This window comes from Prionailurus viverrinus, chromosome X (genome assembly GCF_022837055.1).
Source record: "Prionailurus viverrinus isolate Anna chromosome X, UM_Priviv_1.0, whole genome shotgun sequence".
NCBI lineage: Eukaryota > Metazoa > Chordata > Mammalia > Carnivora > Felidae > Prionailurus > Prionailurus viverrinus.
This window is the reverse complement of record NC_062579.1, coordinates 104,504,864-104,793,221: the sequence shown is the minus strand read 5'-3', so window position 1 is coordinate 104,793,221 and position 288,358 is coordinate 104,504,864. Positions and strand designations below refer to the sequence as shown.

The following is a 288,358-nucleotide window of genomic DNA, read 5'->3' as shown; positions in this document are numbered from 1 at the left end:
TGCCTACCACACTTTCACACTAAGACACTCTACCCATCCCCTTGCAGTTTCTTTACACTCCCAGAGTTTACTCATATATCCCTTCTGGACCCTAGGTTTCACGAATCGTGAGAAATGAATGGCCTGAAATGGCGTATAGAAACAAAGGCCCAAGGATGAATCCTCCACCCTGGACACCTGACCCAGGAGGCTCCCGGACATCCAGCTCATCAGCTCATGTCCGTGAGAATCTAAACGTCCCCTGCCTCGTGGAAGGTTCATTGACAGCACCCACATGCTGCTCCTCTTCCCGCCATGTGCAGAGTATGGTCAGCAGAAGAGTGGAGAATGCTTAGATGGAAACGCTTGGATACAATTCCAACCACATTCTCATCCACAAAATGAAGATTCCTAATGATTTTTAGGAGGCCATTGATCTCCATGGTAGACATACTCTTAGTTCTTTGCATTGGAGGCCAGAGAACCAGACATGACCCATTTCTCCCCTAGGAACTAATATCTGCCCAGTCGTGAGATGCTGCCATTGACCCTGAACCCAGAATGCCTACCACACATTCACACTAAGACACTCTACCCACCGCCTTGCAAGTTTCTTTACACTCCCCGAGTTTACTCGCATATCCCTTCTGGACCCTAGGTTTCACTAATCGCGAGAAATGAATGGCCCGAAATGGCGTATAGAAACAAAGGCCCAAGGATAAATCCACCACCCTGGACACCTGACCCAGGAGGCTCCCGGACATCCAGCTCATCAGCTCATGTCCGTGAGAATCTAAACGTCCCCTGCCTCATGGAAGGTTCATTGACAGCACCCACATGCCGCTCCTCTTCCCGCCATGTGCAGAGTATGGTCAGCAGAAGAGTGCAGAATGCTTAGATGGAAACGCTTGGATGCAATTCCACCCACATTGCCATCCACAAAATGAGGATTCCTAACGATTCCTAGCAGGCCATTGATCTCCATGGTAGACATACTCTTAGTTTCTTTGCATTGGAGGCCAGAGAACCAGACATGACTCATTTCTTCCCTGGGAACTAATATCTGCCCAGTCGCCAGATGCTGCCATTGCCCCTGAACCCACAATGCCTACCACATTTTCACACTAGGACACTCTACCCACCCCCTTGCAAGTCTCTTTACACTCCCAGAGTTTACTCATATATCCCTTCTGGACCCTAATTTCACTAATTGGGAGAAATGAATGGCCCGAAATGGCGTATAGAAACAAAGGCCGAAAGATGAATTCTCCACCCTGGACACCTGACCCAGGAGGCTCCCGGACATCCAGCTCATCAGCTCATGTCCGTGAGAATATAAACGGCCCCTGCCTCATGGAAGGTTCATTGACAGCACCCACACGCCGCTCCTCTTCCCGCCATGTGCAGAGTATGGTCAGCAGAAGAGTGCAGAAAGCTTAGATGGAAACGCTTGGATACGATTCCAACCACATTCCCATCCACAAAATGAGGATTCCTAACCATTCCTAGGAGGCCATTGCTCTGTATGGTAGACAAACTCTTTTAGCTTCTTTGTATTGGAAGCCTGAGAACCAGACATGACCCATTTCTTCCCTGGGACCTAATATCTGTCATGCCCCAGAGCCTGCCATTGCCCCTGAACCTACAATGCCTACAACACGTTCACATTAAGACCCTAGAACCCCCGCTTTCAAGTTTCAGTAAATACTCATAACCCTTCTAGACCCCAGGTTTCATTAATCAAGAGAAATCAAGAGCATGAAACGTCACAAGGAAACAAAATAGGAAGGATTAATCCTCTAACCTGGACACCTGACCCAGGAGGTTCCCGGACATCCAGAAACATCTGCACATGTCCATGATAATCGAAACGTCCCCTGCCGCATGGAAGGTTGATTGACAGCACCCACGCAGGTGCAGGTACCAAGGGTGCAGGTCCCAAGGGGTGCAGGTACCAATGGGGCCTGGTCTCTCATGGGAGCATGGCATCAGGGCAAAGAAAATACAAAACAAGAGCTAAACTATCCCCATTGAACAGGGGGACACGACCTCCCACTTCCCTTCTCTGGGAACATGGACTTTGGAAAACGTGTCATTGTGCGCTCTCTGCCTCTTCGCAAACCTTTTGAAAAGCTAAACAAGCCTCTTGCCAGTTTTAAAACCCAGCCTCCTGACACATGGAGGGGGAAGCAAACACCACAAGCAGTGCCCAAGAGCCAACACACATCCGGGACAATGGAAGAAAATGTCCCTGGAGGATAAAAGAGGCCTAAGCAACAGCAGTTCCTTCTCAGAAGGGCCTCAGGTGATTGTCACCTGCAACAAGACAGCATGGGGAAGGACGACCCACCCTACCCCGTGGCCTTCCTTCACAGGCCCATGGGACCACAGAGTAAGGATGAAACAGCAGAGCCGGGCCTGCTGGCAAACCCACACTCCAAGGGGAACGTGGAAAACAACACCCTGTTCTCCTAATGGACGTGTCAACTCACCAAGACAGGCATAGTTTCTCATGTCACATCCACCAATGTCCACTGTCTTCTCGCGCCAAGTTATGCTGACCCCAGGGTAGTGCGTGAGAAGGGACAAAGGCAAGGGACACACCCCTGAACACACAATGCCTACCACAATCACTCCAAGTCCCTCGGCCCACCCAAGGTCAAGATTCCTTCTCTTCCCAGGGTGTCCTCAGAGCCTTTGTGGGCCCCAGATTTCACTACTCAAGTGAAATCAAGAGCCTGAAAATGGAGGGTGATAACCACGAAGGCTCATTAGCAAATGTCCTTGATATTCTAAAGGTCCCCTGCCTCATGGAAGGTTCATTGACAGCACCCACACGCCGCTCACCTTCCCCCCATGTGCAGAGTATGGTCAGCAGAAGAGTGCAGAAAGCTTAGATGGAAACGCTTGGATACGATTCCAACCACATTGCCATCCACAACATGAGGATTCCTAATGATTCCTAGGAGGCCATTGACCTCCATGGTAGACATACTCTTAGTTTCTTTGCATTGGAGGCCAGAGACCCAGACATGACCCATTTCTTCCCAGGGAACTAATATCTGCCCAGTCGCCAGATGCTGCCATCGCCCCTGAACCCACAATGCCTACCACACTTTCACACTAACACACACTACCCACCCCCTCGCAAGTCTCTTTACACTCCCAGAGTTTACACATATATCCCTTCTGGACCCTAGGTTTCACTAATGGGGGGAAATGAATGGCCCGAAATGGCGTATAGAAACAAAGACCCAAGGATGAATCCTCCACTCTGGACACCTGACCCAGGAGACTCCCGGACATCCAGCTCATCAGCTCATGTCCGTGAGAATCTAAACGTCCCCTGCCTCATGGAAGGTTCATTTTCAGCACCCACACGCCGCTCCTCTTCCCGCCATGTGCAGAGTATGGTCAGCAGAAGAGTGCAGAAAGCTTAGATGGAAACGCGTGGATACAATTCCAACCACATTCCCATCCACAAAATGAGGATTCCGAAAGATTCCTAGGATGCCATTGCTCTGTACGGTAGACAAACTTTTTTAGCTTCTTTGTATTGAGCCTGAGAACCAGACATGACCCATTTCTTCCCGGGGAACTAATATCTGCCCAGTCGCCAGATGCTGCCATAGCCCCTGAACCCACAATGCCTACCACACTTTCACACTAACACACACTACCCACCCCCTTGCAAGTCTCTTTACACTCCCCGAGTTTACACATATATCCCTTCTGGACCCTAGGTTTCACTAATGGGGAGAAATGCATGGCCCGAAATGGTGTATAGAAACAAAGACCCAAGGATGAATCCTCCACTCTGGACACCTGACCCAGGAGGCTCCCGGACATCCAGCTCATCAGCTCATGTCCGTGAGAATCTAAACGTCCCCTGCCTCATGGAAGTTTCATTGACAGCACCCACATGCCGCTCCTCTTCCCGCCATGTGCAGAGTATGGTCAGCAGAAGAGTGCAGAAAGCTTAGATGGAAACGCTTAGATACAATTCCAACCACATTGCCATCCACAAAATGAGGATTCCTAATGATTCCTAGGAGGCCATTGACCTCCATGGTAGACATACCCTTAGTTTCTTTGCATTGGAGGCCAGAGACCAGACATGACCCATTTCTTCCCGGGGAACTAATATCTGCCCAGTCGCCAGATGCTGCCATCGCCCCTGAACCCACAATGCCTACCACACTTTCACACTAACACACACTACCCACCCCCTTGCAAGTCTCTTTACACTCCCAGAGTTTACACATATATCCCTTCTGGACCCTAGGTTTCACTAATGGGGGGAAATGAATGGCCCAAAATGGCGTATAGAAACAAAGACCCAAGGATGAATCCTCCACTCTGGACACCTGACCCAGGAGGCTCCCGGACATCCAGCTCATCAGCTCATGTCCGTGAGAATCTAAACGTCCCCTGCCTCATGGAAGGTTCATTGACAGCACCCACACGCCGCTCCTCTTCCCGCCATGTGCAGAGTATGGTCAGCAGAAGAGTGCAGAAAGCTTAGATGGAAACGCTTGGATACAATTCCAACCACATTGCCATCCACAAAATGAGGATCCCTAATGATTCCTAGGATGCCATTGCTCTGTACGGTAGACAAACTTTTTTAGCTTCTTTGTATTGGAAGCCTGAGAACCAGACATGACCCATTTCTTCCCAGGGAACTAATATCTGCCCAGTCGCCAGATGCTGCCATCGCCCCTGAACCCACAATGCCTACCACAGTTTCACACTAACACACACTACCCACCCCCTTGCAAGTCTCTTTACACTCCCAGAGTTTACACATATATCCCTTCTGGACCCTAGGTTTCACTAATGGGGGGAAATGAATGGCCCAAAATGGCGTATAGAAACAAAGACCCAAGGATGAATCCTCCACTCTGGACACCTGACCCAGGAGGCTCCCGGACATCCAGCTCATCAGCTCATGTCCGTGAGAATCTAAACGTCCCCTGCCTCATGGAAGGTTCATTGACAGCACCCACATGCCGCTCCTCTTCCCGCCAAGTGCAGAGTATGGTCAGCAGAAGAGTGCAGAAAGCTTAGATGGAAACGCGTGGATACGATTCCAACCACATTCCCATCCACAAAATGAGGATTCCTAATGATTCCTAGGATGCCATTGCTCTGTACGGTAGACAAACTTTTTTAGCTTCTTTGTATTGGAAGCCTGAGAACCAGACATGACCCATTTCTTCCCAGGGAACTAATATCTGCCCAGTCGCCAGATGCTGCCATCGCCCCTGAACCCACAATGCCTACCACAGTTTCACACTAACACACACTACCCACCCCCTTGCAAGTCTCTTTACACTCCCAGAGTTTACACATATATCCCTTCTGGACCCTAGGTTTCACTAATGGGGGGAAATGAATGGCCCAAAATGGCGTATAGAAACAAAGACCCAAGGATGAATCCTCCACTCTGGACACCTGACCCAGGAGGCTCCCGGACATCCAGCTCATCAGCTCATGTCCGTGAGAATCTAAACGTCCCCTGCCTCATGGAAGGTTCATTGACAGCACCCACACGCCGCTCCTCTTCCCGCCATGTGCAGAGAATGGTCAGCAGAAGAGTGCAGAAAGCTTAGATGGAAACGCGTGGATACAATTCCAACCACATTCCCATCCACAAAATGAGGATTCCTAATGATTCCTAGGATGCCATTGCTCTGTACGGTAGACAAACTTTTTTAGCTTCTTTGTATTGGAAGCCTGAGAACCAGACATGACCCATTTCTTCCCAGGGAACTAATATCTGCCCAGTCGCCAGATGCTGCCATCGCCCCTGAACCCACAATGCCTACCACAGTTTCACACTAACACACACTACCCACCCCCTTGCAAGTCTCTTTACACTCCCAGAGTTTACACATATATCCCTTCTGGACCCTAGGTTTCACTAATGGGGAGAAATGAATGGCCCGAAATGGTGTATAGAAACAAAGACCCAAGGATGAATCCTCCACCCTGGACACCTGACCCAGGAGGCTCCCGGACATCCAGCTCATCAGCTCATGTCCGTGAGAATCTAAACGTCCCCTGCCTCATGGAAGGTTCATTGACAGCACCCACACGCCACTCCTCTTCCCGCCAAGTGCAGAGTATGGTCAGCAGAAGAGTGCAGAAAGCTTAGATGGAAACGCGTGGATACGATTCCAACCACATTCCCATCCACAAAATGAGGATTCCTAATGATTCCTAGGATGCCATTGCTCTGTACGGTAGACAAACTTTTTTAGCTTCTTTGTATTGGAAGCCTGAGAACCAGACATGACCCATTTCTTCCCAGGGAACTAATATCTGCCCAGTCGCCAGATGCTGCCATCGCCCCTGAACCCACAATGCCTACCACACTTTCACACTAACACACACTACCCACCCCCTTGCAAGTCTCTTTACACTCCCAGAGTTTACACATATATCCCTTCTGGACCCTAGGTTTCACTAATGGGGGGAAATGAATGGCCCAAAATGGCGTATAGAAACAAAGACCCAAGGATGAATCCTCCACTCTGGACACCTGACCCAGGAGGCTCCCGGACATCCAGCTCATCAGCTCATGTCCGTGAGAATCTAAACGTCCCCTGCCTCATGGAAGGTTCATTGACAGCACCCACACGCCACTCCTCTTCCCGCCAAGTGCAGAGTATGGTCAGCAGAAGAGTGCAGAAAGCTTAGATGGAAACGCGTGGATACGATTCCAACCACATTCCCATCCACAAAATGAGGATTCCTAATGATTCCTAGGATGCCATTGCTCTGTACGGTAGACAAACTTTTTTAGCTTCTTTGTATTGGAAGCCTGAGAACCAGACATGACCCATTTCTTCCCAGGGAACTAATATCTGCCCAGTCGCCAGATGCTGCCATCGCCCCTGAACCCACAATGCCTACCACACTTTCACACTAACACACACTACCCACCCCCTTGCAAGTCTCTTTACACTCCCAGAGTTTACACATATATCCCTTCTGGACCCTAGGTTTCACTAATGGGGGGAAATGAATGGCCCAAAATGGCGTATAGAAACAAAGACCCAAGGATGAATCCTCCACTCTGGACACCTGACCCAGGAGGCTCCCGGACATCCAGCTCATCAGCTCATGTCCGTGAGAATCTAAACGTCCCCTGCCTCATGGAAGGTTCATTGACAGCACCCACACGCCGCTCCTCTTCCCGCCATGTGCAGAGTATGGTCAGCAGAAGAGTGCAGAAAGCTTAGATGGAAACGCTTGGATACAATTCCAACCACATTGCCATCCACAAAATGAGGATCCCTAATGATTCCTAGGATGCCATTGCTCTGTACGGTAGACAAACTTTTTTAGCTTCTTTGTATTGGAAGCCTGAGAACCAGACATGACCCATTTCTTCCCAGGGAACTAATATCTGCCCAGTCGCCAGATGCTGCCATCGCCCCTGAACCCACAATGCCTACCACAGTTTCACACTAACACACACTACCCACCCCCTTGCAAGTCTCTTTACACTCCCAGAGTTTACACATATATCCCTTCTGGACCCTAGGTTTCACTAATGGGGGGAAATGAATGGCCCAAAATGGCGTATAGAAACAAAGACCCAAGGATGAATCCTCCACTCTGGACACCTGACCCAGGAGGCTCCCGGACATCCAGCTCATCAGCTCATGTCCGTGAGAATCTAAACGTCCCCTGCCTCATGGAAGGTTCATTGACAGCACCCACACGCCACTCTTCTTCCTGCCAAGTGCAGAGTATGGTCAGCAGAAGAGTGCAGAAAGCTTAGATGGAAACGCTTGGATACGATTCCAACCACATTCCCATCCACAAAATGAGGATTCCTAACCATTCCTAGGAGGTCATTGCTCTGTTTGTACAGTTTGTATGATAGACAAACTCTTTTAGCTTCTTTGTATTGGAAGCCTGAGAACCAGACATGACCCATTTCTTCCCTGGGATCTAGTATCTGTCATGCCCCAGAGCCTGCCATTGCCCCTGAACCTACAATGCCTACCACACGTTCACATTAAGACCCTCGAACCCCCAATGTCAAGTTTCAGTAAGTACTCATATCCCTTCTAGACCCCAGGTTTCATTAATCAAGAGAAATCAAGAGCATGAAACGTCACAAGGAAACAAAATAGGAAGGATTAATCCTCTCACCTGGGCACCTGACCCAGGAGGTTCCCGGACATCCAGAAACATCTCCACATGTCCATGAGAATCGAAACGTCCCCTGCCTCATGGAAGGTTCATTGACTGCACCCACGCAGGTGCAGGTCCCAAGGGTGCAGGTCCCAAGGGGTGCAGGTACCAATGGGGCCTGGTCTCTCATGGGAGCATGGCATCAGGGCAAAGAAAATACAAAACAAGAGCTAAACTATCCCCATTGAACAGGGGGACATGACCTCCCCCTTCCCTTCTCTGGGAACATGGACTTTGGAAAACGTGTCATTGTGCGCTCTCTGCCTCTTCGCAAACCTTTTGAAAAGCTAAACAAGCCTCTTGCCAGTTTTAAAACCCAGCCTCCTGACACACGGAGCGGGAAGCAAACACCACAAGCAATGCCCCAGAGCCAACACACATCCGGGACAATGGAAGAAAATGTCCCTGGAGGATAAAAGAGGGATAAGCAACAGCAGCTCCTTCTCAGAAGGGCCTCAGGTGATTGTCACCTGCAACAAGACAGCAGGGGGAAGGAGGACCCACCCTATCCCGTGGCCTTCCTTCACAGGCCCATGGGACCACAGAGTAAGGATGAAACAGCAGAGCCGTGCCTGCTGGCAAACCCACACTCCACGGGGAACGTGGAAAACAACACCCTGTTCTCCTAATGAACAAGTCAACTCAACAAGACAGGCATAGTTTCTCATGTCACATCCACCAATGTCCATTGTCTTCTCGCGCCAAGTTATGCTGACCCCAGGGTAGTGCGTGAGAAGGGACAAAGGCAAGGGACACACCCCTGAACCCACAATGCCTACCACAACTTTCACAACAAGTCCCTCGGCCCGCCCAAGGTCAAGATTCCTTCTCTTCCCAGGGTATCCTCAGAGCCTTTGTGGGCCCCAGATTTCACTACTCAAGTGAAATCAAGAGCCTGAAAATGGAGGTTGATAACCACGAAGGCTCATTAGCAAATGTCCTTGATATTCTAAAGGTCCCCTGCCTCATGGAAGGTTCATCGACAGCACCCACACGCCGCTCATCTTCCCCCCATGTGCAGAGTATGGTCAGCAAAAGAGTGCAGAAAGCTTAGATGGAAACGCTTGGATACAATTCCACCCACATTCCCATCCACAACATGAGGATTCCTAACGATTCCTAGGAGGCCATTGACCTCCATGGTAGACATACTCTTTTAGCTTCTTTGCATTGGAGCCCAGAGAACCAGACATGACTCATTTCTTCCCTGGGAACTAATATCTGCCCAGTCGCCAGATACTGCCATTGACCAGGAACCCACAATGCCTACCACACTTTCACACTAGGACACTATACCCACCCCCTTGCAAGTTTCTTTACACTCCCAGAGTTTACGTAAATATCCCTTCTGGACCCTAGGTTTCACCAATCGCAAGAAATGAAGGGCCTGAAATGGCATATAGAAACAAAGGCCCAAGGATGAATCCTTCACCCTGGACACCTGACCCAGGAGACTCCCGGACATCCAGCTCATCAGCTCATGTCCGTGAGAATCTAAACGTCCCCTGCCTCATGGAAGGTTCATTGACAGCACCCACACGCCGCTCCTCTTCCCGCCATGTGCAGAGTATGGTCAGCAGAAGAGTGCAGAAAGCTTAGATGGAAACGCTTGGATACAATTCCAACCACATTGCCATCCACAAAATGAGGATTCCTAATGATTCCTAGGATGCCATTGACCTCCATGGTAGACATACCCTTAGTTTCTTTGCATTGGAGGCCAGAGAACCAGACATGACCCATTTCTTCCCGGGGAACTAATATCTGCCCAGTCGCCAGATGCTGCCATCGCCCCTGAACCCACAATGCCTACCACACTTTCACACTAACACACACTACCCACCCCCTTGCAAGTCTCTTTACACTCCCAGAGTTTACACATATATCCCTTCTGGACCCTAGGTTTCACTAATGGGGGGAAATGAATGGCCCAAAATGGCGTATAGAAACAAAGACCCAAGGATGAATCCTCCACTCTGGACACCTGACCCAGGAGGCTCCCGGACATCCAGCTCATCAGCTCATGTCCGTGAGAATCTAAACGTCCCCTGCCTCATGGAAGGTTCATTGACAGCACCCACACGCCGCTCCTCTTCCCGCCATGTGCAGAGTATGGTCAGCAGAAGAGTGCAGAAAGCTTAGATGGAAACGCTTGGATACAATTCCAACCACATTGCCATCCACAAAATGAGGATCCCTAATGATTCCTAGGATGCCATTGCTCTGTACGGTAGACAAACTTTTTTAGCTTCTTTGTATTGGAAGCCTGAGAACCAGACATGACCCATTTCTTCCCAGGGAACTAATATCTGCCCAGTCGCCAGATGCTGCCATCGCCCCTGAACCCACAATGCCTACCACAGTTTCACACTAACACACACTACCCACCCCCTTGCAAGTCTCTTTACACTCCCAGAGTTTACACATATATCCCTTCTGGACCCTAGGTTTCACTAATGGGGGGAAATGAATGGCCCAAAATGGCGTATAGAAACAAAGACCCAAGGATGAATCCTCCACTCTGGACACCTGACCCAGGAGGCTCCCGGACATCCAGCTCATCAGCTCATGTCCGTGAGAATCTAAACGTCCCCTGCCTCATGGAAGGTTCATTGACAGCACCCACACGCCGCTCCTCTTCCCGCCATGTGCAGAGAATGGTCAGCAGAAGAGTGCAGAAAGCTTAGATGGAAACGCGTGGATACAATTCCAACCACATTCCCATCCACAAAATGAGGATTCCTAATGATTCCTAGGATGCCATTGCTCTGTACGGTAGACAAACTTTTTTAGCTTCTTTGTATTGGAAGCCTGAGAACCAGACATGACCCATTTCTTCCCAGGGAACTAATATCTGCCCAGTCGCCAGATGCTGCCATCGCCCCTGAACCCACAATGCCTACCACAGTTTCACACTAACACACACTACCCACCCCCTTGCAAGTCTCTTTACACTCCCAGAGTTTACACATATATCCCTTCTGGACCCTAGGTTTCACTAATGGGGAGAAATGAATGGCCCGAAATGGTGTATAGAAACAAAGACCCAAGGATGAATCCTCCACCCTGGACACCTGACCCAGGAGGCTCCCGGACATCCAGCTCATCAGCTCATGTCCGTGAGAATCTAAACGTCCCCTGCCTCATGGAAGGTTCATTGACAGCACCCACACGCCACTCCTCTTCCCGCCAAGTGCAGAGTATGGTCAGCAGAAGAGTGCAGAAAGCTTAGATGGAAACGCGTGGATACGATTCCAACCACATTCCCATCCACAAAATGAGGATTCCTAATGATTCCTAGGATGCCATTGCTCTGTACGGTAGACAAACTTTTTTAGCTTCTTTGTATTGGAAGCCTGAGAACCAGACATGACCCATTTCTTCCCAGGGAACTAATATCTGCCCAGTCGCCAGATGCTGCCATCGCCCCTGAACCCACAATGCCTACCACACTTTCACACTAACACACACTACCCACCCCCTTGCAAGTCTCTTTACACTCCCAGAGTTTACACATATATCCCTTCTGGACCCTAGGTTTCACTAATGGGGGGAAATGAATGGCCCAAAATGGCGTATAGAAACAAAGACCCAAGGATGAATCCTCCACTCTGGACACCTGACCCAGGAGGCTCCCGGACATCCAGCTCATCAGCTCATGTCCGTGAGAATCTAAACGTCCCCTGCCTCATGGAAGGTTCATTGACAGCACCCACACGCCACTCCTCTTCCCGCCAAGTGCAGAGTATGGTCAGCAGAAGAGTGCAGAAAGCTTAGATGGAAACGCGTGGATACGATTCCAACCACATTCCCATCCACAAAATGAGGATTCCTAATGATTCCTAGGATGCCATTGCTCTGTACGGTAGACAAACTTTTTTAGCTTCTTTGTATTGGAAGCCTGAGAACCAGACATGACCCATTTCTTCCCAGGGAACTAATATCTGCCCAGTCGCCAGATGCTGCCATCGCCCCTGAACCCACAATGCCTACCACACTTTCACACTAACACACACTACCCACCCCCTTGCAAGTCTCTTTACACTCCCAGAGTTTACACATATATCCCTTCTGGACCCTAGGTTTCACTAATGGGGGGAAATGAATGGCCCAAAATGGCGTATAGAAACAAAGACCCAAGGATGAATCCTCCACTCTGGACACCTGACCCAGGAGGCTCCCGGACATCCAGCTCATCAGCTCATGTCCGTGAGAATCTAAACGTCCCCTGCCTCATGGAAGGTTCATTGACAGCACCCACACGCCGCTCCTCTTCCCGCCATGTGCAGAGTATGGTCAGCAGAAGAGTGCAGAAAGCTTAGATGGAAACGCTTGGATACAATTCCAACCACATTGCCATCCACAAAATGAGGATCCCTAATGATTCCTAGGATGCCATTGCTCTGTACGGTAGACAAACTTTTTTAGCTTCTTTGTATTGGAAGCCTGAGAACCAGACATGACCCATTTCTTCCCAGGGAACTAATATCTGCCCAGTCGCCAGATGCTGCCATCGCCCCTGAACCCACAATGCCTACCACAGTTTCACACTAACACACACTACCCACCCCCTTGCAAGTCTCTTTACACTCCCAGAGTTTACACATATATCCCTTCTGGACCCTAGGTTTCACTAATGGGGGGAAATGAATGGCCCAAAATGGCGTATAGAAACAAAGACCCAAGGATGAATCCTCCACTCTGGACACCTGACCCAGGAGGCTCCCGGACATCCAGCTCATCAGCTCATGTCCGTGAGAATCTAAACGTCCCCTGCCTCATGGAAGGTTCATTGACAGCACCCACACGCCACTCTTCTTCCTGCCAAGTGCAGAGTATGGTCAGCAGAAGAGTGCAGAAAGCTTAGATGGAAACGCTTGGATACGATTCCAACCACATTCCCATCCACAAAATGAGGATTCCTAACCATTCCTAGGAGGTCATTGCTCTGTTTGTACAGTTTGTATGATAGACAAACTCTTTTAGCTTCTTTGTATTGGAAGCCTGAGAACCAGACATGACCCATTTCTTCCCTGGGATCTAGTATCTGTCATGCCCCAGAGCCTGCCATTGCCCCTGAACCTACAATGCCTACCACACGTTCACATTAAGACCCTCGAACCCCCAATGTCAAGTTTCAGTAAGTACTCATATCCCTTCTAGACCCCAGGTTTCATTAATCAAGAGAAATCAAGAGCATGAAACGTCACAAGGAAACAAAATAGGAAGGATTAATCCTCTCACCTGGGCACCTGACCCAGGAGGTTCCCGGACATCCAGAAACATCTCCACATGTCCATGAGAATCGAAACGTCCCCTGCCTCATGGAAGGTTCATTGACTGCACCCACGCAGGTGCAGGTCCCAAGGGTGCAGGTCCCAAGGGGTGCAGGTACCAATGGGGCCTGGTCTCTCATGGGAGCATGGCATCAGGGCAAAGAAAATACAAAACAAGAGCTAAACTATCCCCATTGAACAGGGGGACATGACCTCCCCCTTCCCTTCTCTGGGAACATGGACTTTGGAAAACGTGTCATTGTGCGCTCTCTGCCTCTTCGCAAACCTTTTGAAAAGCTAAACAAGCCTCTTGCCAGTTTTAAAACCCAGCCTCCTGACACACGGAGCGGGAAGCAAACACCACAAGCAATGCCCCAGAGCCAACACACATCCGGGACAATGGAAGAAAATGTCCCTGGAGGATAAAAGAGGGATAAGCAACAGCAGCTCCTTCTCAGAAGGGCCTCAGGTGATTGTCACCTGCAACAAGACAGCAGGGGGAAGGAGGACCCACCCTATCCCGTGGCCTTCCTTCACAGGCCCATGGGACCACAGAGTAAGGATGAAACAGCAGAGCCGTGCCTGCTGGCAAACCCACACTCCACGGGGAACGTGGAAAACAACACCCTGTTCTCCTAATGAACAAGTCAACTCAACAAGACAGGCATAGTTTCTCATGTCACATCCACCAATGTCCATTGTCTTCTCGCGCCAAGTTATGCTGACCCCAGGGTAGTGCGTGAGAAGGGACAAAGGCAAGGGACACACCCCTGAACCCACAATGCCTACCACAACTTTCACAACAAGTCCCTCGGCCCGCCCAAGGTCAAGATTCCTTCTCTTCCCAGGGTATCCTCAGAGCCTTTGTGGGCCCCAGATTTCACTACTCAAGTGAAATCAAGAGCCTGAAAATGGAGGTTGATAACCACGAAGGCTCATTAGCAAATGTCCTTGATATTCTAAAGGTCCCCTGCCTCATGGAAGGTTCATCGACAGCACCCACACGCCGCTCATCTTCCCCCCATGTGCAGAGTATGGTCAGCAAAAGAGTGCAGAAAGCTTAGATGGAAACGCTTGGATACAATTCCACCCACATTCCCATCCACAACATGAGGATTCCTAACGATTCCTAGGAGGCCATTGACCTCCATGGTAGACATACTCTTTTAGCTTCTTTGCATTGGAGCCCAGAGAACCAGACATGACTCATTTCTTCCCTGGGAACTAATATCTGCCCAGTCGCCAGATACTGCCATTGACCAGGAACCCACAATGCCTACCACACTTTCACACTAGGACACTATACCCACCCCCTTGCAAGTTTCTTTACACTCCCAGAGTTTACGTAAATATCCCTTCTGGACCCTAGGTTTCACCAATCGCAAGAAATGAAGGGCCTGAAATGGCATATAGAAACAAAGGCCCAAGGATGAATCCTTCACCCTGGACACCTGACCCAGGAGACTCCCGGACATCCAGCTCATCAGCTCATGTCCGTGAGAATCTAAACGTCCCCTGCCTCATGGAAGGTTCATTGACAGCACCCACACGCCGCTCCTCTTCCCGCCATGTGCAGAGTATGGTCAGCAGAAGAGTGCAGAAAGCTTAGATGGAAACGCTTGGATACAATTCCAACCACATTGCCATCCACAAAATGAGGATTCCTAATGATTCCTAGGATGCCATTGACCTCCATGGTAGACATACCCTTAGTTTCTTTGCATTGGAGGCCAGAGAACCAGACATGACCCATTTCTTCCCGGGGAACTAATATCTGCCCAGTCGCCAGATGCTGCCATCGCCCCTGAACCCACAATGCCTACCACACTTTCACACTAACACACACTACCCACCCCCTTGCAAGTCTCTTTACACTCCCAGAGTTTACACATATATCCCTTCTGGACCCTAGGTTTCACTAATGGGGGGAAATGAATGGCCCAAAATGGCATATAGAAACAAAGACCCAAGGATGAATCCTCCACTCTGGACACCTGACCCAGGAGGCTCCCGGACATCCAGCTCATCAGCTCATGTCCGTGAGAATCTAAACGTCCCCTGCCTCATGGAAGGTTCATTGACAGCACCCACACGCCGCTCCTCTTCCCGCCATGTGCAGAGTATGGTCAGCAGAAGAGTGCAGAAAGCTTAGATGGAAACGCTTGGATACGATTCCAACCACATTCCCATCCACAAAATGAGTATTCCTAATGATTCCTAGGATGCCATTGCTCTGTACGGTAGACAAACTTTTTTAGCTTCTTTGTATTGGAAGCCTGAGAACCAGACATGACCCATTTCTTCCCAGGGAACTAATATCTGCCCAGTCGCCAGATGCTGCCATCGCCCCTGAACCCACAATGCCTACCACAGTTTCACACTAACACACACTACCCACCCCCTTGCAAGTCTCTTTACACTCCCAGAGTTTACACATATATCCCTTCTGGACCCTAGGTTTCACTAATGGGGAGAAATGAATGGCCCGAAATGGTCTATAGAAACAAAGACCCAAGGATGAATCCTCCACCCTGGACACCTGACCCAGGAGGCTCCCGGACATCCAGCTCATCAGCTCATGTCCGTGAGAATCTAAACGTCCCCTGCCTCATGGAAGGTTCATTGACAGCACCCACACGCCACTCCTCTTCCTGCCAAGTGCAGAGTATGGTCAGCAGAAGAGTGCAGAAAGCTTAGATGGAAACGCTTGGATACGATTCCAAACACATTCCCATCCACAAAATGAGGATTCCTAACGATTCCTAGGAGGTCATTGCTCTGTTTGTACTGTTTGTATGATAGACAAACTCTTTTAGCTTCTTTGTATTGGAAGCCTGAGAACCAGACATGACCCATTCCTTCCCTGGGATCTAGTATCTGTCATGCCCCAGAGCCTGCCATTGCCCCTGAACCTACAATGCCTACCACACGTTTACATTAAGACCCTCGAACCCCCAATGTCAAGTTTCAGTAAGTACTCATATCCCTTCTAGACCCCAGGTTTCATTAATCAAGAGAAATCAAGAGCATGAAACGTCACAAGGAAACAAAATAGGAAGGATTAATCCTCTCACCTGGGCACCTGACCCAGGAGGTTCCCGGACATCCAGAAACATCTCCACATGTCCATGAGAATCAAAACGTCCCCTGCCTCATGGAAGGTTCATTGACTGCACCCACGCAGGTGCAGGTCCCAAGGGTGCAGGTCCCAAGGGGTGCAGGTACCAATGGGGCCTGGTCTCTCATGGGAGCATGGCATCAGGGCAAACAAAATACAAAACAAGAGCTAAACTATCCCCATTGAACAGGGGGACATGACCTCCCCCTTCCCTTCTCTGGGAACATGGACTTTGGAAAACGTGTCATTGTGCGCTCTCTGCCTCTTCGCAAACCTTTTGAAAAGCTAAACAAACCTCTTGCCAGTTTTAAAACCCAGCCTCCTGACACATGGAGGGGGAAGCAAACACCACAAGCAGTGCCCCAGAGCCAACACACATCCGGGACAATGGAAGAAAATGTCCCTGGAGGATAAAAAGGGATAAGCAACAGCAGCTCCTTCTCAGAAGGGCCTCAGGTGATTGTCACCTGCAACAAGACAGCAGGGGGAAGGAGGACCCACCCTACCCCGTGGCCTTCCTTCACAGGCCCATGGGACCACAGAGTAAGGATGAAACAGCAGAGCCGTGCCTGCTGGCAAACCCACACTCCACGGGGAACGTGGAAAACAACTCCCTGTTCTCCTAATGAACAAGTCAACTCAACAAGACAGGAATAGTTTCTCATGTCACATCCACCAATGTCCACTGTCTTCTCGCCCCCAGTTATGCTGACCCCAGGGTAGTGCGTGAGAAGGGACAAAGGCAAGGGACACACCCCTGAACACACAATGCCTACCACAACTTTCACTCCAAGTCCCTCGGCCTGCCCAAGGTCAAGATTCCTTCTCTTCCCAGGGTGTCCTCAGAGCCTTTGTGGGCCCCAGATTTCACTAATCAAGTGAAATCAAGAGCCTGAAAATGGAGGGTGATAACCACAAAGGCTCATTAGCAAATGTCCTTGATATTCTAAAGGTCCCCTGCCTCATGGAAGCTTCATTGACAGCACCCACACGCCGCTCCTCTTCCCGCCATGTGCAGAGAATGGTCAGCAGAAGAGTGCAGAAAGCTTAGATGGAAACGCTTGGATACAATTCCACCCACATTCCCATACACAAAATGAGGATTCCTAATGATTCCTAGGAGGCCATTGACCTCCATGGTAGACAAACTCTTAGTTTCTTTACATTGGAGGCCAGAGAAACAGACATGACCCATTTCTTCCCTGGGAACTAATATCTGCCGAGTCGCCAGATGCCGCAATTGCCCCTGAACCCACAATGCCTACCACACTTTCACATTAGGACACTATACCCACCCCCTTGCAAGTCTCTTTACATTCCCAGAGTTTACTCATATATCCCTTCTGGACCCTAATTTCACTAATTGGGAGAAATGAATGGCCCAAAATGGCGTATAGAAACAAAGGCCCAAAGATGAATCCTCCACCCTGGACACCTAACCCAGGAGACTCCCGGACATCCAGCTCATCAGCTCATGTCCGTGAGAATCTAAACGTCCCCTGCCTCATGGAAGGTTCATTGACAGCACCCACACGCCGCTCCTCTTCCCGCCATGTGCAGAGTATGGTCAGCAGAAGAGTGCAGAAAGCTTAGATGGAAACGCTTGGATACAATTCCAACCACATTGCCATCCACAAAATGAGGATTCCTAACGATTCCTAGCAGGCCATTGATCTCCATGGTAGACATACTCTTAGTTTCTTTGCATTGGAGGCCAGATCACCAGACATGACCCATTTCTTCCCTGGGAACTAATATCTGCCCAGTCGCCAGATGCTGCAATTGCCCCTGAACCCACAATGCCTACCACACTTTCACATTAGGACAATCTACCCACCCCCTTGCAAGTCTCTTTACATTCCCAGAGTTTACTCATATATCCCTTCTGGACCCTAATTTCACTAATTGGGAGAAATGAGTGGCCCAAAATGGCGTATAGAAACAAAGGCCGAAAGATGAATCCTCCACCCTGGACACCTGACCCAGGAGACTCCCGGACATCCAGCTCATCAGTTCATGTCTGTGAGAATCTAAACGTCCCCTGCCTCATGGAAGGTTCATTGACAGCACCCACACGCCGCTCCTCTTCCCGCCATGTGCAGAGTAGTGTCAGCAGAAGAATGCGGAAAGCTTAGATGGAAACGCTTGGATACGATTCCAACCACATTCCCATCCACAAAATGAGGATTCCTAACCATTCCTACGAGGCCATTGCTCTGTATGGTAGACAAACTCTTTTATCTTCTTTGTATTGGAAGCCTGAGAACCAGACATGACCCATTTCTTCCCTGGGACCTAATATCTGTCATGCCCAGAGCCTGCCATTGCCCCTGAACCTACAATGCCTACAACACGTTCACATTAAGACACTCGACCACCCGCTGTCAAGTTTCAGTAAATACTCATATCCCTTCTAGACCCCAGGTTTCATTAATCAAGAGAAATCAAGACCTGAAACGTCACAAGGAAACAAAATAGGAAGGATTAATCCTCTAAACTGGACACCTGACCCAAGAGGTTCCCGGGAATCCAGAAACATCTGCACATATCCATACGAATCGAAACGTCCCCTGCCTCATGGAAGGTTCATTGACAGCACCCACGCAGGTGCAGGTACCAAGGGTGCAGGTCCCAAGGGGTGCAGGTACCAAGGGGCCTGGTCTCTCATGGGAGCATGGCATCAGGGCAAAGAAAATACAGAACAAGAGCTGAACTATCCCCATTGAAAAGGGGGACACGACCTCCCCCTTCCCTTCTCTGGGAACATGGACTTTGGAAAACGTGTCATTGTGCGCTCTCTGCCTCTTCGCAAACCTTTTGAAAAGCTAAACAAGCCTCTTGCCAGTTTTAAAACCCAGCCTCCTGACACATGGAGGGGGAAGCAAACACCACAAGCAGTGCCCAAGAGCCAACACACATCCGGGACAATGGAAGAAAATGTCCCTGGAGGATAAAAGAGGCCTAAGCAACAGCAGCTCCTTCTCAGAAGGGCCTCAGGTGATTGTCACCTGCAACAAGACAGCAGGGGGAAGGACGACCCACCCTTCCCCGTGGCCTTCCATCATAGGCCCATGGGACCACAGAGTAAGGATGAAACAGCAGAGCCGTGCCTGCTGGCAAACCCACACTCCACGGGGAACGTGGAAAACAACACCCTGTTCTCCTAATGGACGTGTCAACTCACCAAGACAGGCATAGTTTCTCATGTCACATCCACCAATGTCCACTGTCTTCTCGCCCCCAGTTGTGCTGACCCCAGGGTAGGGCGTGAGAAGGGACAAAGGCAAGGGACACACCGCTGAACACACAATGCCTACCACAATTTCACTCCAAGTCCCTCGGCCCACCCAAGGTCAAGCAAGATTCCTTCTCTTCCCAGAGTGTTCTCAGAGCCTTTGTGGGCCCCAGATTTCACTAATCAAGTGAAATCAAGAGCCTGAAAATGGAGGGTGATAACCACAAAGGCTCATTAGCAAATGTCCTTGATATTCTAAATGTTCCTTGCCTCATGGAAGGTTCACTGACAGCACCCACATGCCGCTCATCTTCCCTCCTTGTGCAGAGAATCGTCAGCAGAAGAGTGCAGAAAGCTTAGATGGAAACGCTTGGATACAATTCCACCCACATTCCCATACACAAAATGAGGATTCCTAATGATTCCTAGGAGGCCATTGACCTCCAAGGTAGACATACTCTTAGTTTCTTTGCATTGGAGGCCAGATCACCAGACATGACCCATTTCTTCCCTGGGAACTAATATCTGCCCAGTCGCCAGATGCTGCCATTGCCCCTGAACCCACAGTGCCTACCACACTTTCACACTAGGACACTCTACCCACCCCCTTGCAAGTCTCTTTACACTCCCAGAGTTTACTCATATATCCCTTCTGGACCCTAATTTCACTAATTGGGAGAAATGAATGGCCCGAAATGGCGTATAGAAACAAAGGCCGAAAGATGAATCCTCCACCCTGGACACCTGACCCAGGAGACTCCCGGACATCCAGCTCATCAGCTCATGTCCGTGAGAATCTAAACGTCCCCTGCCTCATGGAAGGTTCATTGACAGCACCCACACGCCGCTCCTCTTCCCGCCATGGGCAGAGTATGGTCAGCAGAAGAGTGCAGAAAGCTCAGATGGAAACGCTTGATACAATTCCACCCACATTCCCATCCACAAAATGAGGATTCCTAACGATTCCTAGCAGGCCATTGATCTCCATGGTAGACATACTCTTTTAATTTCTTTGCATTGGAGGCCAGAGAACCAGACATGACCCATTTCTTCCCTGGGAACTATTACCTACCCAGTCGCCAGATGCTGCCATTGCCCCTGAACCCACAATGCCTACCACACTTTCACACTAGGACACTCTACCCACCCCCTTGCAAGTCTCTTTACACTCCCAGAGTTTACTCATATATCCCTTCTGGACCCTAATTTCACTAATTGGGAGAAATGAATGGCCCGAAATGGCGTATAGAAACAAAGGCCGAAAGATGAACTCTCCACCCTGGACACCTGATCCAGGAGACTCCCGGACATCCAGCTCATCAGCTCATGTCCGTGAGAATCTAAACGTCCCCTGCCTCATGGAAGGTTCATTGACAGCACCCACACGCCTCTCCTCTTCCCACCATGTGCAGAGTATGGTCAGCAGAAGAGTGCAGAAAGCTTAGATGGAAACGCTTGGATACGATTCCAACCACATTCCCATCCATAAAATGAGGATTACTAACGATTCCTAGGAGGCCATTGCTCTGTACGGTAGACAAACCCTTTTAGCTTCTTTGTATTGGAAGCCTGAGAACCAGACATGACCCATTTCTTCCCAGGGAACTAATATCTGCCCAGTCGCCAGATGCTGCCATTGCCCCTGAACCCACAATGCCTACCACAGTTTCACACTAAGACATACTACTCACCCCCTTGCAAGTCTCTTTACACTCCCAGAGTTTACTCATAAATCCCTTCTGGACCCTAATTTCACTAATTGGGAGAAGTGAATGGCCCGAAATGACGTATAGAAACAAAGGCCCAAAGATGAATCCTCCACCCTGGACACCTGACCCAGGAGACTCCCGGACATCCAGCTCATCAGCTCATGTCCGTGAGAATCTAAACGTCCCCTGCTTCATGGAAGGTTCGTTGACAGCACCCACCCGCCGCTCCTCTTCCCGCCATGTGCAGAGTATGGTCAGCAGAAGAGTGCAGAAAGCTTAGATGGAAACGCTTGGATACAATTCCAACCACAATCCCATCCACAACATGAGGATTCCTAATGATTCCTAGGATGCCATTGCTCTGTACGGTAGACAAACTTTTTTAGCTTCTTTGTATTGGAAGCCTGAGAACCAGACATGACCCATTTCTTCCCTGGAACTAATATCTGCCCAGTCGCCAGATGCTGCCATCGCCCCTGAACCCACAATGCCTACCACACTTTCACACTAACACACACTACCCACCCCCTTGCAAGTCTCTTTACACTCCCAGAGTTTACACATATATCCCTTCTGGACCCTAGGTTTCACTAATGGGGGGAAATGAATGGCCCGAAATGGCGTATAGAAACAAAGACCCAAGGATGAATCCTCCACTCTGGACACCTGACCCAGGAGGCTCCCGGACATCCAGCTCATCAGCTCATGTCCGTGAGAATCTAAACGTCCCCTGCCTCATGGAAGGTTCATTGACAGCACCCACACGCCGCTCCTCTTCCCGCCATGTGCAGAGTATGGTCAGCAGAAGAGTGCAGAAAGCTTACATGGAAACGCTTGGATACAATTCCAACCACATTGCCATCCACAAAATGAGGATCCCTAATGATTCCTAGGATGCCATTGCTCTGTACGGTAGACAAACTTTTTTAGCTTCTTTGTATTGGAAGCCTGAGAACCAGACATGACCCATTTCTTCCCAGGGAACTAATATCTGCCCAGTCGCCAGATGCTGCCATCGCCCCTGAACCCACAATGCCTACCACACTTTCACACTAACACACACTACCCACCCCCTTGCAAGTCTCTTTACACTCCCAGAGTTTACACATATATCCCTTCTGGACCCTAGGTTTCACTAATGGGGGGAAATGAATGGCCCAAAATGGCGTATAGAAACAAAGACCCAAGGATGAATCCTCCACTCTGGACACCTGACCCAGGAGGCTCCCGGACATCCAGCTCATCAGCTCATGTCCGTGAGAATCTAAACGTCCCCTGCCTCATGGAAGGTTCATTGACAGCACCCACACGCCGCTCCTCTTCCCGCCATGTGCAGAGTATGGTCAGCAGAAGAGTGCAGAAAGCTTAGATGGAAACGCTTGGATACGATTCCAACCACATTCCCATCCACAACATGAGGATTCCTAATGATTCCTAGGATGCCATTGCTCTGTACGGTAGACAAACTTTTTTAGCTTCTTTGTATTGGAAGCCTGAGAACCAGACATGACCCATTTCTTCCCTGGAACTAATATCTGCCCAGTCGCCAGATGCTGCCATCGCCCCTGAACCCACAATGCGTACCACACATTCACACTAGGACACTCTACCCACCCCCTTGCAAGTTTCCTTACACTCCGAGAATTTACTCGTATATCCCTTCTGGACCCTAGGTTTCACTAATCGCGAGAAATGAATGGCCTGAAATGGCGTATAGAAAAAAAGGCCCAAGGATGAATCCTCCACCCTGGACACCTGACCCAGGAGACTCCCGGACATCCAGCTCATCAGCTCATGTCCGTGAGAATCTCAACGTCCCCTGCTTCATGCAATGTTCATTGACAGCACCCACACGCCACTCGTCTTCTTGCCACGGGCAAGGTATGATCACCAGAAGAGTGCACGAAGTTTTGATGGAAACACGTGGATACAATTCCCACCACATTCCAGTACACAACATGAGGATTCCCAGTGATTCCTAGGAGGCCATTGCTCTGCATGGTAGACGTACTCTTTCAGCTTCTTTGTAAAGGGCGTCTGACAACCTGACAACCCCACATTGGGTAGCACTACGGAGAACAGTAGCATGGCCTCTCAAAAAATTAAGAATTGAGCTCCTATATGATGTATCAATCCCGTATGTGGGCGTTTATGTAAACGACAGGAAGCCACTATGTCAAAGACCCATACTCATCCCATATCCTCACTACAGTATTAGTCTCACCATGTAAGACACGAGAGACTTGTGAGCATCCATCAACAGTATAAATGGATAAAGGAAATGTGGTACATGTATCCAATGAAATAATCCTCATCCGTGGAAACGTGCGCCTATGACAGGGAACCAGTGTAACAACGAACCCACTCCATTTCAAAGGCCTTACCTCGTGCTCCTTCGGCAGCACAAGTGCAAAGGCCTTACCTTCAGGTGTTCGATATCCATTCCCTTTCTGTCACCGACATACATAAGAGGAATGAAAATCCACTTCAGGCTAACAGGGTTTGACATGAAATACTTCACACCAAGAATTCATAACTCATTAACATCCCCGCTGGGAAGTACACATTCATTGAGTACAGGCCTCATAACGCAACTGATGTGGCAGGCTCCAGAGTGGACTCCTGGGCAAGAGCCACCAAGCCGGACCCCACCTTAAATTGGGAGGGTCACCTTGTCTTTCCCTCAGGGTCCTGAGTTTGAGATGCCTCCAATTAAACAGTCCCCCTTTTGGAAGCGTCAACCTTGGGACTTATTTTGTTAAGTGCCAGTACTCAGAAGACTTACCCATAAAACATTCATCTACGTCTTCCCCATCCCTCCCCCCAATGAAATGACCCAACATGACTTTGATGGGCAGTGGGCGGGCACGAGTGTGTGTGGAAGAAGGAGGAGGCATCACGGTTATTAAGTTGTACAACTGCTTTTGACAAGCAAACAAGCCATTCTTGTTCACTTTTGTACCTACCGCCTGGCGAAGGAACATGTGTTGGGGCACAGGGTTTTCTAAGTACCTCAGGTCTCGGGTTTTCACTGGGTAGGAAGTCGTAATGACCCCCATCTCCCACGGCTTGAAAGTAACTGAACCAAGTACAGGGATAAATGAAAAGTCTCTGAAATGTCAACATGCTGCGGAAAGGCTACATACGTTAGTGTCTAACCACAAAGAAATGTGGATCCTTTGGACTTTGGGGAGTGCACATCAGGCTCTGCGATGCCACCTCCTGGATAAAACTGGTGCGAACAAAGCAACAGAGGAACCGGAGGTGTGTCTGACTCTAGAGGTCACGAGGGTCTTTGAATGCACCTTAGAGCCATTCGTCTTTATGCTTAACACTCTCACACCCAACCGTCAAAGTCTTCGCCGGATTTTCACCAAATTAACCCCTGCCCAGAAAAGAAGTAACTTTATACAGAGAAGGAAAGAGAGGAGACCTTTGGGCACTGCCAGTTGCCAAGCACCCTCCAGCCCCAACGTGTCGCTGAGTGACATCAGCTTCCATGTCAGACGTCCAAGGCAGCCAGGAAAGAATGCAGCTCAGAGAACGGCAGGGTCTGGGATGCTGGGCTACCTCCTGGCATCACAGCAGAGTTAAAGAGGTCCATTTCCAAAGAGCTGCCCAAGGCCCTCTGAGAATAGTTGCTGGCCCTGTGAAAGGAAACAAAATGTAGCTGAAATTACAGCCAAAGGCTCAAGAAATGAAGTGCAAGCGGGGTCTGCACAGGTGGCAAGAGGATCTAAACCAAGCCATGATCCTTTGCTCCCATAAACACATTCTGGAAACGGTGTCCTAATTTCTTCAGTACCTCCTGTGTGCTGAGCACTTCATAAAGACGATCACGCTTGATTTTCACACCACGCCTGAGAGCAAGAGCAAGGTGTCATTTCCATTTTGCAGATGTGGAAGCTGAGGCTCCGAGATGACAGGAAGAAAGGGCCGAGGGTCTTTCAGACTCACATACTGGAAACTTATTGTGAACGAAACACGATGGGTGACACGGTCTCGGCAACATCTGCAAAGCCAAAAAATAGCTAGAATGTACGGAAGGGGAACCTGCAAAGAAGTATTGACCCACATGTTGCTTGAACTGTTAGCCTGTGCTTCTAGGACGGCTGCCACATAAATGCCCGCCCACCCACCCCAGCGGGGGTGGGCCGGGAGACTGTCACCCTCTGGCACCCACTTGGTGTACAGGTCTCATCTTTCTCGCCTCTCCTAGGTACTCCTGGCTTTCAATTAATTCAGATCCACGACTTAAAAAACTTACACTCAGACCTGAAGAAATGCACCTGAGCAGTGCTCCCACAATCTCGGAGTTCCTGAAGTTTGTGTCTGACCATCCCATCCAGTCCATCCTGCTTCTGCCTGGTAGTAGAAAGCGATTACCAAAAGGATAAAAAGGCTCAAGATCAGGGTCTTGTGGACATCTGACATTCTAATAAAGCCAACGCGTGTGTAACAGTGGCACGCAACGGTAAGCAGAGGAACACGAGGAAGGTCCGGGAGAAAGATGCCACTGACTCCTTGAGGAAATTGACTCAAGACATGGAGTCTCTACCACGGAGTTAACAAGTAGTGTCTAGGGAGTGACCCCGACCTTGTGGGAAGCGCCCACGTTAGAGACTCAGGGATGGGATTTCCACACCACCTGGAAGAAAGGGACAGCTGACAGGAGGCAAGTGCTATTCACCCAACACCTCTGGCCTCACACAGCCTAAGGTTGCTCTTACCCGTATGGCTGGTCTTGACTGTCGGTTCAGGGTCCTCTCCTCTCATTACGGGCCCACCGGCTGACCGGAACTGGACGTTCCCATCACAGATCCTGAGGGAGGTGATGATTGTACAAATCTACAAAGAGACTTACCTGTGGAAGGTCAGCTTGGGACCGCTGCAGGAAAATTAGGTCACTTGGAAACTCACAACACGAGTGGATGGGGCAAACTTCCTCTTTCCCTCATCCAGAGCAATTTCTGAAAGTGGTCGGTGGGGCCAGAGGACCCAATCATGCAGCCTGTGTGAAGTAGGCCAAAAGAGTGAAAGAGAATGTTAAGACAGGAACTGCATGAATCAACCCACAAGGTGAGACTGCGGCTTTAGAGGCTGGCTGACTGTCCCCTCAGCACGAACCATGGTGCATCCCGCCTTCATCAACCAGCACAGGGGAATTCTTAAACATTATGTTAAGAGGTATCACCACTCAGTGGCGAGAAGGGGTGTCTCAGAACTCCCATGTCGCTCTTCACTAATGAAACCGTCCACTCATACACAATTGCGGGTAACAAACCTTTGGAATGGGTGGTGGAGTTCTCACTTTGTTACCAATGGCTGACACCGACATACCACGCAAGACGATGGGTAACAAATCATTCAAATGGGTTTCGTGTTCTACTTAATAGACCGCGAAATGCACATTACAATGGCTGGGCTGTTATACTAGACTTCGTGATCGGTAACACAGTAAGTTCCAAAACCGCTAAAAAGAAAAATGAGCTACGTTAATCACAACAAATTCCCGAAGCATTTCACACATTGCATAATGTCCCTACCACCTGACGTTGAACGTAGGTCTCCGAGGAGGAAACAACGGGACCAAATTGGACATTTGGTTACATACACATTGGAGAATCTGCTCTCGGTGTGCAAGAATGCCCCTAGGATACTACAGGCAATGGGCAAGTAATGAAAGCACCTTCATTTCACACTCACACTTAGATTTTGTTCAAGATCTAGGACTCTGTCTCAAAAGTCAGGCTTGGGGAGGCTAGTTGAGGGTCCCCGTTCCTGAAGTCTGCTTTCCTGTCAGCACCGAAGACAGTCAAACCCAAATACCAGCAGTGGATCTTTCACAGGTCTAAATGTAATCAAAGTACATTTTACGGACCTCCAACGTGTCACCGATATGAGTCATTAAATCGTTTCTACGTGAGCTAAGATGCCAAATTCAAGTCAATATCAAGAACCAGTCAGCAAAAAGGCTAATAAGGCAAACCCAGCTATCACCATTATCAAAAGGAAGTCCCAGGGGCGCCTGGGTGGCGCAGTCGGTTATGCGTCCGACCTCAGCCAGGTCCCGATCTCGCGGTCCGTGAGTTCGAGCCCCACGTCGGGCTCTGGGCTGATGGCTCAGAGCCTGGAGCCTGTTTCCGATTCTGTGTCTCCCTCTCTCTCTGCCCCTCCCCCGTTCATGCTCTGTCTCTCTCTGTCCCAAAAATAAATAAAAAACGTTGAAAAAAAAAATTAAAAAAAAAAAAAAAAAAAAAAAAGGAAGTCCCTGTTGTACTTAACACCAAGTGTCAGATTACGCTCAGGGATGAGGGCGCTCAGGGTTTTGAGCAAAACCACAGCTTCCCTCTCATTTAATTCTCCCCTTGTATACACATTAGGTCTGACACAGGAAGGGAGGTGTATGAGGAGAAGCAGGCAGCCACTGACTATTTCCTAAGCCAATATGCTAGCCCTTGGGGCATTAAGGCACGGTCAGCTCTTGTGGCTCAAGAGGCAGGGACAGCACCCTCTGCGATTGGGGTGCAGTAGGGTGCAGGGAGAGCGGCATGTCCAGTCGAGCCCAGGACCCCTAACAAGGAGGACTGGAGGTGTCAGGGAACAGACTGTTTGTAAATAGGATACCACAAAGTAATTCTTTCTATGGGAGAACACCGAGGAAGGAGCACCTGGGTCAGCACTGAAAGACATAACAAGAAAAAAAAAGAAAAGAAAAGAAATACCACTATGTCACGTGCACAATCGGGGTTCTAATATAATATTCAAAAGTATGCACTGCGACCAGCAAGGGCCATCCAGTTCTAGAACACAGAGAGCAACACTTCTGGGGGTGAATTTGCTTGTAAACAAATTGAAAATGCCCCGTGACGTTCAAAGCAAATGCACTAAAGACTAAGTACAGAATTGACCTGAATCAAGTTGATAAGTGTCATGTGATTATCATGAGAAATGAAACCCAGAACGAAGCCAACGGAATTCCGGGATGGCCGGTGACAGGCACTTCCCGGAATTCGCGGTCAGGAAACAGCACCGTCAGCCTGATGGTCAATGCCTGCTATTTTTTACATTGGAAAGAAAATTTTCAGTAGACCCATGAAACAAAACACACAGAGCCGGTTTTTCAGAAACATTTTAATAGCAAATAAGACGAAAGGTTGGGCTCCCGGGCCACCGGGAGCCAGTCACTGTCATAAAGCAAGAAGCACACACATAATTAAAACAATCTTTTCCTCATTTGTAAATTAACGACAACGCCAAAACTGGTTAACACAAAGCTTACGCAAAGGGCCTGGAACAACATTTAATGGAACAAAGTCCTAGGAGACCCAATTCTCTCGTACACCCAAATCCCCAACTGTATGCGAGGCAAGCATTCACCAGATTGTTTTGAACTGTGATTTGAGATCACCTCAAAACGTTTATTATTATTCATTTTGAAGACTTTATCTTTAAGCACTCTCCACACCAGTGTGGGGCCTGCAATCACAACCCCCACATCAAGAGTCACAGGTTCTATCACTGAGCCAGGCAGTTTCCCCAGAAAACCTTTGTTTTTAAGAGAATTTATCCATAGCGAACAAGACCAGGAGTTAGCAAAATAAATTATGTCAAACACGCCATTATACTGGAAACATAAGGCACCCCATTAGACGTTGAATGCCTCCTCTGTAAATTGAAATTTACACCAAGCACTTTAAAGGAAATCTATGAGGAGCGCCAACATCAAAACGCAATTGGCTGCCTTAAGGCGAACATGGAAAATTAAATGCCAAAACAGTGTTCAGTCTTGGCTAACAAGAGCGGCTAGGAGACATTCGGCGTGTGAAACTTTCACGTGTCCAGCCGGACAAATTGTTCCGCGGTGCACGCTGAAAATACTTTCACATTTGGAGAACGCGTATGAAACACAGTCAAAATAAAAAACCAAACTCAAACGGATGCAATGTTGCAAGATCACAGGGAAAACACACCCCACTGCCATTACGTTATCACATGAAACAAGAAATAAGATCCCGAGCAGATCATTCCCATCAGGGACTTAAAGCACCAAGGCCCTGCCAAGCCGACCCAATAGGCTACCTTCTCATTCGAAGACGGCAATTAATAGAACACCTTTTTTTTATGGAAAACACGTGAAAAGCTTCCGGACCGCTACTGGTTGGATACAATGATAGGAAAAACACGAATACGTTACAGAAAAATGCAGCTTTCAGTGATGACTGAAGACAATTCCCGGTGGTCAGTGAACAAGCCCTGAGCCCACCACGCCATCTGTTTCCCCACTTTCACGTTGGAATTATCAGGCGGTTCCCCCGCCTTTTCAAGGCAGCATATGCAGAAGACCGTTCCAAATTTTGAACAACTGATAGGAAGCACACAGTCACGTTAAATGAAAGACAAAACTGCCCTCAAACACAGCCATCGGCTGTCGTAATCACACACATGCCCCCCTCGCCTTACTTTCACTTTCCTTTTGTTTCACATCAAGATAAGAGACAGCCGGTCACCAAGACACCTCACGCAAATGGCCAAGACCCAGATGTAAACAATAGTCGGTGACAAGTCCCGTCCCCAAACACTGTACCATGGAAACCAAAATCGGCTCCCAGGCAGCCAACAGCCATCGTCCTGTCTGAGACCCACTCAGGCTCAGCCAGCCGCACCCTTTTTTCTGCATTTTTAAGCTGCAGACACCACAAAACCTGAAGACCACGAATCGGGAGGGGGGTGGGGGGTACGAGACCCACACTCAGACAAATGAAATGATCTGAAAGACTCATCATGTTGTCACATAAAGCACAACAATGTCCCCAAAGGCAGCTAAGGGCCCTTCCCTTGTCATCAATCCGGAAGCCCATGAGACACATCTGTCAGCGTGGCTTAGGACACACCATCCGCCCCCCCCCCCCCCCCGCCCGATTCTCTTAAACTCACACTTCAAACAGCCAATTATGAGAGAAAGTCAATTAAACTTACACTTGTGAGATCGGAGCATTGTCAACCGCCATATATCCACAGTACCCGCCATATATCCACAGTACCCGCCATATATCCACAGTACCCGCCGTATTTCGTCATCACTGAGGGGAACGGTCTACGGAAGCCTCGTTGCACAAGCCAAACCGTCATCGGCCTGCTCACGTGGTAGGGCTTCATTGCCGGGCGCTTGCCATCCTTCAATGGCCCCGCCTTCAGACATCAGCTTGGAGGGCCTGCAGTGATTGACAGGCAGACTGTCCATTCTCTTAGGTCTACGAGTGGAAACCGCCATACTTCCAGGTCCAAATAAATCACTCAAATATTTGTTCATATTTTGGTCTTTGTACATCCGTGTCTGTCCCTCAAGGCCGACCCCCCCCCTCCCCCCCCCGCCTCGTTAGACCTTCGCACATACCTTTTCCTTTGTTCCCAGTCATCTCGCACTTCGGAAATCTGGCTCACCTAGTTTATCCTGAGCTAGCTAAATGCGTCCTCCTCCAGGAAGCCTTCCATGCTTACTCCTCCCATCTTCACAGAGTGCACATCACCCCTGGCAAAGACCCTCTCGTGCCGGCACTATCCTTCCCCCACTTGTCAGGCGGGTCGGGGGTGTTGCGAGGCTTTATTGTGTAAACATTGTCACGCAATGGTTTGTGAGGTTGCCCTAACTACTGCGATGGTTAATTTTCGGTGTCAACTGGACCGTCCGTGGATGCCCCAGTTAAACATTATTTCTGGTTGTGTCTGGGAGGCTGCTTCTGCATGAGGTTTGCATTCGAATCGGTCACTCAGGAAAGCAGTTTGCCTTGCCCACTGTGAGTGAGCATTATCCCAGGCACCGAGGGCCAGAATATACCAAAAGGCACAGGAAGGAAGAATGGTCCCCTTTCCTTCTGCCTCACTACTTGAGGCGGGACATTTCATCTCATCTCCTCCTGCTCCTATTTCTTTTCTAAGTAGGCTCCACACCCACTGTGCGGCTTGACCTCATGGCCCTGAGATCAAGAGTCATGCCCTAGTGACCGAGCCAGCCAGGTGCCCCACTTTTCCTGCTCTTAGACTGGGATTCATATCATTGACTCCCCTGGTTTGAAGGTTCTCAGGCCTTCATTCTCAGACTGAGTTACCCCACTGTCTTTCCTGGCGTTCCAGCTTGTAGATAGGAGATCGCGGGACTTCTCGGCCTCCATACATGTATGAACCAGTGTCTTCCTAACATATTCCCATCGGTTCTGTTGTCTGCAGAATGCTGACTAATAAACTGGGAAGATCGCGGCTAGCTGCAGCTGTCACAGATGGCTTCATAGGCCTCAAATAGAACTCTGGAGCAACAGCAAAACCAAATAAAGGAAAATGACTTCCAAACTACGGGGGATGAAAGGAAGACACCAGAAGCAGACAGCCTGATAGTTGGGCAGCGTTAAGGACACAGCCGTTGGCCCAGATGGGTGTCTTATCCACGGAGTCTGGCTGCTGCTCATTTACAAACTCGGTGAGAGCTTGTGGTTGAGCTGGGTTGGGGGTAACAGGTTAACAAAGATCTAGAGGGCAACAGAGTGGTTGCAGGCTTTGTCCAGCAACCAGTGAAGGGACGGTTTGGGGCAGTTAATCCACAGGAGGGGAGGCAGGAAGATAGCCTGGAGCTGTCGATGTAGATGCCGTCCCAGGATCTGCCAACCCCTTCAACACTCGTCTCTAAGGCTTGTCCCTCTGACTGGTTCTGTGGATGGACACATGCTGGATCCTTTCAATGCCTGGCGTGTGAGAACCTGTAACACACGCGTCCTGTTTCTCAAATCGCCTACGTCTCCCTCGTCCTTGGGTCACCAATCGTTCCTGTCCCATTCACACTCAATCCCAGGCCAATGCCCTGGGCTGCTTCTACCGGTGCGGGAAGCACTAGCGATCACTACTTATCTGCTGTGCATTACGGCCAGTGGTTGCGTTTGTGGGCTGCACCTTTGCTGCTGGGATTCATACGCCAGCTCTTCCTCCTATCAGCTGGGTAACTTCAGATGATTTTTGTGCTTCGATTTTCTCCTCGGGTACATACGTGAATGTGCCAGTAAGAACCAGCTCACTCGGCTGATGGAATATTCGTTGAGTTCACGCAAAGCCCTTTCCTGCTGCCTGGAGCCTTCCCGTCCCCATGTAGCCCACATAAATCTGTAGTTTCTAAACACCGTTCGGAGCACATAATCCGCATCTTACAACACACTACCTAGGTCTCCGATTGTTGGTTCCACAGCTTTACTGCTTTCGTCTGCGGTCATTTCTCCATGCTAATTAATAAATCAACCGGTCCTGATTTTTTCACTTTCCTATGTCTCATACCACGTGCTCATTTTAGCAGCACAGATCCTACATCCGTCTCCTATCTCCTTTCTAGTTTCCCACACATAATCATAAAATATAGCTCAGTACACAGCACGGCGTATATGGGGATTCCAGTTTCCCACACATAATCATAAAATATAGCTCAGTACACAGCACGGCGTATATGGGGATTCAGTATGTACCTGTGTAGGTCCTGAAACAGAACGTTTCCCCGGGAGATCTCCAGAAATACTCCCTCTTGAGGAGTTCCTAAACCCTCTGGTCCAATGACGGGTTGTGCCCGAAGGCACAACGGGAGAGGTGCTCCCATAGAGGAGTTGGCAAAAGGGCTCGGGAAGATGTGGTTGCCTATCTCAGGCCAGTCTCTCAGGAACGTGCCCCAGGCTGAAATGTGTACCCCTGAGACTTGCTGTGGCTCGTGAGAGAGGAGGTAGGTTAACGGACTAGGGACCTTTCCAAGGACATGAGGAAGTCATTTACTTTCCTTGGTAGGATCCGTGGGTGCCGAGTGCTGGGAGAAGTCACCAGATCGAAGGCTGAGACTGTGCTGCACCTGTCCCGCCGTGGTCCAGAAAGGCAAGTCGGCCTCCCAGTCCTGAGCGCCCACACATGCACACACGCTCGCATGTAATTGTGACACTGTGATAGACGGAGATCTCAGGACCTCACAGACGGGCACAACTCGCTGACATACCACAAAGAACGCCTGAGACTGTCTTCCACTAAAAGAAATACAACTCGCCAACAACCTCGAGGCCCACACCTGGCCCCTTTTAATCACAGTATTCTTCCCCCCACTCCAAGGTCACCATCTCCTGACTTCCCTCATAAGCTCTTCCTTTGCTGTTTAGTTTCACTGACTAAGCTTGATTCCATAACTATTCAGCTTTTCATTACTTTTCACTCATGTAAAATTTGTCTTCGGCCTGAGGAACATCGGTTAGTATTTTCTGCAAGTCCTATCCTCTGGTGACAAATTCTCTCAGGTTTTCCCCTTTGGTGCTTATAAGAAGACCTTTATTTCATCTTCATTCTTGAAATATGTTGTGGCAGGGGGAGGAGTCTCCCACTGGGAAGTATATTCTTTCAGCGCATAGAAGACGATATTTCATTTTCTATTCTTTTGCTTTTTTCTATTTTTTACTTGAGAAGGCAGCTCTCAGGCTAATTTGCTTTCATCCTCTGAAAGCTTACAACTACTCTCTTTGCCTTTGGTGCTCAATAGCTTTCCTAAAGTGTGCTCACGTGTAGATTTCTTGCATTTTTCTCCACGAGGAGTCTGTTCTCAGCTCCTATGTGCTCATATACTGCTTTGCTTCGTTCTCTTTCCTATTTGCCTGGAACCCCAAGGAAATAGCATCTCTTTCTTTCATACGATCCTCCTGGTGTCTTACGGAATCTGTATTTTTCATATGTTTATCTTTCAGTGTTTCATTCTGGATATTTTCTTACGACACATCTTTTGGTCCACTGTTTACCTCTTGAGCTTGTATCACCTATGCTTCGACATATCCACTGAAGGAGGGAGTCCCCGTCACCGACTCCTGGGTCAGTGTCTGCCAGCCTGAAAGGCCAAAGCCCAGAGGGTGGCTGAGGCTTGCTCCCGTGTGGAGCCTGGGAGAGAGCAAAGGACTCTCATCCTGGACGTGTGGGGTTAGCTCTCCAGGCTCCGGGCAAGAGGATGACGGTGTAGCCGTGAGGCAGGCAGGCGGAGGTCCGCTGAGGGGAATCTGGGTGCAGCAGGCTCTCGTGAAGGAAACAGCCTCACAGTACAAGCATGTGGATATGGCAGACCAGGTTGAAAGTCCCCACACCCAGACCACTGTCACTATTTCACCTGGCACAGCTCCCTGAAACAGTCTCCTTCAAGGGCATTATGTATTCCGTCCGCCTGGGAGGTAGGTGTGGGAAAGCTCTATCATCAGGGATTTCCTGGGAGAACAAAATCAGAGAGGATTGCTTCACAGCAAGGTCACCTGAGGTCGCTGGCATCTTGTATTGTAGGTGGGGTAAGAGATAGGAAAAACCAACGAGTAAATAATAATGTATTTGTGAACATATTGTTGAAACAAGTCACCCGCATCGCCCTTCTGTTTCAAAATTTCCACACTGATTTGGGTTGTTTATTGTTCCATATGAATGTCCAGATCAGCTCATCTGATCAAAAATATCCTCTTTGTGTTTCTGGTAAGATTATTTGGGGGGAGGGGGTAGCGAATGCTGCACGTAATTGGATTAAACGCACTATTTGCACATCGCCTGACTCCATCACTGGTCACGTGTGGGAAGTATAATTTAACTTAGGGAAATTTAATGTCTTTAGGATGTTGAGTCATTGTATCCCAGATCTGGAATATCAGTCCATTAGTGAGACTGTGATTTTGGATCCCTTTAGCGTTAAGACACTTCCTCATGCGTTTTCTTTACAATGAAAAAACACATTCCTTGTACTCTTAACGTTGAATTGTTATTCCGAACAGGGCGTTTAACATCATTGTACATTTCATCCGATTATATCCTGTATCTATGAAAGCTGGTGATACATGTATATTAATCTGGAATGGCAAATTTCCCCACATCCTTTCCAATTTGTTAAAATCAAGCACTAAACCTAACATGAGGCTTGAACTCAAAACTCCGCGATCAAGAGCTGCGTACTCTGGGCTGCCTGGGTGGTTCAGTCAGTTAAGCATCAGACTCTTGATTTCAGTTAGCTCATGTTATGATATCCCAGTTCGTGAGATCCAGCCCCCTGGACTCGGTGCTAATAGTGTGGCTCCTGATTGGGATTTTCTCTCCCTCTCTCTCTGCCCCTACCCTGCTCGCTTACTCTCACAATAAATAAATAAACTTAAAAAAAAAAAAAAAAGAGTTGCACACTACACTGCCTGAGCCAGCCAGGAGCTGGCTGTTAAATTTGTTAAATTTGTTAAAATCCTACGTATTCTTTTCCTTTTTTCTTGATGTACGAACATGTATAAAGTCACGGTTGGAAAGCATCCAACCACTCTTTTGCTTCTCTTTCAGTTTCCATATGGATCCTTGTCTTTTTGCCTCTTAATATAGCATATTAGCTTCTTAACTTCCAACTCTTCTTACATGCCTCAGTCCTGGTGCGTCGTTCTTAAATATGCTCTCTGGATTATGTTAGCTAAATCAACATCTGCAGCCTGGGTGCCAGTAACCTCTGGCCGACAAGATGCATAAGCAGCAAAAAGTGGCCGCCGCAGCTCATGCAAGGGGCATCCAGAGGCAATGGGTCGGCGAAGGAACTCGATAGGGCGGGTGGCCTGCAGGCACGGTGCGCACCAGAAGCGCTCCTGAAATAGGAAGCACCTGGCCCGCCCTTCCCCACGTGCAGCCGACTCCCCGCTCACCAAAGAAGACCTGCTGTCCTGGGCTCCTCCCCTGGCTCCGCCCCTCTCCCACAGCCCTCGGCCCCACCGCCCGCGAGGACAACCTCGGCCCCGCCCCTCCATTCTGACCCCGCCTCCCCGAGCGGCCTTTAGGCCCGACCCACCCGGTGCGTTCGCGCCCTAGGGCACCCACCGTCACGCTCCGTCACGCCTGCGCCCTGGCGACCTCCCGGCCTCGTGGGCGGAGCCGGCGCCAGTCCCGCCCTGGCCCCGCCCCCGGGCCCGGGCCCGCCTCCGCGCACACGCACTTCCCGCCACGCCTCCCCGCCCCGCACAGCCCCGCCCCGCCCCGCCCCGCACAGCCCAGCCCAGCCCAGCCCGACCAGCGCGAGCGCGAGCGCGAGCGCGGCGCGATGGACGGCCGAGTGCAGCTGATCAAGGCCCTCCTGGCCCTGCCCCTGCGGCCCCAGACGCGGCGGTGGAGGAACCCGATTCCCTTCCCCGAGACCTTTGACGGCGACACCGACCGCCTCCCGGAGTTCATCGTGCAGACGGGCGCCTACATGTTAGTGGACGAGACCCTGTTCTCCAGCGATGCCCTGAAGGTGACGTTCCTCATCACCCGCCTCACGGGGCCGGCCCTGCAGTGGGTGATCCCCTACATCAGGAAGGAGAGCCCCCTCCTCAATGATTACCGGGGCTTCCTGGCCGAGATGAAGCGGGTGTTTGGCTGGGTGGAGGACGAGGACTTCTAGGCCGGGAGCCCCTCGGGCCTGGGGGCGGGTGCTCGGGGGAGGGTGCGCTGCGCCCGTCGCCGCCGCGCAGATGGCCGCGGGCGGCGCCTCGCCGCGCCTCGCCGTCCCTCCCCCTCGCCGCGATCGCGCGGCCGCGCTCTCCCCCGCGCTGCTGTCCCCTCCCGCGTAGTGCTTGCCTTTGTTCCAGGAATAGCGCTCCAGGTCCCCGCTGCCGCCGCCGGGCCCCGCTCGGGAGCGCGCCGCCGCCCCCTGCGGCCAGCCGGGCCCCTCCCGCGCAGCACACTTGGCCTCGGGCCCGCGCTCCAGCTGCGGGCTGGGCTCCCGTTACACGCCGGACAGACCACCCCCAGCCCGGCCGCTGCGGGCCGCCTCCGCCAGACTGACCGCCAGGCCTGCGGCGCCGCGCGCGGAGACCCGCGCTGAGGCCGGGCCGCCGTCGCCACCCAGCGCACACCGCCGACACACTGCGGCCCGCAGCCATCTGGACTCGGCCGACAAGCGTCTGGGCTGGCCACGGCCCCTGGCCCCTGGCCCCTGGCCAGCGATTCCAGCAGCTCGCCACCCACCGCGCCCCGGCTGGAGGGCCGGGCCAGCCTCTCACCTGCAGCGGGACCCACTCCCTCCCACCTCCCGGAGACCTCTTCTGCTCCTGCCAGATGGCCGCCGGGTCCCAGGGGTGCCTGGCAGCCAAATCCAGTCACTCGTTTCCTCCTGTGGACCTGTTGTTAGTTTTGCCCACAATCCAGTTCTCTTCTCAATTCGCAGCTGTCTCTCTGACGTGTGCCTTTTGTTCAACACAGTAATTAAGCCCTGCACTCTGCCCAGCTCTTCTACACTACCTGGACAAACGTCTTTTCCTTCTTTTCAATAAATGTCAGACGCTGTGCAAAAGAAATTGAGTCTCCGTGAGTGTGGCACCTCTCCCTCCCTGGTCCAGTGCGTGGGGTCCGTGGCCCGTTGAGCAGGCATGTGTGTCCCCTGTCATTCTGTGGCCCACGTCGAATCCTGCATGATGCAAGCGAGCCGACGGTCCTGTGCCGGTCCCGGGGACGGGCACCCCACTGGTGGCCGTTGGGGCCCAGAGGCTGCCTCGTCCAATCCAGTCGGCTGCGTGCCCCTTAGGAAATGGACCTCGATCTGAGTCTGGCCAAGGCGATAGCAGGAAAAGTCGACTAGGAGGCTTCTGGAAAAGAATTCCTCATTTCCAGAATGCTGCTTGAAAGCACAACACCTTTTGGTGGCAAATCATGAATCCCACACATTTGTTGCTGAACACCTGTCAAACTGTATTTAATTCATTATTCAGGGAATCAGCAGAATGACAGGTTCTTTAGAAAAAGCACTTACATTTACAAAGCCTTGACTGGGTGAGTGGTAGAGAAGGGAATGCACACGTGGCATCGTTCGTTCGTTCGTTGAATACAAACCTGGTTGAGGAGCCTCAGGACAATAAAATTCTAAGTTTCTCTGAAGGGCAGAATAGGAACAAAGACATTACTTCTTACTGTTTCTCTGTATGCTAACCTCTGAAGTCTGTGCGGACAATAGCCTCTGCTACCTCGTCTATGGCTGGGAAGGTTAAATATCCTGATAGGTTCAGATAAGAGATGGGCTTATAGGGCAGCACTCTTGTATATTGAGTTCATAGAATCCAACCTCTGACTCATTTCTGATTTAGTGATTTTCTCTGAACACGTGAAGGGAGTGGGAAAGGCTGAGCTTAGTTTGTGCATGATTAGATCTGTCATGTTGTAGAAAACAAAATGGACTTGTGAGAAGCATACAAAGAGGACTAATGCTTACAGGCCAGTAGTCAGCCTCTGCCTTCTGCCTGCATTTGAGACTCTTGGCTTTGGTGCCTAGGTTAGATTGGTGTTAATGACTGTTTGCGTTTCCTCGTCTTTGTGCAGTTCTATAGTAGTCTCTTGTTACAACCATCTATTTGCACAATCTTTATAGTTACTACTTTCTGAACAAGTCAACCCCTGAGACATTGCACCTGCCAGTCCATTTCCCTCCATTGGTGTCCTGTCTCTGTTCACTGCTAGTGAAAGTCTTGACAGGGGCATCACTACCACATCACAGGTTATCCGCACTTACCCACCACCAGTGATGGAGTCCTCACATCTGAGCAGCTGGCAGGTAATCGCACTCCGAAATCCTATCTCGTAATCTGCTCTTCGGACCCGTTCTAGCCCCAAATACACTTTAAGTTCCCTCAGAAACAGATCTCGTAACACCTGTAAGGGAGGAAGAGAAGCAGGATTCAGCAGAGGGAGGTTTTAAAGAAACATGGCAGTTGCAACTGAGGCCTCAGTTGATTGTACAGTGACCTCTAAAGCTGGAATAGCCATTCAGAAAAGTTATGGATTGAGGAGCTGAGGCCAGGCCTTGGTACCTCCGTGCTGAGTAGTCATTAGATATGGTCTTACCTGAAGGCAATAGGTACCCCTGGGCCAGGCAACTCCCTTAACCCATAGCAATTACTGGGGAGTGATCCAGCTGTGGCTCTCAGAAGCCTAGGCTCCCAGCAGCTGGGGGAAGGACTACCTCAGGCCTAAATGTGGGATCTGGGCGGCACTTAAGCCAGGAACTTCACTCATCAATAGGGGAATGGAGTCAGCATGGATGGAACATAGTTCAGCATTTTAGCTTTTTAATGTTTATTTTGAGAGAGAAAGAGAGCCAGGGAGGGGCAGAGAGAGAGGGGGAGAAAGAGAACCCCAATCAGGCTCCACCCTGTCAGCGCAGAGCCCTATGCGGGGCTCAGTCCCACGCACCATGAGATCGTGACCTGAGCTGATATCAAGAGTCGGACACTTAACTGACTGAGCCACCCGGGTGCCCCTAGTTTTTTTTTTTTTTTTTTTAACCTCTCCACCGAACATGGGGCTCAAACTCCCCCAAATCAAGAGTCGCATGCTCTACCTACTGAACCAGCCAGGTACCCCCATAATTCAGCATTTTAAAGGAATAAGAAAGGTCTATGGCAGCCAATTTGGGGAGATGTTGTAAGGTTTCACATAAGAAACAATATGTAGAAAAATGCATCATGTTTTGGTTGTTAAATAGATATTAACTCAAAAAAAGCTTACATATGAATGCACACACACATACACGATTGGGTAGGTATGAAGAAAACTATAGAAATATGCACACTAAGTTAGCATTAGTCACAAGAGGTGGGAAAGGGTTGGTGCCAGAGATGGGGTAGGGCCTTCAGGGAAGAGGACCCACACAAAAAAGGAAAGCATAAAAGGGGGGGGGGGGAAAGGCTGCACTAAAATGAGAGGGGGTATCGTATGTCCCTGAAAAGTGGAAAATCTATAGAAACTTGTGAGAATGATATAGGCTTAATCAGGGTTCTAACAAGAAACCCATGGCGCACACAAATGGGGTAATAGAGGAGAATTAAATGAAGGGATTATGAAAAAAGTGTGTGTACGGTCAGAGGAAGTTGTGATAGATTGGATAATTGTTCTGCAAATATTCACTCCCACCCCCACCCACTCTCGGCGTGGAGTGTACCTGTCTCTCTGAATCTAGGCTTTGTCATACACTTGTTTTTATCAATGCAGTGTGAGCAGACATGATGTGAATAGAGAACGTCAATAAGCTTGTGAGGTTTTGTTGGTCCTTCATTCCCGTGATTGCCGCGAGAAGAGCTCTTCCCAAGTACTCACTGATCCTTTGGTCTGGACTACAGGGATACATTTGCTTCTGGATACATTTGCTTCACACTGAAGCAAATCTAAATGCAATTGGCATCGTAGAGCCCAGCCCACCCTGACCGCATCCTGTCGCAGAAGAGCCCCAGACAGCCGATAGCACGTGAGCAAGGAGAACAGGTAACTGTTTTAAGTTTTGAGGAATTTCTTATACACCATTATTGCAGGGCAATGAGAAAGGTCTTTGTGGTGGGGCGCCTGGGTGGCTCAGTTGGTTAAGCGTCCAACTCTTGATCTAGGCTCAGGTCATGGGCTCATGGTCTTTGGGCTAGAGTCTCAGTCTCTGTCAGTGTAGAGCCTGCCTGGGATTATCTCTCCCTCTCTCTCTGCCCCTCCCCTGCTCACGCTTGCTCTCTGTTTCTCTCTCTCTCTCTCAAAATAAATAAAATAAAACTTCAAACAAATAAAACAAGAAAGCCCCTGGAGGGCATTTGTTGTCTTTGGTAGAGGAACTCAGCCACAGTCACCACTCGGTCTGGTAGAGATGGAGGTCTCTCATTGGCCAAACTCAATCAGAACTCAACAATCTCAACAATTCAGCAACTCGACAAACTCAACCAGAAGCCAGAGGGCAAGTGAGTCATTCATGCTGTCCAAAAGGGTCAGCGTCCTGGGCACAGAGTACGGTCGAGGAGAGTAATTACACAAGGACAAATGGAAGATATCCAAAAGATACATGAACAATCAATGCCAAGTGAGGGACATTTGAAGAGATGCACAATCACACTAGCAATCAGAGTTGGGAGTGTGTATGTGTGGGTGTTTTTAACTTAATTAACAGGCACTTATTTCTCTTAGCTCTGGAGGTTGGAAGTCCCAGATCCCAGTGTGGGCAGATTCTGTTTCTCCTGACGTCTCTCTCCCTGGCTTCTATAGGCCACCTTCTTGCTGTGTCCTCACCTGGCCTTTTCTGTGCACATCACTGCTTTATTATGAAAGGATAGAACTCAGGAACAGCCAGTGCGAAGAGACGCGGAGGGCAAGGTGTGTGGGAAGGGGCACAGAGCTTCCAGGCCCTCTCAGAGCACACCATTCTCCCCAAATTGCCATATGCTCACGTATCAGGAAGCTCCCACACAGATTTTAAGCAGAACAAAAACAGCCTCCCATTTCAAAACTACTAGATTGGTAAAAGTAAACATACTGACAATATCAAATGTTGAAGGATGTGGGAAAATGAGAGTTCTCATAAAATGCTGGTTGACAGTGGAGAACAAAATTTGAGATGAATGTGGCAATACCTCGTAAAGTTTATGACATGCACGCCCTACCAACAAGCAGTTCCAATAAGGACGTTGACTGCAGCATTAAAAAAAAAAAATGTGTATATGAGGGGCACCCGAGTGGCTCAGTCGGTTGAGGGTCCAACTCTTGATTTCGGCTCAGGTTATGATCTCACAGTTCATGGGATTGAGCCCCGCATTGGTCTCCTCACTGAGCGTGGAGCCTGCTTTGGATTCTCTCTCTCCCTCTCTCTCGACCCCTCCCCCTTCTCAAAATAAATAAAAATTTTAAAAATAAATAAAATTTTTTTTTTTAATCAATAAGAGGGGCGCCTGGGTGGCTCAGTTAGTTAAGCATCAGACTTTGGCTCGGGTCACGATCTCGTGATTCACGGGTGTAGAGATTTCTTAAAAAAATAAAATCTTAAAAAATACCATTTATGATAGTATTATACATTATCAAATACCGAGGAATAAATCTATAAAATATTTTCAATACCTTGACACTGAAACGTATGAAATATTACTGAACTAATTTAAATAACAAAATAAATGGAAAGATATAAGATGGTAATGAATTGAAAGACTCAAAATTGTTACAATATATATTCTTCCCAAATTTATTTCTAGATTAAATGCAATTCTAATAAAAATCAAGCAGGTCTTAGAAGACAATACAAGAAGATATCTCCAGGGGGCCTGGGTGGCTCAGTTGGTTAAGTGTCTAACTCTTGATTTAAGCTCAGGTCATGTTCTCATGGTTGTGAGATCGAGCCCCCACATCAGGTTTCACAATGAGTGTGGAGCCTGCTTAAGACTGTCTCTCTCTCTCTCTCCCTCTCTCAAAAAGACAGTCATAGAATTTCCCCCACTTCCTGACAACATCCAATCCAGAACAAAGCCTCACTTTTTAAAACCGTCACCCAAATTACCTAACACGAGCCAACTTCGGTAAGTTTCTTCTAACATCTTCTTACTGAGATGCCCCGTGGCTCTGCACGGTTTGTGTTTTCCCTTGCTCCAAGGAGTAACAGACCCAACTCGCTCAATTATAGGTGTGTTCCTGATGGCCTTTGGCTGGAGTAGTAACACCAAAATCATATAAAGAGCTGCTGCTGGTCAATAAGAAGATAGATAAACCAGTTTAAAAATAAGCGAGGGGCACCTGTGTGGCTCAGTCGGTTAAGCGTCTGACTCTTGATTTCAGCTCAGGCCATGATCTCACCATTTGTGAAATGGAGCCCCGAGATGGGCTTGTGCTGACAGTGGAACCCTGCTTAGGATTCCCTCTCTCCCTCTCTCAAAGGCTCAAAATAAATAAATAAACTTAGAATAGGTGACGCTTTTGAATGGATATTTCATAAAAGAAGGTACCAAGTGGCCAATAAATGTAGAAAGAGGTACTCAAGGGGCACCTGGCTGGCTCAGTCAGTAGGGCATGAGTCTCTTTTTTTAATGTTTTAAATTTTCTTAAGAATGTTTGCTTATTTATTTATTTTTTAATTTTTTTTCAACGTTTTTTATTTATTTTGGGGACAGAGAGAGAGCATGAACGGGGGAGGGGCAGAGAGAGAGGGAGACACAGAATCGGAAACAGGCTCCAGGCTCCGAGCCATCAGCCCAGAGCCTGACGCGGGGCTCGAACTCACGGACCGCAAGATCGTGACCTGGCTGAAGTCGGACACTTAACCGACTGCGCCACCCAGGCGCCCCTGCTTATTTATTTTGAGAGAGAGAAAGAGCATGAGAGAGGGAGGGGCAGAGAGGGGGAGAGAGAGAATCCCAAACAGGCTCGTGACTTGAGCCGAGATCAAGAGTCGGAGGCTTAACCTCCTGAGCCACCCAGGCGCCCCTACCTGTGCTATTCTAAAAGGAGTGGACAGAACTATGGACTTCATCTTAAAGTGATGATGAATAAGTTCATGTGCATGAGGCACTTCTGGCATTTCTTTGTACATATTAAGAGCTCAATACACGTAAGTCTTCGTTACTTTCAAGTATTAGATATTAGCGTGTTCTAGTGTAGGCAGAGAGAACGGGGCTGGCCTTGATGTTACGGCTACTCACACAGCAAATTCTTTGCTCCTTGTCTTTACGGACTTGATTGCACAAATTGTGTGGATGTCAATTCATTAAATAATGGGTTTAAACGTCCCATAGTGGTCTGAGGTTCCAGGGTTGCCCGAGAGTGTCCTCCTCAACGTGCTCGGTGGTCTAATGACCTGCTACAACTGACACACACAGAATATCCGATAAACTTATTTGAGCGATGGGGCGCCTGGGTGGCTCAGTCAGTTAGGCGTCCGACTTCGGTTCAGGTCGTGATCTCACGGTCCGTGAGTTCCAGCCCCACATCCGGCTCTGTGCTGACAGCTCAGAGCCTGGAGACTGTTTCAGATTCTGTGTCTCCCTCTCTCTCTGCCCCTCCCCCAGTCATGCTCTGTCTCTCTCTGTCTCAAAAATAAATAGACATTTAAAAAAAAAACTTATTTGAGCGATTATTCAGGGGTTGAGACGAGATGATAATGACAGTAAACACCTGAGAAGGGTGGTGCTAGTCATGGTGTTACCCACAGAACTCTGGCTTCCAAGACAGGCTGCGTGATTCCATGAAGATAGAATAAAACTGAAAGTCAACGTGAAGGTTCCTATCCTTAAACCTTAACCTCACTTTGTCTTTACAACCCGTTCAGAATCACATTAGACGAACTCCCCCACTCAAGGTTTCTTGGCGAACGTGAACGGCGCCTGGGTGTCTCAGTCGGCTAAGTGTCCGACTTCCGCCCAGATCAGGATCTCGCAGTTCATGGGTTCCAGCCCCACATGGGGCTCGCCGCTCTCAGTGCAGAGCCTGCTTTGGATCCTCTGTCCCCCGTCTTTTCTCTGCCCATCCCTTGCTCACACTCTCTCACTCTCAAAAAAAAAAAAAAAAAGATTTCTTGGTGAAAGGAAATGTGGCTTCCAAATTTGTGGGTGGTTACATCTGAAGTTTTGTCTGATGTCTGACCCTTTGATCTCCTCTCAATATCTCACGGGCAGGCGTTCTTTCTCTTTCATTCACCATTGTGCCTAGCAACTCTGCTAACTCATTACTTGAATATACTTGTATGTTTTCTTCGGAGCAAATGGGAAAACCTCAGTGTTTGTAGATGTTGAAAAGGTCTAAATTTAACTTCACCATTGTCTTCATCCCTAAGATGTCATTTAACATCAAATACCTGAAAGTGAGTTGATAGACTTTCATAGTACAAGTTAAATATTGTTCCTCATAGAGACCTAAAAATGATAAAAATTCCTAGCTGAATTATTCCCATACCCTCTGGTGTCAACAGTTTCCACCAGCCCCATCACTTGAGAGGATGAGAGTGGGGTTGGAAAACAGAAGAATGTTTCCAACTGTCTTGGTTATAGTAAGGTAGAGGAGAGGAGAAGAGAGGGAGAAAGTAACTATTCTCTAAGAGCCTCATCTTATTGGTGACAGAGGCGAAGCAGGATGAAAGAGAGCGTTTTGCTGTGGGAAAGAGTATTTGATTGTTGAGATACTGCATCTTCTTGAAAATTAAAAATTTAATATAGTGACCGAGGCAAAGAGACATTTCTTCACATTACTGGTAAGAATATGATTTGAAAACAATCTTTCTGGAGTGAGATTTTGACAGGTCAAAATAGGTACAGTGTTATATGGAGTTTGGTCTATGTGTTAATTTTAGAAATCTATCCTAATGATCTTACAAAGAACGTGTTTGCTTCGAGGGTAACTAAATATGCCCTCTTCTGCTCAGATAGCAGAATAGGTACTATCGCGGTCAAGGCCCAAATGACAGGCTTACTGTTTCCTTAGGTCCAACAGGGCGCTGACATTATAAATGTTCCCCTGTTGGCCATCTGGCAGTGTGCTCTCAGCTGCCACGAGACACAAGGAGACACCAACAGCCCGAAGAGAAAAGAGGTTCCTGAATCAGCCGGGCACTTTCACCGGGGCCCCTGCAATCCCCGGATAGAGGGGGCAGGAGATCGGAATTGGGGCTGGTGCCTTGGGGCTGGAGAAGAGGGGACCCACTGAAGCGAAAGCGGGGCACAACGGATTTGGGGGCTGTCTATGAGGCACCAGTAAGAGCGTGGGCATGAAGAGCACTCCCCCCGAGTGCTCTAATATAGGCCACAAAACTGGGGGCCGGTGGTGGAACCAGCAAGAGAACCGACGGGAGCAAAGGGGAAGGTAAGGAGCTTTGGGCCCAGGCCAGGACCTTGCAGTCCGGACTTTGTGATGAGCTGCAGTGGTGGCAAGATAGAAGGGTCTCGATGCCCTAACTGGGTCTTGACTGTTCGGTACACTAATTTTTTTTTTTTTTTTTTTTGCTTCCTGTTCCGTCGTGACCATTTCCCCGGGCTATTAAATGGTTTGAGATCATGACAGGCTTTCACTCTATTTCACTGTGTTTTGATTGATCTCTGTCCTTCCCACACCTAGTCCCATTAGATGTGTGACTTTTCATTTAAGAATTTTTCCTGCTCAAAAGGGCTTGATGGAGTACCCAAGGAGTAACAGTAGCTTCATGATGGAAGACAAAGCAGTGTCTCAACTCCTGAAGAAGCCGGGTATCCGTCTCCTGGGAAGGCTCCTGGAAGAAGATTCAGACTGCTGGTATTCTATAAGCCTGCACCTTCGGCTCCAGGCTTCTGGTGGACAGATACATCATGGGCACTCACAAAGGGTCCATTTAGAATTCCCTTCCTACCCCCTCTCTGTCCTCTGGGATTAAGGGAAGAGAGAGCCATTTCATGAGTGTGTTCTACCAAGATTCCCCTGAGACCTGAGACTCAGGGCACTGAAGCACTCCAAGTCCACTTGGTCAGACTTTAAATTTTTGTGGATTTCACTGTCACAAAATGTGTGTATTGTTATCTTAATTCCAGCTTTCAGGTCCTTATTGGCTCCAACCAGCAAAAATAAGTCAATAAATCGTTAATTGCATTTCTCTCTTGTTCCTCTTATATTCATCTTCTTTTTTGTCAGTCTTTATATCAGTCCCCCCTTCTAAGATAAGGCTTCTCGATGGGTGTGGAGTCCAGTCCAGCGCAAGAGGGAAGTGAGGGGCAACGAACTGAGAATGTACCTGCAAGGTGGAGGGGTGGGGGATTGCAAAGAAATGAAAAAGAACCTCCTTTCTTCCTGACAAATACCATCCCTTTGTCCTTTTCTGGACTCTTGCTAAAGTGTGCATGATTGATTCTGGCAAACTAAACCCTCTCCAAGACAGTTTCAGCATGAAAGATGACCGGGAAGGGTACGGCTCGAGGAGATGAGGGCATGATCCCTAACACAGCCATGCTGGCAGGAGGAAGAAAACTGTAGGGCATTTTTATTGGGAGAGGAAGGGGAGTTAAGGACATTGTTTGAAGGACACCCAGAAGTCCCTGCCCATGACACCTACCTCTCTAGAGCCAGGTAGACAAATATCATGGGGGACATGCTAGGCTGACTCTAGAAACTGTTTCCAAACCACGTGAGCAGGGTCTACGTTTAAAAGCAGGGCGCCTGGGTGATTCGATCTGTTAAAGCATCCAACTCTTGATTTGGGCTCAGGTCATGATCTCCTGGTTCTTCAGATGGAGCCCCGCGTGGGGCTCCAGGCTGACAACTCGGAGCCTGCTAGGGATTCTCTCTCTCCTTCTCTCTGTCGTCATCGTCGTCGTCGTCCTCCTCCTCCTTCTCTCTCTCTCTCAAAAATAAATAAATAAACAAACTGTAAACCAAACACTGAATATGCTTAACACAATCATCCTTGAAACCCATGCATGAGAGCTGACAGCTAGCACCTCCACTTGGGATCTCATAATTAGCCAGCTTTCAACTGTTTTAAGAACCCTGTGAACCATGACAACTTTATTATATTAAGTAACTCAAAATAATTCCTCTGATATCAAGACTGTGATATATTACAAGCCAAATTGAAAGTAAATGATGCCTTCCACTACTTCTTGGAATACAGACATCATCATATACATAATTCAGATGTTCCCCTAGCTCCGTGTACAGTCTATGAAAAACTTCACAGGAATGACAAAAGTTTCCCTGTTCAAAACAACGGATGCACAGAAAGCGATAAAGGAAAACAATACTGTTTTAGGAACCTGATGGATTCTTTTTCATGTTCTTGAAAAATCACCCATTTAGAAATAAGGCAGATTGAACTGAGTGCTCCAATATAAGCCCACCATTTTTATTTGACTTTATCAGGATATTTAACCTTCCCAGCCATAGACGAGGTAGCAGAGGCTATTGTCCGCACAGACTTCAGAGGTTAGCATACAGAGAAACAGTAAGAAGTAATGTCTTTGTTCCTATTCTGCCCTTCAGAGAAACTTAGAATTTTATTGTCCTGAGGCTCCTCAACCAGGTTTGTATTCAACGAACGAACGAACGATGCCACGTGTGCATTCCCTTCTCTACCACTCACCCAGTCAAGGCTTTGTAAATGTAAGTGCTTTTTCTAAAGAACCTGTCATTCTGCTGATTCCCTGAATAATGAATTAAATACAGTTTGACAGGTGTTCAGCAACAAATGTGTGGGATTCATGATTTGCCACCAAAAGGTGTTGTGCTTTCAAGCAGCATTCTGGAAATGAGGAATTCTTTTCCAGAAGCCTCCTAGTCGACTTTTCCTGCTATCGCCTTGGCCAGACTCAGATCGAGGTCCATTTCCTAAGGGGCACGCAGCCGACTGGATTGGACGAGGCAGCCTCTGGGCCCCAACGGCCACCAGTGGGGTGCCCGTCCCCGGGACCGGCACAGGACCGTCGGCTCGCTTGCATCATGCAGGATTCGACGTGGGCCACAGAATGACAGGGGACACACATGCCTGCTCAACGGGCCACGGACCCCACGCACTGGACCAGGGAGGGAGAGGTGCCACACTCACGGAGACTCAATTTCTTTTGCACAGCGTCTGACATTTATTGAAAAGAAGGAAAAGACGTTTGTCCAGGTAGTGTAGAAGAGCTGGGCAGAGTGCAGGGCTTAATTACTGTGTTGAACAAAAGGCACACGTCAGAGAGACAGCTGCGAATTGAGAAGAGAACTGGATTGTGGGCAAAACTAACAACAGGTCCACAGGAGGAAACGAGTGACTGGATTTGGCTGCCAGGCACCCCTGGGACCCGGCGGCCATCTGGCAGGAGCAGAAGAGGTCTCCGGGAGGTGGGAGGGAGTGGGTCCCGCTGCAGGTGAGAGGCTGGCCCGGCCCTCCAGCCGGGGCGCGGTGGGTGGCGAGCTGCTGGAATCGCTGGCCAGGGGCCAGGGGCCAGGGGCCGTGGCCAGCCCAGACGCTTGTCGGCCGAGTCCAGATGGCTGCGGGCCGCAGTGTGTCGGCGGTGTGCGCTGGGTGGCGACGGCGGCCCGGCCTCAGCGCGGGTCTCCGCGCGCGGCGCCGCAGGCCTGGCGGTCAGTCTGGCGGAGGCGGCCCGCAGCGGCCGGGCTGGGGGTGGTCTGTCCGGCGTGTAACGGGAGCCCAGCCCGCAGCTGGAGCGCGGGCCCGAGGCCAAGTGTGCTGCGCGGGAGGGGCCCGGCTGGCCGCAGGGGGCGGCGGCGCGCTCCCGAGCGGGGCCCGGCGGCGGCAGCGGGGACCTGGAGCGCTATTCCTGGAACAAAGGCAAGCACTACGCGGGAGGGGACAGCAGCGCGGGGGAGAGCGCGGCCGCGCGATCGCGGCGAGGGGGAGGGACGGCGAGGCGCGGCGAGGCGCCGCCCGCGGCCATCTGCGCGGCGGCGACGGGCGCAGCGCACCCTCCCCCGAGCACCCGCCCCCAGGCCCGAGGGGCTCCCGGCCTAGAAGTCCTCGTCCTCCACCCAGCCAAACACCCGCTTCATCTCGGCCAGGAAGCCCCGGTAATCATTGAGGAGGGGGCTCTCCTTCCTGATGTAGGGGATCACCCACTGCAGGGCCGGCCCCGTGAGGCGGGTGATGAGGAACGTCACCTTCAGGGCATCGCTGGAGAACAGGGTCTCGTCCACTAACATGTAGGCGCCCGTCTGCACGATGAACTCCGGGAGGCGGTCGGTGTCGCCGTCAAAGGTCTCGGGGAAGGGAATCGGGTTCCTCCACCGCCGCGTCTGGGGCCGCAGGGGCAGGGCCAGGAGGGCCTTGATCAGCTGCACTCGGCCGTCCATCGCGCCGCGCTCGCGCTCGCGCTCGCGCTGGTCGGGCTGGGCTGGGCTGGGCTGTGCGGGGCGGGGCGGGGCGGGGCTGTGCGGGGCGGGGAGGCGTGGCGGGAAGTGCGTGTGCGCGGAGGCGGGCCCGGGCCCGGGGGCGGGGCCAGGGCGGGACTGGCGCCGGCTCCGCCCACGAGGCCGGGAGGTCGCCAGGGCGCAGGCGTGACGGAGCGTGACGGTGGGTGCCCTAGGGCGCGAACGCACCGGGTGGGTCGGGCCTAAAGGCCGCTCGGGGAGGCGGGGTCAGAATGGAGGGGCGGGGCCGAGGTTGTCCTCGCGGGCGGTGGGGCCGAGGGCTGTGGGAGAGGGGCGGAGCCAGGGGAGGAGCCCAGGACAGCAGGTCTTCTTTGGTGAGCGGGGAGTCGGCTGCACGTGGGGAAGGGCGGGCCAGGTGCTTCCTATTTCAGGAGCGCTTCTGGTGCGCACCGTGCCTGCAGGCCACCCGCCCTATCGAGTTCCTTCGCCGACCCATTGCCTCTGGATGCCCCTTGCATGAGCTGCGGCGGCCACTTTTTGCTGCTTATGCATCTTGTCGGCCAGAGGTTACTGGCACCCAGGCTGCAGATGTTGATTTAGCTAACATAATCCAGAGAGCATATTTAAGAACGACGCACCAGGACTGAGGCATGTAAGAAGAGTTGGAAGTTAAGAAGCTAATATGCTATATTAAGAGGCAAAAAGACAAGGATCCATATGGAAACTGAAAGAGAAGCAAAAGAGTGGTTGGATGCTTTCCAACCGTGACTTTATACATGTTCGTACATCAAGAAAAAAGGAAAAGAATACGTAGGATTTTAACAAATTTAACAAATTTAACAGCCAGCTCCTGGCTGGCTCAGGCAGTGTAGTGTGCAACTCTTTTTTTTTTTTTTTTAAGTTTATTTATTTATTGTGAGAGTAAGCGAGCAGGGTAGGGGCAGAGAGAGAGGGAGAGAAAATCCCAATCAGGAGCCACACTATTAGCACCGAGTCCAGGGGGCTGGATCTCACGAACTGGGATATCATAACATGAGCTAACTGAAATCAAGAGTCTGATGCTTAACTGACTGAACCACCCAGGCAGCCCAGAGTACGCAGCTCTTGATCGCGGAGTTTTGAGTTCAAGCCTCATGTTAGGTTTAGTGCTTGATTTTAACAAATTGGAAAGGATGTGGGGAAATTTGCCATTCCAGATTAATATACATGTATCACCAGCTTTCATAGATACAGGATATAATCGGATGAAATGTACAATGATGTTAAACGCCCTGTTCGGAATAACAATTCAACGTTAAGAGTACAAGGAATGTGTTTTTTCATTGTAAAGAAAACGCATGAGGAAGTGTCTTAACGCTAAAGGGATCCAAAATCACAGTCTCACTAATGGACTGATATTCCAGATCTGGGATACAATGACTCAACATCCTAAAGACATTAAATTTCCCTAAGTTAAATTATACTTCCCACACGTGACCAGTGATGGAGTCAGGCGATGTGCAAATAGTGCGTTTAATCCAATTACGTGCAGCATTCGCTACCCCCTCCCCCCAAATAATCTTACCAGAAACACAAAGAGGATATTTTTGATCAGATGAGCTGATCTGGACATTCATATGGAACAATAAACAACCCAAATCAGTGTGGAAATTTTGAAACAGAAGGGCGATGCGGGTGACTTGTTTCAACAATATGTTCACAAATACATTATTATTTACTCGTTGGTTTTTCCTATCTCTTACCCCACCTACAATACAAGATGCCAGCGACCTCAGGTGACCTTGCTGTGAAGCAATCCTCTCTGATTTTGTTCTCCCAGGAAATCCCTGATGATAGAGCTTTCCCACACCTACCTCCCAGGCGGACGGAATACATAATGCCCTTGAAGGAGACTGTTTCAGGGAGCTGTGCCAGGTGAAATAGTGACAGTGGTCTGGGTGTGGGGACTTTCAACCTGGTCTGCCATATCCACATGCTTGTACTGTGAGGCTGTTTCCTTCACGAGAGCCTGCTGCACCCAGATTCCCCTCAGCGGACCTCCGCCTGCCTGCCTCACGGCTACACCGTCATCCTCTTGCCCGGAGCCTGGAGAGCTAACCCCACACGTCCAGGATGAGAGTCCTTTGCTCTCTCCCAGGCTCCACACGGGAGCAAGCCTCAGCCACCCTCTGGGCTTTGGCCTTTCAGGCTGGCAGACACTGACCCAGGAGTCGGTGACGGGGACTCCCTCCTTCAGTGGATATGTCGAAGCATAGGTGATACAAGCTCAAGAGGTAAACAGTGGACCAAAAGATGTGTCGTAAGAAAATATCCAGAATGAAACACTGAAAGATAAACATATGAAAAATACAGATTCCGTAAGACACCAGGAGGATCGTATGAAAGAAAGAGATGCTATTTCCTTGGGGTTCCAGGCAAATAGGAAAGAGAACGAAGCAAAGCAGTATATGAGCACATAGGAGCTGAGAACAGACTCCTCGTGGAGAAAAATGCAAGAAATCTACACGTGAGCACACTTTAGGAAAGCTATTGAGCACCAAAGGCAAAGAGAGTAGTTGTAAGCTTTCAGAGGATGAAAGCAAATTAGCCTGAGAGCTGCCTTCTCAAGTAAAAAATAGAAAAAAGCAAAAGAATAGAAAATGAAATATCGTCTTCTATGCGCTGAAAGAATATACTTCCCAGTGGGAGACTCCTCCCCCTGCCACAACATATTTCAAGAATGAAGATGAAATAAAGGTCTTCTTATAAGCACCAAAGGGGAAAACCTGAGAGAATTTGTCACCAGAGGATAGGACTTGCAGAAAATACTAACCGATGTTCCTCAGGCCGAAGACAAATTTTACATGAGTGAAAAGTAATGAAAAGCTGAATAGTTATGGAATCAAGCTTAGTCAGTGAAACTAAACAGCAAAGGAAGAGCTTATGAGGGAAGTCAGGAGATGGTGACCTTGGAGTGGGGGGAAGAATACTGTGATTAAAAGGGGCCAGGTGTGGGCCTCGAGGTTGTTGGCGAGTTGTATTTCTTTTAGTGGAAGACAGTCTCAGGCGTTCTTTGTGGTATGTCAGCGAGTTGTGCCCGTCTGTGAGGTCCTGAGATCTCCGTCTATCACAGTGTCACAATTACATGCGAGCGTGTGTGCATGTGTGGGCGCTCAGGACTGGGAGGCCGACTTGCCTTTCTGGACCACGGCGGGACAGGTGCAGCACAGTCTCAGCCTTCGATCTGGTGACTTCTCCCAGCACTCGGCACCCACGGATCCTACCAAGGAAAGTAAATGACTTCCTCATGTCCTTGGAAAGGTCCCTAGTCCGTTAACCTACCTCCTCTCTCACGAGCCACAGCAAGTCTCAGGGGTACACATTTCAGCCTGGGGCACGTTCCTGAGAGACTGGCCTGAGATAGGCAACCACATCTTCCCGAGCCCTTTTGCCAACTCCTCTATGGGAGCACCTCTCCCGTTGTGCCTTCGGGCACAACCCGTCATTGGACCAGAGGGTTTAGGAACTCCTCAAGAGGGAGTATTTCTGGAGATCTCCCGGGGAAACGTTCTGTTTCAGGACCTACACAGGTACATACTGAATCCCCATATACGCCGTGCTGTGTACTGAGCTATATTTTATGATTATGTGTGGGAAACTGGAATCCCCATATACGCCGTGCTGTGTACTGAGCTATATTTTATGATTATGTGTGGGAAACTAGAAAGGAGATAGGAGACGGATGTAGGATCTGTGCTGCTAAAATGAGCACGTGGTATGAGACATAGGAAAGTGAAAAAATCAGGACCGGTTGATTTATTAATTAGCATGGAGAAATGACCGCAGACGAAAGCAGTAAAGCTGTGGAACCAACAATCGGAGACCTAGGTAGTGTGTTGTAAGATGCGGATTATGTGCTCCGAACGGTGTTTAGAAACTACAGATTTATGTGGGCTACATGGGGACGGGAAGGCTCCAGGCAGCAGGAAAGGGCTTTGCGTGAACTCAACGAATATTCCATCAGCCGAGTGAGCTGGTTCTTACTGGCACATTCACGTATGTACCCGAGGAGAAAATCGAAGCACAAAAATCATCTGAAGTTACCCAGCTGATAGGAGGAAGAGCTGGCGTATGAATCCCAGCAGCAAAGGTGCAGCCCACAAACGCAACCACTGGCCGTAATGCACAGCAGATAAGTAGTGATCGCTAGTGCTTCCCGCACCGGTAGAAGCAGCCCAGGGCATTGGCCTGGGATTGAGTGTGAATGGGACAGGAACGATTGGTGACCCAAGGACGAGGGAGACGTAGGCGATTTGAGAAACAGGACGCGTGTGTTACAGGTTCTCACACGCCAGGCATTGAAAGGATCCAGCATGTGTCCATCCACAGAACCAGTCAGAGGGACAAGCCTTAGAGACGAGTGTTGAAGGGGTTGGCAGATCCTGGGACGGCATCTACATCGACAGCTCCAGGCTATCTTCCTGCCTCCCCTCCTGTGGATTAACTGCCCCAAACCGTCCCTTCACTGGTTGCTGGACAAAGCCTGCAACCACTCTGTTGCCCTCTAGATCTTTGTTAACCTGTTACCCCCAACCCAGCTCAACCACAAGCTCTCACCGAGTTTGTAAATGAGCAGCAGCCAGACTCCGTGGATAAGACACCCATCTGGGCCAACGGCTGTGTCCTTAACGCTGCCCAACTATCAGGCTGTCTGCTTCTGGTGTCTTCCTTTCATCCCCCGTAGTTTGGAAGTCATTTTCCTTTATTTGGTTTTGCTGTTGCTCCAGAGTTCTATTTGAGGCCTATGAAGCCATCTGTGACAGCTGCAGCTAGCCGCGATCTTCCCAGTTTATTAGTCAGCATTCTGCAGACAACAGAACCGATGGGAATATGTTAGGAAGACACTGGTTCATACATGTATGGAGGCCGAGAAGTCCCGCGATCTCCTATCTACAAGCTGGAACGCCAGGAAAGACAGTGGGGTAACTCAGTCTGAGAATGAAGGCCTGAGAACCTTCAAACCAGGGGAGTCAATGATATGAATCCCAGTCTAAGAGCAGGAAAAGTGGGGCACCTGGCTGGCTCGGTCACTAGGGCATGACTCTTGATCTCAGGGCCATGAGGTCAAGCCGCACAGTGGGTGTGGAGCCTACTTAGAAAAGAAATAGGAGCAGGAGGAGATGAGATGAAATGTCCCGCCTCAAGTAGTGAGGCAGAAGGAAAGGGGACCATTCTTCCTTCCTGTGCCTTTTGGTATATTCTGGCCCTCGGTGCCTGGGATAATGCTCACTCACAGTGGGCAAGGCAAACTGCTTTCCTGAGTGACCGATTCGAATGCAAACCTCATGCAGAAGCAGCCTCCCAGACACAACCAGAAATAATGTTTAACTGGGGCATCCACGGACGGTCCAGTTGACACCGAAAATTAACCATCGCAGTAGTTAGGGCAACCTCACAAACCATTGCGTGACAATGTTTACACAATAAAGCCTCGCAACACCCCCGACCCGCCTGACAAGTGGGGGAAGGATAGTGCCGGCACGAGAGGGTCTTTGCCAGGGGTGATGTGCACTCTGTGAAGATGGGAGGAGTAAGCATGGAAGGCTTCCTGGAGGAGGACGCATTTAGCTAGCTCAGGATAAACTAGGTGAGCCAGATTTCCGAAGTGCGAGATGACTGGGAACAAAGGAAAAGGTATGTGCGAAGGTCTAACGAGGCGGGGGGGGGAGGGGGGGGGTCGGCCTTGAGGGACAGACACGGATGTACAAAGACCAAAATATGAACAAATATTTGAGTGATTTATTTGGACCTGGAAGTATGGCGGTTTCCACTCGTAGACCTAAGAGAATGGACAGTCTGCCTGTCAATCACTGCAGGCCCTCCAAGCTGATGTCTGAAGGCGGGGCCATTGAAGGATGGCAAGCGCCCGGCAATGAAGCCCTACCACGTGAGCAGGCCGATGACGGTTTGGCTTGTGCAACGAGGCTTCCGTAGACCGTTCCCCTCAGTGATGACGAAATACGGCGGGTACTGTGGATATATGGCGGGTACTGTGGATATATGGCGGGTACTGTGGATATATGGCGGTTGACAATGCTCCGATCTCACAAGTGTAAGTTTAATTGACTTTCTCTCATAATTGGCTGTTTGAAGTGTGAGTTTAAGAGAATCGGGCGGGGGGGGGGGGGGGGCGGATGGTGTGTCCTAAGCCACGCTGACAGATGTGTCTCATGGGCTTCCGGATTGATGACAAGGGAAGGGCCCTTAGCTGCCTTTGGGGACATTGTTGTGCTTTATGTGACAACATGATGAGTCTTTCAGATCATTTCATTTGTCTGAGTGTGGGTCTCGTACCCCCCACCCCCCTCCCGATTCGTGGTCTTCAGGTTTTGTGGTGTCTGCAGCTTAAAAATGCAGAAAAAAGGGTGCGGCTGGCTGAGCCTGAGTGGGTCTCAGACAGGACGATGGCTGTTGGCTGCCTGGGAGCCGATTTTGGTTTCCATGGTACAGTGTTTGGGGACGGGACTTGTCACCGACTATTGTTTACATCTGGGTCTTGGCCATTTGCGTGAGGTGTCTTGGTGACCGGCTGTCTCTTATCTTGATGTGAAACAAAAGGAAAGTGAAAGTAAGGCGAGGGGGGCATGTGTGTGATTACGACAGCCGATGGCTGTGTTTGAGGGCAGTTTTGTCTTTCATTTAACGTGACTGTGTGCTTCCTATCAGTTGTTCAAAATTTGGAACGGTCTTCTGCATATGCTGCCTTGAAAAGGCGGGGGAACCGCCTGATAATTCCAACGTGAAAGTGGGGAAACAGATGGCGTGGTGGGCTCAGGGCTTGTTCACTGACCACCGGGAATTGTCTTCAGTCATCACTGAAAGCTGCATTTTTCTGTAACGTATTCGTGTTTTTCCTATCATTGTATCCAACCAGTAGCGGTCCGGAAGCTTTTCACGTGTTTTCCATAAAAAAAAGGTGTTCTATTAATTGCCGTCTTCGAATGAGAAGGTAGCCTATTGGGTCGGCTTGGCAGGGCCTTGGTGCTTTAAGTCCCTGATGGGAATGATCTGCTCGGGATCTTATTTCTTGTTTCATGTGATAACGTAATGGCAGTGGGGTGTGTTTTCCCTGTGATCTTGCAACATTGCATCCGTTTGAGTTTGGTTTTTTATTTTGACTGTGTTTCATACGCGTTCTCCAAATGTGAAAGTATTTTCAGCGTGCACCGCGGAACAATTTGTCCGGCTGGACACGTGAAAGTTTCACACGCCGAATGTCTCCTAGCCGCTCTTGTTAGCCAAGACTGAACACTGTTTTGGCATTTAATTTTCCATGTTCGCCTTAAGGCAGCCAATTGCGTTTTGATGTTGGCGCTCCTCATAGATTTCCTTTAAAGTGCTTGGTGTAAATTTCAATTTACAGAGGAGGCATTCAACGTCTAATGGGGTGCCTTATGTTTCCAGTATAATGGCGTGTTTGACATAATTTATTTTGCTAACTCCTGGTCTTGTTCGCTATGGATAAATTCTCTTAAAAACAAAGGTTTTCTGGGGAAACTGCCTGGCTCAGTGATAGAACCTGTGACTCTTGATGTGGGGGTTGTGATTGCAGGCCCCACACTGGTGTGGAGAGTGCTTAAAGATAAAGTCTTCAAAATGAATAATAATAAACGTTTTGAGGTGATCTCAAATCACAGTTCAAAACAATCTGGTGAATGCTTGCCTCGCATACAGTTGGGGATTTGGGTGTACGAGAGAATTGGGTCTCCTAGGACTTTGTTCCATTAAATGTTGTTCCAGGCCCTTTGCGTAAGCTTTGTGTTAACCAGTTTTGGCGTTGTCGTTAATTTACAAATGAGGAAAAGATTGTTTTAATTATGTGTGTGCTTCTTGCTTTATGACAGTGACTGGCTCCCGGTGGCCCGGGAGCCCAACCTTTCGTCTTATTTGCTATTAAAATGTTTCTGAAAAACCGGCTCTGTGTGTTTTGTTTCATGGGTCTACTGAAAATTTTCTTTCCAATGTAAAAAATAGCAGGCATTGACCATCAGGCTGACGGTGCTGTTTCCTGACCGCGAATTCCGGGAAGTGCCTGTCACCGGCCATCCCGGAATTCCGTTGGCTTCGTTCTGGGTTTCATTTCTCATGATAATCACATGACACTTATCAACTTGATTCAGGTCAATTCTGTACTTAGTCTTTAGTGCATTTGCTTTGAACGTCACGGGGCATTTTCAATTTGTTTACAAGCAAATTCACCCCCAGAAGTGTTGCTCTCTGTGTTCTAGAACTGGATGGCCCTTGCTGGTCGCAGTGCATACTTTTGAATATTATATTAGAACCCCGATTGTGCACGTGACATAGTGGTATTTCTTTTCTTTTCTTTTTTTTTCTTGTTATGTCTTTCAGTGCTGACCCAGGTGCTCCTTCCTCGGTGTTCTCCCATAGAAAGAATTACTTTGTGGTATCCTATTTACAAACAGTCTGTTCCCTGACACCTCCAGTCCTCCTTGTTAGGGGTCCTGGGCTCGACTGGACATGCCGCTCTCCCTGCACCCTACTGCACCCCAATCGCAGAGGGTGCTGTCCCTGCCTCTTGAGCCACAAGAGCTGACCGTGCCTTAATGCCCCAAGGGCTAGCATATTGGCTTAGGAAATAGTCAGTGGCTGCCTGCTTCTCCTCATACACCTCCCTTCCTGTGTCAGACCTAATGTGTATACAAGGGGAGAATTAAATGAGAGGGAAGCTGTGGTTTTGCTCAAAACCCTGAGCGCCCTCATCCCTGAGCGTAATCTGACACTTGGTGTTAAGTACAACAGGGACTTCCTTTTTTTTTTTTTTTTTTTTTTTTAATTTTTTTTTTCAACGTTTTTTATTTATTTTTGGGACAGAGAGAGACAGAGCATGAACGGGGGAGGGGCAGAGAGAGAGGGAGACACAGAATCGGAAACAGGCTCCAGGCTCTGAGCCATCAGCCCAGAGCCCGACGTGGGGCTCGAACTCACGGACCGCGAGATCGGGACCTGGCTGAGGTCGGACGCATAACCGACTGCGCCACCCAGGCGCCCCTGGGACTTCCTTTTGATAATGGTGATAGCTGGGTTTGCCTTATTAGCCTTTTTGCTGACTGGTTCTTGATATTGACTTGAATTTGGCATCTTAGCTCACGTAGAAACGATTTAATGACTCATATCGGTGACACGTTGGAGGTCCGTAAAATGTACTTTGATTACATTTAGACCTGTGAAAGATCCACTGCTGGTATTTGGGTTTGACTGTCTTCGGTGCTGACAGGAAAGCAGACTTCAGGAACGGGGACCCTCAACTAGCCTCCCCAAGCCTGACTTTTGAGACAGAGTCCTAGATCTTGAACAAAATCTAAGTGTGAGTGTGAAATGAAGGTGCTTTCATTACTTGCCCATTGCCTGTAGTATCCTAGGGGCATTCTTGCACACCGAGAGCAGATTCTCCAATGTGTATGTAACCAAATGTCCAATTTGGTCCCGTTGTTTCCTCCTCGGAGACCTACGTTCAACGTCAGGTGGTAGGGACATTATGCAATGTGTGAAATGCTTCGGGAATTTGTTGTGATTAACGTAGCTCATTTTTCTTTTTAGCGGTTTTGGAACTTACTGTGTTACCGATCACGAAGTCTAGTATAACAGCCCAGCCATTGTAATGTGCATTTCGCGGTCTATTAAGTAGAACACGAAACCCATTTGAATGATTTGTTACCCATCGTCTTGCGTGGTATGTCGGTGTCAGCCATTGGTAACAAAGTGAGAACTCCACCACCCATTCCAAAGGTTTGTTACCCGCAATTGTGTATGAGTGGACGGTTTCATTAGTGAAGAGCGACATGGGAGTTCTGAGACACCCCTTCTCGCCACTGAGTGGTGATACCTCTTAACATAATGTTTAAGAATTCCCCTGTGCTGGTTGATGAAGGCGGGATGCACCATGGTTCGTGCTGAGGGGACAGTCAGCCAGCCTCTAAAGCCGCAGTCTCACCTTGTGGGTTGATTCATGCAGTTCCTGTCTTAACATTCTCTTTCACTCTTTTGGCCTACTTCACACAGGCTGCATGATTGGGTCCTCTGGCCCCACCGACCACTTTCAGAAATTGCTCTGGATGAGGGAAAGAGGAAGTTTGCCCCATCCACTCGTGTTGTGAGTTTCCAAGTGACCTAATTTTCCTGCAGCGGTCCCAAGCTGACCTTCCACAGGTAAGTCTCTTTGTAGATTTGTACAATCATCACCTCCCTCAGGATCTGTGATGGGAACGTCCAGTTCCGGTCAGCCGGTGGGCCCGTAATGAGAGGAGAGGACCCTGAACCGACAGTCAAGACCAGCCATACGGGTAAGAGCAACCTTAGGCTGTGTGAGGCCAGAGGTGTTGGGTGAATAGCACTTGCCTCCTGTCAGCTGTCCCTTTCTTCCAGGTGGTGTGGAAATCCCATCCCTGAGTCTCTAACGTGGGCGCTTCCCACAAGGTCGGGGTCACTCCCTAGACACTACTTGTTAACTCCGTGGTAGAGACTCCATGTCTTGAGTCAATTTCCTCAAGGAGTCAGTGGCATCTTTCTCCCGGACCTTCCTCGTGTTCCTCTGCTTACCGTTGCGTGCCACTGTTACACACGCGTTGGCTTTATTAGAATGTCAGATGTCCACAAGACCCTGATCTTGAGCCTTTTTATCCTTTTGGTAATCGCTTTCTACTACCAGGCAGAAGCAGGATGGACTGGATGGGATGGTCAGACACAAACTTCAGGAACTCCGAGATTGTGGGAGCACTGCTCAGGTGCATTTCTTCAGGTCTGAGTGTAAGTTTTTTAAGTCGTGGATCTGAATTAATTGAAAGCCAGGAGTACCTAGGAGAGGCGAGAAAGATGAGACCTGTACACCAAGTGGGTGCCAGAGGGTGACAGTCTCCCGGCCCACCCCCGCTGGGGTGGGTGGGCGGGCATTTATGTGGCAGCCGTCCTAGAAGCACAGGCTAACAGTTCAAGCAACATGTGGGTCAATACTTCTTTGCAGGTTCCCCTTCCGTACATTCTAGCTATTTTTTGGCTTTGCAGATGTTGCCGAGACCGTGTCACCCATCGTGTTTCGTTCACAATAAGTTTCCAGTATGTGAGTCTGAAAGACCCTCGGCCCTTTCTTCCTGTCATCTCGGAGCCTCAGCTTCCACATCTGCAAAATGGAAATGACACCTTGCTCTTGCTCTCAGGCGTGGTGTGAAAATCAAGCGTGATCGTCTTTATGAAGTGCTCAGCACACAGGAGGTACTGAAGAAATTAGGACACCGTTTCCAGAATGTGTTTATGGGAGCAAAGGATCATGGCTTGGTTTAGATCCTCTTGCCACCTGTGCAGACCCCGCTTGCACTTCATTTCTTGAGCCTTTGGCTGTAATTTCAGCTACATTTTGTTTCCTTTCACAGGGCCAGCAACTATTCTCAGAGGGCCTTGGGCAGCTCTTTGGAAATGGACCTCTTTAACTCTGCTGTGATGCCAGGAGGTAGCCCAGCATCCCAGACCCTGCCGTTCTCTGAGCTGCATTCTTTCCTGGCTGCCTTGGACGTCTGACATGGAAGCTGATGTCACTCAGCGACACGTTGGGGCTGGAGGGTGCTTGGCAACTGGCAGTGCCCAAAGGTCTCCTCTCTTTCCTTCTCTGTATAAAGTTACTTCTTTTCTGGGCAGGGGTTAATTTGGTGAAAATCCGGCGAAGACTTTGACGGTTGGGTGTGAGAGTGTTAAGCATAAAGACGAATGGCTCTAAGGTGCATTCAAAGACCCTCGTGACCTCTAGAGTCAGACACACCTCCGGTTCCTCTGTTGCTTTGTTCGCACCAGTTTTATCCAGGAGGTGGCATCGCAGAGCCTGATGTGCACTCCCCAAAGTCCAAAGGATCCACATTTCTTTGTGGTTAGACACTAACGTATGTAGCCTTTCCGCAGCATGTTGACATTTCAGAGACTTTTCATTTATCCCTGTACTTGGTTCAGTTACTTTCAAGCCGTGGGAGATGGGGGTCATTACGACTTCCTACCCAGTGAAAACCCGAGACCTGAGGTACTTAGAAAACCCTGTGCCCCAACACATGTTCCTTCGCCAGGCGGTAGGTACAAAAGTGAACAAGAATGGCTTGTTTGCTTGTCAAAAGCAGTTGTACAACTTAATAACCGTGATGCCTCCTCCTTCTTCCACACACACTCGTGCCCGCCCACTGCCCATCAAAGTCATGTTGGGTCATTTCATTGGGGGGAGGGATGGGGAAGACGTAGATGAATGTTTTATGGGTAAGTCTTCTGAGTACTGGCACTTAACAAAATAAGTCCCAAGGTTGACGCTTCCAAAAGGGGGACTGTTTAATTGGAGGCATCTCAAACTCAGGACCCTGAGGGAAAGACAAGGTGACCCTCCCAATTTAAGGTGGGGTCCGGCTTGGTGGCTCTTGCCCAGGAGTCCACTCTGGAGCCTGCCACATCAGTTGCGTTATGAGGCCTGTACTCAATGAATGTGTACTTCCCAGCGGGGATGTTAATGAGTTATGAATTCTTGGTGTGAAGTATTTCATGTCAAACCCTGTTAGCCTGAAGTGGATTTTCATTCCTCTTATGTATGTCGGTGACAGAAAGGGAATGGATATCGAACACCTGAAGGTAAGGCCTTTGCACTTGTGCTGCCGAAGGAGCACGAGGTAAGGCCTTTGAAATGGAGTGGGTTCGTTGTTACACTGGTTCCCTGTCATAGGCGCACGTTTCCACGGATGAGGATTATTTCATTGGATACATGTACCACATTTCCTTTATCCATTTATACTGTTGATGGATGCTCACAAGTCTCTCGTGTCTTACATGGTGAGACTAATACTGTAGTGAGGATATGGGATGAGTATGGGTCTTTGACATAGTGGCTTCCTGTCGTTTACATAAACGCCCACATACGGGATTGATACATCATATAGGAGCTCAATTCTTAATTTTTTGAGAGGCCATGCTACTGTTCTCCGTAGTGCTACCCAATGTGGGGTTGTCAGGTTGTCAGACGCCCTTTACAAAGAAGCTGAAAGAGTACGTCTACCATGCAGAGCAATGGCCTCCTAGGAATCACTGGGAATCCTCATGTTGTGTACTGGAATGTGGTGGGAATTGTATCCACGTGTTTCCATCAAAACTTCGTGCACTCTTCTGGTGATCATACCTTGCCCGTGGCAAGAAGACGAGTGGCGTGTGGGTGCTGTCAATGAACATTGCATGAAGCAGGGGACGTTGAGATTCTCACGGACATGAGCTGATGAGCTGGATGTCCGGGAGTCTCCTGGGTCAGGTGTCCAGGGTGGAGGATTCATCCTTGGGCCTTTTTTTCTATACGCCATTTCAGGCCATTCATTTCTCGCGATTAGTGAAACCTAGGGTCCAGAAGGGATATACGAGTAAATTCTCGGAGTGTAAGGAAACTTGCAAGGGGGTGGGTAGAGTGTCCTAGTGTGAATGTGTGGTACGCATTGTGGGTTCAGGGGCGATGGCAGCATCTGGCGACTGGGCAGATATTAGTTCCAGGGAAGAAATGGGTCATGTCTGGTTCTCAGGCTTCCAATACAAAGAAGCTAAAAAAGTTTGTCTACCGTACAGAGCAATGGCATCCTAGGAATCATTAGGGATCCTCATGTTGTGGATGGGAATGTGGTTGGAATCGTATCCAAGCGTTTCCATCTAAGCTTTCTGCACTCTTCTGCTGACCATACTCTGCACATGGCGGGAAGAGGAGCGGCGTGTGGGTGCTGTCAATGAACCTTCCATGAGGCAGGGGACGTTTAGATTCTCACGGACATGAGCTGATGAGCTGGATGTCCGGGAGCCTCCTGGGTCAGGTGTCCAGAGTGGAGGATTCATCCTTGGGTCTTTGTTTCTATACGCCATTTTGGGCCATTCATTTCCCCCCATTAGTGAAACCTAGGGTCCAGAAGGGATATATGTGTAAACTCTGGGAGTGTAAAGAGACTTGCAAGGGGGTGGGTAGTGTGTGTTAGTGTGAAAGTGTGGTAGGCATTGTGGGTTCAGGGGCGATGGCAGCATCTGGCGACTGGGCAGATATTAGTTCCCTGGGAAGAAATGGGTCATGTCTGGTTCTCAGGCTTCCAATACAAAGAAGCTAAAAAAGTTTGTCTACCGTACAGAGCAATGGCATCCTAGGAATCATTAGGGATCCTCATTTTGTGGATGGCAATGTGGTTGGAATTGTATCCAAGCGTTTCCATGTAAGCTTTCTGCACTCTTCTGCTGACCATACTCTGCACATGGCGGGAAGAGGAGCGGCGTGTGGGTGCTGTCAATGAACCTTCCATGAGGCAGGGGACGTTTAGATTCTCACGGACATGAGCTGATGAGCTGGATGTCCGGGAGCCTCCTGGGTCAGGTGTCCAGAGTGGAGGATTCATCCTTGGGTCTTTGTTTCTATACGCCATTTTGGGCCATTCATTTCCCCCCATTAGTGAAACCTAGGGTCCAGAAGGGATATATGTGTAAACTCTGGGAGTGTAAAGAGACTTGCAAGGGGGTGGGTAGTGTGTGTTAGTGTGAAAGTGTGGTAGGCATTGTGGGTTCAGGGGCGATGGCAGCATCTGGCGACTGGGCAGATATTAGTTCCAGGGAAGAAATGGGTCATGTCTGGTTCTCAGGCTTCCAATACAAAGAAGCTAAAAAAGTTTGTCTACCGTACAGAGCAATGGCATCCTAGGAATCATTAGGAATCCTCATGTTGTGGATGGGATTGTGGTTGGAATTGTATCCAAGCGTTTCCATCTAAGCTTTCTGCACTCTTCTGCTGACCATACTCTGCACATGGCGGGAAGAGGAGCGGCGGGTGGGTGCTGTCAACGAACCTTCCATGAAGCAGGGGACGTTTAGATTCTCACGGACATGAGCTGATGAGCTGGATGTCCAGGAGTCTCCTGGGTCAGGTGTCCAGGGTGGAGGATTCATCTTTGGGCCTTTGTTTCTATACGCCATTTCGGGCCATTCACTTCTCCCAATTAGTGAAATTAGGGTCCAGAAGGGATTTATGAGTAAACTCTGGGAGTGTAAAGAGACTTGCAAGGGGGTGAGTAGTATGTCTTAGTGTGAAACTGTGGTAGGCATTGTGGGTTCAGGGGCAATGGCAGCATCTGGCGACTGGGCAGATATTAGTTCCCTGGGAAGAAATGGGTCATGTCTGGTTCTCAGGCTTCCAATACAAAGAAGCTAAAAGGGTTTGTCTACCGTACAGAGCAATGGCCTCCTAGGAATCGTTAGTAATCCTCATTTTATGGATGGGAATGTGGTTGGAATCGTATCCAAGCGTTTCCATCTAAGCTTTCTGCACTCTTCTGCTGACCATACTCTGCACATGGTGGGAAGAGGAGAGGCGTGTGGGTGCTGTCAATGAACCTTCCATGAGGCAGGGGACGTTTAGATTCTCACGGACATGAGCTGATGAGCTGGATGTCCGGGAGTCTCCTGGATCAGGTGTCCAGGGTGGAGAGTTCATCTTTCGGCCTTTGTTTCTATACGCCATTTCGGGCCATTCATTTCTCACAATTAGTGAAATTAGGGTCCAGAAGGGATATATGAGTAAACTCTGGGAGTGTAAAGAGACTTGCAAGGGGGTGGGTAGAGTGTCCTAGTGTGAAAGTGTGGTAGGCATTGTGGGTTCAGGGGCAATGGCAGCATCTGGTGACTGGGTAGGTAATAGTTCCCAGGGAAGAAATGGGTCATGTCTGGTTCTCTGGCCTCCAATGCAAAGAAATTAAAAGAGTATGTCTACCTTGGAGATCAATGGCCTGCTAGGAATCGTTAGGAATCCTCATTTTGTGGATGGGAATGTGGGTGGAATTGTATCAAGCGTTTCCATCTGAGCTTTCTGCACTCTTCTGCTGACCATACTCTGCCCATGGCGGGAAGAGGAGCGGCGTGTGGGTGCTGTCAATGAACCTTCCATGAGGCAGGGGACGTTTAGATTCTCACGGACATGAGCTGATGAGCTGGATGTCCGGGAGTCTCCTGGGTCAGGTGTCCAGGGTGGAGGATTCATCTTTGGGCCTTTGTTTCTATACGCCATTTCGGGCCATTCATTTCTCCCAATTAGTGAAATTAGGGTCCAGAAGGGATATATGAGTAAACTCTGGGAGTGTAAAGAGACTTGCAAGGGGGTGGGTAGAGTGTCCTAGTGTGAAAGTGTGGTAGGCACTGTGGGTTCAGGGGCAATGGCAGCATCTGGCGACTGGGCAGATATTAGTTCCCAGGGAAGAAATGGGTCATGTCTGGTGATCTGGCCTCCAATGCAAAGAAACTAAGAGTATGTCTACCTTGGAGGTCAATGGCCTCCTAGGAATCATTAGGAATCCTCATTTTGTGTATGGGAATGTGGGTGGAATTGTATCCAAGCGTTTCCATCTAAGCTTTCTGCACTCTTCTGCTGACGATTCTCTGCACAAGGAGGGAAGATGAGCGGCATGTGGGTGCTGTCAGTGAACCTTCCATGAGGCAAGGAACATTTAGAATATCAAGGACATTTGCTAATGAGCCTTTGTGGTTATCACCCTCCATTTTCAGGCTCTTGATTTCACTTGATTAGTGAAATCTGGGGCCCACAAAGGCTCTGAGAACACTCTGGGAAGAGAAGGAATCTTGCTTGACCTTGGGTGGGCCGAGGGACTTGGAGTGAAATTGTGGTAGGCATTGTGTGTTCAGCGGTGTGTCCCTTGCCTTTGTCCCTTCTCACGCCCTACCCTGGGGTCAGCACAACTGGGGGCGAGAAGACAGTGGACATTGGTGGATGTGACATGAGAAACTATGCCTGTCTTGGTGAGTTGACACGTCCATTAGGAGAACAGGGTGTTGTTTTCCACGTTCCCCGTGGAGTGTGGGTTTGCCAGCAGGCACGGCTCTGCTGTTTCATCCTTACTCTGTGGTCCCATGGGCCTATGATGGAAGGCCACGGGGAAGGGTGGGTCGTCCTTCCCCCTGCTGTCTTGTTGCAGGTGACAATCACCTGAGGCCCTTCTGAGAAGGAGCTGCTGTTGCTTAGGCCTCTTTTATCCTCCAGGGACATTTTCTTCCATTGTCCCGGATGTGTGTTGGCTCTTGGGCACTGCTTGTGGTGTTTGCTTCCCCCTCCATGTGTCAGGAGGCTGGGTTTTAAAACTGGCAAGAGGCTTGTTTAGCTTTTCAAAAGGTTTGCGAAGAGGCAGAGAGCGCACAATGACACGTTTTCCAAAGTCCATGTTCCCAGAGAAGGGAAGGGGGAGGTCGTGTCCCCCTTTTCAATGGGGATAGTTCAGCTCTTGTTCTGTATTTTCTTTGCCCTGATGCCATGCTCCCATGAGAGACCAGGCCCCTTGGTACCTGCACCCCTTGGGACCTGCACCCTTGGTACCTGCACCTGCGTGGGTGCTGTCAATGAACCTTCCATGAGGCAGGGGACGTTTCGATTCGTATGGATATGTGCAGATGTTTCTGGATTCCCGGGAACCTCTTGGGTCAGGTGTCCAGTTTAGAGGATTAATCCTTCCTATTTTGTTTCCTTGTGACGTTTCAGGTCTTGATTTCTCTTGATTAATGAAACCTGGGGTCTAGAAGGGATATGAGTATTTACTGAAACTTGACAGCGGGTGGTCGAGTGTCTTAATGTGAACGTGTTGTAGGCATTGTAGGTTCAGGGGCAATGGCAGGCTCTGGGCATGACAGATATTAGGTCCCAGGGAAGAAATGGGTCATGTCTGGTTCTCAGGCTTCCAATACAAAGAAGATAAAAGAGTTTGTCTACCATACAGAGCAATGGCCTCGTAGGAATGGTTAGGAATCCTCATTTTGTGGATGGGAATGTGGTTGGAATCGTATCCAAGCGTTTCCATCTAAGCTTTCCGCAGTGTTCTGCTGACACTACTCTGCACATGGCGGGAAGAGGAGCGGTGTGTGGGTGCTGTCAATGAACCTTCCATGAGGCAGGGGACGTTTAGATTCTCACAGACATGAACTGATGAGCTGGATGTCCGGGAGTCTCCTGGGTCAGGTGTCCAGGGTGGAGGATTCATCTTTCGGCCTTTGTTTCTATACGCCATTTTGGGCCACTCATTTCTCCCAATTAGTGAAATTAGGGTCCAGAAGGGATATATGAGTAAACTCTGGGAATGTAAAGAGACTTGCAAGGGGGTGGGTAGATTGTCCTAATGTGAAAGTGTGGTAGGCATTGTGGGTTCAGGGGCAATTGCAGCATCTGGCGACTGGGCAGATATTAGTTCCCAGGGAAGAAATGGGTCATGTCTGGTGATCTGGCCTCCAATGCAAAGAAACTAAGAGTATGTCTACCATGGAGATCAATGGCCTGCTAGGAATCGTTAGGAATCCTCATTTTGTGGATGGCAATGTGGTTGGAATTGTATCCAAGCGTTTCCATCTAAGCTTTCTGCACTCTTCTGCTGACCATACTCTGCACATGGCGGGAAGAGGAGCGGCGTGTGGGTGCTGTCAATGAACCTTCCATGAGGCAGGGGACGTTTAGATTCTCACGGACATGAGCTGATGAGCTGGATGTCCGGGAGTCTCCTGGGTTAGGTGTCCAGGGTGGAGGATTCATCTTTGGGCCTTTGTTTCTATACGCCATTTTGGGCCATTCATTTCTCCCAATTAGTGAAATTAGGGTCCAGAAGGGATATATGAGTAAACTCTGGGAATGTAAAGAGACTTGCAAGGGGGTGGGTATAGTGTCCTAATGTGAAAGTGTGGTAGGCATTGTGGGTTCAGGGGCAATTGCGGCATCTGGCGACTCGGCAGATATTAGTTCCCAGGGAAGAAATGGGTCATGTCTGTTTCTCTGGCCTCCAATGTAAAGAAACTAAGAGTTTGTCTACCATGGAGGTCAATGGCCTCCTAGGAATCATTAGGAATCCTCATTTTGTGTATGGGAATGTGGGTGGAATTGTATCCAAGCGTTTCCATCTAAGCTTTCTGCACTCTTCTGCTGACCATTCTCTGCACATGGCGGGAAGAGGAGCGGCGTGTGGGTGCTGTCAATGAAGCTTCCATGAGGCAGGGGACCTTTAGAATATCAAGGACATTTGCTAATGAGCCTTTGTGGTTATCACCCTCCATTTTCAGGCTCTTGATTTCACTTGATTAGTGAAATCTGGGGCCCACAAAGGCTCTGAGGACACCCTGGGAAGAGAAGGAATCTTGACCTTGGGCAGGCCGAGGGACTTGGAGTGAAAGTTGTGGTAGGCATTGTGTGTTCAGGGGTGTGTCCCTTGCCTTTGTCCCTTCTCACGCACTACCCTGGGGTCAGCATAACTGGGGGCGAGAAGACAGTGGACATTGGTGGATGTGACATGAGAAACTATTCCTGTCTTGTTGAGTTGACTTGTTCATTAGGAGAACAGGGAGTTGTTTTCCACGTTCCCCGTGGAGTGTGGGTTTGCCAGCAGGCACGGCTCTGCTGTTTCATCCTTACTCTGTGGTCCCATGGGCCTGTGAAGGAAGGCCACGGGGTAGGGTGGGTCCTCCTTCCCCCTGCTGTCTTGTTGCAGGTGACAATCACCTGAGGCCCTTCTGAGAAGGAGCTGCTGTTGCTTATCCCTTTTTATCCTCCAGGGACATTTTCTTCCATTGTCCCGGATGTGTGTTGGCTCTGGGGCACTGCTTGTGGTGTTTGCTTCCCCCTCCATGTGTCAGGAGGCTGGGTTTTAAAACTGGCAAGAGGTTTGTTTAGCTTTTCAAAAGGTTTGCGAAGAGGCAGAGAGCGCACAATGACACGTTTTCCAAAGTCCATGTTCCCAGAGAAGGGAAGGGGGAGGTCATGTCCCCCTGTTCAATGGGGATAGTTTAGCTCTTGTTTTGTATTTTGTTTGCCCTGATGCCATGCTCCCATGAGAGACCAGGCCCCATTGGTACCTGCACCCCTTGGGACCTGCACCCTTGGGACCTGCACCTGCGTGGGTGCAGTCAATGAACCTTCCATGAGGCAGGGGACGTTTTGATTCTCATGGACATGTGGAGATGTTTCTGGATGTCCGGGAACCTCCTGGGTCAGGTGCCCAGGTGAGAGGAGTAATCCTTCCTATTTTGTTTCCTTGTGACGTTTCATGCTCTTGATTTCTCTTGATTAATGAAACCTGGGGTCTAGAAGGGATATGAGTACTTACTGAAACTTGACATTGGGGGTTCGAGGGTCTTAATGTAAACGTGTGGTAGGCATTGTAGGTTCAGGGGCAATGGCAGGCTCTGGGGCATGACAGATACTAGATCCCAGGGAAGGAATGGGTCATGTCTGGTTCTCAGGCTTCCAATACAAAGAAGCTAAAAGAGTTTGTCTATCATACAAACTGTACAAACAGAGCAATGACCTCCTAGGAATCGTTAGGAATCCTCATTTTGTGGATGGGAATGTGTTTGGAATTGTATCCAAGCGTTTCCATCTAAGCTTTCTGCACTCTTCTGCTGACCATACTCTGCACTTGGCAGGAAGAGGAGTGGCGTGTGGGTGCTGTCAATGAACCTTCCATGAGGCAGGGGACGTTTAGATTCTCACGGACATGAGCTGATGAGCTGGATGTCCGGGAGCCTCCTGGGTCAGGTGTCCAGGGTGGAGGATTCATCCTTGGGTCTTTGTTTCTATACACCATTTCGGGCCATTCATTTCTCCCCATTAGTGAAACCTAGGGTCCAGAAGGGATATATGTGTAAACTCTGGGAGTGTAAAGAGACTTGCAAGGGGGTGGGTAGTGTGTGTTAGTGTGAAACTGTGGTAGGCTTTGTGGGTTCAGGGGCGATGGCAGCATCTGGCGACTGGGCAGATATTAGTTCCCTGGGAAGAAATGGGTCATGTCTGGTTCTCAGGCTTCCAATACAAAGAAGCTAAAAAAGTTTGTCTACCGTACAGAGCAATGGCATCCTAGGAATCATTAGGAATCCTCATTTTGTGGATGGGAATGTGGTTGGAATCGTATCCAAGCGTTTCCATCTAAGCTTTCTGCACTCTTCTGCTGACCATACTCTGCACATGGCGGGAAGAGGAGCGGCGTGTGGGTGCTGTCAATGAACCTTCCATGAGGCAGGGGACGTTTAGATTCTCACGGACATGAGCTGATGAGCTGGATGTCCGGGAGCCTCCTGGGTCAGGTGTCCAGAGTGGAGGATTCATCCTTGGGTCTTTGTTTCTATATGCCATTTTGGGCCATTCATTTCCCCCCATTAGTGAAACCTAGGGTCCAGAAGGGATATATGTGTAAACTCTGGGAGTGTAAAGAGACTTGCAAGGGGGTGGGTAGTGTGTGTTAGTGTGAAAGTGTGGTAGGCATTGTGGGTTCAGGGGCGATGGCAGCATCTGGCGACTGGGCAGATATTAGTTCCCCGGGAAGAAATGGGTCATGTCTGGTTCTCTGGCCTCCAATGCAAAGAAACTAAGGGTATGTCTACCATGGAGGTCAATGGCATCCTAGGAATCATTAGGAATCCTCATTTTGTGGATGGCAATGTGGTTGGAATTGTATCCAAGCGTTTCCATCTAAGCTTTCTGCACTCTTCTGCTGACCATACTCTGCACATGGCGGGAAGAGGAGCGGCGTGTGGGTGCTGTCAATGAACCTTCCATGAGGCAGGGGACGTTTAGATTCTCACGGACATGAGCTGATGAGCTGGATGTCCGGGAGTCTCCTGGGTCAGGTGTCCAGGGTGAAGGATTCATCCTTGGGCCTTTGTTTCTATATGCCATTTCAGGCCCTTCATTTCTTGCGATTGGTGAAACCTAGGGTCCAGAAGGGATATTTACGTAAACTCTGGGAGTGTAAAGAAACTTGCAAGGGGGTGGGTATAGTGTCCTAGTGTGAAAGTGTGGTAGGCATTGTGGGTTCCTGGTCAATGGCAGTATCTGGCGACTGGGCAGATATTAGTTCCCAGGGAAGAAATGAGTCATGTCTGGTTCTCTGGCCTCCAATGCAAAGAAGCTAAAAGAGTATGTCTACCATGGAGGTCAATGGCCTCCTAGGAATCGTTAGGAATCCTCATGTTGTGGATGGGAATGTGGGTGGAATTGTATCCAAGCGTTTCCATCTAAGCTTTCTGCACTCTTTTGCTGACCATACTCTGCACATGGGGGGAAGATGAGCGGCGTGTGGGTGCTGTCAATGAACCTTCCATGAGGCAGGGGACCTTTAGAATATCAAGGACATTTGCTAATGAGCCTTCGTGGTTATCAACCTCCATTTTCAGGCTCTTGATTTCACTTGAGTAGTGAAATCTGGGGCCCACAAAGGCTCTGAGGATACCCTGGGAAGAGAAGGAATCTTGACCTTGGGCGGGCCGAGGGACTTGTTGTGAAAGTTGTGGTAGGCATTGTGGGTTCAGGGGTGTGTCCCTTGCCTTTGTCCCTTCTCACGCACTACCCTGGGGTCAGCATAACTTGGCGCGAGAAGACAATGGACATTGGTGGATGTGACATGAGAAACTATGCCTGTCTTGTTGAGTTGACTTGTTCATTAGGAGAACAGGGTGTTGTTTTCCACGTTCCCCGTGGAGTGTGGGTTTGCCAGCAGGCACGGCTCTGCTGTTTCATCCTTACTCTGTGGTCCCATGGGCCTGTGAAGGAAGGCCACGGGATAGGGTGGGTCCTCCTTCCCCCTGCTGTCTTGTTGCAGGTGACAATCACCTGAGGCCCTTCTGAGAAGGAGCTGCTGTTGCTTATCCCTCTTTTATCCTCCAGGGACATTTTCTTCCATTGTCCCGGATGTGTGTTGGCTCTGGGGCATTGCTTGTGGTGTTTGCTTCCCGCTCCATGTGTCAGGAGGCTGGGTTTTAAAACTGGCAAGAGGCTTGTTTAGCTTTTCAAAAGGTTTGCGAAGAGGCAGAGAGCGCACAATGACACGTTTTCCAAAGTCCATGTTCCCAGAGAAGGGAAGGGGGAGGTCATGTCCCCCTGTTCAATGGGGATAGTTTAGCTCTTGTTTTGTATTTTCTTTGCCCTGATGCCATGCTCCCATGAGAGACCAGGCCCCATTGGTACCTGCACCCCTTGGGACCTGCACCCTTGGGACCTGCACCTGCGTGGGTGCAGTCAATGAACCTTCCATGAGGCAGGGGACGTTTCGATTCTCATGGACATGTGGAGATGTTTCTGGATGTCCGGGAACCTCCTGGGTCAGGTGCCCAGGTGAGAGGATTAATCCTTCCTATTTTGTTTCCTTGTGACGTTTCATGCTCTTGATTTCTCTTGATTAATGAAACCTGGGGTCTAGAAGGGATATGAGTACTTACTGAAACTTGACATTGGGGGTTCGAGGGTCTTAATGTGAACGTGTGGTAGGCATTGTAGGTTCAGGGGCAATGGCAGGCTCTGGGGCATGACAGATACTAGATCCCAGGGAAGAAATGGGTCATGTCTGGTTCTCAGGCTTCCAATACAAAGAAGCTAAAAGAGTTTGTCTATCATACAAACTGTACAAACAGAGCAATGACCTCCTAGGAATGGTTAGGAATCCTCATTTTGTGGATGGGAATGTGGTTGGAATCGTATCCAAGCGTTTCCATCTAAGCTTTCTGCACTCTTCTGCTGACCATACTCTGCACTTGGCAGGAAGAGGAGTGGCGTGTGGGTGCTGTCAATGAACCTTCCATGAGGCAGGGGACGTTTAGATTCTCACGGACATGAGCTGATGAGCTGGATGTCCGGGAGCCTCCTGGGTCAGGTGTCCAGAGTGGAGGATTCATCCTTGGGTCTTTGTTTCTATACGCCATTTTGGGCCATTCATTTCCCCCCATTAGTGAAACCTAGGGTCCAGAAGGGATATATGTGTAAACTCTGGGAGTGTAAAGAGACTTGCAAGGGGGTGGGTAGTGTGTGTTAGTGTGAAACTGTGGTAGGCATTGTGGGTTCAGGGGCGATGGCAGCATCTGGCGACTGGGCAGATATTAGTTCCCTGGGAAGAAATGGGTCATGTCTGGTTCTCAGGCTTCCAATACAAAGAAGCTAAAAAAGTTTGTCTACCGTACAGAGCAATGGCATCCTAGGAATCATTAGGGATCCTCATTTTGTGGATGGCAATGTGGTTGGAATTGTATCCAAGCGTTTCCATCTAAGCTTTCTGCACTCTTCTGCTGACCATACTCTGCACATGGCGGGAAGAGGAGCGGCGTGTGGGTGCTGTCAATGAACCTTCCATGAGGCAGGGGACGTTTAGATTCTCACGGACATGAGCTGATGAGCTGGATGTCCGGGAGCCTCCTGGGTCAGGTGTCCAGAGTGGAGGATTCATCCTTGGGTCTTTGTTTCTATACGCCATTTTGGGCCATTCATTTCCCCCCATTAGTGAAACCTAGGGTCCAGAAGGGATATATGTGTAAACTCTGGGAGTGTAAAGAGACTTGCAAGGGGGTGGGTAGTGTGTGTTAGTGTGAAAGTGTGGTAGGCATTGTGGGTTCAGGGGCGATGGCAGCATCTGGCGACTGGGCAGATATTAGTTCCCTGGGAAGAAATGGGTCATGTCTGGTTCTCAGGCTTCCAATACAAAGAAGCTAAAAAAGTTTGTCTACCGTACAGAGCAATGGCATCCTAGGAATCATTAGGAATCCTCATTTTGTGGATGGGAATGTGGTTGGAATCGTATCCACGCGTTTCCATCTAAGCTTTCTGCACTCTTCTGCTGACCATACTCTGCACTTGGCGGGAAGAGGAGTGGCGTGTGGGTGCTGTCAATGAACCTTCCATGAGGCAGGGGACGTTTAGATTCTCACGGACATGAGCTGATGAGCTGGATGTCCGGGAGCCTCCTGGGTCAGGTGTCCAGGGTGGAGGATTCATCCTTGGGTCTTTGTTTCTATACACCATTTCGGGCCATTCATTTCTCCCCATTAGTGAAACCTAGGGTCCAGAAGGGATATATGTGTAAACTCTGGGAGTGTAAAGAGACTTGCAAGGGGGTGGGTAGTGTGTGTTAGTGTGAAAGTGTGGTAGGCATTGTGGGTTCAGGGGCGATGGCAGCATCTGGCGACTGGGCAGATATTAGTTCCCTGGGAAGAAATGGGTCATGTCTGGTTCTCAGGCTTCCAATACAAAGAAGCTAAAAAAGTTTGTCTACCGTACAGAGCAATGGCATCCTAGGAATCATTAGGAATCCTCATTTTGTGGATGGGAATGTGGTTGGAATTGTATCCACGCGTTTCCATCTAAGCTTTCTGCACTCTTCTGCTGACCATTCTCTGCACATGGCGGGAAGAGGAGCGGCGTGTGGGTGCTGTCAATGAACCTTCCATGAGGCAGGGGACGTTTAGATTCTCACGGACATGAGCTGATGAGCTGGATGTCCGGGAGCCTCCTGGGTCAGGTGTCCAGAGTGGAGGATTCATCCTTGGGTCTTTGTTTCTATATGCCATTTTGGGCCATTCATTTCCCCCCATTAGTGAAACCTAGGGTCCAGAAGGGATATATGTGTAAACTCTGGGAGTGTAAAGAGACTTGCAAGGGGGTGGGTAGTGTGTGTTAGTGTGAAAGTGTGGTAGGCATTGTGGGTTCAGGGGCGATGGCAGCATCTGGCGACTGGGCAGATATTAGTTCCCTGGGAAGAAATGGGTCATGTCTGGTTCTCAGGCTTCCAATACAAAGAAGCTAAAAAAGTTTGTCTACCGTACAGAGCAATGGCATCCTAGGAATCATTAGGGATCCTCATTTTGTGGATGGCAATGTGGTTGGAATTGTATCCAAGCGTTTCCATCTAAGCTTTCTGCACTCTTCTGCTGACCATACTCTGCACATGGCGGGAAGAGGAGCGGCGTGTGGGTGCTGTCAATGAACCTTCCATGAGGCAGGGGACGTTTAGATTCTCACGGACATGAGCTGATGAGCTGGATATCCGGGAGCCTCCTGGGTCAGGTGTCCAGAGTGGAGGATTCATCCTTGGGTCTTTGTTTCTATACGCCATTTTGGGCCATTCATTTCCCCCCATTAGTGAAACCTAGGGTCCAGAAGGGATATATGTGTAAACTCTGGGAGTGTAAAGAGACTTGCAAGGGGGTGGGTAGTGTGTGTTAGTGTGAAAGTGTGGTAGGCATTGTGGGTTCAGGGGCGATGGCAGCATCTGGCGACTGGGCAGATATTAGTTCCCTGGGAAGAAATGGGTCATGTCTGGTTCTCAGGCTTCCAATACAAAGAAGCTAAAAAAGTTTGTCTACCGTACAGAGCAATGGCATCCTAGGAATCATTAGGAATCCTCATTTTGTGGATGGGAATGTGGTTGGAATCGTATCCACGCGTTTCCATCTAAGCTTTCTGCACTCTTCTGCTGACCATACTCTGCACTTGGCGGGAAGAGGAGTGGCGTGTGGGTGCTGTCAATGAACCTTCCATGAGGCAGGGGACGTTTAGATTCTCACGGACATGAGCTGATGAGCTGGATGTCCGGGAGCCTCCTGGGTCAGGTGTCCAGGGTGGAGGATTCATCCTTGGGTCTTTGTTTCTATACACCATTTCGGGCCATTCATTTCTCCCCATTAGTGAAACCTAGGGTCCAGAAGGGATATATGTGTAAACTCTGGGAGTGTAAAGAGACTTGCAAGGGGGTGGGTAGTGTGTGTTAGTGTGAAAGTGTGGTAGGCATTGTGGGTTCAGGGGCGATGGCAGCATCTGGCGACTGGGCAGATATTAGTTCCCTGGGAAGAAATGGGTCATGTCTGGTTCTCAGGCTTCCAATACAAAGAAGCTAAAAAAGTTTGTCTACCGTACAGAGCAATGGCATCCTAGGAATCATTAGGAATCCTCATTTTGTGGATGGGAATGTGGTTGGAATTGTATCCACGCGTTTCCATCTAAGCTTTCTGCACTCTTCTGCTGACCATTCTCTGCACATGGCGGGAAGAGGAGCGGCGTGTGGGTGCTGTCAATGAACCTTCCATGAGGCAGGGGACGTTTAGATTCTCACGGACATGAGCTGATGAGCTGGATGTCCGGGAGCCTCCTGGGTCAGGTGTCCAGAGTGGAGGATTCATCCTTGGGTCTTTGTTTCTATACGCCATTTTGGGCCATTCATTTCCCCCCATTAGTGAAACCTAGGGTCCAGAAGGGATATATGTGTAAACTCTGGGAGTGTAAAGAGACTTGCAAGGGGGTGGGTAGTGTGTGTTAGTGTGAAAGTGTGGTAGGCATTGTGGGTTCAGGGGCGATGGCAGCATCTGGCGACTGGGCAGATATTAGTTCCAGGGAAGAAATGGGTCATGTCTGGTTCTCAGGCTTCCAATACAAAGAAGCTAAAATAGTTTGTCTACCGTACAGAGCAATGGCATCCTAGGAATCATTAGGAATCCTCATTTTGTGGATGGGAATGTGGTTGGAATTGTATCCACGCGTTTCCATCTAAGCTTTCTGCACTCTTCTGCTGACCATACTCTGCACATGGCGGGAAGAGGAGCGGCGTGTGGGTGCTGTCAATGAACCTTCCATGAGGCAGGGGACGTTTAGATTCTCACGGACATGAGCTGATGAGCTGGATGTCCGGGAGCCTCCTGGGTCAGGTGTCCAGAGTGGAGGATTCATCCTTGGGTCTTTGTTTCTATACGCCATTTTGGGCCATTCATTTCCCCCCATTAGTGAAACCTAGGGTCCAGAAGGGATATATGTGTAAACTCTGGGAGTGTAAAGAGACTTGCAAGGGGGTGGGTAGTGTGTGTTAGTGTGAAAGTGTGGTAGGCATTGTGGGTTCAGGGGCGATGGCAGCATCTGGCGACTGGGCAGATATTAGTTCCCTGGGAAGAAATGGGTCATGTCTGGTTCTCAGGCTTCCAATACAAAGAAGCTAAAAAAGTTTGTCTACCGTACAGAGCAATGGCATCCTAGGAATCATTAGGGATCCTCATTTTGTGGATGGCAATGTGGTTGGAATTGTATCCAAGCGTTTCCATCTAAGCTTTCTGCACTCTTCTGCTGACCATACTCTGCACATGGCGGGAAGAGGAGCGGCGTGTGGGTGCTGTCAATGAACCTTCCATGAGGCAGGGGACGTTTAGATTCTCACGGACATGAGCTGATGAGCTGGATGTCCGGGAGCCTCCTGGGTCAGGTGTCCAGAGTGGAGGATTCATCCTTGGGTCTTTGTTTCTATACGCCATTTTGGGCCATTCATTTCCCCCCATTAGTGAAACCTAGGGTCCAGAAGGGATATATGTGTAAACTCTGGGAGTGTAAAGAGACTTGCAAGGGGGTGGGTAGTGTGTGTTAGTGTGAAAGTGTGGTAGGCATTGTGGGTTCAGGGGCGATGGCAGCATCTGGCGACTGGGCAGATATTAGTTCCCTGGGAAGAAATGGGTCATGTCTGGTTCTCAGGCTTCCAATACAAAGAAGCTAAAAAAGTTTGTCTACCGTACAGAGCAATGGCATCCTAGGAATCATTAGGAATCCTCATTTTGTGGATGGGAATGTGGTTGGAATCGTATCCACGCGTTTCCATCTAAGCTTTCTGCACTCTTCTGCTGACCATACTCTGCACTTGGCGGGAAGAGGAGTGGCGTGTGGGTGCTGTCAATGAACCTTCCATGAGGCAGGGGACGTTTAGATTCTCACGGACATGAGCTGATGAGCTGGATGTCCGGGAGCCTCCTGGGTCAGGTGTCCAGGGTGGAGGATTCATCCTTGGGTCTTTGTTTCTATACACCATTTCGGGCCATTCATTTCCCCCCATTAGTGAAACCTAGGGTCCAGAAGGGATATATGTGTAAACTCTGGGAGTGTAAAGAGACTTGCAAGGGGGTGGGTAGTGTGTGTTAGTGTGAAAGTGTGGTAGGCATTGTGGGTTCAGGGGCGATGGCAGCATCTGGCGACTGGGCAGATATTAGTTCCCTGGGAAGAAATGGGTCATGTCTGGTTCTCAGGCTTCCAATACAAAGAAGCTAAAAAAGTTTGTCTACCGTACAGAGCAATGGCATCCTAGGAATCATTAGGAATCCTCATTTTGTGGATGGGAATGTGGTTGGAATTGTATCCACGCGTTTCCATCTAAGCTTTCTGCACTCTTCTGCTGACCATTCTCTGCACATGGCGGGAAGAGGAGCGGCGTGTGGGTGCTGTCAATGAACCTTCCATGAGGCAGGGGACGTTTAGATTCTCACGGACATGAGCTGATGAGCTGGATGTCCGGGAGCCTCCTGGGTCAGGTGTCCAGAGTGGAGGATTCATCCTTGGGTCTTTGTTTCTATACGCCATTTTGGGCCATTCATTTCTCCCCATTAGTGAAACCTAGGGTCCAGAAGGGATATATGTGTAAACTCTGGGAGTGTAAAGAGACTTGCAAGGGGGTGGGTAGTGTGTGTTAGTGTGAAAGTGTGGTAGGCATTGTGGGTTCAGGGGCGATGGCAGCATCTGGCGACTGGGCAGATATTAGTTCCAGGGAAGAAATGGGTCATGTCTGGTTCTCAGGCTTCCAATACAAAGAAGCTAAAATAGTTTGTCTACCGTACAGAGCAATGGCATCCTAGGAATCATTAGGAATCCTCATTTTGTGGATGGGAATGTGGTTGGAATTGTATCCACGCGTTTCCATCTAAGCTTTCTGCACTCTTCTGCTGACCATACTCTGCACATGGCGGGAAGAGGAGCGGCGTGTGGGTGCTGTCAATGAACCTTCCATGAGGCAGGGGACGTTTAGATTCTCACGGACATGAGCTGATGAGCTGGATGTCCGGGAGCCTCCTGGGTCAGGTGTCCAGAGTGGAGGATTCATCCTTGGGTCTTTGTTTCTATACGCCATTTTGGGCCATTCATTTCCCCCCATTAGTGAAACCTAGGGTCCAGAAGGGATATATGTGTAAACTCTGGGAGTGTAAAGAGACTTGCAAGGGGGTGGGTAGTGTGTGTTAGTGTGAAAGTGTGGTAGGCATTGTGGGTTCAGGGGCGATGGCAGCATCTGGCGACTGGGCAGATATTAGTTCCCCGGGAAGAAATGGGTCATGTCTGGTTCTCTGGCCTCCAATGCAAAGAAACTAAGGGTATGTCTACCATGGAGGTCAATGGCCTCCTAGGAATCATTAGGAATCCTCATTTTGTGGATGGCAATGTGGTTGGAATTGTATCCAAGCGTTTCCATCTATGCTTTCTGCACTCTTCTGCTGACCATACTCTGCACATGGCGGGAAGAGGAGCGGCGTGTGGGTGCTGTCAATGAACCTTCCATGAGGCAGGGGACGTTTAGATTCTCACGGACATGAGCTGATGAGCTGGATGTCCGGGAGCCTCCTGGGTCAGGTGTCCAGAGTGGAGGATTCATCCTTGGGTCTTTGTTTCTATACGCCATTTTGGGCCATTCATTTCCCCCCATTAGTGAAACCTAGGGTCCAGAAGGGATATATGTGTAAACTCTGGGAGTGTAAAGAGACTTGCAAGGGGGTGGGTAGTGTGTGTTAGTGTGAAAGTGTGGTAGGCATTGTGGGTTCAGGGGCGATGGCAGCATCTGGCGACTGGGCAGATATTAGTTCCCTGGGAAGAAATGGGTCATGTCTGGTTCTCAGGCTTCCAATACAAAGAAGCTAAAAAAGTTTGTCTACCGTACAGAGCAATGGCATCCTAGGAATCATTAGGAATCCTCATTTTGTGGATGGGAATGTGGTTGGAATCGTATCCACGCGTTTCCATCTAAGCTTTCTGCACTCTTCTGCTGACCATACTCTGCACTTGGCGGGAAGAGGAGTGGCGTGTGGGTGCTGTCAATGAACCTTCCATGAGGCAGGGGACGTTTAGATTCTCACGGACATGAGCTGATGAGCTGGATGTCCGGGAGCCTCCTGGGTCAGGTGTCCAGGGTGGAGGATTCATCCTTGGGTCTTTGTTTCTATACACCATTTCGGGCCATTCATTTCTCCCCATTAGTGAAACCTAGGGTCCAGAAGGGATATATGTGTAAACTCTGGGAGTGTAAAGAGACTTGCAAGGGGGTGGGTAGTGTGTGTTAGTGTGAAACTGTGGTAGGCATTGTGGGTTCAGGGGCGATGGCAGCATCTGGCGACTGGGCAGATATTAGTTCCCTGGGAAGAAATGGGTCATGTCTGGTTCTCAGGCTTCCAATACAAAGAAGCTAAAAAAGTTTGTCTACCGTACAGAGCAATGGCATCCTAGGAATCATTAGGAATCCTCATTTTGTGGATGGGAATGTGGTTGGAATTGTATCCACGCGTTTCCATCTAAGCTTTCTGCACTCTTCTGCTGACCATTCTCTGCACATGGCGGGAAGAGGAGCGGCGTGTGGGTGCTGTCAATGAACCTTCCATGAGGCAGGGGACGTTTAGATTCTCACGGACATGAGCTGATGAGCTGGATGTCCGGGAGCCTCCTGGGTCAGGTGTCCAGAGTGGAGGATTCATCCTTGGGTCTTTGTTTCTATACGCCATTTTGGGCCATTCATTTCCCCCCATTAGTGAAACCTAGGGTCCAGAAGGGATATATGTGTAAACTCTGGGAGTGTAAAGAGACTTGCAAGGGGGTGGGTAGTGTGTGTTAGTGTGAAAGTGTGGTAGGCATTGTGGGTTCAGGGGCGATGGCAGCATCTGGCGACTGGGCAGATATTAGTTTCCCGGGAAGAAATGGGTCATGTCTGGTTCTCAGGCTTCCAATACAAAGAAGCTAAAAAAGTTTGTCTACCGTACAGAGCAATGGCATCCTAGGAATCGTTAGGAATCCTCATTTTGTGGATGGGAATGTGGTTGGAATTGTATCCAAGCGTTTCCATCTAAGCATTCTGCACTCTTCTGCTGACCATACTCTGCACATGGCGGGAAGAGGAGCGGTGTGTGGGTGCTGTCAATGAACCTTCCATGAGGCAGGGAACCTTTAGAATATGAAGGACATTTGCTAATGAGCCTTTGTGGTTATCACCCTCCATTTTCAGGCTCTTGATTTCACTTGATTAGTGAAATCTGGGGCCCACAAAGGCTCTGAGAACACTCTGGGAAGAGAAGGAATCTTGATCTTGGGTGGGCCGAGGGACTTGGAGTGAAATTGTGGTAGGCATTGTGTGTTCAGGGGTGTGTCCCTTGCCTTTGTCCCTTCTCACGCACTACCCTGGGGTCAGCATAACTGGGGGCGAGAAGACCGTGGGCATTGGTGGATGTGACATGAATAACTATGCCTGTCTTGTTGAGTTGACTCATTCATTAGAACAGGGTGTTGTTTTCCACGTTCCCCGTGGAGTGTGGGTTTGCCAGCAGGCAAGGCTCTGCTGTTTCATCCTTACTCTGTGGTCCCATGGGCCTGTGAAGGAAGGCCACGGGATAGGGTGGGTCCTCCTTCCCCCTGCTGTCTTGTTGCAGGTGACAATCACCTGAGGCCCTTCTGAGAAGGAGCTGCTGTTGCTTATCCCTCTTTTATCCTCCAGGGACATTTTCTTCCATTGTCCCGGATGTGTGTTGGCTCTGGGGCATTGCTTGTGGTGTTTGCTTCCCCCTCCATGTGTCAGGAGGCTGGGTTTTAAAACTGGCAAGAGGCTTGTTTAGCTTTTTTTTTTTAATTTTTTTTTCAACATTTATTTATTTTTGGGACAGAGAGAGACAGAGCATGAACGGGGGAGGGTCATAGAGAGAGGGAGACACAGAATCGTAAACAAGCTCCAGGCTCTGAGCCATCAGCCCAGATTCTGACGCGGGGCTCGAACTCAGGGACCGCAAGGTCATGACCTGGCTGAAGTCGGAGGCTTAACTGACTGCGCCACCCAGGCGCCCCTTGTTTAGCTTTTCAAAAGTTTTCCGAAGAGGCAGAGAGAGCACAATGACAAGTTTTCCAAAGTCCATGTTCCCAGAGAAGGGAAGGGGGCGGTCGTGTCCCCTTTTTCAATGGGGATAGTTTAGCTCTTGTTTTGTATTTTCTTTGCCCGTATGCCATGCTCCCATGAGAGACTAGGCCCCCTTGGTACCTGCACTCCAACCGGGACTGGTGAGCCCCGCGTACTGGCCAACGTTAGGCCTGTGTATAGAGCTTCCTCTAGAGCAATCTGTGCCCAGAGTACCTTCACCTGAATGTTAAGCTGCATGAGTAGTGGCTTGTGCTCTGGCCCGCTTCTGTTCCTGCCCATGCCTGTGCCCTCAGGGGGCTTGTTTGTGATCCAGAGAGTCAACTGCATTGAACAAGGAAAGTAGAAACCTTGTTAAGAGAGGATTTGAGTCACTCTGCTGGTGTCAGTGGTCCGCTGGAAGTTGAGCTGTACTTTCCCTCTCGTGGCCTCTCTTTCTCAAGTGCCCTGGAGGAGCTGAGGATCTGTCTGTCTTGTGCCACACAGGACCTGACAGAATACTTGGTAGGAGGGGAGGACTCGGAGCCTGTGTGATGGATACTTAGTGCGCAGGCCTCTCGAAATGGCGGGAGGAACGTGTAAATCGTGTGCATTCCTGGACAGTTTACGTGGTGGCATCTAGCCCGTCTGCATGAGCTTACCCCAGCATCCATTGTGCCCAATCCATATATGGATTGGACCCCTCCCAAGCAGACCACCTGCCGGGTGAGATTGAGGTTGGCCCTCTGAGCTTGCCTGGTCTCTTCCCATTCATATGCAGACCCACTTGTAAGGCTTCTTTCCAGCTTCGGAAAAGAACATCAGTGGGCTGAGGTCAGTGACTCTGGAGGAGACTCACTGACTGCCTCAGTCTCCCCCATCAGTCAGACACAGCGGCCTCACAGAATGCCGAAAGGCCTGGTGTAGATGTACCTCCGGGTAGATGACGGGTTGTGCCGTTGGGGTGCCGACCCGTAGGCTGTGGGATATGGGTAAAGCCGCAAGGAGACACCAGGAGTTCTCCTCCAGAGCTTAGAGTAAATGCATACGGAAACAGTTGCCCTCTTAGGGTAGGTCTTCTGCCTTTGGTTGTCTTCTTATTACAAAGAAAAATACTGACTAGTGAGGGTGAAATGTAACATTGGAGGGGGCAGTTATGCTTATGACATAATTGATGGTGATGGTTGATACATGGATGTATACTGATCCCTCAGCTCATTAGGTTGGATACATTAACTATGTACAGCTTATCGTATGTCACTCGTACGTCTCCATACCTCAGTAAAGTGGTTGAAGAAACAATAAAAAAAAGAGCCTCCCATGAGTACAGATGAGTGTTCTCCTCAAATGGTTTTAGATTTTCAAACTGAAGGGGAAGGAAGTGTCCATACAGGGAAAAGGGAGATTACTGCTCCTTTCTTATTGTTTTGCCTTGCTTGTTCCCTTTATATGTCGCCTTTGTATTGGCGATGTACAAGGGTGACCTTTATTGTCCATAGGATTTTAAATTTCATTGACTTGCAGCAGTGCTACAGAAGCCATGAACTTCCCCTGGAGGACTTGGACTCAAGGAGTGGCCCTGTGACATCAGCAACTTGTCATATGACAAGACATGGACACTGGGTTAATGTGATTTTGGTATTGGCGTGCGTTTGGTATGTTGTCATTGTTTACAATTTGTGTTTTTGTGCTTGTGCAAGTAATCTTGCAACCTATTTTGCATATGAGAACATGTCAAACCATGGATGTACAGTGTATTTTTCTCCTACGGGGTGGAGGGCCGTAGTTTCAGGCTGATTGGTCTTTCCAGTCGGCATGTTTTCTCCGAGCGTGTCCCACACCCTTCTGTCTACTGTATGACCCAGTTCCCCTGCCACAGCTACTTGCTTTGATGCTTTTCACCTATCATAGTTGAGCCAATCATACTTTTGTTGTATTTAGAGTTTGGGACTAGACCCCAAGAATGTGTGATATCGTGGGGGCCTCTCTGGCTCAGTCAGTAGAGCATGTGACTGTGGATCTTGGGGTTGTTAAGTTCGAGCCCCCATTGGGTGTGGGGATTACTTAAAAAAAAAATTATTACAGGGGCACCCGGGTCACTCAGTCGGTTGAGTGTCCAAGTCTTGATCTGAGGTCAATTCTTGATCTCAGGGTCTTGATCTCAGGGTTGTGAGTTCATGCCCCAGTTTGGCCTCCACTCTGGGCATGAAGCTTAAATTAAATAAATAAATAGACAAATATCGTTATAAAAAAAGAATGAGTGATAACATTTAAAAAAATTTTTTTAATGTTTATTTATTTATTTTTGAGACAGAGAGAGATAGAGCATGAACGGGGGAGGGTCAGAGAGAGAGAGGGAGACACAGAATCAGAAGCAGGCTCCAGGCTCTGAGCTGTCAGCGCAGAGCCTGACGCGGGGCTCGAACTCACGGACTGTGAGATCATGACCGGAGCCGAAGTCGGACGCTTAACCGACTGAGCCACTCAGGCACCCCACAAATGAGTGATATCTTGAAAAGGCTAGTTAATATCCTTTCACTGCAAGCAATATCATTGAGAAGGCATACTGTTGAGTTTCCCTGAGCTATGCTCACTTCCGTCTTTAAAATGTATTTCTTGCTTAAGTATCTTGCATTTTGTAAAATACTTGTGTTCTTCCAATAAAATTTATGTGCTTCAGAAAATCTCTCTTGTAGAATTCTTGTATTAGTCACATGAACGCCAGCATGGTCACAGAGTCTGTAGCTCTGCCGTGTGCATCATCGCCTGAACCAGGGCAGAGCTCTGAAGTGTGGAATTTGATGCATTAACAACAGGGACTTGGTGCCAGGGGAACGGGGTCTCTAGGCCACAGTGGAAGTTCCCTGTCTTTGTTAAGGTCTCCCCTTTGTTCATGCAAGTAGTCCCCTCAAGCGATTAGGTAATCTACTACCTCCCTAGGAAAAGTGACCCTTTCGGGGGCACTTCACGAAGGCCATAAGCACGTATGTGGGGATTGTGGCAGTTGTGGGGGAATTTGCTGATACTCCCAAGGGTAAGTCAGAAGGAGCAGGACCAGCATGGTTGTACAGAAGGTCGGTCCAGAAATCAGTAGGACCAAAACTAGAAGCAGCAAGCACACAGTGAATGCCTGGCGAAGCCAGCAGTAGAATCTTGGTCCCTTGCATCTGGGGCATCTTTCATGATGGGTCTTACTTATAAAGGCTTTGTCAACGCAGAGTTAAATTAGTTAAGTGGGTAGTAACGTTTTTTGGCAGCTTGTTCTTTAAACACATGCACACTTTCCAGTTCTCGTATAAAATTTCCACTAGCTAACATTGCGTGTCTCCCACACAGCTTACCACGGCTGAAACATCTCTGTGGGGCGCCTGGCTGGCTCAGTCTGTAGCCCCACGTTGGGTGTCAAGATTACTCGAAAATAAAATAGTTTTTAAAAACCTCAACACATCATCGTGGTCGTTAAAATCTCCCAAGGGAAAGGGGATCGAGACCTGGGCAGTCTGTTCTGCCTGTAAATACACTGGGTGGTTGGGCACACGTGTCTCCCTAGGGTTTCATAAAGACTTTGTTTGGGTGCTGGTGTCAGCAGCTCTGTTCCTGCCATCCAGTCTAGAGGGGCCCAAGCTGCAATGTCTCACTGTCCTGCCTGAGAGGTTCAGCAGTACGCGGAATTCAAATCACTTCTCCTTTTGTCCAACTACAGCTGAACTTTATACCCCTTGTAAGATCCTCTCTTGTGTTACATAATGAGCCTCACATTAGGTTGGGACCCAATCCCCATTGGTCCTATTTCAGGTGGAGGGTATGATTTTATCTGAGGCATTTATTCACTCTTACCTTACCACACACCATGACATCCCGTTAGTACAGCACTACATTGCTAGGCACCAGCAAAAGCGCATTCCGCGGACTCGAGACCAGGGCAGGAGCGGGGGGAGGGGTTATGGGCGGTACCCGACGTCTGCGCAGGCTCTGCCCACAAGACAGCTAGCGCGCCGCGCAGGCGCAACACGAGGGAGGTGCGGCAGGACCAGAGATACCGGGGCGGGGGCGCCTAAGGCTCGCGAGAGGAGGCGGGTTCGGAAACGAGGGGCCGCCGAGGGTCCCCCCCGCCTTGGACGGCCAGCGAGGGGCGGGGCTGGGGGAGGAGCCCCGGGCCCTGGGTCTTCCGGGATGTGGCTCAGCCTGTTACACGTGGAGAGGGGGAGGTCCCAAACCTCTGGAGCTGGGGTGTCCCTGCTGTTGTCTCAGCCTTTCTAATTTCTTAGCTGACTCTAGGCCTCTGGACGCCCCTTGCGTGAGGTTCTGTGACCACCTTTGCCTGCTTATTCATGTGTCTCTCAGCCAGCGGTTCTTGGCACCAGGCTGCAGATGTTGCCTGCAGCATTAACCCCCGTGTTAGCCAACATACACCCCAAATATTAGCCAACAGAATCCAGAGCGGCACATTCAAAGAGTGATGCACCGTGATGAGGGGACGAATGGAGGATTAGATGTTAAGAAATCGCTGAATTTGCTATATGGTGAGATCAGGAGAAACTAATCATGTCACCTCCACCGATGTTGAAAAGATAAAAAGAGGGATTGTATGATTTTACGAGCGGCATTTGCTTTTAGTACATTAGCAACACCACAACATTGAATCAGCACTCTGATGATGTCATTACCTTCTCTAACATCATAATCACATGTATGCACATAACTTAATTAGGGCCGTGACACTCCAGTGTCCTTCAGAAATCATGTGCTTTTATGAGATAATGCTACAGGTCATGCCCCTTCCCCGCTGCCAAAACAGCTTGGCCCAAACATGATGTGGCTCCTGATGTTCCAACTTAAACTATGCAATCGAATTATGGGTTTGGAGTTGGAATTTTAAGTAGAACTCTTACTAAGTTTTGATATTGCTTGTATATTGGAACATTTAAGGGAAACTTAGTTTCACTGATTTCATAGGCTTACTTTTTAAAATAAGTTGAATTATTTAGTATTTGTGATAGTTTTATTCAACGCTCTGTTTTTTTCCCTCCCATGCTTGCTCTTTCTGTTTTCCCTCCTTGGTAAATGGTAACTCCTTCCTTTCTATTGCTCAAGACAAATACTTCGGTATCTTACTTGACTCTGTTTCTTTCATGCCCATCAGCAAATCCTCAGCTGTGCCTTCAACATGCAACCAGAATCTGACCACTTTCTTACATGTGCACTGTTACTACCCTTGTTCAGACTCCCTTTACCACTCTCCTGGATTCTTCTAATAGCCTCCTTACTGGTCTCTCTGCTTCTTTCTGTGCTCTGAACAGTCAGTTCTTGCACTCATGTTTTGCTGAATACCTGTACATATTTCTGTATGGTAAAGAACTTAGAGTTACACTTGCTGGGTCACAAGGGATCCTTGTGTTTAGCTTTGGTAGATACTGCCAGTCAGGTTCCCCATTTGTTGGGTCAATTAATACTCCTATTTTCAGTTTAGCTTCACAGTAAGGAGAACAGGAATTGGTGAGGAAGAAAACCCGACCACGATCCCACCTCATCAATGCATCAAGTGTATTCATTTTTCCTCAGTCCTTTCTATTTGGGACATGATTTCTTTGTGCCATTGGGATGACACATTGGCATCTAGAAGATGTGTATGCAGCCATTGGTGGTAGATCATGAGGAGTTCCAGACCATAAAACAGAGCAGATCAGGTCCTGTGAGCCAAGATGGGTAGGGCTGCCTCTTCTGGAATGTTAGGGTCAAGGCCTAGTTTCAGGGAGGGCAGAGCCCAGGCTGACCACCATGTGTACTCCTTCTTTCCTCTCCGCCCTGCCTACTCATGCACACATTTATACAATGGATTTCTGGTGATAGTAAACCTGCAGGACAGCTTTGATAGCAATAATCCAGAAAACAGCAACGGGCAGCCTGAAACATGTGTATTGGAGAGAGCCCGGCCCCAGCTCTGCACCTCGCTCGCCCTGAGGAGGGTTTGTGGACTGCTTCTATGAAGGTGGGGATCAGGGACTTCTCTCTGCCCTCCTGGAAAACTCTGAGTCACTGCCCAGCTGCCAGCAATATGGGGCCCTGGAGAACACAGGGCCAAGAGCCATTGGCCCTTTGTGTCAGATCCAGATAGCAAGTCAGTATTTTCCAGGGTAGCTTTAGACGGGGGGTGGGGGTGGGTGTCATGGGTGAACATGCCTGGCCTGGCCTTGTGCTCAGTAGCTCCAGTGGCACCGTGGCTCAGGACTGTATATATTTCACAGCTCCCAGGAGATTTAGGCTCCCAGGCTTCTTAACATTGAGGTCTTGGGGCTCCAGGAGAACAAGAATGGAAGCTTCAAAGTCTCCTTGATGAAGCTCCGAAATCCCACAGTGCCCCTTCCACTGCCTTCTATAGGTCGAGGAAGTCACAGGCCACCCCAGATTCAAGAAGGTGGAGAAATAGATTCCACTTCCCAATGGAAGGAGTGGTGAAGTCCCAGTGCTGTGCACTCCCAAGGATGGGAGGGACTGCTGTGGCCTTTGTGATCAATCTACCACAGTCTGTGTATGGAAATATGAGCCAATACCTAACGCAGAGTCTCAAAAGCAGAGTGTGGACTCACGAAAGGACATGAGCTAATACATAAGAACAATGTCTGTGTGTGGGATATGAGCTTACTCAAGGTGTGTGGATCCCTTCTGTGGGTGAAAATGGAATAAAAAACTGGATGTAAAGGAACCATCTGTGAATTTGCAAGGAGTTGGAATTTCAGCTCGGTCTTTTCTCTTTGGACCCAAAAAGGAAGAAAAAATAAAGGGAATCTCCTGTCTATCCTCCAGGAGAACGGAAGGGAAAACGAATATTTAGCCCACAACTTGAATGTTGTGCAAAGTTCAGATGCAGGAATGGGGTTTTATTTTTTTTTTTAATTTTTACTATTTAAAAAAATTTTCTCGATGTTTATTTTTGAGAGAGAGAGACAGAGTGCTAGCAGGGGACAGGCAGAAAGAGAGGGAGAGACAGAGTCCAAAGCAGGCTTCAGGCTCTTAGCTGTCAGCACAGAGCCCGACACGGGGCTCGAACCCACAAACCATGAAATCATGACCTGAGCCGAAGTCAGATGCATAACTGACTGAGCCACCCTGGTGCCCCACAAATAGGGTTTTAGACCACTGTCTGGGATCAGTAAAACTTGTTGCTTTGTGATGATAAATAAGGCATGGCTTGGCTGCATCTAGGTTAGAAGTGAAAATGGGATATGGACCTAGCACTCCGAGTGGGCTTAGAATATTGGTTCCTGTTGGTCATCACAGTAATACGTTGTTCTTTGGCAATATCCTTCATCAGAGGCAATGAGAACACTGAAAATACACTCCTGTGGGGTCAGTTTATGCTATTTTCCCATGGGAAGTTCCTTAATATCAGGAACAATGATTCATCAAAACATAATAGTTCACTGAGAATCCTAAACTGGAGACTCAGAGTAGCCTTGGATATCTCCTACTACTATAGCCTGACTTGTGTCCCCACCCCCAATTTCATATGTTGAAGCCCTAACCCCAACATGATTGTGTTTGGAGATAAGGCTTTTAGGAGGGAATTGAGGTTACATGAGGTCATGAGGGTGCTGTCCTAATCAGATGGGATTGGTGTTCTTATAAGAAGAGGAAGAGAGGGGCACCTGGTTGGCTCAGTCGGTTAAGCGTACAACTTCAGCTCAGGTCATGATCCCGCAGTTCGTGGGTTCAAGCCCCGCATCGGGCTCTGTGCTGACAGCTCAGAGCCTGGAGCCTGCTTCAGATTCTTGTCTCCCTCCCTCTATGTCCCTCCTCCACTTGCACTCTATCTCTCTCAAAAAATAAACACTTAAAACAATTTTTTAAAGAAGAGGAAGATCTCTCTCTCTCTCTCTCTCTCTCTTTCTCTCAGCTCACACACATGGAGGAAAAGCCATAGAGAACATAGCTAGAAAACAGTCATCTACCAGCTAGGAAGAGGGCTATCAACAGGAACTGATTTGGCCAGCACCTTGATCTTGGACTTCTAGCCTCCACAACCGTGAGAAGTAGATTTCTGTTGTTTAAGCCACCCAATCTATGGTATTTTGTTTTGGCAGCCCGAGGTCACCAAGACACGTAATCTAGGGTTTTCCTGTGATCTGAGAAACACTGGTGTGTCTGAACTACTAGTAGGTGTTGGTTCTGTGGTCAAACACCTTTGAGAATGCTACATACCACTAACACCTATTGGAAATCCACAGTGTACATTCGAAAAGTAAAGGTTTCCAGAGCCCAAGACCGAGGAAATATGGTTGGCATTGTTGGAGAAGCACCTATTACCATGTACATCACAGATTTCTAACATAGGAGTACTTTGGAAGCACCTGTGGAATGTTTTTTGTTTTTGTTTTACACATGTGTCCAGGCCCTGACTCTGCCCCATGCTTAGTGAACCAGAATATTTAGGGGTAAAGCATGGACATATATATATATTTTCAAAGATCATAGGTAATTCTGATGAGCAACCTAATTACAAACCACTAAAGGAATAGATGCCTTGTGGGGGTGAGTTTGGGAACCAATGATCTAGGACCACACCCTTATTTTATAGGCAAGGAAATTTAGGTTTGAATAGGGAAAATGACTTGCCTAAGTGTGAACACAGCAAATGCTCGAACCCTTTTTCCTCTGCTATAAACGACCTCAAGATGGCAGTCTGTTTCTTGGTTTAGTCAGTGCTTGAAGGTAGAAAAGTTGAACAGTTACTGGATGAACTTGAGTGTGGTAGTACACAGTCTAGTCAAACGAGTGTCCTTCATGATATGTTGCCTTGGACCAGGGAGTTCCTGGGCTGTTTCTGTGTATTCCTCACGGGCCAAGTTTCCAGCCTGGGAAGTGGAGATCTGAGGGAAAATGATGTGTAACCAGGGAGGGGAGAGGTGAGAGGGCAGCCATCCTTTTCCCATGGAGCCTCTTGTGGCCATGAAGCCAACTACCCTCCCCACAGCACCGTCTCCTCAGACCTGACTGACGGGCACAGAGATATGTCAAGCCAAGACAGCCGGGTTTTCCCAGACCACCCACCAGTTGATACACTCTTCGAGAAGGACTACTTTGAAAACTATATCTGATGAAGAACTATTTAGAGAGATGCTTTCTGAAATCCTGTCATTTCAAGAAACCTTTTCTCTCATCCCTACTGTTTGTCATTAGAATCCGAAGATATTTGGAGAGTTTCAGACTCTCCCAGGCCAATACCAGGATTCTCATCTAGCTGCTAACTTCCAAAGTGACGTTGGGCAAGTCACTTCCCCTTCCTCAGCCTCAGTTTCATCATCCTGTTTATTTTCATTAAACGCCTTCAATAAATCAGTGACAATCTGAATGCTGGTTTCAACTTCAGCAACTCAAATAAGTCGTGTTGGGCAAGATCCAGCATCTCACACACACTCATCTTACACACTTAGTAAGAGCTTCTCTTTTTTTAGTATCATCAGGGAATTATTCCAGAAGTATAGCAGGCTCCAGACACAGAGCTCCAGCTCTAGCTCTTTGCCATTCCTTTGGATCTGTCACCCTCCAGGACTGGGTTCCATTGTCGGCTCTTAGCAAGATGGCTACAGCAGTTCCCAGGGGCCATATTCAGATCTAACGATGTCTGCGGGCGGGGGGGGGGGGGGGGGGGGGGGGGGGGGGCGGCGTGGAAACCATGCCTCCTTGCATTTACTTCTTAGGAGAGAGGAAAGCTTTCTTGGTAGCACCGTAGTGCACTTTTCCCATTTCACTGGTCCTGATTGGATCAGTGGGGCTTTTTTCCATCTTCTGACAAAGGAAATGGTAGAATCATTATTAGCTTGCATTAATCATTGTGTGTGTTGGGGGGACGATGGATATTGAAGTCAACTACTTGTAACCGGGACAAGGTTTGGACAGGGTTGTTCCAAACCCCCCGAGGATTAAATGGCCATTTAATTCACGATGTCAGTCAGTAATGGCTGTCTGTTCTGTGTTTGTGTGTGGAGAGGGAGGAGCCACCTTATGGAGAATATAATTACTCACGATCCAAAGATTCTGTCATCTTTCTAGATTGACTCAAGGCATGTCATCCAGGGGTCGGAAGTGAGATACAGTGTCAGTCAAGGAACAGAGTTAAATGCAGAATGAGTGGTGGACATTCATGAATTTTGTTTGCTGTGATGGGCTTAAGCAGCAGGCTGTGATTCCATTTTCTGGGCTGTCTAATGCCAATCTGGACCAGATGCTAGCCTGTGATATATGGCATTGAGGGGCTAGGACTCACTGGCATCATGTAGGGGAAGAAATTCAAAACTTCTGAACATGAGAGTACAGTATTGGGTCCCATGAGCATCTACCCATTCACTCCCTGGCTTTGCCCGCCAAAGAAATGTAAGTGTCTGTCCTGTAACCTTGGCCTCAAGAAACTAGTGAATAAGTGAAGCATCAGAAGCTTTCAAAAGCACTTCTCCTAGCTGTCCTCTCTAGACTGAGGATGCCAGCGAAAAGTAGGTGCCATTAAAATGGGCTCTCTGGTTTGTAGTGTGTTAGAGCCAGGAATAGAGTCTAGGAGGTGGCAGTTAACATCAGCAGCAAAGTGGGTATTGTTACCCTAACAGACATCCGGGAGTCTTCTGCCATGCTGTTATACACTGAATTGTGTCCCTCTGGCCCCCTCAGTGTGAATGTTGAAGCCCTAATTCCCAATGTGACTCTATTCAGAGATAGGGACTCCAAGGAGGTAATTAAGGTTAAATTGAGGTTATAAGGGTGGGGCCCTAATCCTATAGGACTGGTGTCCTTATAAGAAGAGGCAGAGACACCAGAGATCCCTGTCTACACACACATAAAAAAAAAAAAAAAAAAAACACCATGTAAGGACACAATAAGAAGGCAGCTGTCTATAAGATCGCGTTGGGAAGGATTTTTCTCTCCCTCAAGGGTCTTTCTAGATGGATTAAGAATCAAATTAACAAGAGACAGATTGACAGGAGAAAATCAAATTGAATAGAAATATGAATGGGGAATCCACACAGACATGGAAATTCCAAAGACAGGCAGGCAAAATGAGGTATACATGTGATCCTGAACTAAGGAGAAGGGGCAGGGGTCTGGGACTTCAGAGAGAAGCAATGCACTTCACAGGGCGATAAGAACAGCAGATGTTGGTAATTAGATATTTGCCTGCCATACAGATGGGTCACTCAGATAATATTCATCTCTGGTAATAACCCTCATTGTGGGAAAGACCCCCAATTTCGATTCTTCTGTGTAGTTAAAGGAGGGACAAGAATTTCTCTTGAGCCCCCAGGGTCTTGACTGCCTTCAGCTTAGAATAATCTTCATACCAGGGTGGCCCATCTTAGGATGGCCTGCCTTCAGTTTCTGTAACAGAAAGAGAGGCCTCACCAGAAACGAACTTGCTGGCACTTTGATCTTGGACTTTCTGTCCAAGAGGGGCATGAGAAAATAAATGTTTGCTGTTTAAGCTACCCAGGCTGTGATATTTTGTTATGGCAGCCTGAAGAGACTACTACCCACGCAGAGATCTCTGACTATGGGTAATTAAGCTTGGAGTTCCCAGGAATGAAATCTATGGACATTCCGCCAAGGCCTTAGTTGATTTGTATAACCAGAAAGTTTCTTAAGTCTGGCCAGCAGAAGTGTCTAGTATTTGAGTCGCCATACCAGCCTAACAGCTAGAGGAATAGCTCACATACAATTCCCATGCATGAATCATAATTACACAGATCCAGAATCCTTAGAATGGGGAGACAGTCAGGTGCAAGAAATTTGTTATCACACTTGTGAACGTTTCCCTTGGCCTTGCCCTGAAAGTGCCTGTACCCACTGACCTTGGCAACTTGCAACTGGGAGCAGGACAGTCCCAAACCTTTCAGAGGCTAATGTAACTTCCTTTAAGTCAATGCTAGTGTCACGGGACCCAGAGAACCCCTGCAGTGGTACCTACCACAGAGTAGAGGGGGTGCTGATGGAGGTTAGGGGAAAATGGAGTTCTTCCCTGGGTCTGCCACTCAGCAGGCCGAGTGCCTCCTCTGGGATGATTCTACCAGTTCCTGGCTATACTTAGCATCAGGCAGCATTTACACATTTCTGAGTCCATACTTTCCGTTATTGTTGTTGTTGATGTTCGATCTCAGGGCATGCCCCTCACCCCTTACTGTGGCTGAGAACCCTCTCAGAGGGGGTACATTTTGGTGTTTGTTTGTTTGTTTGTTTGTTTAAGCTCTATGCCCAACGTGGAGCTTGAACTCACAACCCTGAGAGCAAGAGTCACATACTTTACCAACTGAACCAGCCGCCAGCCAGGTGCCCCGGGTGTCCTTTGGAACCCACCAGACCAAGTCCCCCAGTCCTCTCTCCAGATGGAGTGAGTGTTCCTTCTCTGGCTGGTAGCTGTCAGGGTTACCCTGAGGTTCTGTTGGTTCTTCTAACCTCCATGCTACAGCACATGGTGCCACGGAAAATACTAAAGTTATCTTCTGCACCCCCTGAGGGTTGCAGAGGCATGGAGGGGAGGATTGTCCCACTCTTTTCTTCCTATTCACCCCGCTGGTACAGGTGGCTCCAGCAAGTCTCCTGACTTCAGAAATCTCCAGCCAGAGACCAGTGCCCGCCTCCTATATACTGCCACATTGGTTACCTGGTCCCTGGAGAAGGGGGTATAGGGGAAGAAGGGGCAAATGGAATCAATTAGAGCTCCACCTCCTTACGAACAGAGCAAGTAAAATTGATAGCTAATCCTTATGGGAATTGCAGAGATTTTTGCCACCATCCCAGACTTAAACAGATGTTAGCCCTACCACCCAGAGGCTAATGTGGGCCGACAGCTAACACAGGCTCTCCAAGCTGGTGTAGGCTACCATGCCAGTAAGTCTGCACCTTGGCCTTTATCATCTAGCTGATCCAATGGTGCCCAAAATGTTTGGGGGTAAGTCAGTATGTTGCATGGAGCCTGTGACACGCCCTGATGGGAGAATCACAGCAGAGGCTGCAAGGATATAATAAACAGTATGAACCAGCCGCCAATATATAGTGCTGTTTCTCCCACTACCAAGATTTGCAAGCCGGGGAATGAGGGGGTGGAAATAAAGGTCATTACACCTGACCCATCTGCAACATTTTACTTCTAGCTCCTACAACTCTGCTAGTTTAGAGGTTTTAGTTCCCTAGAAGAAACACACCCAATATGCTATGAAACCATGGTTCCACCAAATTTGAAGCCACTGTTAGCTCCCGAAGCCACTCAAAACAGGTGATCATGGTGTTCATGCTATAGAATGAGGACGAGGAGGAATATGGATGAGACTCAGGGAATCCCTACATGCATTGCAACCCTACCAAGGACCATCAAGGGCTCAGACTCCTCAGGAATGAAGGACTGAGCTTCCCCCATAAGACAGACAAAAATAACGTGAGATTGATAGAGAAATCATAAATGACAGGACCTCGTGGCCATCGCAGAACTGAGGACTTCACTCTCTACCTGTATTTCCCTAATGATTACCCTCTACCTGTATTTCACTGATGATTATTTGCTTTTTCAACTCTCTCACCTCTTATTTAGTCTTGCAAATAGGATAGAGTGGTGGTGATGAATTCACCATTTGGCCATAGAATTGCAGAATATCAATATCCAGTTGGGATAATGAGAGAGCTAGAGAAGAGTCATCACCGGGAGAAACTGAACTATAAACGGAGGCCCCATGACCTCACCTACAACTAAAAATGTTTGTATGGGTGGTTCTTGGTTGTACATGGAGTAATTAAGTTTATGCCAGGAGGGAGTATTTTTGGAATCCCTTGAAAGGAAGAAGGGTGTTTGTACATGCTAAGAATCCAAGGAGTAGAAGGTTATTACTGTCTACATTATTTTTCTACTTAACATCCCCACCTTTTGGGAACTGCCAGAAATCACTGGGATTCAGTACCCCACACCACAGGAGTATTTGGGGTAGAAATACAGGTGATGGAAAGACATTAGCATCCAGTAAAGCCCTGGAATATTGGATATCCTTGCTCGTCCTGGAGCCTCCACCTTATGAGACTTTGGTTACCTTACCCAGGATCATTTAGATTCTTTGGTTCAACAAAATTTGGCTTTATAAACCTGACCTCCAGGTTCTCAAGCACTTTTCAGGGAGGATTTGAAGTGAAGCTCTTAGATTTGCAGTAAAAACACCCAAAGGGGGACTTCTGGTAAGTCGTAACTTGAAAGACAATGCTTACAACTCTCCAACTATTTCCACCCTATACTGGAGACAAGGGTTCTAGAGACAGTGTCTTTGAGTTGCTGGAGAAGACTGTCAATGCTAGTAGTCATTCAAATGACCAAAACCAGTGTGAGTCTGAAGGCAGTCATGGAACTGTATCCAAGGAAGGGGGTTCAAGGGTCACAAAAGAAAGCCCAAGCTGAAGAAGTCCAGGGTCTGGAGTCTGACATCTGTGTCTGTAAAGTCAGATGCTCGGTCTTATCAGGAGAGGACGTGGAAGGGGGAAATGATAGAGTCAAAGTAGAAAATCGTGGGCATTAAGAGAGGCACTCCCTCCCATCTGGTGCTTTCAGAGAATTGCATAGAAAGTTTGGGTTAAAGGATATTTTCTGTTGCTCTAGGGTAGTGTTAGCAGAGCTCAAGAGAACTGCATCTAACTCTACAACAAGCCTATGCTAAACGATGCCAGAGATCTTCAGCTCTTGAAGGTCTGAGGAGCATGGAAAGAGGTTAATAAATCGGAGGATGCTGTCCTTACACTCGTGGTTTTTTTTTTTAATCTGTGGGATGAGAGAAATTATCCCTGCAGTGAATTAGGAGACATAATTTGAAAAGTGAAACCAAAAGCCCCTGCTCTTTACAAGTTAAAATTTTAAACTGTGACTGTTTAGAAATGTGCATATTTGATCTTTGATAATGGGCAAAAAGATGTGTTTTCTGAGAAGTGGTATATAACTAGTTACACTTTCTACATTGAAACCAATTTGCTTTCATTTGAATATCTGCTGTAAAGAATGCTTTTTTAATGTTTATTTTATTTTTGAGAGAGGGAGAGACAGAGCGTGAGTGGGGGAGGGGCAGAGAGAGGGAGACACAGAATCCGAAGCAGGCTCCAGGCTCTGAGCTGTCAGCACAAAGCTCGAAGCCGGGCTCGAACTCACAGACTGCGAGATCATGACCTGGGCCGAGGTCAGACACTTAAATGACTGAGCCACCCAGGCGCCCCCCAAGTATTCTTATTTCTATATAAGCGGAGTGTGCAAATATACACACATCTATACATTTGTGTGTGTGTGTGTGTGTGTGTGTGCGTGCGTGCACTTCCCCCCTCTGGTTCAATCATAAGCCATTTGTGACATGACTTCCCATCTATTAAATTCATTCCACTTCTATAAAATAGAATTCTTTATTTTTTTTAAGTTTATTTATTTTGTGAGAGAGATTGCGAGCATGAGCAGAGGAGGGGCAGAGAGAGAGGGAGAGGGAGAGAATCCCAAGCAGGTTTCACGCTGTCAGTGCAGAGCCTGATGTGGGACTCGAACTTAGGAACTTGAGATCATGACTTGAGCTGAAATCAAGAGTCAGATGCTTAACCGACTGAGCCACCCAGGCACCCCTAGAATCCCTTATTTTTGATGGCTACACAGTACTCCATTATATAGTTGTGCTATTTTTATTCAACCAAGCTTACAGTTGGGAAGTTCCTCTGCCCTTCGAGGTCCTTCTTGCCAGACGAAGAATCAAATCGATAGAAGACAGGTTAACGGAAAATCAAATTTAACAGCAGACATATGGGGAATCCACACACACCTGAGATTACAAAAACAGTGAGGCAACATGAGGCTTATAGGAGCTAAGAAGAGGGGTAGGGCCTAAAAATAAAAGGGGAGAAAGACCATTAGCTGGAAGCGGGGAGGAGATGTTTGGAAAACAAAGGTCGCCCTGTTATGCAGAGAAGTTTCTTAAGTAAAAAGGAATCTCTGTTCCCAGCTCTCTTCCCGGTACAGACAGGCAGTTGAGGGGGAGGTGAAGAGTTTTTCCTGCATGTGCTGGGTTTGGATTGCTTTTGACTCAAAATAATGTTCATGCCAAAGTGGCCCATCTTGGGGCGGCCTGCCCTGTGCCCCTACACTAATGGTGGACATTTCGTTAATTTCCACTGTCTCGCTATTATGACCAACACTAAAATGTAGGCATCTTGTCTAAACATCTTGAGGCACTCGTCCAAATGTCCATCAACATTCTGTATGACCTCACTCAAATGGGGAATCTAAAACAGCCAAACCCACAGAAACAGAATGGGATGGTGTTTACTGGGGGTGGGGATGGGGGTGGGGTGGGGGAAGTGAGGACCTCCGTGTTGGTCCAAAAACACAAACTCCCAGTTAGAAGATGAACGAACTTTAGGGAGCTAAGACAGAGCTGTGATTACAGTTAACAATATTCTGTCATATACTTGAAGGTTGAGAAGAGACTAATCTGGAATGTTTTCACCACAAAAACAGTAATTATGTGATGTGATAGAGGTGTCAGCTATAGGAGGGTATCAAATCAACGCACTACACAGCTTACATTTACACAATGTTAGATGTTCACTTATATCTCAACAAAACCGGAAAACAGTTTTGAAAAATTATAAGTTTTATAAAATAAATCTCTCTCTCTTTCGTTTTTTGTTTTTTTTTTTTTTTTGTTTTTTTTTTTTTTTACCTTAACCGCGACACTGCAGAAATTTGCCTGTGCAGTGTCAGAGAGTGAGGAAGCTCTGGGCTACCTGAAGATTACTGGCCATTTTTAGTTTTAAAGTTTTGCCTTGGGGGTCTACCAGCTCCCCCTCCCCCAAATTTCCTTCTAATTGCAGTAAATGCAGTTTTTAATAAGTTTTAGTTTTTTTTAAATGCAGGTTCTGATTTAGGGGACTGAAGATCTGCAATTTTTTTTTTTTTTTTACTTTAGAGAGAGAGTGAGCAGGGGAGAGGGGCAGAGGGAGAGAGAGAATCTTAAGCAGGTTTCACCCTCAGCATGGGCTGGACACAGGGCTCGATCCCTTGACCCTGGGATCATGACCTGAGCTGAAATCGGAGAGTTGGATGCTCAACCGACTGAACCACCCAGACGCCCCAATACGTTTTGATTTTGAATCAAAGCAATCCATACAGTTTTCAAAAAATCAAATAATAAAAAAGGCATATAATGAAAAGTAGTAAATCCCCGCCCATCCTGTTCAGCGCAGTTCCCCCCAGCCAGCAGCAAAAACGTTTACACGTCTGTTTAGTGGTTACCTTTTTTCTTCCTTGAGAATATGCTTTTGTTACTATTTTTTGACTTGATAACAGGAGGAATTTTTTGACTTCCTGCCCTCCCAGAACCTCCTACCCGCTCAAAATGGCTGAATCACTATTTTTAAATCTCCTGTTAGCTACTTTGTTGACTTTAATAATACAATCCCCAAACCTGCCTTATTCTTTCAACTAGAGCCAGAATCTGGACTTCCTGCTTTCTGAGAATAACACCACTGTTCCATTTCCTCCTCTCTACCTGCCTGCGTATTGCCTGGACCCCCACACTGTCCGAGTGGCTCACATTGCCGTCTGGTTCTCCAACCATAACTGTCTTCCCTTCTTAGCCGACAGATTCAGTCTAAAAACGGAAAACCGTAACGTATATTTCCACTGAAATGATTATTCCGATATGGTTCACTGAAGAGCTGAGTTGAACCGGGTGACTGGTCTCCTCTGTGACCGCAGAGTCATGGTGCACGTGCCAATCAGTGTCCGAGCGGATTCCCTTTCTTCCACTCCTGGCAACTGTTCAAAACCAGGCCCCGTCCGAGGTTGCTTTATATTTGAAGCATGCCTTCCTTGTACAGTTTGAAAGGTTCGTTCTCGTCTGCAGTTTCCGTTCGCCACTGGCTTCTCTTTGGGGATGAAGAAATGTATGCCTTCCAGATCATATGCATTTCCTGCAGCGTCTAACTCAACCCATCTATTGCTCAGAATTCATTCCCTTCCGTTGAAAGTCTGTTCACCCCTTTTTTTCGTTTGGAAGATTTGCCTCCTAGTTGAACCACTATGGTACGGTTAGTTTACCTTTAAGTTCTTAGCAACCTTTCCTCTTGTTTTCCCCCTTCGGGCATCCTGTGCCCATTGTCATTTCCTACCGTTTGGGCTGTTTTGTGTTTTTATGGATGCAAGAGCCTCTCAAGTATTTGTGAGGATTTTCCGAGTTTAACGTTCTTTCCTTGTTCCTTGAATTATCTATTTCCTAGACAATCACCTTTTCATTCTATCTTAGGCTTTCCTGGTTGTACTGTGGGCTTGGGGCAAACGATGATTTCTAGCCGCCCATTTACATTAAAAGATAAGGCAGTGGAAAGGCAGACCGGCAAGTCTGCGGGCGGGAGAGTCGAACTGGCCGCTTTGCTCTAGGGCTGGCGAGCCGGTGGGTGGAAGCCAGCCATCCCGCCGGGCCCCCCACCCCGAATGCCACAAAGTTAGTTGCTCTAAATATGTACCTGCAGGCGGACGTTGAGAATCACCGAGGCCACCACGTAGAAGTAGGGGAAGTTCATGCGCAGCCGCCAGGCCAGGTCGAAGAAGGTGATCAGGGTGCGCGTGAGCCCCTTGCAGAAGGCGCCGTACGAGCCGCGGGCCGCCGCCGAGGGCGACAGCCGCACCCCGGGGCCCGACAGGGCCGCCGCCGCCGCCATCGGTCTGGTGTAGCCTCCCATTTGGTGCCGGGAGCCCAGGGCTTTGAGCCGGCTGCACGGACCCACCGATCGACTCACGGAGGGACGCACGGGGCCGCTCTCCACGCGGGAGGCCGACCCCGTGACCGCAGATGTCAGCCGCGCTGCCCGGCGGACGCCCTCCTTCCCCGCCGCGTTCGGGCCGCGGCGATCCGCGATCGTCAGTCCTCCTCGAGGACCACCAAGCTGAGCTGCCTCGAGGCGGGCGGAGCGCCGGAGATCGCGAGCCCCTGGACGCGGAGGGGAGGGGGACGGGGAAGGGGGGACTCAAGCTGGGGGAGGCGGGGGAGGGAGGGGGAGGGGCGCGCGGCTTTCCCGGGAGACCCGGCTTCCACCTCCCGGTGGGTCCTTTTTTTTTTTTTTTTAAGTGTTTTAAATTTCAACGGAAGCAAAACAAAACTTGCTCAAAACGTTAGACAATTTCCTTCATAAACGTGATCTTGAATAGCTTAGAAGCGTGAACCCGTTTTCTGTTGCCTCACATCCCTTTAGGAATTTTTTCAATCCTCACCTGGGAGCGAGTACGAACACACAAAACCTACCCATTTTCTCCACTGTAAAATGTGTACATTCTGTTTTAATGATTCAAGTGACTTTGGAAAATTTTGTTTTAGATCTTTACTATTCTCATGGGAAAAGTTATACAAACAAGTTGCTAGAGGTTTTCAACAGCACAATTAGAACAATGGAAATCAGAGTCCCTGCTAAGTTGCACATTCCTCACCCTGCCCCCTCCATGAACTCCGGTTGGGTTTTCTGTATATACTTTCAAACCTGATATGTTCATATAGTGCTCTTACCATGTCAATAATATATAAGTACCTCACTCTCTTGGACGACTGATCACTACCCCAATATATATGCTGACTAATAATGTTCAATTTATTTAACCAGTCCCCTATAGAATGAACATTCTGAATGTTTCCAGTTTTTCTTATGCGGTATGCATCATTGTATGCATGAATTTTCAAGTGGCAGAAGAGAATGAGGAATATAAGCCTATCTTTATTTATAAAAAAAATCATATAAACATATATATATATATAGAGAGAGAGAGAGAGAGAGAGAGTGCTCAAGGTCAAAAAGTTTTACTTTTTAATATATGTGCTTGATCAAAGAAGTTTAGAGACCCGGGCTCTACGAAACATTGAATTGGAATTTTTTCTGCCAATATGAAAGGCAATAATTATGTCTCATTGCTCCTCTAATTTACATTCATTTAATTATCAGTGAAGCTGAGCAAATTTTCTAAACTTCTTAATCTTTCAGTATTATTTTACTCATTGCTTGTAAAACATTAAAACATTGTAAATATGTATTATGAGAAAAGTACAATTCTTCAGATCACAACCCCCAGAAAGACTATTAACAGATTGGTATATGTTTTATCAATTATTTACATATATTAATAGCAAGGCATATATACATATATCACGCACAAATCACAAAACAAGAAATGGAATCATAAACATACTGCCCTGACAATTGTTTTTAAACGTAACGATGTATCTTACATATCTTTCCATGTTGATACCTTATGGCAACTGTGTATTATTCCTTATGGATGGCCAGTAATTAACTGATCAATATTTAGATGGTTTCAAACTTTTCACTAGCATAAACAATGTTGAGATTAATATTTTTGCGTGCACATTTTTGTATGCTTCTCTGATATTTCCCTGGATTACATTCCTAGAGGTGGAATTCTTGGATCAAAACGTTTTCATCTGGGGTGCCTGGCTGACTCGGTAGACCATGCCACTCTTGGTCTCGGGGCTGTGAGTGTGAGACCCATGTTGGGTATAGAGATTACTTAAAAATAAAATCTTTACAAAAAGGTTTTCAATAAGAGACTCTTAAATATGGAGAACAAACAGAGGGTTACTGGAGGGATTGTGGGAGGGGGGATGGGCTAAATCGATAAGGGGCACTAAGGAATCTACTCCTGAAATCATTGTTGCACTATGTGCTAACTAACTTGGATGTAAATTTAAAAAAAATAAAATAATGAATAAAATAATAAATAAATAAATAAAGGTTTTCATCTGTTTATGGATTTTGATACATGTTGTTAGAACTGCCTTCCACACAGCTTGTAGTAATCTACCTATGAAAACTTTCAACTTTCCTAATAATGGGCATTCACTTTCTTTCAAATCATTGATATCCTGATAGGTAAAAAGATATCTCACTGTTTTCATTTGCATATTGTGATTCCTAGCAAGGTTAAACATTATATGTGCATGTATCCTTGCATGTTTGCATAAAAGGAATTACCGTGTCAAAGTTTTGCAGGCTTAATTTTATTCAGTATTTCCCACTCCCCAGTAAAAAGGTTGTACCAATGAACACTCAGGCTAATGGATCCCGGAGACCCCAGGGGCAGGGGTGACAGTGAAGAAGGGGATAGTTAGGCAGGCTTCTCCTCCCTTTCCCTTGTCTCCCTGCCCCACAGGCTGCCCAGGTCGTGACCCCTTTGTTTATTTTTATATTGAATTTTTTCCTAAGGCAGGCAGGACAGCACAAGCAGACTGATCATGATAAAATCTCAGCCGCAGCCCTATGAAAAACCAGAGTAGACAAAATAGCCTCAGGTGATGCATTAAGCAAAATGCCCCCTCCCTCACACCACACACTAAATATGAAATAGTAGCAATGGGCCAAAATTATCGTCTTTAGGAAATTATACAAGTCTCCTGGTTCTTCTTATCACCCACTCTTAACGTATATGGAAAGAACACATTAACTGCTCTATTGGTCTAGAGGTAATAGATTTAAATGTAATCAGAGGCTTTTGTAGCAGAAGGCACTGAATTGAACGCAGGTGTTTACCCCTCCAAATCAAATAGAAACCATTAGAAAGAAGTGCAAAGTAAGCTGGTTCATAAAATTAATGAAAGGGGTGAGGACACAGGACCAAGAGTTTGAGAAATTCCCCAGATGAATTCGGATTGGCTCAATCTGAAGACTCAGTCCTCGTGGAGGGCACCACAGCCCAGCGAATCTCAGGCAAAGCCTGGGTGGGGCAGGAGCAGAAGTCGGTTTCATGGAAGAAGCACCTTCACATTGCCAGGTATGGAGGGTTGAAGTGGGAGGATGGCATTAAGGGAGCTGTTTATGCTGAATAAGGGCATTTCCACCACCTCCCCTCCACTGCCCCCCCACCTAGTGGAGGAGTTTATCTCCTGGATGAAAATGGACAGTGTTTCTCTAAAGAAAATGAGTGGGGCCACTTGGGTGGCTCCGTCAGTTAAGCAAGCGACTCTTCATTTCAGCTCAGGTCATGATCTCATGGTTCATGGGATTGAGCTCCGTGTAGGCACGGAGCCTGCTTGGGATTCTCTCTCTCCCTCTCTGTCCGTCTCCTGCTTGCTCTCTCTCTTTCTCTCTCTCTCTCCCAAAATAAATAAATAAACACACAAAAAAAGAAATTGAGTGACGTGTTTAAAAGGGCAAGGGCTCTGGAATGGGGTGGGGTGGGGTTGGGGGGGGTGGAATTGGTGACTGTGGCAGAAAGTAAAAATAGAGACAAATATTTCCCCTCCCTGAATCCGCTAACTTTGCATTGACCTTGCAGATCCTCTCATCAAGAGGCGGCCTGTGTCTTTTTTTCTTGAATCCGCTATATGACTTGTTTTGGTCCATAGGACCTTGGCAAAGACAGTGCAAGCAAAAGCGAGGAAGGTGTTTACCCGCTGGGGTATGTACTCTTGCTAGTCTTGGAACCCCGGCACCACGTGATCAAAGCAGATGAGCCTTATGCCCCAATCATCCCTGTAGCCCCAACTGATGGCCAACCAACCCCTAGGGGTCGTGTCACCAAGACCACCAGCAGCAACTGACCACAGACACGTGACAGTCCAGCCAACACGAGCAGAGTAGCCCAGCCCAAGCTGTCAATCACCAACAACTTGTTAAGTAAATGAATGGTTGTTTTAAGCCTCTAAACTTTGAGGCGTTGTTTTCATAGCAAAAGCTAACTGATAGCCATGCTCGGGAAGAGAGCTGCAGGGCAGAGCGTCAATCAAAATGGTTTGGTCAACAGTGATCTTTGGTGGTGGTTACTAGATCATGGGAGCCCTAGGACTGAAACAGAAGCATGGCCCATTTAATGAAAAGAATTCTGGCAAACAGAAAGTTGGGTCACCAACCCCGCAGGTCATATCCCCAGAGTCCCTAGGATGAAGTGGAGGCCAGGTACCACAAGGAAGGCTGCTATGGTAACATCATAATTATGTACTGTAAATCTTCCTAACTATCCCCCAAAGGACCTGCAGTGATTTCCCAAGGTAACTGTTCAGTGGAGAAATAAAAATCCATACTGTCCAGGGATTATTGGACTATGGCTCTGAGCTAGCACTAATCCAGGGGACTCAGAGCAACACTATTGCCCACAGAGCAAGGGCTAAAGGAGGGCAAGTGATAAATGGAGTTTTGGCCTAAATCCAACTCATAGTGGGCCTAGGGGGGCATACAAATTCACTCTGTAGTAATTTCCCAAGTTCCTGGGTTTTCTTTTTTTTTTTAATGTTTATTTGTTTTGGAGAGAAAGAGAGCATGAGTGGGGGAGGGGCGAAGAGAGGGGGACAGAGCATCCAAAGGTTGCTCCCCCCTGACAGCAGCAAGCCCAACTCAGGGCTCAAACTCACGCACCGCGAGATCATGAGCCCAGCCGAAGTTGGACGCTTAACTGGCCGAGCCACGCAGGCACCCCTCAAGTTCCCGGGTTTTCAGTTGTAACAGAGGTAACCAGCAACTGGCGAAACACCCCAACTGGCCTCCTGACCTGTGGGGTGAGAATTTTTCTGTTAGGAAGGGCCAGATGGAAGGCTGGAACTTACTCTCCTTTACAATCCTAGCAGTGATAGCAAACATACATTATTTTGTGTCAGTCGGTCTTCCAAACCCTTTACGTATACTAACATATCATTCCTCAGAACAACGTTACCAAAACAACAACAACAACAACAACAACAACATTACAAAGTAGACACTATTATACACATTTTACAGAAAATGAAATCAAGGCATTGAAAGTTTAAGCAACTGGCCCAAGGTTGTTTGTAATTGGTGGAACCAGAATTTAAACCAGAATCCATGCTCTTAACTACTATGCTGTCCTCTCCAAAGAGCAGACCAAAACCAATACTATATGCATGGAGGACTCCCAGAAATTAGGGCTACCATCGAGACTAAAAATTCCACGGTAGTGATCCCCATCACATCCCTGATGGATGTACTTGTTTGGCTAGTGGAGGATACAGGAGGATCCTGAAAAGAAGTGGTATATATGACTTGGCCTTCAGCTGGTTCTAGGGGCACACGTAAGGTTCATGAGCAATGGTTCACACTCCTCGTATGTCTTTGTCTGCCACACGGCCTTCCTTTTCTCGACCCACACTCATGGTTTCATGGGGACTCCAGCGGACTGAATTGTGTCCCTGCCACATTCGTACGTTGAAGTCCTAACCTCCAGTATCACAGAATGTGACTATATTTAGAGATAAGGCCTTTAAACAGGTAATTAAGGTGAAACGAGGTCATCAAGGTAAGTGATGATCCAACATGACTGGTGTTCTTATAAGAAGAGGAGATTAGGGGGCGCCTGGGTGGCGCAGTCGGTTAAGCGTCCGACTTCAGCCAGGTCACGATCTCGCGGTCCGTGAGTTCGAGCCCCGCGTCGGGCTCTGGGCTGATGGCTCAGAGCCTGGAGCCTGTTTTCGATTCTGTGTCTCCCTCTCTCTCTGCCCCTCCCCCGTTCATGCTCTGTCTCTCTCTGTCCCAAAAATAAATAAACGTTGAAAAAAAAAATTTAAAAATAATAATAATAATAATAATAAAAAAAGGAGATTAGGACATAGGTCCAGAGGGAAGACTGTGTGAAGATACATGAAGAAACCAGCCAAGGAAAGAGGGCTCCAGAAGAAATCAACTCTGCCGATATCTTGATCTCTGACTTCTAAGCTTCCAGAACTATGAGAAGATAAATGTCTGCTTTTTAAGCCACCCGGCATGTGGTACTTTGTTATGGCCACCCTAGCCTGCTGATACAGGGACTTCTCTATAACCAGTTGTATTAGTCAGGGTTCCCTAAAAATTTAACCAATAAAAAGTCATATATGGTGGGCCCTCTAATGGCCACAGGGTATAAACACATTTGTGTTCCATATAAATGCCCACCAGGGGTCATGAACTGTTCTCGAGGACTCACAATTATCATGTGAACAATATGGCTCGCTCAGGGGCCCATGTACAAAGTGGCCATGGTTGCAGAGACAGAGGCTTTCCATGGGCTCAGTTATATGGACTTCCCCTCACCAAGTCTGATCTAGCTATCAGAACAATTGAGGTGTCCAATTCCAACCTGCCAAGAGCAGAGGCCAACGCTGACCACCCCCCACCTCCTCCAAATGTACCATTTTCTTTTGGCGGGAGGAGGCTCCAATCAGCCATCTGCTGGGAGGGTGCTTACAATGGGCCCCTTCCATCATGGAGGGTGCTGCAGTGTGGATTTATCTTCCATGCCTACAACACCTCAACAGATACCACGTTTGTGGGCCTACGCACAATCATGATATCCCACACAACACTGCTTCTGATGACAGAACTCATTTCACAGCAAAATAAGGCAAGAAAGAGCCCAAGAGAATTCACACTGGTCGTACCTTATCCCGGCCATGTCTTATTTTTCATCATCTGGAATGGTGGCTTGCCTGTTCAACATCCATTTGCAGGTAGTTTCTATCTGTTCCCTTGATTTTAGCCTCTGCTGATTTAGGGGTCTGATCATTAGTCTACCAGTAGAAACTACAAGACTCCATTGAACGGAATGAATGTTGAGACTGCAGCCGAGCTATTTAAGCTACACATGTCAGGGGCGCCTGGGTGGCTCAGTCGGTTAAGCGTCCGACTTCAGCTCAGGTCACGATCTCTCGATCTCACGGTCCGTGAGTTCGAGCCCCGCGTCGGGCTCTGGGCTGATGGCTCAGAGCCTGGAGCCTGCTTCCGATTCTGTGTCTCCCTCTCTTTCTGCTCCTCCCCCGTTCATGCTCTGTCTCTCTGTCTCAAAAATAAATAAACGTTAAAAAAAAAATTAAAAAAAAAAAAAGCTTTAAGCTACGCATGTCACTGGACCAACGGGAAAAATAGGACTTTGATTGGTGTGATTGATCCTGATCATCAAGGGATGTTTGGTTGCTTTTATGCAATGCAGGCAGGGAGGATTAAGCCTGAAGGTGCGCCCCCCCCAATACTGCAATGTTCAGTGGTAAAAGTTGATGAAAGATTACAGCAACACCATATAGGCAGGACTACAAAGGGCTCATATCTCTCAGAAATGAAGCTTTACCTCAGTCCACCAGGCAAAGAGAACTTGGTAGCTGAGTATGTTAGTGTAGCTTGGTATGTTAATGTATTCTCTTTGCCCTGCCCCTTATATAGGGTGTGTTGATGGTAGTTGAAATTTACAGTTTAGCCCACAAATGACAGAATATCAGTACACGATTGTGACAAACTTAAAGAAGGATGAACGTTGTTCAGCTTTCATTTTTACATTTTTACATTTTCTTTTTTTGAATAAGCTCTATGGCCAATGTGGGGCTTGAACTCTGGACCCCAAGATCAAGAGTCACATGCTCTACTTACTGACCCAGCCAGGCGCCCCTCAACAGTCTTGAATTTAGAACTGGATGTGATCAGGTGTGAGACTTTTGAGAAGTTGAGTGGGATTTGTTTTGTACAAAGCATAGTTGTACAATGCAAAGTGGGAGCACGCGATTGTAGGAGAGGAAAAGTTTTCCCTTCTTCCCTTCTAGATTCCTGGGCTGGTCTAATAATTAAATTGACATAAGACCGATTAACAAGAGAAAAACAAATTTCATTTCATACATACGGGAGCTCATAAAAACACAAGACTCAAGAAATGACCAACGCAGGCAGCTTTTATACCTTTTAAACAAAGAAACAATGCATTTGTGAAGAACCTGATGAGACAAAGAAGTTTGGGATTAGGGTAGTGAATTGGTGAAGTAACAGAGTTTGTTTATAAAGCCTTCTTGGCTCTGAATTCCCTACTTCTGGTGATAAGGATGCTTTCTACTCTCCTGGTACAGGGATGGTACCTTTCACATGGGAAATTAATTTCCTGTTTTCAGGGGGGCAGAGGGGGGTCAGAGTGTCCTCGCACTGGCTCTTTCTTAAGCGACTTTATTATTTCTTCCCTCCCACCTCCCCTGCCTATGTCCTCTTTTTTTTTCACTAGGTTTTCACGCCCAACATGGAGTCCATACCCCTCTCTTAAGTAACTTTAATTCAAAATAATCAATATGCCAAAGTGGCATATTTTAGGGCAGACTGCTCTGAACCCCACCTTTTTTAAAAAAAAAGTAATCTCTACACCCAACATGGGACTTGAACTCACAACCCCAAGGTCAAGGGTCACATGCTCTACCAACTGAGTCAGCCAGGCACCTCTGAACCCCAACGTTGTTGCTGTTTGTTTTATTTAGAATTTTAAGTGTGGAAAAAGACTGTATAGGCACTCCTCATTATTTGAAACTAATCTATTACTGGAAATACGTTGGATGTCACATTTTTGGATGGCAGAATTCTATCTTTTGTTCATTTATTTTTTTAAAAATTTTTTAATGTTTTTATTTATCTTTGAGACAGAGAGAGACAGAGTGTGAGGAGGGGAGGGGCAGAGAGAGAGGGAGACACAGAATCCGAAGCAGGCTGCAGGCTCCGAGCTGGCAGCACAGAGCCCGACGCGGGGCTCGAACTCACGGACCGTGAGATCATGACCCGAGCTGAAGTCGGACGATTAACCGACTGAGCCACCCAGGCGCCCCTCTTTTGTTCATTTAAATGGGAAAAATAATAATGCTTCTCATCTCATCCAAAACAATTTTCCCAAATATCACTAAAACACCAAAGGTTTCTGCATAATATAAAACATTTATAACCCAACCGTCTAATTATTTAATATTTCATGGCGATTTCATACAGTGTGCAATGTGAATTATATTCTCCTTCCACACTGCAGGAAACACATTCTGTAACATAAATAGGACGAAGTCTTATGTTTGCATTTTATCTATTTTATTTTGTAAACTACCATACCATAATGTAACAGCGTGGTATTGAAGAAGAGATAAACACACATATCAACGGAACAAAATAGAGTCCAGAAATCGACTTACACATATATGGCTAGCTGATACTTTACAAAGATGAAGAAGCAATTCAAAGCTTTTTTGCCTTTCAGCAAACATGCTGAAATAATTGAACATCGATAGTCAAAAAAAAAAAAAAAACAAAAGAAAGAAAGAAAGAAAGAAAAAGAAAAATTGTGCCTTGACCTGAAAAATAACACCTTATTCAAAAATTCATCCAAACTGGATTACAAATCTAAATGTAAAACATAAAGCTGCAAACATTCTCAGAAGAAAGCACAGGAAAAGCTGTGTGTGCCCTGGGATTGAGCACAGAGTTTTTATACATGACATAAACGTATGATCCACAAAAGAAACAATTGGTAGATTAGACTTTATCAAAATGAAAAACCTGTGCTCTTTGGAAGTCGCTGGTAAGGAAATGAAAACACAGGGTGATGTCAAGAAGTCTACCAGCTCTGAGAGTTTACCATAGGTATAGGCTAAAAAGTGAACTTGTTACTGCTTCGCCGATATTGGCAAAAGACACAAGATTCCCGAGTCTGAGAAAACGACCTTATTACTCCCAGCAAAGCAACTTCCAGGGGATCTGCCGAGTGCCCGTGCTGGTTTCCCACGCTCCCGAAGTCCCACGGAGGTGATGCAGCAGACTTATCATGGGTGTTGGCGCACGCAGTGGACTCCAGTATAGGACAGCAAGTGGAAACAAGCCTTGTCTGTGTGGGGGGAGACATCACCTCATCCCTCAAGGCTGTTTGCCGTGACGCAAAAACAATCTCGAGAAAAGCCAGGTAAAGAGCAGTCAGGGCCTTCCAGTCTTGGCATGCCCGGCCAAAAAATGTGCGAAGGCACCGACGGCCCGGCCCGTGGCGGATTGCCTCCCCCAACACTGCACCCTTTAGCCCATCACATTCTTAGCCAAATTTGAATTTTTACATGAGCATGCCACCGATTCATCAGAACACCAGCGTGTGGGGTCAAATCTGCTTAATTTGTCTTATAAACGATTTTCATCCCTGCCTCCCAGAGTCCTGGTCTCACCCAACTCTGACAAAGTCCCCGGGGACTAAGTCTTCTTCGAAACTGTAAGGATGTAGTCCAAGGCCAGACTGTTAGCCATCACACATAACCCAGGGCCACCCAAGTGTCACAAGCATAGGAATTGTACTGCATCCCGTGTTGACACGTGTGACTTTTCGGGAGCTGCCATTCATGGCGTCAGGAATAAAAGAGTCTCCGGCCAGCATATGCACATGAGTTTTTCTGTTTTCATAGCACGTGGAAGGGGACTTCAGACTCAGCAGCAGGTCGGAGGGCCAGTGCAGCTGCTGTTTGACTCCAGTGGCAATGCCGGACCCAGGGAACAAAAGCAGTATTAATTGTCCCCTATCCTTCAGAGGTCTAACGGAATTCTCTCCCAAGCTCCTAGCGTTGGCGCTTTTCCTCCACCGCCACACAGTCGCTATGTCCCGTACAAGCACCTGTAACTTCGTCTTACCTTCGCTCAGCCCCTGCTGTTTTCATCCTAAGCGTTGCCAAGAGATCCCTTGCTGGGGACCTGCCTTCAGTGACCAAATTGCCCCACCAAGGTGTGAGGACCCAGAGGAAGCAGAGGCAGGTAGCGTTCCAGAGCTCCACGATAGCAGATACTAATGCAGTGCGGAACGTGCATCAAACCGTTTTGACTATTGGCCCGTTCCGGGGTGACGCCTGAGCAAAAACGACGCACCGTTTGTCAGGCTGCAAGTGGATCGGAGAGCGGAAAGCACGCCACCGATAAGACTGACGGAAGCCGCAACAGTGTCCTGGGAGTCAGCTGATCAGACCGGAACGGCAACGTGTGACCTGAAAACGTATCAAAAGTGGTGAGACCATTGGTAGCACCGAGAGGTACACACAGTCCGAGGTCTGATGTAGTCAACCTGTCAGGAGCGAGCAGGGTCGATGCCGAGGGCAACGTGGTCTCCTTCGTTGCAAGAGTCACAAATGTGGCCTGTCGCAGTGGCTTCCGCATCAGAAACATAGGGTCCTGTACTTTGTGCCCAGTCCCTGATGGTAGATGTGCCGCCATGTCTGATGGCAATCTGGGTAGTGCAGGCTTGATCAGCAGCTTGATTTTAGTTGGTCTCATTGGAGAACGGCCCTTTACTGTGGGCATCTCTGTGAGTGACCCAGACAGTCCCATAAGCATCCGTAGTCGGTTTCCACACTCTGTGACTCCAAAGAGAGGTGTCTTTTTTTTTTTTTTAAGTAGTCTCTACACCCAAAGTGGGGCTCGTACTCACAACCCAGAGATCCGGAGTCACATGGTTTTCCAACCGAACCAGCCAGGTGCCCCAAGAAAGGTGTCTTTTTAAAAAATAAAGTTTATGTATTTATTTTGAGGCGGGGGGAGAGAGAGAGAGAGAGAGATAGTGAGCTCAAGTGAGGGAGAGGCAGAGAGAGAGGGAGAGAGAATCCCAGGCAGGCTCTGCACTGTCAGCACAGAGCCCGACGTGGGGCTCAAACGCACCAACCACGAGATCATGACCTGAGCTGAAGTTGGACAGTTAAGTGACTGAGCCACCCAGGTGCCCCGAAAGGTGTCTTTAATCTGCCAGTCTAACTCTTCCAACTGGCAGATTAAATGGCTAGGCCATCAACAACAGCCCCAGGGTCGGTAAAAATATAACAGGTTTCATCAAGGGAAGGATTGGCTGAACTTGTGAGAGCAGCCGAGTCCTGCCCATGGAGCGGGAGTGTGGAGCCAGGGAGTTGATCACGCTAAATACTGACAGCCACCCCCTCACACACACTGTAATAAATCACAGGGGAATTTGTCGACTTGTGTCAGTGCCCCGAGCGGGAGATTCTCTTCTGATGCTTTATGAGCATTTGCAGTACAAGCCTGGAACACATCACTGTCCTTATACGTTTTCACAACAGTGGATTGAATCGGTACAGAGGGCCCCATCCACAGGGTCACTTGAAGTGCTTTTCTTCACTGAGTAGCCCCAAGAGGTACCTGCACATCTCTCTCCTCCCCCTGTGTCTCCTCACACACGGACACCTCAAGCCCTTGGCCCCGTCTGTGACCAGCGCCCTTTGCTGGGGACTCGGATGCTTGTTGCCAACAGTCATACAGGCTGAAGTCCTCCCCCCTGCAAGTTCCCCTCTGTACCCCTTTATAAAGCAGCCGAAATCCTGGTGGAGGAGGAAGCAGTCATCCGGGGGCGTGGAGGGAGACAGAGGTCTGCAACAGTAAGCCAAGCTTCCGATTCTGAATGGCTGCCCACTTGGGCTCAACAAATGAACATCTGATGTTTTTCATTACCTACCTACCTACCTGTCCATCCTTGGTTCTGACACTGTATTTCGACTTCGGTGACCCCTTTGAATCAGCCACCATAGTCATAGTCACTTCTACGCAGGGCTCCATGGCTTGCTGTCCTACTGTCATGGTAACAACCCTTCCTCTGCCCACCCAGAAGACAGGGATCAAGAACTAAGGTACTCAAGTTCCACAAAAAGAGATCACGCTTGTAGTTACCAGGGGCAGGGGTGGTGGCAGGGAGGTGCCCTTGGGGAAGGTGCTCAAAAGGTGCAAACTTCCAGGTATAAGACAAGTAAGTACTAGGGATGTAATATACAACATGATGACTACAGCTAACACAGCTGTGCGATAGGGAAGTTGTTAAGAGAGTGAATCCTAATTTTACCGACTGGTCCATCATGGCTACTAACTCTGGAAATGGAACAGGTGAGCCCTTGCGCTGTGGGGCCAACTGCTCTGGCCCAGAGAATCCTGAGGGTGCTGGACAAATCGAGACCACAGCTCCTGGTGGAGTTTGCCAAATTGTTGCCAAACTCTGATAAGTTCGTCACGAGAGAAGCCAACTAACTCAAGAGACAAAGGTTTGGAAAAGAGAAAGAGAGAAATGTATTTCAGGTGCCAGCATCGGCGGGTGGGAGGGAGGTATGGGGGTGGGGGTGGGGGTGCGGTCCGTCTGTATTCAGCCCATGATCGCGGGCAGGGCAGGGAAGGGGATGCGTTGGGTGTGGTCTTCTAGGCATTCATTCCACTGCTGTCGGGGCTTTTCTGGTCTGGCGGTTGGAATGTTCCAGTCGTTGTCAATGCCCCAAGAAAATGCAATAAGAAATAAGCGCAATGGGTTCTAGTTGAAGCATGAGTTAAGCGGTCTTGTCTCTTTTTGATTGTAACTGTTGGGGTCTACAGATGAGCAGGAGGGCTCGCTAACACTAAGAGTTCTGTCGTCACAAAGAAAACATTTTTTTCTCCATTTCTTTCTATTGTATCTATATGAGATAATGGATGTTAACTAAACCTATTGTGGTAATCATTTCACAATATATGTAGGCCAAGCCTTTATGCTGTCCACCTGAAACTCATACAGTGATCCCACTAAAACCACAGGAGCAGAGGGAGAACTATGGTACCCAGTGGAGTTTTCCACAGTTGGAGTGTGCATTGATGTGGGAAACAAAGGCAAGACAAAAAATTCAATTTCCGGGGCGCCTGGGTGGCGCAGTCGGTTAAGCGTCCGACTTCAGCCAGGTCACGATCTCGCGGTCCGTGAGTTCGAGCCCCGCGTCGGGCTCTGGGCTGATGGCTCGGAGCCTGGAGCCTGTTTCCGATTCTGTGTCTCCCTCTCTCTCTGCCCCAACCCCGTTCATGCTCTGTCTCTCTCTGTCCCAAAAATAAATAAACGTTGAAAAAAAAAATTAACAAAAAAAATTCAATCTCCTTACTACTTACAGCCCACTGACAAGTCCTTGAAACAGGCAGACTGACCTCCCTCTAGGAGCTCAGCTGCCTCGATGTTGACACTTCGCTAAGGGCAAAAGGCAATCTTAGCTTAACATTATCCTGACCTCCAGGATCCTGTTAAGTCTTCTTTTTTTTTAATTTAAAAAAAAAATGTTTATTTATCTTTGAGAGAGAGAGAGAGAGAGAGAGAGAGATCGAGCAGGGGAGGAGCAGAGAGAGGGAGATACAGAATCCGAAGCAGGCTCCAGGCTCTGAGCTGTCAGCACAGAGTCCGATGCGGGGCTTGAACCCACGAACTGTGAGATCATGACCTGAGCCGAAGTCGGACACTTAACCGACTGAGCCACCCAGGTCAGCCACCCATAATATATAAAAACCCTTTGGAAACTTCCTTTATCTCTACACGCCCCCCCCCCCCCGATATATGTGAACAATTATCCTCCAAGCATACGGCCCACTGACATATATCTGAAGGGTCCCATGACTAACAGTTTACTAGACACTAGTAAATGACCCCTCAAGGTCCTGGAAACCTTGCTTCCAAATTCCTTTAAGACTTAGGCTATCCCTAACTCCCTCCCAACTTGCAAGTATATAATCAGCCATGCCTCACAACCCCAGGACAGCTCTTTCTGCCCACAAGTCCTGTGCCTGTACTTTAATAAAACTGATGGGGTTTTGGAGTGGTGGGGGTCAGGAGCTGACAGCCAAAAAGAATTTTGGAGACGTCTCTGGTGCAAAAAGGTGATCTTATTAAAGCTTGGGGATAGGACCCTGGGGCAGAAAGAGCTGTACTGGGGTTGTGAGGAGGGACTGATTATATACTATGGAATTGGGAGAGAGGAAGGTAAAAGAGAGGCCTCCAGAAGGCTTTGATATGCTAAAGAGGACTCCTAAGATGCCAGAGGCCTTGCTATTGTCCAGAAGCTAAGGTTGTTTTCTGGGTGGTAAGGTATTAACATTAAGACAGTAGGCAGTTCTGGAGAAATGTTATACTCTGCCTATCTCAAGGATGTGTCAATGGGCTGGAGGCTATAAGGAAATTTAATTTGACTGCCACTTCCTTCTTGCCTTTGTTCCCCACATCACTATGGAGGGGAGGGTGATATTGGAGCTCCAGAAAACGGAGTCTGTAGGTTTCTGGAGATGAAGCTATTGACAAGATTGCCTTTTTCTTGTAATGTACTAAGACATTTGTAAACGGATGGAGACTTGTCCTGCAGGACTGTGACCTCTATCAGTTAACTATTGGTTTTTCCCTTTCCTTAGTTCTTGGGCAGCCAGGAGTGCCCGAGGAAAGTCACATATATCCCACCTGGGCAGGGGGAGGCGGGTTGCGGGGTATCAGCTTGCCTTATGCTCCCTCATCAAAACCGCCTGTTTGCACCGAAGATGTCTCAAGAATTCTTTCCTGACCTCTGAACCCCAACCTTTCCACATCATGCGCTGTCGTTATAATTATAAATGTTCAGGCTTGAAGCCTCCCACCTGTGAGTCCGTGTGAGGATGAAGAGAGAGCCCGGGGCTTCTGCTCAGGGGCTTGGGGTGATCATTTCCTTCTGGCCATCCCTCATCACAAGCAGTGGCTTACCCTGGGTGTGTGTGTGTGTGTGTGTGTGTGTGTGTGTGTGTGTGTTTGTGTTGGGGGTGTACCCATTCTGGGCCTGATGCACTTGTGTCTGCTTTTGCGGTGAGACAGGAGGCAGGCCACCTCAGCATTTCACTGTTGCAGCCCAGAGAGAATGGCCGAGGAGCGGAGTGTGCGCTTTCCAAGATGTAGGACATCCTTATGATGGCAGCAAGCTTCTTGTCAGCTTCCCTTTACCCCCACTCCCCACCACACCCCAGTTCACGATAGAAGAAACAGGGTAGCTGAAGAGCCTAAGGGAAGGCAACGTGTAACCTCATCAGCAGTGACGGGGCAAATTTCGCCACCCCCAAATACGCTTCTTTGGCATATTTATTATTCTCCCCAAACCCAGTCATAAGTTACCATTTTGTGATGAGGTTTTTGGGGTGATGGGGTTGGTTCGGAGCCGACGGCCAAAAAAAGAAATCTTGAGACGTCTTTGGTGCGAAAAAGGTGATTTTATGAAAGCACAGGGACAGGACCCGTGGGCCGGAAGAGCTGCCCTGGGACCATGAGGAGAGACTGGTTCTATAGTTGGGAGTTGGGGGACCTAAAACCTAGGGGAAGTTTCCAGAGATTTTCATATGCTAAAGAAGACTCCCAGGCTACTGGAGGCCTAGCTATTGTCAAGCTAAGATTGTTTTTCCCTCTAGTTAGGCATTAACATTAAGACAGTAGGGGGTTCCCGGAGAAAGGTCACACTCTGTATTTGCCTCAAGGATGTGTCAAAGGGCTGCAAGTTATAAGGAAATTTAATTTTACCTGCCATTCCCTTCTTGCCTTTGTTCCCCACATCACTATGGAGGGGAGGGTGATGTTGGGGCTCCAGGAAACTGAGTCCAGAGATTTCTGGAGATTAGGCTATTGATAAGATTGCCCTTTTCTTGTAGTTTACTGAGATATTTGTAAACTGATGGAGATTTCTGTCCTGCAGGACTGTGATCTCTATCAGTTAATCATTCGTTTTCTTTCCTTTCCTTTGTCCTTGGGCAGCCAGGCGTGCCTGAGGAATATCACACAGATCCCAAGGCGGGGGTGGCATTTGTGGGGTATCAGCTTGCCTTATCCCCCTCATCATTTTGTATCGGACATTTCCATTTATAGGAGAAATCTCCATTTGTAAGAGTGTCTCCTCCTCTGTTCCAGCAAGAGGGGGATGGCTCGAAACCTAGAGAAACTTTTACCAGTGGAAAGGGTAACGATTTAAATCTGCATAACAAACTTAACAAACTTACCCTGGTCCACCGTACTTTTCCCCATTGTTAGCCTCCCCAAACTGACTCCCCACCCCCAACATCTTCCTCTTTTTTAGTTTATTTACTTTTTTTTTTTTTTTTTTTTAGTAATCTCTATACCCAATGTGGGGCTTGAACTCACGACCCTGAGATCAAGAGTCACATGCTCTCGTAACTGAGCCAGCAGGCACTCCCCCCCATTTTGTCTTCAGCTGAAGGCGGTAGTTAAGGTGATGCCTTCAGCCATTTTGTAGAGTTACCCTGGTTTCCTGGGTCTCTTCCCACATACACCAGAGATACACATTGTTAGTAACAAAAAACCAAGTCCATTTAAAAGATTCAATTGGCTTTATTAAACGATTCATGAATTGGGCCCCATCCCACCTAGCAAATAGAGGGCGCTTCAAGGAGTCCCACAAAGTGGAAGGTTTTAACAGGGGGGTGGAGCAAGAAGTCACTAGGGAAAAAACAAAACCAAAAAACCCCAAAAGATTGTTCCAGACAAGGTGGCTTTACTTTCGGGGGCGGGGGGGGGGGGGGTGGCGGAGAAGCAAGGGGGTCTTATCATGCAGATTACCTCACCTTTCTTTGGAGAATCAGGACGCTGACTCCTTGGTGCTGACCGAAAACTTCCTGACTGTTTAAGACCACATTTCTGGGGGGAGGCTGAAACTGCAGTTAGATTAGGTATTCACCCCCAGTTCGGGAACTCGGTCTACGTGACACCAACTTGGGCCTGGGGTTTTCTTGTTAAAGAACATGTTATTAAACTTTCGCTTTTCTTCCTGCTAATCTGTCTCAACCAAGAAAGAATCCACTGAGAATATAAGCAAATGGGCATTTAGTTGGGCAACTAAAATGGCAATTTGGGAGACACAGACTCCGGTAGAGACACTAGATTCGTGTTCGCAGGAAGATTAAGAGGGGGCCGAGTTCCAACGGCGAAGTGACAAGCCTAGTTCTCCTGTAGGTCCTCAAAGCAAAACAGGGATTGAAACTAGGTTAACTGGGACTGGTTGGGTTAATACGTAAATGTGGGACTGAAATTTGTTCCCAGGTTGGCTTTCACAGTGGAGAATGTGGAGGGAGTTAAGTCCAGGCCGAGGGCTGCACCCGGCTTGAGAAGTTTATCGTTTACAGTTTCACCCACTGAGGACACGCATAAATTCTGCCTCCTTCGTGGCCTCCCTACCCTATTTTAAGAGAGATTCTCTTCGGTAGGCTGGCTTGCTCGGTTTGGAAATCGACTTTTACATCTGTTTTACATCAATCGAATTAATAGACCAGCCAAAGAACCTAGAAGGTGGAAAGGAATTTTTGTTTTCTTCCCAACAGTAGCTAAGGAGCATGTCCCTTACATTCTATTTATTACACACTACCCGGTGTATTTCCTCTGCAACCCGTATCTGCGGGCTTATTGGTGTCTTATTCCCTGGGTTTCCAGTGTCCGGAGCGTGAGACCGAATCAACGCTCAGCAAATATTTGTTCTACATCTGATTGTTGAAGAGGTACAATTTAAACCAACTATGATGTAATATGTTGCCTGTCAAATTGGCAGAGATTTCGAAAGATAGTGCTACAAAGAAAACCACAGGGCCATAATGGAGCCACTAAACTAAGGCCCCAAGTCAGTAAACCCAGGATTAATACCCAACCCGACTGCAGCTTCAACCATCCTAGGAATGTAACCTTTTGCCAGTCAACACGGGAATTTCCTGGTCAGCACTAGGAAATTTACTGATAGACGCTTTCCGTTTCCTTTAGGAGGATGACCTTGCCTAAAACAATGGATTCTTTGCTATAATAATTTCCTTTTTTCCCCTGCTCCCTCTTTACTTTTAAAAACCTTTCCCGTTCCGTAGCCCTCGGGATCTCCTTTCTGTTTGCTAGATGGAATGCTGTCCGATTCATAAGTAGTTTAATAAAGCCAATTAGATCTTTAAATTTTACTGGGGTGAATTTTGTTGTTTTAACAATAGGAACAGCGTTGCAAATGACAGGGCAAAGAGTATCTGTCACCCTCTTTGTGGAAAGTAACTTGGCAATGTGTGTCCCGAACCTAAAAGGATGGCGTTGCCTTTGAGCCGGCAGTCCCTCTTAGAGTCATCGATAACTTACAATGAAGGGCTTATCAATGATGTTGAAGGGGAGCAGACTTTGCTGTCCCCAATTATTTTGCCTCTTTGGCATATTTATTTTGGGCTGATTATTTTTGAGAGGCTCTGAAAACAAAGAAGTTACCCCTTCATAAAAGACATTTACATTTACTTATTTCTAAATGTTTATTTATTTATTTTGAGAGAGAGAGAGAGAGAGAGAGCACAAGCAGGGGGAGGGGGAGAGAGAGAGAGGAGAAAGAGAATCCCAAGTAGCCCCTGCAATGTCAGCGCAGAGCCCGACAAGGGGCTCGATCCCACGCACTGTGAGATCATGACCTGAGCCAAAAGCAAGAGTCAGATCCATAACTGACTGAGCCACCCAGGAGCTGCAAGAGACATTTACATTTATAAGAGAAATCTCCATTTTGGAAATTTGTTTTTTATTTTTTATTAAAAAAAATTTTTTTTTTTTAAATTTTTTTTTCAACGTTTTTTTATTTATTTTTGGGACAGAGAGAGACAGAGCATGAACGGGGGAGGGGCAGAGAGAGAGGGAGACACAGACTCGGAAACAGGCTCCAGGCTCCGAGCCATCAGCCCAGAGCCTGACGCGGGGCTCGAACTCACGGACCGTGAGATCGTGACCTGGCTGAAGTCGGACGCTTAACCGACTGCGCCACACAGGCGCCCCCCCCAAAAATTTTTTTTTTACATTTATTTGTTTTTGAGACAGAGACAGAGCATGAACAGGGGAGGGTCAGAGAAAGAGGGAGACACAGAATCTGAAACAGGCTCCAGGTTCTGAGCTGTCAGCACAGAGCCCGACGCGGGGCTCGAACCCACAGACTGTGAGATCATGACCTGAGCCAGAGTCGGACGCTTAACCGACTGAGCCACCCAGGCGCCTCAAATTTTTTTTTATTTTAGAGGGAGCACGTGTGTGTGTGGGAGAGGGGCAGAGGGAGAGAGAGAGAGAAAGAGAGGGAACTCCAAGTAGGCTCCATGCTCAACGTGGAGTCCAACATGGGGCTCGATCCCACGACCCTGGTATCAAGGCCTGAGCTCACATCAAGAGTCACTCAACCAACTGAGCCACCCAGGCACTCTAGAAATCTCCATTTGAATGGGTTTCTCCTTCGCTGTACCAGGAAGGGTATGACTCTGAATCTCCAGAAACTTACCAAAGGAAAAGACAGCAACTTAAATCTGCATAATAACCTTATCCTTGTTTACTGTGCTTTTTCTCATAGCCTCCCATAACTGGCACCTCCTACCTTCAACATCATTATCTTTAGCTGGAAATAGTATTTAAAGTGGTAGCTTAGGCCATTTGGGGGAATTAGTCCATTTTCCTGGATATACATATTATTTAAATTGTTTTTCTTCTGTTAATCTTTTATTTTTTTAAGGTTATTTATTTGTTTTGAGAGAGAGAGAGCACTAGCAAGGGAGGAGCAGAGAGAGAGAAGGAGAGAGAGAATCCCAAGCAGCCTCCACACTGTCACTGCAAAGGCCAACCTGGGGCTTGAACTCACAGACCGCGAGATCAGGGCTTAATCTGAAATCAAGAGTTGGATGCTTAACCACCTGAGCCGCCCAGGCACTCCTCTATCTTTTATTATCAGGGAGAGTTCTGAACTTATAATCTAGAAAGTTAGAGGGAAAATTTTTCCTCCCCTTCTGTATGTACAAAAATTTAACCACAATGATGTCAGATAGGGTTTTTTTTTTGATAATTAAATAGAAAATAATGCCATAGAAGGATATATAACACCTAGGAAAGATTTTTACAAGATTTTGTTACAGAGTAGAAACAAGATAGTATGTAGAGAAATAGTACATTTAAAAAGTTTTATTTTAGGGGCGCCTGGGTGGCTCAGTCGGTTAAGCGTCCGACTTCAGCTCAGGTCACGATCTCGCGGTCCGTGGGTTCGAGCCCCGCGTCCGGCTCTGGGCTGATGGCTCAGAGCCTGGAGCCTGCTTCCGATTCTGTCTCCCTCTCTCTCTGCCCCTCCCCCATTCATGCTCTGTCTCTCTCTGTCTCAAAAATAAAAAAAATAAAAGGTTAAAAAAAATAAAAATAATAAAAAAAATTAAAAAAAAGTTTTATTTACATTTAGGTAAAGGGGAAAAAGAATGTAAACAAAATGTTGTAATGTTCTGAGTGGTTTTCAGAGGTATGGGCTATCAGGTGATTTTTATTTTCTACTCTTGGTTTATCTATATTTTCCAAATGTTGCATACTTTGTCATAAGAAAGAGACAGTTAGTGGGGTGCCTAGGTGGCTCAGTCGGTTGGGCAACCGACTTCGGCTCAGGTCATGATCTCACTGTTCATGGGTTCGAGTCCCGCATGGGGCTCTGTGCTGACAGCTCAGAGCCTGAAGCCTGCTTCGGAGTCTGCGTCTCCCCTTCTCTCTGCCCCTCCCCTGCTCATGCTCCGTGTCTCTCTGTCTCTCAATAATAAAAGTTAAAAAAATTAAAAACGTGGATATTTCTCAAGACATTAAAAAAAAGAGAGAGGGAGACAGTTAGAATTTACTAAACTAAGGCAGTTTTGCCCCCTGGTGGCTCATTCAGTAATCGTCTGTCTTTAGTCCGAGGGAGGAATGTCGTCATCCACCCAAATTAGAGAGTAGACAAAACTGCAGGCTTTAATCCCAAGGCAGAACTTTCAAGATTCACAAGTCCTTTGGTAGGACAAGTGGTTGGGCCCTAAAGGAGTGGTTCCGTGGAGGTCTAATTGTTACCTTTGACTATATGGCAACATGCTCTCAGCTGCCACGAGACAGAAGGAGACACCAACAGCAGGAAGAGAAAAGAGGTGCCTGAATCAGCCGGGCACTTGCGCCGGGGCCCCTGCAATCCCCGGATAGAGGGGGCAGGAGATCGGAATTGGGGCTGGTGCCTTGGGGCTGGAGAAGAGGGGACCCACTGAAGCGAAAGCGGGGCAGAACGGATTTGGGGGCTGTCTATGAGGCACCAGTAAGAGCGTGGGCATGAAGAGCACTCCCCCCGAGTGCTCTAATATAGGCTACAAAACTGGGGGCCGGTGGTGGAACCAGTAAGAAAACCGACGGGAGCAAATGGGAAGGTAAGGAGCTCAGTTAAGGACCAGAGGCCACTGAATCCGGTCACGCAACCAAAGCCTTCTCACAGACATGTCCTACATCATCATGATATCAAGGGCCACCTTCCTCTCCTCCAGGTTCTTAGGGGTCCATGGTTCCTCTTCAGGGGCCCAGGGAGACCCTCACATTTTCCATAAATAGTGATTTCCCAGCTGACCTCTCCTTATCCATCGAGTGTAACAGGAAACGGTCAGCACTGGGTCCGGGTCTGGGCCTGGGGATGCCCCTATCTTAGGACTGTCAGGTTTTCCCAGGGGGAGAAACATAAGGGGGAGAGGAGAGAACTCACTGACATAGGAACGCTCTCCCAGGGTTCAAGGTTTCATGTCCTGGCAATGACCTGTGGATCCAGTCCTGCTTGAAGCTGGAGAACAGGGGAATGGGGCGGACAAACAATGGCTGCAATCGATGAAGTGAACATGCCAGAACAGATTACATATTGGGGAAGGAATCAGAAAGTTCAAGGTGTCACAGATGTGGCAATTTTATAGTGAAGTTACAATGTGAGCCCAGATAATCTGCTACCTGGCTATGTTCCCTGGAAGGCCCAGGAGACAGTCGTTCACCAGGAAGGCACCAGTAAGCAGGGGCACCAGTTTCCCTGTGAAGAAGGTCAATGGTGGTTGTCGTCTGTAGACCAGGACTGACAGTAGGAGATGCTGTGGTGGAGCTGGGCCCCCTTACGTCAATGAAGGTTCTGGCAGGAGCCAATGACGATACTGAAGTGGCCTAGGCAAGATCGAAGTCATTGATACTGAACTGGCCTAGGCAAGATCGAAGTCATTGATACTGAACTGGCCTAGGCAAGATCGAAGTCATTGATACTGAACTGGCCTAGGCAAGATCGAAGTCATTATCAAAATAGGCCCTGTCGTGGGCTGAATTGCGTCTTCCCCAAGTTCATGTGTGGAAGTCTTAACCCCTAGTACCTCAAACGACTGTGTTTGGATACAGTTTGAATAGTGTTTTTGAAAAGATAAGGCAAAATGAGATCATAGAGGTGGGTCCTAATCCAATATCTGGTGCCCTTACAAGAGGAGATCAGGACACAGACACCCACAGAGGGAAGACATGTGAAGACACGGAGAAAGCAGCCATCTATAAGCCACGGAGAGAGGCCTCAGATGAAACCAAACCTCGGGACGCCTTGATGTCAGATTTGTAGCCTCCAGAGCTGTGAGGAAATACATTCCTGTTGTTCAGTCACCCAGTCTGTCGTACTTTAATATGGCAGCCTGAGTAGACTAATACAGGCCACAAAACTGGAGAAGCAACCAGAATGCCTTGACCTGCAGTAATCTGTAGTGATGGTGAATAGACATGGTATTCTTGGGGACAAGCGAGAGTGTGGCCAACTAGGGTGATAGTTGACTTGTACACGCCCTAGAAATTTCAATGTGGGGAGCAAAAGGCCGGTGTCAGCCATTGCAACAGAAAATCATGATCCTTCGTCCAGTTTCGAGATCTAAGTCAGTTCACAGACCCAGAGTCCAGCAATTGAAGGGAAGGATGAGTACCTTTGGGGAAGCACTCTGCAGTGCTATGGAAATCATATGTAATGAATACTCCCCCGATGCTTCTCCAAAGGTTCTAGTGTCCATTTACCTTCAGTTACACTGGGAAGGAGGTTCAAGCAAGCTGGTTACTCACCAAGGCCAGCACTCATATGACGAGGAGAACAAAGAAGCTGTAGGTGGAAACAGGACAGTAGTATGTTGCCATGGACTGAATATTTGTGTCCTCCCACAATTCATATTTTGAAGCCTTCACTTTCTTTTTTTTTAATTTTATTTATTTTATTTTATTTTATTTTTTCAATCTATGAAATTTATTTTCAAATGGGTTTCCATGAAGCCTTCACTTTCAAGGTGATAGTGCATGGACCAAGAAATGGCTATGTGAGGCTATAACCAGGAAGAGAGCCCTCACCAATCACCACCAGAATCTGGTCATGCTGTCTCCGTGATTTGGGACTTCCAGGCTCCAGGGCCATGAGAAATACATGTTTGTTGTTGTTGAAGCCACCCAGTCTATGGTATTTGTTATGGCAGCCTGAACCGACTAAGACTTATCTCAGAGTCAGACAAATCATCATCAGTGAGTATCCAGAAGGCAGACATCAAGGTGAGACAGTGCGTCAAAAGCAGTTAATACCCAGCAGCACAGAACTGTGCGTAATTCTTGGCAATTCTGTTACCCGATCGTTTAAGCTCGACTTGTGATAACTTTAAAAAAATATTTGCATGATTTCCTGAGTCTAAAGCTGTCTTATTACATTCTTTTCTATCATTGGTCTCTTGGTTGCTATCAATACCAGGGTCCTGGACTATACAAACTTGAGTGTTGACTCATTTGCAATCCTTTTGTTTCTACAGTTTGTTGTTTTTTTGTTTTTGTTTTTGTTTTTTTTTGTTTTTTGGAATGATGCCACATTCTATGATATCTCAACTGCCTAGAAAGTATCATCATTTAATAAAACCATCTTGTTCATTTAAAATGCAAGTAGTGGGGCGCCTGGGTGGCTCAGTCGGTTGAGCAGCCGACTTCGGCTCAGGTCATGATCTCGCGGTCCGTGAGTTCGAGCCCCGCGTCGGGCTCTGTGCTGACAGCTCAGAGCCTGGAGCCTGTTTCAGATTCTGTGTCTCCCTCTCTCTCTGACCCTCCCCCATTCATGCTCTGTCTCTCTCTGTCTCGAAAATAAATAAACGTTAAAAAAAAATTTTTAAATGCAAGTAGTGGTGTGCCTGGGTGGTTCAGTCAGTTAAGCATCTGACTCTTGACTTAGGTTCAGGTCATGATCTCATGGTCGTGAGGTGAAGCCCCGTGTCCAGCTCTCTCTCTCTCTCTCTCTCTCTCTTTCCCTCTGCCCCTCTCCTCTCCTGCTTGCTCTCATCCCCCCGCCCCGTCTCAATCAATCAATCAAATAAAATGCAAGTAGCTGGAGACAATAGACCCACAGCATCAAGATGTGGCTTGGCCAATATCTTCACCAAAGAAACAAAGATTATACACAGTGGCTGCAGCATTTTTGCTAATTCATATCAGCTTAACAAAGTTTTATGGCATTTCCTGGCACCCACCTCTTAACACAGAAAATCCTCAGGCCTAGTGAATCCTGATGAGACGATCTTAGCATGGCTTTGGGAGCACCCGTGCAACTGGATTGGCTTAAAGGATGGTGTTGCTCGCAGCTTAAAATCTTCGTAAATGAATGCTGAGTGTTTGTTGTTATTCTTACACGAATGCTCTGAAGAAAGGAATTTTCATATTGACATTAATGGGATTCCTGCAACACTTTAATAAGTTGTGCAGCAGGCACTTAGCAAGGAGCTTAAGGTGGAGTTTTTTTTCCCTTCTTCTAGGGCTACAGTAACCATATATGTTTTTTAAGATTTTATTTTTAAGTAACGTCTACACCCAACATGGGGCTCGAACTTACAATCTTGCGAACAAGAGTCGCAGGCTCTGCCCACTGAGCTGGCCAGGTGCCCCTATTGTAACCATATTTTTAAGATTATTGTTTTCTATCACGGAAGAGAGTTTTGTGCTGTACATAAACTGAGTACCACATGTGTGTTTTTTTTTTTTTAACCTGTCGACTCATACTGAGTTATGCCCTCATACGGAAGGGAAAACCTTTATGTTAGATCTGAGGGCCAAGGCCCAGTTTACTGCAGTGGGGCCACCCAGACAGTGACGATCTGAGAAGTAAAGCTGGAGTCTTCCCATAAAGAGTGGCAACAGGCACGAGGGACGGATACAGCTGTAGGGTCCCAAGCAAGGAGGTGGCTTTCGGTTAGGGTGTGTGGTCAGAGTGAGTTGAGGGGTTCCAGCTGGAAGTGACAAGAAGTTTATCTTTTTTTAATGTTTATTTTATTTATTTATTTATTTTTTAAAAAAAATTTTTTTTTCAATGTTTATTTATTTTGGGGACAGAGAGAGACAGAGCATGAACGGGGGAGGGGCAGAGAGGGAGACACAGAATCGGAAACAGGCTCCAGGCTCTGAGCCATCAGCCCAGAGCCCGACGCGGGGCTCGAACTCCCGGACCGCGAGATCGTGACCTGGCTGAAGTCGGACGCTTAACCGACTGCGCCACCCAGGCGCCCCTTAATGTTTATTTTTGAGAGAGAGAAAGAGAGAGAGAGAGAGCAGGGGAGGGGCAGAGAGAGAGGGAGACACAGAATCGGAAGCAGGCTCCAGGCTCTGAGCGGTCAGCACAGAGCCCGATGTGGGGCTCGAACTCACAAATCATAAGATAGTGATGTGAGCCAAAGTGCGACGTTTGACCTACTGAACCACCCAGGCTGACTACTGGCCTGTAAGCATTAGTCCTCTTTGTATGCTTCTCACAAGTCCATTTTGTTTTCTACAACATGACAGATCTACTCATGCACAAACTAAGCTCAGCCTTTCCCCACGTCCTTGACACACACATGTCATGGATGGCACATAGGTCTCAGGGTTGAGTGGACCTGCCTTCAAGTCATGGTCCTGTCATTTATTTATCTGCTCTGTGACTTTGGACACACTACGTGCCCTCTCTGTTCTTCGATTCCTTCATCCATAAACTAGGAATAACAAGAATACTTACCTTATAAGGTGTTTTTAGGATTAATAGAGGCACTGAAAGTGTAACAAATTGGGATGCCTGGGTGGCTCAGTTGGCTAAGCGTACCACTTCAGTTCAGGTTATGATCCCACGGTTCGTGGGTTCGAGCCCTGCATCAGGCTCTGTGCTGACAGCTCAGAGCCTGGAGCCTGCTTCAGATTCTCTCTCTCTCTCTCTCTCTCTTCCTTTACCCTACTCATGCTCTATCTCTCTCTACCTCTCTCTCTCAAGAATAAATAAACATTAAAAAAATAAAAAAAAATTTTTTTTAACGTTTTATTTATTTTTGAGACAGAGAGAGACAGAGCATGAACGGGGGAGGGGCAGAAAGAGACGGAGACACAGAATCGGAAGCAGGCTCCAGGCTCTGAGCCATCAGCCCAGAGCCCGACGCGGGGCTCGAACTCACGGACCGCGAGATCGTGACCTGAGCTGAAGTCGGACGCTTAAACCGACTGAGCCACCCAGGCGCCCCTAAAAAAAATTTTTTTTAAAAAGAAAGTGTAACAGTTTATTGAGGTGTCTCAACTCACTGGGGTTCATATGTAAAATGGTTTCATTTTATTTATTTCCTATTTCCCAGTAAATATCCCTCAACTGCGCTGTGCCCCTGATGGAGGCATAATACCACATTCTGTTGAGGTGTGAAACTCATTGCCCTCACACTATGGTAGTTTTTGGCCAGACCATGGGTCAATCCGATCTATCCTTTTGGGACAATTCCTGGCCTTGCAGACATAAGCCATACACGCAAGAATCAGGACATCCAGGGGCCTATTCTTGGCCCTGCCTGCCAATCCCCCAGGCCTCCACTGCTCCAGAAGCTTCTTCCTCTCTGCCCCGGCAGCAGCAAGCACAGTGCCAGCGCGTTCTCTTCACGGGTTTCAGGGAAACCCCGTCTTAGACGCTGGGTCACTTCCAAGCCTTACTTTTATGAGCAGGTCTCTTAGAGTGTCTCCTCTCTCTGCTTGGGGAAGGAAAACATTGTGAAGCCCCAAATTAGACCTCTTATATCAGCTGGGCACTGGGGCAGAGAGCTGGTTTCTCCCCAGCGAGATCGGGGGGCTGGTGGCTGGTCCTAACAGCTGCTGGTCCTCTGAACTCAGAATATGGGGTAATGAGTGTCTTTTGCCTCAAGTTTTGGGCCCTGAGCTGTGGTCCCTGAAATATAGGCATCAGACCAGTAGTCTCCAGGGGCTCCAGATGGGGCTAGGGCATTGACTGGGAAGGGGTGTGCAGAAACTTCTGGAGGTGACGGAACATTCCACATCTTATTCTGGTGGCGATTCTGTGATACAATTCACGGGACCGTGCACCTAAAAAGGGTGAATTTTACTGAATCTAAATTATACCCTAATCAAAGGGAAATAAAAAGCCAGGGGACAGGGAAAATCGTCTCTTCGGGGAACAGTATCCTATCGCAAGGGCAAGCACTTGCGCCTGGCACATAGCAGTCAAGAAATGGTGGCTCCTGTCCCCGGTGTGGGCCAGCTGTACTCCTCAAAGTACGCATCTAGTCACCCTGTCGCTGCCTCTCCTGGGCTGTCCTGTGATTGTGAGAGTGGCACCTCTAATGCCCACGCTGGTGAGGTTCCTATTTCGGCGCGTCTCTGGCAGAGGGAGGGCCGCTTCAGCGTTCCTGCAGGGGGTTCCTGAAGGCTGGGAGCCGGGCGGAGGTGCAGAAGCCCTCCAAAGAGGAAACAACCCTGCCTACGACCTCCCGGGAGACTGGCCGGGTCGGTACTTTGGGCCCTGCCCTCCGCGCTGCCTTTCCCGACCCTCCTGCAGAGACGCAGGACCTCACCCTGAGCCGGACCCACTTATTCTCATATGGAGCATGCCTCCCTGTTTTCAACGGAAAGTTTAAAATATTTTATTTCCGTATTTCAAGCTCTTGAGGCTTGACACTTTGGAAAAGGAGGCCTTGCCCAAGGCTTTCGAAGAGCAGTTATAGAGGAAATGCGTGATCGCCTGGGGCGGGCAAGGGGTCCGTAAAAGTCAGATGTCAACTGGGATCACCCTGTCACGTGAGATTCTCATATAATTGGCTTAACCCCCTGTCCCACATCCACAGGGACCCTACCATGTGTCTGGGCACTCTGAGGAGAACCTGCTTTTCTCCTAATTATACGCCTCTGGCTCCAAGTTCTTGCTTGGGCTGAGTTAGCTCAGGGAACAGATGTTCTCACCATCTCACCCACACTAACCCTGTTCCCCGCCCTGGAGACTGGGGACTGTAGAAATTAAGAGCTCTGCCCTGGCTGCACATTTGCGTCACCTGTGGAGCTTTTAAAACTCCCAATGCCAAGGCTGTAACCTGAGCCGGTTCCATCAGAATCTCTGGCAGTGGAACCCAGGCATCAGTATTTTTTAAAGCTCTCCAGATGCCAGTGTTGTGCAGCCAAAGTTGAGAAACAGTGGTTTCGAAGTTCAGACAGACTTGGGTTCATTTTTTTTTTTTTTTTAAGTAGGCTCCGTGCCCAACATGGGGCTTGAACTCATGACCCTGAGATCAGAAGCCACATGCTCTACCGACTGAGCCAGCCAGGCGCCCCGACCTGGGTTCATTTCTTACAACTACAAGTGAATCTATAATTAAGTCAAAGTGAAAAGTTCTTTGGAAAGCCAATTTCACAGAGAAATAAGTGTGGGATGATTGATTCGCTTTCTATTCATGCCCTCAAAAGGATACACACATAGATATGTGTTTATGCTTAAAAATTTCCAGAAGGCCATACAAGGTATGATTAGTAGCAGTAGTTTTGTGGCCCTGTGGTAAGGAGACCTCCTTTTCAATATACATCCTCTTATACTCTCAATTAGTTTAACAATGTGTATATTTCCTTTTTGATTTTATCCATTTTTTTAAAGTTTTTTTTAAAGTAATCTCTGTACCCCAAGTGGGGCTCAAACTCACAACCCCAAGATCAAGAGTCACACGTCCCCCCCAACTGAGCTGGCCAGGTGCCCCTCCTTTTTAATTTTAAAGAAAAATTAGGGACGCCTGGGTGGCTCAGTCAGTTGAGCGTCTGACTTCAGCTCAGGTCATGATCTCCTGGTTCGTGGGTTCAAGTCCCACGTCAGGCCCTGTGCTGACAGCTCAGAGCCTGGAGCCTGCTTCAGATTCTGTGTCTCCCTCTCTCTCTGCTCCTCTCTTGCTCATGCTCTGTCTCTCAAAAATAAATAAATGTTAAAATAAAAAAAGAAAAATTCGTTGCAGAGAAGACATTGTTGTAGTCACTGGAGTCAGATGTACTGCATCATCAGAGTACCGGCATCTGATTCCTCTTGCTTTGCTGCACCCTGAGGAGTAACTTTCATCTTTGCATTGTTGGATGAGACTCTGATGGCCTGCTGACGCTACTATGGGCTGAGACCCACCTCTGATGGATAATTTTAATGTAACCGATGCCCTTTATGGTTAAAAGTAGTAACCCTCTTCTGTTTAAGTGGATAAAAATATTGGGTGGTTCTATAAAGGATGTTATTAAAATATATACATATATATATATGAAATTTATTGTCAAATTGGTTTCCATACAACACCCAGGGCTCATCCTAACACGTGCCCTCCTCAGTGCCCATCACCCACTTTCCCCTCCCTCCAACCCCCCATCAACCCTCAGTTTATTCTCAGTTTTTAAGAGTCTCTTATGGTTTGCCTCCTTCCCTCTGTAACTTTTTTTCCCCCTTCCCTTCCCCCATGGTCTTCTGTTAAGTTTCTCAGGATCCACATAAGAGTGAAAACATATGGTATCTGTCTTTCTCTGACTGACTTATTTCACTCAGCATAACACTCTCCAGTTCCATCCACGTTGCTACAGGGATGTCCACTCTCACCGCTGTTGTTTAACACAGTGTTGGAAGTTCTAGCATCAGCAATCAGACAACAAAAGGAAATCAAAGGCATCAAAATTGGCAAAGATGAAGTCAAGCTTTCACTTTTTGCAGATGACATGATACTATACATGGAAAACCCGACAGACTCAAAAAATATATGTATATATTTTTAAATTTTTTTAATGTTTATTTATTTTTGACAGAGAGAGAGAGACAGAGCATGAGCAGGGGAGGGGCAGAGAGAGAGGGAGACACAGAATCCGAAGTAGGCTCCAGGCTCTGAGCTGTCAGCACAGAGCCCGACTCGGGGCTTGAACCCACAGACCGCGAGATCATGACCTGAGCCGAAGTCGGACGCTTAACCGACTGAGCCACCCAGGCGCCCCTCAAAATATATTTTTAATCAAAGAAAAAATAAAGTTACAGAACCATGTTACGTTTAAAAATATCTGCATATGTGTATGAATTGTGAGCACTGCACATGAATCAGCACTTGTATATACATAAAACGTTTCTGAAAAAAACTATCAGCGGCCACGGTTAAGGAATAGTGTGGTAAGCAAAATAACGTCCCCTCAAAGATGTCCATGCCCTCATTCCCACAACCTGTGAATATGCTTTGGTACATGGCAAGGGGCAGTTAAGGTTCTAGGTGGAATTAAGGTTGCTAATCAGATGACCTTGAGATGGGAGATTATCCTGAATTTTTCAGGCATGCTCAATGTAATCACAGGAGTCCTTATGAGTCAAAGAGGGAGACAGGAGAATGGGAGTGAGGGTGAGAGAGACTTGAAGATGGAAGAAGAGGCCACGAAGCAAAGGATGCAAATGGCCTCTAGAAACAGGAAAGGCAGGCGAACAGATTCTCCCTAGAGCCTGCAGAAGGAATTCATTACCTTGGTTTTGGTCCATTGAGAGCCATTTTGGATTTCCAACCTACAAAACTATAAGATAATGAATTGTTGTTTGAAGCCACCAAGTTTGTGGTAATCTGTTACAGCAGTGATAGGAAACTAACATAAATGGACATCAAGGCAAGAGGATACACTGGGATATTTTTACTTTTCGATTTATATCCTTCTTTAAGAGAAAACGAAACACATTCATCAAATTTAAGAGCTAAGTGGTGACCTGAGACAAATGGTTTTCATCAAAGCTCTGGGGCCCAGAAGGAGACAGGGGCTCTGAGTGGATGGGGCTGTAGACCCACTCAACCGTGTCAGAGCTGAAGCATTTTCACTGGTATCTGTTATTTATATTGGGCTTTGGTGGCTGTATTAGGCCAAGTTCTCTAGGTAGAGGGGGAGAGAGAGAGAATTGGACAAACCTACAGTTTTCCTTTTCTCCTTCTGTGTCTTTCCTTACTATCACACAGAATATTCACAACACCTCTGACACCAGATATGGTGGGGTTTTCCCCTACCTAGCAACTCTCTGTGACACCAGCTGGGTGTCCTACAATTCAACTCAATTCTGACACTATCTACCTGGATGGGGCATTATATCCCACAGGTTAAGGGCTTAGTCTCACAGGACTGCTCGTATCCCACTTCAGATACTGTGCTTTTAACAACTAGGCTATAAATTGCGGGTTCCAAAGACTCCCTTCCTTGGGTTTGATTAATGTGCTAGAATGGCTCATAGAGTTCAAGAAAACATTTATATTCACCAGTTTATTAAGGGATATGATAAAAGGACACAGAGGAACAGCCGGATGAAGAGATACATTGGGCCAGGCCTGGGAGAGTCCTGAGCACAGGTACTTCTGTCCCTGTGGAGTTGGGATGTGTCACCCTTCTGGTATGTGGATGTGCTCACTGACCTGGGATTTTATGGAGGCTTCCTCATGTAGCCATGATCAATAATTAACTCCATTTCCATCCCCTTTCTCCTCTCTGAAGGATGTGGGGGTGGGGGGTAGAGTTGGGCAGGACTGAAAATTCCAAGCTTCTAATCTTGGCTTGGTCTTTCTGGTGACCAGTCCTAATCCAGGACCCCAACCAGAGTCATCTCATTAGAACAAAAGATACTACTAATGCTCAGGAGCTTCAGGAGCCCTGTGTCAGGAATGGGGACAAAGACCAAATATATATTTCTTATTATAAATCACAATATCAGAGACATCTGGGTGGCTCAGTTGGTTGAGTGTCTGACTCTTGATTTTGGCTCAGGTCATGATCCCAGGGTCATAGGATGGAGCCCTGCATTAGACTCCGTGTTGAGTGTGGAGCCTGCTTAGGATTCTCCCTCTCTCTCTCTCTCACCCCCTCCTTTCCCCCTCCCCCCACTTGCACAATACTCTCTCTCTAAAATAAAAAAAATCACAATATCAGCGAGAGAGAGATTTATCATAAGGAATTGGCTCACGTGAATATGGAGGCTCATCAGTCCCAAGATCTGTGAGTTGACAATGTGGAGTCCCACAGGAGCTGATGGTTTAGTTCCAGTACATGTACAAAGGTCTGAGAACCAGGAGAACCAATGATATACTTCTCATCCAAAGGCCAGCAGGCGTGAAGCGTAGAAAGAACAGCTACTTCAATTTGAGTCTGAAGGCAGGGAAAAAGCCAATGTCCCAGTTCAAAAACCATTAGGTAGGAAGAATTCTCTCTTACTTGGGAAGGGTCAGCCTTTTTGGTCTATTCAGGCTGTCAGCTGATCGGGTGAGGTTCACCCCCACCAGAGAAGACAATCCGATTTTATCAGTCTACCGATTTAATATATGTGCTGCTGAAGCAAGCACCCAGTCTACCAAATTAAATGTTAATCTCATCCAAAAGTATCCTCACAGCCACATCCAGAGTAGTGTTTGACCAAATATCTGGGCACCCTGGGGTCCAGTCAAGTCAATACATAAGATTACCCATCACAGTGACTAAAAAAGATTTGAACATCATTGATCTACTAAAAATCCACCATTTTGCCGATGAGAAATTTGAAGCCAGAGAAAAGAAGGCCCTCGATCTTCTGAATCTTCCTTACTGCATTTACTTTTGCTGATTCAATTTAGGTGCCCAGCTTCATTCCCTTGTGGAGGTTCCAGGGTAGAATCTGTTTCCTTGCTTTCTCCAGCTTCTAGAGCCCATCACATTCCTTGGCTTGTGACCCTCTTCTTCTGTCGTCAAAGGTAGCAAGATGGGTTGAATTTTCCTCATACCAAATCACCCCAACACAGACTTCCCTGACTCCTTCTTTCACTTATCTTGTGATTACTTTGGGCCAACCTGGATAATCCAGGATAATCTTCCCATCTCAAAGTCAGCTAATTAGCCACCGTAATTCTGTCTACATCTTAATTCCTCCTTGCCAAGTAATATAACATATCCCCAGATGCTGGGGATTGGGAACTGGACATCTTTGGGGGTACATTATTCGACCTACCACAATACTACTGCCAGAAGTCTCTGAAAGAACCCCTCTCTTCACACTGCTGACCTGCGTCCAGAGGGACACTAGCTCCCTGGATCAACACTGAACCCTCCCAGGGCAGCTGGGTGGCTCAGTCGGTTGAGCGTCCAACTTTGGATCAGGTCATGATCTCAGAGTTCGTGAGTTCCAGCCCCCCACATCGGGGCCCGCTTCGGATCCTCTGTCCCCCTCTCTCTCTGTCCCTCCCCCACATGTGCTCTCTCTCAAAAAGAAAATAAACATTAAAAAAAAAGACAACCTTCCCAACTCTCTAGCTCCAGGTCCCTGCTTAGCCAGCATTACCTTCTCAGAATCTCTTCTTGTAGTGATTGCCTGCCTGGAGAGTGGTTGTTTCTTTTGGGGCCAAGACTATAGAACCCAAACCAAGCAGCCAACCTAAGGGCAGCTGACCTGCATTAAATGGCACATCTAATCAAAAACTTGGCGCTGAGGCTTTCCATAATTTGGTGCCCGTCCAGTTGTCATTTGATCACGAATTAAGTGCTTCATGAGCACCTACTCAATGCCAGAAGCCGTTCTAGAGGCACGATAGTGAATGCAACAGAAAGCTCACAGGACTAGCTCATAGGTCCTGAAATTAACAGATATGGAAAACTGAGTGCATTGAGGGATGGAAGTCAGAGTGGAATGGCTGAAACAGAAGTGTAAGAAGTAGCATTGGTAACCAGCACCCACCCCAGTGACTGCTTTCTTTACAAAGCAAAAAATATACCTTGGGGGGGGGGGGGCTCAAGAATGAGTACTGGTACCAGGGAGAGAGGCAGAACAGAGCCTTCTGACCTCCACAGCAGCCCCAGAATTAAAGAAGAAAAGAAAGCAGCACTCAGGGATAAAATGAACTAAGAATAAAGTCCACCTCTCGTCAGCAGTGCGGTGTTGGGAGAATGACCCACGCTGGCTGCTCCGCCCATTACCCAAAGGAAAACCTGCTTGCTGGGGACCCATTTACTTATACAGAGCCTGCAGTCAGGCAGTCCTTTCAAGGAAGATGATCTTGGGGTAAATAGTTCTATTCAAAGGCAAAGCTGTATCTCCTATTCATCAAAGTCCCCCAGTCATAAATACATAAATATAAATATAAATAGCCAACGAAGGAACACCAAATATTTGAAAGAAATGGCAACATAAAAGAAGTCCAAGACGGGGCATCTGGGTGGCTTAGTCAGCTGAGCGTCCAACTCTTGCTCTGGGCTCAGGTCATAATCCCAGGGTCATGGGATCGAGCCCCACGTCGGGCTCCACACTGAGGGTGGAGCCTGCTTAAGATCCTCTCTCTCTCTCTCTCTCTCTCTCTCTGTGTCTCTCTCTCCTTCTGCCCCATCCCCTGCTTGCACTCTCTCTCTAAAATAAAAAATAAAAAATAAAAAAAGAAGTCCAAAATGAACAAAGAAATATCCTGAAGGGAGCAGATCAAAGGATCTAAAGGATCAAAAATCATCTTTAAAAAGATCCTTTAGGGGCGCCTGGGTGGCGCAGTCGGTTAAGCGTCCGACTTCAGCCAGGTCACGATCTCGCGGTCCGTGAGTTTGAGCCCCGCGTCGGGCTCTGGGCTGATGGCTCAGAGCCTGGAGCCTGTTTCCGATTCTGTGTCTCCCTCTCTCTCTGCCCCTCGCCTGTTCATGTTCTGTCTCTGTCCCAAAAAAAAAAAAAAAAAAAAAAAAAAATCCTTTATTGGGGCGCCCGGGTGGCTCAGTTGGTTCCGTGTCTGACTTCGGCTCAGGTCATGATCTCGCAGTTTGTAAGTTCGAGCCCGACGTCAGGCTCTGTGCTGACAGCTCAGGGCCCGGAGCCTGCTTCGGATTCTGTGTCTCCTTCTCCCTGCCCCTACCCCGCTCATGCTCTGTTTCTCTTTCCCTCTCAAAACATAAACATTACAAAATTGTTTAAAAGATACTTTATTTAGCACCCCCAGGAAGATTAGAAAACACATCACGTGGATAAAACCAAAAAGAGCAATCGGAAAACAAGAAAGCTCTTAGATAAAGATACGATCAGAAGGTACTACAAATATGTGTGAGACAGCACAAGAGCTAAATTGGATTCTCAGGGAGACATAAAAAGTATGAAATAGATTTTACCTGTAACATCGAGCTCATAGAAGGGAAAACTATTTTCCAAGCTGTTGCCACAATTGTTCGGAAAATCCCTGCTTCCGTACTCAGTGTTGATGGACTCTTGCCATTAACTTTTAGGCCTACAACTTGTTTCCATATTTGAGGGCACAACACATCATTGTGAAAACCAGCATCCCTTAAATCCTGAAGACCTTTTTGACAGTTTCACTCCTCATATCACAGGCAATATTTAGAATTAGTAACTGGTAAAACAAAAATGAGCCATGTACGAGGAGTAGAATTATCCACGTATTTAAGAGAATCCAGGAATATTTCAATTTATACCAGTAGGTCTGGACAAAATCTTACTATCTCAGTTTTAGGAAAAGAAAGCTGAGGACCATAGAGAGTAGTGCTGAGACTGGCTTTCAAATTTCTAGCCCACTGCGGAATGGAAAACAGTTTAAAGTTAGCTTAAAACCGTCTCAGAGTTTCTAAATTATATGCTCTTCAAAGCTTTGGGGATTGATTCAGTGGAACAGACTTTTAGTAATACAAAAGAAAAAAATAATAGCTACCTTACAAAATAACTTTTTAAAAAATGGTTTTATTTTTTTTAGGTAATCTCTACACCCAACATGGAGCTTGAGCCCACAATCCTGAGATCAAGAGTCGCGTGCTCCACGACCAAGCCAGCCAGGTGCCCCCAACATAAATTTTAAAAAGGACCCACACGGGGATGCCTGGGTAGCTCATTCAGTTAAGCATTTGACTCTTGATTTCGGATCAGGTCATGATCTCATGTTTCATGAGTTCAAGTCCCGCATCGGGTTCTCTGATGTTAGCACAGAGCCAACTTGGGATCCTCTGTCTTCCTCTCTCTCTGAACCTCTCCCGCTTGCTCTCTCTCTCTCTCTCTCTCTCAAAAATAAACAAACATTTAGGTGGTGCCTGGGTGACTCAGTTGGTTAAGCGTCTGACTTTGGCTGAGGTCGTGATCTCACGGTTCATGAGTACAAGGCCCGCGTTGGGCTCCATGATGACTGTGCAGAGCCTACTTGAGGTTCTCTCTCTCTCCCTCTCTCTCTGCACCTCCCCCTCAAAATAAAGAAAGAAAGAAAAAGAAATAAACCCTTTTTAAAAATGTAAAAAACTTTTCAAAGGACCCATACGGATAGTTTTAGAGAAACAGAAACAATTCAGCTCAACTGCTATGGGGCTGACAGGGATGCCAATAGCTCTTGACCAGGAGTTATATATATATATATATTTTTTTTTTTAAATTTTTAACGTTTATTTTTGAGACAGAGAGAGACAGAGCATGAACGGGGGAGGGACAGAGAGAGAGGGAGACACAGAATCGGAAGCAGGCTCCAGGCTCTGAGCCATCAGCCCAGAGCCCGATGCGGGGCTCGAACTCACGGACCGCGAGATCGTGACCTGAGCTGAAGTCGGACGCTTAACCGACTGAGCCACCCAGGCGCCCCTATTTATATATTTTTTAACGTAAGTTTTTACTCTAATTTTGAGAGAGAGTGAGCAAATGTGACCAGGTGAGAAGGGCAGAGGGAGAGAGAGAGAGAATCTTACACAGAACGTGACCTGAGCCAAACTTAGGAGCTGGATGCTCAACCGACCGAGCCACCCAGGCGCCCCTTGACCAAGATTTAAACGTCTGTTCTCACATAAATGTGCACATTCCATATGACATTCTAGGGCTTGTGGTCACGAGTTCCCACAGAACTATGATGTCCTGTGAGAAATCACTTGTCAGTGCCTTTCACATTTTACGAGTGATGTCTGTATAAGCTCATCATGTGGGCTCTACCTCTGGGTCTGATGTTAAAGACTATGAAGACTGGGCAAGTGACCTCTCTGAGCTGTTAGACAGTCAAGAAGTTGTAGCTGTTAGTATTATTACGATTGTTATAAATTCCTGCTTCAACTGAGGATAATTAAGTACCTACCTCAGAGGATTGTTCTGGTAATTACGTGACATGAGGCACTTAGCACTCTGGTGTGTACTAATCGCTCAGTAAATGGTAGGAGTTATTAGTAGCAGTGGCAGTGTTCTATCTAATGCCAAGGTTAAGTTACAAAGTCAGCATGTCAATTCCAAGTCACATGAAGACTATTCTTGAAGAGTCCTACAAATTCCCCAAAAAGCACACTTTTGTGTGTGTCCTGTCCAGATGTTTTGCTTCTATCTCCGGCTCATCCTGTGGCATCCTCTTACGGAATAGGATGGCAAGTGGAATTGTTCTTTGCATTTCTTTTCTTTTCCTGCATTGGCTGGAGACGGAGGGGCGGCATGAACCCACAGTTAAATTTGCATAAATTAAATGCAGCAGATGGGACACCACTGGTTTGTTGGTATTAGGAAGCTGGCTCCCTTCGGTGTCACCTACGTGAGAGCCCTACACTTTGTTACTTTCTTGTGCTCTGAGATGAAACAGACTAAACGTTTTAAAAGGCTGGCCATGAGACTCCTTTCTATAGAAATCACAGAATTTTAGCATCGGAAAGGACCTTGAAGGTGTTGCCCAATGCACCACATGGCAGAATATCAGAGCTCCAGATGTGAGTGTGCTACTTATAAGCCAGATAAGCCATTTAACCCCTCTTTCACTATGCTCACAGGCGAAATGTTAGCCTATGCTGTCTGCTTTCCAAGGTTGTGGAAAAGACTCTCTGAGATAGCAGTTATCAGTAAAGACACCAGCAATAACTAACACTTACCGAAGGCTAAGTTATCTCATTTAATTCTTACAATACTCTTGGGGCGCCCGGGTGGCTCAGTTGGCTAAGCGTTCGGCTCGGGTCATGATCTCATGTTTCATGGGCTCGAGCCCCATGTCGGGTTCTACGCTGACCCAGGAGCCCTGTTTGGGATTCTCTCTCTCCCTTTCCCTCTGTCTCTCTCTCTCTCTCTCTCAATAAATAAATAAACATTAAAAAAAAAAGAAAAGGAGGGTGGAACACTTTCAAGGTACATCTAAAACTGCAAGGGTCTAAATACAAAAGCTTGAAGTAAGGTCTGTTACCTGTACACCATAAAGTAAATTATTTCGAGAACAAATCCTAATGAAGTCACTTGTCAAGCTCTCTGCAGCAGGTCTATTAGGCTCACGTGTTGAAGCACACATGCCATTTCACCCATTGCCAAATAGCCCCTTTCTTTTATGTTTAATTGACAAGCATGAATGCTTCAAAATGTTCTGCATATTTCCTCCTTAGAGCATAATAAAAGGACCCAGGAACATTCCCAGTAAAGCCTGCTTAGTGCCGGATTATACTTTAATAATACATCCTTGGTTCCTTTGGTGTGCCTTACTGAAATATTTACTGTGCATTTTTCTGTAAGACCGACAGAATGTCTTTATTTTCCCATGTTTTAATCATAAATGTAACAGTAAAATTTTTCAGAGAGACAGACGAGAGGGAAAAAAGGAAGAAAGGAGAAAGGAAGGAAGGAAGGACAGAGGAAGGTGGGGTGGGGGGGAGAGAGAGAGAGAGGGAGAGAGAGAGAAAGAGAGAGACCAAGACCCTCTGCTCTAACACATTCCCAATATTTTTCATTCACAGATGCTCCCTTCAGTCCCTGTTCAGCTGCTTACAGATTTTTCCACAGTTCGTTCGTTCATCCCACAGGTATTTATTGGGCCATATCACGTACCAGGCACTCACTGTTCTAGGAACTGAATATGCAACAGTGAGCACCACAAAGTCCCAGCCCTGACTGTAAGCCCTGGGTCCAAATGCTTTCCCTCCCCCACACCTTTCTTGGGGGGTTGCTTAATGTGACACCATAAGCATTTTTCCACGTGTCTGCTTTCTGGTTCTTCCTTAGGGAGCTTTGATTTGGTTCCATTTCTTTCTCTCTCTCTTTTTCTTAATTTTAGAGAGAGAAAGGGACAGAGCACACGAGTGGGGGAGAGAGGCAGAGGAAGAGAGAGAGAGAATCTTCAGCGGGCTCCATGCTCAATGTGGAGCCCGACGTGGGACTTGATCCCACGACCCCAGGATCATCACCCGGGCGGAAATCAAGAGTGGGACGCTCAACTGACGGAGCCACTCAGGCGTCCCTGCGTCATTTTTATTTGGATAAATAAGTGAGAAAATAGTACAGTCTACTACCAGTGGCAGAAAACGCAAATTACTAAGATTTGGTAACTAGACTCGTGAGTTGAGGAATGCCAAAGACCCACAGCTGCATTGCATACAAGTACCAGTGGTTGAAGAGGCCAGGGTCACCTTGCACCCTTGAGATATCTCCAAGGTAATGACAGCAACAAAAACAAAATTCCAATAGCAGGGATCCCTGGACACTCATGCAACTCTTTACAGTCTTTAACACCCTGTACGGCAGCTTCTCAAATATGAGCAGTGTGTGGATGCTTTCTATTGGGAAAAAAAAAAATGCTTCGGACCCTTGGTGTTGATTTTTTATTATAATATCACTTAAATATACGCTAACATAAAATGAGACATACTCCTTATGCTTACAATAGTTAAACAACTTTAAAACCAGAAGGATTTTGCATATTAAATGCAAACGAAACCATAAAATCAATAAAATTCAAAATCACTAACATTAACTTGATGGATGATGGTGTTTTGCTGAAACTACATCACTTTCCCCAAGTGTATACTGGTATGTGCATTATTAAAACACTGCCTCTGAATTAACTATGATATTATCTGCCTTTGTTTGGAGCAAATACATCATTTACACTTTAGATCTGTTATTTTCTCTTAGATCCAAAATAATTAAGACGGTACTCTTTGTATTACTATGACTGTAGATAGAAATGCAAATTATGAGGCTGAAATTGCATGACAGTACAGTTGACCCTTGAACAACGCAGGGGTTAGGGGCACTGATTCCTGCACAGTCAAAAATCCACATGTAACTTTTGACTCCCCCAAATTTAACTGCTAATAGCCTACTATTGACAGGAAGCCTTACTGAGCTAGAATAAACAATCTCAAAATCTGTATGGAACCACAAAAGACCCCAAACAGCAATCCTGAAAAAGAAAAACAAAACTGGAGGCATCACGATTCCAGAATTCAAGATATATTACAAAGCCGTAGTCATCAAGACGGTATAGTACTGGCACAAAAGCAGACACTCAGATCAATGGAACAGAAGAGAAAACCCCAAAATGAACCCACAACTATATGGTCCACTAATCTTTGACAAAGCAGGAAAGAATATCCAATGGAAAAAAGACAGTCTTTTCAACAAATAGTGTTGGGAAAACTGGATGGTGACATACAGAAGAATGAAACTGGACCACTTTCTTACACCATTCACGAAAATAAATTCAAAATGAATCAAAGATCTGAATGTGAGACAGGAAACCATTACAGTCCTGGAGGAGACCACAGGCAGCAACCTCTTTGACCTCAGCAGGAGCAACTTCTTGCTAGATATGTCACTGGAGGCAAGGGAAACAAAAGCGAACGTGAACTATTGGGACCTCATCAAGATAAAAAGCTTCTGCACGGCAAAGGAAACAATCAACAAAACTAAAAGGCAACCTATGGAATGGGAGAAGATACTTGCAAATGACACATCTGATAAAGGGTTAGGATCCAAAATCTTTAAAGAACTTATCAAACTCAACACCCAAAAACCAAATAAGCGAGTTAAGAAATGGACAACATATATGCTAACTAATTTGGATGTAAATTAAAAAAAATAAAATTAATAAAAAAAAAAAAAAAGAATTGGGCAACAGACATGAATAGACATTTCTCCAAAGAAGACATACAGATGGCTAATAGACACAAGAAAAGATGCTCATCAGGGAAATACAAATCAAAATCACAAGGAGACACCACCTCACACCTGTCAGAATGGTTAAAATTAACAACACAAGGAGCAACAGGTATTAGCCAGGATGCAGAGAAAGGGGAACCCTCTTGCACTGCTGGTGGGAATGCAAACTGGTGCAGCCACTCTGGAGAACAGTATGGAGGTTCCTCAAAAAACTGAAAATAGAACTACCCTACGACCCAGCAATTGCGCTATTAGGTATTTACCCAAAGGATACAAAAATGCTGATTTGAAGGGATATATGCACCCCGATGTTTATAACCACATTATCAAACTATGGAGAGAGCCCAAATGTCTATTGACAGATGAATGGATAAGGAAGTTGTGGTATATATATTATATATTATTGTGTATATATTATCTACACAATGGAATATTACTCAGCCATCAAAAAGAATGAACTCTTGCCATTTGCAAGCACATAGATGGAGCTGGAAGGTATTATGCTAAGCAAGATAAGTCAAACAAAGATGAATACTATATGATTTCAGTCATATGTGGAATTTAGGACACAAAACAGATGCATATAAGGGAGGGGGGAAGGAGAGAGGGAAACAAACCTCAAGAGACTCTTAACGATAGAGAACAAACAGAGTTGATGGAGGCAGGTGGGTGGGGGATGGGCTAGATGAGTGATGGGTACTAAGGAGGGCACTTGTGATGAGCACCGGGTGTTGTATGTAAGCGATGAATCACTGAATTCTACTCCTGAAACCAACATTGCACTGTATGTTGGCTAAGTAAAGTTTAAATGAAAACAACAACAAAAAGAAAATGTTATTAAGAAAGTCATAAGAGAAAATCCATTTCCAGTACTGCACAGTATATTTATAAAAAAAAAGGGGGGGGGCGCCTGGGTGGCTCAGTCGGTTGAGCGTCCGACTTCAGCTCAGGTCACGATCTCGCGGTCCGTGAGTTCGAGCCCCGCGTCGGGCTCTGGGCTGATGGCTCAGAGCCTGGAGCCTGCTTCCGATTCTGTGTCTCCCTCTCTCTCTGTCCCTCCCCCGTTCATGCTCTGTCTCTCTCTGTCTCAAAAATAAATAAAACGTTAAAAAAAAAAATCTGCGTATAAGTGGACCCGCGTTGTTCAAACCTGTGTTGTTCAAGGGTCAACTGTACTTGTTTATGAGGTGGCCACCCACTTAGTACAATTCTGGGAGACAAGTTGAGGACCACAGGTTTAGAAACACTAGTGATCAAGAGCATAAGCTTTGGAGTCCACCAGATCTGAGTTTGTACCCTGGCACTGGCGTTGCCACTTTCTAGCTGCTCCTTTTGACTCAGACAAGTTATTTCACCTCTCTGTTCCTCAGGGTTCCTCCTCCATAAAATGGAGATGATAATAATAGTCCTTTAATTTTGCCAGCAGAAACAGACACCATGACCCACTTTCTAGACATGCATGATGTTGAAGCCTGAGACTGTAGAGACACTTCTGAGCAGCTCTAACTTATTTCGGAGCTCCTCTGTAACTTGAGCACTACACGGAGTTGGGCAAGTTGAAAAACAAAATGTTTCTCTGGCCTCCCACTCTCCCCTCCCGATATCTGCATTCACTGTCCCAGGTTCACGCTTAGAGAGGGAACGGAAAATATGATTGAGCCTAAAAAGGGAAACAACTAGCAATGCCAGTAAACGGACAATCGAGACTCAGCTGAGGCCATGCCACAAGACAGCTGTTTTTATCTGAAGCCCACCGATAAGGGCTTGCTTTTTTGCTTCCTGGTCTGGCATGAATCCCTTGATTCCTGAGGCCCCCAAGGTTGAAAATAGCCTAGCCACCTGCCAATGGTCGGTATATTTTTAGGACCAGCAGGATTGGAAACAGGGCTCTGTATGCCTGGAACTCGAGCCAGGCTGCTGGGTGGGTCTCTCACCTCCATTGGGTCACTAGGTCCAGAGCTGTTGGATCAAATCCAGCCAGTCACGGAAGAGAAGAGGGAGTTCTGAGAGGAGGTGAGGTTTGTCCATGTTAGTGGGGGGAACGCAGGGAGAAGAGGGTGGGTAGGAGCCCTTCGCTGGTGGATATTTGGATAAAGGATGTAGGAAGATTGTGTAAAGGGTAGGACCCAACAGCAAGCAAAATGCACAGCATTAGACACTTTCTTTGTTTAAAAAAAAGTATAGTTAGGGGTGCCCGGGTGGCTCAGTCGGTTAAACGTCTGACTCTTGATGTCTGCTCAGGTCATGATCTCATGGTTTGTGAGTTTGAGCCCCGTGTTGGGCTCTGTGCTGATGGCACCAGAGCCTGCTTGGGATTCTCTCTCTCTCCCTCCCTCTCTCTCTTTCTGCTCCTTCCCCACGTATGCTCTCTCTCTCTCTCTCTCTCTCTCAAAAAAAAGTTAAAAAAATATAGTTAAAATTGATCTTATTGTCTTTTACCAATCTCTCAAACAAAAAGGCCAATACACTTGAAACTGTCCAAATACTGGGTGTTTGTCAAATTATAACACAGATCCAAAGATTTTGTTCTCTGCTTCCTCTTATCCCCATCTCACTCAAGAGAAAAACGAATCCTTCTGGTCTCACCGTGGTGATTTATCTCATGAGCGATTTCTCCAAGTCTTTCGCCCAAACCAACATAGTCCTCCTAAGCAAACACACATTCACAGAAAGGGAAGACATGAATAAACGAGAGTAGAACAGGAGGGCCGCAGTTAATCTGGGAGATAGAACACATTTCCAAGAAAGTAATGGGATTAAAGCTAATTGTACACAAGCGTTCACGGCAGCTTCAAACTAGAAACAGCAGCTTCAAACTAGCTTCAAACTATAAACAGCAGAAATGTCCACCAACTGGTGAATGGATAAACAAGCTGCGGTAAGTACATACGATGAAATACTACTCAGCAATAAAAGGGAATGAACTATTGATACACACAACAACATAGGTGAGTCTCAAAATAATTACGCTGTCAAAGAAGCCAGGGCAAAATAAAAACAACACGCTGCATGATCCCATTTATGTAAGTCCCTAAAAAGGCAAACTACGTATATTAAATAGGTACAGTATTTTGGGGGCGCCTGGGTGGCGCAGTCGGTTGAGCGTCCGACTTCAGCCAGGTCACGATCTCGCGGTCCGTGAGTTCGAGCCCCGCGTGGGGCTCTGGGCTGATGGCTCAGAGCCTGGAGCCTGCTTCCGATTCTGTGTCTCCCTCTCTCTCTGCCCCTCCCCCGTTCATGCTCTGTCTCTCTCTGTCCCAAAAACAAATAAACGTTGAAAAAAAATTTAAAAAAATATGTACAGTATTTTGTATGTCAATTACATCTCCGTAAAATCATTTAGAAAAATTTTCATTCCAGTCGAGTTCACGTAGTGTCATATTAGTTTCAATAAAGTCATTTTTCTTTTTCTTTTCTTTTAGAGAAAGAGAGTGTGAGCAGCGGAGGGGGCAGAGGGAGAGAGAGAGAGAGAGAGAGAGAGAGAGAGAGAAACTTAAGCAGGCTCCACGCTCAACATGGAGCCCAATGCAGGGCTCGATCCTACGACCCTGAGATCATGACCTGAGCCGAAATCAAGAGTCAGATGCTCAACCGACTGAGCCACCCAGGTGCCCCCGAGTCATTTTTCTAAAATGCAAACTAATCTACAGTGACAAAAAGCAGATGAGTGGTTGATTGGAGAGTGGGGGGGGAAGCAGGGAAGCAGGGACTAAACAAGGTCATGAGGAAATTTTGGGGCGGATACATATATGTTCATTGTCTTGATTGTGCGGATGGTTTCACAGTTGTGTACATATGTCAAAACGTGTCAAACTGTACAGTTGAAGTAAGTGCGGTGTATTGCACACCCATTATACTTTAATTGATCTATTTGGAGAATATGGTTTTTATTTTTATTTTTTAATTTTTTTTTTTCGACGTTTATTTATTTTTGGGACAGAGAGAGACAGAGCATGAACGGGGGAGGGGCAGAGAGAGAGGGAGACACAGAACCGGAAGCAGGCTCCAGGCTCCGAGCCATCAGCCCAGAGCCCCACGCGGGGCTCGAACTCACAGACCGCGAGATCGTGACCTGGCTGAAGTCGGACGCTTAACCGACTGCGCCACCCAGGCGCCCCAAGAATATGGTTTTTAAATTGACTTTGACCCCCGAAGGATGCATAGTGGGAAGTCATGGTGCTGATGTGTAGCATAGGGTGACGTGGGAAGAGAGCACTCCAGGCAGAGGGAAGGACACGAGAAGTTTCTGAGTGGGGGGCGGGGATTGACACATCTGAGGAGTTCAGAAAAGTTCCGTCTGGAAGGCGTGGAGAGATCCAGGGGGAAAGTGGCAGGAGATGAGGTGAGTGAGGGCAGCAGGGGCTGGGTCGCGGAAGGCGGCACGTTCATCTCTTCTTTTAGCAAACGTTTGCTGAGTGCTTCCTATGCTCCAGGAGCTCTTCTGTTAGGGACTGTTTCAGTTTTCTAATTCAGTTAATTTCTCAGGTTTCTGGAGGGAGAAGTTGGATGCCGGGGCGTCGGCAGGGTTAGTTGCTTCTCAGGCCTCTGTCCTTGGCTTGGAGATAGCTGTCTCCTCCCCGTGTCCTCACGTGGTGTTCCTCTGTACACATCTGTGTCTTAATTTCCTCTTCTTGTGAGGGTACTAGTCATGTTGGATTAGGGCCCACAAATGTGACATCATTTTACCTTAGTTACCTCTTTAAAGGCCCTCTCTCCAGTACGGTCACGTTCTCTGGTACTGGGGGGTCAGGATTTCAACATACGAATTTTAGGCGGGGCACACTTCGGATCATAACAGGGATCAAGCTGTGTACCCAACAAAGATGCAGGGTCTCCTAGAGGGGGTCTCGCTCTACAGGTGGGAGACAGAATAAACAACCGTCATAAGAAAGTACACGGACTGTTGCAGAGTGATAACCACGATGGGGGGAAAAAGTAGGGCAGCAGGATGAGAGATTGGGAATATGAGCTGTGTAACAGAAGGCGGAGGGGGGACGGAAGTAAAGGAGAGTTACGAGTTTGGGTTTCTATGCTGGAGGAAAATGGGAAGCTATCGAAGGGGTTTACACGGCAGGGTGACATGGTGTTTGTTTGTTGAAAAAGATCACTCTGCTCATAGAAAATAGAATGAAGACTTGGGGAGGCAGGTGGGAGAATATGGCCATAGCCCAGATGCAGGGTCATGCCGCCCTGAATCAGGGGGTTAGTAGGGGATGGGATGATGTGAATAGATTTAAGATATGCTAAGAAAATTGAACCAATAGGATTTGGTGATTGATTGAATGTGGAGGGTGAGGAAAATGGACTAAATAAGGATGATTCCTAGGATCGTGTCTTCCATAACCAGCTGGATGATGGGGGTCATTCACTGGGGTCAGGAACACTGAAAGACGACCTGGTTTGGGAGAGAGGATCATGAGTTTGCTTTTGGACGTGGTGAGTAAAACGCCTGTATTTGGATATCCCAAGTGGAGATATCCGACGGTCGATTAGATCTGTGGGCCTGGGGGTGCCTGGCTTGCTCAGTCGGAAGAGCATGTGACTTGGTCTCAGGGTTGTGAGTTCAAGCCCCACGTTGTGGGTAGAGACTACAAATAAATACAACTTAAAAAAAAAAAAAAAAAAAAGATACGTGGGCCCGGAGGTCAGAAGAAATGCATGGACTGGAGGCACAGGTCTGGGAACCAGCAACATAGAAATGGTAGAGGCAATGGGAATGGGTGAGATCCACCATGCCTGGCAAGACTACTTTATTTCTCTGTTCTACTTGCTTTCCCAATTTCAGCAATGACAACTTCACACTTTCTCCACCTTCTTCGAAACTCCTACTACCCCTGCTCAACCAACACACAAGCACACCACCTCCATCATCAACTGAGTCCCAGATCCCAACCTCTCCTCCTGAATCTTGCCCATTACTCCCTCTCTCTTCTGTATCTTCAGTCAATACCTCTTAATTTTCTCCATGCCATCATTATTTATACATGCTCACGCCTTTCACGTGTCTAGAACAATATTCCTTGACCCTACTTCCCCCTCCAGCTATTATTCTATGTTTTCCCCTTCATTGTTTTTTTTTTAATGTTTACTTATTTATTTTTGAGAGAGAGAGACAGAGAGACGAGGGGAAGGGCAGAGAGAGAGAGAGAGAGAGAGAGAGAGAGAGAGGGAGACAAAGAATCCCAAGCAGGCTCTGTGCTCGAACCCACAAATTGTGAAATCATAACCTGAACCGAAATTAAGAGGTGGATGCTTAACCGACTGAGCCACCCAGGCATCCCTCTTCATTGTTAAACTTCTCCCAAGAGCTGTCTGTTCTCACTGCTTCCCTTTTCTTTTTCATTCGCTTCTCAACCTACCTTAACCTGTATTCCACCCCCACCATCCACCGAAATTTTTCAAGAAAGATGGCAGGACCTCCATGTTCCTACATCTACTGGGAATCGTTTGATTCTGATCTTTGATATCTCAGGGGCATTTGTCACGGTCGATAGCAGTTCAGAACAAAGACTGTTCCCTGAAAGTACCAGACGCACACTATTAATTTATGCAAAAAAGTATCTGACAAATACTCAAGTCCAAATGACCACAGCTTGTCATTCTTTCAGGTGAAAGTCAAGTTACATGAAGAAAGCAGCGAGTGGAGTTTGCAACTCCACTGAGCCAGTTCTGTTTTTTTGAGACTACCATCATACTTTCTATTTTTAAAAGATTATATTTTGGGGGCGCCTGGGTGGCTCAGTCAGTGGTTGAGCCGCTCAGTCGGTGGTTGAGCGTCCGACTTCGGCTCAGGTCATGATCTCACGGTCCGTGGGTTCGAGCCCCGCATCGGGCTCTGTGCTGACAGCTCAGAGCCTGGAGCCTGCTTTGGATTCTGTGTCTCCCTCTCTCTCTGCCCCTCCCCTGCTCATTCTCTCTCTCTCTTTCTCTCTCTCTCTCTCTCTCTCTCTCTCTCAAATAAATAAACATTAAAAAAATGTTTTTAAAAATGTCCACACAGGAACAAAAAAAGACTACTATTATGCAAATAGTTTTGACCTTGTGGGACTTTGGAAAGGGACCTCCTGGGGACAACAATTTGAAAATCATTCTTTTGGATTCATCAAGGTTTACCCCTAAACTGATGAATCACATTCCCTGAGAAGTGGATAGTGGGAAACAGTGGGTTCTGTTAACATGGAAGAAGGAACAGGATCGTGTTGATAGTGTTAAACAACAAACATTCAACTGAGTAAACTCAAGGATGTAATTGGCTTTATTCAGCGATTTCATGAATCAGGCAGCATCCCTTCTAGCAAACAGAAGCATGCTCCGGGTAGTAATACAAAATGGGAGGCTTTTATAGGCAGAAATGGGTGGGACAAGGAAGTTATTAGCAAAAGAAGAAAAGATTTATTCCAAGCAAAGTCACTTTTATCGTGCAGATTACCTCACTAGTGCTGATCAGGACATTCCAGACTGATTGGTTTAAAACTCCACTCCCGGGAGAGGTTGAAACTGTAATTAGGTGTTAAGGCCTGGTGGACCTTAACATAAGTGACTTCATTTGGGACCTTTGGGCTTTTGTTTCTTTCTAACAACAGCCACTCAAACGTCCCTTCATTGTGAAACAAAACCAAACAAAACAGGTGGTGTGGGATAATGAAGGGGACAATGGCCTAATGAGATGTTTGAATTAAGATATATTTCTGCTGCTTACAAGAGTAATCTAGAGCATAATTGTTGGAGTGGGTGGCTGAGTGGAGGAGCGGGGGTCTTTGGAAACAAGGAGATCAAAGGTAATGGGTGGGTTGGCCATGTGGACATTGGAGGCCCCCAGGAAAATGGCGGCAGGGCTTACAGTAGTAAGGAAGACTAAGAGCCAGTCATTAAAGTCTCCAGTGGCTATAGAAGAGTGGCCAGAAGTTAAGTCAGTCACAGGGACCAAGATGAGGAGGCATTAGCACAGCTGAACAGAATGGACTTCAAAGGAGGGAGCAATGTTTGACAGCGGTGTTCCCCAATGTGGAGGACACTAACCCCACCTCCCAGCCTATGGAATATGTTGTGTTGCGAAGGCTGCAAGGGAAATGGTGTCCTCAGAGGGAAATCAGGTTTCCATTAAGGTAAGGGGGTGGTGGGGCGCCTGGGTGGCTCAGTCGGTTGAGCCTCCGACTTGGGCTCAGGTCATGATCTCACGGTTTGTGAGTTCGAGCCCCGCGTCGGGCTCTGTGCCGACAGCTCAGAGCCTGGAGACTGCTTCAGATTCTGGGTCTCCCCTTCTCTCTGCCCTCCCACCCCATGCTCATGCTCTGTCTCTTGTCTCTCTCTCAAAAATAAATAAACATGAAAAAAAAAAAAGGTAAGGAGGTGGAAAAAATTGTTCAGAAAAGGTGTTGAGAATATAAAGAGTGATAGTTATGTAGCGGCCATTCCAGAATAGGCATGATGGAAGTTTTTGGTTGCTGAGGGAAGAGTAGAACTTTGGGTAACAAGAGAAGAAACAGTATTATGTTGAGGAGTATACTTGGGAGATGGGGGAGAGGGAATATCTGACTAGAGAGACTTAGATTTGGGAAAACACCTCTGAAAAGAAGTCTGTAACTACCCTAGATTTAGCCCTGACAGCCTCGGGGAGGACCAGACTATAAAAATTAATAAAGGGAAACCTCACTAAACTAGGGTCAGGAGGTTGGACCGGGTGGGGGTGGGGGGCTCTCACGCCCTACCATTCCTCTCAATTACAGGCTCAACAGGAAGAGAAGGACCTTGCACATGGCTACTGCTTTACTACCCCAGCAGGAGGAAGGAAGTCTTCCTCTTCCCCTCACACCCCGGCAACAGCCCAACCAATGAGAGGCAGTCACAGCTCAACCAATGAGAGGCCACTATACTTCCAACTCCCAGTTTACTCCAATGGACTTCTTGTTTACAACCGCCCTTCCAACTGCCCCCTTTCCTCTATAAAGAGCCTTCCTAAGCTTTGTTCTCCGGACTTGCCTATGGTTTTGCTGCAGCTTCCTTGTCCCAGATTGCAATTCTCTGCTATTCCTGAATAAACACATTTTTTTTTTTTTTTGCTGGTAAAAAAACTGGCAGTTTATTTTTTAAGGTTAATAAGACAGACCTCCAGAATTCAGCCTAGATTTGGAGAAAGAGGCCATGAGGTTACCAAGGCCTGAGGATTTTGGGGTGGGATGGAGTGGGATGGATGGGAACCGACAGGCTTGTATTTCGTTAGACTGAAGGACACTTCATTTGTTTTTTCAGAACAAAGGAATATCTGCCTCAGAGAAGTATGCAAATTCATACCTCTTAAGAGATGGAAATGTTTCCAGCTTTGAAATTAACTTGTCCTGTTTCTAACAATCTCATTCAAGTTATTTAAAATTGTAGGGGCTTCTGCCAGACCACTTATTCAGTTACAACAAATCACCATTAAGTGCTATAAATTGTTTTAAGAAAGACTATGTATGAGACTATTGTCCTCAGTGGGACCAAAAAGATCCAGGATTGTTCTCGGTTTAAATATTTTAAGATAGTGCTCCAACCTACCAAACAAACAGACAAAAAGGATTTGTTACCTATATCTAAATCATCTCTACAGATTTAGCCTGAATAAAGTCACTTGGTTTGTCATGATGCTTTAAGGTAATATGACCACAACTAATTACTTCCATAGTGGTCAATGTTACCTAAAATGCTGCTGCACTGGTAGATGACTAAAGGCAAGGAAGTGGTTTGCGTTCCTGATGAGTAAATTACCATAGCAGTGTTTTCTTGCTTATTTTCAGAGGCTTGCTAATGTGGCCACAGATGAGTAGCAAAGAACCCAAAACTCCTTGGTCCTTTGCAATCACAAACAGACAGGCAATCATGGGCTCTCCATCACTGCCAAGAATATACAGTTCCGGAAGCTTGAATACCACTGGCCGAAGTGTATTTTGATGACATCATCATTTGTAATTTTGTTTTTATGGGTTAAATATAGTTTTATTTGGAGGTTTTGCTTCAAAGACTAGGCGCTTATTTGGGTATGCGTAACCAGATTAAACCAGAATTGGCTTCATTTTTTTTTTTTTTAATGTTCATTTATTTTCGAGAGAGAGAGAGAGAACATATGAGAGTTGAGAAGAGGGCAGAGAGAGAGGGAAACAAAGGATCCGAAGCAGGCCCTGCGATGACAGGACAGAGCCCAATGCCAGGCTCAAACTCATGAACCATGAGATCATGACCTGAGCTGAAGTCTGACACTTAACCGGCTGAGCCACCCAGCTGCCCCCAAACCAGAATTGGCTTCTTAAACACGGACTGTGGGTGTTTTCAATGTTGGAATTCATTTATTTAGTAACGTTACTCATCCAAATATATATCTAAACTTTGATTTTACTCCCAATGCCAACATTAAAAATAACTTTCACGGTGTTATATAGAGAACCTCAACAGTTATATAGTCACTCCTATTTTACAGATAAGAAAACTGAGGCTATAAGAGGCAAACTTGCCCAAGGTCACACACAGCTCGGCAAGGGCCAGAGATGAGGTTTTCACCCAGATCTGAATGCTTCTTGTCAATGCTCTTAACCACGGCACTGCAGCATAGTGTGCCTGCCTCCTGTAGTGGACATTTGGAAAAATACTTAAAACTGGATTACAGGGCTGTCACTTTTGAAGTACGAAATCCCATGGTCTGGAGTGAAGTATAATTACATACAAGCTACGTCCTAAGTATGTGTTTTGCAGGATCTCCTCGCCATGGTTTACTCATCCCAGTCGTTAAACTCATCTGTGCGTGTGTGATGAAATGTTCCCAGATGTGCTGTGGCGTGCGTGCTTACCTTAGAAACATTGTTTTCAGGTATATTAGTGCAGTCTGCCTTCCAAGTTTGCCCATGAAGTGAGCAGATGAGCAGGTGGGTGTGACAAGTTAAACATCTGGGAGCCCTGATGAAATTTTAGGTGCTGCCTTTTGGCATGTTCCTTCAACAGGGTGTCCCCAAAGTCTAAGAGCAGCTTAAAAAAATATATATAAATATATTTTATGGAGTACCTACCAGCTTACTAGATAGAAAAGTCCCAGATTGGCCTGCCATTGATGAGAGAAGCCAAGGAGTTAAGCATGAAGCGTTGGGTCACAAGGAGTGCAGGCTTTGGAAAGGAGCAGAGTAAAAAAGGTGAAGACAGCAGGAGAGCAGGAAGCTACTTCGTACCATGTGGGATCTTCCCAACAACCCTTAAAATTTTCAGCAAAGTGACCGAATTTGGAAAATGCTGAATGTGTCAGGATTTCACGTGGGAAGTGGTGAGACCCATCTGGGTTTGCCGTGGGAACCATGTTTCTGTGCTTGATTCTAGAAGAAACAAAGTGGCACATACAAATGTCAGAGAGCACAGAGGCGCTGATGTATGGAGGATGTAAAAGCATGGAGATCCCCCGGGAGGGTCCTGAGATAGAAGCTGGAATCGGGGGTAACCTAAGCCAGTGTCTGGGCTATCCCACCATTAGATAGTATGGACGCCCCCTTGAGTTTTTGTTGTCGACTTGACCAGTGTCGGTAGCCCGTGGTTTTTATTTCTTCTTTCATCATCTCTCAGATTCTCCATAATAATAAGTAACATGTCCTAAAGGCCTTCGATGCTGTAGTCTCTTTATAAGCATGCATTATTTCCTCTCTTCAGGCCATCTGAATGAAAGTTTTACAAATGAAGGATTTGAGCCCAGGGAAGTTAAGACTTACCCCAGTTTCCATAGCTCATGACTACACGCTTCTTCCTGTAAACCACACCACCTCACACGCGTCATTCCACAGCCGTCGTCTACAGTCAAGAGGAACTCCTGAACTTTGCATCTTTCCCCTGAACACTAAGCCCGAGACCATCTCCTTGTCTTGGTCAATTTTCTCTAGTGTGGGAAACAGAGAGCCTTGTGTAACAGTGTTGTAACCCGACAGGTGCAAAGAGTACAGGTGCCCCGGTTGCCACAACAGAAGGTAAAAATCATCCCACAGGCTCGCTAAGTCACAGGCTCCTCTTGGTGTCCCCGAGGCCACGACAAGCTCCTGGAGCATGAAAAATGCCCCCACCATTTCAAGAATAAAAACCCAAATCATTCATACGCAGTGTTGACATCGAGCAGGCAATTCAATAAATGTTCTTGACTCATTGGTAACTTAGTAATTTTTATAATATGGGTCATTGGGTGAAGGGGATGGGAAATACAGAACCATGTTTCTGTGCTTGATTCTATATGTTTGGGTGAGGAATCAGGGCAGGAGAAGGCCTATTTCCAGGACCTCGAGCAGATATTTCTGGCCGGGCCTGCCACAGACTCGTTGTAGTCCAACAACCTCATTGTATAGATGGGTGAATTTCGAGGCCCAGGATAAAGAAAGGGATTTATACAGCTAAAGAAACTCATACAGCTAATTAGCGGGACAATGGAACTCAGTTCCTTCCTTTGCAAAAAGTACTCTAGGTGATTCAAACTGTCTCTCTTCTCTGCCACCAAATGCCTGCTATTAGGATTCCTATTTTTTTTTTTTTCCAAAATGAGTTATGGCAAGAATGAACAGGAGAGGAGCTCTGGGCAAAGGCTTCCAAAAGGAATAGCAACACACTATGTCTGAACAGTCTAGAAGTAAAAGCATGGCCTTTAATGCCTTTGTATGCCTCGATTTGCCATGTGTCTGGACTGTCAGCAGGTAAGAGTGCAGTTGAAGCCTTGTTGATGTTCGACACTGTTTTAGCGACATCTTCCAGCCCCAGCCCCTGTCTCAAGGTAATGGGAGAGCCAAGCAGTATTCCCCACCCCTTTCAGAAGGCCTTTCTCAAACTGACCTCAAAAGGCTATGAGCGATCAGTGTCCCCCGAGTCCTAATCCCAAGATTGCCAGTGCCAATGCCTAGCAAGCAGACTGCCTCTCTCCCGAATTAGTTACCCTCGGCTCTCCCAAAAGGGAGACCATTCGCTCTTGAACAGGCAGTTGCTGACCGATGACTCTGTGTGGCATGAGGCGAGGATGTGAGGATACAGAGTTGACTTGTGGCTGCCCTCAATGAGCTCCCAGTCAAGTACGTGAAGCGGACAGTAAGCAATTTCACAGATCAGCCCAACATAAGTACTTACAATACATCAGGCACAATGCCACGTCCTTTGGATGCAAGGATGGACAAGACCAAATCCAGCCCTCTTCACCTCAGAGACAAACAGGAAAACAATGACAATAACAGTGTTTAACTGCCGCGAAAGAGCTCAGCTCAGGAGCTGGGGGGAAGGAAGTCTGAAGAGAGGGATCTAAAGGGAGTGTTGTTCACAAAACCACCGTGGCACTGAGAAAATTCTGGGAAACCACCAATTGGACTGAGGCAACAAAGGCCTCAAAATGAAAGGCTTAACACTTTGTCTTAAGTGTTGTCTTAAGAGCTGCAAGCTATGTGGCCCCAAGCCAGCTTCTTAGAACTCCAGGCAAGGACAAGGAACTTCAAGGGGAAGGTTTTGCCGATACTAAATTGCAGGCACAATTGTGACGCAGGCTGAAATCTGTCCTTCTGGAGCCTCCTCCAAAGTTCTTCTCCAGTTGTGATTTCTCCCTGCCTGAAAAGACCTGTCCCAGAAAGAGTCCCAAACTAATTCATTCTGATAGGTGAACAACCGGTAAAGGCTGTGTCTCCCAGACCTGCCTGGGGATAAACCAGTCACCTGGTGTCACTCCTGACGGTACTGTTGACCTTGTTTTTCTCCTGGTGTAATACTGCGAGTTATAATAAGAAATATATATTTGGTCTACCTCCCCAATTCTGGCACAAAGCTCCTAAAACTCTCGGAATTTCCTAGGTGATGAGAGTGATAAAGGTGTCTTGATACTTATCAACCCCCCTTCAACCACCCATGAGCTTATGTTAATGAAGTAATTTTTGGAAAGCACTAAGGACAGGGGAACCAACCACGTGACTGGAAGGTTGACCCTTTCAGTCCCACCCTGCTGACCTCTCCGGATGGGAGAGGGGCTGGAGGTTGAATCAATCACCAATGGCCAGCGAGCCAATGATTTAATCAACCATGCCTGTGCAATGAAGCCTCCACAAACCCCCACAAGGACAGTGTTCTGAGGGCATCCAGGTTGGTGAACTGGAACCCTCCCACATGTCACCACGCTGGGCCCCAAACTCCACAGGTACAGATGCTACTTTGTGCAGGACCTCACCTTAAGTATCCTCTCATAGCCTCTGTAAGACACTGGTAATCTAGTAAACTGGTTTCCTGAGTCCTGTGAGCTGCTCCAGCGAATCAACTGAACCCAAGGAGGGGGTCCCAGGAACCTCTGACTTATTGCCAGTTAGTAAGAAGTATAGGTAACAACCTGGACGTGCCACTGGCATCTGAAGTGGAGGGCAGTCTTGTGGGACCGAGCCCTTACCCTGTGGGATCTGCCGCTGTCCCCAGGTGGAGAGTGTTACCCTTAGTAAATAAAAATGCCCATTATTTTGCTAACAAAAAGTGGGCTTATTTAGGAACAGCAGAGAATTGCAACCCGGGACAAGCAAGCCACGACAAAAACCATAGGCAAGCAAGTCTAGGGAACAAAGCCAATGAAGGCTCTTTTATAGAGGCGGGGGGGGGGGGGGGGGGGGGGCAGTTGGGAGGGCGGTTGTAAAGAAGAAGCCCATTGGAGTTAAACTAGGAGTTCCAAGTACAGTGGCTTTTCATTGGCTGTGTTGTAACAGTCTCTCATTGGCTGGGCTGTTGCCGGGGGAGGAGGAAGCCTTCCTTCCTCTGGCCCGGAGAGTAAAGTAGTAGGCACAGTGTAAGGTCCACCTCTTCACGTTGGATCCACAATTGACCAACAGTGGTAGGGTGCGAGAGCTGCCCCTGCCAAACCTCCCGACTCCATCTAAGTGAGGTTTTCCTTTAATGATTGTCACAATAGTGTCAGAATTGAGATGAACTGTAGGACACCCAGCTGGTGTCAGAGAGTTGCTTTGGTGGTGTTGAAAAAAACCCCACTTTAGAATTGTTGGAGCAGAATTTTACCCGGGGATTTTTATTGAGTAGATCTGGGGTAGGTTCTGGGAATGTTTTTAACAAGGGCTCCAGGTGATGAATCTTCCCTTCAGGCAAATTGTGGAAACCATGAAGTAAAGCATTATCCTCAGGAATTTGCAATGAAGGCTTTGATTCCTAATGTGGGATCTCAAACACACCTACCTAAGTAGTAGAGTGTAAAGGTTTTTAATAATAAAACAGAACTTACATTTGAAGAGCATCCTATAGTTACATTATCACACCTGCTATAAATGTTACCACATTAGAACCTCCTGGGAGCCTAGTAAACTGGGTAGGCCAGGGATTCTTGTCCCCATTTTAGGGATGAGGAAACCCGCCAAAGTGTAGCTTGTGATATAATTAGAGCAAAAACAAATACGCATTAAGTGATGCAAGAACAACACAAAGCCAGATGCCTAACTTTGCAACAGCATATTTTATAACACGGTATTCAAAGTCCGAAGGGATATAGAGCCCAAGGGTAGCCTGAAGCCAATAGGAATCCAAAGCCTCCCGAAGGGGGAGAGAGTTCTACATCTGGAGACTGTTATTTTCTATGTCACCATGAAATTTGTCTACACTGAGTTCTCATGTGAACTGTACCAGTTACATTTTCCACAACCACATATTATACCACAAACCAGTCTGACCTGCAAGGGAAGTACAAGCTTTGGGCCTTTTGCAATTGCAATGCTCTGCTGTCTAACCAGTTTGTTTTTGCAGAATGACATGTGGCTGGGTCAAGATGAAGACGTCCTAGTGAAGCCTTGCCTAGGCTCCCTTCCGGGCCTACTTTGGGCTTCAGATACAGTGGAGTCGAAGGATATCATTTCATCCAATTGTACTGATGTCTTTTCTGGATTAGGCATTGTGCCGGCAGCTGTGGGTCACTCTGAGGAATTCATAGTCTAGGTAGGAGAGAAAGGAAGACATAATACACAACCAGTGATTGCCTAAGTCAGGAAGAATTGCAAAGCAGAATAAGCAACGTTCTACGGTGATGGAGCAGGAATCAATAGTTCCCATGGAAGATCCTGGAAGGCTTATTGGAGGAAGTGGCATTTCTGCCGGGCCTTGAAAGAGAGGTAGGCATTCCAAAGAGAGAGAAGGGAATCCAGAAGCAAAGGCATCAGAAACCTGAGCCCAAAGGAGATCTACTGGCAGCCTGTTGCACGTGTGGGGCAAGTGGGGGGAATTCTTTGGGCCTTATACTTGTGGGTAGGGAACTTGTGGCAGCTGTACCTTACTTATCCTTTCTGAACATCATTAACATTTAATTCCGAGCGTTCCATCTTTAACGATATTTCAAGGGGCCTATGGACAATACAGCGTGGCTTCCTTTCAAGGGGGAGTGTTTTGGGCAGGCAGTGCTGTCCCAGGACCCGCTGTCTTCCAGGGATGCCTAGTTTATTGGGTTAGAGCATTGTGTGCATCAGAAAAGGATTACAGAAGTCCTTCTATACCACGCTGAAGGATTGTAGGGACTTGCGACACATTGAAAGATTTTTTTTTTTTTTAACATTGAAAGGTTTTAAGCGGATAAGTAACAGGTCACCTATACATCTTAGGTAAGATAAATCCCTTTGGTTGCAGTCTGGGAGATGGCGTGAGCCAAGGCCAGAGTGGAAGGAGAGAGCCCAGCCCGGAGGCTACTGTAGAGCTCCAAAGCAAAAAGTCATGGGGGCTGCACGGAGCCCATAGCACTGAGGACAAAGTGCAGAAAGGCGGTCAATAAGACGTGTCTCAGAGGTAGAATCAATTAGCCTTGGGTACTCACGGGATGGATGGATGTGTGTGTGTGTGTGTGTGTGTGTGTGTGTGTGTTTAAGGAAGAAGGGGGGGGAATCAAGCGTGACTGCCCGACAAGTGCAAAGAGAGATGAGCTGACCCTCTGTAAGAGTCTCCGGTCTCCTCAAGGGGCGGCAGGAGGGGAGGGGAGGGAAGAGGAAGGACAGGTCCTAGGCAGCAGGAAGAAATCTGGAGCGCGGATTAGGAAGAAACTCAGAAACTCCGGAGGCCAGGTGGCTGTAAGGAGGCTCCGCCCCCGGCTCCGGTCCCGCCCCCGGCTCCACCTCTTCTCCCTCTTCCCACCCACCCCCAACCGCAGCTCATCCTCGAGGGCGGAGAGAGGTGGCATTTGAGTCCTCCGGTATCCCAGCAGGCAGTGCAGCTTAGAGACGCTGACAAAGGACCGGAGGAGCAGTCGCAGCTGCTTTCCGAGGAGCCGGTGTTGCCGAGGTGAGTCCCCCCCCCCCTCCCGTCCCGTCACCCACTTCCTCCGACTTCGGGAAGACGTGGAAGTTACGTTGGCGCGAGACCCCGCGCAAAGAATGAGCCGTACCCAACCCCCGGGCTTGGCTCTGCGACTGACGGCGGGGCTCCGCGGCGCCGGGATGCGGGTGGGAGGTGGGAGCGGGCAGATGGAGTCCTTTCTGCCCCTTCTCTGACTGTCAGCTGCCCGGCCGCCCGCGGATCCCGGCTCCGGGGTCGGGCCGGCCCGTGTGTGCCTTTTTCGTGCCCGGGCGGAGGCAGCAGGCTCGGGATCCTCCCGGTGCCTGCCCGGCAGAGTTCGGTTGCCCCGGGGATGCGACTCCAGGGACAACTCTTTGGCGGATGTTTCGAGGAGGACTGCGGGAGGGAGGTTGACTCCCCATTCGGGGTGACACCGACCTCGCCCTAACTCCTCCTCCCCCCCCCCCCAGTCGGTCCCCCCCGGCGAGCAACTGGAAGGAAATCGATGGGGCCGGAGCGAGGCGTCCCGGGATGGCCGGAGGGAGGTGAAAGTGGGGTGGCGAGGCAGGGAGGGAGAGCGAACGCCTTCGTGGAATAGTGACGGGGGGCGGTAGTGGAAGGGGTACGTGGCCTGCATCCGTCCCCTTTCCTGGACCTCCGCACGGATCCTGATGGTTGCACCAGCTGCTCGGCTGTAAACAGGCTCACATGACCGGTTTCACATGGAGCCGGCCGGTGTGGGGACGAAGGCTGGAAAGGCTGGGCCCCAGTCAGGTGGAGCTGAAGTCCTAGAACGGACCGTTTGATACTCCCTCTCCTGCCCTCCAGCCCTTAATCAATGTTCTGCGGTTTCGAAGTAACTGACATCTGCCCTCTCCGGACTGAAGTTGCATTTCTGCCCGAGTAGAGTCTAAGAGACCTCACAGCGGGGAGCGAGAGGGCAAATAAGAAAAACGGTCCCGATTGTTGACCTCTGAGGGGAATCAGAGATGGACGCACACCTGGAAAATGGGATCCTTTGGATCTTGCCCGAAAAGCAGCCCTGTTCTATCGGAATGCATTGCGTTCTTAATGTGAATTCCAGACAGAAGGGGAAAAGTCTACTTTTTCAGCCAGGGCACACCTGGAATTTAATGCATTCTTGATGATGAAAACCGTGTCCACATTTCCTTTAAGTGCTTGGAAATCTGCCTGTAAAATGCTATATACAGGATACTGACCAGGGAGTGAACACCAACTTTTAGATTACATACATATTTGATAGAAAGCAGTGGGAAGTTTGGAAAACAGGAAACGGGGCCAAAATGTGCCTTTCAAGTTGTTCACGTCTACATACCCAAACGGCATACAAGATCAAACTAGTTTCTGAAGCATTTCTAGAGCTCCCAAAAATACGAGGTTTACTCAAATACCAGGATGTTGGAAAATCTGGAGTTTCTCAAGTCTGTAAGGGGTAGTGGTGATAGATTCCCTTTACATGTAATATGTAATTGGATGTAATGGACAACATTCAGTGCAAAGTTACCCCTTGGTAGGCAAAGGCAGAAAACAGAACAGGTAGCTTATAAAAGAATGCATGTTTCTCTCCTTGAATTGTTCATGCACATTTTCTTCCCCAATTTTTAATTTTTTTCTCCTGAAGTTTTGACATTTAACTCTAGCTTCTGAAAACGAGAAACTACAAGAAAAGCTTCCCCATCCTCTAATAGCCCAATAAAGTAAGTAATTTGCTACTCTTCGTTTTCTGTTTTTAAAACGTTTAAGATGGAAAATAGAGGAATTTTAAATGTTGTCTAAAATTTACACGAACCGATTATCCATCCGTGTTGCTCTGAATCTTGTTTTGACACCTTGTAGTGTTCTGGAAAAGCTTGCCCTACAATAAATAGATGAAGTGATTTGCTCTTTGAGGCCCTCTGTTTCCTCATCTATAGTATGAAAGTTTTTTTTTTTTTTTAATTTTTTTTTTCAACGTTTATTTATTTTTGGGACAGAGAGAGACAGAGCATGAACGGGGGAGGGGCAGAGAGAGAGGGAGACACAGAATCGGAAACAGGCTCCAGGCTCTGAGCCATCAGCCCAGAGCCCGACGCGGGGCTCGAACTCCCGGACCGCGAGATCGTGACCTGGCTGAAGTCGGACGCTTCACCGACTGCGCCACCCAGGCGCCCCTGAAAGTTTTGTTTTAATCTCCAGGGTGCCTGATTGCTCTCAACTTCCATAAAACAGTGCAGTTTTTGATTGGGAACTATTCTTGGACAAAATAAGTTGGTCAAATAAGCCAAGATATTGATATCAGCTGGAAAACATACGGTACATAATGAGAGGTATCCAGAGTCCTAGTAGAAATAGGAAGTGTGCTCAAACTCTCATTAGGTAAATTAGCCATGTGGGTTGTCCCTGTCACCTCTGGATCAGGAAATGGAAGATTTAGCCTCAGCTAAATCCTGCCTCCAAAGTTAGAAATAACAGGTACACCCGACTTTCTTGACCTTCTGGGCATAGTACAAAGTGATTCTTTCATTCATTCCAGCTTCTTCCTGAATTAAGTGGACTGTGTGATCAGTGATGAAGTTAGGATGAAAAGAAGGCTCTGGCAGGGTCTCACCTCGTCCGTGCCTTGGTTGGTTCGATCACCGGAACCGATGCCTCTTTTCAGCTTTTCAGCGCTTGAAATTTAATTTTGCCAGCACATCCAGAAATTGTCAGTCAGTCTCAAGGATTGGATTCACACTAACCAAACTCACAAAAGATTTTTATGTTACTATGAATGCCAGTTTACTGACTTCCAGTGAGAAGTCAAACTGCCCAGCTGACCGGAAGACTCGTGTGGAAGCCAGGGCACCGTTTGTTCTTGCCACTGGAAACACAGACATTGCGCTCCACCTCCCCTTTGGCTAGGGACCCCGAGGAACACTTCTTTCAGGAAACGCCTAGTGAGTGGTTGATACCTCTGGCAAGGCTGCAGCTTTTATCTAAAAACCGTTTCAGTCACACCTTTGTATGCATATAGCCTCGGCACCTGATTGAATCTGGGCCACCCGTAAAAGATCTCTAAACTCTGTTTCCTCTCCATTCCTACTGCCTTCATCTGGGCCCTCGTCTCTTCACGTCACATTCAAGCGTTGTTTGTATTTTCAAGCGTTGTTTGTATTTTCCTGTAACTACCCCGGAGTTGGGAGCCGGGCTTGCCCCGGCGGCGGCAACCGGTGCTCCTGCTTGAGATCTTATCCAGGCAGTTCTCTGCTCCAAACCCGTCAGAGCATCTTCTCATCGCCTGCAGCGTGGTTCTCCAAGCGCGGCCTGCGTCAGCCTCATCCGGAGGGCCTGTGAAAGCGCAGGTGACCGGGCCGCACCTCCAGAGCTTCTGGGTCAGTAGGTCTAGCTTGGGACCCAAGAATTTGCCTTGTTAACGAGATCCCGGGTGAAGCTGCTGCCGGTCCAGTACCACATGTTGACAACCACGGGCATCCAGGATCAAGTCTACACCCCCGAACGTGGCTTACAGGATTTTTCACCATCCCTTGCCACTCCCCCATACATGCTATTTTTTAACCACACGCAGTGCCAGAGCTTCATCTTAAGAGTCCCTTTCGTGCTTCGACACATGTTCTTCCGGGAACTCACCCCCCTCTCCACTCCCACTGCAAACTCCTATTTAAGGCACACCGTCACTTTCTTTGGGCCCCTAGAGCTTTTTAATCCACCGGCATTTTAACGCGGTCACATGATACCCTAATTACTATGTATATCTGGGTTTTGTGCTAGACGGAGTTTTTCGAGGGCGGAGACCATGTTTCCATCCTTGCTCCACCTTCCCTAGCACGGTGCCTAGCGTGTAATAAGTGCTCAGTTAATGGTCCCCGAATGACTTTGTGACTCTAAAACGTTGGAGAGTGCCGTAGGTAGCAACATAGGTATTTCATATAACGAAGTAATTAATGTGGATTCATAGGGATTTCGCTTGGAGAATTGCACATACATCTCGAAATAACGGAAGATCTTGAGATCTTGTAAAACAAAGGTTGGAAATAACTAGTTTAAGAAAAACGTGTTTCTTTAAAAAAATGTGTATTCATTTTCGAGAGAGCGTGAGCAGGGGAGGGGCAGGGGTGGGGGGACAGGGGATCTGAAGTGGGGTCTTGGCCGACAGCAGCGAGCCCCATGCGGGGCTTGAACTCGCGAACCACGAGACCATGACCTGAGCTGAAGTTGGACGCTCAACTGACTGAGCCACCCAGGCGCCCCTAAGAAAAATATTTTTTTTTTAATTTTTTTTTTCCAACGTTTTTTATTTATTTTTGGGACAGAGAGAGACAGAGCATGAATGGGGGAGGGGCAGAGAGAGAGGGAGACACAGAATCGGAAACAGGCTCCAGGCTCCGAGCCATCAGCCCGGAGCCTGATGCGGGGCTCGAACTCACGGACCGCGAGATCGTGACCCGGCTGAAGTCGGACGCTCAACCGACTGCGCCACTCAGGCGCCCCAAGAAAAATATTTTTAAAAAGATGCTACTGGAGGGCATCTTTATTTTTTTTTTTAATCTTAAAACATACACTACTCAGCTTTTACAGTGTATAGACTGCTGTGAAGTCTTTTACTTCGGTAAGACCTCAAAGTACGTGGAAAACCTAGAAAATGTGTAAAAACCAAATAGCCTAATACTTGTACAATGAACCATTTAACCTATAGTGAACAGCAGAACAGTGCCTGTGAAACACCTGACTTCAGGAATGTCCCAGCCCTTAAAAGTCCTAACAGACAGTACTGGAAATTTAAAGAGGAAGAGAGCCGAGTCGATGAAATGGGAAGGAAGAAGCGGTTTTAACACTGGCGAGACTAGAGCAAAAGAACTCACTGCTCTTAACTGTTTAGTATTTAGCTGGCCACTGGCAGGCCTGCACCAAATATGGCAGAAGGAGATAGTTCCTGTGCCCAGATAAAAGGGAGCGGGCCCAGGGGTGGAGCCCGAACCCTGATCAGAGTAAACACGAGAGCCGGAGAGAGGGGGTCCGTAGCCGGTACACTGGAGCCAAGCAGACGGGTCACTTCACTTGTTTCTGGGGAAGTCTGCTTCAGGTTATCCTCAACCGTTTCAAACCTCAACCCACTTTCTGCACAAGAATCCCCAAGGGCCACTTACTCCATTTGATTTTCTCACAGCCTCCCGTGTCCCCCCAGAAAGGGCGGGTGCAAATGACACTATGCCTTTAAAGTGGTTTCTGTTTGCAATCTCCATTTTGAGTCTGTAGTGGGCAAAGGTTTGGAAATTCCCACTTCTCTCCGAGTCTTCTCTTTTCCTTCTGGTCAATCGAAAGGGAGGAAAACAGAAAAAAAAAAATCACACTGTGGGGGGTGCCGGTCTCCCTGGACTGATAGTGGAGAGTGTGTGAGGACTTTATGTGTTTAGACTTTTGTGTGAGTGTGTGTGTGTGTGTGTGTGTGTGTGTGTGTGTGAGAGAGAGAGAGAGACAGAGACAGAGACAGAGAGGGAGGGAGAGAGAGAGTAGTTTACAAACTGGTCACAAGGTGGTGTACAGGCATCGGATTTTCTTTCAGATTTTCATTCATGGTTGTATCCCTGTGCCTTTGTACAGAGGAAAAGGACAAGGCCGTTCCTGCATCGCCAGCTGCCAGCTGCACTGTCTCCCCGTAAGGCTGGGGCTCTTCGGGAACCTAGGCGGCCACTGAGGAGCCAGGGCTGATGACAAGGGAGAGGGGCAGGAGAGCGGGCGGGAGGTGTGGGGAGAGACAGCTGGGAGCGCGTGTTCTCTGTTCTCTCACCTGAACCCCTGGCAAGCAGCCACCATAGATTTACTGCTCCCTTAACTGGGATCCTTTCCCTGTCTTTTATGGACAAAGTGCGCTCAGCTGTGAGGTACAGGAATGTTCCTTGATGGGGGAGACTGTTATCAGTAGACGCCCGTAGGCAAAGCTGCTAAGTGCCCGAGGTTGGGTCCATGTAGGATGCCCCCAAACCCAAGCTGACAAAAAACCCACAGAAACACAATATGGCATTATGCTTCAAGTCTGGGCCGTCAGAAGTAATCCACACAAAGCCAATGTCAGGATATGCCACGAATACAGTAAGTACAGTAAAAGATCACGTGAAAAATCAGTGAGATCTGTATAGATCAGGGACGTAGAGGGGAGACCACAAAGGGGAAATCTGAAGTAGGCTTTGAAGAATGCAGAACGTTTCTGGTGTCCAGAGAGGAAGAATAAAATAAACCTTGGGTACCCATGCCCTAGTGAATAGCTACTGACAGCCGTAACTATTCTTTCATAACCCGGAACAGAAAGCGTGCTCAACTTAGTAAGTGAAATCGGCTCTCGGTTTCTTTGTAAAACTGAAAAGGAAACACACACACATCAGGACTTGAATTTGGGATCCTCCTTTTGAGAGCTCTTCTCTCCTGGAAAAGCAGGGAGATTTTGTAGAGATGAGGGCACGTGTGACAGGGAGCGCACCGGAGGCAGGACTTTGGGAATGAGACCCAGAGGAGATGGTTACTGTACAGGGAAGTGTGGGTCTGGAGACCAGAGATTCGCCACCAGTACCCTGTGCAACCTCGGGTAAGTCCCTTAACTCTCCTGGGCGTGCTCTCCTCTTGGGTCAAATGAGAAGGGCTGAGAGCTAACATTCTTTGACTTGGTGTGTCTTTGATTTGGGGAAAGCGACCTCCTCAACCGATCTGTAGTGAGGCTTTACCGGCTTTAGTATATCATCTCTCCCCCAGAATTTTTGCACTTTATCATTTTGCGATATGGACAGAAGCAAAGAGAAAGCGTTAGTCTCTGGAAAACCATCAGTTAGAGGCAGGTGTTAGGCTTCATTATGTTTGTTGGCAAAGTCTCTAACGTTGCCCTTGGTGACCTGGTGCTAATTCCTCTCCGGTTTCCATTGGTTGGAGTTCGGGAGGCAATTTACATCTTAGCCAAGGTACGTGCGAAATGGGAACGGGGCTACAAAAAAGAAATAATAAAGTGCTAAAGCCGACGAAACACTTCTTTCTTTAATGGTGACTGGGGGATGGACAGCCTATTCATAATTCATGGGAAAAGGTGTACGTATCCAACTCGTAGAGAGAAAGCTTCGAAATGAGAAGGATAAGAATTCTGAGCCATTATGGAGAGCTAGCAAAACTTGCACTCCGACGTATGCCAGTGAACCTCCCCCTAGGGTTAGAAGCAAGAGTTTAGTGCTTGTTCTGTGTGGTTAACTCTGACTTCCCAGTCAGATTTATAAAGCGTGTCCTACTCCTGTGTAACAGAACGTTGCACGTTTTCCTCAGGTTGCCAGCCATCTTAGACCTTTGTTTTTCTCACTGTGATGTGTTTCTGTTGCATATACAATCATTTTAGGGGCGCCTGGATGGCTCGGTCGGTTGAGCGTCCGACTTCGGCTCAGGTCATGATCTCGCGGTCTGTGAGTTCGAGCCCCGCGTCGGGCTCTGTGCTGACAGCTCGGAGCCTGGCGCCTGTTTCAGATTCTGTGTCTCCCTCTCTCTCTGCCCCTCCCCCGCTCATGCTCTGTCTCTGTCAAAAAATAAACATTAAAAAAAATAAAACAAAATTATTTTAAAGAATTGCAGTCGTTGTATTTAACAGTTGAGGGCTTTCAGTGTTATTAAAGGATCATGAATTGGAAAATGCAGTTAATGGAGATTTGTCACACATTGTTTCTAAATTCCTTCTTGAGTTTCAACACTGGCACCTTTTCCGAATTAGGCCCTGGTAGAGTGGTTGTTTAATGCGAGTTTTAATTTAATTTAATATAACTTAATCTAATTTTCTTTTATTTATTTTTTATTTTAGGGAGAGAGTGAGCACACTCAGGGCGGAGGGAGGAAGGGACCGAGAGAGAGAGAGAGAGACAGACAGACAGAGAGAGAGAGAGAGAGAGACAGACAGAGAGAAGGAGAATGAGAATGAATGACTCTCAGGCAGGTTCCATGCTCAGTGCACAGCCTGATGTGGGGCTCAGCCCCGCAACCCTGGGATCATGACCTGAGCTGAAATCAAGAGTCGGATGCTTAACCGACTGAGCCACCCAGGCGCCCCCTCAAATTTTTGTTGTAAACTTTTGAATAGGTATTCAAGGGTTCAGAATTCAAAAGGTACAAAAAGTGATCCAGAGAAACCTCCCCTCCAACCCTATCCCCAGCCACTCAGTTTGTCTCTCCAGGGGCCGCCCTGGCTATCCTTCCACAGATACTTGACCCACGGCCAGGAAATGTCCCTCTACCGCACAAGCGGCAGCATACTCTATACTCCGCATCGTGCCTTGCCTTCCCCACCTAACGCTACCCTTGAAGATCAGTCCATATCCACACTACACAAAGAGCTTTCTCCTCTTTCTTTAAAAACTTTTTTTCACGTTTATATATTTTTGAGAGACAGAGCGCGAGCAGGGGAGGGGCAGAGAGAGAGGGAGACGCAGAATCCGAAGCGGGCTCCGGGCTGTCAGCACAGAACCTGACGTGGGGCTCGATCGAACTCAGGGACCGTGAGATCACGACCTGAGCCGACGTTGGACACCTAACCGACTGAGCCACCCAGGCGCCCCAAGAGCTGCCTCTTCTTGACAGACGCCTCGTATCCCAATGATTGGCTGTATCATACTTTATGTTATGACTCCCCTATTAAGGGACAGTTGGGCTGTTTCCAGTCTTTTACTATTGACGACAGCTAGCCCTTATTGAGTGTTGGGCTTTGTTCTGTGTGCTTCACATAAATTATTTAATCCTCAGTACTGAGGATTAAAAAACCTCCACATGCATAATTTCACACAAGAGGAATATTTATGGTGGATAAATTCCTAGAAGCAGAGTCTCTAGCACCAAGGACATGTGCGTTCATTTCTTACCAGCTATAGTCAGTGAGCCAGTTTATAGCCCTGTCAGCAAGGTTAAGAGCGTGCCTGGTTGCTTCCACCATGTGCTATCAAACTTCTTTAAAAATATTTTTTAAATGTTTATTTATTTATTTTGAAAGAAAGAGCGAGAGAGCATGTACGCACGAGCAGGGGAGGGGCAGAGAGAGGGAGAGAGGATCCCAAGCAGGCTCTGCGCTGCCAGCAGCGTGGGATCGAGCCCTGAGATCGGGACCTGAGCCGAAATCAAGAGTCAGATGCTTAACTGACTGAGCCACCCAGCACCCAGTATGTCAGTTTCTATAAAATATTGTAGCAGTTGCTCATTTTCATAGAGTGCTTTTTCATAGTGATTTATATTTCCTCTACATACAGTAGGGGAGTTAGACATGGCCTGTGATTGAAAATGTTCTTTTGGCTTTGCTTAAAAGTTTTCTTGTCTTGCAGTGTTTTAAGAGTTTTTATATAGTTGAATTTATCAATATATTTTGGTTTCTGGTTGTTAGAAAGCCTCAGATTATATAAAAAAAATGACCCATGGTTTCTGGTGTTTTATGGTTTTATTTCTCTACATTTAAAACTTGGATCCATTTGGAATTTACCCTAATAAAATTTTAGAATTTTCCAAGGTGTTAGGAAGAAATTCGACTATTTTCCTCCCCCTAGTTGGATTCCTGGTTTTACCAACATTTATCGACTAACCTATTTTCCATAAATCAGAGGCCATCCCACCTTTTACCATCAGCGAAATTCTCATCCTAACATAGTTTCAGAATGAGATGTTGAATACCATTTAGTGAGGGCAAACTTGTTTGTTCTGTTTCTAATAGCCAAGCTTACTAAGCAAGTAATGGAGCTAATTATTTTCTGTCAAAAACAATATGCCAGACTTCTGAGAGCACATTATCCAAATAGAAATGTGTATGGCTCTTAGCAGACAGAAAAGTCGTGAAAGAAAAGACAGAAAGTCGTGGCAAATAAAAACTCAAAATTAGAATGATTTCACCAGATGTTCCTCAGAATGATCTTTCTTTTATTGTATGACAACGGACAGTTTGGTAGAGTGGAGACGCCGGGCTGAGGGCAGGAGGCCTGCTGACTTTATTGTCTCTGTCTAGTCTCTTCCTCATTTAATAACCCCGGCAAACACTTAGAACATTGCCTGGCCTACAGTAAGTGCTAAAAGCATTGCATGTATTAATTAATTCAGTATGTGTAATTAATAACAAGTTTGTAATCTGTGATGAATTATACACATATTAAATGTTATTACTAATAGAAATGTCAATAGGCCCTTTCAGCTTGGTCAAAAAAACCCCAAACCCCAAACCACCCCACAGCTGTCATGAGCTACATGTGTGCCACAAAGTATAAGGATAAGTCAAATGATGATCCGGGAAGGCTTGGAGATTATGACCTTCCCAATGTTGTCCCTCACCTCCGCATTTCTGTGACTTGGCATAGGCCGTTCCCTCGGTCAGAGAGCCTTTCCTACCTGTGGCCCCCACCCTCCCCCCAGACACAGAAGTATATGTCTTTTTTTTCTTTAGGAACTACCTCAAATGTCGTCCCTTGGCCCCTCTTCCAGGAAGACTAACTCAGGTAGTCTTGTAAATGCCTAGCACTTTTATATAGAGTGGTATGCCTCATGACAGGGGTAGATTAAATATTGTTCCATCAGTTAGACTCGAGTCTTTTGAGGTCAGGGCCCTCTGTGTATCTCTGCACAGCCCCTGACATAGTTGCTGGCTTATAACAGGTGTTCAACTGAAAGGAAAGAATAAAAACGTGTATCCGTGATTACACAGTATCTTCCTTGATGAAAGTTAGAAAGGCCTCAGGCAGAATCAGCACACAGGCCCCTGATAGCTGGTAAAACCAAACAGCTTAATCTTCTGTTCTATTTCTCTTTGACTGCGTGGGAACCTGAACGCAAAGTATTAAGTGGTGTATGGCCTATTTTAAAGGTATGCTCTACCGAGTGAAAAATCAGACATTTCCTGTGATCGCGTCGTTCCAGCTTCTGCATTTTCAAAAGCCACATTCTTAGGATGGTAGCTAAATCGGAACGTTGTTGATTAAAATTAGCCCGAGAAACAAACACAGAAACATCACACACACCAGACCGTCAGACTTCTGCCAGCCACAACTATTCAGAACATACTCGAGAACCCCAGAAGGAATCCAAAAGGTCTCTAGGTTGGAAGCAAACAGTTCTCACGAAGCCTGTGTACTTGACATAGGAGGGGAGGCACAGTGCCACTTGCATGCCACAGCCTATTTACTGACTTTGAATTTTCATAGAAGACTCCCAAGGACTCCTTAACAAGTCTGGATATTCAGCTTCCTTTCAAGACATTTTTGCTTGTCTTGGGTTTTCGGTAGAAAAAAGATGAAAAGAACTCTTCCACCCATGCGGCCAGAAAGCACTAACTAAAGCATGGTTGAAATGAGTGTGAAAGTAAGTCTCATGTTTTTCTCCCACAAATCACGGAAACTTCCTTTGTTTTATACTTTTTAGTCTTTAAGACGTCTGGTTAGCTCACATAAAGTCAGGTGTGACAATACTTGATTTATTCTTTTTTAGAGAAGTTTGTTTATTTAAGAGGGAGTGCGAGCGGGGGAGGGGCAGACAGAGGGAGAAAAAGAGAGAGAGAGAGAGAGAGAGAGAGAGAGGGAGGGAGAATTTCAGACAGGCTCCATGCTGAGCGTGGAGCCTGACACGGGGGTTCAGTCCCACAACCCTGGGATCGTGACCTGAGCCAAAATCCAGGGTCGGATGCTCAACCGACCGAGCCACTCAGGCGCCCCTGATTTATTCCACTTCTTAAGAAATCCGAGGTTTTAAAAGAGTGCTGTCCGTGATCGCACCTCTTTGAAAGAGGGTGATTAATCTGAGGTAGAAACACTTCTTTATTCTAGCATTTACGTAATTTATCATAGGTTGAAATCTTGAATGTGAAGGAGGGTGTGTAAATTTCTTTGCATAGTTTGGTACTGACCGTATAAGTAGGCCAAGAGGAAAAGTCAAACGGTATCTTTAAAATGATTTGGGGACCTATTTTAATGCAAGCCGAACATGCTTTTTTGTGGAGGGACAACAAATGAAAACAGGTATCATTCGATTTCCTTCTCTCTTCTTCTCTTTCTAGATTGCCAAAATGCTTTGGAGTTTTTAACTAACTGACTTAAGGAAAGTCCAAAATAGATTTGAGACTGTAAAAACAGAAGCTGCAGCAAGGGGGATTCAGTGCCAATGCATCAACAAAAAAGACAGCCAGAGTTAGTGGAAGGAAATCTTCCTGTTTTTGTGTTTCCCACGGAGCTAATATTTTATGCAGATGACCAGTCAACACATAAGCAAGTGTTGACTCTGTATAATCCCTATGAGTTTGCCTTAAAGTTCAAAGGTGAGTCTCCCAGGTCTATTTCATGGAGTTTTAACTAGTCCCTACTAATTTTTTACTTGTAGAAACTAATTTTTAAAAAACACTAATGGCCATTGTGACTTTTTCTTTCAGTTTTGTGTACTACTCCAAATAAGTATGTTGTCGTCGATGCTGCAGGTGCAGTAAAGCCTCAGTGTTGTGTGGATATGTAAGTCGAAATCACTTCCTGGTAACATGTTTTAAGTGTGTTCATATTTATGTGTTTAACTTGAAAAGGCTCTCGTCCTGAAGCCGTTCCCGCATAGGCATTTGATATATTTTGAATTTCTGCTGGAAGTTTTAGTCTCAAAATTCTTAAGAAGTCCCTAAGATTCCAAACGGGTTGACCAAATACTTAATAGTATTTCATGGTGTTGGAGCTGATATGTGTGTTAATACTTCCACGAACATTTCCTCATTGTTGTGCTTTTAGTCAGAGCAGGGTCATTTATGAAGGTAAACTTCTGACTTATTCTTTTAAATTTCTCTAGCTGTGATAGGGAATTTAGCTTTCTTCGGAACATCCTATTATAGCGGCATTTGGGAAACGAATAACACTACGTTCACAGAACGATGGTAATGTGAGTTCATCTGAAATGATTCAGCTAATAAGCCTGGAAGTTAATCTATACACACAGGAAGGAAGTGTGTGACTGCTCATCTGTAAAAGGTTATCTGAGCTCTTCCAGATAATTTCGTCTTAGGGTGTCAGATAAATGATTATTTGTTCAAGCTGTTCATATTTAATTTTCACTTCGGAGCCAGTGGTGACCAGATGGATCCATTGACCAGCTCTTTTTTAAAAGAAAATTTTTTAATGTTTTATTTATTTTTGACAGAGAGGGAGAGAGAGACAGAGCATGAGCGGGGGAGGGGCAGAGAGAGAGGGAGACACAGAATCCGAAGCAGGCTCCAGGCTCCGAGCTGTCGGCCCAGAGCCCGACGCGGGGCTCGAACTCGTGAACCACGAGATCGTGACCTGAGCCGAAGTCGGACGCTCAACCGACTGAGCCACCCAGGCGCCCCGCCATTGACCAGCTCTTAATTTAAGCTACCGAGTAAACCATATTTGTTTAAATCTTCCATGAGAATGAGAAGCACACGTGTTTTTTGTCCGAACACATTTTCATCCTCTCCTGTCCGTAAGATGATATATCTTTAGAGGACGTGTTTTCACAGGTTTCTTTTGATTTTCATTCAATACACAATAAGCAAAGGACTACTCCAAAGAAATGTAGTCTCTTGCCAAATAAATGTGTTATCTTTGACCTAATCGGTTTGTGTTCTCTATTAACAACGAAGCAAAATAAATGGAATTGCAGATAACTCTCATAAAAATTGAAGTGCTTTAGACTCTTTTCAGAGGAACACGGAAGTGCGTTGTCAGCCTTCTGGTTAGCCTTCTGGTTGACAGTGGTCATACTGGGTTATTTACTTATTCAATTGCTTGTTTTTACCTGTGTGCATAGACTTGCAATTCTGAGTCTAGGTGAGGTTTGTTACGTAAATGATAAGTGTCAGTAGAAGTCGATGAGACTTTTGTGAGGAAGAAACCATCTTACATATGTCCTATTTAGTAACTTTTGCTGCCCACAGATATCAAGGGGAAAAAAATGCCATTGCTAAAAGGAATTTTCTTTACCTATGTTTTCTTTTACTTCAGACTTTAAAAACATTTTTTACATTTACTTATTTTGAGAGAGAGAGCGAGCAAGTGGGGTGGGGGCAGAGAGAAGGGAGAGAGCGAATCTCAAGCAGCCTTTTCAGCGCAGAGCCGGATACGGGGCTCGAACTCACAAACTGTGAGGTCACGACCTGAGCCAAAATCAAGAGACCGATGCTTAACCAACTGAGCCACCCAGGCACCCCACTTAAGAGTTTTATTCTATGTTGCAGAGTATGTGTTCTCATCAGAGATTTTATTAAAACATTTTTTTTAAGTTTATTCATTTTGAGAGAGTGAGAGATTGCACAGCATGAGCGGGGGAGGGGCAGAGAGAGAGGGAGAGAGAGAATCCCAAGCAGGCTCTGCGCAGTCAGCGCACAGAGCCCGACACAGGGCTCAGTCTCATGAACTGTGAGATCATGACCTGAGCCAAAATCCAGAGTTGGACCCTTAACCGACTGAGCCACCCAGGCGCCCTGTGTTTTCATCGAGTATTTTAGAACCACCCATTTCCTTTTGGTCTATGCTGTGATTTTGTTTTAACATCATTAGCCAATTTCTGTATTTGAGTATTTGGGTATAAGTGAGTTAATGTTCTCTTGTATGCAATCTCTGGCTGAATTCCGTTTGACAGGCCCCCAGAAACCTAAACAGCATTTATTTTTTAATGTTTTCAGTGTGATTCGTCATAGAGACGTTCGATCCTGTCACTATGGTGTAACGGACAAATTCCGTCTCCAAGTTTCCGAGCAAAGCCAGAGGAAGGCTTTAGGAAGGAAAGAGGTTGTGGCTACTCTTCTCCCGTCCGCAAAAGAACAACAAAAGGAAGAAGAGGAAAAAAGGATAAAGGAACATTTAACTGAAAGTTTATTTTTTGAGCAGTCCTTTCAACCAGGTAGTCTTGGTTTGCTTTGAAAGCCCTTTGGAGGTCTTATGCATGTCTAACTTGAAAACAGGGAGCTAAGAATCATTACTAGAAAAATGATCTGCCCCCTTAAACCTAATTAACTACTTCCAAACCGAACTTAGAGATCTGGTACCCTAACGTCAAGCAAGAGGCCTCGAGCTAGCCTTGAAACAGGGAGAAAGCGTCTCGGCAGCAGCCGAGGCCGTCAGGACAGGGTTGCCATGGCCTTTTACATGTGTGTGGCCTGAGAATGCAGCTACCGCGCTCGATGGGGCTAGCGCAATTTGGCAGTTATATACTTTTGTTTCTGTGACTTTCCCGTATCCTTTCTCATTTAATTAGTTCGGAGAAGGAGAGAGATTGTGTTTGGCAATAGGCCAAGCTTGGTGCACCGTTCATATTATTTTGAAAAAAAAAAAAAATCTCATTAAAGTTGAAGTTAATTAAACTAAGTAGATTATAATATCCCCTGTGGGCTATTAATTGAATCCCTCTCCATTCCTCATTTCCTTCCAGCTTAGATATTCAGAAGCGTTATGATATATTCTTTCAACATTGACACTATCCTCATATTCAACTCTTTGGACGTCAGTCCTCCTCCCTCTTAACTTCTCATTATCTTCTTCCAACCCTATTATAAGAGGAGGAAGATAAAATTTTCCATAGAAAAACATGGGAACTTTTTGATAGTGATAGATGAATGTGATAGCAGCTGTCCTTGAAATGGCAACATTATCTATGAGGAATTAAAAACAAATCTGCTTGTCATTACATTAATTCACAGATCCCTATCAGTTTGTTCATCCTAGAGTGTTTATTTGGATACCACAGGGAGTAATGCCTCTTTGATTTACTGTAGGCAAGAGTCTTCTCTGTCCATGCAGGCAGTGCCCAGATTTTCTGCTGTACCAAGACCAGGGACTAGGTAGCAGCCAGTAGATTGCTTTCTTCTCAGCAACTGTCATGGACGGACAGGACCAGATTTTCAGCTTTTGAAGCTGAAAGAGAACCTCTGGTAAATGTCGCTTTGATCTCCGATCAGTATTGCGAAGTTGACTTATAAATATTTATGAAATGCAAGATTCCCCCTGTCAAATGCCTTCTGTAGAATAAGAAGAGTCATATAATGAGTATTTGTTTTTTGATGTTACATTCATAAATGCATAATTGGCTCATTTCTGTTTTTAACAGACCAGTTTATTTTATTAAAAAACTTTTTTTTTTTTGGTGTTTATTTATTTTTTGGGGAGAGAGAAAGACCAGAGCGCAAGCAGAGGAGGGGCAGAGAGAGAGGGAGGCACGGAATGCAAAGCAGGCTCCAGGCTCTGAGCTGTCAACACAGAGCCCGACACGAGGCTTGAACTCACAAACCGTGAGATCATGACCTGAGCCGAAGTCAGATGCTCAACCGACTGAGCCACCCAGGTCCCCAACAGACCAGTTTGATAGCCAAAAAACATAAGGGTTAAAAGTTCAGTTTTATCTATCTATCTATCTATCTATCTATCTGTCTGTCTATCGATAGATAGATATTTCCTTTAGTTTAAAATTTATTACAGTTCTGGTGAAAATCATCCTAAAAGGTTAAGTAATTACAGCGTGTACTAATTGAGCATTTTATTCTTATTTTACTTTGATAATGATCCTTTGGTATCTGAAGTGTATTAGGAAATTCTTCTAATTGTGAAATCAAAATAGGTAAATGAATGAGGTGATTTCTGTTTTGAAAACAAAACAAAAAAACCTCTCTAAGCCAGCCATGTCGGGAAGCTGAAGGAAGGCAAGCACCTTACTTGTCTCATTGACCGTCATGTCCTCGGCACCTAGCACAGTGCCCGGCACAGGGTAGTTACACAGGAAGTGTGTACGTGGCCTTCGCTAGGAGGCCTGGACTTCTCATCTGGCAGGGTCTGTTGGCTTGGTTTTCTTTGTCTTACAAGGTTTCCATGGCTCTCGCCAGTCTTCAGAGCAAAGGGGATACCGCAGTAGAGCCCCACATGAAGTCCTGACCGAGCTGTCCAGTTAGCGAGTAGTTACCCCAATGTTTCTAATGTGGCAGGAAACCAAGTAAAGTTTTCTTCTCTAGTAGAGTATAAGGGTGACTGATGGAGTCTGTGTTGACAAAGTAGTATTTGTCGCTTCTCCTGTTTATTAAATTCATAGTAAATTATGTCTGGTTTCCAGTATGTAGACTTCTACACTTTTTCATTGAGTTTCTCTAAGCCGAAATGTTGAAACGAATCGAGGTTGTTTGGGGGGAGGTTTTGAACTGTCCTTATTTTGCACATCTTTGGCTCAGAAAGATGTTTATTAGACATATTACAAGGGCAACAACGTTGTGAGCCTCCGCGAACCAGCCAGAAAATGGTCAAAGGCTAGAACATGAGCGATTTGGGTTTTATAAATGTATTGAAAGGCAGTAAAAATGAGAAATGTCTTCTCGAGTTGATTGTACTAGAAAAGACATAGCAGTAACAAATTCAAAAAGGAAGACAGCACCTACAGTCCCACACACTTCACAGATCTGCTTATGTAAGTGTTCCCTGTTACTTTCCAGACCTCGTCTATGTGCGTGAATACACTCATACATACATTTTTTTCATTTAACAGAAATTTAAGAGAAACCCACAAAGCATACTTTTACAAACGACCACAGCCCAGGTTTATTAGGAAGATGTTTTGAAAAGATGCAGCTGAACCTTAGTGAGTCTGTCTTAATGATATTACTAATGAACTGCCCTGTCTATGCAGTGTTTGAGTCCGTGCCCTCTGGCTTAAGAAAATTACAGTCGTCATTACTGTTTGTAACAGTGAAAGACTGAAAATGACCTAAAAGTCCATCGATTGGGGATTGATTAAATTATGAGCGTTCATGAGATGGGATGCCAGGCAGGCATTTATTTACAAGGATCTGATAGAATGATAGATGGTTATACATTGACCTACTAAGAGGCTCAAATATATTTCTGAGAGGAAAAAGCAGTTATAGAACACTGTGTATATTATGGTCTCATTTATGTTAAAAAAAAGTTTTTACATGTTTATATGGGTATTTATAAAATCCAAAAGGATCTATATCAAACCTTAACCGTGTTCCCTCTGGGGGGATGGGACCGGTCAGGAAACTGTTTTCTCCATCTCTGTAAAACCTTTGCCAACAATCTTGTAGTTTCAGCAAAAAAGCAATTTCCCTTTTGAAAGATTTCAAGCATCTATGCAAATGTCTTTGGAATTTTTCTAAATACTAAAAGTTCCTTGAGATGATCTTTATTGTGGGTTTGTAGCCAGCAGTGTAGTTTTCACAAACAAATGTTTTCCTTGAAAGCCTATCTCTGCAGCAGATATAAAGATATTTCATTTATTAACGAACATAAGACTTGTTTTTCGGTATTTATGCTATGGTTTCATCTCAAGCAGTAATCACTACAAAATCTGAATTTGTTTTCACCTGTGTGGCTTTGGCAAGGCTCCATTAAACTTCATGCAACAGCTAAGGTGTTAATAATTTAGAAAAGCTGCATTTAATAATAAAATGAGCAGCGTTATTTCATTAATAAAACACCAGATTGTGTTGCTGTTGGCTATTCCTTTTAATGAAAGAAGGGGGGTGCGAAAAGCTAGATGACAGAATGTACTGTTACTGGGTTTCTTAAAAATAGGGCCATGAATATTGTACACATACAGCCAGAACTGTCGAATAGCAGGCCTGATCGTGTTTGTTTGTTTGTTTGTTTGTTTTTTTAATTTTATTTGATCGTGGTAAGAACACTTAACACAGGATCTGCCCTACTCACACATTTTTAAGTGCACGATACAGTAGCGTTAACTATAGGCACAATGTTGTACGGCAGATCTCTAGAACTTACTCATTTTACTTTATGCCCATGATTAGCATCTCCCATTTTAAACACACCCCCCCCCCCCCCCAGTCCCTGGCAACCACCGTCCTACTCTCCGATTCTGAGTTCGGCTCTTTTAGACACTTCACGTGAGTGGAATCATGCAGTATTTGTCCTTCTGTCTGTGACTGGTTTATTTCATTTAGCGGGATACTTGCCAGATACTGCTTTTGCTTTCTTCTTGGCTGTAAATGGGGTAGAGCAGAGGACAAGAATCTTCACGGGTAGCTTTAAAACACTCAAGTAGTGCCTTTCTGCTGCTTTAAACATTTTCAAAAACGGTAGCAGGATGCTACAGTTATTAGGACCACACTTGTCTGGAGACCTACCTAAGATGCTCTCAGAAGGCAGTGCGCTCCAAAATGGAGTAGACACAAGAAATACATTGGGGTGAAACTGATGAGGGTGAGGTTGGGGGCGGGGTAAGAATGGTGACCTTTCGGCAGGAGCTCGCTACCGCATAATAGCCACTTCACCACTCTATTCTGTAATGGCCCAGCAGTTATGGGCTTCCAGATAAGTCCAGCAGATAGGTCCCCATGGAATGGAAATGTTGGGGAAAGAGAGAAGTCAGACAGAACCAGAATCCTGGTGAGTGGTGGGCCGTTTATGTGAACCAACTTTGGTCTTAAGTCCTTTTCAAACAAGCAGGCTCGGGGATTTTTGTCTTTTTACAGAAAACAGAACGGTCTCTTCAGGACCTAGTTTACTGACTGTCTTCCTGGGAGTGGTGTGCATTGCGGCTTTGATGCTTCCTACGCTGGGGGATGTGGAATCGCTGGTGCCTCTCTACCTCCACTTAAGTGTGAATCAAAAATTAGTGGCTGCTTATATCTTAGGTAAGTGTTTGGAGGATGCATTTGGGTCCTATGTGTGGGCTCAGAGGTGGCGGTGGTGCTGACACCTGTTTAATTTTTTTTTTTTTTTTTTTAGAAAAACAGGTAAGATTGCTTCAAAAGCATGTGTTGAGGTAACGTGCACTTTAAGATTTAATTTTTGGCTTTCGCTGAGTTCTTTTTTTTTTTTGAAGGTCATTTATTTAAGTAATCTCTACACCCAACGTGGGGCTCGAACTCATGACCCCAAGATCAGGAGTCGCCCGCTCTTGTGACTGAGCCAGCCAGGTGCCCCTACAATTAGTTCTTTGTAACCTATTGATCTAGCACCTAATACTGTATTCAGTTATCTTCATTTTGCTGACTTTCAATGGTATAAGACACGTAAAAGATGTAAAATGCATGTATTCCACAATCCAGCATTTCTACTTCTAGGAATTGATTGTAGGGAATCACCTCGACGTAGTGCATACAGTGACCTAGGTGAACACTGCAGCCTTGTCGAACCTCGTGAGCCTTTCTCTTTAAGCCCGTTCCCATATTTCCTGTTAAATTATTCTTTCAGCCATCCTAGCTTGAAATCTTACAATTACCTTAACCGAACAGTTACTCGGTACCTGCCATGTGTCGGGGATCAGGGTTCTGGTGATGACAGACCCTGTCTTCGTAGTCTCCTGGCACCTCTTCTGAGACGCCAAGTCTTCAGTATTCTTTCAGTATTCCTTGGAATGCTCTTCTTTTTTTTTTTTTTTTTTTTAATTTTTAAAAAAATTTTTTAGAGAGCACAGGTGAGCAGCGGGTAGGGCAGGGGGAGAGAGAGAGAATCCTAAGCAGACTCCATGCTCAGCATGGAACCCGGTGCGGGGCTCGATCCTACAGCCCTGGGATCGTGACCTGAGCTGAAATCAAGAGTCGGATGGACGCTCAGCCGACTGAGTCACCCAGGCGCCCCCTTGTCTCTTTTTTTTTAATTGAAAAATTATCTTCTAAATATGACACCCTACTTTCTGTCTGTGTCCCTTCTCTTCCTATTCCCCCCCCCCCCCCACACACACACACCCTTGCCCTTTATTTTCTCCCAAATGCTCCATCACATTGCTGTTAGACCGATTTCCCTTCTGGTCTGGTTTTACGGCCACCACTCCCTACTGAGGAGCCTTCAGTGGTTCCCCAAGTCCATAGGAAGAAGTAGGAGTCCACAGTTTGGCATCTAAGGCTCTCCACACTCTGTGACTTCTCTGAGCTAATCTTGTCTAGCTGATTCCCTGGATAAATCCTGGATCGGAGCCTGTTGGATTATTTATTGATTCCCCGAAAAGCTCATTCTGAGAGTCCGCTCAACCTCCCTGTGCTCGCTCTTGCCATCTTCCCTCACCTGAAATGCCCGCCGGTCGCATTCTCCTTTATCATTCCTGTCAGTCTTTCAGGCTTATTTCAGCTTTACCTTTTGGGGCACCTTTTCTGACTGCCCTGGTCCTACGCAATTATTCTCCTTCTCTGTACTTTATCACTCACTTTTTTTCCTTATGCCACTTATTTAGGACTGAGCATATTCTTCCGTTATTACATTTTTATGGTTTTACGTATGGAGTCTCTTCAAAAGAGACAGGCCAAACAGGAATACTATGCTTCTGTCTCTTTGTGGTCCTAGAGCCCCGGGATGGGCTCGGAATGTGTTTGTCGATGAAGTTGGCGGGCTTTACTGATACTGGAAAATGCCGTGTCTGCTATTGTGGCTGATGTGACTGGATAAAGCGGGAGGTATTTTTGATGGTTAAAAAATTAGCTATGGCCAGACATTAGTGATTTAATTAAATCTGTCCAGTGACTGCCCATTGCTATAAATTGGATTTCTTCTGTATAATATCAACTGTTCACACTGACTTTGAATTCTTGGTAGAGTGCCTGTCCATGTGCTGTGTTTTATTTGCTCATTGGGGCCTAAACAATTACTTATTGAATGGAAGATTATGTAAAATGCACGGCTTTAACTTTTCTTCAATTTTTTTTCTTTCAGGTCTTATCACAATGGCCATACTTAGAACATGAGCAAGGAATTCAGTTGACTTCTGAAGTAAATTTATCTTGCAAATATGAATGTGGACTGCCTTTTATCTCTTTCACTCCATTAACATGCTATAAACTATTGAGTGATTTACAATAATTGCAAATGTATAATTGCAAACGTATAATATATATTTTAAATTACTCTATAATTTTATTTGAAGGACTCTAGCACATTATGATACAGACAGCAAGGATGCCTCTGAATTACGCCTAGGAAATTATTTGAAAAAATTCTTTTTATATCTAAACCGATTATGCAAAAGACTTTAACCATCTGATATTTTCTCATCTTTTTTTCTAATTTACTTTGATTAAGGTCGTATGTCCTTCACAGTTAAAGGCCTGAAAGAGCAAACTGACCAGCTTAAATGTAAAATGACACTTCCTAACTACAAACATCAATGTTCCTATGTAAATTATACCTTGTCCTCTCATTATAAACAGTTGCCATGGTGTTTCTAAAATAAGTTTCACGGTTAATGTGTGGAGGGCACCAAGAGAAAAAGCATAAAGTGCTGAGGGATCATGCTTATCCTATCCTAGGATCTCACAGGAGACCAGACATATTTCATTCATCTGGTGAACTACAGCACAGGTTGTGGTCCAGACACAAAGCATGTGGGGGTTTTTGCAACCCTCAGAATTAGGGTGACTTCTCTATTTGGCCTACGAATTCTAAAGGAAGGTAGGCATTTGTTTAGTTAATTGGTTCACCCTGCCTTTACCTCTGGATAATGCTTTCTGTTAACGGGAGGAAAAAAATCACTTTATCATTTCTTCCTAGCCCTTTGCCTGACTGTAAGCAACTAGCCCAGTCTGGGGTTACCAGATGCCGGGTGGTTTATATGGAGATGTTTTTCACCTTTAAACTCCAAGCCAAGTATACAAAATCCTTGATACGTGTCTATTTTATAACAGTCATGGAGATATTTTTTAAGTTTGTATTTATTAAAACAACTTTACCAAAAAAAAAAAGCCCCTAAAGCACAACTATTTACATTTCTTTGTAGCGTCTCTGATCTTTAACCATATATATGCAGTTTGAACTGTTCTTATCATAATAACTGATCTTTTGACTTAGGGTTTTTTTTTTTTTTAAGTTTATTTATTTATTGCGAGAGAGAGTATGCACGCGAGCAGGGGAGGGGCAGAGAGGGAGAAAGAGAATCCGGAGCAGGCTCCGTGCTGTCAGCGCAGAGCCCAATGCGGGGCTCGAACCCACGAACTGTGAGATCATGACCTGAGCCGAAATCAAGAGTCGGACACTTAACCAGCTGAGCCACCCAGGCGCCCCTTGACTTAGGATTTTTATCTGAGAGCACAATGCCTTGAGTCTCTTGAAAATCATCTTTCAGATCTTTTTACAGAACAAACTTCTGCACCTGCTACTGTAGTATTCTCAAGGAATGTACATAAACACAAAATGTATGCCTGAGGTTGGTTTTTGCAGGAAATAGTACTTTGCTTCTAAAGTAAAAGCTACGTATACTCTTTCAGAGAAAATCTTCACTGTTTAACCATTTGGGGAAGATAAATCATTAAATGGATCATGTCTGGACATTGTGTAATGACTGAAAAGCACATAAATGTAATCTATTTTGAACTTTGTTAAAAAAATTATGTTTGGAGGCTATCCTTGTTTCTCTGTCCCTTTCAAGTCCTCTGTGTGTGTGTGTGTGTGTGTGTGTGTGCACGTGTGTGCATCCGCGCATGCGTGCGTCTGTGTGCAAGCGCACACGTGTGTGTGTGAGATAACCCGTTGTAAAGGACAAAAATTACTTTTAAAAAATAAAAGAAAATGGAGACCTCCTGAGTTTCACATTGACTTCCACATTTTATTTGAGTTACCTCTGAGGAACTCAGTTTTATCTCCTGTTTCCTAAAGCTGTCTCCTATTCCCGCGAGTTAAATAGGAAAAAGAAGGAGTGAGATATGTGAGCTAAAATGTATTGTTTCTTAATTTGCCAAGGGAATTTATTTGTTTAGATTTTTTTAATAGGTAAGAGTCACATGCTTCAAAAATCAACTATAAAAAGGTATACAGGGGCGTCTGGCTGGTTCAGTGGGGCATGTGACTCTTGATCTGGGGGTTGGGAGTTCAAGCCCCGCCTTGAGTATAGAGATTACTCAAAGGTGTACAGTAAAAAATCACTAGTCGCCCTCCCTGTCCATCCCATTCCTTGTCCCCTCAGCTCCTTTCAAGTGACCACTGTTGTTTAAATATGCTTCCACCGTTTCTTTATCCAAATACATTTCTTGTGTGGCTTACAGCATAATTCACTTACGGTATTTTTACCACGTAAACCTTATCCTAGGGTAGTTGAATTTATGAATCTCTTATGGCTTCTGGATTTTGAATTGTAGAAAACCCCGGACCATTCCAAAGTGCCAAATCATGGATACACACACAAACACCAGTTTGAAGATCTAATGAGAATAATCCATTTAGAGTAACAAAAAAACTTTAAAAACCCAAAGTCCATAATCTTTTCTAAGGCAAACTAAAAGACACTCCTGGTAAAACCAAAACTAGAACAAGTAGAAAGACATCTTTTTGTTCTTGGACATACAGTGTTGACATGAAAATTTCCCTTGTTTGTAAGTTACATAAATTTAACATGGTTCCAATAAGAATACCAAGAGGTTTTGGTATCTCTTTTTTACCCAGACAAGTTGATTCTAGATTCATATGGAGAAGTAGGCACAGCTAGGAAAACTTCTGAAAGAAGATTAATGGGAGAAATTCCACCAGAAATTAAAACATTTATATAACCCCCATAATTCTAGCTGTGGCACTGGGCCATGAAGAGAGCAATCGAAAAGAATTGCAAGTACAGAAATAGACCCAAATACATCTAGGAATTTTTTTTTTTACATTCAAATTTTTGATCCATTTGGTTTATCTTGGTGGATCAAAAATTTGAATGTAAAAAAAAAAACAACCATAAAGGTGCTAGATCACCATATGGGGGAATTTATTCCTTTATCATCTTGGAAGGGGGTTATTTTTGAAGACTAAATCTGTCACCAATGTCTTTCGTAGGCAACTTTCCTCCTCTCTTTAGTGTGTCCTTTCCCAGTTTTGTAAAAGGACCCCCCCCCAACCAATGAGTTTCCAAAGTAGATTCCCAGAATCATAAAGCAGTTATGATTAATTCAACTCTAGTCTCAAGTCCTTCCCGTTCATTCGAAACCTGTCACATTTGGACAGGCTGTAATCACCGAGAACTGGGTGACTGGCAGGTGATCACACACTGTGTGTCTGCGCTACCGGGATTTACAGTGCGTTGGAGTGTGCTGGGATGGGGGAAGGGAGGAACAAGATGAACCTCAGTCTTGGACCCAGTTCCGCGCTCAAGCGTCTGGCACACCCCACAAATGCTGCAGGAGTTGGAAGGATCTGAGCTGGCACTTAAAGGGGGGGCTCGATTCATATGCAGAGTTGGGTTCACAAGAAAAGGCAAGGATGAGTGTGCCACAAGATGAGGCCGGTTGTTTTGAAATAATTTCCAGGGAGATATTTGAGACCGTGATGTAGGTGCCATTATTTCCTGTCTGCCATGATTGAAGGCACTGACCACGAAGAACCAAACTCTCCAAGGGGCCATAGGTATTACAGAGTTTAATCAGGAACAAGGTAAAGAAAGAGTTGTCATCGTGAAACAAATATGATTCATCCTGAAAGCAGCCGGCAAACAGGAAATGCACAGCAAGAGTTGTAATTATCTGTCGCGGCAGGTGTTTGTCACCTCGAAATCGTTAGGCCTGCACAATTCTGCCACCCAAGTTAACTTCAAAAGGACTTGTACGAAGTTGGCGTGGAAAGTTCAGGTTTCTAGAAGGGATTCTGGAAATGAGCGTCTTTGCTAGATATTTTTATTTGCGAACATTTAAGGGGAAAGACAGCACAGCGGCTGCCGAGAAGACACCTTTGGGGTTTCAACATGAACACGGAAACAGCGCTGACATTTCAAAACGTTGTTATTATGAAAATGATGGAACGTTTCCAGTAGCACCTAAAGCCCCGGCATTTGGAGAGAATACGCTTAAAAGGAACAACTTAAAATGGACCGAAAGGAAATTGGAGGGAGTGGGTTGGAACTAGAAGATCCAGACGGAGAGCCCCACAGAGCCTAGCTGTGTTAGCCCAGCGGGAGAATGCCAAGTTCGTGATTATTTCATTAGGAAAATATTTGCTACACCTATAATCTGGAAGTGATAAACAACATACCAGAGCAGAACATTGCTCTCCAGGATTAAATACCAAACAAAATAACAAAGAGTTGACCCAGCTACAGGCTATCGGGATGAGGCCTTGTCCAGTTACCACATCAAAGACCCTGCCATAGGCAGAAAAAAGAGGAATCAATTAGGACACTGGTTGGGAGAGGCTTTATACTTTATGTAACCAAGAGGAAAAAGAAATGCAAACAGACTAAGCTCAAGCTGGCTGCTTCCTTATTTTGTTCATTTAGTTTCTTTCCGACTTGCCCCCATCACTTGGTGAATCAAAAGACGTCCAAAAATTTGGGGGCACCTATCCTGAACTGTGTCAGCTCAGTACCTAATAAAAACCGGGCCCACTTCAAGGAAGATGATGATTGTCCGGCTCACTGTGCGTTTTCCAATTTTGCATGGCAATTGTTTTGTGAATCATGGACTTAATGAACGCGCAAGCTGGGCAGTTCCGGATGTGATCCGGGTAGGTGGAGAAAAGCCCTGGTTCAATAAAGTGAAAAGAATAAATGATGTTATGAGGATGTGGACAGACTTTAGTCCACCAAGGTAGAGAAAAACAATGCAAAAAACATTGTGAGAAAATGAAGTGTGAGTTGTGCTAATAGTAAGGGAAAAAATGTGCTAAATCCTGGGGTGGATGGGGAAATTACTTTTGTACAATCATAGGTCACAGAAGGCAAGGTTATGAATGGATTTATTTGCAGAATTGGAAAGAAAGCTTTCTGTCTTCTAATGAACATGTTGTTGGAGGCAATCACTGAACTAGGCAACCTGTATCTCTTGCGGCTCTCACACTGTTAGGAAACAGGTCTCTTTTGTTTGTGGGCTTTTTTTTTTTTTTTAGTATTTATTGTGGAGAGACAGAGAGAGACAGAGCATGAGCAGGGGAGGGGAAGTGAGAGAGGAGACACAGAATCCGAAGCAGGCTCCAGGCTCTGAGCGGTCAGCACATGAGCCTGACGCGGGGCTTGAACTCAAGAACCGCGAGATCGGGGCACCTGAGTGGCTCGCTCGGTTAAGCGTCCGACTTCGGCTCAGGTCGTGATCTCACGGTCCGTGAGTTCGAGCCCCGCGTCGGGCTCTGTGCTGACCGCTCAGAGCCTGGAGCCTGTTTCGGATTCTGTGTCTCCGTCTGTCTCTGCCCCTCCCCTGTTCATGCTCTCTCTGTCTCAAAAATAAATAAACGTTAAAAAAAAAAAAATTAAAAAAAAAAAAAAAAGAACCGCAAGATCATGACCTGAGCCGAAGTCGGACGCTCAACCAACTGAGCCCCTTGTGGGTGTTTTCTTGATTAGACTTCATCATTTAGAACAGTTCTGGGTTCACAGCAAACCTGAGCTGAAAGTACCGAGAGTTCCCATATACCCCATGTCCCCTCCCCACATGTGTAGCCACTCCACTATCCATATCCCCCAGTTGTGCTTTTTTTCAATGGATGGACCTCCACTGACAGGTCATTATCACGCGAAGTCCATAGCTTCCATTAGGGTTCACTCTTGGTGTATATTCTGTGGGTTTGGACAAATGTATGATGACCTGCATCCACCATTATAGTATCCTACAGAATAGTGTCACTGCCCTAAAAATCTGTTGGGGTTTTCTTCTTGGAAAATGTTAAACATGTACAGAAGCAGAGAGAATAGTATAATGAACCTCTCCCACATACCGATTACCTGCCTTCAGAAATGACCAACCATGGCCAATCTCAAAGAGCCATTTTGCAAAGGCTATGGGAACATAGCTATAGGCAGATTGGTATTATGTTTGAGGAAAAGGGGTTTCTTCTCAGTAATTTTTAAGGGAGAGATTGAATTATTTTGGGGTGCTCATGTATTAAGGCACTAGCTGTGCTGGCCCCTTTGCAAATGACTAGCAGCATGGCCATCACCTGGGAGCTTACTGGCCATGAAGAATCTCCCGCCCACCCCAGAACCTACTGAGTCAGAGTCAGCAGTTCAACAAGATCCCCAGGTGATGTGTATGTACATTAAAGTTGAGAAATACTGACTGCCTGACCTAGGCCAGACACTTAAAATAGCCTCATAACGATCCGACAACACTTCAAGGCAGATGTTATCTTGCCCAGTTTACAGATGAGATAACTGAGGCTCAGATAGATTATTCAGTCTTCCCAAGAGTTCACAGCTAAGAAATTTAGATCTGTCTGGCTTCACAGTTTTTGATTTTACCACTTAGAGCATGCAGCCTCCCCACGAGGGAGTTTACTTTTGGGGCAACTCAGTAAAAAAAGAAAAGATAATAGTATGTGTTTACACAACACAAAACAACGAGCCATCTCAGCAACAACAGCAAACAACAACAGAAAACCACACGGTCGGCTATTACGCAAGCAATCGCTTCCTCCACTGAAAGACCTTTTCTCTTTCCAATCCACTGTTATGGCATCACGTAGACAGCTCAATATTTTAGAGTGGTCACAAAACAAAACAAAACACTGGAGCAGCGATCAAAGGTACTCCCCCTTGACAGTGACTGTGGACCCACATAGGAACGAGACTGCAACCAGTCTCCCAGCACAAAGGGAAGATACATTATCGACCCGCAGAGCTGGGCAATGCATTAAAAAAAAAAAAAAATCAGCCAGACTGGTTTGACATCACATGGGCAGGAAGGGTAGGCTGTTGACTGACTGCTATCGCACCTTCCAACCAGCTGAGTGGTCTGAGCCTATCAGACCTGTGCAGGAGAACTGCTTCCACGGAGAAGGGGTCCTTAAGTGGCTGGGTATTGCTGGGCAAGGCCACAGGACATTTTGTTTTCTGAGGAGCTTTTCGAAAAGGAATATTACGGGAAAAGGTAGAAAAAGCACAATTCCTGGATCATGCTCGTCTGAGAACTCATCAGATCTCAGGAACTTCTCCCCTGTAATCCTGGGAGATGAGGCCATCTCCTTCTCTTTCTGCTGTCCTAATGACCCTAGGGACCTGCGTTAATGGGTCAGCACGGCTACTTGGTTTTGCAACGAGTCGATCTGCTGATTAATTAGCCAGTAGCAGGAACCCGATGAAGTGCTCAGCTCAAAGCCCCAGGGGTCCAGTTCAGGGCACGCTGCCCTCACAAAGAAAGATCAGGTGAAGAGGCACACAAACTGGCCCGGTCACAGGCACCACGGGGTTATTCTGATTGACTCTCCACTTTACGACCAAATGACCTGGACACAACTCGCTGTTGTGAAACAGTAATCCCACTGAAAAGTAGTAAACCTATTGGCTCCACAAAGCTAATTGCCTTTATGGCTGAGATCAAATTCCTAGTATTTGGATGACTTTATCCCCCACTCTTGTTTTTTTTTTTTAATATTAAAAATAAAATAATATTAATTTTAATAATTTTAATAATTAAATTTAATATTAAAAATAAAATATTATGAGATCATTAGAAGCTCTGATGATTTCATAATATTTTATGGCCAACCTCACCCTCTTGCTAAAAAATATAATGAACCCTAAGAATGGAGTCATGATCGGCCAAAAAACCCGGCCTAAGGTAAAACAGATAAGACTTTAAGAGTTATTTTAAGAATGTTTTTCTATTTCAAGATTGCTCTGGCTATGCAGGGTCTTTCGTGACTCCATACAAAATTTAGGATTGTTTGTTCTAGCTCCGTGAAAAAGGCTGTTGGAATCTTGATAGGGATCGCGTTAAATCTGTAGATCACTTTGGGCAGGAAAGACATTTTAACAATATTTGTTCTTCCAATCCATGAGCCTGGAATGTCTTTCCACTTCTTTGTGTCACCTTCATCTTCTTTCATCAATGTTTTATCATTTTCAGAGCGCAGGTCTTTCACCTCTTTGGTTAAGTTTATTCTTAGGTAGGTTATTATTTTTGGTGCAATTGTAAATGGGTTTGTTTTCTTCATTTCTCTTTCTGCTGCTTCATTATTCGTGTATAGAAATGCAACCGATTTCTGTACATTGATTTTGCATCACGTGACTTGAATTCATGTGTCAGTTCGAGTAGTCTTTTGGTGGAGTCTTTCGGGTTTTCTATATAGAGTATCATGTCATCTGCAAAGAGTGAAAGATTTACTTCTTCCTTACCAAATCTGCATGCCTCTTACTTCTTTTTGTTTGCTGTGGCTAGGACTTCCAGTGCTATGTTGAATAAAAGTGGTGAAAGTGGACATCCTTGTCTTGTTCCTGACCTGAGGGGAAACGCTCCCACAAAAGACCTCGAATAGCCAAAGCAATCTTGAAAAAGAAAAAACTGGAGGTATCACAATTCCAGGCTTCAAGTTAGGCTACAAAGCTATACTAACCAAAACAGTATGGCACACAAATATAAACACACAGATTAATGAAATAGAATAGAAAACCCAGGAGTGCCTGAGTGGCTCAGTCGGTTGAGCATCTGACTTTTGATTTCAGCTTGGGCCATGATCCCAGGGTTGTGGGACTGAGCCCCGAGTTGGGCTCCATGCTGAGTGTGGAGCCTGCTTGGGATTCTCTATCCCTGTCTCCCTTGTTTGCTCTATCAAAAAAAAAAAAAAATAGAAAACTTAGAAATAAACCCATAATTGTATGGTTAATTAATCTTTAACAAAGGAGGAAAGAATATGCAATGGGAAAAAGAGTCTCTTCAACAAATGGTGTTGGGAAAACTGGGCAGCTACATGCAAAAGAGTGAAACTGGACCCCTGTCTTACACCACACACAAAAATCAACCCAAAATGGATTAAGGACCTAACTGTTGAGAAACAAAATCATAAAAATCCTAGAAGAGAGCACAAGCAGTAATTTCTCTGACATTGGTTATAGTGACACCTTTCTAGATAGGTCTCCTTGAGGAAAGGGAAATAAAAAAAAAATAAACTATTGGAAATGCATCAAAATAAAAGCTTCTGCTCAGCAAAGGAAACAATCAACAAAACTAAAAGAAAACCCACTGAATGGGACAAGATATTTGCAAATGACATATCCAAATAAGGGGTTATTATCCAAAATATATAAAGAACTTACCCAACTCAACACCTCCAAAAACAAATAATCAAATTAAAAAACGGGCAAAAGACATGAAGAGACACTTCTGCAAAGAAGACATCCAGATGGCCAACAGACACATGAAAAGATACTCGACGTCACTCATCATCAGGGAAATGCAAATCCAAACCATAGTGCGATATCACCTCACATGGGTCAGAATGGCTAAAATGAACAACACAACAAACAACAAGCGTTGGTGAGGATGTGGAGAACAAGGACCTTTTGTGCACTGTTGGTGGGAATGCAAACTGGTGCAGCCATTCTAGAAGACAGTATGGAGGTTCCTCAAAAAATTAAAAATAGAACTACCCTGTGATACAGTGGTTGCACTACTGGGTATTTCTCCCCAAATACAAAAAACACTAATTTAAAGGGATATAGGTACTCCTATGTTTATGGTAGCGTTATTTACAATAGCCACATTATGGAAGCAGCCCAAGTGTCCATTGACAGATGAATGGATAGAGAAGATTATATCTATATATATATGTCTCTCTATATATATCTATATATATCACACTGGACTCTTATTCAGCTATAAAAATAATGAAATCTTGCCATTTGTAACAACAATGAATGGAGCTAGAGAGTATAAGCTAAGTGAAATAAGTCAGAGAAAAACAAATACCATACGATTTCACGCATAGTGGAATCTAAGAAACAGAAAAATGAGCGAAGGAAAAAAAAGAGAGAGACAAAACAAGAAACAGACTCTCACCTATAAAGAACAAACTGATGTTTGCCAGAAGGGAGGTGGGTGGAGGGATGGGTGCAATCGTTGATGGGAACTAAACAGTACACTGATCATGATGAGCACTGAATAACGTATAGACTTGTTGAATCACTGTATTTAACAAACATTTTAAATGTTTATTTAAAAAAATTTTAAAAATCTTTTATCTATTTTTGAGAGAGAGAGACAGAGTATGAGTGGGGGAGAGGCAGAGAGAGCAGGAGACAGAATCCACAAAGCAGGCTCCAGGCCTGCTGAGCTGTCAGCACAGAGCCCTACGTGGGGCTCAAGCCCGTGACCATGAGATCATGACCTGAGCTGAAGTCAGACCCTTAACTGACTGAGCCACCCAGGTGCCCCATTGAATCACTATATTGTACACCTGAAACTAATATAATAACACTGTATGTTAACTATACTGGAATTACAATTAAAAAAAAAACTTAATAAAAAATAAATGAAAGTAACCATTTGAATTCCAAAAAAAGAATGTCTTCCTCAACACTGAAGAACATTTTTGAACTATTTTTGATACTGTATTGGAATGTCTTGATCACTAGATTTTCCCTCTGAAACTTTCACAAAGATGTTGCTGATGTGTTTATGTGAATGACCTCCTTTGTTAGCAGGACAGTCATTATTTATCCCTCCTTTGCAGATGAGGAAACTGAGGCTGGGAGAGTTGAAGTTACTTGCCCTCCACAAGAAAGCCTCCCAGTGAGCAAGGGTCAGAGCCATGATCAGCTTCCAGACCAGGGAGTGGCCTTGTGTTCTGTCCATTTACCACAGATTGAAGAAAAAGCCCGAAAGTAGCCACAGAAATTACCCCCTTAAAAAACCGAAGCAGCCACGCCCGTGCCAGGATCATTAAAGCAGTTGGAGATATCTTTTCACTTTGGAAATTACAAATTCCACACACAGGCTATTTAGTTAAGGGGAAAACGTTGAGACACGAGTAGCTACATTCACCTGAAGCACATATCTCAGGCCTTTTAGCCTTTGGGTTGAAAGCTGTGATGTGGACCCAGAGCCATGGCACTTGGGGTGGGGCACACAGCTAGCTGCAGTCTTTCCTTCCCTTCCTCACTGCTCATACGCTCTTCACCTAAGGGGAAGTGAGGGTTCTGGAAGGCAGGAGCCCCCACTCAGAAAGTGGTGAGCTAGGGTCCTCTTAGCCATACTTCAAGAAGGAGGAGGGTATTCATTAGCTTGCAGTGTCTCCTGGCCCAAAGTCGGATGCCCTCCCCACCACTACCCCTTGAAATCATTTCTTCTAAAGGCCACATCCTAATGGGTCTGAGTCTGCATTTGTGTAAGTGCCGCTGTTCAGTCGAGGAGAACAAGGTGCTCTTTGTGCAGAGCAAGTTCAGTTTGGGCAAAGTGGAAAGATTTCAAAACAGTACAGGGGAGAGGAGGTGGGGGATCCAAATTAATCCCAGCCATGGAACCCCCATGGCTTGACTTCTGCTAACCCCTTCTGGTCTTGGCATGCTTTTGAGTCATTATTTTCTGATGTTATGGGCTATAGAGTGCCTTGCAAAATTCTCTTACCCACCACAAGTGAGTCCCGAGGAGTTGGACTCCAGGGCAGTTGGGTTCCACGGATTATCTCCCCAGAATGACTTATAGGTATCATGTAGATAACAACAGCCTGGGAAATAAATTCCACACAGGCACCACTTACGTTTGAAAGGCCCCAACTGCTGGAGGCCAGACTATTTCATCTATAGTTAAGGAAGGGATTTCTGGCATTTTCTGTGAGCCTTCCAGGCCTCCTGCATCTCATCCCACTCACTAGGTAAAAGGGTGGAAAGAGGAGGTGCTTGTTTGGGATAGAACAGGGTGTGATGGGAAAAATCAGCACAGGAGAGGGCCTTTTGTAATATTTAGTGTAAGGGTAAAAGTTTTGACAGTTATTAAATAAGTTTGCAGGAGGAAACAATGTCCTTGCTCTAAATATTTATATCACATACCGCGATATCCATAAGATCCTGAAGAAGGTTCTGGTTTGCATGTTGTAGCAGCTGGATGGACACACGGAAGAACTGTAGAGGGAATTTGGGCATGGAGTGGGATATGGGCTGGAGAAGTCACTCCTTCAAGCCTGAGATTCTGTGAAAACTGGAGATGCCAATCCATTTTCGTAAGGGGACTGTGCTTTTTGAAACACAAGATCTTTTTTTTTTTTTTTTTTTTTTTTTAAATTTTTTTTCAACGTTTATTTATTTTTGAGACAGAGAGAGACAGAGCATGAACGGGGGAGGGGCAGAGAGAGAGGGAGACACAGAATCAGAAACAGGCTCCAGGCTCTGAGCCATCAGCCCAGAGCCCGACGTGGGGCTCGAACTCACGGACCGCGAGATCGTGACCTGGCTGAAGTCGGACGCTTAACCGACTGCGCCACCCAGGCGCCCCAAGATCTTTTTTTTTTTTATGTTTTATTTACTTTTGAAAGAGAGAGCACGAGTGGGGGAGGGGCAGAGAGAGAGGTAGAGAGAGAATCCCAAGCAGGCTCCCCGCTGTCAGCCCAGAGCCCGACACGGGGCTCGATCCCACGAACCACGAGATCGTGACCTGAGCCGAAATCAAGAGTCAGACACTTAGCTAACTGAGCCACCCAGGTGCTCCTTTAAAGTACAAGATTATAGAGATGGGAGAATAAATTAATGGTTACCAGAGATTAGGGATGGTGATGGGGGTAGGGGGCAGGGTGGGTGTGACTACAAAGGGGTACGCAGGGAGATCTTTGTGGTGATAGAATAGTTTTCCTCTTGATTGTGATGGTGGTCACACAAATCTACACATGTAATGAAATGGCATACAACTACACATACACATTGTACCTATATCCATTTTCTGGGTTTTATATGGTACTAGAATTATGTGTGATGTAATCACTGGGGGAGACTGGGTGAAGGGCAACTTCCTGTGACTCCATACTTATTTCAAAATCAAAAGTCTTAAAGGGGCGCCTGGGTGTCTCAGTCTGTGAAGCATCCGACTTCGGCTCAGGTCACGATCTTACAGTTCGTGGGTTCAAGCCCTGCATCGGGCTCTGTGCTGACGGCTCAGAGCCCGGAGCCTGCTTCGGATTCTGGGTCTCCCTCTCTCTCTCTCTGCCCTCCCCTGCTCATGCTCTATCTCTCTCTCAAAAACAAATAAAATTTTTAAAAAAGTTAAAAAAAAACCTGAACACAACTCTGCATTTCTTGTAAGTGACCTACAAAACCTTTCATTTATCCCATTTTTCTTTTGAGAGAACCCTCCCCCCACCTCCCCTCCCCCCATATACCATAACTCTTTGACTCTTGAGAACTAAAACTACAGACTTAAGAAACTTATTCTTTTCACTGGGTAGAGAAAAAAGTCCGAGAATGCGTGTGCCCTTCTTTTATTTTAATCTACAGATCTGATGTTTCAGATGAAGGCTATTTGATTGGCAACGCCTTGAGCAGACTGGGAAGGTTCTATATCTGACTAAGCCAGCTCTTCTCCCTGCCATGGAAAAAAAAAGCAGAAACACGTTCAATTCCTGCCATGCCTTCTAGGTGAACAGAAGCGTAAGGGTAGGAAAGGAGGGAGAGGGGAGGCCACGGGGGGTGTGGGGTCTTGTGGTTCTCAAAAGAGAGGCTCCTCTCGGCTCAGAGGGGGCTGTGCTTCTGGGTTGAGAAACGTGGCGAAATTGTCCCACAAGGTCAGGCACTTGGAAGGTTAACAGTTCAGCCAGCCTCGGAGAGGGGGCAGCTTGAGTTGAAGGTAGAAATGTGAACTGGCTTCTCCTCCCCACCTTCCCAAGTACACCAGAAGAGAAGATGGACGGAGCCTGAGCCCTTCAGTGGGAACAGGTGGTTGTAGTGGGCAAGTTATAAAGGGATTTGGTATGGGAGCACCTGCTGCAGGCTGTCAATTTCCTGACACAGTCTTATCTCCCAGAGGCCCCATCCTGGCCTTCCTAGATTCCATGCATCTCACTGAAACTCCTTGAATGCATCTCATCTGGCCCATGCAAGCAAGTGCTTGCCTATAAGCCATCTCATATTGTTCTCTTTTGTTGAGTCACAGGCCTGCTGGGCTTGAAGCCTGGTTCTACCACTTACTAGCTATGCGATCTTGGGCAAGTTGTCTCAGCCTCTCTGTTCCTCAGTTTGCTCATCTGTTATATCGGGGTAATATCTGCCTTCCCGGGTTCGTCAAGTGACTGGCACCTCATAGGTGCTTAGGAAGTGTCAACTTCTCTTTGGTCACTGTTTCCCACGTGGATGCCCACATGGTTCCCTTAGACTGGAAGATCCTTGAGAGAGCTTCCTTCTCTTCTTCCCCCACCTTCACTCCAGCACCTAGCCCATGGCTGGGCACACAGCACATTGTTACTGAGTCCTTGTTGGATGGAGCTTTCCCGGCTCCCTCAGTGATGCTGATGGAAACCCAGAAATGGGCACGAGGGAATATCAGTCTTCCATTTCTGAGTATGAAGGTAACATGTTGAATTCTTTACTTCCTTGATATATTGTTATAGGAAAACTGTCCCCGTGATGAGGCCTGCCTTTAGTGCAAATATAATCTTAGACAATTATGTAGCTCAAGTAAAATTAAAGCCAATGCCTCAGTATCTTGACAAGATGGCCTCTTGATTGGTGTATCAGAAGAGGAGCAGGAAAAGAAATCAATTAGGTTGGCATGCTCATTACCACAGAATTCAGAAGGTTATTAAATATAGCAACAGAATCTGGAATCGACCTGGTCAGATCTCTACTTCATTGTCTTGGGACCACACCTCAGTCTTCAGTCATTTGTGAGGTACAGTGGAAAGAGTAATGGATCAGGAAATGGAGACCAGAGATACCGTCCCAGATTGAGTCATTCATTCACTCATTCAGGCAACAAATATTTACTGAAATTTAGTATCAGTAGTCGTGTGACTTTTTTGAAGTCACTTCATCTCTCTGGGTCTCGTGCCCCCCATCTGTCAAATGGTAACAAATCTAGTTATATCATAAGTATGAGAATTCTGTGAAGGAATGCAGGGGCCAGAGCCTCGTAGACTGTTCCTGTTCTCTACTATTGTCTTGTATGCAATGGCTACGTGCATCGCTTGTGGTCATTTGAAAATTAACGTCCAAAGTCTATTTCAAGGGGGCTGAGGATGTTCTGCCTGTCTCATTTTCCTTCCTTACATGTTGGCAAGCCAACCAAGACCAGAGTGAGCAGGAAGGACAGAGAGCTCTGTTATACTGGGCTGAGGCATCATAGGGAATAGCACTCCACTTTGTGTTCCCAAATGGGCTGGACTTCAGACATGGCTCCTGTTATGGGTTGAGTCAGGTCCCCCAAAAAGAGAGGCTGAAGCCCTAACCCTGGGTACCTGTGAATGTTAGGGTCTTTGCAGATGTAATCAAGTTCAGATGAGGTTATTAGGGCGGGCCCTAAACCAATATAACCTAGGTCCTTATAAGAAGAGGGAAATTTGAACAAAGACACAGACACAGAGAGAATGCCATGTGAAGGCAAATGCAGACACACAGGGAAGATGGCGGCAGAGACTGAAGATGTGCAGCCACAAGCCAGGAAGCCCACCTGGGGCCACCGGAAGCTGGAAGAGGCAAGGAAGCATCCTGCCCTCAAGGCTTCAGAGGGAGCATGCCATGCCCCTGCCACACCTAGATTTTAAACCCTAGCTCTTGGAACTGTGAGAGAATAAATTTCTATTGTTTTAGGCCACCCTGTTTGTGGTATTTTGGTACAACAGCCCTAGGAAACTAATACAGTCCCTGAACAAAAATAACTCCACCAGGTACTTCCCTCTGCCTTCCATGTAGTCACGGTGCCTTTCGTTTTCTGTACAAGAACCCACATGAACATGATGCCTTGGCTCCCTGGGCTCCGACCTAGCTCGCGGCGACATGGCTAAATGCACCACGAAGGTCGGAATCGTCGGTAAATACGGGACCCGTTGTGGTGCCTCCCTGAGGAAAATGGCGAAGAAGCTTGAAATAGGCCAGCACACCAAGTAGCCTTGCTCCTTCTGTGACAAAACCGAGACGAAAAGACGAGCTGTGGGGAATCTGGCATCGTGGTTCCCGCGTGAAAACTGTAGCGGGTGGCGCCTGGACCTACAACACCACTTCTGCCCTCACAGTAAAGCCGGCCATCAGAAGCCCGAAGGAGTGGAAAGACCAGTAGAAGCTCCACCATTTAACACATTGCTAGCCTATAACAAATAAATTTGTGTGACAAAATTTAAAAAAAAAAAAAAAAAAAAAGCAATGCCTCGATCCCACCGTCTAAAAATGTGGTCTCCAGAATGGCAGAAAAGGTTGGGTGGAATCCTGAATTCTGCTTTCTGTTTTTCAAATAAGTCAAAATGGAAGGCAAGAGTGCCCCCCATCTTTATCCTCTCTGCTCTCCCCTTTGATGGAAAATGGTAAGAGTAGGCAGGCATGGGTCCCACAGGCATGCGGCTGACTGAGCAAGCCGCTGCTGCTGGGCCTCAGCATGGAGACCATCTTGGGAAGGCCACGAAGTCCGTGTGGGGTTCTGATACAGGCCAGCAGGGCTTAGAGCAGAACTGACCTCATTTAAGTTTTCCAAGCACTGCCGACTTTTCTCCACCTAGACTTCACTCTTGGAGCCAACTAGAAGCTGCTGTCCTAGCAAAGGAGGCATCCCTTCTGCAGGACAAATGAGCAATTCATTTAACCAATGCATCGATGTTATGTTGAAAATTACTCTTTGAGGGGCGCCTGGGTGGCGCAGTCGGTTGAGCGTCTGACTTCAGCCAGGTCACGATCTCGCGGTCCGGGAGTTCGAGCCCCGCGTCGGGCTCTGGGCTGATGGCTCAGAGCCTGGAGCCTGTTTCCGATTCTGTGTCTCCTTCTCTCTCTGCCCCTCCCCCGTTCATGCTCTGTCTCTCTGTCCCCAACATAAAATAAACGTTGAAAAAAAAAATTAAAAAAAAAAAAGAAAATTACTCTTTGACAACCACCATAGTAAAAACTGATTCAGGCAAGAGTCATCAATGGATCCTAAAACTAGTGACTGAAAGTTTTATGAAAAACATGTTATTTACATAGTCTCAAAGTATCTCCCCATACATTAGTTGTTCAGTACAAAAAGAAAAATTGTATCTTTGCACTGGAAAAACATGGCAGACGTCATCTTAACAATTAATCAAAGTTAACATCACCGACAATCACTGGATCCCTTTTAATGTTTGACTCATGCTAGAAATGCATGACCTCTCATCATGAGGACACATCAGGCAAACCCCAACTGGGGACCGTTCTGCAAAATAACTGGCTCGTGCTCTTCCAAGAGGCTGATGTCGTGAAAGACAAAGAAAGGCTGAGGGCTGTTCCAGATGGAAGGACACATGAGAGAAGTAAGAGACGTGACAGCTAAATACAATGTGTGATCCTAGACTGCATCATGGACCAGGAAGAAAATAGCTGTGAACTCAGAAGGACCTATGCTTTAGGTTTCCTATTGGGCTCAAAGGCTAAAGTCCAGAATCTACCATTTGGTTGCAGCCAAAGTTCCCCAGATTTGCTTCCTTTCATGCTCTGTCATGTACCAAACTTCAGCCACCCTGAATGTCTCTGTTCTCCAAACATGTTATATTTCTTGAATTTGCCAACTTTACCATGTTTATCTAACAGAATGTCCTTGTTCTTAGGAAACACATATTGATGTCTGCGATTTACTCCCCAGAGCCTCACACGCAAAAATGTGTGTGTGTGTGTGTGTGTGCGCGCATGTGTGTGTGTGTAGGGAGAATGGTCAATGTAACAAGATGCTAACACCAGATGAATCTTGATGAAGGGCACGTGAAAGTTCTTTCTGCTATTTTTGCACACAATTTTCTGTACGCCGGAAGTATTTCAAATTAAAATTGTAAAAATGTATTATTTCGAGTATTTAACCATGTGCCCGATGCCGTGCTCGGTGTGAGATATTCCAGGGAGAACAAAACACAGGCTTGATCCTTAACCCAGGAGCTCGTAGTCTGGGATGGACAGGACAAAAAAAAAAAAAAAAAAAAGAGGCCAGCACATTTTGGCGTCACAAAGGAAGTTGTGAGAGCACAGAGAAGGTATGCCAAACCTAGACTGCCTGAGGAAGGGGGTCATAGGAGGCTGTTTCTAGAGGAAGTAAAGGGGAGGCTTCAAGTTGGAGGAACCGATTAAGTTTGGGGGTACTAGGGGCATACGCAAGCAGAGTTGACCGACGGACTGCGGGGCACAGGGAAGATGCCCGGACCTGTAGGCAGCAAGGGGAAGCCACCTGCCTCCTGAGGACAGACAACAAGGCATGGATTAGCAGGTGTTGGGGGCCAGGCCAAAGTCCCTGTAGCTTCCTAGCTAACAGAAGAAGCGCAGACATAAGCAAAACAACTTAAGGCTGTATACTGAATGTCCTAGAGACATCAGCCCCCAGACGGATAAATATATGCAACCTGGACAAATGCATGGCCCCAAATTAGTTAGGATCGCTAATAATAGACCGTGAGGCAGGAAGAGAACATCAAGTGATCATAAAAAACTAAAGACGTGATTTTTTGAGAACAGGATGAGCTTCACCAGCAATAAGGATAAGGTGGTACCCAATTAACACACAACAGGGTGGGGAGAGGTTGCTGTTAACAGGAAAAGTCCTGAAAATAGTATCGGGTCCCAGAATAAAGGGAATCAGAGAGGCAGCACGCTGTTTCGGAAGTTGACGGGGGAGGGGCACCTGGATGGCTCAGTCGGTCGGGTCGAGCGTCCGACTTTGGCTCAGGTCATGATCTCACGGTTCGGTTCGTGAATTCAAGCCCCGTGTCGGGCTCTGTGCTGACAGCTCGGAGCCTGGAGCCTGCTTCGGATTCTGTGTCTCCCTCTCTCCCTGCTCCTCCCTTGCTCACACTCTTGTCTCTCTGTCAAAAATAAATAAAGATTTTAAAAAACTAAAAAAAAAAGTTGACGGGGGAATGGGACTTTATTCCCATTGAATTATAAGATACAAGAGCCGGGATGAGTATTCCTAGCAAGAGTGTGGAGGGAGCTCACTTGTTTTTCTGTCTTTGAAAACTTTTGTATCATGGAAAATTTACAAAAAATGAGAACAGCATTAGCTTAAACTGCATGGAATTGCCACCACGTGGGCATTTTGCCCTACAAGAGCGGCGATTTCGCGTTTCAGATGAAAACGAACCCCCACGTACCCGTCCCCCAGCCTCAGCAATTACTGGCACATGGTCAGTTTCATGGCATCCGAATTCCCACCCATCCCCGGGGCAAACTGACTGGTTCGAAGCAAACTCTCTGGTGGGAGTTTTCGTTGTGCTTTTATTTTAATGATGTCCTATCTATAAAAGAGATCCAAATTACATACAGATACATGGATGTCTATATATAATGTTATCAGTTAATTATTTTTATTCCCTCAGTGAGTAATATATTCACGTGGCTCCAAATTCAAAAGCTACATCACATTGTATACCTCGAATATATACAATTTTTCTCTGTCGCTTATACTTCCATAAAGAAAGACGAAAGCTACACAACAGAAACAGAAGGGCCAATGAGAAGTTGCCTTCCAAACAAACCCTGTCACCCAGCCAACAGCTCTCCCTCCTCAGAGGCAACCTGTATGAACAGTTTTCATGTATCCGTCTGGAGAGGTTTTACGCGTGCGTTAGCAAATAGACTGTGAACTACTCCCACTGATCGGTGCCTTGCCTCTTCCACTTAGCAAGAGAAACGTCCTCCCTTCTCCAGCCTCCTAGCGTTCCACTTTTATGAACCACAATTTATGTAACCAGTGAAATCACTATTGATGGACTTTTCGGCTGCTTCCAATCTGTGGCCGGTACAGACAGCGCCGTCCCGACTCACCCTCAACACGCATCTTGCACAAAAGCAAGTAAGTATATCTGGACGAGACACCCCTCAAAGCTGAACTGCTGGACGAACGGGAACGTGCCTTTGGAATTTTGACAGATATTGCCAAACTGCCCTCTATCAGGTAGGCGTTACTGTACCGCTGTCTTCACCCCTCCGTCCGCACCGTTTCCTTGCTGCACGACCCGCTTCCCCCCAGGGCTCCAGAGGAGACAGTTCAACGTGTCAAACTCAGAAACACCCCTCCGACCTCAGTTTCCGATTGGTCTCGCTCTACACTCTCTGGCCCACACGGCCACCAGCCTGTCCTTCCTCCCTTCTCCTTTCCCAGACGCCATCAGTAAGCCTGCTGGCATCCTTTCCTCCTTCCAGGTCAGCCCCATTTAGCCACGCTAGCATTGACCCCTGGGCTCGCTCTCCCCGTGTCCTCCTGCAGCACCTGCTCTGCCAATCCCCAGCCCTGTGAAGATCCCACCACCCATTCTCTCCACCCCCCACTCCCAGGCTGCTGGCTATTGCTGGAGAAGGTCATGAAGTTGGCTCGGCTACAAAGCCAGGCCAGCCAGCCTCAGCGGGGCCCCAAGGGCTGCGAGGCAGTCCTTTTATATATCTGTATCAAATTTCTCTCAGTGATTGTTCCAAATCCTCTCCCTCTCCTCAGATCCCCTACCCAACCCCCTCTGCCCGACCCCTCAGTAGAGGGCCAGCTTTGCATTTCGATGATAGGACACAGGTCATTGGGCAGGAGCTCTCAGTGCTCCCTCTTTCCCTAGCCCTGCGCCAGTTCTCTGCCTTTCCCCCAGCCCCCCGTCTGCTTGCCCCCCACCCCTCAGCCTCATGGAAACGAGGCACTTGCTCCTCAAGGTTGCCTCTTCCACCAGTGCCTTTGACACTCCGCCTGCACTTGGCCCCAGGAGCCATCCTCTTTCCCTTTGGGCAATCTCTCCCTCCCCACTGGTGTTTTTTTTCCCTCTCAGCCTAGAAACGCTTCCCACAAATCTGTGTCACTGTTCCGCACTACCGCCGAGCTTTTAAAAATGGAGCCATCTTTAAAATTACACAAGTAATTCACGCCTCCTGGCGGGACTGCCTCCCTCCAAGTCAGCCCCAAAATTTGACAGAAAAATCAGGAAATTACAAGCAAAAGGAAGAAAAGAGAAACCGCCCACAATCGCATCAGCCGACTGTTAATATTTTGATATATTTCTTTCCAAGCTTTTTTTTAAATGCACATCTATGCACTTACATATCTATGGGTATTTTTTTTCTCATAAAAGTGGATCGTAGTGTACATATTGTTTTGTCATAACATATTTCAGACATCTCAGCATTGCTCCGTATTAGCAATTGCTACGGATTACTGACCCTGGGTAAGTAAATTAACCTCCCTGAATCCATTTCCTCCTGTTATGAGGATTAAATGAGATAAAAATATATAAAAACACTTACCGCAGTGCCTGGCACGCAGCATGCTGCATTAATGTTAGCTCTTCTGATCTTCCCACATCAATAAATATAGCCCCACATAATAATTTAATGAGTTCTGTCACTGCTGTGTCTAGTAGGAGTGACGAGTGCGCTTGAGTGAGCCACCAACACACGCTCATTTGGTACATGAGCAAGTATATCCGCGAGATAAACTCCTAAAAGCAGGATTGCTCCTTCAAAGGCTATGGGCATTTATAATTTTGGTACATAGTGCCGGATGGTCCTTCATCCAGTGAGAGTCACCATGAGTTCTCGAACTGAACTCTGATTGATGGATGTTGGGTCTGTTGCAAAGTCTTCACTGCTACAAACTCAAGACGGTGATGGACATTTTTGTAACCAAATCTTTGAAAAAAAAATTTTTTTTACATGTATTTATTTTTGAGAGACAGAGAGAGACAGAGCACAAGTCGGGGAGGGGCAGAGAGAGAAGGAGACACAGAATCCGAAGCAGGCTCCAGGCTCGGAGCTGCCCGACTCCAGGCTCAAACTCACAGACCGCGAGATCATCAGATATTTAGTGACCATCTCCAAGGCCATGCACTGTTTTAGGCACTGTGCTCACTTCATGAACAGAACCAGTAAAAGGTTCCTGCCTTGGAGGGGCTTACATCCCAACAAAGAGACACAAATAAAGATAATAAGGAACCTAGGGGCGCCTGGGTGGCTCAGTCGGTTAAGTGTCCGACTTCGGCTCAGGTCATGATCTCGCAGTTGGTGGGTTCGAGCCCCTCATCGGGCTCTGTGGGGCCAGCTCGGAGCTTGGAGTCTGCTTGGGATTCTGTGCCTCCCTTTCTCTCTGCCCCTCCCCTGCTGGCTCTCTGTCTCTGTCTCTCTCAAAAATGAATAACATTAATTAAAAAAAAAAGTCACCTATAGAAAATGTTAGAAGGTGATACATCCTAGAGCAAAAAGAAAAAGCAGAGCAGGCTAGAGGGGATCAGGAGTACTGGGAGGCGGGGGTGGGGGGAGAGAGCAATATTAATAGTTAATATTAATATTTCACAGTACAATATTAAATACGGTGGCCACTCCAGTACGGTTTGACCTTATTCTAGTGATGAGGAATCACTGAAGGAGGCATTTTACTTATATTCATCAACATCTTTGCCACATCCACATACCACGTGACACCTAACAATTCTGTTTAAATCAACTTACTTTTCCCTACTTGGATTTCTTTGTTTCTTTTCTTAAGTAGACCTCACGCCCAGTGCAGAGCCCAACGCGGGGCTTGAACTCTTGACCCTGAGATCAAGATCTGACCTCAGGTCAAGCATCAGACGCTTAACCGACTGAGCTACCCAGGCATCCCTTAAACTTACGTTAAAGGAAGCTTTATAACCCATGTGTAAATAAAAACCAAGAATGGCATGCCGAATGTCTAGAAAGGGAGACTGGAAGATACCTAGGATTGGCCTCTTCTTTTCCTTTTAGAGACCAGCTGGTAAATAAGAACGATCACAACAAGCACTTATAAAATTGTGTGCTTACGATTTGCCAGGAAGCTTACCGTTTTGCACGTAGCAGATAATTTTGTCTTCACAACAACTTCCATGCTATCGGTGCCATTATTGTCCCCAGGGAGAAACTTGGGCACTGCGTAAGCCTCCCAAGTGTCAGTTTGCTCCTAAACAAATGGGGACGATAATGGAGAGAGAGGAGAGAAGGCCTGTGGCTTCTACCCACTCTTCGTTGTGTCTGGGGAGCGCTGGAGAGGGGGCAGGAAGGGGATGGACCGTCCCATCTACGTCATCTCCTGACCACTACGCCCCAAATTCCAGTGATGGAGATTAGAGCTAAATTGTTGCTTTAAAATACAAACAACCCTCTCCAGGGTTAAATTTATTGGCCACTTCCAATTTCCTGTGAAAAACTTTAATCAGGACGTCCAAATTGATGTCAGACTGGCTAGGATGGGAGCTTTTCTTTTCCAGTAGAGTTAATATACAGTGTTATATGAGTTTCAGGCAAACGATATAGTGACTCAACAGTTGTATGCATTACTCGGTGCTCATCAACATAAGTGTACCCTTAATCCCCTTTACCTATTTCACCCATCCTCCCTCCTACCCACCTATTCTCTGGGAACCACTGTTTTCTTCTCTATAGTTTTTTGGTTTGTCTCATTTTCTTTGTTCGTTTGTTTTGCTTCTTGGATTCCACGCATGAGTGAAATCGTATGGTATTTGTCTTTCCCTGAATGACTTTTTCACTTAGCATTATATCCTCTAGATCCATCCATGTTGTTGCAAATGGCAAGATTTCATTCTTTTTTATGACCGAGTAACATTCCATTATAGATATATACCGTGGACACTTCGGTTGCTCCCATACTTTGGCTATTGTAAATAACGCCGCTATCAACACAGGGGTGCAGGTGTCCCTTTGGGTTAGTGTTTTTGCATTCTACGGGTAAATCCCCAGTAGTAGAATTACTGGGTCATAGAGTAGATCTATTCTTAATTTCTTGGGAACCACACTGTTTTCCATACGCAACCCATCAGTCTGCATTCCCACCAACAGTGCATGGGTGTTCCCTTTTCTCCACATACGATGGGAGTTTTGATTAGAAGAGGTGAGAAGTGTCTCTGGAGCATCGGCCCTGGCCCCTTCTGGAAGGGAGCTGACCTGGGCAGATACTAGTGGAGGAGCGGGCACCTGGACAGCTGGAAGGAAACAGGCAGCAGAAAGCTGGGTGGGAAGAAACGATGACAAGCTGTATCAACTTCAACGGTCTCTGCTTCAAGTCTTTAGGGAGAGAGGAGCAGAATCTAAATACAATCAATAATACATCAGCAGAGACACAGTGCCTAGGTGCTCTTAACCTGCTTCATATCTCAAAGTGTGCTCCTGCTTTTCAACTTCCTGAGAAGTGTGCTGCGTTTCTAAAAAGAGCCGTTTCATTCACATGAAACAATACAGGACTCTGAACCACTCAGTCAAAGAATTCGAACCAGAAAAACGTCTGGTGCAGTTACCATTGAATAACAATTCCACAGAGTCACAGAGATGAATCCAGGTTCCTTGAAAGGTTTACGACCAAGAAAAGTTCAATATAATATAGTAAACCTGGAATGTATTTGATTTATAAAGGAAAGACGAGCTCTTGTATAGAGTAAATGGTATTTTTAAATGGCTTCGAGAAAATTGGAGACTAAAGAAAAGCTTCTCATAGATACAAAAAAAGCTGGGAGCAGAAGGGGTTAGTTCTCTGGGGCAGAGCGGGCATTGCCAAATGACCCCAAATAGCCCACAAATGCAATGTGTTAATGTGGGTCCTATATCACAGAGGAGAATAGTACGAAATCGGTTCTGTGCAGATCATCTACGATGGGATAGAAATCCTAGAGGCAAGCACACTACTCCTGATTTTACAGTGTAGAAAAGGAGATAGCAAAATCCTCTAGTCGAGAGCCTGGTGAACGTGGCACTACATTTTCTAGTATACAAATGGCTTCCTTCTCATGCCCAGCATTTGAGGAGTCCCAGACAAGACTCAAACAACCCTGGAACTTACACTAGAGTTCCTATATGCTAAAGTGAGATTAGCAAAGCTTGTTGCTTGGCAACACGTGCTCTATAAACCCTTGGATCTTGGGGCGCCTGGGTGGCGCAGTCGGTTAAGCGTCCGACTTCAGCCAGGTCACGATCTTGCGGTCCGTGAGTTCGAGCCCCGCGTCGGGCTCTGGGCTGATGGCTCGGAGCCTGGAGCCTGTTTCCAATTCTGTGTCTCCCTCTCTCTCTGCCCCTCCCCCGTTCATGCTCTGTCTCTCTCTGTCCCAAAAATAAATAAACGTTGAAAAAAAAAATAATAAAAAAAAATAAACACTTGGATCTTGGGTACGGTGAAACAGACAAAGTACATCTAGTGTTTTGTTTCATTTAATTTTTTTAGTGTTTATTTTTGAGAGACAGAGAGACAACACGACTGGGGGAGGAGTAGAGAGACAGGGAGACACAGAATCCAAAGCAGGCTCCAGGCTCTGAGCTGTCAGCACAGAGCCAGACGTGGGGCTCGAACTCACGAACTGTGAGATCATGACCTGAGCTGAGGTCGAACGCTTAACCGACTGAGCCACCCAGCGGCCCCTGTTTTGTTTCACTTAATTTTTTAAAAAATGTTTATTTATTTTTGAAAGAGACAGAGACAGAATGCAAGTGGGTTAGGGGCAGAGAGGGAGGGAGACACAGAATCTGAAGCAGGCTCCAGGCCCCGAGCTGTCAGCAGAGAGCCCGACGCGGGGCTCGAGCTCACAGACTGCCAGATCGTGATCTGAGCCAAAGTCGGACGCTCAACCGACTGAGCCACCCAGGCGCCCCCTTGTTTCATTTAAAAAGAATTTCTTCTTTGTCACCAAGATCCAAAGGCTGATACCATGCTTCATAGCTTTCCAGATGCTCACAGCCCCTGACCAACAGGACACTGGCAAATATCTATAAAGTCAGACTCTTCACCTGCCAGTAAGGAGGGAGTAGGAGAGGCTACATACACATTTACTACGTCACTGGGAGTTTAGCGAGCCATAGCTTCTCTCTGAGAATGATTTATCTATGACTTTATCTCAAAGTTAACTAAAAAGAAGTGGGAAGTCATATGAAGCTATTCCTAAGAATTTTAGAAGACTCTGGAGAAAATCAGGTCAGTTTATTTTCTAAATCAAATAGGATTATCTTTTGAAGGAAGTATGCCCTTTAGCTGATCATTTTAAACAGTGATGAATAATTGCATTTGGCCAAATAACAAAACCCAAGATATACAGGGTAAATTCTTTGAAAACAAATAAAATCCAATGAGCGTTTTTTAAATAAAATAAACGTATTTAAACACATTCCCTTACTCTCACTGATGGCTTTCTTATCTTAAGGGAGATTTAACACAACAAATCCTCTAGAAAAGCAGGATCTCAAAATGCAAACACTGTTTAAATGAACCACACACATGAAGCACTCAAATGAATATGCACTGCGGGTGGGAATACAAAATGGTAACATCACTTTGGAGAACAGGCTGGCAATTTCTGAATAAAGTTAAACATGCACTCACCATTATAATATAGCAATTCTACTAGATAGTTACTCAAGAGAAATTAAAGTATACATCCACATAAAAGTTAAAACACAAATATTCATAGCAGCTTTATTCGTAATGGCCCCCAATTGGAAACAACCCAAATGTCCATCAAAAGGTGAATGGACAGGGGCGCTTGGGTGTCTCAGTCTGTTAAGTGTCAGACTTCAGCTCAGGTCATGATCTCACGGTTTGTGAGTTCCAGCCCCACATTGGGGTCTGTGCTGACAGCTCAGAGCCTGGAGCCTGCTTTGAATTCTGTGTCTCCCTCTCTCTCTGTCCCTCCCCTACTCACGCCCTGTCTCTCTGTCTCTGTCTCTCTCTCAAAAATAAACATTAAAAAAATTTTTTAAAAAGGCGAATGGACAAATTGTGCCATATACATACAATGAAATGTGACTCACAATAAAAAGTCACGAACCACTGATACAGAAAGCAACATGGATGGATCTCAAGGACATTCTAATTGAAACCAGCCAGACACAAAAGAGTACATACTATGTGATTATACATGTATGTGAAACATCATAAAGAGAATCTAATCTATGGTGATAAAGAAAAGGAGACCAGTGATAACCTGAAGCCAGCAGCAGGGGTTGAGATTAACTAACTACAAGGGGGCCTTCTCTCTGGCAATGGAAGTGGTCTGTATCTTGACTGCAGGCTTAAACTGGGTGCAGTTTGTGATAAGTATGTAAATTATATCTCAGTAAAGTTGACTTTAAGCATAGTATTAATGGAAAACTCTTCAAAAGTTGAAGATTTTTACAAACATTTTTATTTTTTTGATTTATTTATTTATTTATTTATTTATTTTTAAGTAATCTCTATGCCCAACGAGGGGCTCAAACTCAACGACACCAAGGTCAAGAGTCACATGCTCTACCGAACTGAGCCAGCCGGATGCCCCCAAAAGTTGAAGATTTAAAGTTACTTCTGCTTAGCAAGTATTAAGTATTAAGCATCCTGTTGGAAACTATGCACCAAGATGCAGTCCTTGCAGTGAGGAAACTACTCTCTTGAAAACACTAGGCACACAGAACAAGGTAGCTGAGTGGGGCGGTGGCAGCAGCCTTGTGGACACACAGATGCAGATCTTTGTGAAGCCTCTGATGGGTAAGACTATCACCCTCCAGGTCAAGCCCAGTGACACCACTGAGAATGTCAAAACCAAAATCCAAGACAAGGAGGGCATCCCACCTCACCAGCAGCGTCTAATTTTTGCGGGCAAACAGCTAGAGGATGGCCGCACTCTCTCAGGCTACAATCTCCAGAAAGAATCCACCTTGCGCTTGGTGCTTTGCCCGTGGGGGGGCATCACTGGGCCTTCCCTCCGCCAGCTGGCCCGGAAATACAACTGTGACAAGGTAAAATCTGCCGTGTTATTCTCGTCTGCACCCCAGCGCTGTCAACTGCCGCCAAGAAAAAGTGAGGCCACACCAAAAACCTGCGCCCCGAGAAGGTCAAATAAGGCCCCTCTACTGACTCTTACTTTGCTTGTAGGGCAGGCTCCTGCCCAAGCCCCAAGACCCTGTGCCCTCAATAAAGTTTCCCTTCCACTGACTGGAACAGTAAAAAAAAAAACAACAACAAACAAACCAACAAACAAAAAATTAAGCACACAGGCACATACACATGGTGGAAGGCACTGGGCTGCTGCTATTTGGAGCTGGTAGATACAGTTTACCAGGATCATTTAAATAGTGCCTACCACGTGGGAAGCATGGCGAAAGGGATAAAAGGCAAAGGAGTCATTAGGCTGGAAAGAAGACCAACGTATAGATTAGGTTGGTCAGGAGAACTGGGATCAGATCAAGGACAAGAAATGGTATTCTACATCACTATGAACCCTAGCTTGTCACTGTCATCTTGTTAGGTGCCTCTCAATAGAGAGGCCAGTCAATCTGGATGCAGCTCGACCGTGTCTAAAAACTGGTACAACGATTGGGACAAAGAGTAGAAAATGACATGGGACAAAGAGTAGAAAATGATATAGGACAAGAGGTTCTTCAGATTCCTTGGCCAGGCTGTAGGGACTCTCTTTGCCCTTCCCATCAGCATGAAAGCCCTCTTGTTCTCCTTTCAGTGTTTGATAAAAAGTTCTACTAAGGTTTTAACAAATACAGGAGATTGGATAAGGAACTTATCTGGAATGTTTTATTAATCTATGTAGCTTTAGAAATTAAAAGATGGGGAAATAGCTAATTGAGTATTTACCATATAATCTTTTTTTTGGACAAATTCCTACCACAGTATATTTATTTTAAACACTGAAAAAAATATCTGAAGCAAAATTTTTGTATTGAATATACAATTTGATAAGCTATTTTGGGTTTTACATTATATTATGAACATTTTCAAATGTCAAAAATAATATTTAAAATATTATTTTAAACACATGCCTAATCGTTTTTATAGTTATTCAGTTATCTTTATTTTTATTATTTTTTTTTACTTTTTTTTAACTTGTTTTATTTTTTATTTATTTATTTATTTATTTATTTATTTATTTATTTATTTTTTATTTATTTATCTTTGGGACAGAGAGAGACAGAGCATGAACGGGGGAGGGGCAGAGAGAGGGAGACACAGAATCGGAAACAGGCTCCAGGCTCCGAGCCATCAGCCCAGAGCTATTTTTTATTTTTTTAAATTCACATCCAAATTCGTTAGCATCTAGTGCAACAATGATTTCAGGAGTAGATTCCTTAGTGCCCCTTACCCATTTAGCCCATCCCGCCTCCCACATTCCCTCCAGTAACCCTCTGTTTGTTCTCCATATTTAGGAGTCTCTTCTGTTTTGTCCCCCTCCCTGTTTGTATATTATTTTTGTTTCCCTTCCCTTATGTTCATCTGTTTTGTCTCTTCAAGTCCTCATAGGAGTGAAGTCATATGATTTTTGTCTTTCTCAGACTAATTTCACTTAGCATAATACCCTCCAGTTCCATCCATGTAGTTGCAAATGGCAAGATTTCCTTCTTTTTGATTGCCGAGTGATACTCCATCGTATATATATATACACTATAACTTCTTTATCCATTCATCCATCGATGGACATTTGGGCTCTTTCCAGACTTTGGCTACTGTTGACCGTGCTGCTATAAACATGGGGACGCATGTGTCCCTTCGAAACAGCACACCTGTATCCCGTGGATCAATGCCTAGTAGTGCAATTGCTGGGTCGTAGGGGAGTTCTATTTTTAGTGTTTTGAGGAACCTCCATCCTGTTTTCCAGAGTGGCTGCACCAGCTCGCATTCCCATATAATCTTACAACAGGATTCAGAGTAGAGTCACATCGAACTGGAAGTATTCTGAAATTGCTTTAATTAGAGAAATCTAATATCACATTTTTTTAAGGAACTGATAATGAGATGCAAAAAAAAAAAAGTGTGGTGTGTGGTGTGTGGTGGTCATTTCTCGGTCCCACACTTGAAGGATGTTGATGAACTGGACAATGTTCAGAGGCCAACGGCTAAGATGGTAACAGGTCTGGAAACCATCTCATAAAGACTACAATGAAAACACAGAGGAGAAAACATTTGTGGCGACGTGGCCACTGGTGCCAAATATCTGGTGATGGACCCTTGAGTTGTTGCCACCTTTTGGCTGTCGTGAATAATGCCGCAAGGAATATTAGCATACCTGTATCTGTTTGCATCCTGGTTTTCAAGGAGTGGAATTCTTGGATCATCTAACAATTCCGTGTTTACTATTTTGAGGAACTGCGAAAATGTTTTCCACAGTCACTACATTCTAGCCAGCAATGTGCAAGGGTCCTATTTCCACATCGTCACTAATACTCGTATATAGCCTTACAAAGTTTTTTTCTGTTATATATCCCCATAAAATAGCTACCTATACCTTTTTAGGTTTAAGGCATACCTATACCTTTTTTTTTTCCAACGTTTTTTTATTTATTTTTGGGACAGAGAGAGACAGAGCATGAACGGGGGAGGGGCAGAGAGAGAGGGAGACACAGAATCGGAAACAGGCTCCAGGCTCTGAGCCATCAGCCCAGAGCCCGACGCGGGGCTTGAACTCACGGACCGCGAGATCGTGACCTGGCTGAAGTCGGACGCTTAACCGACTGCGCCACCCAGGCGCCCCAACCTATACCTTTTTAAAACAAAAGTGAGGTCCCATTAATCATGTTGCTCTTTCACTTGGCAATCTAGCATAAACATCTTTCCCATGTCGAGTGACATATGACCATGTTATCATTCTTAATGGGTGCACAGATTTCCATGGAGGGAACGTACTGTAATTTGTTTAACCCAACGTTTTCCAAAGGCTGTACATAACATAGATCCCACAAGATCGCCCTCAAAAACAGGAACTTAAGTTAAAAAGTTAAAGATGCTTCATACCCTATCTCTTTTGTTGGGCTATCACAATGTTAAAGAAACGATTTTAATGGGTTTTCCTAAACTTCCTTAACCATCTTTTATTCTTCAGGACACTTAACTTATTCATATTTTATAAAACACCCTGAGAAATGGTGGCCTAACTGATCTGTGGCAAATACTAGGTTTCTTGTTTTTTACATAGAACTTGCCACTTCAACCAGTTTCAAGCATGCAATTCTGTGGCATTACTTACATTCACAAGGTACACCATTCCAATGATCTATTTCCAAAACTTTTTCATCATCCGAAGCAGAGACTCTATGCCCATTATGAATAACTCCCCATTACCCCCTCCCCCAGCCCCTAGTATCCTGTAATCTACTTTCTGTCTCTATGAACTTATCTATTTTAAATATCTCACTCAGCATGTTCTCAAGTTTCATCCATGCTGTAGTACGTACCAGAATTTCATTCCTTTTCATAGCTGAACAACATCCCACTGTATGTATGATGTAATGACACCATATCAACTGGTGATGAACACTGGGGTGATCGCCACCTTTTCGGCTGTTGTGAATCACGCCACGAGGAACAACAGCATACAAGTATCTTTTTGAGTCCTCGTTTTCAAGGAGTAGATTGGAAGATCGAGGATCTTACGAGAATTCTATGTTTCCTATTTTGAGAAGCTGCCAAAATGTTTGCCACAGTCAGTGCACTATTTTCCATTCCAACCAGCAATGTACAAGGGCCCTCTGTTTCTCCACCTCTTCACCAACACTTGTTAATATCTCTTTTATTACAGCCATCCTAGTGGGTATGAAGTGATACCGCTTTGTGGTTTTGATTTGCATTTGTTTAATGACTAATCATATTGAACATCTTTTCATATGCTTATTGGCCATATGTAAATCTTCTCTGGAGAAATGTCTATTCATAAAGTCCTCTGCCCATATTTTAATTGGGTTGTTCGTCTTTTTGTGGCTGAGTTATAAGACCTGTTTACATATTCTGGATTAAACTCATCACATATGATTTACAAATTTTCTGGTTGTCTTTTCACTGTCTTGTTAATGTCCTTTGAGGCACGAAAGTTCTTAATTTGAGAAAGTTCAACTTATCTATTTTTTCTTTAGCTGCTCATGTTTTCAGTGATATATCTAAGAATCCATTGCCCAATCCAATATAATGAAGATTTGCCCCTGTTTATCCCCTAAAAATTTAATGGTCTTAGATCTTACTATTTAGGTCCTTGATCCATTTTGAGCTAATTTTTGTATACGGTGGGAGGTAGGAATCCAACTTCACTGTTTGGCATGTGGATATTCAGTTGCCCCAGCCCCATGTGTTGAAAACATTACGTTTTTCACAACATTAAACATCCTTTTCAACCTGTCCCATATTTTTCCCTAAGAAAAATTTTTAGAAGAATTGCTGTGCCAAGAGAGGTGCACATTTTGAAGGCTTCTGATACATACCACCAAATGTCCTCCACAAAGGACATTAAGAACCCACTGCAGTGAATTTAAACACCACTTTCCCCATACTCTCAACAGCCGTGTATACTACAAACACATTTTAAATCTCTGCTAGTCAGGGGCGCCTGGGTGGCTCAGTCGGTTGAGCGTCCAACTCTGGCTCAGGTCATGATCTGGTCGTTCATGAGTTCGAGCCCCACGTCGGGCTCTGTGCTAACAGCTCGGTACCGGGAGCCTGCTTCAGATTCTGTGTCTCCCTCTGTCTCTGCCCCTCCTTCACTTGCGCTCTCTCTCAAAAAAATGAATAAACATTAAAAAAGAAATCTGCTAATCACTGTGACATGGGAATGTATTCCAAATAAAGTTTAAGAGAGGTTTAGCTGAACTTCCCTTGATAGTCCCAACATGCTAGCCTCAGCACCTTCCTTTCCAAAGGCTTCACACTTATGAAAAGATTGTCTAAGAACAGGACTCAGTGTAATCTACTGCAGAGTTTAATATAAGTCGAGTTAAGGAAGCAAACTAAATCCTCCCTTTCAGAAGAGTGAGACTAGAAATGAAAGTATAATTAGGTTCCTCTGCTAGATAATGTAATTTCAAAATATTTACCTCCTCAGGGGCGCCTGGGTGGCTCAGTCGGTTAAGCGTCCGACTTCGGCTCAGGTCATGATCTCGCGGTCCGTGAGTTCGAGCCCCGCGTCGGGCTCTGTGCTGCCAGCTCAGAGCCTGGAGCCTGCTTCGGATGCTGTGTCTCTCTCTCTCTCTGCCCCTCCCCCACTTGCAGTGTGCCTCTCTCTCCCTCTCAAAAATAAACAAACATTTAAAAAATTTAAAAATATATATATATTTCCTTCCTCAGCACAAAGTCACAAACCAGCTATTGGCGACTTTCAAGTGTGCCCTCTTTTGTGTGTGTTCAACGGAGAGTTACCAAGCACAAGAGTCATGCCATGAAATCAACTAAACCGGTTAGAGGGTTTTTCTTATAGCCATATCCTAATCATCAAGGAAAAAGAAAAACTATTTTGCTGGTGGTCTGCTATTTACTACTAGTTGAGCACTTCTGAATGTGAACTGTGCCAGGGCTTTTAGAGTCGATGTAGCTTTTTGTGCCCTGTCTCCTTTGCTTCTCTGAAACAAAAATGCCAAGTGTATCTTTATTTTGTTTTGTCTCAAGCTGTAGTCACTAGAAGGAAAATTTTACGGTGAGTGTTTTGTCAGTGGGAACCTGTACTAATATGGAAATCCTGAGAGGATCATTTATCCACACAAAACAAGAAACCAGGGGGAAATGAGCTTTCCACATTTCATCATAAAGCATGCATAATTCATACAAGAGAGGCAACTATTGATGAGGCTGAACAAAATGAGTTTCTTGTTGCCAGAAAGAATCAAAATATTAGGAATCGAGCTCTCTGATTTCCTAAATACTTTCTTAAAGCCCTCAGAAGCTCAATGCCATCATGCATCTGTTACAGTAGCAAAGATGAAGGCAAATGTTTTTCCAGAATCAATAAAATTTTAAGTGGCAGACCGGACCTTGTAAATATCTAGTTCAACTGTATTGTACAGATTGGAAATCTGAAGCCCAGATTGGTGAAGTGACTCTGCTGAAAGTCACACAGAGCAGTGACCGAGCTGGAGCCAAAGTCAGGTCTTCTGACTCCTATACTCATAATATAATTGGGTCATTCCCCTAAAAGTTTGACATAAATAGTTATGTTAATTGGGTCATTCCCCTAAAAGGTGGACATGAATAGTTATGTTACCAGTTTACTTTGAAGTCAGTGATGCCACGGAGATCTCCAATTTCATATATATATAGACTATTGGTCAATTTGTAGGATTCAGTTAATAACTGCATTAATTTAATGCATTTCTTCTGAGAGGCCATGGTCATTAAGGTCTCCCACTATTAAGAAAGTTGAGCAAGTTTCCAAGATTCCTATATATGACTCTCTCCACCCATACATTCTAGACATTTATAAAAATCAATCTCATTTACTCTTGGGTTAAGAACCACAGTGGAAGAAATCTGTAAGAGATCATAGAGTTTAAGGGAAACAAAGTTACCTTTTTGCCAGAGTACTTATTGTTCTTGGGCCTTTTCTAAATGCATAGTTTCAATGATCTGACAGTGAAGTCTACCTATATGATATATTTTTCAAGCTCAACTTTCAAGATCTAAAATATTTAAAAACACTTGAGGCAAATTGTAATTAGTTTTCTCCATAGATATCCAAAGTATCATACGTGCATTTTCATCGTGGATATTTATATATAGTTGCTTCTAGGTGAATTTTAAAAATTCATTTAGGAGATGAGATTAAATATATCTTGTAGTGGGAGTAGTAATAATTCAAGGAGCAGGGACAAAGATTAATGCAGAATTAGAATCTTAACTCATCTGCTTTTAATAGCACATTTGATTTGTCTCTGTTCTAAAGAGCCAATGAAACAGGCCACCTAGATACAAATTCTAACCCCATCCCCCGTTTTTTAACATAAGAGCTTTCTGATAGTGAGAGTTGTCCAACAGCAGAATGAACTGTTGTGTGAAAGTCAGTTGATTACTATAAGATTTCAAGCTAAGGCTAAAAGATCATTCGAGTGGAATTCTTAAAAGGATTTCTGCATTGAGAGGTCCATTAAAAGGCTTCTAAAATCCTATCATTCCAATATTGTGTTTCTCTCCTACTTTTATAGTTCAGACATCCTTTCATACATGTATCTGTAGTCATCTTAGATTGCCTTGTCTTGTATCATTATTATTTTTGTACTTATTCTGCTTGAAGGCAGGGATGGCATTTCACTCATCTTCATATATCTTACAATTTTTTTTTTAATTTTTTTTTCAACGTTTATTTATTTTTGGGACAGAGACAGAGCATGAGCGGGGGAGGGGCAGAGAGAGAGGGAGACACAGAATCGGAAACAGGCTCCAGGCTCCGAGCCATCAGCCCAGAGCCCGACGCGGGGCTCGAACTCCCGGACCGCGAGATCGTGACCTGGCTGAAGTCGGACGCTTAACCGACTGCGCCACCCAGGCGCCCCTATCTTACAATTTTAAATAGAGTTTCCTGACACTTAATTGAATATACTTGAAATTATAAGCTTGATTGGTCGATTTAGTCATAAATCTTAAGAACTGTAGTTTTTACCCTGACCTGAGAATCTGACTTATTACCAGTGAGTCCTCATGTCAGGATGAATCTGGAGTGCTGCTCTTTTATAACGTTATAAGTAAAGTAGGAATATTTGATCAAACATGAATATATATTTAAGGCATAAAAATGATACTCTGAAAATATTTTAAAAACAGGGGCGTCTGGGTGGCTCAGTTGGTTAAGCATCCAACTCTTGGTTTTGGTTCAGGTCACAATCTCAAGGTTTGTGAGATCAAACTCCACATGGGGCTCTGCCCTGGGCACGGAGCCTGCTTGGGATTCTCTCTCTCCTCCCCTCCTCCCTCTGCCCCTCCCCCATTCATATTCTCTCTCTCTCTCTCTCTCTCTCTCTCTCTCTCAAAATAAATAAACTTAAAAAAATATTTTAGAAACATACTTCTACTTTCATTTATCCTTTTATTGACAATGTGAAAACTGGTGTATATGTACATAAACATACATATATATTTATAAACAAGCATATATTTATAATATATAAGAACAAGACAGGAGTGCCTGGATGGCTCAGTCGGTTGAGCATCCGACTCTTGATTTTGGATGTGAAAATTAATGTATATGTACATAAACATACATATATATTTATAAACAAGCATAAATTCAAAATATATAAGAACAAGACAGGAGCGCCTGGATGGCTCAGTCGGTTGAGCATCCGACTCTTGATTTTGGATGTGAAAATTAATGTATATGTACATAATCATACATATATATTTATAAACAAGCATAAATTTAAAATATATAAGAACAAGACAGGAACGCCTGGATGGCTCAGTCGGTTGAGCATCCGACTCTTGATTTTGGATGTGAAAATTAATGTATATGTACATAAACATACATATATATTTATAAACAAGCATACATTTAAAATATATAAGAACAAGACAGGAGCGCCTGGATGGCTCAGTCGGTTGAGCATTCAACTCTTGATTTCGGCTCAGGTCATGATCCCAGGGTCATGGGATTGAGCCCCGCATCGGGCTCTGGGCTGAGCGTGGAGGCTGCTTAAGAGTCTCTCTCTTTCTCCCTCTGCCCCTCTCCCCTGCTCACGTGTGCACTAAAATAAAATAAAAAAAAAAGAAGAAGACATACCAATGCTATGTTCAATACGGTCACCTCTTATTCTGCTATTTTTTTAAATGGGTTATAAGATAGATGATTTAAAAAACTAACAAGAAAAATAAGTCAAAATTCTAAAAGTATCCTGCTGCAGGTTAAATTGTGTGCACAAAAAGATAATGTTAAAGTCCTAACCCCCAGTATCTGTGAATGTGACCTTATATGGACAGAGGATCTTTGTCGATGTAATCAAGCTACGATGACGTCATAATGGATTAGCTTGGACCCTAAATCCAATGACTGGTGTCTTTATAAGAACCACATGAAAACACAGGGATACAGGGAGAAGCCCATATGATGACAGAGACAGAGACTGGAGTGATATGTCTGTAAGGCAAGGATTTTTGGCAACTGCCAGAAACTAGGAGAGAAATATTAACAAATTTTCCCTCAGAGCCCCCAGAAGGAAGATCTCTGTTGACACCTTGACCTTGGACCTTCAGCCTCCAGAACTATGAGATAATCTATTTTGACTGTTGAGGCTACTCAGTTTGTGGTACTTTGCTATGGCGGCCCTAGAAAACAAATACATGCCTTTTACTATGAAAACTGACATTATAATCCTTTGGCATGTTTAGGATGACAAAATAATAGTCTTACAATAATTTAAAAAAAATCAACCAGTCTGACAGGTATGAGGTGGTATCTCACTGTTGTTTTGATTTGTATCTCCCTGCCCAGCAATTGCACTACTAGGTGTTTACCCAAAGGACACACAAATACTGATTTGAAGAGACACATGTACCCCGATGTTTATAGCATAGCAGCACTATCAACAATAAGCAAATTATGCGAAGAGCTAAAATGTCCATCAAGTGATGAACGGATAAAGAAGATGTGGCATATATATACAATGAAATATTACTCAGCCATAATAAGAATGAAATCTTGCCATTTGCAATGAACTAGATGGAGCTAGAATGTATTATGCTAAGTGAAATAAGTCAATCAGAAAAAGGACAAATACCATATGATTTTTTTCACTCATATGTGGAATTTAAGAAACAAAACAGATGGACATAAGGGAAAAAAAGAGCGAGAGAGGGAGAGAGGGAGAGACGGGGGCAGGGGGGCAGGCAAACCATAAGAGATGCTTAACTATAGAGAACAAACTCAGGGTTGATGGAGGGAGGTGGGTGGGGTGATGGGCATTAAGGAGGGCACTTGTGATGCGCACCGGGTGTCATATGTAACTGATGAATCATTAAATTCTACTCCTGAAACGAATATTGCACTCTGTTAGCTAACTAGAATTGAAATAAAAACTTGAAACAAACAAACAAAATAAATAAATAAAAATCAACCACAAAATCTCATCATGTGAAAGTGAGAACTACTTTGGTCTCAAAATCATTTAAGAAATGAAAAATCATTGGGGCGCCTCGGTGGCTCAGTCGGTTACGCGTCTGAATCTTTGTCTCAACTCAAGTCATGATCTCAGGGTTCATGGGATTGAGCCTCATGTCAGGCTCTGTGCTGACAGTGTGGAGTCTGCTTGGGATTCTCTCTCTCCCTCTGTCCCTTCCCTGCTCTCTTTCTCTCTCAGAATAAATAAATAAACATTTAAAAAAATAAATGAAAATCATTTAAACAGATCCTCCTAATACCAAACCTTAAAAGGCAACAGATGGGAAAATTGACTACAAAGTCCTTGATTCTGAGCATATTATAGTAAGTGTGGCACCCTGGAGTACAACTAAATAAAAACTAACTGAACAGAGTTTAAAGGAATTGTCTGAGTTGAAAGAAGTGTATTGAGAATGTGCAGATTACCAAGATTTAATCATCAAAAGCTCCTTATACAACTGAGTAGTAGTCCTGCCCCCATTGTTCACTTTCTCCATCCTTGGTTTTTGTACTCCAAAGGTTTTGTATTTTGAAAGACTTTTTTTTTTTTTTTGGCTAAAGTGTCAACCATACAGGAGGACACTATTGTCTGTCAATGATCTACAAATTCAGCAAGGAACATGACTGCCATCACACCTCATCTCATGAGGGCCCCTGTATCTGTTCACAATTGGTCCACCGAGGGTCAGGTAAGTATAGAAGCTGAGTAACGAGGGCGATATTGATAGTTCACTTGTCCTTGGCCAATTTGTAGAATCGTGTCTCAGTTTCCAGAGACCATCATGAACTCAGTCATCTCATAAGTATTCATTTACTCATAGGTTGACAGAATCTTCCCCCACATATGTAACCATTAATTCCACTGGGGCCACTGTCAAACAATTCTTGGTGTAACAGTCTTTTTCCTATGTGGGGCATACCTATATCAGATTTTCATCATTCTGATGACTTCTAATGACAAGGAAAAAGTTTTTATAAATATTTTAGATAACCATCCCTATTTTGTTAGCTGAGGAAATTTAAACTAATTCTCAACTTCATTTCATGAGGATACATTTATATTTTTCAAAATGCTAGTGCTATCCTTAATTACTTAAAGCACTTACTTTAGATTTTACATTTTTAACACATACTTTTTCTTATTCAGAAAACCCTTAAGACTTTTAAATACAAAATTGGGGTTTAAACAAACATTTATAGCCCTTAGGGAACAACTGGAGGCATATGATTCTTGCAGAAAAACCCTAACATATTAAGCCTTATTTAATCAAATGCATAATCATGATCATGAATAAAAAGTAATTCCTAGAAATGTAAAAGACCACCATTTATCAACATTGTCTTTTTTCCACACTTAATTAGAATATAAAATTGATCAGGGATAATCAGGTTAAGTACAAATTGAGTGAAGTCCCAATTACATATTATTTTCTTGCTATTCAATTAAATTTTTTTCATCGTTTCCCCTACCTATTCCTTCCAAACAAATTAAACATCCAAGGATTCATGTGCAAAATAGGCAATCCTTGCATCAGCATGTATAACTAGCTTAGTTTTAAAAATAAGTTTTTTTGGGGGGCACCTGGGTGGCTCAGTCGGTTGAGCGTCCGACTTCGGCTCAGGACATGATCTCGCGGTCTGTGAGTTTGAGCCCCGTGTCAGTCTCTGTGCTGCCAGCTCAGAGCCTGGAGCCTGCTGTGGATTCTGTGTCTCCCTCTCTCTCTGCCCCTCCCCTGCTCATGCTCTGTCTCTCTCTCTCTCTCTCTCTCTCTCTCTGTCAAAAATAAATAAACATTTTAAAAAAATTAAAAATAAGCTTTTTAGGGGTGCCTGGATGGCTCAGTCGGTTAAGCATCTGACTTGATTTCAGCTCAGGTCATGATCATGACCCGCATGGAGCCCCAAATAGTGTTACATGCTGGCCCTCCCCAACACGTGTGTGCTCTCTCTAAATAAATAAACATTTTTTAAAAAGTTAAAAACTGCTTTAAGACAGGTGATTTTTCTAATTACTGAAAATATCATTAAGAACTAGCACAGGTATTCAGTACAGAATTTAAAAAATTATTTTACTTGTTGATTAACGGAACAATTCTATTTCATCAGAACTTAAAATTTTATTTATTCAGATAAATAAATAGAGTTCTGAATTATGTTTTTAAAAACTCAAGGTGCAGCATGTTTCTACACATTAGCAGCTTGAAAATGTATGATTGTATCTTCAATATAGTTCTTATTTGGAAAACATCTTTGAAAATATCACTACATTGCTTTTAAGGGCAAACACAGGAATTAGACATGCAAGTTCTGTAGATAAAGAGAATTTTAGGAAATTGAGAAAATAAGGTAATAGGAAATAGCCTAAGTTATATCTTGCAATTATTTTTTTAAGTTTATTTATTTATTTTGAGAGAGAAAGAGTGAGCACACGAGCAGGGGAGGGGCAAAGAGAGAGGAAGAGACGCAGAATCCCAAGCAGGCTCTGCACTGCCAGCACAGAGCCCAATGCGGGGCTTGAACTCACAAAATATGAGATCACTACCCGAGCGAAAGTCAGACGCTTAACTGACTGAGCCACCCAGGCACTCCTAAAACACACAATTCTGTTATTGCTCTAACGTGTGTGTGTGTGTGTGTGTGTGTGTGTGTGTGTGTGTGTGAGAGAGAGAGAGAGAGAGAGAGAGAGAGAGAGAGAGAGAGAGAGAAGCAAATGTGTGTTTCTCCATTGGTGAGAAAGTCTTGGGATGGGTGAATCACTTAGCGGAAAGTTCGTCTACTACAATAAATGGAGAACGAGAATCAGAAGACGACACGGGAGTTTGTGACGGTGCTGATGCTAACTGGTGAGTTCTAAGAAGATCCTGCGCTGCTACTGGTTCTGCCAAGAGTATTTGAAGATAGACCAGGGGAAGAAAATACCATTCACTGACAACAGAATTCAAAAGATCTCTGTGTACTCCGCTTTGTCTACAAACAAATACAAAATATGTGAAGCAAAGAACTGGCCCTAGTTACAAGAGCGATTTCATACGTTCAGCCTAACAAAGCACACAAAAATCCAAGGTAGAAAAGATGGGCAGAAGATAACTTTTTTCCAAGCTTGCATTTTTATGTATTTCTCTGATACCTCTTAATCAAATGCCAAAACCCCACTTCTAAAAATGTATCCAGCATATATTAGTGTCACACATAAACGTCAGGGAGAAGAACTAAGGGTAATAGCATCCATTTGGGATATTAGTTGGATGACTTCTAAAAATATTTAATAATAGACCAGACTTCTGAATATATACAATAGTAAAAACAGACTTAAAAAGCAAGTGAAAAATGGCCAACGAATGTTTAAAAATTCATGTTAATACTCACCAAACATTCACATCAGACTGTTGGGTAGTATCGGGAGAAAGCATGTTGGTCGTGCCTTCGAAAAATCTCTTAGGCGGATCTTTAGCTATCATTTCACCTATGACGAGAAAAGCAGACCAAGGCAGAATATGTTTTATCTAGCATGCTTTTTGCTTTTAGTTGTAAACAATTATTATAAAATACATAAAAACACAGAAAAAACTTTTACTGCCCCATTACCCAGAGATAACCACTTTCCAGTAATTCCTAAATATGTGTGTATATATATGATTGTTTTTAAACAAAATTGGATTTGTATTGAATATAATACTGATACATCGTCTACTTTTTGTTTTTAATGAGTATAATTTTCTCATATTATTTACTAAATTCTACAACGTCATTTTATAGAGCTATGTAGTAAGGCTGTATCATAATTTAATCTCATTCCTTATTTTAAATGTTTAGGTTATTGCTGTCTGTATTTTGCTAAAAATATACAATGAACTAAATAGACCAATTCTTTTATAGCATGCAATGAACAAAATAAATATATTTTTAAAGAATAAGGAGAAGCACCTAATGTCAAAAAACTATACTGCTGTAATCTTAAGTCAAAGTAAATGGTAAAATCTGCACAGTGTTACATAATCGTGTGATAACCATGTCTGGATGAGAGAAAACTAATGTTCAAGCCCATAACTCGTAGAGTGAAATATATATGAATGATGAAACACTAAGGCCTCCTACTCATTAAAAAATATCTCTAGGAATAGGAGCGCCTGGCTGGCTCAGTCAGTAGAGCGTGCAACTCTTGGTTGTGAGTTCAAACTCCACGTTGGACACAAAGTTTACTTAAAAATAAAATTAAATTAAAATTAAAAAATATACCCCTAGGAATAGAAATTCCACAGACCTTCCTTACGAGTATAATCATGGCTCATAAAACTCAAAAGAGGTCTGGGTATCCTGTCCCATGCCAGATTACAATTATACCATTACGGAGAAATTACTCACCTCTCCTTTGGAGTTTAAATTAAAAGCAAGACAAATCAAAACAAATTCATCATAGAAGAAAATGGAAATTTTCTTTGCTGAAACCATTATTACTTGTAAAATTCTCTTTACAGCTTTCTAATTTCTGCAGATTTCTCAGGATTCCCACTTGAAGCCTTATTTGCTCTTGCTTATTCCCAATGGAAGTAACTGCCTTCATATGCTTGGAGATTCTAACAGTGATCTCATACTCTCTTCCATTTTTTAGAGTTCTCATTGTTTTTCCTCCCTCACCCAGGACCTCTTTGGATTTTTTATGCCCTTTTCCCCCATATTTCATTAATAGGCTCCAAAGAGGACATCACTTATTGTTTCCCAAATGGATATTCATATTCTAAAATAGATAAATAAAATTAAATTTCCGTTTAATCTGGTACTATCTCTAAAATGCCAGATGAATTTTGACCAAACTTGTATAGGCTACCTTCAGACTATGGTCTGACTTAAAATATAGACCACGTAGTACATATAGAATTTGCTTTGGAGTTCTTACGGACACTTCAAAGAAGTGAGTGAGGCAGTCATCCTCCAGAGCAACTGAAAACCAGGTACAAGAGGCTTGTGTGAAACATGACACATCCACCAAGACACTGGACAGAAACCAAGTTTATTATGTCAAAATTGTATTATAAAAATATATATTTTTTTAAATATGGAAGCTTCACAAATTTGTGTGTCATCCTTGTGCAGGGGCCGTGCTAATCTTCTCTGTGTCGTTCCAATTTTAGTATATGTGCTACCAAAGCAAGCACTAAAAATAACTTTTTAAGTCAAATTCCGGGGCACCTGGGTGGCTCAGTTGGTTAAGTGTCTGGCTCTTGATTACGGCTCAGGTCACGATCTCACGGTTCAAGAGATCAAGCTCTGCGTCGGGCTCTGTGCTGACAGCGTGGAGCCTGCTTGGGATTCTCTCTCTCTCTCCCTCTCTCTCTACCCCTCCCCCACTTGTGCGTGCATGTGCACTCTCTCAAAATAAATAAATAAACCTAAAAATAAATAAATAAATCACAACTTCTAAGAAAATTCCAGGAATTTTCAATGTCATAAAAACATTTTATGCATAAGTGTCTTAAAAGGAGAATTATTTTAATTTAGTAAAACACTGTCTTTAAGTGTATTTTATTTATTTATGTACTTATTTATTTTAAAGATTTTATTTTTAAGTAATCTCTACACTCAATGTTGGGCTCGAACTCACAACCCTAAGATCAAAAGTCACACACTCCACTGAGCCAGCCAGGTGCCCCTAAGCATATTTTATCTGAAATACTGAAATGACCCCAACTTCCTAACAACTCCTAAACTATTAACATATTTAAACGCTTTCTCAACACTAGCCCCCAACTTCACAGCACAGACAAAATACTCCAAAGCTAGGTCATTGATCCATCATCATAAAACGATGTGCTTAGTTTGAAAGAGTGTTTTCCAGAACTGATCTTGTCTTAGTCCTAGAATACAGGAAGTACACAGTTAGTTAGATGTGTTGTTAGGGCAACTGCCATTAATTTATCCAAAAATACATGGAAGACTGAAGTACATTTCAATTTCTTTCTCTATAGTTTGCTCTCCTTTCCCTTCCCCTTCTCCTTCTTTTCTTCCCCCCTCCCTCCTCTTTTTCTTCTTTTCCTTCTTCTTTCCTATCTTCTTTTTAAAGCTACTTTTTTAAAGTTTATTTTACTTATTTTGAGAGAGAGAGAAAGAGAGAGAGAGAGCAAGCACAGGAGGGGCAGAGAGAGAGAGAGGGAGAGAGAGAGAGAATCCCAAGCGGGTTCCGTGCTGTCAGCGCAGAGCCCAATACAGGACTCAAACTCACGAACCGTGAGATCATGACCTGAGTGTAAATCAAGAGTCGGAAACTTAATCTACTGAGCCACCCAGGCGCCCCTCTTCTTTCCTATCTTAATGGAATTTTCACGAATACACATTTTAAACTTTTAACCTTCTTTCCTATTTATCCATTTTCCCTCCTTATTATGGTTAAACTTTGTATTAACTTTAAAACTCAGTAGTGGTATTAACGAAAAAGGAAGAATAACCTAGCTTAGTGAGGCAGGATTGAGAAATGGGATCCAGGGCTGTGGGAGTTAAAAAAAAAAAACAAAACACTACTGTTTTTTCCACTGTCTTTTTATTACGGAGTAGGTGGGTATTTTTCATTAATTTCATTAATTTCCAAAATTAATCCCCATAAAGAAGTGAACCGTCAAAGAACACACACCTTAGCATATATTTTAAGTGTAGAAAGTGGGTCTGATTTGTGTCAACTTACTCATACGATGTCAACAAGTAGGTGTGGCGGCAGGCGGGGCGGCAGGGCAGGGGTCGAGATTTAGCCGAATACTAGATGACTGATCCATTCTATCTGTTCATTCACTCATTCCCCACTTTGTTTTCACAAGTAGTTAAGGCAGCTAGCCTTGTGAATTATACTTATATAATGAAAATCCTAAGAGTTGACTAAGCTGGAATTAAATTTCTCAATTCACATTTATATGGCAGTTTATGGCTTTTTAAAAAAATTTTTTTTAAGATTTTATTTTTGAGTAATCTCTACACCCAGTGTGGGGCCTGTATTCACAACCCTGAGATCTAGTCGCATTCTCCACCGACTGAGCCAGCCGGCACCCCAGCACTTTATAGCTTTTAAAATCGTCTTTATGTAGTTTGAGTAAAATGAAAGGCCTCTAGTAACTTCTCAAATATATTTTAAATAAATCCTTTAAAATGAAATTTTTATAGCACTTGATTTTATATAATACTTTATAAAAATAATTCAAAGTTATATTTATTTTTGCTAGTAGATAAAAGTACCTTTTCTTTTTAATGATCCAAAGATACTTGGTCTAATAGTGTTGGTGGGGCTTTGATTTCTTCTTCTAAAATAAAATTATCACAATCATTACCAGAAAAAAATTTGAACAAAATCAGCTATGACTATTTCATTAGAATAGATCTAAGGACATACACTAAAAAAGGACTATGTAGTATCACATCATTTTATTGCTTTTCTCTAAATCTGGGTTAAAAACAGGAATGCCTCAGGATAGCAAACTGTCTTACAGTTTAGAAGGATTCAGGATTTTTTGAAATTATGGGGGGAAAAAGCTAGAAAGACCTACTGTTCTGGTTGTGACTTGCCTTGAATCAAGGTGAGAATCATCGGTAAATGAGCAGGTGCAGCTGTTTACAGCTCAAGAATTAGCTTTGATCCTTATCAACAAGCTTGGAGAGGAAGACTATGTTCAAACAGGGTTAATGAATAACTGATTCTTCATACATTCACATGTTCTCACATGTCCTTAACTCACTTGATTCTTTTCAATATACAAAATGGTAAACCAAAACAATGACATCTTAATTTAGCAAAAAACACATTACTTCTGTGGTTGTCATAGAACCTGGAGCTAAAATTTCTTGTAAGTTTCTAAAATTCTTATTTTATAAGCACTTTGGTATTTTCATACAACATGAACTTACATTGGAAATTGTTGCGTAGGACTGGGACTAGGACTTGGAGACAGAGCGGTGTAATTCACATAAGTTTGTAACGATGGAGAAAAATATTGCTAAAACCAAATTAGAACAGAGGGTTTAAAACCACCACTCTTCTCAGAAAGCAGATCAGTGGTTTCCTAGTGGGGGCAGGGGGTGGGGGAGAGAAGGCAATGGACTACAAAAGATCACGAGGACATTGTCTAGAGCGTGGGAACGGTTCTACATCCGGGTTATGGTTAGGGCTACAGGATTATACACAAGTACCAAAGTTAATGAAGTCACATACTTCAAAGTTGGCGACTTTTGTTATATGTTAATAATAGTTCAAGAAATGAAAAGGAAGGGAAAACTGTCGTTTAGGATCAGATGTGCTATAGCAAAATATATCCCCCCCCAAAGTTTGGGTGGTGAAACGTTAATATCTCATAGGTATTTCAAGGGACACAGATTCTTAGGCTCTCCTTTCTTACCTTCCCAATCCCCCTGGTGGGAGAAGGTGCTGGGGGTACTGGAATTAAACCAATGCACTTTGAAGATGGTTTCTCTAAATCACTGGCACTCTGTGTAGGCAGAAAGCAGTGTACAATTGGAGCACCAATTGCTTCCCTATCAAACACTTAAGGAGATAGCTGCTGCATGGGGAAGGGAACCCTTACTGAATCAGTGAGTGCACCACGGTGAGGAGCTCACATCATCCTAAAACAAGCAGGGAACCCACGATTCACCTCAATAAGCCAAGGCACCCTTTCCCCTTTTAGAAAAAAGAGTCACATGGCAAGTCGAGGGGCTTCCCTAGTGTCCCCAAAGATGTAGAACATGAATACGTGATATTGAGCCATACTTACTAGTATATACACAAATCCTAAATTAAAAATTTTCTCTTCTGGTTTGACCTGTACCTTGTTTTTGAAGACTACAATACCATTTCCAGGAAACAATCAAAAAGGATTTGGTTAGAACTAAGATACAAATGAGGCAGCAACGATAACTACAGCTATAAAAAATGTTGATAGATTTTATATAGATAGAATCAGTATTGCATAATTCGGGGCTTTGAAATGTGCTCTTTTGTTTTCCGAGACGCAGGTAAAGTTACGTGTTCCCTTACACATCCTAACACATTCACAGATTCACTCCCTCGTGCCAACACCTGAAGTAATTAGAAGTGGGTCAGTTAAGGGAATGCAGCAGCATCCATAAATTGTGTTGGCCCCAAACATAAAAAGGGGCAGACTCCAGAGGCTATCTACTCATTCTTTAGGACCCACTCCCAAACCAGGGATAGATGCCCGTCTAAGGCACTCAGGGCTCAAAGGAAAATAAGATGCCACTGTTTCTGCTGATGACCCATTTTCTAATCTAATCATTCCCAAATCTGGAAACAGACATCTAACCAGAATCTCTCCTACTCAAATTTCAGCTCAATTCCTGTTCTATCATTATCTGAGATGTCCATGGAAAAGAAGCCTAAACATCACTCAACTTCTACAACTAAGTAAGACCATAATGTGTACAGAGACATGGAAAAATGTTACCAGGGGATGTAATGAAATTCCAAATATGTTCAAATTAAAGGTTGCATGTTAAAATGTTAGTGTGAGTATATACGTTACAGGAATAAAAATGCAGTATTTATCCAAGAAACCCACTGTCTGTGGTTTAAGACTCTAATATGTAGTTAATCAATTATGTAGAAAGGAGTGAAATCATTTATTGTTTTGTCATGTGAGCAATTTGACCAGCAGAACTGAACTCTTCTTAGACTTACTAGGACAGAGGAAGCTGGTCCAAAACAACGATGGTTTTGTATCAGACAACTATTTACTGTGAACCCCACTTTCAAATGATGTCAGTTATTTTTACGAGTAAGTCATAAACTGTTTCTTAAGAGCGATCAAAAATGATTTATGCAGCATATAAATTTCAGTTTCAAACGAGAGCTTGGATTTCTAGAAATTACAGCAGAAGTAGGTATTGCCAACACCGAAAATCAGTAAAACTTTCAATAAAAGTGAAATGTTAATACCATACCAGTTTCAAGCTTTCTTCCCAAGACTGACTTATCTGTTTTGCAGTTTGTACCTCCCTACAAAAGAAGAGATATCAGTACTGCAGTTTGCCTAACCAAAAGAAAAGACATAACTGAATAGAGAAATGATCAGAATAGTAATTCAAAGCACACGACTCACCATTCATGCATTGCTTCTCTATTTACTAAATCCATGCCTTCTTCCTGAAAGGCAGAACATGAGAATAAATGAATACCCGTTCCTATGGTTTTACAAAATTGTTTCATTTGGTTGTACCTTTATCATTATTCACTGGGCTCTAGAAGAGCCAGAGTGTAAACAAATCTCTAAACACATGTCTAGTTCTCTACTTTTCATTATTGAACCTACTACACCAAAGATCTATTACTAATGCATTGCAGTACATCAGATATGCAGAAACTTCTTAGATGAAACACTTTGTACCTTTCCTCATGCAAAAGAGAAAATGTCAAACATTTATTGTTATACTATTTTTCCTACGATTCATACTATGATACTCACAAATATTACTCATAGTCCAAAGCAAACTAAATGTCTATCAGTATGGGTTTGTTTAAGTAAATGATGGTGCAAACATGGATTTAAATCTAGTCGTTGACATTGAGAAACATGTATTACATATCAAGTAGGAAAAATCCTCACATGCTATTTATGTAAAATTATAAACAAGAGGTGTTCAGAAGGATATTCACCAAAAAGTTCACAGTACTTATCAATGAGTAGTGCGGTTTAGGGTAATTTGTTCTTTCTTTCTTTGTACTTTACCATAGTGTTTGACCTTTTTTATAAATGCAAGTATAATTTCTCACATAGTTATTTTTATTTTTTTTAATTTGTTTTAATGTTTTATTTATTTTTGAAACACAGAGAGACAGAGCACGAGCGGGGGAGGGGCAGAGAGAGAGAGAGGGAGGGGGGACACAGAATCGGAAGCAGACTCCAGGCTCTGAGCTGTCAGCACAGAACCCGACGTGGGGTTCAAACTCACAAACTGTGAGATCACGACCTGAGCTGAAGCTGGACGCTTAACCGACCGAGGCACCCAGGTGCCCTCACATAAATATTTTTAAAAATAATCCACATATGGAAAGATACTGTGTTCATGAGTTAGAAAACTTAATACTGTTAAGATGGCAATACTATCCAAAGTGATCTACAGATGCAATGCAACCCCTGTCAAGATCCCAGTGGCATTTTTTGTTTTGCAGAAATACAAACACCCAACCTAAAATTCACATGGAATCTCAAGAGGCTCTGAATCACCAGAACAATCTTGAAAAAGAAGACTAAACGTGGAGGATTCACATTTCCTGATTTCAAAACTTACTACAAAGCTATAGTAATCAGAACAGTGTGGTACTAGCATAAGGGCATATAGACCAAAGGAACAGAATAGAGAGCTCAGAAATGAACACTCAGATACATGTTGATTTTTGACGAGGGTGCCAAACCATTCAATGGGGAAAGGACAGTCTTTTCAACAAATGGTGCTGAGAAAACTGAACACCCACATGCAAAAGAATGAAGTTGAAACCTTTCCTTATACCATATATAAAAATTAACTTGAAATGGATGAAACACCTAAACGTAAGACCTAAAACTATAAAACTCTTACATGAAAACATAGGGCAAAAGCCTTATGAATTGGATTTGATAATGATTTCACAGATGTAACACCAAAAGCACAGGTAACAAAAGAAAAAAACAGACTTCGTAAAAATTTAAAACTTTTGTGCAACAAAAGACACGATCAAGAGAGTGAAAAGAAGCACAGAATTGGAAGAGATATTTGCAAATCTTACATTTGATAAGGGATTAATATCCAGAACATATAAAGAACACTTACAACTCAACAACAACAACAACAACAACAACAACAACAAAACAAACAACAAATTAAAATATGGGCAAAGGACTTGAACAGGTATTTTTTCAAAGATATACAAATGGTCAATAAGCGGGGCACCTGAGTGGCTCAGTTGGTTGAGCCTCTGACTTCAGCTCAGGTCATGATCTCAAGCTTATTGAGTTTGAGCCTCACATCAGGCTCCGTGCTGACGGCTAGGAGCCTAGAGCCTGCTTCCGATTCTGTGTCTCCCTCTCTCTCTGCCCTGCCCCCACTCATGCTCTGTCTCTCTCTCTCTCTCTGTCAAAAATAAATAAACATTACAAAATTAAAACAAATGGTCAATAAGCATGTGAAAAATGTTCAACATTTGTCATTAGGGAAATGCAATTCAAAACTGCAAAGAGCTAGTACTTCACACTCATTAGGATAGTATTTGTTTATTTGAGAGTGAGAGAACATGAGCGGGGGGGGGGGGAGGGACAGAGGGAAGGAAGGGGAGAGAGAGAGACAGAGAGAGGGAGAATAAGAGAGAATCTTAAGCAGGCTCCATGCCTAGTATGGAGCCCAATGTGGGGCTTGATCCCACAACCTTGGGATCATGACCTGAGCTGAAATTTAGAGGTGGATGCTCAACCAACTGAGCCACCCAGGTGCCCCAGAATAGCTGTTATTTAAAAATGTGGAAAATAACAAGTGTTGGTAAAAATGTGGAGAAATTAGAGCTTTTAGACATTGCTGGTGGGAATGTAAAATGGTGCAGACTCTGTAGGAGACAATTTGACAGTTTCTCAAAAAGTTAAACATTGACTTACCATATTATCCAACAATCCCACTCCTATGTATATACGCAAAAGTATTGAAAACAGGAACTCAAACAGAGACTTCTACACCAAAGTTCATAGCAGCACTATTTATAATAACCAAAAGTTGGAAACAACCCGGTGTCCACCACCAGATGAATGGATTAAAAAATGTGATATAAACACAATTCCATACAAAGGAATGAAGTTCTGACACATGCTACATATAACATGGTTGAATACTGCAAACATTATGTTAAGTGATATAAACACAAAAGAACGAATATTTTGTGGTTCCACTTATATATGGTACCTAGAATAGTCAAACCTTCATAGAAATAGAAAGTAGAATAGAGGTTACAGGAGAAGGAGGTTAAGTAGGAAGTTACTGCTGAACGGGCATGGAGTTTCTGTCTGGCAGGATGAAAAATTCTGGAAATGAAAAGTGATGATGATTGTCCAACACTGTGAAAGTACTTAATGCCACTGAATTGTACTCTTAAAAATGGTTAAAATGGCTTTTAAAAAAATCCTACAGTCCAAATTCACCCTGGTATTCTTAAAAACATATTTTACACATAATAAAGTACCTAGGACACAGTTGGGCAAATATGGTGCTAAATATGATGGGGAACATGAAATAAGCAGATGAGCTTTCCCGAAAATGACCTAGAATCATATTTGAGAGACAAATTTTATATACATCAGGTTGGTGCTCTCCAAAGTAAGCATGATCATAGCCCAGGAAGTATACATGGTGATTCACAGAGAAGCAAAAAAAAAAAAAAAAAAAAAATTCAATTTACACATTTTAAATCTAAGATGGTAAGAAATGAAGGTTTGCTAATATTAGATATACAGACTGACACAGGTGCTCTCACTCAGCCCATGGAGACCAAAGATCTTGCAAAAGAACAGCATTTGGGGGGAGGCTAGTTGTAATGAGTTGCAAGTTAGGTGGCCACATGGATATATTATCTAGTTTTAATTAAACCGAGTTCCACAAAATGGACAAGTATCTTTTTTTTTTTTTTTTTTTTTTTGATACTTTCAACGTTTATTTATTTTTGGGACAGAGAGAGACAGAGCATGAATGGGGGAGGGGCAGAGAGAGAGGGAGACACAGAATCAGAAACAGGCTCCAGGCTCTGAGCCATCAGCCCAGAGCCCGACGCGGGGCTCGAACTCCCGGACCGCGAGATCGTGACCTGGCTGAAGTCGGACGCTTAACCGACTGCGCCACCCAGGCGCCCCAAAATGGACAAGTATCTTAACAAGATTTCTATAAAGAAATGTCGGACAGAAGATTCATAATACAAGTCTAAGCAAGTGACAGGGAGGTGACAAAGGTGGCGCTTGTGCTACTCCTAGCCCAGCACATCACCTTCCACCTTCTTGTGAAAACACAATGCTGAACTAGTCTCTGTCAAGGAGCTGGCTAAAATAATTTGAGGTCATGAACACTACTAGAAATATGGACCCACATTCCCTCTCAATAATGACTCGTAATTAATACAATACATTTTAAAATGTCCTAAAAACATCATTTCGTCTTTATCTCATCCTTTCTGTATTTGTGTTGCTCATATATTCTATGACTCACGTTACATACCAGCTTGGAAGTACATATCCATAATGTAAATACAGTTTACATGTACTGGAAGGATGTGCTAAAACATTTTGCACTGATGCAGTGTATGATCAAAAGAGCTTAAATATTACCGTCTATATAAACAATACACGTTATGGGTAGTCTGGAATAGAAGAGTGGCGTGAGTTGTGTGAATGAAAATTTGACCTAGGCCCTGAAAGTGGTTTAAAATCTGGACAAGCAGAGGGTGGAGGGGAAGGTATTCCAAGCAGAAGGAAGCATGTGAACAAAAGCTTAGAGGAGGGAACGAATATGGCAGGTCTGAGGGGAGTGAGACCGGCTTGACTGAAACAGTTTGTACTGAGAAGCGATGAGGCTAAAACTGGAGAGGTAAAACAGGGCCAGATTTCTAGGATCGTAAATAATTGAAGGGTTGGGACTTAAAGAGTTTGCACAGAACACCATAGTTGTTAGGACCACAGGCTTTGGAGCCAAACAGAACTGGGTCGAACCTGGGCTCTGTAACTTTTTACCTGTCAATCCTAGGCAAGTGAATTAACCTCAGCCTCAGTCTCTTCATTCCTATGAAGATGATGATACAAACTGAGAATAACGAAGTGGTTGTACAGTTCTTATCACAGCGCCTGGCAACCTATGTGAGTAAGTGCTCGCTACAACCTAGCTGTACTTACTCTTACTCTTATTCAGTAGGTAATGGGAAGGCATTATAACTTTCTGCACAGGGGAGAAAAAGGTGAAAATGATGTCTCAGAGAAGTGATCTTGCTGTTGGTTGTGGAAGTCGGATTAAACTGACAGAGATAGGAAATCTCTTAGAATATTTCTACAGTAATCTGGATGGACCCAAGGGACAGAAGGAAGTGGGAACAGAGAGGATGTTGTCAAGGAAGAATTAATAGGATTAGATGCCTAATTAGATACAGTAGAAAAATAAGGAAGAACTGAAGGTGAACCTAGAGCTTTGAGTTCTTTTGATGTCATTATGGAAAGTGAGGGAAATTGGGAAAGGAAGTTTAAGAAGTTAGTCTTTAAAAACAATGGAGTAACAGTAAACCTTTTCAACAAAATGTAAAGTTAGTATAGTCCTTCCACCTAATACTGATGTAGACGTTTTCCTGTAGTGAGAAGCTCAAAACACTCTGTAATTTACTCAACGACCAAGAGCAATTTTTCCCGAAGTAGGACAGGATTTTGCTCACTGTTCCGTTGGAAGTTGGAGCATTACCCAACATCAGCTATTTTGAAGGTTGTTAGTAAAAGCAGGTTGACTCTTTTATCATTTATATCTTGCCTGTTTCCAAAATGGATATGAGATGCTTATAATGAAGTATGATTGTTAAAATAAGGATAAAAAGTCAAGAGGGGTACCTGGGTGGCTCAGTTGGTTGAGCGTCCGACTTTGGTTCAGGTCACGATCTCACGGTTCGTGAGTTCGAGCCCCACATCGGGCTGGCTGCTGTCAGCCTGTCAGCGCAGAGCCCGCTTCAGATCCTCTGTCCCCTTCTCTCTGCCCCTCCCCTGCTTGCGCTCTCCCGAAAGTAAATAAATACTAAAAAAACAAATCAAGAGCCACATTATCTCTGAGGGACAAACAGCGCTGCCTGCTAGAAACCCAGGTTAAGGAGAGTTGTTGCACTTGAGCACTGAACTTAGCTTTCAGCTTTTTAGTATCCAAGGTAAAAATGGAAATGGTGAGCTACCCACTGTGCTCTCTGAAGGTGAGTATGCCTGAAAGATTTTGGTTGCCCGGTGTCGGCACAGGGCTTAACAAATGCTTGCTGAAAGAATGAACAATTTGTGAGTTAAGGTCAAATTAAATTTCCTTTAAAACAAGTTAGGCTATTCCCTTAAAGAACATCTCTTCATAAAAAAGACCAGGTACTTGGTAGGTTCCAAGGAAGACCGAAAAACACAGAACAGAAATCTAATGCCGTTGCTTTCCTAGACTAGAAGTGGTAGCAAAGTCCCTAAGACAAAGTAACTGTGAAACTGTGATAACTGATATTGTCCCTGTTAAAATCATGCCCTCTACTCCAGCTGGCACAATGTTTTAAATGGCTGCATTTCATAAAGTTCCCTTACATTTGTGTCTAAACCCAGTTTAATTTATCCAAACCAGTTGAGATAAAACAAAGACTATAATACATGGTGCTAAAGTTTACATCTGTGAAGATATAAATAGGAGAGATGCTAGAAATGCAGAGGTAGTGTGCAAGTAGGTAATTAAACTGATGCTACTTAAGGTACTGCAGAAAAAGTCAAGTTCTTACTAGGTATCAATGATTTTATATCCTATTTGACAAGTCAGGAAATAAATGTAAAATTATAGAACCATATACCATGAACAAACTGTTATGGGTGGAATAGTGTCCCCCTAAAATCCATATGTCGAAGTCCTAACCCCCAGTGCTTCAGAATGTGACTTTATTTGGAGATAGAGCATTTGCAGAAGTAATCAAGTTAGAACCAGGTTACGAGGGTGGGCCGTAATCCAATATGTCCTTATAAAAAGGAGAAATTTGGAAACAGACAAATGTGTAGGGAAAACACCATGTGAACATGAAGATGGCTATTTATAGGTCAATGAGAGAGGCTTGGAACAGATCCTTCTCTCACAGCCCTCAGAAGAAGCCAATCCTGCCAACACCTTGATCTCAGACTTGTAGCCTCCAGAGTGGTGAGAAAATACACTTCTGTTTGGTGAGCCCCCCCCGTGTGTGGTACTTTGTTGTGGCAACCTTAGAAAACGAATACACAAACTATCTCAGCAGCGCGGTTACTTATGTTTAGGGCTTTGGTATAGGGAACTAAAAGCCGAGTGCTTCCAAACCTCTTGAAACATAAACTCAATTGGTATTAGGAAAGGAAAAATTACATGAAAAGAATAGTTCCTAGGGGCGTCTGGGTGGCTCAGTCAGTTAACTGTCCAACTTTGGCTCAGGTCATGATCTCGCAGTCTGTGACTTTGAGCCCCGCGTCTGGCTCTGTGCTGACAGCTTGGAGCCTGGAGCCTGCTTCGGATTCTGTGTCTCCCTCTCTCTCTGCCCTTCCCCTGCTCACGCTGTGTGTGTGTGTGTGTGTGTGTGTGTGTGTGTGTGTGTGTGTCTGTGTTTTTCTCTCAAAAATAAAAATTAAAAAAAAATTTAAGAAAATTAACTTCCATGGTAATCATCTCACAATACATAAATCAAATCATTACTGTACATCTTATACTTATACTGTATACTTATACTGTACATCTTATACAACCTCATATGTAAATTACATCTCAATAAAACTGGGGGGTGGACAGAAAATTAACTTCCAGCTTCATTTTCTCACGCTCTCTAATACCTAGAAAACAGCTAACAACCCCTGTAGAGAAAAAATTACCCATTAGCCGCCTACTAGGAAAGGGGCAACTTAAACCACACATCTACTTAAATGTTGACCCAGGACCTAATATTGACTTGGTATGTGTGCTTATTTTTTTTTTTAAACGTTTATTTATTTTTGAGACAGAGAGAGACAGAGCATGAATGGGGGAGGGTCAGAGAGAGGGAGACACAGAATCTGAAACAGGCTCCAGGCTCCGAGCTGTCAGCACAGAGCCCGACGCGGGGCTCGAACTCACGGACCGTGAGATCATGACCTGAGCCGAAGTTGGACGCTCAACCAACTGAGCCACTCAGGCACCCCAAGTATGTGTGCTTATTTAAAAGTAAAAGAAAATTTATTCAAATCAGTTTATAGGAAATACAGGAAATAAAAGAACATATTAAACAACATCACACAGAAGCAGAATCAGAATGTAGGGTAGTCTACATGACAAATGGCCTGGTTTCTTCAAAAAATAAGTGGCATGAAATAAGAACAGGAGGAAAGGCTATTTTAAATAAAAGAGATCTGAGAGATCATAGTTGGAACATGTTTGGATCAGCAGAAAAGATACTTTGGGGAATAATGAAATTTCAACATAGACTGGTTATTAGATGACAATACAGAATAACTTAATTTTGCTAGATGTAATGATGGCATTGTGATTATGTAGGAAAAAAGTCCTTCTCAGAGATTCATACTGAGTGTTTATGGGTAAAAAGATATCAAGATTTACCTTCAAGCATCCTCCTTCCCAAAAGGTTAATAAGATCAATAGCTAAAAAGAAGCCATAGTTAAAGCATACACATAAAGAAATATGCAATTTAAGATATGTGTAAGGGGGTGGCTGGGTGGCTCAGTTGGTCGAGTGTCCGACTCTTGCCTTTGGCTCAGGTTATGATCTCACAGTGTGTGAGACTGAGACCCGCATCAGGCTTTGCACTGACAGTGTGGAGCCTGCTTGAGATTCTGTCTCTTCCTCTTCCTCTGCCTCTCCCTCGCTCATGTTCTCCCTCCCCACTCAAATATTTTTAAAAAATATTTTAAAAATTAAAAAAAAGATACCAGACCATTAAGTTGCTGAAAATAAGTCTTAATTTTCCATTCAATCAGTACCCAGATTGAAGTATTTCTGTTTTCCCATTTAATTTACTTTCTACTTGTGTTTCATTTTAAATGTTTATATAATGTATATTCTGTCACTATGGAAACAGAGTGCCTTATGATTTATTTTACAAACCAATTAAATTAATCTTGAGTTCAAGCTTCATAATCAAATAGCAACATGTAATCAATTTCTAAATATTGGTCTCATTTAGAGGAAGCAACAAAGCAAATTGCACAGATAAACCAGAGGTCATCTCACCTACTAGTTTTAGGCTCTTTTGAATTTCTAAAATAGCTCCATACTCACAAAGACAAAGAATGTTTTATCTACTAAAAAGTAAAAGAATCTTTTTACCATACTATTTTTCTACTGGATGATAAACTGGACCTTAGGGAAGTCATGGCGTGAGAGGGCGAGAGGGAAAGGAAGCAGAAGTTGGAATCCTAAACACCAGGCTCATGAGATATTTTGGCTTTTTTGCCACTGAAATAGGGAAAGGGTAGCTGGAAAGGAATCCAGTAATTTGGGGCTAAATCTGGCTCTGATAGTCACTGACCCTGGACATTGGGTAAATTACTAAATTTCTCCCATCGTTAGATTCTGATCTTATAAGGTTGTTGCGAGATAAAATGAAACCACACATGTGAAGTACCTGTTACAGCACTAAGTGAATAATAAGTGCTCCATAACAGTTAAGCCCCTCTTGAACAAAAGTCTGCTTGTAGCTGGGTCAGAAAAATCCCACCACCTGTGGAGGAGTGGGGATTTGATCTTTTGAGTTCTGTGGCTAATCTTTGGATAATTAAAAGGTTTAACTGTATTAGGCGTTTGCTATTAAACACACACATGCACACACACACACGCCTGCACAAAACGTAAGCCAGTGAAGTACAATGTGTCCCTGAACTCAGGTCACTAAGAAATGAGCACAGAACGATAGCATAAAGGCTGTTCATCTGTCAAAAAATTTCATCTGGCGGTTTAAAAAACACCATGATAACTATGGTTATTATGAACCTAAAAAATTAATTTTTCTAGATAGCATTCCTTTTCTTTGAGAGCTCTGAAAGAAGCCAGATTCAAGGTAGAAGAATACACTGTCTTTCTGGAATCTATCAGTTTATAACCCGAAGAAATACAGGACTCCATAGTTGCTTTTGTTTTAGAGGAACCATTCCTGGAATTAAAAACAGAATCACACGTGACCTCACTTGGAATTACTGAACGCTAGGTATTTTTCTAAAGAAAAATAAAGTTTCCTTTTTTTACTGAACAGCTATGAGTTTCGAAAGTCTTCTTACCTGTTTGATTTGGTGAAGGCGACCAAAGGAAGCATGACTAGGAATGGGAATGGAAGAAGGTGGCAAAAACTGAAATTTAAAATATAAAAGTCAATACCCAAAACTAACATAACATTGTTAGTTACACTTCAATAAAAAATAAATAGAAGTCAAGCTGGCTTTAATGTTGCTGATTAATTATTTCTTTGAAAAAAATTTTTAAAGCTTATTTATTCTTGAAAGAGTGAGCGAGGGAGGGGCAGAGAGAGAGGGAGACACAGAATCCGAAGCAGGCTCCAGGCTCTGAGTTGTCAGCACAGAGCCCGACGTGGGACTCAAACCCACGAACTGTGAGATCATGACATGAGCTGAAGTCGGATGCTTAACTGACTGAGTCACCCAGGCGTCCCTTCTGATTATTTCTAAACATGAATGAAGTCAATGTTGAATTATCTAAAGTATCTGAGTGTCTAATCCATGCTAGCAACAGTATTCGTGAAGTTTAAAATTAAAGAAATAATAAAAAATCCCACTGACTCTTGACTGAAAATTATAGTAATCAAAAGTCTATATACATCAAAACAGAACAAAATAACTGTTAACATAAGAAATACAGAGCAGAACATCAATAGAACATTTTGCTTATCTCTACCTTTGCTCTCCCAAGGCACTAGATCTTAAAATCACCTGATTTTTTCTTGCCAGTTTTGCCTTGCAAAAACAAACAAAAGAACCCTATCCAGTATCTTGGAACCCAGCTGAGAAAAACATACTTTCATAATACGGAATGACTTAAGGCAATCACTTCCAAGTAGCCCAGCACATTTTACTCTTGCTCGTTCAGATACCTGTTGTCTAGACTACTTTTTCCCTTTCTGCCTTATCTCAAAGCTTATGAGGACCCACACAAGAGAGACATGAAAGAATGGAGGGATTTAAAGCTAACTGGGAAAAAGAGGCTTGCAAATTACCTTTAGAATTCATTTATCCATTCTACGTGTATCCTGGTCAGTCCTTAAAATGCCAGATAATGAATCTACCATATCTTACTTCTACATTATATCTTAAGAGCACACTGAGTTGTGAATTTGGAAATACTTGATGAGGTAAAGCACTGTGCTAGGCCCTGAAGACTCAAAGGTAAATAAAACATTTTCCTATCCTTGAGAAATTCAAAGTGTAGGTAGGGAAAAGTAGGCCGGTGCCAGAACGAGTTATGATAAGTGAGAAATCAAAGCACAGAGCCTATATCTCTGCCTGGGGTCCTAGGGAAGGCTTCCTGGAGGAGGGCAGGGATTCAGTAGAGAAGAGGAAGCAGGGTATTTCAGGGAGTGGGAAGAGATGCTTAGACAGAGGCATGTTTGGAGAACAGAGACATTCAGGGTGGCTGAAGTTTGGTACATGACAGAGCATGAAAGGAAGCAAATCTGGGGAACTTTGGCTGCAACCAAATGGTAGATTCTGGACTTTAGCCTTTGAGCCCAATAGGAAACCTAAAGCATAGGTCCTTCTGAGTTCTTCAAACTCAAAGGTATTTTAAATGTTTATTTATTTACTGAGAGAGAGTGTGCACACACACGTGTGTGCCCAACGGTGGGGGAGGGGAAGAGAGAGAGGGAAAGAAAGAAAGAGAAAGAGAGAGAGAGAGAGAGAGAGAGAGAGAGAGAATATCCCAAGCAGGCTCTATAATGTCAGCGCAGAGCCCGATGTGGGGCTTGATCTCATGAACCATGAGATCATGACTTGAGCTGAAATCAAGAGTTGGACGCTTAACCGATTGAGCCACCCAGGTGCCCCTCAAAGGTATTTTAAACAAGATCATATCTGTTTTGGAAAGGCAACCCTAGCAGCATATACATAACAAACTGAGAGTGGAGGGACAAGGGACCAGAAGCAGGATCAAAGACCAGGTAAAAGATGAGAGTCTGAATAAAAAAGGATGGGAGAAGAGGAGGCGGCAGACTGGAGAAACGATCAGAAAGTGAAGAGGGGCACCCGGCTGGCTCAGTCGGTGCAGCGTGCAACTCTTGATCTCGGGGTTGTTGAGTTCGAGCCCCACGTTGGGAATAGAGGTTACTTAAAAATAAATTCTTTAAAAAAAAAAAAGGAAAAAAGAGTGAAGAGCTGAAGACCGGCCTGAGGTTCCTAGCTGAGACCTATGGGTGGGGGGTAGCCAGGAAAGGCAGTAAGAAGAGTGAGTTGGTACATGGGGAGAAGATGTGTGCTCAAAGAGAGTGTGTTGGACAAATGCTTTTATGAAGTAGTACCTGGTCTGAATTTTTATTCCATTTAAAAACGTATCATATGACTTTTTAAAGGAGCATATTACCTCACTAGTTACATTTTGCTTAAGAAAATATTAAAACCAGTTTGCTTTTTCCTAATCATCTGCTGGACGGTGGAGGAAACAGCAAAGGTTGAGAAGAATAGAAAAGTGATGTGCAGTAACTGAAAATTCACTATATCTAAATTACATTTGATAGTTAGCCACAACTACTTCATTATAATAATTCACTGACAGACAAATAGGGCTAACCATTAAGTATTTCAATATTTACTGGGCCCTTATTAGGTTTAAGGAACTGCTTTTCTGCTCAGAGGGGAAGGAAAGATTACAAGAAAAACTAATAAGTCATAGTTATTACACTCAGACACCTTCCAATCCAGACACGAAAGCAAATTATTATATGAGAGACAAGGAAATGCGTGTGAGATAGAGGCAAAGCGGGGTGGGAATAGAAAGCAAAGATTAAGGGAATGGGCATAGGGAGTGGGAGACAGGAGACAGATAAGGCACAAGGTGGCATTTGAGTTGGGACTCATAGGACAAGGAGTTTGACAGCATAAGCAATAGAAAAGGGAAAGTATACAGCATGTTTTAGGAAATGTGTTTTAGGAAAGATTGTTAGTTTCGTGCTAGTGCAAAACCAGGTATCTCTGGAGGGATGGAAGATTCCGAGGTCGAGAGGGCAAAGATGCTGGAAAGCCTTGAATGACACACTCAAAAAATTTGGACTGTGCAAAATGATCTACTTTAGTATACACAGACGAGCAGATGATACCTAACAGCATTGTCTATTTAACTTTGGAAGAGACACACTCAGATATTCATCAGCCCAGAGCCTGGTTCACTCTCTATCCAGAGGATGGGTATAAAGAAGGAGGTATCGAAGAGCCCATGACTGCTGACCGGCCAGAAATTCAGACTAGCCTGTTCTAAGCATGTGCCACAGTTGACAGTTCAAGAAAATTCCTAATTCAAATCAATAAGGCTACTAGGTGACCCTTCTTGCCAAAGTCAGGAAACTTTTCTCCATGAAACTTGCATAAAAGGGATATGTTGGACATTTTATTATTATATGGAATAGTGTTATGAACAATGTAACAAGACTTTCTCTTTCAAGCACCTATTTGTATGAACTGTGATAATGGCAATAATACATGTGATATGCTTAACAGAACACCTGGCACATAGTATGTGCTCAGTAAATGGTGCCCATTACTACCACTACCACCATTATCACTACCATCATCAAATATTTCTAGAATTCAATGTTTAATAACATATCAACAACAACTGGGATTATATATGGTAGCTTTATAAGACTCGGATATATCTATTCCTTCCTACCCAGCATTCTTCATTGTTTTCCCCATGTGATCTTTTAACTAATTTATTTGTAATAGACTATTTTTTTAAACAGTTTTAGGTTCACAGCAAAACGGAGTGGAAGGTATAGAGATTTCCTCTCCTCTCACATAAGCATGGCTTCTCCCACCATCAAAATCTGAATGCAAGTGGTAAATTGTTGTAACAGCTGAACCTAAATTGACATATCACCACCACCCAAAGCTCCTAGTTTACATTAGGGTTCACTCTCCATGTTATACACCCTATGGACTTGGACATACATATAATGGCCCATATCCATCATTACAGTATTGGACTGAGTAATTTCAATGCCCTAAAAACCCTCTGTGCACCACCTATTCATCCTGATCTTTTTTTTTCAACGGAAACTGACTCACTTTTTTCTCATGATAAAACAAGATATACTCAGTATAAAATATAATGGGAAAAAACCTAGCAACACCCACCATCCAGACATGACCATAGCAAATATATCAGTGTTTATTTTTCCAGACCTGGATCCTACCACACATACTGTTTTGTGGTTTGGGTATTTTTTTTCTTTATAATTTAATATATTCTGGCTCTGCATCTGGGGATGCTCGCAGCTTTCAGCTCCTGGGCCAGCATCTTATCAGAATGTCTACTGTTCACGAAATTCTGCGCAAACTCAGCTTGGAGGGTGACCCCTCTACAGTCCCCAAATGTACACAGGATGGTCAAAACATACACCAAGTGGATGCTGAGCAGAATCCTTTGAACAATGAAATGGCATCAAGACTAAAGGTGTGGATGAGGTCACTGCCATCAATATATTGACCAACCGCAGCAATGAGGAGAGACAGAATATTGCCTTCACCTACCAGAGAAGGGCCAAAAAGGAATTTGCATCAGCATTGAACTCAGCCTCCACTGGCCACCTAGAGAAGGTGATTTGGGGCCTACTGAAAACACTGCTCAGTATGAGGCTTCCAAGCTGAATGCCTCCCCCCATGAAGGTGCTGAGGACTGATGAGGACTCCCTCACTGAGATCATCTGCTCAAGGACCAATTAGCAGTCTACAAGGAAATGCACAAGACTGATCTGGAGAAGGACATTCTTTCCACCACATCTGGTGACTTCTGCAAGCCCATGTTTGCCCTTGCAAAGGGTAGAAGAGCTGAGGATGGCTCATTGATTACGAACTGTTTGACCCTAGATGCCTATGATCTCTAATGCTGGGGTAAAGAGGAAAGAAACTGATGTTCTCAAGGGGATCAGAACCATGACCAAGCAAGTGTGTGTCACCTCCAGAAAGAATTTGAAAGGTACAAGAGCTACAGCCCTTATGATCAAGGAGTAGGTCAAAGGAGACCTGGAAAATGCTTTTCTGAACCTGGTCCAATGTATTCAGAACAAGCCCCCTATTTTGATGACTAATTGTGTGATTTCCTAAAGGGCAAGAGAGTTCATGATAAGGCCCTGATTAGAATCATGGGTGTCCACAAGTGAAGCAAGGGGACATGTTAAAAATTACGTCTGAATTCAAGAGAAAGCATGGCATGTCCCTGCGCTACCACATCCAGGGAGACAGCAAGGACAGCTACCAGAAGGTGCTGCTGTGCCTGTGTGGTGGAGCTGAAGTATGAACATCCAGAAGTGGTGCTCCTGTGCTTCCAGTACCAGTTCTAGAAAATCAGCTTGCGACTAAAAGCCCCTTTGTGCCCACACCTATGAGGATGACCTTAGCACTGCCTCCCCACCCCGACCTTATTTTAGTTGCCTAAGCATTGCCTGGCATTTCCCCATTAGTCTCTCCTTTTATTGTATTTTTATAAAAAAATGTTTACTTATTTGTTTTGGGAGAGAGAGAGCTAGCACTGTCAGTGCAGAGCCCAAAGTGGGGCTCAATCTCATGAATCAGGTGATCACAACCCGAGCCCAAATCAAGAGTTGGACACTTAACTGACTAAGCCACCCAGGCGCCTCTAGTCTCTCGTTTTAGCAAAAGAAATGAACAGTTCAAGGAGTTAGAAGTGAAATCTATGATGTGAAACACTTTGCCTCTTATATACTGTCTTATAAACAGGTGAATAAACTGCATTTTTACTGTCGAAATAAAAATAACCTAATATATTCCACATATCTTTCCATGTTAAAATTCACCTGCAATACCATTTTTATTTTTATTTTTTTTAATTTTTAAGTAGGTTCCACACCCAATGTGGGGCTTGAACTTATGACCCAGAGATCAAGAGTCACATGATCTATTGACTGAGCCAGCCAGGCACCCTACCAGCAACCCCGTTTTTATTTTTTTATTTTTCAAAGTCTATTTATTTTTTGAGAGATGGAGAGCGAGGGAGAGAGAGAATCCCAAGCAGGCTCTGTGTTGTTAGTGAGGAGCCCAACGCAGGGCTTGAACTCATGAACCATGAGATCATGACCTGAGCCCAAATCAAGAGTTGGATGCTTAACTGACTGAGCCACCCAGGCGACCCCTGCAATACCATTTTTAAAGGCTGAATATTATATGAATGTACCATAATAGGAAGCACCCATTATATGCCAGGCATGTCTTATTTCACTCAATTCTCACAACAACCCCTCACATAGACATTATTATTGTCCCCGTTTTATTTTTAAAAATTTTAATGTGGGGCGCCTGGGTGGCTCAGTCGGTTAAGCGTCCGACTTCAGCCAGGTCACGATCTCGCGGTCCGTGAGTTCGAGCCCCGCGTCGGGCTCTGGGCTGATGGCTCGGAGCCTGGAGCCTGTTTCCGATTCTGTGTCTCCCTCTCTCTCTGCCCCTCCTCCGTTCATGCTCTGTCTCTCTCTGTCCCAAAAATAAATAAACGTTGAAAAAAAAAATTAAAAAAAAAAAATTTAATGTGTATTTATTTTTTGAGACAGAGAGACAGAGCACAAGTCGGGGAGGGGCAGAGAGAGAGAGAGGGAGACACAGAATCCGAAGCAGGCTCCAGGCTCTGAGCTGTCAGCACAGAGCCTGATGCGGGGCTCAAGCTCATGAGCTGGCAGATCATGACCTGAGCCAAAGTCAGACGCTTAACCAACTAAGCCACCCAGGCACCCCAATATTTTCCCCATTTTAAACATTAGAAAAGTGAGGGGTGCCTGGGTGGCTCAGTTGTTTAAACTCCCGACTCTTGGTTTGGGCTCAGGTCATGATCTCATGGTTCATGGATTCAAGCCCCACGTTGGGCTCCATGCTGATGGTGAGGAACCTGCTTGGGATTCATTCTCTCTCTCTCTCTCTCTCTCTCTCTCTCTCTCTCTCTGCTCCTCCCTTGCTTGCTCTATTTATCTCTCAAAATAAATCAAGTTAAAAAAAAATTTTAAAGAAGATGAGAAAAGTGAGGGCCAGAGAAATTAGGCAACTTGCTCAAGTTCATACAGCTAGTAATTGCTAGAACTGGGATTCAAACTCAGATAATGAAGGCACACTCATTTAACCTATTCCCTCTTGTTGGACATGCATACTGTTGCCACATTTTTTTGCTTACTCTTATAAATAATGTTGTGATAATAACCTTTAAGCTAATCTTTGCAGATATCCTTAATGAATTCTTTAGGAGAAATTCATAGAGATGGAATTTCTGGATCACAAGGCCGTTGATACACACTGCCAAACTGCCCTCCAGAAAGCTTATACAGATTTACTGTCTAGCAGTGTATGAGAACATCAATCTCCTCCTCTCTCTCCAACATTAGATATGATTACTAATTTAAAAAAACTGTATGCCCATTCTTAGAGAATACTATGAAAATAATCGACTCTCCAAAGCAAGCAGAAAATATTGTGATTTAGCCACAGTTTTGGATATTCTCCCCCAATGCTTCCCTTTACTAGCATTGATCACTGAGAAGTTGTTATACAGTGACATGCACCAAAACCGAAAATATAGGTTTGCCCCTAAAAAAACCCCATCAAATACACACACGCACCCACACCCACCCCCCCACACACACTTTGAACAAGCAGAATTTTAATATATTTAATTCATGCTACTGATTCTCATATTGTCATCATTCAAATGCCCAGAAAGGTAATATAAAATGTGAAACACTCAGGTTTATAAGATTTATAATCTAATTGGAAAGACATGCTAAGCTGAATATAAATATATACATATGCTCTATATAAAGAAATTACGGTACTTGAGCTGTATTATGACGACATGTTATTAAAAACAAAATAAGAGAATTGCATGGTGTGGCAAACTGTTCTGAACTATGAAAGACTTCCCGGAAGAGATTATTTTTAATTGATATCTAAGGGTTGGGAAGAAACTGGTTAGTTTCAGGTAAAGGCCTAGAATTTCCCATTGTGGGGTGCCTGGGTGGCTGGGTCGGTTAAATGTCTGACTTTTGGTTTTGGCTCAGGCCTTGATCTTCTGTTTTGTGAGTTCAAGCCCTGCATTGGGCTCTGTGCTGACAGTGCGGAGCCTGCTTGGGATTCTCTCCCTCTCTCTCTGCCCCTCCCCTGCTTGCTTGTGCACACTTGCTCTCTCTTTCAAAATAAATAAATAAACTTAAAAAAATAAAATTTGTAAAAAAAAAAAAAAAGAATTTCATATTGGAAAACTTTACCTAGGAAATCCCAGGAAGACTGCCTGACTGCAACTGAGGAGATCAACAGGAATGTAGTGTGAATGTCTCGGGAAGGTAGGATTTGAATCATTAGCCACAGGAAGGTTCTTACACTGGACAAAATGTGGACTGGACTTGGCTGATTCTTTTAGGAATGACATGGAAAATTAAATGGAGAAAAGAAGGCTTTTGGAAGAGAATCTCCCGCAGGTTAAGTACTACAGGTGGTGTTTGCAAAGGAATTACCTTAGATAATTTTACTACACGAAACAAGGTACTAAAATAGAAATAAAGCATTTCCTGAGATCTCAATAAACCTCACTGGTATCTTTTGTATCAATTTCTCATTGTGCCTTTCTCTCACACTCTAGGGGGAAAAAGTCCTTGGGAGGAAGCAAGAGTATCAGCACCAAGGAATGATGTCATGGGGGTGGGGAGGAGGAGGGGCATTGGGGTGGGTGCTGGGTGAAGCTGATTCCCAAGCATTACCTCCAGTGAAGGAATTACGATAAGAAAGATCAAGCTCATTTCCATTTAAAAGAGAAACCACAGAAAATTAATATTGTGAAGACATCAAATTCTTTGGAAAGAATTTTAACTTGACTACAGTTGCTAATTTTAACCCATTTTCCTTCTGTAGTTACTAGAGATAAAGCACTTAAAAAATCCTGAACAAGAGTTGTGTGCTGTGTTTACGAATGCCTCTGCCTAGTTCCTGCAGTGACTGATTCTGAACATGAATTGAATGCAGGCTAGCAAGACCGAGCATAAAGCAGGGCCAGGAATGTATTATACACTCACTACTGGGTGGGCCATAAATTAAATTTAGTTCGTAGTTGCCAATGTGAAAAGCAAACCCTAATCAGACAAATATCAGTAGTCATGACATTAAAATGGACAAACTGCTCAAGAAAAGCACAATCATTTCCAAGAGGAAGATGAAATATTTCTCCTGCTCTGTTTTGAGAAGGTGGGGGTAGAGATGAGGAGATGTAGCTAAACCAAATTAAACAGGGGTGCCAGGAAGTGAATTCCTAGTGGAAGGGTGGGGAACAGGCATGCAAACCCTGGAGTTCTTAGGAGATACAGCGAAGGGATAATTTGGGGGGACGGCATGGTCCCCACAGTCAGAAGAAGGCCTCAGGGGGCACCTGGGTGGCTCAGTTGGTGAAGCATCTGACTCGATCTCAGCTCGGGACTTGATCTTGGGGTTGTGAGTTTGGGCCCCAGATTGGGCTCCATGCTAGGCGTGGAGCCTACTTTAAAAGAAAAAAAGAGGGCCTCAAGTTTCTGATCATCAGAAGTGGGGTGGAGTGATTTTCTGAGAGTGGGGAGGAAAATATTGGCACTTAATTCAGAAAATAATTGTGAGACAGCAGATTTTTACAAGGTTTGGAAATATACATCTTTATCTGCATGTTAAAGGGCACCCATGGTTCTTCAATACCTTCTACCACTGCAATTTTTCCTAAAACACTTTCACCTTCACTGAAATACATGAAAAAAATTTTTTAAATTTTTAAAAAATGTTTATTTATTTTTGAGACAATGCAAGAGACAGAGTGCAAGCAGCGGAGGGGCAGACAGAGGGAGACACAGCCCTGTCTGAAGCGGGCTCCAGGCTCTGAGCTGTCAGCACAGAGCCCGACGTGGGGCTCGAACTCATGAACCGTGAGATCCTGACCTGAGCCGAAGTCGGGTGCTTAACCGACTGAGCCACTCAGGTGCCCCTGAGAAATTTTAATGGTGATAAAATATACATAAAACTTCTCATCTTAACCACTTTTTTAAAAAAAAAATTTTTTTTTCAACGTTTATTTATTTTGGGGACAGAGAAAGACAGAGCATGAACGGGGGAGGGGCAGAGAGAGAGGGAGACACAGAATCAGAAACAGGCTCCAGGCTCCGAGCCATCAGCCCAGAGCCTGACGCGGGGCTCGAACTCACAGACCGCGAGATCGTGACCTGGCTGAAGTCGGACGCTTAACCGACTGCGCCACCCAGGCGCCCCTCATCTTAACCACTTTTAAATGTACAGTTCAATAGTGTTAAGTACATTCATATTGTTGTGCAACCAGTATCCAGAACTCTTTTCAACTTGCAAAAGCGAAACTCTATACCCACTAAATACTTTTCATTCCACCCTCCTCCTAGCCCCTGGCAGCCACCATTCTACTTTCTGTCTGTATGAACTTGGCTACTCTAGGTTCTTGCCACGCCAATTTTAAGGACAGTCCAGTATAGGGTAGGACCCTTAAACTTATGATTCATGTTATCACTCAATAATACATGTATTTTTTCAAGAATGAGGTTTCTAATTTGTGATGTGATATATCAGCTAGAAATGAAAACACCTGGGGGCGCCTGGGTGGCTCAGTCGGTTAAGCGTCCGACTTCGGCTCAGGTCATGATCTCGAGGATTGTGAGTCCGAGCCCAGCGTCGGGCTCTGTGCTGACAGCTCGGAGCCTGGAGCCTGCTTCGGATTCTGTGTCCCCTTCTCTCTCCGCCCCACCCCTGCTTGTGCTCTGTCTCTCTCTTTCAAAAATGAATAAACATTACAAAAAACTTAAAAAAAGGAAATGAAAACACCTGTATTGCTGATGCTTTGTGAAAAGCAAATAGTATAGAAATGCTATAAATTAAGTCTTCCTATAATTCCATGCTCCAGAAATAACTACTGATAGATTGACACATATCCTTCTCAACATCTGTAAATACATGCAAGCTCATGCTATACATAGGATTCTGAACCCTACGTCTAATTACTAGGTACAAAGTTTAGTGAGGCTGCTGAGGGTAGCAGAGTGGAAAGACAGAAGGAACCTGGATGTCTGATGACATCACTGAGCCACTGAATTAACCAACCCTGGAAGCTCCTTTCCTTAGGATTTCTTGTTATTGGAGATAATAAATTCCCTTAGAGTTTAAGCTGCTTCTAACTGGATTTTGTTACTTCTGCCAAAAGCATCCCAACTATCTGTCATTCTCCCAGACAATTCGGCCTATCTATCCCGAAAGCAAGTATAAACCTACATAAGTCTCACAATAATAATGAAGTGCAGACTTTGAACAAAATGAAACCTCATGCATCATGCTGTTACAGCAAGTGAAACCAATAAGCCTTGAAACTCCTGTCATCAGGTAAGTGTAAATGACGTCAGTCGTGCCAAACACAACCTGTTATATAAGATGGTTTGTTTTAAAACACACATTATATTAAACTGAACATTATGCAAATTAAAAGCCTAGAATTCCAAAGGAAAATTATGCATTTTAAAAAATGCCAGGTACATGTCTGTTCTATATATGTACCATTACTAATAAAACTAAAAAAATTAATAATATTTGTGGAGCACTTAGTATGTGTCAATGCTGTGCTAAGTGCTTTACACTGATTTTTTTTTACATGCTGTGAGCATTTTTCCCCTTTAAACTATGTTAAAATACACATAACATAAAATTTACCATCTTAACTGTGTGGAAATGTACCAGTTCAGTGGTGTCAAGTATATTCACATTGTTGTGCTATGTGCTGTAAGTTTCTCTTTTTCTTCCAGTTTTACGGATATATTTTTACACTGATTAATGTACTCATTTCAACAAACCTATGAGGCAGATACGGTTACATTCCCATTTTACAGATGAGGAAATTAGCACATAGAAAGGGTAACGTGTACCCGAATAACCAAGCTAGTATATACGATGCCATTTGTAAGTCCTTTCTTCTCATTCTTCAACCCAATCCAATCTGGCTTCATTTCACCCCACCCCTCTCTCCACAGAATTTGCTTTCAAATACAAGAAATTCATTAATAATCTCCATTTTGGTAACTCAAAGGACATCCTTCAGTCTTTATAACTTAATACTTAAGTATTACTTAAGTACTTGCTCTCTGGCCACTCGATAGCATATAACTTAATACTTTTCCGTGTCTTTTCATGGTACTACTGGTGATCTTTAAAGCTGTTTCCTGTAGCCTCTTTTCTTCTTTTATACTTTCTGCATAGGTCATAGCATGCATTCCCAGAGCTTTCATTAACGATCCAGTGATGGTGCCTAAACATGTGTCTTTAGCTCAGATCTCTATCCTGGGCTTCAAACTGTTCCTTCAAACTGAGCTTCAAACTCAGTGGTACTGAGATCAGTACAACTAACATCTTCACTTAGAGATCCCAGAGAACTTCAAATTTAACATGTCCGACACTAAACTCGTCTTCCCTCCAAAGCCATTCTTCTGCCAATGTTCCCTTCTTCTGTGGCCCCACCGACCCATCAACTGCCCAAGCCAGAGGCCTAGCAGTCATCCTTGCCTCCACCGTTGCCCACCCTCCATCAAATTTATCAACAATTGAGTCTACCTTTCAAATATCTCCCGAATCTCCTACTCTCCTCCATGCTCACGGCCATCGCAGTAGCCAGGGTCACCGCAGCTGCCTCCTATCTGATCATCCTGTATTTCCTTTTGCCCGCTTCCAATCTACTTACCGCTTTGCAGCCAGGGTAGTCTTTCAAAGATGCAAATCTGGTCATGTCAGTCCCAGACTTAGAATTTTTCAGTGGCTTCACATTGACCTTAGAAGGACAAAGTGAAAAATCTTTAGCACGACTTGGAAGGCCCTACGAGATGGTGCACTAATCTATGTGTCCAATCAATGTCATCTCTCCCCACTTTATCCTTACTTCCACTTTAGCTAGAATGCACTTCTTTCAAATTCTCTACACACCATACTCCTTTTCATTTCCAGGCTTTTACACGTGTCATTTTTTACCTGGAGTACTGTCTGCTCCTATAGTCCACATCCCAAGCTAGCTAACTCCTACACATCAGTAAGATCTCAACTAAGAGAGGTCATTTCCTCCCTCAACCCCTCAAACTAGGTTAGATCTCTCTGGCAACTAGATCAGGGCTTAATACATAGGAGGTTCCTAAAAATATTTGTTGGCTTGGCTGAGTAGAAAAGAAGAATGAATAGGTAGGGAGGGCTTTGATGGAGAAGCAAGCAGTCAACAAATATTGTTAAATGGATGAGTAAATAAATGAATGAGTAAAAGCAGGAAGATTTGTTTAACGAACAATTCTATTTTTTTCCTGGTATAATATTAGTGCATTGGGGGAAATAATATTGGATACCATTCTACAAAGAGGAAAATACCCAGTTGCAAGATCAGGAGGCATTATTTTAAAATGGGTTCCAGGCTATAACATTTCACTAGAAAATCACGTAAGAGAAATCTATGAACAACTATACGTCAACAAATTAGGTAATCTAGAAGAAATGGACAAATACCTAAAAATCACATAAATTACCAAACAAACTCAAGAAAAAATAGGAAACCTCAATAGATCTGTAAACAAGTACAGAGATAGAATCTGTTTCAAAACCCTCCCAACAAAGAAAAGTCAGATATAGCTTCACTGGTGAATTTTACCAAACATTTAAAGAAGAATCAACACCAATCCTACTCAAACTCTTCCAAAAATAGAAGAGGAGGAACATTTCCTGACACATTCTATGAGATCAGCATTACCCTGATACCAAAGCCAGCAAAGACACTACAAGAAAAGAAAACTACAGACCAACATTGCGTATGAAGAATACAAATGGAAAAATTCTCAACAATGTAATAGCAAACCAAATCCAATAGTACATTAAAAGGATCATACAGCAAGACCAAGTGGGATTTATCCTAGGAATGCAAATGTGGTTCCATAAAAGAAAATCAATGTAATGCATCATGTTAACAGAATAGAGGGGGGGAAACCACATGATTATTTCAATAGATGCAGGAAAAGCGTTTGAAACAATCCAATGCTTTGATGATAAAAATACTCAAGTACGTAGGAATAGAAAGGAACCTCCCTAACATGATAGAGGGCATTTACCAAAACCTATAGGTAATATCATACTCAGTGATGAAAGACTGAAAGCCTTCAACCTGGAAAACAAGATAAGAGTGTGTGCTTTTTGAAACCAGAGAGAGGTGGTAGTTGAACAACACTGTAAATGCACTAAACGCCCCTGAATTGAATACTTTTCAATTAGTTAACTGTATATTATATGAATTTCACATCAATAAAGAGATTCATTTAGTAAATCATTTGTTCATTTTGGTTTACTGATCTACAAGCTATTACCTACATTTATAGGGTAATTAGTTAAGTGAGAGTAATAATTTAGAGATTACATTTTAACACCATGAAAAACAAACTTTATTTTCAATTCAAGATAAATGTGAGATAAAAGTCAAACTAAAAGCCTAAAAACTATTCTTAAGAGAGCCTGCAAATTTTCCTCTCAAAATTAGGACATTCTTTTAAAAATTGGAAGCCAGATGGTCTTATACATAAGAACAAATCTCAATATTAAATCCACATGGGATTTAAAAATTAACTCTGCTGCAGCTGCAGCAAAGCAATCATAACTGTAGTCACCGTGTTTATTTTTCCTTCAGTGATGTTTAGAGCTGTGTTTCTCAAATTGGGAACTTGCTAGAAATACAAATTCTCAGGTCCCGCCCCAGATCTCCAGAATCAGAAACTCTGGGGTTGAGGGCCAGTAGTCTATTTTAATAAGCCTTCCAGGTGCACACTCAAGTTTGAGAAGCACTAGTTAAAACCAACTGCACAAGTCTTGGCCAAGTGAGGCTGCTACAAGCGTTTTCTTACCAGACATTGTTGGGTCATAAGCGTTGTGCTATTTCTTCTAGTTGTTAACGTGTCAGCTTGGAATACCTGTGAATTATCACTATGAAAAAAAGGCAAACATTTAAAATCCATTACAAAACTTTTTTTTAAAGAAATAAGATTCCAAATACTTAAGAAACAATGCCATTAACGTAAATGGCTTCTTTGGGGCGCCAGTTGTGCAGATGGATAAATTGCAATATGTGTGCACGTGTGCATATGCACAGCCTTAGTTGGCTGAGCCTAAACAAGTGTCCCTGTAAGGGAAGAAATTTTAAAGCATGCCACTTTACCTCTAGTCATGCTACCAAGAATAAGTATAATTTATTGTGGCCTTGGAAATGCATCATTTTCTGTGTAAACCTGTAACTGACTTAAATTTATGACTGAAGCTACCATGTGCGATACCAACTCCCTCTCGACTGTGAAGCTTTCACACGAACAAGAGGGATAACCGGTAGAGGTCGACAGAACTGAGATTTTCACAGGTATCTTTTGTTTGATGAAAATATTTTTAACTTAGTTGCACACACTCAAAACATTAAGAGGGTTCACGCAAATAATCCAGATTCCGGATTTCTAGCTTCTCTTGAAAACTCTGCAAGACGTGGCCACACCGGGCCACGTTCCCACGTGGCAACCACAGGCTGAAGCCAAGCAACCGCTGCCTGCTGAAGATGGGGCTCGTCTTTCTCTGCATCGATGGCGCCTCGGCCTTATTTGGGCTTGGGACCCTGAAAACATCTTCTCCTTTTTATGTCTTTTTTTTTTAATTTTTAAAAATGTTTTTATTTATTTTTGAGACAGAGAGGGACAGAGCATGAGCAAGGGAGGGGCAGAGAGAGAGAGAGACACAGAATCCAAAGCAGGCTCCAGGCTCTGAGCTGTCAGCACAGAGCCCGACGCGGGGCCCGAACTCCCGGACTGTGAGACATGACCTGAGCCGAAGTCGGACACTCAACCGACTGAGCCACCCAGGTGCCCTTTTATGTCTTTTTTTAAAACTTTTTATTTTGAAGCAGTTGAAGACTCACAATAAGTTGCTAGACTACCGAGGGTTCCCGTGTACCTTCCACCCAGGTTTCCCCAAGGAGGATAAAAGTCATTGGTAACATTTCCTTCATTTTTGCCATATCCACTCAGGTGTCAAGTCTTTCAGGTTTTGCCTCTGTAGCTGCTCATAGGGCCATCTTGTTCTTTTTAGGCTCCCTGCCAAAAACCAATTCAAAGCCTTTTTACTTTCCTGCGGACTTTGCAATAGTCTCATTTGTCACTTCATCTCAGTTTTGCCCCTGCCACAATCTACCTAACAGACTACCAGGTCACCTTCCTGAAGGACAGCTTGCTCTCCTGCTCACAATATTCAGTAATTCTCTTCATTACCGTGGGCTGAATTTAATTACATTCATTACTATGACATTCAAAGCCCTCCACACTTTAGCTCTAGACTTTTGGATGTGATGAACTAGTAAGATTTCAAAACAAAATCTTGGCACAAACGTACAGTTGCTACCAACTTTCTGTTGTGAAGTAAAGTCATCAAAAAAAAAAAAAAAAATCCCAGGGGCGCCTGGGTGGCTCAGCAGGTTAAGCGTCTGACTTCGGTTCAGGTCATGATCTCCCAGCTCATGAGTTCGAGCCCCGAGTTGCGCTCAGTGCTGACAGCTTGGAGCCTGGAGCCTGCTTCAGATTCCGTGTCTCCCTCTCTCTCTGCCCCTCCCCGCTTCATGCTCTCTCAAAAATGAATAAACATTAAAAAAATGTTTTTTAGGGGCGCCTGGGTGGCGCAGTCGGTTAAGCGTCCGACTTCAGCCAGGTCACGATCTCGCGGTCCGTGAGTTCGAGCCCCGCATCAGGCTCTGGGCTGATGGCTCAGAGCCTGGAGCCTGTTTCTGATTCTGTGTCTCCCTCTCTCTCTGCCCCTCCCCCGTTCATGCTCTGTCTCTCTCTGTCCCAAAAATAAATAAACGTTGAAAAAAAAAAATTTAAAAAAAAAAAAAAAATGTTTTTTAAATCCCACCATTTACCAACACCATCACTTCACTTACAAGAGGACATTTTTTTTTGAACCTGCGTGAGAGTGGGGGAGAGGTGCAAAGGGCAGAGGGATGGAGGAGAGGAGAGGAGAAAGGAAGACTGAGAGAGAAAGAGAGAGAGAGAGATAAGGAGAGAGAGAGAGAGAGAGAGAGAGAGAGAGAGAGAGAGAGAATCTTAAGCAGGCTTGAGGCTTAGCATATTCTTGGAATGCTGTCCCAGCTCTCCGGCTTCCCCCTTCCCGTCTGTATCCTATCGATCCATCAGAATCCATCTCATAAGCCTCCTTTCCAAGAACATTTTCCTCATCCCTCAATCTTACTGTCATTTCTCACTCCCTTCTTTGCATCTCCCTAGCACTTTATTTCCCTCCCTAAGCACAGATCTTAGTCTATCATATATTTAAATCCTTTATTTATTTTCCCTATTAAATTAAAAGCTTACTGAGTCATAATACATCTTTGCAGCATAGTAATTTGTATATAACAGGTAGTAACTCAATATTTTATGAGGGGATATGTGGTATGGGTCTAATGTTTACTTCCTTTTGCAATCATTTTTCTCTATGAGAACAGGAAAATATTCTAGCAGTCACAAGAAAGCTGGAGGGACACTAATGGGTTACATATTTGCACTCTTGTATGTGAGGGTAATTCTTAAGGCTGGCAATTATATTCTCCCCTAAATTTTTGTCACTCAATTTTAATAAGACTATAACTGAAAGAAATCATTGAGGAAGCATAGATTTCAATAGGTAGGAGTCACTCAACATGAATTCATAAAATCCTAGGTGATACCTACAACTGAGTTAAGTGCTACAACTTAAAGTAAAGACACTATAACTAGATACAGGTTCAATGCACCACATCAGATGAGCAATAAGCAGCTCTGTCTAAATATCTAAGCTACAAGATGTTTATGCTAGTTATATCCCCAAAGCAATCATTCACTACAGCCACTATTGTCTTTCCAGGTTTGTACGAATTTAATAAGCCAGATAGTTGGCAAATTTCTTCTGCAAAGGGCCAGACAGTAAATATTTTGGGCTTTGTGGGACATACAATCTCTGTGGCAGCTACTCTGTCATTGTAGTAGGAAAGTGGCCATGGGCAACAAGTAGGCAAATGGGCACGGCTATGTTCCAATAAAACTTTATTTACAAAACCAAATGGCAGGCTGGATTTGGCCCACAGGTAGTAGTTTGACTTTCAAACAGTTTAAATGCAGGGCCAGACTAGAGGTATTTACAGGGGGAAGGCACTGGCAGAAATCCCAGAACTTACTAATACTCAAAGGGCCAGAGAAGTAAAAGGAAAAAAAAACAAAACTACCTTTAAATAAGGTTATTGACACCAGTAGTGAAGTCAGACAAGTAGATGGCTAAAGGGTATAAAGAACCAAGAGGTTCAAAAGTTTTGACATCAGTATTTTTGATTTTTTAAAAATTTTTTAAATGTTTTTATTTATTTTTGAGACAGAGAGAGACAGGGAGCAAGCAGGGGAGGGGCAGAGAGAGAAGGAGATACAGACTGGGAAGCAGGCTCCAGGCTCTGAGCTGTCAGCACAGAGCCTGACACTGGGTTCGAACTCATGGACGGTGAGATCATGACCTGAGCCAAAGCCGGACACCCAACCAACTGAGCCACCCAGGCACCCCTGACATCAGTATTTTTATTAATACGAGATGTACACAAAACAGTGCAGGAACTTTTTTGAAAAAAAAAAAAACAGTAATTCTTATATTAAAGAGTTAATATTTAAGGAACAAATTCTGCGAATACTGGTGCAAGAGATTGTGTTCATACACAGGAAGCATCAAGCAAAATTGGAAAATTACTTGAAAGAAGTGCAACAATATTTAATGAGCAGTGAAAGAGGCAAGACAACAAGTATTAGAGGCTCAATTTAGTGAGAAAGTGAGGGAAGTGAGCAGTGTACATATACAACCAAAAAGAATGGAGGTGAACTTGAATTCTAGTGTAATTCTACTCCAAATTGTTTTCCCTGCCGTGTCACTTTCCTGACCATGCTCTAAACTGGCCATAACAGCACAAAATCTTCCCTCAGGAGATCATTTGGCCAAGTTCCCTGACATCAGGCATGTCACATATCATCTTCGGGTTACTTCTTTATGACACATGAGAGTCCCTGGACTTGGTCCACCTTGTGGTTTCTTTAACTCCTCGTAGATAAATAGGTAAACTGATTCTCACCTTTCTGTACCAATTTCGCTTCATGCATCAGGAGCTTAAGCTACAGAATTTGACACTGTAAGCATGCTCTAATATGATAAAAATAAAAACTTTTAATCCTTCGCAGAACAAAACAAAGCATGAAGGGATAACTGCGATCACTCTCCTTGTTTCTAGGACTGCTTGCAACTTGTTTTTTCATTTCATAAAGGCTTCCAATAAAACCAGCTTTCTCCTCAAGTGCTTTCTTCTAGCAGAGTGGGTCCATAGCAATTCATTTTTTCATACAATAGGATTAGGGTCTATCCTGAATTTATAGAATGTTCTCGTTTTCAGCTCAACATGAACAGCTGCCTCCCCTTTATTTTTCTATCTGCCTATTAAAAAAGATAATGCATTATTTTTTTGATTAATCTTAGTTTGCATTTCCTTTTGGAACAGTATATTCTCCTTTGCCTCAAATGACCGGAAAGCTGTATTTGGTTAGTTAATGAGCTTAGAAGTTGATTAGTAGTGGACAAAACACTAGCTTAGGAGTCAGGAGACACAGGTTCCTAGTACTGGCCCTACTACGCCATTTTAGAGACTTATAGGCCTCGGTTTCCTCATACATTAAATAAGGAGGGTAGATCTGGTCTCTGAGTTCACTTCTAACTGTTGTGATTTATACCTATCAATTAGTATGATGCTAGCAAAAACGAGGAACAAAGTTACTAACACAGGAAGTGAATGAATTTTTCAAATATTTTTACAATACTGATAAAACTTCATGATACTATGATGTGAGATCCAAGATCTCACTTTCAAACCCTATTTTTAGAAATGATAAGCTTGTGCCATGCCAGATATTGGATATGTGCAGGAAAAACAGTTAACCATCAGGTCAGTGTTTCTAAATCTTATGTTTTCCATTATCAGTCCTCAAAGGAGTCTTCCCTCCCCCTTTTTTTAGAGAGGGTAGGGGCAGAGGGAAAGGGAGAGAGAGAATCTTAAGCAGGCTCCATGAGATCACGACCTGAACCGAAATCAAGATTCGGATGCTTAGGGGCGCCTGGGTGGCGCAGTCGGTTAAGCGTCCGACTTCAGCCAGGTCATGATCTCGCGGTCCGGGAGTTCGAGCCCCGCGTCAGGCTCTGGGCTGATGGCTCAGAGCCTGGAGCCTGTTTCCGTATCTGTGTCTCCCTCTCTCTCTGCCCTCCCCCGTTCATGCTGTGTCTCTCTCTGTCCCAAAAATAAATAAACGTTGAAAAAAAATTAAAAAAAAAAAAAGATTCAGATGCTTAACCGACTGAGCCACTCGGGCGCCCCTCTAAGGAGCCCCCCCCCCTTTTTTTTTACATTTTCCCTCCAATTACTCCCTCTTAAAAATTCACACAAAATTTTTGTATGTATAGCTGTGGTTTGTACATAAAAAGGCAAGATGTTTTTCACCACCCTCCCCCTAAGAACGAAGTTGGGGGCAGTACCGGCCATTGAGGATGCAACATTTAGGAGATCAAGTTTCTGTGGTACCTAAACTTTTTGTTCAAATAAAAACTAAGTGTAAAAAAAGGCCCAAGCTTAGTTGCTTGGCAACCTTTTATGATGGCTGGAGGTGAAGGTCAGAGGTGACAAAGCAGCTGAATGACAAAAAATTACAGTCATTACAGAAGATCTGGAGGCAAAGGGTGGGGAACACTCAGTTTCTTCAAAGGAGTGGGTAAGAGATGGGGTGAAGTTAGAAAAAGTCCTGCTCCACACCAATAGGTTGCTGCTTTTGGGTCCCTGTGGACTGTCAGAAGAGTACGTTCAGGTTCACGTGTGTCAACCTCAGGGTAGGTGTGCGCTCTCCCCCCGGCCAGCCCAACCCACTCCTCCCCAAGGCTGAGTGTGAGATCTCCAGACAGCAGGAACACGGGAGATAGCTGCAGAAGCTCGATGAAGAAAGGGATGGGAATGCTATCGTAAGTCACTGTCCCCAACTCCTGCCACCCCCCCCCCCCCCCTGCTATCTCAAGCCTGCTCACCCAAGCCCACTGATCAAAGGGGCGCTGTTGGATCGTTTCAGCGAGTCGTCTGTGGTGGCTGAACTCGGCAGCAGCTCCAAGTCTAGGTCCATTTTCTCTTGTGCCATGTCCACGTCGAGGAAAAAGCTACTGCTTGGTCCGAACTTCGCAAGGTTTTCTGGCTCCCATTCACATAAGGACAAGTCAACTGGGTGAGGAGAGCAGGGAGAGAGGAAAGGGGGAAAAAGAGAGGAAGCACCACCTTTAGACGAGTGCTCACCTTTGCAGCCCTACCATCCCTAATACCAGTGGGCACAAAGCGTGGCAAGACTGGCTCGGACCCTCGGACCCCCCACAAGCTCCGGGTCCCTAACGCTGAGAAGATACCCCACCTCCAAGTCTATAATGAAAGTGGGGAATTTATCTTAGTCGCCTCCACAATTGTTCGCCCTTATTTCCCTCAGCCAAGGAAACCCTAGGGGACCCTTTCCGGCCCAAGCAAAAACTACAACCTGTCGCCTCCGAGAATCAGTTGGGTGCCGCCCCTCCGCACATGCGCCGGACGCGCGGCCCGCCGACGCACACTTATTACGCAAGCAATGAGGGTTAATGAGGGCGCTTTCGCCAGCCTTGCGGGGGCGGGGGGGCGCACGCGCAGTCAGAGCCGCCTTTTTACCCTTAGCCGGGTTCTCTCTTCTCTCTTCCTAGGGGCGATTAACCGTGGTTGTTCCTCCGCTCGCATGTGAACCGCGGCATGTGAATCGCTGACCGCTATTTAGGAAAGAAAGGGTGGGGAGGAGTAAGGGGTACGGGAGCGCCGTCTTTTCTGCTGTGTCTAATATAATATTGTTTTCTCAGATTTGATTAGCCAATTATCCCCTTATAATTGAGACCTACAAGCTTGTTACCTCTGTCCTGTTAAAGCCAACACTACACATTTGTAGTTTTAAAATAATGCAATATGTCTGGGGGTGGGGGGGGAACAACCCAAGACCTGCCACCTGCTCCCAAAGTGTCCTGGTAGGCAAAACATAAGAGAACATAAGGGAAGGGAAGCAAAAATAATATAAAAACAGGGAGGGGGCCAAAGTGTCCTGGTAGGGCGCTAATCCAATTGAATCAACTGTGCAGACAAATCACTGTTTTCCATGTGGTTTCATTGTTTTTGTTTTTTACCGTAATCATAAGTGTATATTTTTACACTAAATACCATTTATCTTCTCAAAGCTATACATCTAAGAAAATGATTTGAGTTAAAGTAGAGAAGCTTGTTTGCTCAGAACAAGTGTCTCAGAATTTAATATTCATCCAAATCAGTGTTTCCATTTAATAACGCTGTCATGGCTCAAACATTTTAAGAAGTGCTCTTTTAGAATTTTTCAGCACCAGTTTAATGAGCCACGGAATACTGAAATCATAACTCCATGCTAATAATTTTGTAAAACCATACCTTTTAAGAACCGTATAGAGAACTGGCAGAGAAGGCAAGCGAAACTACTGAAATGATAGTTATTAATTAAAATAGTCACTACATGGAATAGCACTTCAGAGTTTAAAAAATGTCTTCATATACTTGTCTCAATTGGTTCAATCATGAACCCTGCTCAGCTAATTACTGGTGAATGTAATGGGATTATCTTGAAACAGTTCATGACAAGTTAATGACATGAACGATCATAATCATTCTTCATTCATTCTGAGAACAGAATAAGAAAAACTTAATTATATTACCAGACATGAGGATGATTTGGAGTCTCCTGACGTAAGACAGGTTAACAATAGCTACCATTTTTTTATGCACTTAATTATATGCCAGGTACTGTCCTAAGCACTTATTAAAAAATTTTTTTGTCCATTCTGAGAGAGAGAGTGCAAGCATGTGCATGTGGGGGAGGAGCAGAGACAGAGGGAGAGAGAATCCCAAGCAGGCTCTGTGCTGATAAACGCAGGGCTCAATCCCATGAACCGTGAGATCATGATCTGGGCAAAATCAAGAGTTGGAGCCTTAACTGACTGAGCCACCCAGGCGCCCCATAAGCACTTTAAATATGTGATTGCATTTAATGCTTACAGTAATTCTGTGAGGTAGGCACTATCACAATGCCCATTTTTCAAAGGAGGAAACTGAAGCCCAGAGGGGTTACTCAAGTGACAACTGCTAAGTGGCAAAGCCAAGAGTCCTCTGCCGTTCTATGAGGTGCGTTCAGATGAGGTGCGTCTGGATATTTCTCTGGATACTATTTCTGTACTCATAAACACTTGATAAATCTTTTTAAATTATTGTATGAATAAATGCAGTTTTAAATAACCTGCCATTCACAGCCATCTTGTAAAGAAGGCAAATTACTTCTATTTTACAGTTGATAAAATTCCAGAGAGATTAATGGCACATAATTAGGTAGCAGTAGAATCTGAGCTGGTACCAAGGTCTCCTGAAAGCCACTGTTAAAGTTCCCAGGGTACCTGGAAAATTTACGAAAGATGGTAGTTAAAGCTGAGTAAGTCAGGGTGGATGTCAAAGGCCGTGGTTAAATACAGAATGGGGTCAAAGCCAAATTGAATAGCAGAAAAATAGAGAGGGAGTACATGAGAAAAGAACTAGATCTTACTCCCACTCTGCTGCTCATTTAACTTTTCAAAGAGTTTGTTGATATTCGTGGCAAGTAATAAAGTTTAATAGATATATTTTGAATGAACAGACAATATCATCATGCCTAAGCATTACAGATATCTAATTTCTAAAAATCGAAGTACAATAACACTAAGAAAATAGATTCTAACATGACAAGGAAAGAGCAACCAAGAGACTTGCAAGAAAAGGGGTAGTAATATGAAACAACTACGTACCCGAGATGGCAGGAAGTTTTCAGCTATTACCAAAGAGGAGGAACTCTCTAACTAAAGTGTAGCTAAATGCCAGGAACCTACAGTACATGCATAAGTTAGAATGTCAAAAGGAACGACTAGTACAAAAACAATTCTGTATACTATAGTGGCAAACACAATATTTGAAGAAATTATTTTTACTTCTTCCCATTTTTATACATGATTATACCAACCTAGCTGTGTTTCATGATCAGCTCCTGCTGTTCCACAGCAATATGCCATGATCTCAGATTGCCATTTTGCTTAGATCTATACCTTGCCACTTATGCTACTCCTGTCTTTGAGTGTCCCAGTCTGCTGCCATCTGTGCCAGGCCTCTTCATTATAAAAGGTGACCCACAAATATGTGATAATCAGTTGTCTAGTTTACCAGTTGTTATGGCAACTTTTAAGCAACTGCTTAACCCTTAGTTATCATAAGGGTAAGTCAGAGAAAAGTGGAGGCCAAGGCCACAGGTTACAAGCACCCCAAACCTCCCAAAAGATTTCCATGAAGTGAAAGAAACTAGGTAGGCAGGAATATGTGAATTGAACCTTGAAATGATGGCCAAGGTAGCATCCATATCCTCACATGTCCTTGAGTTTCTCCTAATCGTTAAGCTTCTGAACGTTAGCAATTCTACTAAATTGTTGGACTCCTCAGAGTTAGGGACTCTGCATGTGGTCAGCGAATGACTGTTCAGTAGCTTTTGTGAACACGAGAATGTACTTTTTTTTTTTTTTGAGCAGATGATGGAGTTGCTATGACCTTGAGATAAAAAGAGATAAATACATTGATCAAAAACAGAGTTTCTAATCCAGTTGGCAGGAAGATGTAGGCAATCTAAAGGAAACTTTCCGAAAGAGTTTTAGAAACTCTGTATTACAAGGAGCAAATATTAACATCGAGGAATAAAATGATTGAGCTTGGCAGGTTTAATATGGGATAACTAAATTGAAGAGGCAGGTAAAAGTAGTTTTGCTCAATTTTGAAACCAATTTCCTAACTAGCAAATTTCCTATATTTCTTTGTATGTATGATTAACACAATACAATGCCATCTTTATCCTAGGGTCATTCAAGTAGTGAGGATTACATGAGTTAATATTTCTAAAGCTCTTAGAATTGGACCTAGCACAGTAACTGCTATGTAGGTGTTTGTTAAATAAAATAATTCCAGGCCTCACACGTGCCGAATGGCTATTGTTAGGGTCTCCATAAATCCTAGAAAGAAAAAAAAAAATTCTGGGTCTGCTACTTGTTCTTCAGGACTTTTCTTAACATCGTCGAAGCCTTGCAAAATGGAGATGACTCCTTGCCACTCGCCATATGAACTTTCATTATTTTTTCACTTCCGTTTTGTCTAGTGCAACCAAATGGGTGATCTGAAAATGAAATCAGCCCCTCCAAAGGCCAACAAAATCAAGGGATTTAAGAAACGAGCAGGGATCACAGAGGTCAGAGCAAACAAACTGGGAGCGAAAAAACGTGAAAACCACGAGTTTCCATTTCCCTCGAATATTGGCCCAAACTCCTCCTGAAAGATGATGCTCCAGTGTCTCCAAACTATTGGTTCTTTTCAAAATCGGGCGCCAGGGTCCCCGGGCCAATGCCATAGAGGAAGGCGCCGGGCCCCCTGGAAACGCTCCTCCCACTTTGGAGGAGGTTTGCGGGGCGGGGCTCCCACGCATGCTCCGTGGCCGCGGGCTCATTGGCGCTGCCCCCGGGCGCGTGCGCAGGACCCGATAGGTGCCCGGACGCGGAAGACTTGCCCCGGTGGAGGTTCCCGCTTCTGAAGCGTGGGAGGCGGAAGAGGCGGCAGGTTGTAGATTTTGGTCTTGGCCCCAAGGGGTTCCCCCCGGGCCATCAGAACCCAAGAGAGGAAGAGGAGGCACCGCGGCGGCGGGCCGAACCCCCCACCTGTCCTCCAGGCGGGGAGGGGGGGTAGGGAGGGGATAAGCACCCCTCGCAGGGCTGAGGAGCCCCTAGGACCGGGTCCCAGAGCATGGGGGGCTGGACCGGGTCCCCGAGCATGGGGAGCTGGAGCCGTCGAGGCCGCCCGGCCGGGCCCTGCCCGACTGTCAGCTTTACGGTGGTGTTAGCACTGCCCGGGCAGCTGCGGTGTCTGTAGCCCGGCCCCACTTGAGGTCGTCGGCCGAAAGATAGCAACATGAGTTCCGCCGCTGCCTAGTTTCCTCCCCCTCCTCTTCTCCCTCTGTCCGCCTCCTTCTCCTCTTCCCCATACTTCGTCTTTTCCTTTCCCTCTCTCGTGCTCCTCTTTTTCCTCCACCCTGCCCTCCTTCCCTTCCGTCCTCGTCCTTTCCCCCATCTTCCTTTCCCGATTCTGTCCTCCTTGTACTGTTTTCCCGTTTTTCCATCTATCCCCTTTCCCTTCCTCTTGCTCTTTTCCCTCCATCCCTCTCTTTTCTCCATCGTCTTCCCCTTATTCTGTCACCCTCCACCACCACCTCCTCTCGCTACCGTCTCCCCTTCCTCCTCCCCTCACTCACTATCAGCCTCCCTTCCTCATCCTCATCCTCCTTCCCTCCTCCTCCTCCTCCTCCTCTCCTGCTTTTCTCCGCCCCAGCCCCCGCCCCCAAGCCTCCGCCCCTTAGCCCCCGCCCCCAGCTGCCAGTCCCCAGCAGCTCAGTCCTGCAGTGAGAGTCTTGGGAGTCCATAGCTAAGCACCAGGAGCTGAGCACTGCCCGCTGTGCCTGCCCGCAAGTCTCCGACATGGCTCAGGAGAAAATGGAGCTGGACTTTGAGCCTGACACATCTGATGGGGGCGCCCTGAGGAGATCCAGCAGCGCTCCCCTGATCCACGGGCTCAGGTGAGCGGGGTGGGGGACGATGAATAGGGGGTTCAGGGTCTCCTCTATTCCCTGCAAGCAATCTTCCTTCCCTAAAGTGAGACTTGGAGCTCATTTGGGTTCTCCAAACTGGGGGCGGGGGGGGGGGGGGGGCTTGTTTGCTTGCCAGTGACTTGGGTCCCAAGGTGGAGTGAAAGTTTGACCCCAAACTCTGGGAAGCGTGGGGGGAAATGAGGCCCTCTTTACCTGGGGCTCTGTTGGCTCACTCTGAAAGGAACTACAAGGAGCTTCTGGCTCTTCTAACAGGTTGCTTGCCCTGCCTAATTTACACCACTGAATGTCAGACTGAAGCCCCTGGAACTAGACTTGCAACTTGACACCTGTCTCTAAGAGCTGCTATTTCTAAGCTCGGTTTAGGAACCCTGGCATTAACAGAGCATTTACTTTAATAAATCACAATTTATCTAATAACTTGTACTCAAGTGGCGTGTTCCTGTCACATTAAGTGATTCGGATTTGTCCTAATGTTTTCAGATCCCAAAACTGCCTGAAATGCATTCCAGTGAATAAAAAAAAAAAAAAAAAAAAGAAGGGTGTCCTGTAGCTTAGATCAGTTAAAGAAAACAATGTTTTAGAAAACAATGGGAACAATCAACCCTTGAATTTTAGTGGTAGGGTCTTGTATTGTCATGTGAATAAGTCACCAGAGGGTCTATTTTAAGGTAGAATTTTGTGATGGTGAAGGAGGTTGGCAGACCTCCTGAGCCTATTACATTTCACTCTTAGAAGTAAGACAATTCATCTTAGTAGAGAGCTAATTTGTGAGACCCTGTGGAAAAGGAATTAGTCCAAAAAAGGGGATGGGAGTAGAATTAGCCAAAATCATTAATCAAGCACAGTGAAGGCAAAGAAACAGGTAATCCTTGTCTGTCAAACTGATTACAATATCTGTATTTTGGGGGGAAATGGATTTACTTATTTTCTTTTACTAAATTTTGAAACTGGGGGGAGGTTGGAGTGGCTCCTTGCTTTCCTAATGCCGTCCTCCGCTCTACATTTATTTTTGATACTATAGGAATAAATTGGTCTTTGGGGTTGTCTTTTAAAATCTGGTAAGCAAAAGCAGTTGCTAGGGGGTCGGGGCCATCCCACTGACCTGCATTTAGACTGTTGTAGAAATAATGCACTGTTTTTTGAATCGGGATCTAAGTAAATACTTGCAAGGTAGCATGATGCGACAGAAGCAGGGGTGAGGAGACTAGACCTCATCCCAATTTTCTCCCTGATTGTGGTCATGAGTGTCAGTTTTCTCATTCAAAATTTAGGAGAGCTGGATTAGGTGATTTCAGCAGTCCCTGGGAACCCAATTCAGTTCAGTCCTGAAAATCCTTCTTGCCCTCTTATTATGGGCATGGCACTCTGCTAGGCAGTGCAGAGAGATTGTACAAAGATGAACAAAAGACCTCTGCCCAAGGAGTTTGAGACACACGCACACTTTTCTTTAATAAAAGGTAAAGTGGGTATCTCAAGAAGAATCTCATTTCCCATTGTGCTCTTTGGACTCAAAGGAGGGATGATTGCGTTAGGTTTGTGTATTGAAGAGAGGCTTCACAGAGGGCACTGCATGGAAATGGGTGCTCAAGAAGAGGAAGGATTTGGGCCGATGGTGGGGGGGGGGGGGGAGACAGAAGAGACGACATGAACAAAACCCCAGGTACGTTTATTTAGCTGCACAGCGGGTTCAAAGGTAGAACATATTTAGGGCAGTAGTGGGAGAGGTGCTAACTGGGCTCATACTGTAGAACAGGGCCCGGCCCTTCTCACGGTCATGGCGCACACAGAAAGCAGCAACACGTTTAGGTGCTCTGGGGTAAACAGATGAGGCTGCTCTTGTCTGGTGGGAACCGGTTTGGGGGCGTGGGCTCTGGCCAGAGGCAGCTGGAAGCAACCAGTCTGGAGCTCCGCCCCATACCTCTCCTAGCTGCCCCCCAAGCACTGAGGAGATCAGTATCTGGGTAGACCTGTGATCCACAGCAAGCCACTAGGAAGGCTCTGAAGAGGCCGGTGAGGAGTTTATTCATTGTATGGAGTGAGGAGCCATCGAAGATTCATTGTTAACTGGAGAGTGGGCGTTAATACAGTTGAAGGATGTCTTAAAGGAGAAGACATTAATCATTTTATTTTTATTTTTTAGTGATCTTTCTCAGGTTTTTCAACCTTACACATTTAGAACTCGGAGGAATAGTACAACGATTATGAGCCGTCATACCCTGGTAAGTATAGAAGTAAGTATTTTTAGTGGTATGGATTGGGGAAAATACTTCCAGACGTAGTTCGTTCTTAAGATGATGTGCTATGTACCATCGTTCACTAAAGAAAAAAAATGATTTTACCTATCTTGCTCATGCTGTGGCCCTTGTCAGCTTTTGGTGCAAAACAGAGATCTGCTCAAGACTTTTTTCTTGGCTGTGGGACTTTGTGTTTTTAAAAATTGTTCGTTGTTTTTTTTTTTGTCACTGCTTGCATGATGGTTATGAGGGAAGTCAGGATTAACTTCTAAATATAGCTGAGAAAAATGGTCTTTATTTATCCCAGGAAGCAAAAAATCGTTTAGACATTAGCCGAGTATTTCTGACACTTACCTGTTGGACAGTGCTATGTATCCAAAGTGAAATCTCCTTTAAAATGCGTGTATTTATATTCTCGGTAGAGTTGCTAATTGTGACTGTTCTAAATAGCCCGAGCTGTCAGGGGTCACCCTATTAGTTGGACGCATTGGGAGAGATTATGATGAGGTTTTTAATATAGTAGCACTTCACATGTGGAGCCCACTTAGCCAGTAGCTGCATCACTCTGAAAGACATCTGAGATGTAAGCAAACAGACCTCTGAATGGCCGCACTAGATTTCCATAGTCTGTGCACAAAGGTTCATCAGTTTGTTTACAGGAGAGCCTCTGACCTCCAAATCATCTAAAATTATGCACAATCATAATAAGCTTCCAACTCAGTAGTGTGTGAGAAGCAGCAAATCAAAAGAGGTGCATTCGGGCTTAAGGTATACTAATAGCTGCTAGCAGAGGAGGAGAGGGGAAAACTGAAAAGCAGACCGGTTTTTAACAACGCAATCTGTGGCTTAGCATAAGGGCTAAGAGCCTGTTAATGGTCCCTGAGGGTCTCACTGGCACTGAACTGTAAAATACTTGATGTTCTTAAGGATACCTGGGTCACTAACCTTTTTTCAGTTTGTAGTGTACCATACCCTGTGTCTTTATGGTATTCTACATGTTACCGAGTCCTTTCACACTTTTAATCCTCATAGCCACCCCCTGCGAAGTAGGCAGGGCCAAAGATGTCCTTACCAGTTCAAAGAGGCAGCAGCTAAGACTCAGCTGATAGAAATGACTTGCTCAGAATCACACAATTGCTAAGTGGCAGAGCTGGGATTAGAATAGAGATAGGTCAAGGCCATTCTGGTTGGTAAAATCTGTTTAAGAAAGGAGAAATAAAATACACTTTTAAGGAACATTTCCAGCTGAAGTGGCTAGAAATACTTAAAAGGGGGAAATGTTAGCTGTCTGGAGGTTTGATTTACCTCACCTTCTTCCCCGAGGATACTGGAAAATAGAACGGCTTCATTTCGCCCTGTAGATGAGAAATGTTTCTGCTTGTTACGCAGCCATGCTCCCGATATCAGTAGTATAGCAAAGAAGGGAAAATGAATTCGCCTCTCTACACTTGACTTTGCTCTTTTCTAAGATGTGAAAATTCTTATCAACTCTGTCTTGATTCCTCTCTCCCTACTCCCTGACAGATACGTTTTGCTCTGGCTGCACAAAAATGCCTATTTCGCTGAAGGGGCCACATTGGTTCACTTCTCTTTGTGGATCCTTACGTTTTCCTTCCCTCCATCCCCTTCTCCTTTTGAGCTTCCTGGTTTGGGATGCCTTCCGGAGCACCCTTCGGGTACTTCGATCATCGGATGGGTTATACCACGTGTGTTCAATCACAGTGTCCTCTATAAATCTTAATACGCTTACCCACCTCTCAGATTAACCTGCAAAAAGCAAGGTGTTGAATGAAATGGAAAGGAGCGACGCAAGATCTGCAGGAGTTGTCTGTGCAGGATCTGACAACTGATTAGGTGTAAATGCAAGGGGAAGGAGGACTCCAGGGGACTGAACTTTTATTTCTTAGCGGCCAGGGGAAAAGCGTTGCCTTTATTACGAGTAGGGAAATTTCAAGGTATTGGTCATCTGAAGGGCCGGGAGATAAATTCTGGGCATGTTGGGCCCAGGGTGCCTGCCACTTACTCTGCGCTGTTCTCCAAAGCAATATTCTAATTAAAAATTGCGAGCTTCCTAGACCTTTCACTTTCAGTGGCTGACCCTTCTCTGTGAAGGCAGACGGTCATCTTGTATAAACGTCAGCTTTCTTACTCTTAAGATGTCGTTACCTTCACATGTGATGTTTTCTCCAATGGTTCCTAGATTTTCTGTCTCTTGTCCCTTTGCTTGGTCTGTTGTCTCCACTCTAGTCCCCTCCTCCCTGGCTTTTTCGCTCCTGCCTTCTTCTCCTGACTCACACATTGAATATCTGGAACACAAACTTGTCTTTTTCCCTACGTCTCTCTTTGTTTTCCCTTGAACCCTCCGAGCTTCTACAAAGCCTAATCTACACCCAGCTGCCTCCAGCTCCTTGTTTCCCAATTTCTTGCCAGCTACTCGACCAGTTTGTGATCTCACTGCTCCCACCACCATGCTATTAAAAAACTGTTCTTGCAAAAAATCACCAGTGCCCAGCGGCAGGGGCCTCTTTCCTTCTCCTACTTAGGCTCTTCGCTTTACTTAACACCATTAACAGCACCTCCTTGAAGTGCTTGGCTTTCTTCTCATTTGGTACATTGCTCTTGTTTCTGGTACAAGACCCAGCATTTCTCCTCCCTGTCTTCCTTTTGGGTCTTCCTTCTAGTTCTTAGTTGACAAGTTGTACATTATATAGATGCAGCATCTACATTTCTGACTTCCTCTACTGTCGGCTTTTTGCACTCTTTACTTTGGCTTTCCTGATGATTTCGTTGCCCCTGGGGTTTCTTTTGTTCTCTGCCACGTCCCTGTTCTCTGCCACGCCACGGTATCCTGTTAGTGTTTCCTGCCTTAGAGACTTGCCTCGTGGCCCAGTGCTTTTCAAATGGCCTTATTAAGAGTTTAGTGGTAAACACGTGGTATTTTTATAAGTGGAAAAAAAACACTTTTGCAAAGGATTTTATTTGTAAAGTTTTTCTATTTTCAGAGCCTAGGAGAGGAAAGAGAAAGAGAAAAGGGTGGGTACTGAAGAGATATCCTTTGAGGTCAAATCATATTTCAGTGTCTAACTTTTAAAAATGGCACCTGGATTAGCTTTTGCCTAAAAAACTTGGAACAGTTTATCGCCATTTTATTCTACCTCACTACATTAGGGTTTTTAGAAGTTTTAATAGGATAGGGCCTCTTGTAACTGGATTGTTGTCTTATTTGTCTTACAGCATTACAAATTTGTTTGCGTTTCATTAGGGAGTAAATAGCAGTTGTTAACATTATGGCTATTAGAACCCTGTAAGGTCTCTTGAGATGAATTCTACCTTTCATTCTGGGATCAGATTGTGTTTATTTTGAAGGAACATGATTTGGCCCCCAGGCCATTTTAGCCTTGTGTTGTCAAAAAATGATGCTCTAAGGGAAAGGAATGGTTATTTGAAAAATACACATTGCCGTCCACGTTGATTTTTTTTCTTAACTAGTAAGGTTTGTGGTGTATATTCTACCACAGTGGTATATGTAGTGGTAGTGACCAAATTTTAGAAGTGATTTAGAGCATACAAACAAAATCTCCCTATTGCAGATTTGAAGTGTTTTCAATAAACACTAATCATAGACAAAATACTATACTGGGCTTCTTTGCCTATCTTCCTCCATGGGTGCATTGGTGTTAAAAATGACTACAAGTTTTTTCTTTCCCTTCTTACCTAGTTCTTTATTTTAGATAAGTGGGGTAATGGATATTTCCAAGGCCTGGGATCCTTTTTTACATGAACGTACACAGCTCTGCATTCATTTGGGAAAAGTGTTAAAGTCAGTGCCTGTCTTGCGACAGATGGTGCTTTGAGGTTGGACACCTGGTGTACTTTCCAAAAACCGAGTGTCCTGCCTCTGGTGCATTAATGTTCAGTGATCTAAAGCGCTAGATCTCTGAGAAGAATGTGAAATCTTATTTGGGAGGAGGTTGGACACTGGTACTGACAGCAGACACTGCTTTGTGATTCAGAAAGTAGTAAGTGTTTACTTTTCCTTTCCAGTTGCTGTCGTCGTCACCAAATCGCGTTCCTAGTAGCAGACTGCATCAGATCAAAAGGGTAAATTCTACTTCCTAGCTCAGCTGCAGTTGTCTGAATCTTCCATTTGGATTTTATTTTCATTCTGAAGATGTAGATATTAAAAATGAGTCCACTCTGGGTGGCCATAGACAGATGCAAATTCTTCTGAGTGTGCGTGCAGGTGAAACACAGATGTGGCCTGGGTGACAGTCTTAGCATGTGCTGCTGTACTGTAACTATGTCAAAGACGGTAGAAAAGTCTTTTATTTATTTATTTTTTGGTAGAAAGAAGTCTTTTAAATTGTACTTTGAAGTAGAGAACTGTGTGGATGTGGGTAAATACTGTGTCTTCAGCATGTGCTTGTCTTCGTAGGAGGAAGGCATGGATATGATGAACAGAGAAACTGCACACGAACGGTTAGTGCTTCACAAGAACAGAGCAGAGCCTAATGTATGTCTTGCTTCTGAGCACTGACGGCCTGTCATTTTTATTTGTTTTAGGGAAGTGCAGACAGCAATGCAGATCAGCCAGTCATGGGACGAGAGCTTGAGCCTGGTAAAGTTCTCACATGTTTGCTTGGTTTTGATTTTCTGGAAACCTTTATGTCATTCATTGGCTTCATTAATTTTTTTCAGACACTTCTGTCTCCCCCATTTCCAAATTTGTATTCGGTTTTTGATCTCTGCTTTTCCGCCAGGATATTAGATTGCAACTGTTTAGTGTCTGCATTTCTGTTCTAAAAGTGTAGGCGTGTTTGAGTAGTAAAGAAGAACTGTGATGGGCTGAATTGTGAATTACAAGGAAGTAACATTTTATGTTTACAGAGTGATAGCGATTTTGAGAAGCCGGAGAAGCTATATTCTCCTAAAAGGATTGACTTCACTCCAGTTTCTCCGGCACCATCACCCACCAGAGGGTTTGGAAAGGTAGGCTCCTTGACAAGGTGTTAGCTGTCTTTCACACACTGAGCTGTTTACTCTAAAACACGCGCGCGCACGCACGCACACACACACACACACACACACACACGCACACGCACACACACACACACACAAATCGCCTCATTTTTTAAAAAATCCAATGACTGGAAGGAAAATCCATGAAAGTTTCTGATAGTAACTTGAAGAAAATGGTACGTCAGTCTAGGTACATATTCTCACGCGTGTGTGTTTCTGTGTATGTAAAATATACACACGCAGCTAAGCAGTTCTAAGGATGTCGTTTCTATTATTTTGAGAACTTTTTGAAAGCCAGAGCACTAGAACTATTTTAATATTAAATATGCTTTTTTCTAGCAATGTTTTTCACCATCCTTACAAATGTTTGTGAGCAGCAGTGGGCTGCCGCCAAGTCCCGTGCATAGTCCAAGACGCTTTTCCAGGTAAGTCAGTCTACTTTTCGAAAAATGTGGTTGAAATGCTACACGTTCAGTTTGTGTCTCCCGATGACCTTTTTCCCCAACATTTTCTTACGGAAATTTTCCAACAGACAGCAAAATTGGACACAATGAACATCCGTATACCTACCACCTATATTCTAGCAGTAACGTTTTACCAGAGACGTGTTTTTTGAGACGTGGTGCCAGAGAACGAACCCACGTACACACGCACACGTGCAAGCGTGCAATAATCTATCCTTTGTAAGGATAAGGAAGGGGAAGGGATAGTGGCAGTCAAACCCAAATAGTTTTTTAATAAGGTTTATCTGTTTTGAAAAAACTTGTGGATATTTTGTCTTACAGAATTATTTTTAAGTTTTTTTTTTTTTTTATTATTACACCCAATGTGAGGCTTGAACTCATGACTCTGAGATCAAGACTTGTGTGTGCTTCCGACTGAGCCAGCCAGGTGCCCCTAGACGATTTTTTAAAATAGCTTAAAATGCCGTGTTTTTTCAGATTATCATATTCCAGGTCAGATAATGTATTGGCAGTTCAGTTACTCAACTTACAACACAGGCATTTTCCATTTTTTTCTACATGACTGTCAATTTTATTGATTTATTTGGGCTATAATGTTTGTCTTGCATCTTAAAAGTACTTCACATCATCCTGTTTGTTTATTCTTTGAAGCAGGAGGAGTCAGAGTCCAGTCAAGTGCATTAGGCCCAGTGTTCTTGGTCCTCTTAAAAGAAAAGGTAAGTGTCCCACTTCTGATATTAAACCTAGTTGAGCTTGAATGACAAATTAGAATTTCTGTCTGAAATTAGCTCAAGGCGTGATTCCTTTTTTCTGAAGAAATAGGAAATATTCTTCCCAATGTATGCTTTACTGATTCTGAAGTTTGTAAATTGGTTACTTAACACTGTCCATATTTTTTACACTTCACAACTGAATCTTATTCATATGTTAATATTACCAATATATATTCCCAAAATTTTGCCTCTCAGTGATCTGAATAGAAAACAGATGCAAGTTAATATGTTGCAGAAGTATGTGCTTATGTCATAGCGAATAGGTCTATAAACATACTCAAATGCCTAGCCCCCGGAGTCTATTTTCAAAAGGCAAAAAAAATTAATGCACGTTTAGTCATTATTCCTGGGCCTGTATCCATGTGATTGCAAGTGTTGGGGGTCATTTTAAATGAGAGTTGTAGCAATAATTTTGAAAAAGCAATGCACTAAGTGATTTCTTTGTGTAGATCTCTGTGGGGGCCAAGAAACAAGTCGCTCTCCTAATATTAGGTTAACAGGTACTTGCAGCTTTAGTGGAAACTCCAGTGATAGCATCATGCCCGGATTCCAAAAGTACGATATTTCAGATAACTTAAAATTAAAGATGGTGTGCTCTGGAAAATAGATTTTGATATGGTGACAATGTTTGTATTTAGCGAATAAATTTTACTTTACGAACTAGTAGCCTTAATGCCGCAGGGAATTATTTACAATCATAGGAACCTTCTCAGGAGGTATTACGTGACACTAACACCTGGAAACAAGAGCCATCATTATTGTTATTAATTTTAAATATCTTGCAGGAAATTGGTGGAATTAGTATGGTTGTTTAGTTTGAAAGCTATTCCAAAATATACCAGCAGATGGAGGGATTCTTTGCTAAAAAGGGCTAAAGTCTTTTGCTAACAAGGTGTTGTTGAAAGTCCAGCAGTAGCTTTTAGAAGCTCCATATTAAAGCCTGGAAGAAGCAGATAAAGATATAACCTTTCCTGAGTTTCAGCGATTTTCAGAATAGTTCCAGAAGAGAGGTAATATGAATTAACTGATAATATGAAAAAAAAATGAATGTTGCATTTGTTCTTGCTTGATCTTTCTCCATCCTAAGAATCTTGTACAGCTTTAAGTTCACAGTTACTAATTTTCTATTGGAGTACAGTTAGGCCCAAGAATTGAATTTTGTTTAATCTTCCATTGTAAAGCTCAGATAAGGAGCCTCAAAACTAAGGTATTTATTTGTGTGTTTTAGATCATGACTTATTTGGAAAGGGGCTTTTTCGGTCTAACCGAGGGTTTTTAGTCTTAGCACTCCTGGGGGCAAAATGTTGTTATTGTGATGGATGCAGTTTTTCTGCTACCTTCTAGATGTTCTGAGAAAATCTGGAAAATTGGGGTAGCCGGTACACCACCAATTTTGTGAATTGACTAATAATTGCTTTCGGTTACAGATGGGCGTTCAGTTATTATTTTTTTTAAAAGAACTCTAGCGAAGAGTAAAAGTATGATTTTTTCATGGGATTTTCTTCTTCCATGCCACACATTTCATTTGTATGTAAAGATGTCAAAGGCTTCCTTAAACCTTACCTGGGTAGTCAAGTCCCCTGGGCCTCATCATGTGTAACATCTTAGAAAAATTAGGTTCCGATTTTCAGTATTTTCTCTTAACAGAGTTATTTTTTTTTAATCTTCATTTTACTCAGTAGTCTAAAGCAACCTTTGAGTTTATTAGACTACATATGTCTCAACCCATTTGACTTCGACTCGGGAAATGTTCCACTATTAAAATAATATAAAATCAATAGTCTTTCCTAATTCTCTAGGATAAATCATTATTCACTGTCAGCTTCAGCTATTTGGGGAGTCTTTATTTCTGCTGTGGTAAGCCTTGATTCATTTTGCCCGATGCAGTCAGTGTTCTCCTCTTCTGTTAAAGAACATGACTATATCCGTAGTGTGCTAAATAAGAAGGGCTTTTTCTTTTCTTTTCTTTTCTTTTCTTTTTTTCTTTTATTTTTTTCTTTTTTTTTTTTTCTTTTTTTTTTTTTTTTTAGGGCTGCTTACTTTTTGGTTGAGGTTCTATGGAAGCATGTTTCTTCCACCTTAAAGCGCATGGAAAAATAGCTTTGAAGTAATGGCTTTTGAAGAAGTATTCTGAGCTTTGGTTAAACAAAGATCATCCCATTTTAGCACCACGCCCGTATCTGTAAAATTGTTTTACAGTAGCATCATCTCTTTCTGTTTTAGGTGAAATGGAAACAGAAAGCCAGCCCAAGAGGCTCTTCCAAGGCACTACCAATATGCTGTCTCCGGAGGCTGCACAACTGTCTGATCTCAGTTCATGGTAAAAAATGAAATAAAATCGAAAAGATGTTAGAGTATGATCTGTTTAAAAAGAGCCACATTAAAAGTACATTGGGATCATTTGTAATAATATTCAACTTTTGATTCATGCTCTGTGGAAGGGAAACCTCCATGGAGGTACAGATACCGTGGAAAACCAGATCATTTGAAAGTCATTGAGTACTTTTTTGGGAATGTGTGTTTCTTCTTGGCACCTTCGTTCCTAGCTCCTGTCAGGTCAGCCTCTCTCAGTGGGTGCTAATGGTGTGGGGGAGGGGCAGCAGCTGGCTGGCGGGAGAAAGTGTTCCTGGGTCGCTGTGGACAGTGTGCATCGATCGTGGCTGTTTTGCCACGTTTTGTAGTATATTCTTTTAACTGAGCAGAGAATACCGGCATCCTCTTAAGCATGGCGTTTTCTCCATAGCATTTCCTGTTGTTATAAAAATCTTTTGGAAATTTTGGAGGTATTCTGTCATAATCCTAACTGAGGTTTTGTTGTATACCAATACTTCCTGACTCCTGTGGTCTGTTCACATAATTTCTTTTAGTCTTACTCATCCAAGTTTGGGTGTCTAACTTAAGACCCTTCAGTGTTTTTGTGCAACAGTCAACTTCTCTTCATCTACCTGAAGTTGAGTACTTGGATGCTGATGTACATATTGGAAGGAAGGGGAAGGGATAGTGGCAGTGGCCAGGTAATATGTTGAAATCTTTTAGCATGTATTTCTAATCAACTCACTGAGCACCTGTGTTCTAGACACAACTGTTTGGCACCTTTTGTCAGGATTCTGAGTTTATAGCCGAGGGTCTTTTTTTTTTTAAGAGCCCAACAGTACATTCACTTCAAAAAAAAAAGGATGGAAATACTTATTTAAAAAGGGGCGGGGGGGGGATTGGAGGGATTGGACACATGGGTGGCTCAGTCAGTTAAGCGTCCGACTCTTGATTTTGGCTCAGGTCATGATTTCACAGTTTGTGAGTTGAAGCCCCGCATTAGGCTTTGTGCTGACAGCAGGGAGCCTCCTTGGGATTTTCTTTTTCTGCCCCTCACACACTTGCGTGTGCATATTCTCTCTCTCTCTCTCTCTCTCTCTCTCTCTCTCAAATAAAATAAATAAACACTTATACAAAAATAGAAGGACGGTGCCCTCTAAATGGAAGAATTGTGTAATCTACTTATAAGGTTATAAGGATTAGCGATTCTTTCTTTCCAAATCAGATACTTGTTTTATGTAAGATAACCTGTACTTCTAGTTGACCAAGAAGTCACAGATTATTCTAGTTTATTAGACTTGTCGATCAGTGCCGTTCTAATGTTGGGACAGATGTCTTTTAGATTGTTCTAGCTATTTTCAGCCCCACAGTCTCTCTTCTCTCTCATGTGTGTCTGTCCTTGATGGCTCAGTGTGCTAATTTCGGTATAGAGTGCTTTTCCAGGTATGTAGATGATTGCAAAGAGAAAACTTCTAAAGCTTGTCAACAGGACTAGTGGATGAAACTCTATACTTAGTGGAAACTGCCTATCACTTTTATGGTAAAGTGTGTTTTAATATAGGCACATGACATTATAAATAGCTTTGCTTACCCAGTTACTAACCAAGCAACCAAGTTAGGGAAAAGATACGAAAGCATTTTGCCGAGCTGAAAACATACAGGGTGCGGTGGAGTTTTTAAATATTGTCACGGACTCTACAGGATGCCATAAAACAGGTTCACACAAATAAAAAGGGGAAGAGAGGGTATTTGCCAAGGGTCCCTACCTCTCCTTCAGACGTTTATTCCTCTGAGCAGCAAAATGTACGTTGTCGACCATGGTGGCTGCGGTGAGGGTCCTATTTCTGTCCTATTTCTGTTGCCACTACGCTCGTTCTCCTCCGACCTGTGACTAGCTATGAGAGCCCTGGGGACACTGACATTGGCGATCAAGGGCACTTTGATCCCTGAAGGCAAAAAGTGTCGCTTCACCCTGGAAAGATTTGTTTTATTCACATGAGACCAGTCATCGAGCAGTAACAAGCCAACATGTGGCTCAAGTAATATGTTAAAAAGAAATTTATTGCTCAAAACTCACAAAACGAAGTGTGAAAGGTATGTAAGTAATTAAGCTTTAAAAGATGTTTTTAGTCAGTTCATAGCATCTGGACTTCTGAGAATATTAAAACTTAAAATTGCACTGACTTTTGGGACCCCTTGTATACTAGTGTTGCTGACATGTAGGCCTGCAATGAAGAGATTTTAAACATGAGTTATTCATGATATGTAAAAATTAGATCCTGCCTTTGCAGAAACTGTTTTTCCTGTCTCTCTAATGCAGTTTCATTGATCAGACATCCGTATTCTTAGAAACGGGGACAGAGACGGAGACTGTGTTCTGGTTTCTGTTGCCAAGGGTAACAGTATACTTGATCGCTGAGGAAACCATATTGATATATTTTAGGGAGCAGAGAAGGTACCACCAGATCATAAGTAGATGTTATCTCATCATTTAAGTTATTGTAATTTGTTCTCTGCCCCACCCCATAAAGAAGAGATGGGTTTTAAAACTTTAAGTTAAACTTTATTTTTTTTAAATATAATTTATTGTCAAATTGGCGGACATACCGTGTGTACATGTGCTCTTGGTTTTGGGGGTAGATTCCCGTGATTCATCGCTTCCATACAACACCCAGTGCTCATCCCAACAAGTGTCCTCCTCAATGTAAATTAAGCTTTATATATCAGATAATAGTTTTTAAAATCTGATGGCTGAAGTGTAAATTAAGTGTGAAGTTTGAGTATGGACCCATTTGGGGTTTGTGTCCGGCGTGTTAACTGCCACGCAAAGGAATAGTAGGCCTGCTCTTCGTATCATATTTTTTACTAGATGAAAATTCTGAAATCTTTGCCAACCAAATCTGGGGAGCAGTGTTAACCACAAGGCAGGAATTCTGTCATTCTGGATTTAGTCTTTCTGAACATCAAGAATTTTTTTTTAACATTTTTATTTATTTTTGAGAGGCAGAGACAGAGCACAAGCCAGGGAGGGACAGAGAGAGAGAGAGAGAGAGGGAGACACAGAATCCGAAGCAGGCTGCAGCCTCTTGAGCTGTCAGCACAGAGCCCGTCGCGGGGCTCGAACCCACCAACCGTGAGATCATGACCTGAGCTGAAGTCGGACGCTCAACCGACTGAGCCACCCCGGCGCCCCTGAACATCAAGAATTTGACGATAGCTTGGAAGTTCACCTTTCCATGGTGCTTTGATTCTTTTTGTGTCTTGAGAACTCTTGTTCTGCTCCTTGTCCTTTTGGGGACAAGATTATCTGTGGCACGTTACATAAAGGAATTTTGAGGGCCACCAGTCATATAGTGAAGATTAAGTGGTAGTCTGTTTCTCGCACAGAAAAGGACAAGTTCTCCCGTGAAAATTTTCCCCACTGCATCAGTGTTATTGTGACTGCTAATTTAGCCTTTATAGTTTTATTTTAACATTTTTCATTAGATTTCACTTAGTGACTTTAACATTATTTTTAATGGTATATGTGTCATGGCAAGAAAATTTAATCATGAATATGTGATATGTGCAAAGAATAAGACTTAATCATGATTTATTTTATAACAGAACTGTATTCGTATACCTCGAACATGGTTATGTGAGCAGCTTAGACATCTGTGCTGATACTTTAAAGTTCCTATCCCCAAGGTGACTGGGGAAATGATAATATTTAAATGTGTGATCTTAAAAACTTAGAAGTTATGCAGAAAGATAATGCTGGGCCTTCTTCAGGTGAGACGGTAGAGACCAGAGAATGTACCCTAGGGACCAGTTTAACCCACACCAAGGGGTAGGGGATGCCCTGTAAGTCTTAGCTTCTACCAGGATCTGTGCTGGGGTTGGTAGAGCTGTGGCTTATTTCTAGTGCATTTACCTGCCTGCCAAATCTAATCTGATAGAATCCAGTTTATTGACCGCTCAAGGCACCAAGTGGCTGACCCAGATGGATAATAGTGTGAGACACGCTGGACATCCTGATTTTGTTGTTACCTTATTATTTGAATGTTTTAATGATTCTCTTATGCTTTCACCCTTATTTTTTTTAGGCAGAGGGCACTACCGTAATAATTATAAGCATTTTTGTGTGATTTAGATATTGCGTCAATATGTATACACCATGGCTAAAATGAATTAGAATTCGTTCACTGTTTTTAATGTTTATTTTTGAGAGAGAGCACGAGCAGGGGAGGGGCAGAGAGAGAGAGGGAGACACAGAATCCGCAGCAGGCTCCAGGCCCTGAGCTGTCTGCACAGAGCCCGACAGGGGGCTCAAACCCACAAACCGTGAGATCGTGACCTGAGCCGAAGTCAGACGCTCGGCCGACTGAGCCACGCAGGCACCCCATCGTTCACTTTTGATTTGTTACCCCTATGTCCAGTTTGAACTGTCTAGGTCCTCTGCTTTCCTTGCATTGTCTGGCTTTCAGCCATTAGTCTGAGGCTCATTAACACCTCCATCAGAGCTTAAGCTAGGAAGGGAAAAAGATAAACTCAAATTGGACCATATGTTGTTGCTTTTAGAAGGCCTGGTAGAAGGTTTAATAGCGAACACTATGAAAGTCACTTTTGTTCAGTGATCTATGAATAAAAAAATCACGTAAGTCTTGCTTTACATGGATATACTGTGGGCAGTTTGTGACTGTTGGATAGAACGGGTTTTAGTTTTGTGAAAATATCTGGAGTAAATTCTACTGGAGGCTAGATGGAGGTATGCTATTGTACTATAAAGGAACAAAGTTTTACGCATGTTCGTATTGAAGAATAGAGAAGAAATTCCTGAAAAGGAATAAACAAAACGAAAAATTCAGATTTGTATTCTTTTTCTCTTGGTAACTTCTTGGTAACTTCCCTGTTAGCTTTTTTCTCTTAAGGTAATCAGTGGTGTTAGGTGAGAGCTCTCTCTGCATGAGTCATGTTCTGTGTTTTTGAATGAATGCAGGATTCACCTAAGCAAGCAGGTCTTATTACGAATGGAATCTTTTAACCCAGGGCTCACCATAAGTCTGGTGGCTGGAATAAGAAAGTCTTTATTTATATTCAGATTATCTGCTTGGTGGCCAAATTTTAATCTAAGTCTGTTTTTTCCTGCCAAGTAGCACAGAGCATGTCCTTCGGCTGCCCGGCCAATATGTGCTTTAGGAAAGTAAATTCATTTTAATATTAGTCTAGGCAAAATGCTGCAGGAGGAAAAATCACATATGTTCCAAAGGCAAATATAAAGGCCTTTTGATTTTCCAGTGTCTTAGATTATCTGTGTAACTTTCTTTCAGTACTTTGAATAATTCATATTTTAGACCTATTTTCCCATTGGGTTGAAAAAATATCAGAGCCAGCTAAATTTTCCGAACTTCTTACTTAAAAGTGGTATTATTAATGATGCATTTCACAGCAGTGAGCATAGACTGGGAGTACTGTGGACTATACTGTTTCCATTTTTATTTTTACTTTTCCGAAGCTTATTTGTATTCTGTCTCCACCTAAAAACAATCCACAGGCAATAGAAATGACATTTTGAAGAAAAATAGCAGAGAAGTGTGTGGAGGGGAATGTTACATGTCGTTGAGGTGGGGGAGGTATAGGGCCCAGAAACTTCCAAATGTACCATGGGTTAACACTGGAACTACATTAACTTGGAAATTCATAAAAATGATGTTAAATGCTCTTTTTTTAAAAAAAAATTTTTTTTAGTGTTTATTTTTGAGAGAGAGAGAAAAATAGCGAGCGAGCGAGGGGCAGAGAGAGAGGGGACAGGATCCGAAGCAGGCTCCAGGCTCTGAGCTGTCAGCACAGAGCCCGACGTGGGGCTCAAATTTGCAAACCGTGAGATCATGACCTGAGCCGAAGTCGGACACTTACCGACTGAGCCACCCAGGCGCCCCGATATTAAGTACTCTTAATATTGAGCCTCAGAGCACTTTAGACCAGTGCGGGCTTTTGTAGAAGAGCTAGTAACCAGACTTCATTTAGAATCCATATTTCCCGATCATTAATCCTTCTCCAGTTCTATGCTTGCTTCCCTTTCCAAAATTAAAAAGTGTGTGTGTGTAAATCCTAAAACTGCCTGACTACCTCTCCAGCTTTGTCTCTCATTGTGTTCTTACCCTTTGTACTGAACAGCCACACTAGCCTGCTTTTGGCTCCTAAAACTACCCTTGCTTCCTCCCAAACCACACCTGGTTAATGCCTACCTATCTTCCAAGTGACAACTCACGTATCACTTTTGGGGAACGTGTTCCTCCCTGTTCCTCCAAATTAGATCAGGTTACCCATGTTGTGTACTCGCAGAGCCCTTTGTATCTTGCTTTTATTGCTTTGATCACAAATTATATATGTATTAGCAGAGTTATTTAAATGTCTGTCTCCTGTACTGTACTGTAAGTTCGATGAGGGCAGGGACCATGTCTGTCTTAGACACCACTGTATTTCTAATGTCTAGCCTACTTCCTGCACTTGGTAGGTACTCAACAAATACTAGAATAAATGAATGTGAATGAATTCAGGCCAGATCTAGAGCATAGAACTTCACTGTTGGATCAGTGGGAATCTGAACCAGAAAGGCAGCCTGGTGCGCAACTGTGAAGGCTCTTAATTGTGAATACTGAAGTATGAAGCCAGGTTTGTGAAGCAGGCCAGATGGGTGATTGGCAGCCATGAGAGCCTGGGCTGGATGGATAAGGAAGGCATCCCTGGGCTGGACTGTAGAGGCCCTGATGCCCACATCAGGTGTTTTGGCGGAAGGATAGGCGCAGAAGCTAGTTGTCAGAATCAGAGAGGCAAGTGAAGGATAGGAGCAGAAGCTAGTTGTCAGAATCAGAGAGGCAAGTGGAGGGTGGTGAGGGTATTGGGTCTGTGGCTAGAGAGCATTCCTTTTAGCAGCCTAACTGGACAGTAACTGAAGGCAGCTTGTAGAGATAGCAGGGACACCTTTGGGTTTTGAAAGCAAGGGAAAAGGAAACGGTATAAGAAATTCACAAAATGAGAAGAATAGAAAAGACCAAGAATGGAGGGGGAAATCAGGAAACAAATGTGTTTGAATTGACGGCACCTTGGGAATGGGAAAGCGGTCAAATCTAGAGTAGCCGAACACCTGTTGTTCTGGAGTAGCGGAACCATGAAGCAGTGTACTTAATAGAGTACTTCAGACAGTCCAGGGTACCTCAACCAGGAACCATCGCTCTTACTCTAAGGCTGATGGGAAGGGAAGAAGGTAAATCTAAGGGTAGCAATCTCTTGAGCTAAAGGTAAGGGAGCTAACTCCCTCACAAAAATCGTGACCTGTCAAGGGGGACGCTGACATTCTGGTGCCTCCACGAGAGCACTAAAATGCTACAGAACCTTGAACGTCTTCCTTTGGATTTCTGTGACTTTGTTTTTGCAGGTATCTGAATATAGTCCATTATGTAGTTCATTGCTGTTGCTTTTATGCTTTTTATTATTTACAAATGCTCTTACCGATTCGTGAGTTCTTGAAACTATGTCGTTGCATGTTATGTTTACCTTTACCCTGATAGATGCATCTGCTTATAATTCTTTTTGCTTTGTCCTCAGTTCAGATATTTTGGATGGCAGTAGTAGCAGCAGTGGCTTATCCTCAGACTCACTGGCTAAAGGCAGCACAACCGCAGAGTCTCCAGTAGCATGCACCAATTCATGCTCTTCGTTCATCTTGATGGATGATCTCTCACCCAAGTGACTTACCCATTTCTGATTCAGTGTTTTAACTGCTGTTTCCTACACAAAACATTTCAGTGAGGAACGCAGAGAGCTTTGATCCATAATGAGGATTAAAGTGTGACAGACTTCAACCATTTCGATGCCGTTCTTTTTTGGCATCTCTCTCCTCTAAAGTTCAATTTTACGAGTGTAGTGACCTGACTCATGTCTCTTCTTGCTGATTTCGTTTTGGATCTAGTGACTAAATCTCAAATGACTCATTTTTTGATTGCTTAGAGTATATATTTTTTCCCTCCGTGCCTCAGAGAGCACCTATTTTAGAGTCTATGCGTTTAATAAAGGAAAGCACTGATGTGTATTTTCAACAGTGGTTCTTTTTCCCAGCAGTGACATGACAGCTAAAGTTGATCAGAAATTCTCTTGCTTGAGAGATTGTTTTTGTTGTCTGTTGACTACATAGTTTCAAATCTCTTTATTCCACGATAATAGATGGGTTGCTTTCGATTATATTAAATTTTTATTTTTCCGCATCAGCTTAAAGTACATTCTTTTGTTTCCCTTTCCTGTTTGAGCTGCTTACTTGCCATTTCTCACCGAGGGGAGGGAACACGTAGTTGCTTTCATTACTATCCATGTCGCTTTGCTGGCGGAGTGTATGACGTGAGGATTGATTTTAGTGCTGAGAATGTAAATGGACTGACGGGATGCCTGGATTAGTCACCAGAGGTTCTTATGCCTTAGCTACCGCGGTTGATGTTTTTCTCCCCAAACCTGTTGCCCGAAGGAATATATAAAATATTGTTAATGTTTCTAGGTGGTGTTATCAAGGAGAAGAAATCCCTGCCTTGACCAGATGTGTGGAGCATCTACAAATGAATGAATAATGTTATTTACACACAAAGCACTGTGTAGAAAAGCGTACACGGAGCTTGACAGCTTGTTTCGGGTGGTATTCCGAGGCCCGAGGTGCCTTGGGGTGCAGTGTTGGGCTGTAAAGGTGTATGTCATAAGGTAGGCTAGAAAAGGGGGCTTTATGTGTCTTACTGCCACATGCTGTTTTGATTGCTGCTTTTTGCTGATTCCTTTCTCGTCCTTGGATTTGTTTGTTTTGTCGTGTGGTGAGTGCTGCTGCCCACTGTGTTTTTGGTTATTGTGTTTTTGCCGCTAGAGTCAGAATCCAGTTCTTGTTGATGCTGCCTTCTAGCAAGGGCAGCTTCGTATCTCCGAGGAAGCTCTCAGGAGCCGCAAAAGCCCATGTTACTGTGCATTCTGCTTTTAAGAAGCTGTTGAGCTGTGAACAGTGGACACGATAGTAAGTCTGAGGTACCGTAAGTTATTTAATTTCTAAAAGAGGAAAATCCTGACAGAGCTATTTAAAAAAGCTGAGTGTAATCTATCGTTGTGTTATTTATTATTTAAAACTGTGTGAAAATGTTGTGATAGATTTCTTTTAATGTTGAGACATCGTGGTTGGGTTGTCTGTGTTTAATATGCCAATTTTCCCGCTAGGATCATAATATTCCACGTCTTAAATGAATGTAAGAAATGGAAACTACTGCCTTTGTGTCCTTTGAAGGCAAAGATTCTTGAATTCTGAAGGAAGATGATGTGCTTTGAGGGTACTCACAGAGTAGTAACACTGTATGACTTGAAGGGAAATCTATCCTCTTTGAATTCTGAGAGAGCGTCGCTTAGCTTGCAGTAAGTTGTTCTGTGACAGCATCACATGTGGCGTCGATTTTAAACTGTAATAACCACCACGATGGCCACGAATGGCTTTGTTTCTCACATGGTTTTCCCCTGTGCAGAGTCCATAATCTTTCAATCCTAACATAAATGTATATATTATGAAGGTCGTTCCCTAGTGTGCCATTTTAAAGAGAAGTTACTTCGAGGGTATTCAGTGTGTTTATTCCGCTTGTGAAAGAACCACGTGAAGATGTTTCTGCCTATATAATACCGAGAGGTGGTTTTCTCTTACAGGATACTTACCCACCTTCGCTCTACTGTCTTCTTTGCCTTAAAGGGATACTTTTGGCCATGAATTTGGGGCTCTAATTTAGGACTCTTGAGAAACAACCTTTGGAATGTGTTGATATTGAAATTTCTTCTTGAAATTCAGTGGTGGGTTAGAATTGGGACAGGAAAATGAAGTTGTTCCAATAGAAGGAGAACTAGGAGACCAGATGATTCACTTTATTGTTTAAACCGAGGTTCGTTTTTGTTGCTTAAATTGACTAGAAAGTTAGGTTTATGCAGGGATTGTTTTGGAATAAATAAAAAGAGATGCTAACCTTCAAATGAGCTCTGGTGACAGTACCCCTTTATTTTTATATAAAGTCTAATATTTGAAAAGTGGTCATTGTTATAAAAAATAAAATTCTCCCTTCCTATTCTAATATATCCTGTTTCAGGCTTCTATTTGAAAACAAGTACAAGAGATGATACGATAAGAAAATCCTATAGACGCTCTTTTTGCTTGACTAACTTATATAATCACTGTGTTTCATGATAACCGCTTTTGGAATAAATTCTAGAAAATTTTGTGAAATGCTGACCTTGTGTATATCTTAGAATGCAAATTTAATAAAGTGTGTACACATGCATAAAATTCTGTAAAAGTTGTTAAAGGCTCTTTTATTCTTCTGAATAATTCATTTTCTGCCTCCATATCCCCGTATTGCATTTTGTGTGTCTCATCGCAGTCAAGTTCGGGATGAAATGATACCAGGACCACAGGAGAATTAGCTGCATTGAAGTTGGGGCTGTTTCCCAAAACAGAAAGGAAACCGCTCCACACGGTCTGTCAGACTTTTCACGAGCATTCTGTACAACGGGACGATTGAGACCGTTTTTGCCAAGGCCAC

At 45.1% G+C, this 288,358-nt stretch overlaps 4 protein-coding genes, 2 long non-coding RNA genes, 2 other non-coding genes and 2 pseudogenes across 27 annotated transcripts; 5 read left to right on the top strand and 5 right to left on the bottom strand.

Moving 5' to 3' along the window:
• Positions 1 to 22,388: 22,388 nt before the first annotated feature.
• Positions 22,389 to 27,429, bottom strand: LOC125156867 (uncharacterized). 3 transcript variants are annotated; one of them, XR_007148818.1, is made up of 5 exons: positions 26,452 to 27,429; positions 26,262 to 26,353; positions 25,799 to 25,896; positions 25,337 to 25,543; positions 22,389 to 25,178 (listed from the first exon to the last, which is right to left on the bottom strand). It is a non-coding gene; the product is annotated as an uncharacterized LOC125156867 (long non-coding RNA). The 3 variants fall into 3 exon arrangements; XR_007148817.1 differs by having other exon boundaries at positions 26,262 to 27,429; XR_007148819.1 differs by lacking the exon at positions 26,262 to 26,353 and having other exon boundaries at positions 26,396 to 27,429.
• A 31,843-nt stretch (positions 27,430 to 59,272) lies between these two features.
• On the top strand, positions 59,273 to 64,313 carry LOC125156869 (uncharacterized). 3 transcript variants are annotated; one of them, XR_007148821.1, is made up of 5 exons: positions 59,273 to 60,250; positions 60,349 to 60,440; positions 60,806 to 60,903; positions 61,159 to 61,365; positions 61,524 to 64,313. It is a non-coding gene; the product is annotated as an uncharacterized LOC125156869 (long non-coding RNA). The 3 variants fall into 3 exon arrangements; XR_007148822.1 differs by lacking the exon at positions 60,349 to 60,440 and having other exon boundaries at positions 59,273 to 60,306; XR_007148820.1 differs by having other exon boundaries at positions 59,273 to 60,440.
• Positions 64,314 to 100,911: 36,598 nt separating this feature from the next.
• On the bottom strand, positions 100,912 to 101,570 carry LOC125157834 (small integral membrane protein 10-like protein 2A). The gene has a single exon (XM_047844876.1). The coding sequence runs from the start codon at positions 101,568 to 101,570 to the stop codon at positions 101,343 to 101,345; it is 228 nt and encodes a 75-aa protein (XP_047700832.1). The 3' UTR covers positions 100,912 to 101,342.
• Positions 101,571 to 130,713: 29,143 nt separating this feature from the next.
• Positions 130,714 to 130,786, bottom strand: TRNAR-UCU (transfer RNA arginine (anticodon UCU)). The gene has a single exon. It is a non-coding gene; the product is annotated as a tRNA-Arg (tRNA).
• A 28,012-nt stretch (positions 130,787 to 158,798) lies between these two features.
• LOC125157121 (P2R1A-PPP2R2A-interacting phosphatase regulator 1-like) lies at positions 158,799 to 261,821 on the bottom strand. 9 transcript variants are annotated; one of them, XM_047843365.1, is made up of 12 exons: positions 261,759 to 261,821; positions 261,268 to 261,454; positions 255,018 to 255,096; positions 252,836 to 252,922; positions 240,148 to 240,216; positions 230,259 to 230,302; positions 230,101 to 230,155; positions 228,540 to 228,629; positions 228,052 to 228,140; positions 227,386 to 227,450; positions 223,537 to 223,633; positions 218,702 to 218,761 (listed from the first exon to the last, which is right to left on the bottom strand). In XM_047843365.1, exons 2-12 carry the CDS (start codon positions 261,372 to 261,374, stop codon positions 218,710 to 218,712), a joined length of 834 nt encoding a protein of 277 aa, XP_047699321.1. In that variant the 5' UTR covers positions 261,375 to 261,454; positions 261,759 to 261,821; the 3' UTR covers positions 218,702 to 218,709. The 9 variants fall into 9 exon arrangements, 8 of the variants coding, with proteins under 8 accessions (XP_047699324.1, XP_047699323.1, XP_047699325.1 ...); XM_047843366.1 differs by lacking the exon at positions 261,759 to 261,821 and adding an exon at positions 261,639 to 261,753; XM_047843368.1 differs by lacking the exons at positions 218,702 to 218,761; positions 261,759 to 261,821 and adding an exon at positions 158,799 to 159,276 and having other exon boundaries at positions 261,268 to 261,746.
• On the top strand, positions 160,476 to 183,264 carry MOSPD1 (motile sperm domain containing 1). Of its 5 annotated transcripts, XM_047843375.1 has the most exons (8): positions 160,476 to 160,606; positions 161,429 to 162,318; positions 172,629 to 172,886; positions 172,998 to 173,073; positions 175,248 to 175,465; positions 180,054 to 180,215; positions 180,310 to 180,317; positions 182,230 to 183,264. In XM_047843375.1, exons 3-8 carry the CDS (start codon positions 172,733 to 172,735, stop codon positions 182,374 to 182,376), a joined length of 765 nt encoding a protein of 254 aa, XP_047699331.1. In that variant the 5' UTR covers positions 160,476 to 160,606; positions 161,429 to 162,318; positions 172,629 to 172,732; the 3' UTR covers positions 182,377 to 183,264. The 5 variants fall into 5 exon arrangements, with proteins under 5 accessions (XP_047699331.1, XP_047699329.1, XP_047699333.1 ...); XM_047843373.1 differs by lacking the exon at positions 161,429 to 162,318; XM_047843376.1 differs by lacking the exons at positions 160,476 to 160,606; positions 161,429 to 162,318 and adding an exon at positions 165,074 to 166,253.
• LOC125157124 (60S ribosomal protein L37a-like) lies at positions 198,158 to 198,454 on the top strand (annotated as a pseudogene).
• LOC125157123 (ubiquitin-like) lies at positions 209,764 to 210,165 on the top strand (annotated as a pseudogene).
• On the bottom strand, positions 225,217 to 225,323 carry LOC125158082 (U6 spliceosomal RNA). Its single transcript, XR_007149190.1, has one exon. It is a non-coding gene; the product is annotated as a U6 spliceosomal RNA (small nuclear RNA).
• Positions 261,822 to 265,849: 4,028 nt separating the features above from the next.
• Positions 265,850 to 288,112, top strand: PABIR2 (PABIR family member 2). 4 transcript variants are annotated; one of them, XM_047843978.1, is made up of 10 exons: positions 265,850 to 266,942; positions 269,116 to 269,194; positions 273,254 to 273,310; positions 273,645 to 273,688; positions 273,773 to 273,827; positions 274,097 to 274,198; positions 274,568 to 274,653; positions 275,347 to 275,408; positions 277,689 to 277,785; positions 286,306 to 288,112. In XM_047843978.1, exons 1-10 carry the CDS (start codon positions 266,845 to 266,847, stop codon positions 286,373 to 286,375), a joined length of 750 nt encoding a protein of 249 aa, XP_047699934.1. In that variant the 5' UTR covers positions 265,850 to 266,844; the 3' UTR covers positions 286,376 to 288,112. The 4 variants fall into 4 exon arrangements, with proteins under 4 accessions (XP_047699934.1, XP_047699932.1, XP_047699933.1 ...); XM_047843976.1 differs by having other exon boundaries at positions 285,366 to 288,112; XM_047843977.1 differs by having other exon boundaries at positions 275,344 to 275,408.
• Positions 288,113 to 288,358: the final 246 nt, after the last annotated feature.

Excerpts from the sequence above, each read along its gene's own strand:
- LOC125157834 (XM_047844876.1), bottom strand. The coding sequence starts at position 101,570 with ATGGGAGGCTACACCAGACCGATGGCGGCGGCGGCGGCCCTGTCGGGC.
- MOSPD1 (XM_047843373.1), top strand. The coding sequence starts at position 172,733 with ATGCATCAACAAAAAAGACAGCCAGAGTTAGTGGAAGGAAATCTTCCT. Across the intron at positions 173,074-175,247 it reads CCTCAGTGTTGTGTGGATAT|TGTGATTCGTCATAGAGACG; the intron begins GTAAGTCGAAAT and ends TAATGTTTTCAG. Across the intron at positions 175,466-180,053 it reads TGAGCAGTCCTTTCAACCAG|AAAACAGAACGGTCTCTTCA; the intron begins GTAGTCTTGGTT and ends GTCTTTTTACAG.
- LOC125157121 (XM_047843365.1), bottom strand. The coding sequence starts at position 261,374 with ATGGCACAAGAGAAAATGGACCTAGACTTGGAGCTGCTGCCGAGTTCA. Across the intron at positions 240,217-252,835 it reads ACTACCCTGGCTGCAAAGCG|TTTTTGCCACCTTCTTCCAT; the intron begins GTAAGTAGATTG and ends TTTAAATTTCAG. Across the intron at positions 228,141-228,539 it reads CCACCAGGGGGATTGGGAAG|CAATATTTTTCTCCATCGTT; the intron begins GTAAGAAAGGAG and ends ATTTGGTTTTAG.
- PABIR2 (XM_047843975.1), top strand. The coding sequence starts at position 266,845 with ATGGCTCAGGAGAAAATGGAGCTGGACTTTGAGCCTGACACATCTGAT. Across the intron at positions 273,828-274,096 it reads GGGACGAGAGCTTGAGCCTG|AGTGATAGCGATTTTGAGAA; the intron begins GTAAAGTTCTCA and ends TTATGTTTACAG. Across the intron at positions 274,199-274,567 it reads CCACCAGAGGGTTTGGAAAG|CAATGTTTTTCACCATCCTT; the intron begins GTAGGCTCCTTG and ends GCTTTTTTCTAG.